This window comes from Mustela lutreola, chromosome 9 (assembly GCF_030435805.1).
Source record: "Mustela lutreola isolate mMusLut2 chromosome 9, mMusLut2.pri, whole genome shotgun sequence".
Lineage (NCBI taxonomy): Eukaryota > Metazoa > Chordata > Mammalia > Carnivora > Mustelidae > Mustela > Mustela lutreola.
The window spans coordinates 52,520,199-52,808,556 of NC_081298.1; the positions used below are offsets into that span (position 1 = coordinate 52,520,199).

Consider the following 288,358-nt stretch of genomic DNA (forward strand, 5'->3'; position numbering starts at 1 on the left):
CATCCTGGGTTCACCCTGCCAGGCCGAACTAAGCAGTCACAGCCACAACCGTGCAGTAGCGTGCGACGCCTAGGATGGCACTCTATGCACACAACCATCTCCCGGTGTAGGCATCGCTTGGCCTTTTACTCTGGCGCTCAGGAGGACTCGCGGACTAGGCCACTGCTTTCCCCACAGGAAAGGAGAAGTGATAGGGTCCCTGCACACCACCCCGTCCACTGAAGAGGGAGTTTTTAGGACTGTCCCCTCTCCTTCCCCTTAAACCCAGTGCCTCCTCCAAGCTTCCACATCTTGGAGGAAGACGGCATCTGATGGCCAGTTCTTTCTGCGAGTTGTTTCTCGAGTTCAGGGTAGGAGCCTGGTGGCAAGCCCATGTCTCCACCACGGACAGGTGGCCAAGGAGCTGCTGTCTCCTTGGGCCCAAAGGCTCAGGACAGGCGTGCTTTCTGACCAGACTCTTTCCTCAGAGTGGAGCCCTTTCCCCTGCCCTAATCTTCCCCTCGTGTCTCCTCAGCAGCCAGGCTTCCGTCCCTCTGCAGTGACAGACGTGTCCCTTTCCTTAAGGCTCTTTCCACAGGCGCCACTGCGCTTCTCTCTCAGGCAGAGGGGATGCCCAGGCAAAGAGGATTTCGCTCCATGCGGGTTTATTACACGGTGCTGTGGAGACTAGCTCCGGCAAGAAGCAGGCAGAATCCCACACACTGGACTCTGATTTCCCAAAGAATGCTGTGCTTTCCCAGAGGGGATTCCCCGGCAGAGGGGCTTTCGCTCTATGCGGGTTCCTCCCATCCTGCTGCGAATCCTAGGCTAAGACAAGCAACAAAAGCAGCCCACAGAACCGACTCTGATTTCCCAGTGACTGCTAAGCTTTCGCAGAGGTTTTCAGCTTGGCGCAAACCGCACTTCGCTGCTGCTTCCTCTGCAAGGCTTTGGTCGTTTGCTCTGTCGCGGCAGGGAAGAAAAGCCGTGGGAGCAGGTGCTTCTTGGCCCTTGCTTTCCCGCGCTCCATTTTCGAGCCAGGGGTTCACCTTGCTAAGCCAAACTCAGCAGACACAGTCATAACCCTGATGCAGCGTGCGTGGCTTAGCATGGCACTCTATGCCTAGTACCATCTACTGGCGTAGGTAAGGCTTTGCCTTTTGCTCCGCCCACAGGCAGACTCGGCGTCTAGGCCAGTGGATTCACCACAGGAGAGAGGAGGCGACAGGATCCCTGCACACGGCCCGTGCACTGGGATGGGTTTTATGGGGGACTGTCTCCCCTCCTTCCCCGGCACACCCCCTGCCACTCACAACACTGCCACATCTTGGTGGAAGGCGGCATCGGACTGCCCATTTCTCCATGGGGTTGTTTCTGCGAGTTCCGTGTATGGCACCTGGGGGCAAGCCTGTCTGCCCTTGAGACAGGTGGCCAAGGAGATGCTTTCCCCTTGGGACCAGAGGCACAGGACAGGCCTGCCTTCTGCCCAGACTCCTTCCTCATAGTGGAGCACGCGCCCATGCCCTAGTCGTCCCCTCATGTCTCCGTAGCAGCCAGGCTTCCATCTCTCCGCACAGGGAGCTGGTGACACTTGTCTTGCCCCTGGCCTGCTGTTCCTGTACGGTAGGTGATCCTGCTTCTGGAGCGTTTCCCAACACCAAGGCCAATGGCTCCTTCTCTTCCCCGGGGGCGGCGTGCTGCAGCCTCCCCACACTTGCTCCTGGGGAGCGCTGTGACAGACGTGTGTGACCACGCTTCTCTCTCAGGCAGAAGGGATGCTAGGGCAAAGAGTATTTCGCTCCATGCGGGTATCTTCCACCCTGCTGCGGAGACTAGCTCAGGCAAGCAGCAGCAGCATCCCCCAAACCAACTCTGATTTCCCAACGAATGCTGTGCTTTCCCAGGGGAGATGCCCTGCAAAGAGGCTTTCGCTGTATGCGGGTTTCTCCCACCTCGAGACTGAGCTCAGGCAAGCAGCAACAACCCACAGAACATTTCTCGGCGAATGCTGTGCTTTCTCAGAGGCTTTGCCTTGCAGAGAACAAGACTTCGCCGCTGCTTCCTCAGCAAGGCTTCAGTCGCATCAGGGAAGAAGAGCTGCGGGAGAGCTGATGCCTCTTGGGCCTTGCTTTCCCGGGCTCCATGTTCGCATCCTGGGTTCACCCTGCCAGGCCGAACTAAGCAGTCACAGCCACAACCGTGCAGTAGCGTGCGTCGCCTAGGATGGCAATCTATGCACACAACCATCTCCCGGTGTAGGCATCGCTTGGCCTTTTACTCTGGCGCTCAGGAGGACTCGCGGACTAGGCCACTGCTTTCCCCACAGGAAAGGAGAAGTGATAGGGTCCCTGCACACCACCCCGTCCACTGAAGAGGGAGTTTTTAGGACTGTCCCCTCTCCTTCCCCTTAAACCCAGTGCCTCCTCCAAGCTTCCACATCTTGGAGGAAGACGGCATCTGATGGCCAGTTCTTTCTGCGAGTTGTTTCTCGAGTTCAGGGTAGGCGCCTGGTGGCAAGCCCATGTCTCCACCACGGACAGGTGGCCAAGGAGCTGCTGTCTCCTTGGGCCCAAAGGCTCAGGACAGGCGTGCTTTCTGACCAGACTCCTTCCTCAGAGTGGAGCCCTTTCCCCTGCCCTAATCTTCCCCTCGTGTCTCCTCGGCAGCCAGGTTTCCGACTCTCTGCAGTGACAGACGTGTCCCTTTCCTTAAGTGTCTTTCCACAGGCGCCACCGCGCTTCTCTCTCAGGCAGAGGGGATGCCCAGGCAAAGAGGATTTCGCTCCATGCGGGTTTATTACACAGTGCTGTGGAGACTAGCTCCGGCAAGCAGCAGGCAGAATCCCACACACTGGACCCTAATTTCCCAAAGAATGCTGTGCTTTCTCAGAGCGGATTCCCCGGCAGAGGGGCTTTCACTCTAGGCTAAGGCAAGCAACAAAAGCAGCCCACAGAACCGACTCTGATTTCCCAGTGACTGCTAAGCTTTCGCAGAGGTTTTCAGCTTGGCGCAAACCGCACTTCGCTGCTGCTTCCTCTGCAAGGCTTTGGTCGTTTGCTCTTTCGCGGCAGGGAAGAAGAGCCGCGGGAGAGCTGGAGCCTCTTGGGCCTTGCTTTCCCGGGCTCCAAGATCGCGCCCGGGGTTCACCTTGCTAAGCCTAACTCAGCAGACACAGTCACAACCCTGCAGCAGCGTGCGTGGCCTAGCATGGCACTCTATACCTGGTACCATCTCCTGGCGTAGGTAAGGCTTTGCCTTTTGCTCCGCCCTCAGGCAGACTCGGGGTCTAGGCCAGTGCCTTCACCACAGGAGAGAGGAGGCGACAGGATCCCTGCACACGGCCCGTGCACTGGGATGGGGAATTATGGGGGACTGTCTCCCCGCCTTCCCCGGCACACCCCCTGCCACCCACAACACTGCCACATCTTGGCAGAAGGCGGCATCGGACTGCCCATTTCTCCATGGGGTTGTTTCTGCGAGATCCGAGTATGGCACCTGGGGGCAAGCCTGTCTGCCCGTGGGACAGGTGGCCAAGGAGATGCTGTCCCCTTGGGACCAGAGGCACAGGACAGGCCTGCCTTCTTCCCAGACTCCTTCCTCAGAGTGGAGCACGCGCCCATGCCCTAGTCGTCCCCTCATGTCTCCTTAGCAGCCAGGCTTCCATCTCTCCGCACAGGAAGCTGGTGACACTTGTCTTGCCCCTGGCCTGCTGTTCCTGTACGGTAGGTGATCCTGCTTCTGGAGCGTTTCCCAACACCAAGGCCAATGGCTCCTTCTCTTCCCCGGGGGCGGCGTGCTGCAGCCTCCCCACACTTGCTCCTGGGGAGTGCTGTGACAGACGTGTGTGACCACGCTTCTCTCTCAGGCAGAAGGGATGCTAGGGCAAAGAGTATTTCGCTCCATGCGGGTATCTTCCACCCTGCTGCGGAGACTAGCTCAGGCAAGCAGCAGCAGCATCCCCCAAACCAACTCTGATTTCCCAACGAATGCTGTGCTTTCCCAGGGGAGATGCCCTGCAAAGAGGCTTTCGCTGTATGCGGGTTTCTCCCACCTCGAGACTGAGCTCAGGCAAGCAGCAACAACCCACAGAACATTTCTCGGCGAATGCTGTGCTTTCTCAGAGGCTTTGCCTTGCAGAGAACAGGACTTCGCCGCTGCTTCCTCAGCAAGGCTTCAGTCGCATCAGGGAAGAAGAGCTGCGGGAGAGCTGATGCCTCTTGGGCCTTGCTTTCCCGGGCTCCATGTTCGCATCCTGGGTTCACCCTGCCAGTCCGAACTAAGCAGTCACAGCCACAACCGTGCAGTAGCGTGCGACGCCTAGGATGGCACTCTATGCACACAACCATCTCCCGGTGTAGGCATCGCTTGGCCTTTTACTCTGGCGCTCAGGAGGACTCGCGGACTAGGCCACTGCTTTCCCCACAGGAAAGGAGAAGTGATAGGGTCCCTGCACACCACCCCGTCCACTGAAGAGGGAGTTTTTAGGACTGTCCCCTCTCCTTCCCCTTAAACCCAGTGCCTCCTCCAAGCTTCCACATCTTGGAGGAAGACGGCATCTGATGGCCAGTTCTTTCTGCGAGTTGTTTCTCGAGTTCAGGGTAGGCGCCTGGTGGCAAGCCCATGTCTCCACCACGGACAGGTGGCCAAGGAGCTGCTGTCTCCTTGGGCCCAAAGGCTCAGGACAGGCGTGCTTTCTGACCAGACTCCTTCCTCAGAGTGGAGCCCTTTCCCCTGCCCTAATCTTCCCCTCGTGTCTCCTCAGCAGCCAGGCTTCCGTCCCTCTGCAGTGACAGACGTGTCCCTTTCCTTAAGGCTCTTTCCACAGGCGCCACTGCGCTTCTCTCTCAGGCAGAGGGGATGCCCAGGCAAAGAGGATTTCGCTCCATGCGGGTTTATTACACGGTGCTGTGGAGACTAGCTCCGGCAAGAAGCAGGCAGAATCCCACACACTGGACTCTGATTTCCCAAAGAATGCTGTGCTTTCCCAGAGGGGATTCCCCGGCAGAGGGGCTTTCGCTCTATGCGGGTTCCTCCCATCCTGCTGCGAATCCTAGGCTAAGACAAGCAACAAAAGCAGCCCACAGAACCGACTCTGATTTCCCAGTGACTGCTAAGCTTTCGCAGAGGTTTTCAGCTTGGCGCAAACCGCACTTCGCTGCTGCTTCCTCTGCAAGGCTTTGGTCGTTTGCTCTGTCGCGGCAGGGAAGAAAAGCCGTGGGAGCAGGTGCTTCTTGGCCCTTGCTTTCCCGCGCTCCATTTTCGAGCCAGGGGTTCACCTTGCTAAGCCAAACTCAGCAGACACAGTCATAACCCTGATGCAGCGTGCGTGGCTTAGCATGGCACTCTATGCCTAGTACCATCTCCTGGCGTAGGTAAGGCTTTGCCTTTTGCTCCGCCCACAGGCAGACTCGGCGTCTAGGCCAGTGGATTCACCACAGGAGAGAGGAGGCGACAGGATCCCTGCACACGGCCCGTGCACTGGGATGGGTTATTATGGGGGACTGTCTCCCCTCCTTCCCCGGCACACCCCCTGCCACTCACAACACTGCCACATCTTGGTGGAAGGCGGCATCGGACTGCCCATTTCTCCATGGGGTTGTTTCTGCGAGTTCCGTGTATGGCACCTGGGGGCAAGCCTGTCTGCCCTTGAGACAGGTGGCCAAGGAGATGCTTTCCCCTTGGGACCAGAGGCACAGGACAGGCCTGCCTTCTGCCCAGACTCCTTCCTCATAGTGGAGCACGCGCCCATGCCCTAGTCGTCCCCTCATGTCTCCGTAGCAGCCAGGCTTCCATCTCTCCGCACAGGGAGCTGGTGACACTTGTCTTGCCCCTGGCCTGCTGTTCCTGTACGGTAGGTGATCCTGCTTCTGGAGCGTTTCCCAACACCAAGGCCAATGGCTCCTTCTCTTCCCCGGGGGCGGCGTGCTGCAGCCTCCCCACACTTGCTCCTGGGGAGCGCTGTGACAGACGTGTGTGACCACGCTTCTCTCTCAGGCAGAAGGGATGCTAGGGCAAAGAGTATTTCGCTCCATGCGGGTATCTTCCATCCTGCTGCGGAGACTAGCTCAGGCAAGCAGCAGCAGCATCCCCCAAACCAACTCTGATTTCCCAACGAATGCTGTGCTTTCCCAGGGGAGATGCCCTGCAAAGAGGCTTTCGCTGTATGCGGGTTTCTCCCACCTCGAGACTGAGCTCAGGCAAGCAGCAACAACCCACAGAACATTTCTCGGCGAATGCTGTGCTTTCTCAGAGGCTTTGCCTTGCAGAGAACAGGACTTCGCCGCTGCTTCCTCAGCAAGGCTTCAGTCGCATCAGGGAAGAAGAGCTGCGGGAGAGCTGATGCCTCTTGGGCCTTGCTTTCCCGGGCTCCATGTTCGCATCCTGGGTTCACCCTGCCAGGCCGAACTAAGCAGTCACAGCCACAACCGTGCAGTAGCGTGCGACGCCTAGGATGGCACTCTATGCACACAACCATCTCCCGGTGTAGGCATCGCTTGGCCTTTTACTCTGGCGCTCAGGAGGACTCGCGGACTAGGCCACTGCTTTCCCCACAGGAAAGGAGAAGTGATAGGGTCCCTGCACACCACCCCGTCCACTGAAGAGGGAGTTTTTAGGACTGTCCCCTCTCCTTCCCCTTAAACCCAGTGCCTCCTCCAAGCTTCCACATCTTGGAGGAAGACGGCATCTGATGGCCAGTTCTTTCTGCGAGTTGTTTCTCGAGTTCAGGGTAGGCGCCTGGTGGCAAGCCCATGTCTCCACCACGGACAGGTGGCCAAGGAGCTGCTGTCTCCTTGGGCCCAAAGGCTCAGGACAGGCGTGCTTTCTGACCAGACTCCTTCCTCAGAGTGGAGCCCTTTCCCCTGCCCTAATCTTCCCCTCGTGTCTCCTCAGCAGCCAGGCTTCCGTCCCTCTGCAGTGACAGACGTGTCCCTTTCCTTAAGGCTCTTTCCACAGGCGCCACTGCGCTTCTCTCTCAGGCAGAGGGGATGCCCAGGCAAAGAGGATTTCGCTCCATGCGGGTTTATTACACGGTGCTGTGGAGACTAGCTCCGGCAAGAAGCAGGCAGAATCCCACACACTGGACTCTGATTTCCCAAAGAATGCTGTGCTTTCCCAGAGGGGATTCCCCGGCAGAGGGGCTTTCGCTCTATGCGGGTTCCTCCCATCCTGCTGCGAATCCTAGGCTAAGGCAAGCAACAAAAGCAGCCCACAGAACCGACTCTGATTTCCCAGTGACTGCTAAGCTTTCGCAGAGGTTTTCAGCTTGGCGCAAACCGCACTTCGCTGCTGCTTCCTCTGCAAGGCTTTGGTCGTTTGCTCTGTCGCGGCAGGGAAGAAAAGCCGTGGGAGCAGGTGCTTCTTGGCCCTTGCTTTCCCGCGCTCCATTTTCGAGCCAGGGGTTCACCTTGCTAAGCCAAACTCAGCAGACACAGTCATAACCCTGATGCAGCGTGCGTGGCTTAGCATGGCACTCTATGCCTAGTACCATCTCCTGGCGTAGGTAAGGCTTTGCCTTTTGCTCCGCCCACAGGCAGACTCGGCGTCTAGGCCAGTGGATTCACCACAGGAGAGAGGAGGCGACAGGATCCCTGCACACGGCCCGTGCACTGGGATGGGTTATTATGGGGGACTGTCTCCCCTCCTTCCCCGGCACACCCCCTGCCACTCACAACACTGCCACATCTTGGTGGAAGGCGGCATCGGACTGCCCATTTCTCCATGGGGTTGTTTCTGCGAGTTCCGTGTATGGCACCTGGGGGCAAGCCTGTCTGCCCTTGAGACAGGTGGCCAAGGAGATGCTTTCCCCTTGGGACCAGAGGCACAGGACAGACCTGCCTTCTGCCCAGACTCCTTCCTCATAGTGGAGCACGCGCCCATGCCCTAGTCGTCCCCTCATGTCTCCGTAGCAGCCAGGCTTCCATCTCTCCGCACAGGGAGCTGGTGACACTTGTCTTGCCCCTGGCCTGCTGTTCCTGTACGGTAGGTGATCCTGCTTCTGGAGCGTTTCCCAACACCAAGGCCAATGGCTCCTTCTCTTCCCCGGGGGCGGCGTGCTGCAGCCTCCCCACACTTGCTCCTGGGGAGCGCTGTGACAGACGTGTGTGACCACGCTTCTCTCTCAGGCAGAAGGGATGCTAGGGCAAAGAGTATTTCGCTCCATGCGGGTATCTTCCACCCTGCTGCGGAGACTAGCTCAGGCAAGCAGCAGCAGCATCCCCAAAACCAACTCTGATTTCCCAACGAATGCTGTGCTTTCCCAGGGGAGATGCCCTGCAAAGAGGCGTTCGCTGTATGCGGGTTTCTCCCACCTCGAGACTGAGCTCAGGCAAGCAGCAACAACCCACAGAACATTTCTCGGCGAATGCTGTGCTTTCTCAGAGGCTTTGCCTTGCAGAGAACAGGACTTCGCCGCTGCTTCCTCAGCAAGGCTTCAGTCGCATCAGGGAAGAAGAGCTGCGGGAGAGCTGATGCCTCTTGGGCCTTGCTTTCCCGGGCTCCATGTTCGCATCCTGGGTTCACCCTGCCAGGCCGAACTAAGCAGTCACAGCCACAACCGTGCAGTAGCGTGCGACGCCTAGGATGGCACTCTATGCACACAACCATCTCCCGGTGTAGGCATCGCTTGGCCTTTTACTCTGGCGCTCAGGAGGACTCGCGGACTAGGCCACTGCTTTCCCCACAGGAAAGGAGAAGTGATAGGGTCCCTGCACACCACCCCGTCCACTGAAGAGGGAGTTTTTAGGACTGTCCCCTCTCCTTCCCCTTAAACCCAGTGCCTCCTCCAAGCTTCCACATCTTGGAGGAAGACGGCATCTGATGGCCAGTTCTTTCTGCGAGTTGTTTCTCGAGTTCAGGGTAGGCGCCTGGTGGCAAGCCCATGTCTCCACCACGGACAGGTGGCCAAGGAGCTGCTGTCTCCTTGGGCCCAAAGGCTCAGGACAGGCGTGCTTTCTGACCAGACTCCTTCCTCAGAGTGGAGCCCTTTCCCCTGCCCTAATCTTCCCCTCGTGTCTCCTCAGCAGCCAGGCTTCCGTCCCTCTGCAGTGACAGACGTGTCCCTTTCCTTAAGGCTCTTTCCACAGGCGCCACTGCGCTTCTCTCTCAGGCAGAGGGGATGCCCAGGCAAAGAGGATTTCGCTCCATGCGGGTTTATTACACGGTGCTGTGGAGACTAGCTCCGGCAAGAAGCAGGCAGAATCCCACACACTGGACTCTGATTTCCCAAAGAATGCTGTGCTTTCCCAGAGGGGATTCCCCGGCAGAGGGGCTTTCGCTCTATGCGGGTTCCTCCCATCCTGCTGCGAATCCTAGGCTAAGACAAGCAACAAAAGCAGCCCACAGAACCGACTCTGATTTCCCAGTGACTGCTAAGCTTTCGCAGAGGTTTTCAGCTTGGCGCAAACCGCACTTCGCTGCTGCTTCCTCTGCAAGGCTTTGGTCGTTTGCTCTGTCGCGGCAGGGAAGAAAAGCCGTGGGAGCAGGTGCTTCTTGGCCCTTGCTTTCCCGCGCTCCATTTTCGAGCCAGGGGTTCACCTTGCTAAGCCAAACTCAGCAGACACAGTCATAACCCTGATGCAGCGTGCGTGGCTTAGCATGGCACTCTATGCCTAGTACCATCTCCTGGCGTAGGTAAGGCTTTGCCTTTTGCTCCGCCCACAGGCAGACTCGGCGTCTAGGCCAGTGGATTCACCACAGGAGAGAGGAGGCGACAGGATCCCTGCACACGGCCCGTGCACTGGGATGGGTTATTATGGGGGACTGTCTCCCCTCCTTCCCCGGCACACCCCCTGCCACTCACAACACTGCCACATCTTGGTGGAAGGCGGCATCGGACTGCCCATTTCTCCATGGGGTTGTTTCTGCGAGTTCCGTGTATGGCACCTGGGGGCAAGCCTGTCTGCCCTTGAGACAGGTGGCCAAGGAGATGCTTTCCCCTTGGGACCAGAGGCACAGGACAGGCCTGCCTTCTGCCCAGACTCCTTCCTCATAGTGGAGCACGCGCCCATGCCCTAGTCGTCCCCTCATGTCTCCGTAGCAGCCAGGCTTCCATCTCTCCGCACAGGGAGCTGGTGACACTTGTCTTGCCCCTGGCCTGCTGTTCCTGTACGGTAGGTGATCCTGCTTCTGGAGCGTTTCCCAACACCAAGGCCAATGGCTCCTTCTCTTCCCCGGGGGCGGCGTGCTGCAGCCTCCCCACACTTGCTCCTGGGGAGCGCTGTGACAGACGTGTGTGACCACGCTTCTCTCTCAGGCAGAAGGGATGCTAGGGCAAAGAGTATTTCGCTCCATGCGGGTATCTTCCACCCTGCTGCGGAGACTAGCTCAGGCAAGCAGCAGCAGCATCCCCAAAACCAACTCTGATTTCCCAACGAATGCTGTGCTTTCCCAGGGGAGATGCCCTGCAAAGAGGCGTTCGCTGTATGCGGGTTTCTCCCACCTCGAGACTGAGCTCAGGCAAGCAGCAACAACCCACAGAACATTTCTCGGCGAATGCTGTGCTTTCTCTGAGGCTTTGCCTTGCAGAGAACAGGACTTCGCCGCTGCTTCCTCAGCAAGGCTTCAGTCGCATCAGGGAAGAAGAGCTGCGGGAGAGCTGATGCCTCTTGGGCCTTGCTTTCCCGGGCTCCATGTTCGCATCCTGGGTTCACCCTGCCAGGCCGAACTAAGCAGTCACAGCCACAACCGTGCAGTAGCGTGCGTCGCCTAGGATGGCACTCTATGCACACAACCATCTCCCGGTGTAGGCATCGCTTGGCCTTTTACTCTGGCGCTCAGGAGGACTCGCGGACTAGGCCACTGCTTTCCCCACAGGAAAGGAGAAGTGATAGGGTCCCTGCACACCACCCCGTCCACTGAAGAGGGAGTTTTTAGGACTGTCCCCTCTCCTTCCCCTTAACCCCGTGCCTCCTCCAAGCTTCCACATGCTGGAGGAAGACGGCATCTGATGGCCAGTTCTTTCGGGGAGTTGTTTCTCGAATTCAGGGTAGGCGCCTGGTGGCAAGCCCATGTCTCCACCCCGGACAGGTGGCCAAGGAGCTGCTGTCTCCTTGGGCCCAAAGGCTCAGGACAGGCGTGCTTTCTGACCAGACTCCTTCCTCAGAGTGGAGCCCTTTCCCCTGCCCTAATCTTCCCCTCGTGTCTCCTCAGCAGCCAGGCTTCCGTCCCTCTGCAGTGACAGACGTGTCCCTTTCCTTAAGGCTCTTTCCACAGGCGCCACTGCGCTTCTCTCTCAGGCAGAGGGGATGCCCAGGCAAAGAGGATTTCGCTCCATGCGGGTTAATTACACGGTGCTGTGGAGACTAGCTCCGGCAAGAAGCAGGCAGAATCCCACACACTGGACTCTGATTTCCCAAAGAATGCTGTGCTTTCCCAGAGGGGATTCCCCGGCAGAGGGGCTTTCGCTCTATGCGGGTTCCTCCCATCCTGCTGCGAATCCTAGGCTAAGGCAAGCAACAAAAGCAGCCCACAGAACCGACTCTGATTTCCCAGTGACTGCTAAGCTTTCGCAGAGGTTTTCAGCTTGGCGCAAACCGCACTTCGCTGCTGCTTCCTCTGCAATGCTTTGGTCGTTTGCTCTGTCGCGGCAGGGAAGAAGAGCCGTGGGAGCTGGTGCTTCTTGGCCCTTGCTTTCCCGCGCTCCATGTTCGAGCCAGGGGTTCACCTTGCTAAGCCAAACTCAGCAGACACAGTCATAACCCTGATGCAGCGTGCGTGGCTTAGCATGGCACTCTATGCCTAGTACCATCTCCTGGCGTAGGTAAGGCTTTGCCTTTTGCTCCGCCCACAGGCAGACTCGGCGTCTAGGCCAGTGGATTCACCACAGGAGAGAGGAGGCGACAGGATCCCTGCACACGGCCCGTGCACTGGGATGGGTTATTATGGGGGACTGTCTCCCCTCCTTCCCCGGCACACCCCCTGCCACTCACAACACTGCCACATCTTGGTGGAAGGCGGCATCGGACTGTCCATTTCTCCATGGGGTTGTTTCTGCGAGTTCCGTGTATGGCACCTGGGGGCAAGCCTGTCTGCCCTTGAGACAGGTGGCCAAGGAGATGCTTTCCCCTTGGGACCAGAGGCACAGGACAGGCCTGCCTTCTGCCCAGACTCCTTCCTCATAGTGGAGCACGCGCCCATGCCCTAGTCGTCCCCTCATGTCTCCGTAGCAGCCAGGCTTCCATCTCTCCGCACAGGGAGCTGGTGACACTTGTCTTGCCCCTGGCCTGCTGTTCCTGTACGGTAGGTGATCCTGCTTCTGGAGCGTTTCCCAACACCAAGGCCAATGGCTCCTTCTCTTCCCCGGGGGCGGCGTGCTGCAGCCTCCCCACACTTGCTCCTGGGGAGCGCTGTGACAGACGTGTGTGACCACGCTTCTCTCTCAGGCAGAAGGGATGCTAGGGCAAAGAGTATTTCGCTCCATGCGGGTATCTTCCACCCTGCTGCGGAGACTAGCTCAGGCAAGCAGCAGCAGCATCCCCAAAACCAACTCTGATTTCCCAACGAATGCTGTGCTTTCCCAGGGGAGATGCCCTGCAAAGAGGCTTTCGCTGTATGCGGGTTTCTCCCACCTCGAGACTGAGCTCAGGCAAGCAGCAACAACCCACAGAACATTTCTCGGCGAATGCTGTGCTTTCTCAGAGGCTTTGCCTTTCAGAGAACAGGACTTCGCCGCTGCTTCCTCAGCAAGGCTTCAGTCGCATCAGGGAAGAAGAGCTGCGGGAGAGCTGATGCCTCTTGGGCCTTGCTTTCCCGGGCTCCATGTTCGCATCCTGGGTTCACCCTGCCAGGCCGAACTAAGCAGTCACAGCCACAACCGTGCAGTAGCGTGCGACGCCTAGGATGGAACTCTATGCACACAACCATCTCCCGGTGTAGGCATCGCTTGGCCTTTTACTCTGTCGCTCAGGAGGACTCGCGGACTAGGCCACTGCTTTCCCCACAGGAAAGGAGAAGTGATAGGGTCCCTGCACACCACCCCGTCCACTGAAGAGGGAGTTTTTAGGACTGTCCCCTCTCCTTCCCCTTAAACCCAGTGCCTCCTCCAAGCTTCCACATCTTGGAGGAAGACGGCATCTGATGGCCAGTTCTTTCTGCGAGTTGTTTCTCGAGTTCAGGGTAGGCGCCTGGTGGCAAGCCCATGTCTCCACCACGGACAGGTGGCCAAGGAGCTGCTGTCTCCTTGGGCCCAAAGGCTCAGGACAGGCGTGCTTTCTGACCAGACTCCTTCCTCAGAGTGGAGCCCTTTCCCCTGCCCTAATCTTCCCCTCGTGTCTCCTCAGCAGCCAGGCTTCCGTCCCTCTGCAGTGACAGACGTGTCCCTTTCCTTAAGGCTCTTTCCACAGGCGCCACTGCGCTTCTCTCTCAGGCAGAGGGGATGCCCAGGCAAAGAGGATTTCGCTCCATGCGGGTTTATTACACGGTGCTGTGGAGACTAGCTCCGGCAAGAAGCAGGCAGAATCCCACACACTGGACTCTGATTTCCCAAAGAATGCTGTGCTTTCCCAGAGGGGATTCCCCGGCAGAGGGGCTTTCGCTCTATGCGGGTTCCTCCCATCCTGCTGCGAATCCTAGGCTAAGGCAAGCAACAAAAGCAGCCCACAGAACCGACTCTGATTTCCCAGTGACTGCTAAGCTTTCGCAGAGGTTTTCAGCTTGGCGCAAACCGCACTTCGCTGCTGCTTCCTCTGCAAGGCTTTGGTCGTTTGCTCTGTCGCGGCAGGGAAGAAAAGCCGTGGGAGCAGGTGCTTCTTGGCCCTTGCTTTCCCGCGCTCCATGTTCGAGCCAGGGGTTCACCTTGCTAAGCCAAACTCAGCAGACACAGTCATAACCCTGATGCAGCGTGCGTGGCTTAGCATGGCACTCTATGCCTAGTACCATCTACTGGCGTAGGTAAGGCTTTGCCTTTTGCTCCGCCCACAGGCAGACTCGGCGTCTAGGCCAGTGGATTCACCACAGGAGAGAGGAGGCGACAGGATCCCTGCACACGGCCCGTGCACTGGGATGGGTTTTATGGGGGACTGTCTCCCCTCCTTCCCCGGCACACCCCCTGCCACTCACAACACTGCCACATCTTGGTGGAAGGCGGCATCGGACTGCCCATTTCTCCATGGGGTTGTTTCTGCGAGTTCCGTGTATGGCACCTGGGGGCAAGCCTGTCTGCCCTTGAGACAGGTGGCCAAGGAGATGCTTTCCCCTTGGGACCAGAGGCACAGGACAGGCCTGCCTTCTGCCCAGACTCCTTCCTCATAGTGGAGCACGCGCCCATGCCCTAGTCGTCCCCTCATGTCTCCGTAGCAGCCAGGCTTCCATCTCTCCGCACAGGGAGCTGGTGACACTTGTCTTGCCCCTGGCCTGCTGTTCCTGTACGGTAGGTGATCCTGCTTCTGGAGCGTTTCCCAACACCAAGGCCAATGGCTCCTTCTCTTCCCCGGGGGCGGCGTGCTGCAGCCTCCCCACACTTGCTCCTGGGGAGCGCTGTGACAGACGTGTGTGACCACGCTTCTCTCTCAGGCAGAAGGGATGCTAGGGCAAAGAGTATTTCGCTCCATGCGGGTATCTTCCACCCTGCTGCGGAGACTAGCTCAGGCAAGCAGCAGCAGCATCCCCCAAACCAACTCTGATTTCCCAACGAATGCTGTGCTTTCCCAGGGGAGATGCCCTGCAAAGAGGCTTTCGCTGTATGCGGGTTTCTCCCACCTCGAGACTGAGCTCAGGCAAGCAGCAACAACCCACAGAACATTTCTCGGCGAATGCTGTGCTTTCTCAGAGGCTTTGCCTTGCAGAGAACAGGACTTCGCCGCTGCTTCCTCAGCAAGGCTTCAGTCGCATCAGGGAAGAAGAGCTGCGGGAGAGCTGATGCCTCTTGGGCCTTGCTTTCCCGGGCTCCATGTTCGCATCCTGGGTTCACCCTGCCAGGCCGAACTAAGCAGTCACAGCCACAACCGTGCAGTAGCGTGCGTCGCCTAGGATGGCACTCTATGCACACAACCATCTCCCGGTGTAGGCATCGCTTGGCCTTTTACTCTGGCGCTCAGGAGGACTCACGGACTAGGCCACTGCTTTCCCCACAGGAAAGGAGAAGTGATAGGGTCCCTGCACACCACCCCGTCCACTGAAGAGGGAGTTTTTAGGACTGTCCCCTCTCCTTCCCCTTAAACCCAGTGCCTCCTCCAAGCTTCCACATCTTGGAGGAAGACGGCATCTGATGGCCAGTTCTTTCTGCGAGTTGTTTCTCGAGTTCAGGGTAGGCGCCTGGTGGCAAGCCCATGTCTCCACCACGGACAGGTGGCCAAGGAGCTGCTGTCTCCTTGGGCCCTAAGTCTCAGGACAGGCGTGCTTTCTGACCAGACTCCTTCCTCAGAGTGGAGCCCTTTCCCCTGCCCTAATCTTCCCCTCGTGTCTCCTCGGCAGCCAGGTTTCCGACTCTCTGCAGTGACAGACGTGTCCCTTTCCTTAAGGCTCTTTCCACAGGCGCCACCGCGCTTCTCTCTCAGGCAGAGGGGATGCCCAGGCAAAGAGGATTTCGCTCCATGCGGGTTTATTACACAGTGCTGTGGAGACTAGCTCCGGCAAGCAGCAGGCAGAATCCCACACACTGGACTCTAATTTCCCAAAGAATGCTGTGCTTTCTCAGAGGGGATTCCCCGGCAGAGGGGCTTTCACTCTAGGCTAAGGCAAGCAAAAAAGCAGCCCACAGAACCGACTCTGATTTCCCAGTGACTGCTAAGCTTTCGCAGAGGTTTTCAGCTTGGCGCAAACCGCACTTCGCTGCTGCTTCCTCTGCAAGGCTTTGGTCGTTTGCTCTTTCGCGGCAGGGAAGAAGAGCCGCGGGAGAGCTGGAGCCTCTTGGGCCTTGCTTTCCCGGGCTCCAAGATCGCGCCCGGGGTTCACCTTGCTAAGCCTAACTCAGCAGACACAGTCACAACCCTGCAGCAGCGTGCGTGGCCTAGCATGGCACTCTATGCCTGGTACCATCTCCTGGCGTAGGTAAGGCTTTGCCTTTTGCTCCGCCCTCAGGCAGACTCGGGGTCTAGGCCAGTGCCTTCACCACAGGAGAGAGGAGGCGACAGGATCCCTGCACACGGCCCGTGCACTGGGATGGGGAATTATGGGGGACTGTCTCCCCGCCTTCCCCGGCACACCCCCTGCCACCCACAACACTGCCACATCTTGGCAGAAGGCGGCATCGGACTGCCCATTTCTCCATGGGGTTGTTTCTGCGAGATCCGAGTATGGCACCTGGGGGCAAGCCTGTCTGCCCGTGGGACAGGTGGCCAAGGAGATGCTGTCCCCTTGGGACCAGAGGCACAGGACAGGCCTGCCTTCTTCCCAGACTCCTTCCTCAGAGTGGAGCACGCGCCCATGCCCTAGTCGTCCCCTCATGTCTCCTTAGCAGCCAGGCTTCCATCTCTCCGCACAGGAAGCTGGTGACACTTGTCTTGCCCCTGGCCTGCTGTTCCTGTACGGTAGGTGATCCTGCTTCTGGAGCGTTTCCCAACACCAAGGCCAATGGCTCCTTCTCTTCCCCGGGGGCGGCGTGCTGCAGCCTCCCCACACTTGCTCCTGGGGAGTGCTGTGACAGACGTGTGTGACCACGCTTCTCTCTCAGGCAGAAGGGATGCTAGGGCAAAGAGTATTTCGCTCCATGCGGGTATCTTCCACCCTGCTGCGGAGACTAGCTCAGGCAAGCAGCAGCAGCATCCCCCAAACCAACTCTGATTTCCCAACGAATGCTGTGCTTTCCCAGGGGAGATGCCCTGCAAAGAGGCTTTCGCTGTATGCGGGTTTCTCCCACCTCGAGACTGAGCTCAGGCAAGCAGCAACAACCCACAGAACATTTCTCGGCGAATGCTGTGCTTTCTCAGAGGCTTTGCCTTGCAGAGAACAGGACTTCGCCGCTGCTTCCTCAGCAAGGCTTCAGTCGCATCAGGGAAGAAGAGCTGCGGGAGAGCTGATGCCTCTTGGGCCTTGCTTTCCCGGGCTCCATGTTCGCATCCTGGGTTCACCCTGCCAGGCCGAACTAAGCAGTCACAGCCACAACCGTGCAGTAGCGTGCGACGCCTAGGATGGCACTCTATGCACACAACCATCTCCCGGTGTAGGCATCGCTTGGCCTTTTACTCTGGCGCTCAGGAGGACTCGCGGACTAGGCCACTGCTTTCCCCACAGGAAAGGAGAAGTGATAGGGTCCCTGCACACCACCCCGTCCACTGAAGAGGGAGTTTTTAGGACTGTCCCCTCTCCTTCCCCTTAAACCCAGTGCCTCCTCCAAGCTTCCACATCTTGGAGGAAGACGGCATCTGATGGCCAGTTCTTTCTGCGAGTTGTTTCTCGAGTTCAGGGTAGGCGCCTGGTGGCAAGCCCATGTCTCCACCACGGACAGGTGGCCAAGGAGCTGCTGTCTCCTTGGGCCCAAAGGCTCAGGACAGGCGTGCTTTCTGACCAGACTCCTTCCTCAGAGTGGAGCCCTTTCCCCTGCCCTAATCTTCCCCTCGTGTCTCCTCAGCAGCCAGGCTTCCGTCCCTCTGCAGTGACAGACGTGTCCCTTTCCTTAAGGCTCTTTCCACAGGCGCCACTGCGCTTCTCTCTCAGGCAGAGGGGATGCCCAGGCAAAGAGGATTTCGCTCCATGCGGGTTTATTACACGGTGCTGTGGAGACTAGCTCCGGCAAGAAGCAGGCAGAATCCCACACACTGGACTCTGATTTCCCAAAGAATGCTGTGCTTTCCCAGAGGGGATTCCCCGGCAGAGGGGCTTTCGCTCTATGCGGGTTCCTCCCATCCTGCTGCGAATCCTAGGCTAAGACAAGCAACAAAAGCAGCCCACAGAACCGACTCTGATTTCCCAGTGACTGCTAAGCTTTCGCAGAGGTTTTCAGCTTGGCGCAAACCGCACTTCGCTGCTGCTTCCTCTGCAAGGCTTTGGTCGTTTGCTCTGTCGCGCCAGGGAAGAAAAGCCGTGGGAGCAGGTGCTTCTTGGCCCTTGCTTTCCCGCGCTCCATTTTCGAGCCAGGGGTTCACCTTGCTAAGCCAAACTCAGCAGACACAGTCATAACCCTGATGCAGCGTGCGTGGCTTAGCATGGCACTCTATGCCTAGTACCATCTCCTGGCGTAGGTAAGGCTTTGCCTTTTGCTCCACCCACAGGCAGACTCGGCGTCTAGGCCAGTGGATTCACCACAGGAGAGAGGAGGCGACAGGATCCCTGCACACGGCCCGTGCACTGGGATGGGTTATTATGGGGGACTGTCTCCCCTCCTTCCCCGGCACACCCCCTGCCACTCACAACACTGCCACATCTTGGTGGAAGGCGGCATCGGACTGCCCATTTCTCCATGGGGTTGTTTCTGCGAGTTCCGTGTATGGCACCTGGGGGCAAGCCTGTCTGCCCTTGAGACAGGTGGCCAAGGAGATGCTTTCCCCTTGGGACCAGAGGCACAGGACAGGCCTGCCTTCTGCCCAGACTCCTTCCTCATAGTGGAGCACGCGCCCATGCCCTAGTCGTCCCCTCATGTCTCCGTAGCAGCCAGGCTTCCATCTCTCCGCACAGGGAGCTGGTGACACTTGTCTTGCCCCTGGCCTGCTGTTCCTGTACGGTAGGTGATCCTGCTTCTGGAGCGTTTCCCAACACCAAGGCCAATGACTCCTTCTCTTCCCCGGGGGCGGCGTGCTGCAGCCTCCCCACACTTGCTCCTGGGGAGCGCTGTGACAGACGTGTGTGACCACGCTTCTCTCTCAGGTAGAAGGGATGCTAGGGCAAAGAGTATTTCGCTCCATGCGGGTATCTTCCACCCTGCTGCGGAGACTAGCTCAGGCAAGCAGCAGCAGCATCCCCCAAACCAACTCTGATTTCCCAACGAATGCTGTGCTTTCCCAGGGGAGATGCCCTGCAAAGAGGCGTTCGCTGTATGCGGGTTTCTCCCACCTCGAGACTGAGCTCAGGCAAGCAGCAACAACCCACAGAACATTTCTCGGCGAATGCTGTGCTTTCTCAGAGGCTTTGCCTTGCAGAGAACAGGACTTCGCCGCTGCTTCCTCAGCAAGGCTTCAGTCGCATCAGGGAAGAAGAGCTGCGGGAGAGCTGATGCCTCTTGGGCCTTGCTTTCCCGGGCTCCATGTTCGCATCCTGGGTTCACCCTGCCAGGCCGAACTAAGCAGTCACAGCCACAACCGTGCAGTAGCGTGCGTCGCCTAGGATGGCACTCTATGCACACAACCATCTCCCGGTGTAGGCATCGCTTGGCCTTTTACTCTGGCGCTCAGGAGGACTCGCGGACTAGGCCACTGCTTTCCCCACAGGAAAGGAGAAGTGATAGGGTCCCTGCACACCACCCCGTCCACTGAAGAGGGAGTTTTTAGGACTGTCCCCTCTCCTTCCCCTTAAACCCAGTGCCTCCTCCAAGCTTCCACATCTTGGAGGAAGACGGCATCTGATGGCCAGTTCTTTCTGCGAGTTGTTTCTCGAGTTCAGGGTAGGCGCCTGGTGGCAAGCCCATGTCTCCACCACGGACAGGTGGCCAAGGAGCTGCTGTCTCCTTGGGCCCTAAGTCTCAGGACAGGCGTGCTTTCTGACCAGACTCCTTCCTCAGAGTGGAGCCCTTTCCCCTGCCCTAATCTTCCCCTCGTGTCTCCTCGGCAGCCAGGTTTCCGACTCTCTGCAGTGACAGACGTGTCCCTTTCCTTAAGGCTCTTTCCACAGGCGCCACCGCGCTTCTCTCTCAGGCAGAGGGGATGCCCAGGCAAAGAGGATTTCGCTCCATGCGGGTTTATTACACAGTGCTGTGGAGACTAGCTCCGGCAAGCAGCAGGCAGAATCCCACACACTGGACTCTAATTTCCCAAAGAATGCTGTGCTTTCTCAGAGGGGATTCCCCGGCAGAGGGGCTTTCACTCTAGGCTAAGGCAAGCAACAAAAGCAGCCCACAGAACCGACTCTGATTTCCCAGTGACTGCTTAGCTTTCGCAGAGGTTTTCAGCTTGGCGCAAATCGCACTTCGCTGCTGCTTCCTCTGCAAGGCTTTGGTCGTTTGCTCTTTCGCGGCAGGGAAGAAGAGCCGCGGGAGAGCTGGAGCCTCTTGGGCCTTGCTATCCCGGGCTCCAAGATCGCGCCCGGGGTTCACCTTGCTAAGCCTAACTCAGCAGACACAGTCACAACCCTGCAGCAGCGTGCGTGGCCTAGCATGGCACTCTATGCCTGGTACCATCTCCTGGCGTAGGTAAGGCTTTGCCTTTTGCTCCGCCCTCAGGCAGACTCGGGGTCTAGGCCAGTGCCTTCACCACAGGAGAGAGGAGGCGACAGGATCCCTGCACACGGCCCGTGCACTGGGATGGGGAATTATGGGGGACTGTCTCCCCGCCTTCCCCGGCACACCCCCTGCCACCCACAACACTGCCACATCTTGGCAGAAGGCGGCATCGGACTGCCCATTTCTCCATGGGGTTGTTTCTGCGAGATCCGAGTATGGCACCTGGGGGCAAGCCTGTCTGCCCGTGGGACAGGTGGCCAAGGAGATGCTGTCCCCTTGGGACCAGAGGCACAGGACAGGCCTGCCTTCTTCCCAGACTCCTTCCTCAGAGTGGAGCACGCGCCCATGCCCTAGTCGTCCCCTCATGTCTCCTTAGCAGCCAGGCTTCCATCTCTCCGCACAGGGAGTGGGTGACACTTGTCTTGCCACTGGCCTGCTGTTCCTGCACGGTAGGCGATCCTGCTTCAGGAGCGTTTCCTAACCCCAAGGCCAATGGCTCCTTCTCTTCCCCGGGGGCGGCGTGCTGCATCCTCCCCACACTTGCTCCTTGGGAGCGCTGTGCCAGACGTGTGCGACCACGCTTCTCTCTCAGGCAGAAGGGATGCTAGGGCAAAGAGTATTTCGCTCCATGCGGGTATCTTCCACCCTGCTGCGGAGACTAGCTCAGGCAAGCAGCAGCAGCATCCCCCAAACCAACTCTGATTTCCCAACGAATGCTGTGCTTTCCCAGGGGAGATGCCCTGCAAAGAGGCTTTCGCTGTATGTGGGATTCTCCCACCGCGAGACTGGGCTCAGGCAAGCAGCAGCAGCCGGCAGAACATTTCTCGGCGAATGCTGTGCTTTCGCAGAGGCTTTGGCTTGGAGCGAACAGCACTTCGCCGCTGCTTCCTCAGCAAGGCTTCAGTTGCATCAGGGAAGAAGAGCTGCGTGAGATCTGATGCCTCTTGGGCCTTGCTTTCCCGGGCCCCATGTTCGCAACCTGGGTTCACCCTGCCAGGCCAAACTAAGCATACACAGCCACAACCGTGGCCTAGGATGGCACTCTATGCACACTACCATCTCCCGGTGTAGGCATCGCTTGGCCTTTTACTCTGGTGCACAGGAGGACTCGCGGACTAGGCCAGTGGCTTCCTCACAGGAGAGGAGAGGCGACAGGATCCCTGAACACTGCCTTTTACTGGAATGGGCAGCTTTCGGGGATTGTCCCCACTCTTTTCCCGGTACACTCCCTGCCACAGACAACGCTGTCACATCTTGGAGGAAGATGGCATCTGACGGCGCATTTCTCGAGGGAGCTGTTTCTGCGAGTTCTGGGTATGGCGCCACTTAGCTAGCCCAAGTCTGCCCTACGGACAGTTGTCCAAGGAGATGCTGTCCCCTTGGGACCAGAGGTAAAGCATAGGCCTGCCTTCTGCCCAGACTCCGTCCTCAGAATGGAGCACTCGTCCCTGTCCTAGTCGTCCCTTCATGTCTCCTTAGCAGCCAGGCTTCCTCTCTCCGCACAGGGATCAGGTGACATTTGTCTTGCTTCCGGCCTGCTGTTCCTGCCAGGGCATGCTCTCCTGCTTCCCGACCTTTTCCCGACCACAAGGCCAACGGCTCCTTCTCTGGGGGCGGCGTGCTGCGCCTTCCCCAGACTTGTTCCTGGGGAGCGCAGCGACAGACGTGTTCAACCACGCTTCTCTCTTAAATCTCAAATACACAACATAACCCTACACCTAAAGGAGTTGCAGAAAGAACAACAAGGAACACCTAAACCCAGCAGAAGAAGAGGAATAATAAAGATCAGAGCAGAAATCAATGAAATAGAAACAAATAACAAGGAAACAAAAACCACAAAAAACCAACAACAACAAAAAACAATAGAACAATAGAACAAATCAACGAAACTAGGAGCTGGTTCTTTGAAAGAATTAATAAGATTGATAAACGCCTTTCCAGACTTATCAAAAAGAAAAGAATAAATAAAATCATGAAATAAATAAATAAATAAATAAAATCATGAATGAAAGAGGAGAGATAACAACCAACACCAAAGAAATACAAACCATTATAAGAACATACTATGAGCAACTCTAAGCCAACAAATTCAACAATCTGGAAGAAATGGATACATTCCTAGAGACATATAAACTACCACAACTGAACCAGGAAGAAATAGAAAACCTGAACAGACCCATAACCAGTACGGAGATTGAAACAGTCATCAAAAATCTCCAAACAAACAAAAGCCCCGGGCCAGATGGCTTCCCAGGGGAACTCTACCAAACATTTAAAGAAGAATTAATTCCTATTCTCATGATACTGGTCCAAAAAAAATAGAAATGGAAGGAAAACGCCCAAACTCTTTTTTACTGAGGACAGCATCACCTAGATCCCAAAACCAGACAAGGATCCCATCAAAAAATAGAACTACAGACCAAAATCCTTGATGAACACAGATACGAAAATTCTCACCAAAATACTAGCCAATAGGATTCAACAGTACATTAAAAGGATTATTCACCACGACCAAGTGGGATTTATTCCAGGGCTACAAGGTTGGTTCAACATCTTCAAATCAATCAGTGTGATACAAGACATCAATAAAGGAAAGAACAAGAACCATATGATACTCAATAGATGCTGAAAAAGCATTTGACAAAGTGCAGTATCCCTTCCTGATTAAAACTCTTCAAAGTGTAGGGATAGAGGGCACATATTATCAATATTATCAAAGCCATCTATGAAAAACCCACTGCAAATATCATTCTCAATGGAGAAAAACTGAATACTTTTCCGCTGAGGTCAGGAACACGGCAGGGATGTCTGTTATCACCACTGCTATTCTACATTGTACTAGAAGTCCTAGCCTCAGCAATCAGACAACAAAAAGAAATTAAAGGCATCCAAATTTTGCCAAATTGGCAAAAGAGAAGTCAAACTATCCCTGTTTTCAGATGATATGATACTGTAGGAGGAAAACTTAAAGGACTCCACTCCAAATCTGCTATAACTTGTATAGGAATTCTGTAAAGTGTCAGCATATAAAATCAATGCACAGAAATTGGTTGCATTTTTTTAAACCAACAAGACTGAAGAAATAGAAATTAAGGAGTGAGTCCCATTTACAATTGTACCCCAAACCCTAAGATACCTAGGAATAACACAAACCAAAGAGACTATCTATACTCAGAAAACTCTAAAGTACTCATGAAAGAAATTGAGGAAGACACAAAGAAATGGAAAAATGTTCCATGCTCCTGTATTGGAAGAACAAATATTGTGAAAATGTCTATGCTACCTAAAGCAATCTACACATTTAATGCTATCCCTATCAAAATCCCATCCATTTTTTTCAAAAAAATGGGACAAATAATCCTAAAATATATATGCAACCAGAAAATACCTCGAATAGCCAGAGGAATATTGAAAAAGAAAGCCAAAGTTGTTGGCATCACAATTCCAGACCTCAAGCTCTATTACAAAGTTGTCATCATCAAGATAGTAGGGAAATGTCCCCAAAACAGACATAGATCAATGAAACAGAATAGAGAGCCCAGAAATACACCCTCAAATCTATGGTCAACTAATCGTCACCAAAGCAGGAAGGAATGTCCAATGGAAAAAAGACAGCCTCTTCAACAAATGGTGTTGGGAAAATTGAACAGCCATATGCAGAAAAATGAAATTAGACAATTTCCTTACACCATACATAAAAATAGACTGGAAATGGATGAAGAAGCATAATGTAGCAGAAACTTTGGAGATTATCTCAATCCATTGGAGACACCCCATTTATTAGCTTGCTATTGACAAAGTTATTTACAAACTGTAGAGCAAGAGGTTGTAATGTAGAAAACTGATGGTAATGTACAAGATTCTTGTTGATAATAATGCAAGTTAGTGATTTTTCATTAGAGAACATAAATTCTATAACCCAAATTATGGGCCCAGAGCACTTCTGCTGCACAACTCTGCTTATATCCCAAATAACCATGTGAACGAGTTTTAATATCTGCTTCTCTTATTAATTTTTGAATAAAAATTCTTGACACAAGTATTTTATAATTGTGTGATAATCATGCATTTAATTTCTTGGAGAACAAAACACACTTTAGCATAACTAGGTTCGTTCACAGAACTAGCCTTGATAACACACTTCTATATGTTAGAAATGATGTAATAAATGTAGAATATTGAGCACTTGTTTGGTATTCTTTGCCATGTTTTGCACTATCTAAAAAGAGATCAGTGAACTTGGACAGGAGTTAGTAGACATGAAAGAAAATAAAATATTACAAAGAAGAATACTCTGTGGTCCACAACCTAAACGGGCTGGGATTCCCATCATTTGGATCCCTGTAGCTTTACAAAAGTCAATTGAATTTTTGTATCTCCGATTAAAGTTGATTCCCCAGTACTTTTTCAAACATCTCTTGTAAAGTATTGTTTCCCAGAAAAAAAGGGATTTTGCACATGTATCTGCCTTTGTCTCTGGTCATGATCTCAGTCAGGATGCTGGGATCGAGCTCCATATCGGGCTTGCTGCTCATTACGGAATATACTTCTCAGTCTCTCTTGGCCACTACATCCCCCTGCCCCACTCATGCTCTCTCTCTCTCTCAAATAAATAAATACAATCTTTAAATTTTTAATTAAAAATAAGATAAATAAAATAAAATAAAAAGTCTGGTCTTACTGCCCCATTTAGCTCCTTTTTTTTTTTTTTTGAGTTGTATTTAAAGCAGCATGAGAGAACATGAGGCTCTCAAACTTAAAAAAAAAGGAAAAAATTGAGTTTTGTTAGGATTTAAGATCTTGTCTGCTAGACAACAATGTTGGCTTTGTTAACATGTGAAAATTAACAAAAGAGAATAAGATAAAATTCTAATAATTTTTGTAGAAATTAAAAATTTTCTCCAACCCAATTACATACAGACCCATTAAGTAAATTCATTCCAATGTCCCAGACCAACCTTTTCTAATAGTAATGCATCTGTGTAAACAGGGTCAACCCAAGGAATAAATAAATATTATTATTTTTTTCCTGTCTCTTCCACAGTCACATCTGGGTATATTGGTAGCAAGCCAATTATCTATCTTATAAGACATGATATCATAAGGAAGGGTATTCTGTCCATTTGGAACAACTGAAAATCATTGTAATTTTATCTTGGTGCAGTAACTTGAGATGGCACAGTGTGGGTTATGAATATATTTTATTTTTTTTTACTGGGAAGAAGAGATTATAGAGATATCTGTTATCCAGAGAGACTGACAGGTGTTGATAGTTGCCAGGTCAATATCCATCTACTTTTTCCTTTAATATCAGAAAGCACTGAGGAATTGACAACAAGGAAACTTAAAACAACATCAAATATTTTATTGTCTCTTTTCTAGTTACATTGTAACCATATGACAAAGTATCAGTCGTACAAGATATCATTCTCTTTTACCTCTATCTTTCTGCCAGAAATGTGGGATTAATAGTGAGAACTCCAACAGCAATTTTTGCAACTGTGAATAAAAAGCCATGAAAACCTCTAAGATACTTCACTTGACATTCTTAAGACTCTGAACTAACACCAGAAAACACTCTCTGTAGTCTTCTTGTTAAATGAAAAAATATGGTTAAACCACTTTTGACAGTCTACTACCTACAGCAAAATGTAAATCTTAATTGAAATATGTCCTCTCAGCTGTGCTTAAGCAACTGAGTCCTGAGCTTTTCAGGTTTTCAGTCTGAAAGAGTACACCTCTGGTGCTCTGAAAGGGAAGAAAAAGGACACCCTGTTCTCCATATAAATTAAAGAAGAGAAATCTGTGCATTTAAGTGGGCCATATAAAATTTATCAAGCAATTATCTCCTAACTCCTTCCTATCCAAATTACCTGATATGCTCTCCCTACTCCTTTAATCCACGTTACTGCCTTTTCCAGGATTCTGTATCACATCACAACATGTCTTCTGTTATTTCCTTCTTGCAAGCTAGTTTTGTTTTCTCCATCTAAAAAAATCAACAATCATTGTGTATTTCAATTCCCATTTTCCTCAAATGCATTGATTCTTCTTATCTATTACTCTTTTCTCATACTCAGTGTCTTTGTCTTTATGGGGTTTGTACTTTGCTTTTCCCCATCCTTTACTGCCCTTATATAATCAAATCTAATAACTTCTTAGAGAAAGTTAAAAATTCCTGCATAGCCACACGTGAACACAAAGTCACTGATTTTTAGCAAACCTATAAGATAGTCAGACATCCATTCACTTTCTTTTTTTTAAGATTTTATTTATTTATTTATTTATTTGACAGAGAGAGATGACAAGCAGGCAGAGAGGCAGGCAGAGAGAGAGGAGGAAGCAGGCTCCCTGCTGAGCAGAGAGCCTGATTTGGGGCTCGGTCCCAGGACCCTGGAATCATGACCTGAGCCAAAGACAGTGGCTTAACCCACTGAGCCACCCAGGCGTCCCTCCATTCAATTTCTTAACTGAGTCTCAAATGCATCCTGAGTTCTAACCTAAACCTAAGTTCTACTTCTTACACGTTGTTCTATGACCAAATTCTTTCAGTTCAGTATTTTGTAACATTTAAATATTAATCAATTGATGCTTTGTTTGTGTATTTCTATGAAAATAATTTGAATACTGTAGATTTATTGTTATATTTATAGATTTATAATCAAGGTTTCATCAGTTGAAGTTTTTGGAAATTTCGGATATAATGATTAACCTAAAATGATACTGCCTCAAATCCCTCTGATATCAAGGCCCAACCCCTGATTATAGCCAAACCTGTGGTGTATAGTTCCATGGGAAATTGCAGTTACTTAACACTGATAGCATCTCATGTTCTCTCTCTCATTTTAAAATGTCTCCAACACAACCCAAATGTGTAGGAGAGTTAATGTCCTCTGAGGACAGCTCTCAGTGAAGTGGAAATAAGAACCATAGGTAAAATTGTCAGTTTTCAGGTCTTCATGAGGACAACTTAAAGAAGTTTCTCAGGACCTTTCAGTAAAAGCAAGCCTACATTTTTTATCCACAACAATCATATCAACAATGTACCTCTTTGACAAAGTTGCTTCTTCACTGTATCACTTTCCCATTCTTTTCTACCTTGGGTAATCTCCCAGATAAACTAACAGTACTCAAATCCTTTGTCCTACTCTTTGCTCTCAGGATAAATGGAGCCAAAAGACTTAGATTAATATCAAGTTCTGAATGGGATCTTAGAGCTATTTCTGTCCAGATTTTCATAAACATAGGGACCTTTGAATTATCAGGCTATAAATAAGTTCTAAATGGAGGGGGCAAAAGCAAAAAGTAGAAATTTTTATGTTTGATTTTTAGTCATGATTAGTTGACTTTATTGATTATTAAAAATACTAACATTATAAAAGTGTGGATCTTTGTAAAACAATGTCATAATGTGAGAAATAAGTTGCATAGTTCTTTTGAGAATATTAAACCAAGTGTTCAGGTGCCATCTAATTTCTTGTTTAATCCAAAACTTTGGTGTGCATTATCTTGAGGAATAGGATTTTGAAGTCCAGACAGACTAACAGAAAACTGATCCAAATGTGTGTGTTTATATTTCTGCTTTTGTTGTAGAAATCAAAGTGTGATTGCTGGTTTAAAATGGTAAAACTAATAATGTTCATGGACTCTATTATAAATTTTCTAATTGTATGGGAAGAATCCAATAAACATAGAATTAACTGATTTGCAAATCCTCAAAGAGCTACAGGATCAGGTAGTGGTATGTTCTGATTCAACAGCATTATCATGCAGCATTTTATATGTGTGGCTAATGGATATTTTCATGAATGTTTGCTAGCTAGTCAGCCAATACAGAGAAATAATTGGTAGGGTAATTACTCACAGTTGTGTTTAATAAGATGAGAGAAAATTATCAAATGACACTAATAATAATAATCCTATAGCAGGCTAAATAATTCAATGATAATTACAAGTATTAATCCAGCTTTCTTCCCTGATTATGACTCTTCTCTCCTTTATCCTAATGGGAGTAGCAGATTGTCTGCAATGAATTGTGAAAACCCAGCAGTGACTTTGGCAGTGAAGGCCTCCCATCAATTTTGATAGGTTAAAATGATTCTGGTTGGTCTTGAGCAAATGTGTTAATTTTTTTTTTTCTGTGTGTGTCATAAAAGAAAGAAGCAATAGTAAATTCTTGCTGTTATTCCATGGAGCCAATAAAATCATACTGCCAACAAGAGGCTGTTGACACCGTAAGTGTAGTTAACTGTCTTGAAATACTAGGCCTGGAAATAAAATTCCAATATTTTACATAACCTCTTTTTTTTTTAAAGAAAAAAACAAAACAAAACAAAACAAAACAACGATACTGCTGTTGTGTAACTGTTGTGTAACTATTTTTGAACATGTCTACTGTGAGTGTATATATATATATATTTTTTTCTGTGCAATAAATTCATTTAGAGATAAATTTGGATTGCAAATTATTTTGGGGGAGGCATGGTATTTGTGGCTAGTCTTACAAGTAAAAAGGACTAAAAGAAAGAAGAAAAACATTTTTTATTACAGCATATTTACATCTGTCCAAAGTACTTATTTACTATAATACTGAATAATGTATAATACTGTACACAAAGAAAGAAGTTAAATGAGTTATAATTCAGTCGAAGTATAGCTGGCCATTTTAAAACTTACCACTGAATCTTTCTGGCATGAAATGTGATATCTGGCAATCTGGTCCAGTTCATTACATCAGGTCATTTGTATGTTCTTATTACCATTTTGATAGCATAGCACATTTTATAACCCAGACATTTTACAATGGAACTATGATGCATGTATTTTCAAAAGTATAGACATACATGAAGCTATGAGGTCAAAAAAGATGAATGTCCGTAGTACCATATAGACTCAACAAATAAAAGTGTCCAGGGCTCTGAGTGAGATTTATGAATATTGTATAAGATTAGACCAACATGTGGTTTTGATATAAATAATCTGTTCTTAAATTAGAATTACAATCGTTGAGTACAGTGTTGAAAATGGCAGATAGATTTTAGCTATCTTTGCTCACTAGGGAAAATGGAAAAATGTTTAGTTTGGTCAGATTTTCACTTAACTTCTGAAAAATCTTACGTTTGAGAGAACCCTTCTGAAATAAGAATCCTTAAAGATATAAACCCTTTGGCACAAGTTTTCAAGAAACTTGTTGGATGTTGTAGACAATTATATGGCACATGTATTGTTCTAGATGTTACATGGCCAATATGTAAGCCATACCAAGGCTACATAAACATATAGAGATGTTCCTCAGCTTACAAGGGGGCTATGTACAGAGAAACACATAAACAATTGAAAATGCATTTAATACCCCTAAACTATCAAATATCATAGCTTACCTTAAGCTTATTTAAACATACTCAGAACACTTACATTTGCCTGCATTTGGGCAAAATCATCTTAAGCAAAGCCTATTTTATAACAAAGTATCAAATATCACATGCAATTTATTAAATATTACACTAAAAAAATAAGAATGTTTATATATAGAATGGTTGTAAGAATATCAGGTGTTCACTCCTGTAACCTTCTAGCTGACTGGGAGCTGTGGCTTACTGCCACTGCCCAGCATCACAAGATGACACCATACCACATGTCACTGGCCCTTTTTATAAAGACCCAAATTCAAAATTCAAAGTACAGTTTCTACTGAATCACTTTCACTTTCACATCATTGCCAAATATATCATAAGTTGAATCATTGTAAATCAGGAGCCATCTTATTTGAAAGGTAAATCACAGTCACCCATATACATCCAAAAGAAGGTCTTCATGTAGGGCCATCTATGGATCTCTAAACAACATAGCATGACTTATCAACAGCAAAAAATGGATGTGAAGGGGACAATTGCTTTTCGTCAGTACTCTGAGCAGTAACATACATGGCCTTACTCACCTAGCAGAACTCCAGAGCTAGCTGATGGCAAGGAATTTTACAAATGTTTGCTGAACAGATTAAGCACTATTCTTTTTAAATTAGTGTGCATATCTGTTTTCTAAAGATATGTTAATTTATTTTATTGACTTATTACAAAACCAAATAATTTCCTCTTATTTAAGTGGCAGGTAAATAGAATTCTTTTTAATTTAAATCAAATGGCTTTTTAGGGAAAATATACTAAAAATTCTGAAACTTGTATTGCTTATGAATCTTTTATTGGAATCCTTATCAAGTTGTACTTTTCAAGTTTTTCCTAAATAATCTTCAATGAATTGAAAATATTTTTTGGATTTTATTCAAGGCTATTAACATACAATTTCACTTTGTTAAATATAGTGCTAAACTTTCAACCAAAACGTTGTGTCTTTTTTTTTCCACTACCACAACCTCCATCTACTGACTGGATTCTCTCCCCAACTAGCACATATATACCATTGTCTATCTTTAGGATAAGTAAGGGTCATCTTTTGTCTTTATTCTATTCCTCGTATGCTTCTGAACTTGTTGAATTTTAATATAGTCACACCATAAGCATCACATATTTGATTTCCCTTTAAATAGTAAACAGTGCACAACCAGAGCATACCTTCAAAGCTATCAATATACTTACTCTGACATATTATTTTTGTATTTTTGTAAATTAAAATAATTAAATTATAGAACAAGAGTTTCAGGTGGTAGGTGTTGTAAGTTTTACCCAAACTGACTTTTGTCAAACTCGTTTTTGTCATCATATATGTCAAGTAGTTTTCTCGAGTTTATTTTTAGAATATCCTTGTATAATGAATATTTACACTGATATCTAGTATAAAAATCTTGCAATTTATTTTAGAAATATTAAGATATTGAAAATCAATCTATTTCTTTAATTCATTGAAGACATTTTTGGCTTGTTTCCAGTACTTTCTTACTGGTTAAAAAATGAATTTGAAGTAGTCTGAATTTCATTATTATATGGCACTTTCCCTTTGATGAATACAAAGACGATATTCTATATTAGCTATCTGAGAAGAATTTATTTTTTTAATTTTATTTATTTGTAAGAGAGAGAGTGAGAGAGAGCACAAGCAGGGGGAGCAGCAGGGTGAGGGAGAAGCAAACTCCCGGCTAAGCAGGGAATCTGTTGCAGAACTCAGTCCCAGGACCCTGAGCCACCCAGGTGTCCAAATCTGAGAAGAGTTCTGTATGTCATTCCTATTAATAAGCAGTTTAAAGTCTAGGTAATTAACTTAATATTTTAGTGGCTATTACATAGATAGCACTATGTTCCAGGCAGAGGGTAAGAAAGAAATATTAAATCAACCATATTCTATGCATTATAAATGAAAATAATTACTCAATCATAATAAATCCTTCTATTTATGGAATATCAACTTATAAGCTTTCCTCCATATGAACAATGCCAAATACCAGAATAAAGGGTCATCTAATACAAATAAAGGATAGAATTAAAGAATTCTGGTAAGCCACTTAATTTTGAAAAATGGTGTTCTATTGTTGCTGAGTTGTGGTTTTCAGTTACATAATATCTGATAAGTGTAGGAGTAACATGAGTGTTACGTGAGATGAGAAATGGTATATAATTAAGATATTTTTAAAAGTACAGATAAATACAAATTTGTAAACATAGCATTATGGAGGAATAAAAATAAAATACACACTCTAAAGTGAATAAATCTTGGAAAGCTAATAGAGAAGTAAAACAAGGACAGGGCAAAAAGTATGGTACATTTTTATGAAGTTCATACAAATTCTGTGAAACCATAGATGGACTTAAAGATACTATTATGTATCAAATATTGTAAAATTTAAGCAAGGAAATAGCAAACATAAAATAACCAAAGCATACAAACTTGGGTAGATACAATAGGTGTGATCATGTTCTACTTCATAAAGAGATGAGTTAATAGATAAATAGAAGTAATTAGACTTTTTAGAAGTTAATAAAACTTTGCCTGTTATTTCTTAGTAATATAAAATATATGGTTTTCTAACAAAAACGTTTATCTTAAAAATATTTAAAAATAAATTTCAGGCTACTCATAAGGTTATATTTACTTTTCCACTGAAGGAAAAGCTGGTTGTTGTAGTTGTAGTTGTTTGTTTGTTTTAGTCTCCTCCTAGTTTTTATTATTATAATGTGGAATGAGGAATGTTAGATTGAAAAGTGAATTATTTTATAGACAAAAATCATTACTTGATTCACCTCCTGGTACAGCAGATGGAACTCCTGAAAATATGCCCTTTTGCCTTAAGGAAGAGTAACAGTTATGCTTACTTCTGAAACATACTTGGTGGTGGCCCTAAATAGTGACACCATAGTAAACATTTTGAATATTTGCAATTAATTTTTATAGTCATAGGGCTCTAAAAGGCACTGCTGGTATCTTAGCAGGTATTTCAATAAAGCTAAAAGTTGCCTGATGGTTTAAAAATATTAACAAGGCACAAAACATGGAAGAAGTATTGTCCTCAGATATTATTTTTTTCCATATGCTCCTGATTCCAGACATGACAAGTTGTTTTTTAAAATTTTTTTATAAAAGATTTTATTTATTTATTTGACAGAGATCACAAGTAGGCAGAGTCAGGCAGAGAGAGAGAGGAGGAAGCAGGCTCCCTGCTGAGCTGAGAGCCCGTTGTGGGACTCGATCCAAGGATCCCGGGATCATGACCTGAGCCGAAGGCAGAGGATTTAACCCACTGAGCCACCCAGGCGCCCCCATACAAGTTATTTTTGATAGATATATATACAATGTATTTTCCAGTTATAAGAAAAATGGTTCTGCTATGTTTAAACTTTTTTTTAAATTACATAATTTTTTAATTAAAATTTTATTTTTTAATGTTTTACTTTTCTTTTCTTTTCTTTTTTAAAGATTTTATTTATTTATTTGACAGAGAGAGATCACAAGTAGGCAGAGAGGCAGGCAGAGAGAGAGAGAAAGAGGGAAGCAGGCTCCCTGCAGAGCAGAGAGCCTGATGCGGGGCTCAATCCCAGGACCCTGAGATCATGACCTGAGCCGAAGGCAGCAGCCCAACCCACTGAGCCACCCAGGTGCCCCAATGTTTTACTTTTCAATATACTACTTAGAATATAAAACCTATTCCATTTTGTAAGAAGTTTAACCATTTAAAAAATGGTAATTTTCTCATTGTGTCTTCCCCTCACATTGCTTTATTTTGAATAAAAAATTTCACAATAAACATAACTGATGCTTTCCTTCTGATGGTCCCTCTGTTGGTCATAGTGTATATGAGCCATGACAATTAGTTTTACAAAATTTATTGATGTTTGTTGATATGTTTGATCATAACTAATTTTCCCTCCCTTATCTAGATTCCCCAGCTTTCAGACAGGTGGACACTTCAATAAACCATACCCAAGGGATGTATCAAGTACTTCTTAGACATTCTCTCAGATCCTTGAGGTCTCATTTTGCCTAGGGATTTGCAATAGGTTCTGCCAGAGGCACCACTGTGACAACTGATGTCCATGGTCTATCTCCTGCTAAGCTCAAGAGGTACCGGGTTTCCCAGTTTATCTATACAATTAATGCATTCCAGCAAGTTCTTTTTTTAAATATTAACAAACTTATTTTAAAGTTTATATGGAGAGGCAAAGACTCACAATTGTCAACATAGTGTTGAAGGAGAACAAAGACTGAGGACTGACTTCTAAGTTTACCATAACGATGGGGCACCTGGGTGGCTCAGTGGGTTAGGCCTCTGCCTTCGGCTCAGGTCATGATCCCAAGGGCCTGGGATCGAGTCCCGCATTGGGCTCTCTGCTCAGCAGGGAGCCTGCTTCTCCTCATCTCTCTCTCTGTCTGTCTCTCTGCCTATTTGTGATCTCTATCTCTGTCAAATAAATAAATAAAAATTTTAAAAAAAGTTTACCATAACGATAATTGTAAGCAAGATATTGTAATACCACAGAAAGACTAGATTAAAGCAACAGAATATATATTATCAATTATATTTTATATTTAATATAAAAGCAAAAGCAATACAAGAGAGCAAAATACAATCTTTTAAACAAATGGTTCTGGAGTAATGGTGAAGCTAAATGTAAAAATATAAAATAAAATAAAATAATAAAATAAAATAAATCCAGGCAGATATCATACACTCTTCACAAAAATTAACTCAGATTGGATTATAAACCTAAACATGAAACATGTAGAAGGTAATACAGAAGAAAATTTAAATGACCTTGGTTTTGGCAATAACTTTAGCTACAAAAGCACAAGCACTGAATTTAAAAATGTCTACTCTGTGAAACACAATGCCAAGAGAATGAAAAGGCAAAGCACAGACAATGAGAAAAAATTTCCAAAATGCACATCTGGCAAAGGACTGTTAATCAAAAATACACAAAGACCCCTTAAAACTCAACAATGGGGGAAAAACCTGATTAAAAATGAGCCAAAGACCTTAGCACATACCTCACAAAAGACAATATTACAGATGGCAAATAAGCATATAAAAAGATGCTTCACATCATATGTCATCAGGAAAATGCAAATTAAAACAAAAAAGAGACACCAGTACATACCCAGAATCCAGAGCACTGACAACAGAACACGAAATGTTGGTGAGGATGTGGAGCAACAGGAATGTTCTTCCATGTCTATTGAGAATAAAGAATGCAAAACAACTTGGCAGTTTCTTACAAAACTAAACATATTCTTGCCAGATGATTCAGCAGTAGCAGTTCTTGGTATTCATCCAAAGAAGATGAAATCTATACCCACAAAGATGTCTATAGTACTTTTATTCATAACTGACAAAAGCTTGGAAGCAACCAAGATATCCTTCCATAGGTGAAAGGAAAAATAAAGTGTAGTACAGGCAAACAATGGAATATTATCTAATGTTAGAAAAATGAATTACCAAGCCATGAAAAGATATGGATATAAATATTTAATAAATATTTGATTTTAGGCTTCGACCAGTCTATCAATAGTATTAGTATATTTAAACAGTGAATGTTCAGCATTGATGAATTTACCTAATAAAATATTTTGGGTTCAATATTTTAAATACTTCAACCTCAATGATTATATTCCTAATAATTTTGAATTGGGGTAAATAAACCTTAATTTTTTGTAACTTGTTTCTTATTGCAAAAGAGCTCAATGAAATTTTAGAAAATAAAAATTTACAAAAAAAAAGTTTAGTTTACTATTGCCAAATAATTTAAAACTTTATCTTATATTCAAATACATATATTTTTCTAAATTGATTTATATGCTACTAAACCCAAAAACTTTTAGTTATACTAGATTTCATATCATGCAATCAATGCCACAAATCCATCTGACAATGATTAGTCTTAAATAGAGTTAAGATGGGTGTTATTACAATTCAAGATGGAAACAAAGATAGTATAACAATTGGTGTTACATAACTTTTCCGTTTTGATCAAGTTACTAATCTACAAAAGGCTTTTATCAGTGACAGACTTGGGAATTTAACAAAACTTTTAAACTAGCATGTGCGACTCATTCCTAGAAAACAACACAATCAGTAGCACTTTATTTAGATTAAATCATGACTATTTCTCCATTTGAATAAAAAAGGTAGCAACCCCAATAAGTTTATTGAACAGGAAAAGTTGAAAGGCTATAATGCTCCTAAGGAATTAAATGATCCAGTCATGAATTACAAAAAAAGGATATAAATTACCAAAGTGTTTGTATAATTGTAATGTACAACTGCCCATTATCGTTCAATAGTGTAGGCTTGTACAAGAACTCTATAAAAGAACTCCACTTCTGAACTGTGGAAAATATGTTCCCTTTCTCCCTATATACAACTATTAAGCCATTCATTTAGCTTTTAAAATATCCACTTAATATAGGCTTTATACACATTTGAACAGGCAGCAGGGCTCTATACTTATTGCTTACATTGGAAGGATAGACTTCTAGCGTAAGAGGTAAAGCCCATAAAGGAGCCCAATAATAACAACAAAATACAGTTTAGTGAGCCCTTACAATCTGCCAGCTACCTTTCTGAGAATACTTCAATTAATAAAACATATAAAATACCTGACCACAAAGAGCTTACATTCTTTTGAAATATAATAGTGAAATAAACCAATAATAGAGGGGCACCTCGGAGGCTCAGTCCTTTGAGTGACTGCCTTTGGCTTGGGTCATGATCTCAGGGTCCTGGGATGTAACTCCCCAGCAGGCTTTCTAGGCAGTGAGTGGAGTGTTTTCTTCTTCCTCTGCGCACCCTCCCAATTCTCTCTCTCTCTGTCTCAAATAAGAAAATAAACCAGTAATAGAATAATGATTGATGGTTGATGGTGATGAGTGTTACAAAGAAATACAAGAAAGGTAAAAGCCATTGCAGAATGCTGGGATGAAATTTAATTTTATTTTGTGTTGGGTGGTTATATCTCATTTAGGAGATGTTATTTGCACAAAGACCCAGGAAGTGAAGGAGAGTGTTATACAAATATTAAAGGAAAAGATTGCTCTAGGCAGAGCAAGTAAGTATATAGACTTTGTGTGAACAGCTTGTCTGTTACTTTTGAGGAAAAGCAAGGAGGCCAATGAGGAGTTCATAGTGGTGGAGAGAGGAAGAACGTATTGATGTATGACCTTCTAGTACATTGAAACGCCTTCAGTTTTTATTTAATATGAAAGGGGAAGATACCAAAAGACTTTCAACAGCAGAATAAAATCATCTGACTTGATTGTTAGGTTAAATTGCTGTACCAAAATAAATTTGCAGGTAGAAAGGAGTGCAGGTGTGTGGAAGTGGGGTTATCAATCAAGTCAATAATTCAGGAACATATGATGGTGTTTTTAGCATGCTGGGTGGTAATAGAAGTGGTGAGGTATGGTTTTCATTTTGTATATATTTTGATGATGAATATTCTGGTGAACAGGATGGGGTATGTGCAGGACAGACAATATCAACATTTATTTTACCTGCACAAACAGAAGGGTGGAGTCTTCATTCCCTGATATGGAGAGAACTCTGAGTTCAAATGTTCTTTCTCATTAAATGGCATAGTGATGATGAGGATTTAGTCAGACAGTGAAAGAGAGCAGTAAGCATAGTGTTAAGCGGTAAGACATTATAATACATTAGAACATCAGAAAACGTTGTGTTGGATCATCTGTTTATGTAAGTAAATAAATAAATAAAGCTTCCTGGGGTTCTGATAGAGGTAAAGAAGACTGCTATATGATCCAAAAGGGCACGTGCACCAAATGTTTATGGCAGTAATATCCACAATAGCCAAACTATGGAAAGAACCTAGATGTCCATCAATAAATGAATGGTATATATGTATATATATATACGATGGAATACTATGCAGCCATCAAAAGAAATGAAATCTTGCCATTTGCGTTGACATGGATGGAACTAGAGGGTATTATGCTTAGCAAAATAAGTCAACCAGAGAAAGACACTATCATATGATCTCCCTGATATGAGGAAATGGAGGTGCAATGTGGGGGGTTTGGGGGACAGGAAAAGAGTAAATGAAACAAGATGGGATTGGGAGGGAGACAAACCATAAGAGACTCTTCATCTCACAAAACAAACTGAGAGTTGCCGGGGTGGGGGGGAGGGTAGGGAGAGGGTGGTGGGGTTATGAACATTGGGGAGGGTATGTGCTGTGGTGAGTGCTGTGAAGTGTGTAAACCTGGCGATTCACAGACCTGTACCCCTGGGGCAAATAATATATTATATGTTAATTTAAAAGAAGAAGAAGAAGAAGAAGAAGACTACTATAAATCAAATGCTATGGTGTTCAGCAAAGAGTGTGTAATCAGGCATATTTTATTAATGTAACCAAGTAAAAAGATGGTCGAAAATTAGAATAACAGAAAACATAAATATCAGAGATTTTAAAAAGAGATATGGGACAGTGTAGAGAATATAGTCAATGATATTATAATAGTGTTATATGGTGACAGATGGTGGCTATATTTGTAGTGATCATAGAATAATGTATGGAGATATTGAAAACCTGAAACCAAATGACACTGAATATCAATTATACTCAAATAAAAAATAGTAAAAATTAAACATTTTATTTTAAAAAGAGAAAAAGAGGGACAAGAATTTGAAAAGTGAATTTCAAAAAGAGTAAAGATGAGGCTAAGACATACTCTGAACCTTGAGGAAAACACCATTTTGAAAATTCTTCCCATTTTCAGAAAATTCAAATGAATCAATACCATAAAAGAACCCATTTTAACTGAGAGATGTAATGAATGCTCAAGAAATAATTTTATGACAGGATAATTCTTCCCTATGAAACAGCATACAGAAACCAGGGGAAACACCTGGAAGCAAAATAAACTATACTGAAAATAAAAATTAGGAAAAAGATAAATGATGAAAGATAAGAAAATTAGACCTGCGACAGAGACCTAGTGAAGAGAATTTTTAGCTTGTGGTTTAATGTTAATATTTTGAGGATAATCTAGAGTTCATAACTGCCTTGAGGCAGGCTGGTTGTAGGCAGTTTAGGCAGACCCCTAAGATAGGCCTCCTTTGGGCAGGTGGTGTTGGAGGAGGCCATTGGGCTGGACAAAGACAAATCCAACCATTTGACTAACGTGTCTGTGAAGATGTTGAAGTCAGATGCAACAGAGAACGACCTGTCAAACCTAATCTCAGAAATGGAGATGGTGAAGATGATTGGACAGCACAAGGACACCATCAACCTGCTGGGTCCTGCACACAGGATGGTCCTTCGTACACTCTCATGGAATATGCCTCCAAAGACAACATACAGGAGTACCTGCATGCACAGAGGCCTCCTGACCTGGAGTACTGTTACAATATCAGCCACAATGCAGCAGAGCAACTCTCCTCCAAGGACCTGGTATCCTGTGCCTACCAGGTAGCCTGAGGCATGGAGTACCTTGCCTCCAAGAAGTGCATACACCAAGACCTGGCCACCAGGGAAGTGCTGGTGACAAAGGACAACATGATGAAGATCTCAGACTTCAGCCTTGCCAGAGATATCACCACATCAGTTACTATAAAAAGACAACCAACAGTGGACTGCCTGTGAAGTGGATGGTCCCTAAGGCCATGTTTGACCAGATCTACATCCACCAGAGTGACTTCTGGTCTTTTGGGGGTGATCCTGTGCAAAATTTTCACTCTGGGAGCCTCCCATATCCTGGAGTGCCTGTGGAGGTGGTTTTCAAGCTGCTGAAGGAGTCATTTGATGGATAAGCCAATAAGTGCACCAGAGAGTTATACACAATGATGAGGGGTGGCTGGCATGTGGTACCTTCGAGCTGCTGGTAGAAGACCTGGATCATACTGTGGCCTTGACCTCCAACCAGGAGTACCCGGACCTGTTCTTTGCCCTGGAACAATACTGTCTATGCTTTCCCAACACCCAAAGCTCCACCTGCTCCTCAGAGAAGAATTCCACCTTCTCTCATTTGCCATTGCCCAGGGAGGCCTATCTGCCCTGACACCCAGCCCAGCTTGCCAATGGTAGACTCAAATGACTAGTATCCCTATTACTCCTGTACAGATTCCATCATAAGCTGTAACCCTTACCCCCCATCCTCCCTGAAAGACTCAAGGCCTTCTCCTTTGCCCCTTTCCTACTGGCAGGAGCCAGCTGCCTACCTGAGGCCTTCACCCCTTGAAGTGCACCTCTCTTCCCCTTCCTTCTCCTCATCCTTACAACCTGCTCATGAAAGAAAGGAACAGAGAGGCAGGTACTTGCTCGTGGCTACTTCCTTCCCTCCCATATGTTGGACCAAGACCCCTCCCTGTCATCTGGTACTGCCTGGACGTCGAGGGAGTTGGAGATGAGGCATGCCAGTGAGAGCTGATGGAGCTTTCCTGTTTTGGTTTTGTCTGCTTAGCATAACATGTAAGACTGAGTTCTGGTGGCAGGGACCTAGTCCTTGGGGCTATAGCACTAGCGAGGGGACGTCAACTGCTCTGGGCCTTGGCTAAGAGCAACCCCTGCTCCAGAGATATGGTGCCAAGGGCTTATTAATTTTGATACTAATTTGCTTTGCTGACCAAATACCTGGTATCAAAAGATGGGAAGGCAAAGACTGGAAGCAGTGTTGTGACCATGGGGTCCAGCCCCAAACTATGAAGAAAACACAAAGTGTATAAATCTGAGTAAGTATATATTTACACACCTTTTTAAATAGGTTGTTATCAAAGATTTAATCAATGGGTAATATGCTCCTCGTGGCTGGGAAGCATCAGTTGTCATATATTAAAAACAAAGAAAAGAGGTGTCTGGGTGGCTTCCTCCATAAGTGTCCCTTCTTTTCAGGTCATGATCCCAGGGTCCTGGGATGGAGCCCCACATCAGGCTCTCTGCTCAGTGGGAAACCTGCTTCTCATTTTCCCTCTGCCCTGCTTATAGTTCCTCATCCTGTCTCTCTGTCTGTCAAATAAATAAAATATTTAAAGAAAATACAAGAAAGAAACAATATGTTTTTAAAATGTCTTTTTTTTTTTTTAATTTTCGAGGGGTGCCTGGATGACTCAGTTGTTTAAGCAGATGTTTGCCTTTGGCTGAGGTCATGATTCCAGTGTACAGGGATCCAGCCCTGCATGGGATTACTTGCACCCCAAAGAGCTTGCTTCTTCCTCTCCCTTTGCATGTGATTCCCCCTGCTTGTGTGCTTCTTCTTCTCTATCTCTCTCTCTTGCTGTCAATAAACAAAATAAAATCTTTTACTAAATAAATAATTAAATAAATTAATTAATTTCTAAATCTACTTTCACTTTAGGTCCCTTAACAAAAATTGCTACTGCTTTATTTAAAAAAAAAAAGATAATTTAGAAAGATGCTTCCAAAGTTAAAAAGCTGTTTTGTTTCTTTGTCAGGATTAAATATAGAAGTGCTTTAAAAAGTAAAAGAAAAAATATGCTATATTAACCCTAATCACACTATAACTTTGGTGGTTATATCAAGATAATGAAAAGTGATTTTAAAGCAAATTTCATTATCAGACATAAAGATCAAGTCAAAATTACAGAAGAGTAAAAGGATGAATTCATCATGGAGTATAATAATTCTTGACTTTTAATACTTAATAACAGATTTGGGGATATATAGGGAAAAACTAAGAACAAAAATCATAACTTCTACCTTAGAAGAGAAATGGAAAAAAATTTCAACACCCTTATTTTAAGATTATATAAGATTATATAGACAAGTGGTCATCAAATTGGTAAGTTATGTAAGACTTGAACAAAATTATCAACTAACTAGATATGCTTGATATTACAGAGCACTCCCAACAACCGCAGACTACCTATATCTTAAGCCATGATTTTCTTTGCAAAGGTCAACATTGATACTGTTCTAGTCATACCTCCATGTACCAGGAAAGAAGTAGCATATTTCTTGAAAGACACAGCTATCAAAGCTCCATTGAGAAACCGTAAAGATGGAGAAGGGATTTGCAAATTATATATCTGATAATGGACATCTACTCTGATTATTAAAAAATGAATAAAAATAAAAAACCTTACTAATAACCAAACAAAGTATCCAATTTTACATGTGAAGAAAATTATTGAAGAGACATGTCACCAAAAGTATATGGATGGCTTAAAAGCACATGACAAATTTCTCAACATTTAGACATTAAAGAAATACAAATTAAAATCATAATGAGACATACTTACATATCTATTAGAATGGCTAAAATTATAAAGGCTAATTGTACTTCGTCTGAGCTAGATTGAGAAGCAACAAAAAATCTAAACTGTTGTTGGCATATATCATGATACCACCACTTTGGAAAATAGTTTGAAAATTTTTTTAAATGCAAAATATGTTGCAGATACACAAATAGCCATTTTACTTCTAGGCATTTAACCAAGAGAAACAAACCTTATGTTCATACAAGGACTTGTATATGAATTTCATAGCAGCTTTATTTTTAAGAATTGTAAACAGTGGAAATGTTCATCAATGTCCATCAATAGAGCAAAGACGAATTATGATCAATAAATTAAAGAGATTACTATTCAACATCAAAATGAACTATTTAGAATTGGAGATTCTCAAAGTAATGATGCTGAGAAAAGAAAAGCCAGGCAATGAATAGTATATACTGTGTGATTCCATGACTATTAAAAATCTAGAAAATACAAATTTATATATAGTCACAGTCATCAAATATATTGGTGTGATGTTAGTACCTTCTTCTGTGCTCCCATAGCTTCCTACACTTGGATTTCCGAGCATTTGTTACACCATGTGAAAATATGAACTCTTTTTCTTTATTCTGTCTTACTGGAATAAGAATCCTTGAAATTTTATGGACATTTGAACTCTCCGTTATTAGCAGAAATTCTATCACACAGTAAGTTTCCAAACATAAAAGCCAGAGTTTTACAATGACTTCTAAGCTTTTACATGATCTAGCCACTCATTTAACCTCTGTGACCTCTTTCCCTGCTACTCTTCAGTCACTCACAGTGGCCTCCTTGCTATTCCTCAGATATGCCAGGCATGATCCAACCTTATGGCCTTCAAGATAGCCAATTCCTTTGTCTGGAGTGACCTTATTGCTGATAGTTCTGGGCAAATTCATCACCTTTCCATACCTTTGTTCAATTGTCAGCTTCATTGTAACTGCCCTGATCTTCCTATTAAAAATTTTAACTCCCCATCCCCTGCCTAGCAACCTTGATTTTTCTCACCCTAATCGAATTTTTCTTTTTCCCCATTGTACTCATCATTTTTGAATGCACTATGCAATTTTTATTAAGGTTTATAGCTTTTAATTGTCTCACCCATGAAAATAAAAGTTCTATAAAGCCAAGTATTTCATTTACCAGTGTAGTCTGAAGTAATATCTGCCATATAATAGGTTCAGTAGACAACTGGTAAATTTCAAAATAAATTAATGTTGAGAGTATACTGAATTTCATAAGTCATTTCAATATTTTTCCAAAAAATAAACTATGTAAAACATACTTTAAATTTGCTTTCAAAATATTTTATAGCATATAATGGACAATATACATAAGCCTTAAAGAAACAATCATATAAATAACCATTTCATACCTGCTTAAAAATTGCATAATACCACACTCCTAGATCCTCTCTGAACGCTCTAAAATAACCCTTCAAAGGAAATACATTTTTAAAAATAACAGATTTTTTGTCAAATAATTTAATAAAATAAAAGTTTCATTCATCTATGTAGATCATAATAAATGTTTTTAATAAGCATGAAATTTAACTCTGAAGTGTGCTAAAATGAAACCACCTGCGAAGGGTGAGAGAACAAAAATAAACATCATTTTTCAAAATAAGAGGAATTTATTACCTTTGAATCCAAGCATGTGGATTTGTTCAAACTGGCAATAAAGGAATATGGAGACACAAACCATAGAAAGTCATATTTTAGATTTCTAAAGACTTCAAAGTGAAGAGTATACATTTTTTAAATGCTACATAATGACAAAATGACAGGTTGTGACAAATAGCATTTTAAAAGCTCTACTCATAATGGAATGGAAGGTGTCATTTCCCTATAATTTTATATATATCATTAATTTACTATATCTGGATACAACATATTACCAAACAGATGTTCATCAAAGACTAAATCATTTTTAATGGAACATAATAATTTGAACCTACATGTATTAATCATTTTTTTCGATCTAACATTTATAGTCTCGCTAAACATTTTATCAGTTGTCAACTAAATTCAAAAAAAATAGGATAAAAAGTCGTGTTTGGAAAAGTAGATTTTTTTAAAATTTGCATTTAAATGAAAATATTTGCTGATATTTTTAAAACTTTAAATGTAATTTTATATATATCTGACCTATCAGATGATATAAAATTTTTGGAGAAAATATGACATATTTTTTGATCTTGGTTGAAGGTATTAATAAAGAGCAACTGTTTGTATTATTTGTATTGTGATATCTTAGTTAATAAACATGAATAACCGGTATAAAATATGCTTTTAAAAAATTTTATTTATTTACTTGACAGAGATCACAGGAAGGCAGAGAGGCAGCCAGAGAGAGAGGAATGGAAGCAGGCTCCCTGCTGAGAATAGAGCCCACTGTGGGACTCAATCCCAGGAACCTGGAATCATGACCTGAGCCGAAGGCAGAGATTTTAACCCACTGAACCACCCAGGCGCCCTAAAATATGTTTTTTTTATATAGAATTATAGTTCTTGCCAAAATATGGAACTAGCTGGAACTGAATGCCTCCTTCAAAGTCAGCTCCGGAGAAATTATGCAAGTGTAATATGGAACTATTTCAGATATTAACCAAAAATAAAGAAATGATTATAAATTCCTTAAAAGATTCAAAGTTGCACTTGACTGGTATGTTTCAAGCTCTATTCCTGGTTTGAAGACAGATTTTAACAGGCCTGTCACTGTAGAAATCAGCTGGATGTTTAGAGGCTATCAGAACTGTACAAAAACCTTGAAGGGGTAAAGACTTGAAAATTCTTTAGAGAGATTAGCTCCCTAAGGCATTATTCCTCCACACATTTTCCTCCAATCAATTAAGACTGATGGATGAGGGGCACCTGAGTGGCTCTCTCATCACGTGGGTGGTGGGTTAAGCCTCTGCCTTCATCTCAAGTCATGGTCTCTGGGTCCTGGGATCCAGCCCCACATCGGGCTCTGCTCAAAAGGAAGCCTGCTTCCCTCCCTGCTTGCGTGCCTCTCTGCTTACTTGTGATCTCTCTCTCTCTCTCTTTCTCTCTCTCTGTGTCCAATAAATAAATAAAATCTTTAAAAAAGGCTGATGGATGATAAATTATGAAAACTGCTCCCTCCAAATGATGCTTCTTCATAAGGATTTAAGAATTTAAAATTGTAAGAATTTAAAATTGAAACTTGATCGTAGGATTTATCTTATAGAATAACATCAAGTGAAGGCAGTTATTATTAGTTCTGAAGTATTTGTGATTCTGAATTCTTGGCCTCATTAGTAATTTTATTTTTAAATTCTCCCATGGAGTGGTGATTGGCCTTCAGTCTTTCATTGATGTACATCATTGGGTCAAATGAGATGTGTGTGCCCAGAACTATATATAATCTTCTTTGTATTTCACTGGAGATGGCATTTCTGAGTTTTGTTCAATTGAATTTGGACAGATGTTTTAATAGTCACTTCTAGAGTTGGCCCTGGAGAATATCTTCCTTGTTTTCTCTTCCCGATTCTCTGAAAAACCCTGACTAATTCACATTATCACAGTGATATCACAATTCAAGTTTTTCCAAACACTATAGCTGCAAAATAGAAGGAAGCTACTCAGAATGTAATGCTATTGTGAATGATTGAGAAAGAAATCATTATTATAATTAAGCTACCAGGTTTCAATGTATTTTATTGTTGCTTAGAATATCCTAGCATATCCAGACTTTACAGAGATTTTATGATCCTAAGAGGAGCTGAACTCATGGATCAAAATAACTATGCACATAAAAAGTACAATTACTTACCTAAAAAAGATGATGTGGTTAACTTTATATGGCAATCCAAGTGTTATTGGAACAGGAATTAAAAAAATAGCTTAGGGGCGCCTAGGTGGGGCAGTGGATTAAGCCACTGCTTTCAGCTCAGGTCATGATCTCAGGGTCCTGGGATCAAGTCCTGCATCAGGCTCTCTGCTCAGCAGGGAGTCTGCTTCCCTCTCTCTCTCTCTCTCTCTCTCTCTGCCTGCCCTCCGTCTACTTGTGAATTCTTTCTGTCAAATAAATAAAGAAAGAAAATCTTATAAAAAAAAAAAAGAATGACTGTACTTTAAAAAAAATAGCTTAAAAGGGGCGCCTGGGTGGCTCAGTGGGTTAAGCCGCTGCCTTCGGTTCAGGTCATGAGTTCAGGGTCCTGGGATCAAGCCCCACATCGGGCTTTCTGCTCAGGAGGTAGCCTGCTTCCCTTCCTCTCTCTCTGCCTGCCTCTCTGCCTACTTGTGATCTCTCACTGTCAAATAAATAAAAAAATATTTTTAAAAATAGCTTAAAAGTATATGATAAAATAATGATATACATATACAAAGAAAAGATACTATACTGTGAATATAAATTAAGTGAAAATTGTTGAAATAAAGAATACAATAAATGGAGACTAAGATGAATATAGCTGTAAAATGAATAAATGAGTTGGGAAAAACAAACAAACAAACAAATTAATGACTCCTGCCCAAATGCAGCAGAAGAGAAAAAAAAATAAAGAAAATATTTAAATAAGTACTGAGATGAATTTTGGAGAATTAAAGACAGATAAAAGATACCAGACTTAAAATGATGCCGAACATGAGAAATCAGAAACAAAAACCACACACACACAAAACCACTCATATACATTATGGTGAGTTTTAAGAATATCAAAAGCAGAGAAGAGCATAAATGATGCCCAAGAGAAGAACAGATCACCTAAAATGTACAAGAATAATGCTGACAGCAGAATTCTCAATAGTAATAGCATATAAAGGTGACAGCTGGGTGTTTGTATAGATGGAAAAGATATTTGAAACTAGATATTATACATCAAGCCAAATTATTGATTAAATTTGAGAGCACAGTAAAAATACAATGAAGCATGTTAGGTCTTAGGACATTTATCACACAGAGACACACATTTTAGAAAACTTCCTTGGAGGACAGCTCAATTTAGATAGAGAAAACAGAATTATGTACTCAAAGGCCCATTTTAAAGGAAGGATTGAATATAGTCTGCACTGCAAATATTCTTTAATCGTATGTTCTGAATTTCCTAAATTTAAGAAGTATTTGTTCAAATATTTATCTTTAAATAAACCCTAGGAGACTTTTTCTTGGATTCTGGAAAATCAGTCCATTTGGATACAAATCTTTTTGCCACTGATGGAAATTTTGATAGCCCTTAACTATGGAATGCCTAATGTATTGTTACAGCAATTGTAATTTGCCAATACATGGGTGATGTGTGTGTTTATTTTTATTTATGATGGTTTTACTCTTCTATGAGAATTTTAAGTACACATAATTTTAATAAATTATGATTGGTTGAAATTTATCTGAGGTTTTTTATAATAAAATGAATTTTGTTTGAACTAAAGAAGTGCGTCTCCATTTTTTTGTTTTAAGAGTAGACTGGTCTTTAAAAATTGTCCAAAGAAGTACATTATATTCATTATTAAATTTGATAATATACAATAAAGTATTTATGGGCATATGGAACCATATCAAATTCTACTATTAATTCATATTAATAATTACCATAATAGGAAAAAGGGATATTTTTCAAAATGAAAATTAGCGTATTTTTCAGAATATGATATAGTGTTATTCACTGAACAGAGGGAACAAATGTCAAAGTTTAACACAGTTTACAGAATGTTTTAACATAAATTGAAATTTAAATCTGACCATATTTCACAGTTTTAAGTAAAATGGTAGCACTTTATATCCTTGAAAAGTGGTAAGTGACCCAAAACATTGCTTAGAAAAACAAATTTAACACTACACTAGTCTGAGATGGTTAAGTGATGGTACAACTTGCCATTGTGTATCATCAAATGGTATATTGTTTTCTTTTGGTCTTGTCATTATATTTTATTTTAGCCATTCTGGTAAGTGTGTAGTGATATCTCAGTGTCATTTTAATTGCATTTCCTTGATGTCTAATTATGTCAAAATATATTATTTTGATGTTTAATGTTCTGAGCTTTCTCAGTTCAAGACCATGAAGCCACTTAGGAAAAAGACAGTTGCAGATGCACTCATAGACCAACTCTTATTTAGAAATAAGAAGAAACATTACTACCCATTCCAACAAAAAATAGACTTGTTATGCAGTAGGGATTTTATAAATTACCTGACACAACGTATATAGGAAGATGAAATGGGACAGGCGGCTTCTTGCAGCTATATACAACATCATTTTAATTTCAATTTTCAGTATAATTTTTCCAAGGTATACACAGAATATATATTTAATGTAAATTGTGAACGTTTTCAACTCTGTATATGGAAATTAATCAATTTTAAGTTTACAACAATCAAAATTAACGGAAGTTTATTTTAAATTAGTTAGCTTTCTCTGCATTGCAAGACAGAATAATCAAGAATTGTTAAGAAAAAAATAATCTCTGTAAAATTACCGGGGGTGCATTATAAAGTGTTCGGTAACTGATCAAACTCACAATTTGGATTGAATGGCAAGTGATTTTTAAAATCTGGAACTTATTGTCAATTTTTTTTTCTTCATTGTTTCTTAATAAATTACTGTGTTCATTTGCATGGAAGTGAAGAAAAAATGCATGACATTTCATCTCAACACTAACACTTTTAACTGGCAATTCTGAATGTACTTTACAGCAGTGTCACAAAGTAAAGATCAATGATGTTTCATGAAATATTTTTTATAATTCTCAAGGAGATAGGGAGTTTGTGCAAAAATGCAAATCACTTTGCAACTAAACACATTGTTTATTTCAGCTAATTTTAAGAAAATATGCTAAGACTCTCTCAAAAAATGAAGCAATGGTTTAGGTTTTCCTTCAAACTCCTTATCTAATCCTGAACCAACAGCACATAGTTCAAAGAGCAACTAATTTGAGCAGCTCCAATTTACACGTTTCCTAACAATGCTTAATTTAGTGGAATTTCTGTCTAATTCTGTTAATTTGATGTAGTGAAAGACAAACATTCAAAAAAATCATTCTTAATTTATATAGATTGCCAAACTCTGCATTTTCTGAATGACGCCCAGGAATGTATTTTAAAAACAAAGAAACAATGGCAGAACCACTATAAGGTCATCTCTAGGCCGAAAGTGACTCAGAGCCTATATGACTCTCTCCCTGGAAGTATACTGTAGGCACTGAAACTACTACCCAGGACCCTGGGATCATGACCTGAGCCAAAGGCAGAAGCTTTCACCCACTGAGCCCCCCAGGCGCCCCCAAAATAAATTTTAAAGTGAATTATGCACCTCTAAGTTCAGAGACAATAAACATCAACCAACACAATTAATAAGTTCTATTTCTTGAAATTTCGGGAACATTGATAGTCTCATCTCCTAGAAGAACAACAGCTAAAATTTTTGGTCATGGATTCTTGCTAAATATCACTTTCCCAAAGAAAATTAATGTTATGAATTTTCATTGATTGTTATTGATCATGAAGAATATAACAACCACGATAAAAAAAAAGTAGGAAAAACATGATATCTCATCTGTAAGGGCATGTGGAAAGTAGGAAATGCTAATAAAAATAACTACCATTATTTCCTAAGTTAACATAATATAACAGAATAAAAATATTTCATAACAATATTTTATAGGCTCATTCTGATAACTCTTTTCTACATTCAAATTTAAAGGTTGAGGCATGTGATATATATTACACAAAAAACATCCCAAGGAATTTGTTTAAAAAAAAAACTCTTAATAAAGGACAAATCCAAAGGAATTTTTTTCTAATTTAATTAACAAATTATGAATCGACTTACCTATTTCATCACAATTTATCAGGCACCAATAATATTTTTTAATCGTCATACCTGATGCAATAGTTACCATCTTTCAGACATACTGATCACCAACAAGCAAATAAACAAGAGCACCGTAGCTTAAGATCTACCTGCATAAATATAGGACTACTTCAGGCAATCTCTTCACCACAACATAGCAATGAATAGAAATCATACATGCTCTGTAATGGACATACAGATGAGATAGAAGGGGATGGGTGTTAATATATGCAGAATCTTCATTAATTACATTGTAAAACATAATATGGAAAAACAGAATACAATTTTAGAAATACCCAGGTCACCATCACCGTTTTATTTTTACATGTGTAGATAAGGAGTTTAATAAACAATCCATGACTATTCAACTTCTTATATTTTGAAAATTATAGCAAAAGTAACAAACCTAGGAAATAGAAAATTGTATCTATCTGCAAAATACAGCTTTGCCAGTATGGTAGAGGAAAAGCAAAACAAAATATGTAAGAAAAGTTTAACATTTCACAAGAGTTTTACTTTTATTTTTTTATTTATTATTTTTTATTTTTCATTTATTTATTACTTCTAATTTCTACTTTATTTTAATGAAAATGTCATGACCATAACAAAAGAGCAGAATTAAACCAACATGAGAAATTATTTTTTCATAAGTTATAATAAACTAGCTTGGTGATTAATTCAAAAATTATATTACAAACTTCAGTGTTCTTGCAGTAAGTATCACTGCATAAACAAATGAGTCAGGAGTCATAAACTAATGATGATTCTAAATGTTATTTAGAGAGACATCCTGTTCTTAATATATTTCAAATATTCTACACAAGGCAAAGTGGATCCATGTAATCTGTAGGCAAAATAAGATTTTAGAGAAGTATATATTTCCAACAGTATTTATAAAATATTACCTTTATGTAAGGCATCATCGTGGACTTTGTGGAGAACACACAAAGGAGTAAGAAGTGGCCCTTCAAGAAACATATACAATATCAAGGTTTAACATGAAGCAGCATGTCTTCTCTAAGTAAAAAAACAATGTACCAACTGACTTTACTGAAACTTTATATTTATTGCTCTCGTTTTAGGTCATAGTGTCCTTCTGCATGCAGGCTGCTATAACGGACATGATATACACTGAATAGCTTATAAGGAACAGGAATTTATTTCTCAGAATTCTAGAACTGAGAAGTTCAAGATTAAGGAATGGGCAGATCCAGGGAGAGCCCACTTCCTCATAGATGGCTATCTTCTCACTGTAAACATACATGATGAATGAATCAAGAGAACTCTCTGGGGTCTCCTTTAAAAGGACTGTAATCCCACTTATGACCTAGTCACCTCCCAAAGGCTCCTATGTTTTAATACTATCACTTCCAGAGTTAGATTTCATAATATGATTTTGGGAGACATAAACATTCACACCATAGTATATATAAACAAAAAAAGACACAAAAACAACAAACAACAAAAATTATTTTAACTACCTATTATTTTCAACTACATAAAATGTTAATTTTTTTCTATATTATATTAAATAACTCATTTGAGTGATTCACTTATATCCAATGCATCTGAGTGCAATTAAATTTGCTTACCCAACATATCCAGCAGCACATTACTTCAGACTATCCCATTCCCCACCTTACAGGTTTTACCACAATTAGAAGACAGGGGATAGAGGATAGATAGATAGATGTATATGTAAACACACTTGTACATACACATATGCATATTTTTTCCTGTTAATGATACTCATGCAAATAAAATTGAAGCTCAAGGAAACCTGTCTTGTGTGTTACTTAATATCCAGTTTTTAGTCAACATCCAAAAACAAATAATCCAATAAAAACATGGATAGAAGACATGAACAAGTGTTTCCCCAAAGAACACATCCAAATGTTCAGTAGATACATGAAAAGATGTCCATCATCATGTATCATCAGGAAATTACAAAGCAATACTAGAAAGACATACCACCTCACACCTGTCAGAATGGCTAAAATCAACACTACAAGAAACAAAAGGTGTTGGAGAGGATGTGAAAAAGTAACACTTGTGGGGGCTGCCTGGGTGGCTCAGTGGGTTAAGCCTCTGCCTTCAGCTCAGGTCATGATTTCAGGGTCCTGGGATCAAATCCCATATTGGGCTCTCTGCCAGGCATGGAGCCTGCTCCCTCCTCTCTCTCTCTACTTGTGATCTCTCTCTGTCAAATGAATAAAATCGTAAAAAAAAAGAAAAAGTAACAATTGTGAACTGTTGGTGGTGATGCAAACTGATACAGCCATATTTGAAAACAGTATGGAATTTCCATAAAATTTAAAAATAGAAGTCCTTTGTGATCCAACAATCCTGTTGGTGTGTATTTACCCAATGAATATAAGAAAACTTGTTCAAAGGGATCCTGGCACCCTATGTTTATAGCAGCATTATTTGTAAAGCTAAGATATGGAAAGAGCCCAAGTATCCATCAATTGATGAATAAATAAAGAATAAGTGGTATGTATATACAATGGAATATTATTCTGCCATAAAAAAGACTGAAATCTTGCCATTTGCAATAACATGGATGGAACTAGACAGTATAATGCTAAAAGTGAAATAAGTCAGTCAGAGAAAGACAAATACCTTTACTCATATATGGAACAAAAGAAACAAAACAAACAAGCACAGGGGAAAATAATAAGACATAGAAAGAGAAACAAAGCAAGAAACAGACATTTCATTACGGAGAGCAAACTGATGGTTACTTGAGGGGATCTGAAAGGAGTGATGGATTAAATAAGTGATGGGGGTTAATTAGAGCACTTGTCATGATGAGCACCGAGTGCTATATGTTATATTGTACACATGAAACTAATACAACCATATATGTTAACTAACTGGATTTCAAATGAAAACTTTTTTAAAATCCCAGTTTTTAGCTTACATTCTGGCTTACAAAAGGGATTTAGTCAGGAATTTGGAGATTAGTTAATGAACAAATAAGGGGTGAACAGGCAGTTGTTAGATAAAATTACTATCCTTTCTGGCATGATCTTATACCTTTTATCTAGAATTATTTTTAGCACTTTAGACTCTTCCTATTTTATTTTGAGTCATTAAACAAAAATTTCCTCAAAGGACCTTAGACTCCATCCAATTTGAGCAACAGTGTGAGAGAGGAAATGGTGTCCAGGAGGAAAAAAAAAAAAGATGAAACTACTTTTGTTTACTAGTGAATGCATAGTTCTTCCACAAAAGAAGCTCTAAATGGTCATAGCTCCAGCTTTATATGTGTTCAGTCATATGTTCAGAAGTAGGTAACACTATCAAAAAATATAAAGCATCTGAGATTATTTTCCCTTATTTGAAAGCTGGTGTATGAGTCTTCTGTGGTTTCTTGGGTGTTGATAGAAGATGCAGACTCATGGTTCAGAAATAATATAGTTTATTATTCACAGCAATAGAGGTAGCCAGAATATTAACAGTATTTGTGTGTGTGTGTGTGTGTGTGTGTGTGTGTGTGTAGGGGTGGGAGTTATATTTCAGTTCTGAGCCTCAGTTCCCACAAGAAGAATCAAAACAGAGGCAGATAATATTTGCAAACACAACAGGTTAAGTTAAAAAAAAAAAGATACTATTTCTGTCTTCCAAGTCTATTCAATACAACCATCTTCAAAGGATGGTCTATAACAAATAATAAATGCAGAAATGTAAGCAGCCAATTGAAAAGTGTCTCCCAAGAAACACACTTTGAGAGTCTTCATTTGACAAAAATACTATAGGATATTACATGGATCAGGTGCATTGAATACTGGAAGGTTAAAATTACAAGGGACCAAATATTTGTAAGCAGTTCTGGCATCCAGTAGAGTTCAAATAGGTTTTATAAGATTGAGGAAAGAAGCCATCAAAACCTGGGCCCAGGGGCGCCTGGGTAGCTCAGTGGGTTAAGCCTCTGCCTTCGGCTCAGGCCATGATCTCAGGGTCCTGGGATCGAGCTCTGCATCAGGCTCTCTGTTCAGCAGGGAGCCTGTTTCCCCCTCTCTCTCTGCCTCTCTGCCTACTTCTGGACGCTGTCTGTCAAATAAATAAATAAAATCTTAAAACAAAACAAAACAAAACAAAAAACCTGGGCCCACTTTTCCCAAAAGTATGATTCTGATTCTAGTCTCTATGATGTTATCCCTTGAAGACAATGTCTCTAATTGAGTTGAATTAGTTTACTAAAGAGCATACCCCCATTTGTTGTAGGAGATGAACAATATGCAAGGGGCAAAATGCCACAAGGAAGACACCTGGTTCACAGTGGAATATAGAATCAGTTCCTTTGGGATGATTTTTTCCACATTTGAATTCCAACTTAAGGGACAATAAGAGTGCCTTCTAATAGATTTTAAATAGAAAATGACAATGGAAACCTATACAAGATTATAAAATGGGAAATTTCATTTAGATAAGCAATAATTTCAAAGTCATCTTCTTAATATTACAGACTCCTCACATAATCATAATTTTATTTTGGTATTATTTGGTAATTTCAAATATAGTAAATATAAAGAATTTACCTCTGTAATTATAGCGAGTCTGGTCGTAGTTTAATGGCAACAAAACTTCAAGTTAGAAGTATGGTTTACCAATTATTAATACATTTGGAAATGGTGTGTCATCTTCACTCCACTTGTCTCACTAAAACAGTGAGCCAAAAAAAGTAGGTCCAAGCTGTTTACTATGGTCAAAATGGGTTGCTTTTGCACTTGGTAATGAAGCAGTCATATTCTGGAAGAAGAAACTGAGGCTATTAATATTTTCAACTTATTTTCAGAAAAGGAAAGAAAGGATAATCTAAGCTAAAGCCAAAATCTTACACAAGGTGGCAGGAGAATGATCTTTTCCCAGATAAAGGGTTTTTCAACTTAGCCATGTTAGGAGGAAGAAGAGATGAGACATTGTGGACTTGACTAACGTTTGTACACTGTTCAAAAAGTTTTCAAAATAATGTGTATTATTTTTATTCTTTTAGTTGAGACAGAAAAAACAAACAAACAAACAAAAAACCACTAATGAGCTTACTCTTAAAAGGAGTTAAACAAGAAACTAGTAAAGATTGAGTGTTAGGTATTGTCCCCCTCCTTTTTTTTAAAATTATGTTGCTAGTTACCATACAATACATCATTAGTTTTTGAAGTAGTGTTCCATGATTCATTGTTTGTGTAAAACACCCAGTGCCCCATGCAATATGTGCCCTCCTTAATACCCATCACCAGGCTCACCCATCCCCACATCCTTCTCAACTTTAAAACCCTCAGTTTGTTTCTTGGAGTCCATAGTTTTTCATGTTTCATTTCCCCCTCCAATCCACCCACTTCATTTTTCCTTTCCTTCTCCTAATGTTCCATGCTATTCCTTAGGTTCCACAAATAAGTGAATAAGTGAATAAGTGATGATTGACTTTCTCTGCATGACTTATTTCACTTAACATAATCTCCTCCAGTCCCATCCATGTTGATGCAAAAGTTGGGTATTCATCCTTTTTGATGGCTGAGTGATATTCCATTGTATCCATAGATCACATCTTCTTTATCCGTTTGTCTGTTGAAGGGGGTCTTGGCTCTTTCAACAGAATGGCTATTGTGGACATTGCTGCTATGAACACTGGGGTGCATATGGCCCTTCTTTCCAGTAAAATAGAGCTAGCCTATGACCCAGCGATTGCACTACTGAGTATTGACCTCAAAGATACAGATGTAGTGAAAAGAATTAGGTATTGTTAAGGCACAAATGCAGGGGATAGAAGTTATGGTACAGAAGAGGGAAGGGCAACCACATGGCAGAGTAGAATAAAGTAGCTCAGGAAGAAATTAGTCATATCCAGATATTGTAAGGCATGTGGGGTTGGCAGGGAGAGCATGAGAAATCATGAGAGAAGAGAGAGAAAATGGACCAGGCAGGAGAGGTTTATAACATTTTAACATCTAAGGTAAGCATATGCAAAGCAGAATAGGGAAAGAAATAAAAGATTTTATAAGACTCAATACATAAGGAATGATGTGGAGGACACTGGGAGATGGAGAGAAGTGTGCTGGGGGAAATCGGAGGGAGAGACAAACCATGAGAGACTGTGGACTCTGAGAAACAAACTGAGGGTTTTGAAGAGGAGGGTGGCAGGTGGTTGGGTGAGCCCAGTGGTGGGTATTAAGGAGGGAATTTATTACATGAAGCACTGGGTGTGGTGCATAAACAATGAATTTTGGATCACTGAAAATAAATTAAAAGAAAAAAGAAGACTGACTACAGACATGGACCTCAGTGTAACACAGATATGGAACTCACTGGAATAGCAGCCACTTCCCACCGACACACACAGACTATGATAATAATAAATAATAATGCAATTAAGAAAATTACCTGCCAAATAATTTTTCCTCTTTTTTATTTTTATGATTATTATTTTTATTTTATTTTTAAAGTTTTTATTTAAATTCCAGTTAGTTAAAATAAGGTGAATATTAGTTTCAGGTGTACAATATAGTGATCAACACTGCCATACAATGGCTTAAATAAAAAAATGAAAAAAAAATTTTTAAGATTTTATTTTTAAAAACCTCTACACCCAAGGTAGATTTCAAACGTACAACCCCAAGATCAAGAGTTACATATTTTACTGACTGATCCAGCCAGGCACCCCAACAAATAAAAATTTTATAAAATTGTTGAGTTTGTGGGAGTCTCATTTGCTCAGTCAGTTAAGTGTCTGCCTTTGGCTCAGATCATGATCTCAAGAGTCCTGGGATCGAGCCCCATATTGCTCATGCTCTCTCTCTCTCTCTCTCTGGCTTTGCTCTTAAATAAATAAAATATTTTTAAAAAAAATTGTTGAGTTTGTTTAACTAGTTTTAAACTAGTAGACAGAGATGGAGATAAAGTAGGATGTCATGGCAGGGAAAAATACAACTTACACGTTTTAAAAATAAAATGCGCAATGCAAGTTACATCACTTCTTTTATCACCACACTGGGACTTTCCCTACTGAGTTGTTGTAATGTAAGGACCTATTTTATATTTTTATATTTTAGCAAGAGGCTTTCATTGAGGTTAATCCTTAAACTGTCCTTGCTCCCCTTCCCCCAGGGGATTCACTTAAAAACAAGTCCTGGAAATCAGCTCCAGGTAACAAAGCCCATATACAAGGGTGGGTCAGGCCAGGTGAAGACATCAATCAGCGGGAGGGGGGGCGGTGTTTGCATATTGTCTCCCTAGATACTAAGGAGTATGCCCCACTCCTCCACCCTTTGGGAACCGTTTTGGCACCAATCCTAATCAAGGTGTAATAGGCTGGGTCAAATGTCTATACTAGGGTAAATTGAACCTCATTTGGTCAACTAGCCTCACTGTGGAGTTTCCTGTGTGTGTTAAAATCTCATTGGTCACCTATGCATGGCCAGGCCTGACTGCATGGCCTTTGCCCTTAAAAGCTAGACTGTGAAACAGCGAAGGGTTGCCTTCTCTCATAAGAGGTGTGGCCCCGAACGTTCGGTTAGATTCTTGATGCTTGGCATGAAATAAAGCTTTGCTTGACCTTCGCTTTACATCAGTCTTGCTCCTTTAATCATAGACCCATTATTGGGGCATAACAGTATTAATCTTATAGTTATAAGTCCACAATGCATCCATCATCCATTCTACCCCTTCACATTCCCCTTTGGACAGACCCATGATCTAGAACAAGCCTTATTTTATAGTGCCTTGTAGGAGATTTTTGCTGCTGCCTAAATTGCCTACTTTCCTCTCACCATTACCACGGAAATTGGGTCCACTGAAACAAAGGGGTAGTGTAAGAAATTAACAACTTCCAGAAATCTCTTTAAATAATAAAGTATAAGATAGTGATACCTTTTTTCTGCCACATAACCAATTCTTGCAAGAATAAGGTCATATAAGAGAATTTACAACACATGCTAGCATTTTCCTACTGGACCCAGATCATTTGTATGTTTCTCTGTCTCTGAGAAATGTAGCTATTTACATGACTGAAACCTACAAATTGTTTGATATGACTACTAATATCACCTACATTATTTGAAAGCCTGTTTAAGGCTTCTGAAATACATAAGTTTTGTAAACACTTATTAAGCATCTTGTATATATCAAACACTTTAAAAATCTCTGCTTTAAAAACAAAACAAAAAACTCTACCTCAATGGAACTTTGAGTCTGAAAAAGATACAGGCAATATACAAGGCAACAGATAGAATAATTACATATTTGATTATATACTCCGAGGATGTCACATTAAATTGATATGAAAATGATGAGAAGGATCTGGATTTCTTGTCAAAATTTTTTGCCTTAAAAAGAAATTGATATTTAGGGAAAGTTGATACTGAAAGAGGTCCTGTGTCAACCAAAAATGTTAAACCATGATCTGACTAAACTTTCCAGTTGTGATCATTGCTTTGTTTAGCTGTCTTATATTAAGACTGAATTTAGTAATTCAGTCTCAGATTTCAGTAAGTCTTTTTTTTAATGATTTTATTTATTTATTAGAGAGAGAGAGGGAGGGGCAGAGGGAGAGGAAGAACCAGACTCCTTGCTGAGCAGGCAGTTGATGCAGGACTGGATCCTAGTACCCTGGCATCATGGCCTAAGCTGAAGGAAGACACTTAACCAACTGAGCCACCCAGGCACTCTAGACTGTAAACTTCTTAAAGGTAAAAACGTTTATTCTTCTAGTAGTTCCACAGACATTTCTAACATCCATAAGAAAGCATGCACTGATGTAAAATGCCAGCAAATCAAATTATTTAAAAAAGAAAGAAAGAAAGAAAAGATATATCTGGATAAAGAGAAAAACAGAAAATCTAATAATACATTGAATTATTAGAGCAAAGAGTGGAGGAAGAGAAAATAAATATGAAATAGAGATTTCCACTAAAATAAAAAAATTGAATAAGGCAAGAGATTTAGAAAATTATTATGACAGACTTGAGAAAAAAATAAAATAGGGATTTTTAGAAAATAGCAATGAATGAAAAGGTACATTGTTCCTACCTCTATAATATTAGCTGTTTGTTGTTGTTGTTGTTGCTAATTTACCTATTTAAGCTAATAAACAAAGAAAGGTTTCATTTAGGGATAAGTTTTCTATATATATATATTTTTTTCCATTTAGGGATAAGGTATATATATATATATATATATATATATATATATATATATATATAAATATATATATATATTAATTTTCATTGTTAGAAAATGTGTCACAGAAAGTGTTTAAACTTTAAGATACAGATGCAACATGTAACAAACTACATTGTTTGAACGTCTAATTTGTAAATGCTATTAGAGGAAACTTGGTGGAAATGTCCTTATGTGGTTGTGTTTCTGGAAATAAGTATATTTATTAATAAGGAATATTTTAAAATTATGAAATGACCAGGAGTGGACAATTTTCCTAATCCTATCAGCCCTTTGCAGCTCTTTTATTAGCCCCCTTCAGGAATATCAGCTTTATTTATCTAATTAAATTTTATATTAATGTGCTTTTGACTTTTGGCCTTTCTCTTCCTTCTGTTCTTTTTTTTCCCCTAAATTACATGTTTCTGTTAACAGCTACTATCAATTCTTTGATATGAATTCTCAGCATCAATTTACGAACTCCAGAGATGAAGCAGCATCAATATTTAGAAGCGAAGAATACAAAGCCTTGGGCATCTGGATGGCTCAGTCAGTTAGGCATCTGCCTTCGACTCAGGTGGTGATCCCAGGGTCGTGGGATGGAACCCCAGGTTGAACTTTCTGCTCAGCTGGGAGCCTACTTCTCCCTCTCCCTCTGCCTGCAGCTCCCTTTGCTTGCGTTCTCCTTCTCTTTGTCAACTAAATAAAATAAAGTAAAATAAAATAATGTAAATAATACATTTATTTATTTATTAAAATGCATTTATTACACAATACATAATGTATTGCATAATTATAATAATGATTAAATAATTTATTAAATATTTATATTAAATATATCGATTTAATTAAATAAATATTTTTTAGAATTTAAAATATTTCAAATTTAGATTGTTAAATATTAAATCATTAATTTAATAAATAAATATCTAAACATAATTAAATAAAATAATTTATTCATTAAAATGAATAAAATAATGTTATCATTATCTGAGCATGTATTTTTATTTTTTTATTTTTTTTACCAGAAAAGAAACACCTGCTTTATTAACACAACAGCAACAGAAAGGGTTTCCAAGTTCTTCGAAGGAAAATAACATGAACAGGCAGCACCTGCTAAGTGTTACAAGACTCAGTGCCCACGCTGATTGTTCGAGAGCTCCCCCCACCCCGCAGATGTCTCCTCCCTCAGGGCTGCTGCCAAGAACAGGCTTCTCACTGCGGTAGCGTCACAGTTAATTCCTCAAACAGGAGACTGAGAGGGTATCATTCCTGTTTCAGAAGATCTTGGTGTTAAAGAAGCGGCGGCAGCAGCAGCTCTTAGTGTAGAGAACATAGCCATTTGGAAAACATGCTTGTTTCTTGAATTCAAGAAAAACCATGAGCCAATCTATCAATTCTTCTCCGCTCTGGTCTGCCAGAGTGGGGTCTGAAGATTCCTTTTCTGTCGCTATCACATGTCTGGGTAAGAGGAGGAAAGGTGGAGGGGGGGCCGTGGACGAGGGCTCTCCTCCCTCTGCGCTGGTGGTGGTCGCTATCTTTTGTGGCAGCTGCAGTAGCAGGGGGGTGGTGGGGAGGCCACCCAGCAGTCACCTCTTCTTGAAGCCATACTTTTTGCGTTCATAGAAGAGATCGGTCTTAGAGCTCCCCAAGTTGACAATCTTTGGGCAACCATCTCTATCCTTCTCCTGGATGGTGCACTCCTTACAATAATAGGCATCCGAGACTCCAGGGCCTCCACAGATCACACAGCGCCCCTGGTAAGAGCCATAATTACACTCATCACATATGCGCACCAGAGTTCAGGGACGCACGTAGGAGTCACAGATCACACACTTGCCATCACATTTTTCACACAGTCTTCCGATGGCAACACCAGCCTGCTTGCGGCAGAAAATCAAATCCGGATGATGTTTAGCCATAGTTCCAGCGCAAGCCGGCCACCGGAAACTTCTGTATTTTTAAATAGTCTAAAAAAACCATCTAATACAGTCTAAATACATTGAGTTCAGATATTTATACAAGTTAACCCAGACACTCAACCCACAAACAGTCAAAACATTTGTTTTTATCTACTACTCAAAATACGATTGTAATGTATTTATTTATAACTTTGACATAGGAAGGAAAGTTGGAGGAAAAGGAGACATTTGCTTTTAATATTTGAAAATTATTTTGTTGATATAAAAAAAATAAAAACCTTAACACATGAGCATTTCTTCTGAAATAACACTGTGATGTTTCTGAGTCGCATTCTATTAAAAGTGCTGATAAAATGGCCTCAGTTACTCATTTAAATTATCAGCTGAATGGGTAACAAATGAAGTAGAGAGCTTTTTAATTATTTATGAATGTATTGCTTGTGGATGGAGTGCCACATAGAGTTACCTCTCTTTTTGGCTTTGTTTTGTGAGCAGCAGTGGAATCTATGAATGAGATTAAACATAAGGACATTCACAGAAATTCTTAATGAACTTCTGGGGAAGGGCAATAAGTGCAAGGAAAAACTGCAGCAAGATTAATTACAAATTTCAAGTGGTCATCGCTTAATTATAGAAGCTTTTAAGTTCAAGTAATATATCTTTTTTATGAGCCTATCATATTGTATTAATTACCACAAACTGCACTCTTGAACACTTATCTTTTCACATATTACTTATTCTTAGTACTTAAAATTACCTTTATGATTGATCAGTAAATGGATTTTACTGACAATGCATTTATTTACATAAATAAATAATGCTGTTTATATATATAAAAACAATTGAATATGTGTATGTGTTCAATGAAATTTTTTTTTCAAATTAACATCTTAATTCTACCACATTGGTTACAAATAGACTTTATAGATTCATCAAATATTTTATTCTCAAATTTATATCTCCTTTGTGAAGTAAATGAAACTGTATATATTAAATATAATCCTATCACATGTAACAGTTACTAGTGCATCCCAGGACATACATAGGTCAGGTCCTAATCAAGGCATCACGGATAACTGGATTTAACTTTCTATCCTAGGAGTCTTCTGTATATTTCTGTGGCTTTTATACTACAATCAGGAGGAAGAATTCTTTTGCTAAAAGCTTCCAAATCACTATGTGAGTAGATTATTTGTAGACTAGTGATATAATATTATAGTTTAATATGTAAAGCATGATAAAATAAAATGCTATTGCCATATTTAATTTGTTCAGTAAAGCATTCATTTACTTATCAAGCATTCATTTGCTTTTTTTAAGATTTTATTTATTTATTTGACAGACAGAGATCACAAGTAGACAGAGAGGCAGGCAGAGAGAAAGGAAGGGAAGCAGGGTCCCTGCTGAGCAGAGAGCCTGATGTGGGGCTCTATCCCAGGACTCTGGGATCATGACCTGAGCGGAAGGCAGAGGCTTTAACGCACTGAGGCACCCAAGAGCCCCAAGCATTCATTTTCTTTATACAGAAGAGTTAGAACAATATTATATAGTAGGAAATACAGTAAATAATCTAGAAACCTTGATCATTTTGTTTTGGCAATTTTAGAACATAAAATTAGCTAAAGCTCAAGTGCAAGTTATATTTGTATCATAGGAGGAAAAGTTAATTAAAAGTTTGTTTATTACCATAGTTTAACACTTCAACAAAATGATAACGAGTCAAAAATTAATGAATATATGAAGTATACAATAAAAACAATAATCTTGAGTGTATGTGACTCACTGTAGGTATTGATAGGCTAGAAATCAAAGGGAAAGTATCTATAGGGTTTGTTCAGTTCCATGTTCATCAGATTAATAGGCTTTCTCATATTTCTTCCTTCACCACATTAATTTGTCTAATGAAGTTTTCAAGAGTTAAAGACAGTGATAGGTTCATGGCTGGAGAGAAAGTACAGAATCTAAGATAGTTCAACAGTGCTTATTATTTAAGAGAAAGACAGCATGGCAGGTGAGGGGTGGAAGGAAAGGGATAAGAAGAGAGAATCTTAAGCAACCTCCTTGCCCAGCACAGAGCCTATAGGGGCTTCATCTCATCGCCCTGAGATAACAACCTGAGCTGAAATCAAGAGTCAGTTGCTTATCTAATTGAGTCACCCAAGTGCACCATTTTTTCCCCTGTATCTTTATTTTCATCTCTTTCTGTAACTGAGTTTCCCTTCAAAATCAGGACTTGCATACACAACCTAAATAATTATTTTGGGATTTGATCACGTGGAAGAGGAGAGAATGAGAAGAGCTAAGTGGTCCAGGAGAAACATATATGAGTTCAGACTGAGTGGATTATGATTGTGGACAACTGAGCATCAATCCTAATGCACAGAATACATCTCAGAATTATTTTCCTGAAACAAGAAAGAATCTGTTTAACCCACTGGCTTCTGCATCCTATCCACAGTGGTTAAAATTCATCCCAGAAGTCATTAATGTCCCTGACTTTTCTATTACTGGGCATGAGAGAGGAGCTGAGTGGGCTTGGTCAGTGTCCCACCTAATGAAAGGCAGAGCAGATTCAGGCAAAAAAAAAATTATTAGTTCTTTCCAAATTAGATTTAATGGGATTCTATTTTTTATTCATGAATTCATTTTACATTTTATATTTTATCGATTTTTCTAAGCTTTGGCCAATATTCACTGCATTTTTGAATAGCGTTTATCTATTAGTGTAAATCATTTTTCTGCTACATTTGTTTAGTCATGGTTATCCATTTCTTCTTTCAAGTTTTTTAGATATGATATCAATTTCCAAATAAATTATTTAAAATGTTTATTTTTCATACTAAACTTCTATGAAAAACATTGATATATGTATTATGGCATATTGTTCCCCTTTCAACTTATTTTTTAAAATGTGAATGTGCCTTGGCAAATATATATTGTTTCTTTTTAAGTTTATGTAGATTCTTCATAATTATCCCAAGTTTTTGGCTTATGGTTTATATTTTTTTAATAATTTTCATACTGCCAATTAATAAATTTTTTTCGATTACATTGTCTAAGTTGCTATTGCCATTATAAGTAAAAAGCATCTGGAAATCTATATTCCTGTCCAGTTTCCTCAAATCACTCATTATTTTCAGGATCTAGGTGGATTTTCTTACAGGTTCCAGGTGGACAAGCTTTTGAACTGGCGCTAAGTATTATTTCTGTTTCTGGCTTCCTGCATTTACCAGCTTAGGGATCATTTTTAAGAATTATGATGAAATGAGGCATCATATTCTTATTCTCAACTTCATTAATAATGATATTAGTGTAACATGTCTTACAAGATAATAATAGATACATGTAAAATAATTTCATTGACCAAAAAAGTGGTGGAAAATGTAAATAAAACACAGTGGCAACCAACGACTCATTTCAAATTGAGCTATTTTTTTCCCCCTTTATCTCCCTGTCTCTTTAATTTCCTGTAGCACATTCCTACAAAGTATTTTAAGGTGTTTTATATGCACATACATAGAGATCATCATGGAGTCTAAATCTAATAATTCCTTGTCAGTTTTAAATATTTTAAGTATGGTTCATTCCTATGTCAGTTGGCTATTAACTTTTTCTCCACACTCCACTTAATTGCAAGGAAATATTTAATTTTAATATAAATTAATTAATTACTTTAATAAATATTTTTACCTTATGGATTAATCTTTGATGCTTATTTCTTAATTTTTTTAACTTTTAAAATTTTATTTATTGAGAGAAAGAGTGAGAGAGAGAGAGAACAAGCGCAAGCAGGGGAAGCTGCAGAGGGAGAGGGAAAACAAGAAGCAGGTTCCCCACCAAGCAGGGAGTCAAGATCAGTCTCAGGGCCTTGGGATCATGATCTGAGGTGAAGGCAGAGGCTTAGCTGACTGAGCCACTGAGTCTAATTGTTATCTTTGATATTTAAGGAAATACTTTATCATCTCTAATTGATCCCCTATGTCACAAATACAGTTTTCTCTATGGTGCTATTAATTTTATTGTCTTCAAATTAGACTCTTTTTCTGGAAGCACTTTTAATCAGTCTCTTAGGTCTATAATTTAGTTTTTATACATTTCATTTAGCATTTTATTTTATCTTCATCATCTCTGATTATTCTTGACCAGTACTCATTGGTCAAATCTTTCTTATTAATCTATTCCAAAAATTTGTTTGTTTCTATAATATTTTGTTATTACTGCTGTCGTTCTTAAGTTTTGCCTTTATATTCTTTTTGTTTTGTTTTGTTGTTTTATGCTTTGGTGTTTTTGTTGTATTGTTTTGTTTTTCTTTGAATTAATACAATTAAATCTTTAGATTTCCTTCATACCTTTAATTATTGTCACTTATTTTCACAAATGATATTACCATAGTAGAGTAATTCTAAATATTTCTGAATTAGCTGTATTATTTCTTTTTAGGTATAAAGTTAACTTCCAGTTACATGGACTTAATATTTTGGTCATTCTATTCTAGTTTTATTGCCTTATTATTGGAAAATATAGCCTGATACTTAACTCCAGGGAATGATGTGAGAGAGCTAGGTTCTTGTCTCTTGGAGTCAAAGAAGGAATCTCGTGGGCAATGGAGAGTGAGTAAGTGACAGAAGTTTATCAAGTGAATATATAGAAAAAGCTCTCACAACTAAGAGGGGTCCCCACACAGTTAACAATGAGTGCCTTCAGGGTTTATTTTTTATAAAAAGGTAACCAGGCAACTTTAATCCTTTTAACATCTCTATCAATAACTGCTGCAATGGCTTACCTCCTTTTTAGGGTCTGATTATTCTTTTTTGGTTACAGGTGTTTATCATGGAGACACCCACCCCACATGACCCACCCCATACACCTAGGGCAGGGTGGTCCTCCATCCCACATGCCTGATCAGGGTGCTCTTCCCTGGGGTAGGGTGGTCCAATTTATCTCTTTACTCTGGTTTTCCCACACCACATTTTGGGGATTTCTGAGAGCCTGTTCACAAAGTTCCCTATGGATCTCTTCCTCCCTAGCCCCACCTGTCCGTTACTCATTTTGAGAGTTGATATTACCAAGTACTGTAATTCTAAAAATTTCTGAATTAGCTGTATTATTTCTTTTTAGGTATGAAGTTAACTTCCAATTATATGAATTTAATATTTTGGTCATTGTTTTCTAATTTATTGCCTTATTCTTGGAAACTATAGCCTGATATTTAACTCTAGGAATTTATTGGCATATACTTCTGGCCTAAATAATGGCCTGTTTGTGTAAATGTTCAACTTATGCTTATATACTTACTGAAGACTATTGTTTTGGGGTCAGGATGGCTACATTTATTAATAGATCAAGACTATTAGATTCTCTAAATTTTAATGTCTCTTAGTTTAATCTAATTAAATTATCAGTTAATGAAAGAAGTTAAATTTTTTATGTACTACTGCATCTAAACTTATCAAAGTCTTTTGCTATAATTAGACAAGTATGTCATCCTGTTTTTACACCAAGTCTTACATTAAAAAAAATCATACTACCTAAAATATTATTCATTATTACTATTATTATTATTGTTATTTTTAAAGATTGTATTCATTGGCGTACCTGAGTGGCTCAGTCAGTTAAGTGTCTACCTATAGTTCAGGTCATAATACCCGGGTCCTAGGATAGAGACCCACAGGGGGATCCCTGCTCAGTGGGGTGCTTCTCCCTCTCCCTCTGTTATTCCCCCTGCTGTGTGCATGTTTTTCTTTTCTCACTCTCTCTCAAATAAATAAGTAAAATTTAAAGATTATCTCTCTCAAATAAATAAGTCAATTTTTTTTTCTCAATGGGAGGAAGAAGCAGACTCTCCACTGAAGAGGGAGCCTGATGCAGGGCTCATTACCAGGACCCTGGGATCATCACCTTAGCTGAAGGCAGAAACTTGAATCGAAAAAGTCACTTAGGCACTCCAGTTGTTTATTTATTTATTTATTTTTATTATGCATATGTTTTATCTCTCTTTTCTTCAAGTCTTTTTTTTGATCTTTTTACTTTTTTCATAAAACTGAATTATTTCAAGATGGCTTAGTCATCCTCTTTTCCCCAACCCCATAGGTCATAGAGTACATTTTAACTGTTAAAATAATATTAGTATTTAAGTGCTGCCTACAAAAATTAATGCAAATTATCTGTAGTCTGTATTAGTGAAAATATTTTTTTTTATTATGCCTTCCTATTCCAATGACATTTTATAAGGATCTAAATGTTTACATTTGTGATTATTTTTTTCAAGATAATAACGCTATTACTTCATTCTTTTTTATATCTGATGTTATTTAAAAAATTTCTGTCAGTCTGATTCTTGTTTCTTTATTAATGAATTATTTTTTTTCTCTCTAACACTTATGATTTTTTTTTCCTTTGGTATGTATGCCCTAGTTTGGGATTCATAGAGTCAACTATAGTTATGAATATTTTCTTTTCTTTTCTTGTATGTAAGTTTTAATCCAGTGTCTTGACTATTTTATGCTTGAGAAATAGATGTACATTAATATTCAAATATTTCTTTCCTTTTCTTTCTTTCATTTAAAAAAAGTCATTTATTTTATTTTATTTAAAAAATATTTATTTATTTATTTATTTGGAGTAGAGAGAGAGGGTCATGAAGAGTGGCTGATTATATACTTTCAATTTGGGAGGAGGTTAGGGATAGCACAAGCCTCCAAGGTATTTTATAATCATGGTTTCCAGGACCTTGAGGGGGCTAGCTATTTTTAGGGAAAGGTCATTTATTACTATTTAGTAAAAACTCAGGGAAGAGACTCTTCTGATGTGTATCAGTGGGTATATGCTTGGGAGATGATTGCCAATGTATATCTTGAGGGCAGGGGTGGGGAGTAGAGATAAAGAGGTTTCCAAAGTAATTTTTACATGTGAAAGTAGATTTTCAGTATCCTGGGGGGGGGGTGGACTTAGAATGCTTTTTGCCCTGAGTGGATGTGTCCACATGGAAGCAGCTGAGTCCCAAGAGGAACTTCAAGGACTTGTCAACAGGCTATGAGTAGTAAGGAAATCTAATTTTTTCTCTAGCTTTTGTTCCACACACATCACCTACATCTTACACCTCTTTTATATTGATAATTTTAATGCTTTGCTGGTATCCAGATGACTATATCCTTAAGTGACTTCTTATCTCTATTGAATCCATTACGTATTCTATCCATTGTATTCTTAATTCAACTAGATTACATATATTTAATCTATTAGTACCACTAGGTTCTTAGTCTTGTTTTTATTTCAAAATCTTTCCTTATTTCCTTACACTATTTATTGGGTATATTTTAAATCCCTGATATACTCACTTATTATATATAAGGTGTCAACCTTATTCTTATTTTGAGGTAGCTATATCTTTTTGGGTTTTAGGACATCATACCAACAATGCCAAATAATTTTCAGACAACAGCAGGATCTCCAAGAATTCAACTAAATTCTGACACTATCTACCTGAACATAGCGTAAGATTTCATCAGTTAAGGGATCAGTCCTCCAAGACTATCTCCAACCCCATCTCAGATGCCAGTCTCACTGTAGGCCCCAGGTTATTACCTGTGCTTGTGACTGAGCAACTACAGGTTGGACGTCCCAGTGACCTACTTCTTACATTCTTTTAATTTGCTACAGGGACTCACAAAGCTCAGAAAAATACTTACTTTATGTTTGCCAGCTTATTAAAAGATATAATAGAAGATTTAAATCAATAGATAGATAAAGAAGTGCACAGGGCAAGGTATGGAGAATGGGCACAGAGCTTCTATTACCTTCTGTAAGACTGCCACTCTTCCTGCCTTTTCATACATTTAACAAACTAAAAGCTTTCTGAACCCAGTCCTTTCAGGTTTTCTGTGGAGGCTTCATGACATAGTCATGACTGACTAAATCATTGTCATTTGCTGATCTAATCTCCAGCTCCTCTTCCCTCCCCAGATAATCCTGAATTGGGAGGAAGGGGAGGCATGTTGGGCAAAAAGTTATGAAGGCTTTCACCAAGTGGTTGGTCCTTCAGGCAAACAGCCCTTGCCTTGAGTGAGGTCTGAAGGTCACTTCATGAACATAACAAAACACACCTCTCTCACCCTTATCACAGGAAATTCCAAGAGTTTTAGGAGCTGAGAGTCAGTAGCCATGGTTGAAATCCAAATATTCAGATGACCAAAATATATTTCTTGTAAACCACTATATTACACTACATGCTTAAGTATTTAATTATGTGATCTTTTAAACTAATATTTTTCTAAGAGTCTAAACTGTTCTGTCAGTAATCTGGATTGGGGAGTGATGTATTGCCAAATTTCTGTCGTTTCAGTCCAGGAAGTCAAAGAGAAACAACAGGAGAGCCCGTTAGGGCAGGAAGTTCAAAGTAACAATGTTGACTACTACTCCCTTCTCTTGATTTTTTTTTTAAAACAAGCAAAGCATCTCTTCAGAGTTGCAGTTTAAAGCCAAGAACATGCGGAATTGGGAGAAAAAAATAGTTAAATTTGGAGACTTGCAGAGGTAGAATCAGAGTAGTGAAAGCCATTACAGTAACAGAACTAACTGAGGTCAGTCTTTGGTGAATCACAGAAACAGGTGGAGTTGTCAAACAAAGGAATCTTTGTTTACAACATACAAGGATATCACAGGAAATAAGTTCCAAAGCCTTGACTGTTTGAACAGGAGAGAGATTATTATTTAGTATTTAAGATGAATACTCAGAAGGGAGAGTTTTATTATTCCGTGGATGCATGCACATCCACATATGTATTTGTGAAATATGTATAGCATGTTCACCTGAATGAAGCTTGTATTCCACCGAGGGCAGAAACTTCAACGTTAGAATAAAGCATAGATAACTGTTGGACAAGGGAAAGGGACTCTGCAGGCTTCAAGAGCAGATATAAACTAGATGGGGTCTTGGGCTCATTTTCTGGGACAAGGAATGCAAGGCCTTGATTACTTTTGATATTTCACTAGGAGTTTTACCACTGATTTATTGTCTCAATAGCTTAGGCTATTTCCTGGTCTGGTAGTGACTGTTAGTTTTCCCATTGCCTTTTTCCCTCAAAATTCTTAACTAGTGAGGTTTTTGCATTTCTTTGTAAGAACCTCCCAGGGAGTTTTGGAAGAAGTGTGCTTGGGCAAGTACAGGTAAGGACAAAATAGCTGGGGACAAAAAATGACTTTTCTTATGTCAGGAAAACTATATCTCATCTTTAATTTTCTGGGAACATCTAACTCTTTCTGCTGATGTTACCAGCAGGCATCTGAGATATTACTGATTGTTCTCTTGAACCTAAGGAAAAGGAAATGTAGAAAGCAAAAGACAAAACCTTAAAATCTATCCTGCAACTCATCAATTCACTGCAGCCACGTCTCTGTCTTTCCCTTTCTCTTTTTCTCTCTTTCTCTCTCACTTTCTCTCTCACATATGCACAGCACGTGGAAATCAACTTAAAACAATTTTTAATTTTCCCTATTCCATTTTAATATACTTGAGGCATGATCATTTTCTTAGTAAATACAAGGAAAAAAATCTAGGATTCCATCATTCTGTGTGATTAAAGTATTGAGGAATTTATTTCCAATAGCACTTATAAAAACATATTTTATTTAAGTAATATTATATAATCATGTGCCTGCATTTCTTATTCTCCAACTAGTATTATTTGGCAATTAATATTTTGTCAATCAATATTCCCCTATATCTGAATGTGTGGGCAGTGAGAGATGAGTTAGAGGCCAGGATGGTGAACACTCCCAACAAATGCAGACTACCTATATCTTAAGCCATGATTTTCTTTGCAAAGGTCAACATTGATAATGTTCTAGTCATACCTCCGTGTACCAGGAAAGAAGTAGCATATTTCTTGAAAGACACAGCTATCAAAGCTCCATTGAGAAACCGTAAATATGGAGAAGGGATTTGTAAATTATATATCTGATAATGGACATCTACTCTGATTATTAAAAAATGAATAAAAATAAAAAACTTTACTAATAACCAAACAGAGTATCCAATTTTACATGTGAAGGAAATAATGGAAGAGACATGTCACCAAAAGGATAAGGATGGCTTATAAGCACATGACAAATTTCTCAACATTTAGACATTAAAGAAATACAAATTAAAATCATAATGAGACATGCTTACATATCTATTATAATGGCTAAAATTATAAAGGCTAATTGTCCGTGGTCTGAGGTAGATTGAGAAGCAACAAAAAATCTAAATTGTTGTTGGCATATATCATGATACAACCACTTTGGAAAATAGTTTGAAAATTTTTTTAAATGCAAAATATGTTGCAGTTACACAAATAGCCATTTTACTTCTAGGCATTTAACCAAGAGAAACAAACCCTATGTTCATACAAGGACTTGTATATGAATTTCATAGCAGCTTTATTTTTAAGAATTGAAAACATTGGAAATGTTCATCAATGTCATCCATAGAGCAAAGACAAATTATGATCTATTCATTAAAGAGATTACTATTCAACATCAAAATGAACTATTTACAATTGGCGATTCTCAAAGTAATGATGCTGAGAAAAGAAAAGCCAGGCAATGAATAGTATATACTGTGTGATTCCATGACTATAAAAAATCTAGAAAATACAAATTTATATATAGTCACAGTCATCAAATATATTGGTGTGATGTTAGTGCCTTCTTCTGTGCTCCCATAGCGTCCTACACTTGGATCTCCGAGCATTTGTTACACCATGTGAAAATATGAACTCTTTTTCTTTATTCTGTGTTACTAGCACAAGAATCCTTGAAATTTTATGGACATTTGAACTCTCCGTTATTAGCAGAAATTCTATCACACAGTAAGTTTCCAAACATAAAAGCCAGAGTTTTACAATGACTGCTAAGCTTTTACATGATCTAGCCACTCATTTAACCTCTGTGACCTCTTTCCCTGCTACTCTTCAGTCACTCACAGTGGCCTCCTTGCTATTCCTCAGATATGCCAGGCATGATCCAACCTTATGGCCTTCAAGATAGCCAATTCCTTTGTCTGGAGTGACCTTATTGCTGATAGTTCTGGGCAAATTCATCACCTTTCCATACCTTTGTTCAATTCTCAGCTTCATTGTAACTGCCCTGATCTTCCTATTAAAAATTTTAACTCCCCATCCCCTGCCTAGCAACCTTGATTTTTCTCACCCTGATCGAATTTTTCTTTTTCCCCATTGTACTCATCATTTTTGAATGCACTATGCAATTTTTATTAAGGTTTATAGCTTTTAATTGTCTCACCCATGAAAATAAAAGTTCTACAAAGCCAAGTATTTCATTTACCAGTGTAGTCTGAAGAAATATCTGCCATATAATAGGTTCAATAGACAATTGGTAAATTTCAGAATAAATTAATGTTGAGAGAATACTGAATTTCATAAGTCATTTCAATAATTTTTTCCAAAAAATAAACTACGTAAAACATACTTTAAATTTACTTTCAAAATATTTTATAGCATATAATGGACAACATACATAAGCCTTAAAGAAACAATCATATAAATAACCATTTCATACCTACTTTATTTATTTACTTATTTATTGCTAACAAGATAGCTCGATTTGATATGCGGTTTCTGACAACCAACCTCAGAAATATTTCCATCTTCATGAGAAGTCAGAAAGAACCACAAACCAACCCTCAAAATAGATTCAAAGAGAAAATTCTCTTTAAAACATTTCCCTTCCTGGGGCACTGCAGTGGCTCAGTGAGTTAAAGCCTCTGCTTTTGGCTCATGTCATGATCCTAGGGTCCTGGCATTGAGGCCCATGTCTGGCTCTCTGCTCAGTGGGGAGCCTGCTTCCACCTCTCTCTCTCTCTCTCTCTTCCTGCTCTCTGCCTACTTGTGATCTCTGTCTGTCAAATAAATAAAGAATTAAAATCTTTAAAAATAATTTCCCTTCCTATCAGAAGCAGACCAAACCACTAACAAATTCCCCAGAAAGCTTCATCTAAAAGGTTGTACTTTCTTTAGACACCTAGCAGGACCTTCTTCTCTGGGCCTGGTATTTTTTCAAGGGCCTATTCCAGAGAATAAGACACTAAACTACTGTGCGCCATGGGCCTCAGAACCACGAAAGAGATGATGAGGGGCACAAAGCATGCCTCTGGTCACCAAGAGGGTATGGAAACGTCTGCTGGTTTTCTGCATTTTTCAAAGCTGAGTTTTTAGCTGGAGGCCGCTCCTTTATGATAAATTGCTGATACCGTATTAGTAAAAGCTATTATATGATCTTTTACAAACCATTTTCTATCTTTGCATTCTCATGTGCCAAGACAGACACGGATTATTTAAAACCCTGAAGAGAGTGCTCTTGCATTTAAATTGCCTGTAACCTTCGTGTAATAGACTTATGATTGATGATAGATGTAGTTAAAATATAACTATTTAAAATATTTACTCTCAGTAAACTATTTCAACCTATGCTCATTTAAGTAACTTGGTGCATAATCCCTTTTCTATTAAACCATAGTGCAAGGACCAATGCCGCGTTTCTGAGAGAACCTCAAGATATTTTTCTAGAATGGCCCTATGCCTATATATCAGGCGTCCTGTTTTCACTCCCTTTGTGGAGCACCTACCCTGGAGGTCATGTAATGACCAATGACCAAAAGAACAAACAAAAAACCCAAACATCAAGGTCGAAGTGCCATCCCTGCCTGGAGAAGAGGAGACTGCTCAGACAGATCCCGGGCAGGCATCTCAGCCCAGGCCTGTGCTGGGGAAGCTGGTTCCTGGCTTTGGGCACAATCTGGAAGCCAGCAAACTGACCCAAGAGTGCAGCTGGCGTTTAGGACTGATGATCTTTTCCCAGCCAGGCCGGGCGAGGACACCCACTCAGGGAGCCAGGCTAGGGGCTGCCCAGCGCAGGCGCTGGCAATGCTGGCAGCCCGCCAGAGCTTCGCCCCGCATCCCAGCCAGGGCCAGGGCCTCAGGAGGCAGGCGGGCAGGGGCGGTGCAGAGAAGGGGCTTTGCTAATTTCCAAAGCGGGAAGTGAGCTCGCGGAGGACTCAGGAGGGAGGGGGTCCGGGGCGGGTCAGCGGCCGCCTGAAGCAGGGGCTTTGCTAGTTGACAAGGCAGGAAGTGAGCTCACAGAGGATGTGGTGGAGAGTCTGGGAGGAGGTGGAGGGGCTGGCTGAGGAGGGGCACGCAGCGCCAGGGTGCTGTGCTGCGGCCCAGTCGGGACGGCAGGACCCACCGGACTCGCCACTCCTGTGCTCATGCGTGAGGCCATGCTGTCCTGCTCCTGCTGCCTGCTGCCCCTCCCCGCCCCAAGGCTTCTCTGGACTACCCTCGGAGCACAGGTAAAGTGACACCGCGCTGTGCCCTCACCTGGAGCAGAAAGCAGGGGACTCGACCTAGGGGCGGGTAGGGGGGTTGTCGAGGCCCAGCCTCCCAGGAACCCCAGGGCACCGTGACCACCCCAGACGCTGGGCCGAACCCGAGTCTGCATGGGGTCGGGCTGGGGTCAGTGCCTTGTGAGGTGCCCCTCACCAATGGGCGCACTAGCCCCCATCATACGACACCCCTACGCGCACCTGCTGAGGACCCCATTCCCTCCCCAGGCGTGGCCCCGCTGCTTTTGTTCTGATCTTGGGATCCCAGGTGGAAAATAGTCCCTCAGACCTCCCTGGCAGCAAGGAGGGCAGGGAGGGATTCTTGGTTTTCTGCCCTGGCTCTCCCCATTCACAAGCCTTCTGGCTTCCCTTTCCTCTCCTCATTGTCAGTTTTTTTTTTTTTTATTTTTTTTATTTTTTATTTTTTAAGAGATTTTATTTATTTATTTGACAGAAGGAGATCACAAGTAGGCAGAGAGGCAGGCAGAGAGAGAGAGAGAGAGAAGGAAGCAGGCTTCCTGCGGAGCAGAGAGCCCGATGCGGGGCTCGATCCCAGGACCCTGAGATCATGACCCGAGCCGAAGGCAGCAGCCCAAACCGCTGAGCCACCCAGGCGCCCCTCCTCATTGTCAGTTTTATTAAATGGTTTTCTTCTGCATGTTGACCCGAAGATCTATATCATGAATGAATATACAGGAAACTGAGTCGGAGCCCACCTTTGAGAGCCCACCTGTAGAGGCCTTTCATTAGAATGGTCTCTGGTTCTAGCCTCAGTTCAGAATACTGCATGTACCTGAGCACGGAGTCCAGATGTTTCTTTCATGTCTGACTTGAATTTGAAATCCTCCTCAGACTTCAGCTTCCAGGATTTCTCCAGTCCTTGCTCTCCCAGGGTCTTGGTGGGGATCCGCCATGAGTGTTGAACCCAGGAATGAATGAATGATATATACCCCAGATCGCTGGGGCTTTGTCTTGTTTTGCTGAGGTTGGAAAGGCTTGGGAGAGACCCCCTGTATGCAGATACAGAGCTGCATGCAATTGCTTAGATAAACGTGTTCCCCACTTAATTGCTTGGGCATTGAACATTTCGCCCTTAACCTGTGGCTTGAGCAGTTAGGAGGAGACAATCTGGAGGTGAATCAGAAGATGGCTGAATCCACATGGTGGTGGTCTGGGTTTGGGAGATTTTCCTGGAGATTCAAACGAAAGATCTAAATTCTTCCGGTGGGGAGTGGTAAACATTTTATGGATGGGAGATGCAAAATAAATGGTCTGGTTAACCTTTCCCTCCCCCTCAAAACCCATTATTTGAAAAAACAAAAAGGGAAGTGAAGGGAGAAATCCTCCCACTCCCATCCCCACTCACCTCCATAGCCACCTCCTCTTTCAAGAACCTAACAGACAAGGTGCTAAGAAGTGTTAGGTACCAGCAGTGGTCTCAGACCACATTCAAGGATCATGGTGAAAGGCATTCAAAGAGATTGTGGGGGCACAGGGATCCAATTAAGGGGGACAAGTTTAAGGTTTGCCTGGCCCCCTAAAAATTAATGGCACTAGAGAAGATGACCTTTGGGAACTATAGCTTAATGGATACAATGTGTAAAAAGCTTCAGTGAGTCATGGTGGGAACAGGCCATGAGGGCAGCAAACACAGTCTTAGATGATGTTATTCATAGCACTACAGGCTCTAGATTTCCTGTGGTGGCAAGACCAGCCCGGCCAAAGTGGATACTCACAACCTGGAACAGAGGGTCTTGGAGATTCCAGCACGTGAGGTATGATGAGAGGGTAAAATGATAGGAGGTGTCCTTTGGAAGGACTGTCTCCTTGACTTTAAAAGGGAGAACACAAATCTGTAGGTGAAATCTTTTTGGCTACAAAGAGGGCCGAGCCCTCCTAAGGTCAAGGTCTCCTCGTCACTTACAAAGATGTCAAAGAACATATTCAGACATTTCAAAGATGTCCTCATGTCCATCGGTTCCCACTCTGGAATTCTATCAATAAGGTGAGAGTTCCTCTAGTTGAAAAAAAGATCTAAAAAGACGTCCCTTTCTCATGTAATTTCTGTAACCTCCAGGACACACCCACCTCCCCCTTCCAGCTCTGTAATGAAGCCACAGCTGGTGCCAATTTGTGGAACTCCTTAAAGGCTATTCTCCCTTATATATCCCGGGACCAAGTTCCCATGCTCCCTCACCTGATTTCCTGTACTCACCTCCCACCTGGTGTGTTCACACCTGCAAGTGCCTTTTACCAACCCCTTTGCCAAAAGGCAGCCAGAGTGACCTTTCAAAGACCTATCAGTTCCTGGCATTTGTCTCCATAGAAATCTGCACTGATCTTCTAACAAATTCTCAGTCCTCCAAAGGCACCCATAATCCTCCCATCAGTCTCTTCATACCCCTCCAACCGACTGATGCCTGTTCTGCCCCATCTCTCTGCCCTTCAACCACACTGCCTCCCTCTTCCTGTGGAGACCCCTCATGGTTCCTGCCTCTAAGCACAGGTGATTCCCATTGATGGGAAGACCCTCTTCCTCTCCCCCATCTCCCCACTCCAGTTACTCCCACTTATTCGTGAGCTCACAAGCCCCATGGTACGCAATCTCCATGCAGCCTGCTCTCTCTTTTCTAGCACTGGCCTCCATTTCTAGCTGTGGTTGTGTCATGGATGTCCCTCCCCAGCCAGCCTCCAAGCTCTCCTTCCCTTTAGCTCCAACACCTGACACAGTGCCTGGCACGTAGTAAGCCCTGGCTACCTTCTAAGAGCCTCATTGAGGGACTGAAAGCATTTTAAAAACGTCACCACGTAAGCTCCAAACTGTAGGCAGTAAAAGCTTTGCCTGGATTGACAATTTAGAGACGTATTCGTCAAGTTGGATGTGTTCACTGACATTACCTTGTAAAATTAAAAAAAAAAAAAAAGGACCTCTGTATTGCTTCGATAAAAATGAGCTTTCTCCAAACTGACAGGAAGTTCTCGATTTAGCAATGCAAATCATTCTGATTTTTATCACTAATGTGATCTAATTCTGTCTAGTAAAGAAACTTGAGAGTTCTATATCTCTGTAAACATTTAAGAAAAACAATGGACTCAACTCTAATTACTTTTTAACTAACTTGACTTGCCAAAGGAAGGAGAAAGTAAATATCAGAAATCTTACCACTAAGCACAAGTTGCAAGTTATACCTGCCAAAATGTGGTTCAAAATATAAATAACCAGTCTTCTTAGAAGCCTTTTACCTTCTTATATCTGTTATGTTGTGTAAATGAGTAGTTACTAGAACACAGCTGGCTCAGTGATCACAATTCAGCTTACCCTTAGAAATATAAATAGATTACATGTTTAGCCCGGTAACTGGACACTGATATAGAATTATTCACTGTCTGATTCCTAGATCAGAAACCACAAAAAATTTTTCTTTTTTATGGAAGTACGGCTGTTACAATAGTCTCACCTGTGCCAATACTGATTGACTTAACTACTCTATACGTTACAGCTCTAGATGTAACATTTTAATAAAACAACAATATCTTTGATGGTATCAGGGAAATGGAAGTGCCTTGTGCACTTTTCTTAATGTGTATAATTACCTAAACATCATAGTAAATAAATCAAGGCCATTGTCAAGCTTCCGTCAAGGAGAGTCCTTAACTAGAGGGATTTCCCATTGCTCTCAGGATGATAACCTCTGAGTTACAGGTTCCATTAGTTGGCCACACACATTTGGAGCCTTGTGGAATTTCTGACAGCTGAGCAGCATATCTCTGTTTCAAGTATTGTGATCCCTGTTCTTACTGCAAGAGTGACCGTTGTCACTTTTCCTGTGACCCCTGTCTTTAGGAAAGTGTCTGACTCAGAAAGTCGAGTCAGTACACCCCAAAGGTATTTTTCAGGAGAACCACCTCAAAGATGATCACCTGAGATACTGTCAAGAAAAAAAAAAAAAACTGAAATTCTAAGCAACATCCATAATAAGTCTATTCATGTTGATAAGGAAAGATTTTCCCCTAAATACCAGATAGGCTCCATGAAAGTGAGATCTTTACCTATTTTGTTCACCGTGTCACCAGTCCCTAGAAGAGCGCCTTAGACATCACTCAAGATTAGGTTGCTTTGATTGAATCAAATGAATGAATGAACTGTAGCCTTTGATAGTGAGGTAGTTTATGGTCCTTAGGCAAGAGATGGGATTTTTGTTGGGGTTTCAAGAATGGGAGTTGCCGAAGAGAAAATTGAGAAGCTAAATGTGAAAATATGCAATTTACTGACTGGAGTAGTTCTGAATACATTTCAAACATAATTAAACTATGGCTGTGGGTATATATGCGTTTTCATAATTTTCCCTTGAAAATGTGAGGCATACAGCTGTCATCTCCAGTGAATTCTCCTTGTCCGTATACAGACAGAATCACCAAAAAAAAAAAAAAAAAAAAAAAAAAAAAAAAAAAAAAAAAAGGCATTCTGATAGTCCTCAGCCCATCCACTCCAGGATTGTGACTCTTTCTTCCCCATGTTCTTTCTGACATCATGGACTTTCAGGTTGACCTCTCCCATCTTGGGTCCCACTTTCATTAGCTGTAGAAGTCAAGCGATGTTTGTGATGTGAGGGTGGCAATACTCTCTGACCTTTGGTTACAATATGTCTTTGAAAGCCAGTGTTTATTCTGCTTTTACAGCATTTCTCCATTTGAACTGGCCACCTTTTAAGTGGTCATTAGCCACATGTGGCTACTAGCCATGGGACTTGGACAGCAGAGGTATGGAAAATCAGCACATTCTTCAACTCAAAGGATATTGTGAGTTATGCTACATCTTTTTTTTAGTGTCTTTTTTAGATATTTAAATTCAATTAGCCATTAGATAGTACATCATTGGTTTCAGAGAATTTAGTAACTCATTAGTTGTGGATAATCCTTGGTGCTCATCACATCACGTGTCCTCCTTAATGCCTATCACCCAGTTACTCCATGTCTCCCACTTCCCTCCCCCCCCAGAAACTCTCAGTTTGTTTCCTATACTTAAAGGTGCCTCATGGTTTGTCTCCCTTTCTGATGACTCCCATTCAGATTTCCCTCCCTTCCCTCTGATCCAATGTACTACATCTTAATCTCAACAGTCAAGAAGTGGTAGTAATTCAGTCATGGAGTCATGCATATTCTAAATCTGATGAGGTGGATTCCTATACAGCCTTTGTCTCTGCTAGAGCGCTTACATTTGTTATATTATTGCTGCTGTGTTCATGTTTCTCGTTCACTGAATGTCTGTTAAAACATTAGTAAAATGTGTGACTGCAGAAAATACAATGGTCATGGATGATGAAGATTTTCTCCTTGACCAGACTGGAGTCAAGTTCCTCTGAGTCCTCTTTCTGTCCAGCCTTGACCTCAGGCTCCACCCACTTAGCCCAGTTTTAGCAAGAAATCTGCTTAGTCAATTTTTCAGCAATCTCCTATCTTACTCTTGATATCTGATCAAATTCCTTATCTCTCACCTCTGGTATCTTACCACACTTTTTTTTTTTTTAAAGATCTATTTATTTTGACAGAGAGAGAGCCTGAGCAGGGGTAATAGCAGAGGGAGAGAGAGAACCAGACTCCCCACTGAGCAGCAAGCCCAATGCCAGGCTTGATCCTGGGATCAGATCATGACCTAAGCCAAAGCCAGAGATTGAACCAACTAAGCCACCCAGGTGCTTCAGTATCTATAACCCTTAATATCTGATCAAATCCCTTATTCCCAGGGCACCTGGTTGGTGCAGCTGGTTGAACGTTTGACTCTTGGTTTCTGCTCTGGTCATGATCTCACGGTCCTGAGATTAAGCCTCACCTCAGGCTCTATGCTCAGTGAAGAGTCTGATTAAAAATTCTCTTTCCCTCTCCCTCTACCCCTACCCCTGCTCCCTCTCTCTAAAATGTATTAATAAGTCTTTTAAAAAATTCCTTATCCCCTGATCTCAATAGTTTATGACCCTAGCCTTCCTTCAACAATATTACTGTCTAGATGGTTTAGCCAGAATCCCTTCATCCTTACCCTTGATGTTCCATCTTAATTTTACATTCAGTGACCCCCACCATGCTCTTGAGCTGTAAATCTCCATTTGTCTGAGCTGAGCCAGATTTCTCTCCCATACTATAAAATAAAATCCCATCGTAGTAGCATCCCTTGAATAAAATCTTCCTTACTGTCTTTAATGGGTGTCACAATTTTTTTTTTCTTTAACAGTCAGGAGGGTGCTAATGGAGTACCACGACAAAAGGCCTAACTTCCTATAATGGACATTTCCTTGGTTTACCTGACAAATACTCTTTCTCTCTTCTAAGGAAAATTTCCAGTTCTCAGTATAACTGCCAACTGGCCCAGGGGTGGACAAGTGAGTCAGATGAGACCAAAATGAAAATTCTGTAGAGACACTGGACCTTGAGGATTCAAGCCAAGGACAAAAAAGTGTTGGTACTCCATTATTCTGATGGTCAATTAACTCTTGCTTTTTTGATTCTTGTGTCTATCACTGCCCCTGCCTTTTTGAAGATAATGACCATTCATCTGAGTACATGGTTCACAGAATCCCTTTGCAGTGGCCCATGTGGGCCAAGGTAGTAGAGCATAATAGATCTCTGTAAGTTTTTAAAAAATGTCTTTGTCCCTGTTGCCCATGGCCATTAAAGACAAAATGTCGGGGGTAGGGGGATACTGGAAAAGGTGAAGTTCTAGTTACTCACTGATTTTTTGATTGGTAGAGAGAAAGCAACACCTACATACAGGGCCAGTGGGTGAGTGGAGGAAACATCTTTGGCTCTAGGAGGAATGGGGGAAGGAGAAATATTAATATTCTTTGTCTTTGGAACTGCCCCTGAAGACTTCCCCACACAGGAAAATGACCTAGCGTGACTCTCCTAAACTTCGGCAAGCCCCTTAAATTTAACTGACATCTAGATCTGATACTCCCTGCTGGATAACTCTGATCATTATTTAATTGTTATTTATTTTATTTTAAAATTATTTTTAAAGAAAATTTTAATCTAAATACAATTACTTAACATATAATACTAGTTTCAGACATACAGGTTAGTGATTCATCAGTCTTTTATAACACCCAGTGCTCACTGTATCACATGCCTTCCTTAATGTCCATCACCCAGTTACCCCATCCACCCATCCCCCTCCCTTCCAAGAAGCCTCAGTTTGTTTACTGTGATTAAGAGTCTCTTCTGAGGGGTACCTGGCTGGCTCAGTGGTTTAAAGCCTCTGCCTTCAACTCAGGTTATGATCTCAGGGTCCTGGGATCGAGCCCCACATCAGGCTCTCTGCTCCTTGGGGAGTCTGCATCCTCCTCTCTCTCTCTTCCTGCCTCTCTGCCTACTTGTGATCTCTGTTTGTCAAATAAGTAAATAAAAATCTTTTTTTTTTAAGTCTCTTCTGGTTGTCTCCCTCTTTGACTTCATCTTGTTTTATTTTTTTCCTTTACTCCCCTATGATTCTGTTTTGTTTCTTAACCTCCACATATGAGTGAGATCATATGATAATTGTCTTTCTCTGACTGACTTATTTCGCTTGGCATAATACCCTCTACTTTCATTCCTGCCGTTGCAAATAATTTCCATTTGTTTTAACTCGACAGAGAAGGCCACTAGAAACAGCAGGTGATGGCCCCAGCTCCTGTCCGTCCATGCAGAACATCTGTCAACACCTGTGGACATCTTTTCCTACCCCCATTCTTATGAATGTTGGTCAGTTGTTACATGGCATGGACAAATGCTGTTGGCTGGTGGCATGGACACATTGGACAAGCTTGGCCTTCGGTAAAACAAAGACTGGATTCAATTACTCAAACTGAAACAGGAATGCTTGGATGAACAAGCCTGCCAGGAAGTCCCACTGGAGGTACTCAACCTGTGCCCCTTCCCTCTTTGGACCAAGAACCTGAACTTGAGAGATGAATGGCTTATCCAAGATTATGGCAAGGTTACACAGAGCTGAAACTAGACACAGGTGTACATGCCTATTGATCAAGGCTGGCTGTGAATTCGAACTGCCTCAAATCTTGACTCTTATTGCCACTTCTGATTCTCGGACCCTGTTTTTCATAGTTTAGGATGTAGGAATAATAAAAATATCAGCTAATGGGGTATCCTGACATTTTGATGTTTTAGTTCTTGTCAGATATTTACCATAATGCTTAGCACATGGATATGTGTGTGCACACACATGCACATGTTTGACACTCAAAAAATTGTTCCCTGATATTAACTTTATCAGTGCACTTTGCATCCACCACCAATTGGCTGTTTTGTCACAAACTGATTAAAGCAGAACTGTCAAGTGAGGAACTTCAAAGCCAAAGCATTAAGTGCTTTGAAAAACCAGCACCCGGGAGGATTTGTCTCAGCATCTGTGATTAGAAGGCAGCAAAAAGAGACCTTGGGGACACAGTTCACCCCTTCATGAAGCAGCCATTCAGAACTTTCTCCGAAGGGCTAATGCCTAATCTTCCAAAGACCAGCAAGAACAAGCTTATGGTCTGTTATAATCAGATTTTTAAAAGATTTTTATTTATTTATTTGAGAGAGAGAGAGAGAGAGAGAGAGTGAGAGAGAGAGAGCATGAGAGGGGAGAAGGTCAGAGGGAGAAGCGGACTCCCCATGAAGCTGGGAGCCTGATGCAGTCCTTGATCCTGGGACTCCAGAATCAAAATCAGATTGATTGACTCAATACAGTCAGGGAGGACATTCCTCAGGAGTCACAGAATGCTGGTTGCCATGAGGGAGGAGTCTTTTACAAAGTCTGGGCTCTCAAAGAAGGAGTCTGAAGCACGTGTATGGAAAGCAGAGGTCAGTTCTGGATTAGAAGCTCTTTCTGAGGGGAAATGATTAGAAGCAGGGATTAACCAGGACTTGGGCTCTCCCTTATTCAGTTCAAGTTGCTGCAACAAATGATGACAGACTGGGTGGCTGAAACAGCAAAACATGTACTATTCCTTGCAGTTCTAGAGACTGAGAAGTCCAAAAGCAAGGTCCTGGGAGATCTGATATCTATCAAGAGATTGCTTCATTATCTATAGATGCCCATATTTCTGTTGTAGCCTTGCATGGATGACAGCTGGCAGTACAATCTCTCAGGTCTTTTCTCAGAAGTGCTTTTATCTCATGCACAAGTGTTCCAATTTCATGACATCATCACCTCTCAAAGCCCATACCTCCTGATGGCACTCATTGACGGTCAGGGCTTCAACATCTGAATTGGGACAAGACACACACATTCAGTCCATTAGCAAGTGTTGTCATGAGGACAGCATAGCTTATCAACTGGGTATCCCCAGGAATCCATGGGACTAGCAAAGCAGAATCTGGGGGTGTCACTGGTAGGAAAGCAGGAGTTCCCCAAGAGACAGTCCTCATAGATTTTACAGAGACAGCATGACCCTTGAGAAACAATCGTTTCCGTGACCCATACACCAGCCTTTATCTATGCCTGTCCTCCCTGCTGGATTCACAGCAAGCCTACTTCTTTCTTTTCCAGTAAAAATGGATTTCCACTCTCTGAATCCTGATGAATTTTTGCTCTTTTGCAGTTAGTAGGTTGTCCCTCAGGATTCTGCATGTCTGTATTTGCAATCATGGAAACTGCCAAAGGTCTAGGGACCTGCGTGGCAGAACCCGGCCTCTACCACTATTGCCCAAGGTAGGGACTCTGGTCCCTTGAGCGTCCTGTGCTGCTGCCAAAGGTCTGTGTGCATTGGCTCATTGTTTTTTTTTAAATGTAATTGCTTATACGTGTGTTTGATCATGCTCAAGTGGCCTTTCTGTGGAAATAGTGGCCAAGCTACACCTAGAAGTCACTGAAGAAAGTTCTAAGACTCCCAGTTGGTATGAGGCTAGAGAGAGAGAGAGAGAAAGAGAGAATAGAAATCTGCCTCTCTGCATTTTGCAAGTCCCTGGGCAAAATCTGTTGGCTGTGCACTCCTCACATGGAGATTCCATGCAGGGAGGCCCTCCTGAGCCTCATCTCCCTGAGTTCCTCCTCCAGGAGCAATCCCTAGTTTGAGACCAGGGTTAGGGAAGGAAGAGTAGCAAAGCAGGGTCCAGAAGGAAGGACTGCCACAGACCATGGAGCACCAGAGGGCCAGGCTGGTACCTTCTCCCTGTTGGGGTACAAATGGGCTCAGCTCAGCAGGTACAGGGGTGCCCTTGGCCCCTCTGGTGGGCTTTGCAGTGCCCCAAACTCAGGAAGAAAAAGGGCTGGCTCAGGTGACTTATTTTTGACCGGGTAGGAGCTGACAGCAATGGAAATAAACAAGTAGGGAATGATGTTGGAAAGTTGGAGGGTTTGTCCTTTATATCTCAGCTTTCTCTCCTATCTTCCCTTTCTCTGTAGTGTGTTGTCAAAGAAGATTTTGGCATGATATTCCTGTTCACTGATTTACTCCTGAGCTGTGTCTTTTCTGCTGTTCAGCTCATCTGGTGAATTCTTTTACTGTAAAAAGTATCTTGCCCTTGCAAGGGCAAGGGCAAGACCTGAGAAATCCCAGAGATTTCAGCTTGCCACCGGCTATTTGGAATACTGGAAAGGATTCAGAGTAGGGGAAATCGTCTTGGATATCTGAGACCACCCCCACATTCAGCGGTCCCCTGGACACAAACCCAGACCTTGATACTGGTCATGAACCATGCTCTCAACTCAGACCCCTGTGATCCTCGCCACAGTGCTTTCAGATCAGTGCAGCCATGCCCATAGGCACAAACTCTTAAGCCTAGATTCTGTCCTGAGAGGTCTGTCCCCGACGGCCTGGCTCCAAAGCCTCAGAGATTGGGGACAGTGAGGAACACCATAGGACTCACCCTGCCACCCTGAAAGGAACCATGCCATTTGGAACTCCAGAAAGGATTCAGAGGAACTGAAATCTGCATTCCTACCTCTGGACACCCCCATATTCAGCAGGCCCCTGGATGCAAACCTGGAGCTTGACACTCACCCTGAACAAATCCCTCGACTGTCCCCTCCCCCAGAAAGATGGACAGAGTGCTGGCAGATCGGGCCTGCCATGTGGCGGGCCCTAACCATAACCTTTGGTTTGGTTCTCAGGATTCTGACCCCAAAGGCCTTGCAGTAGGTGCCCTACAATTTGGGGACACCTGGGCAATCCCAGAGGACTCAGCCTGCCACCCAGAAGGAAACTGTGCCATTTGGAACTCCGGAAAGGATTCAGAGGAGCAGAAATCTGCATGCCCAGCTTAGGACACACCCACACAGAGCTGACTCCTGGACACAAAGCCAGAGCCAGACACTCACCCTCACCTACACTGTCAACTCAGCCACCCAGACAGCTCTCCATGGGGTCTTCAGGTCAGTTCTGCCATGTCCCTGGTCCCTAACACTAACCCTTGGATGGGTTCTGTAATGATCTCCTCATTTCAGGTTATGTGGTGGTTCTGCAGGACATTGTCCTGGTGTGGGATCAAACACACTGAAGCATCCCATGGGAAGTGGCAAACGTGGTAAAGAAATGACAGCTGGGGAATCTGAGTGTGGAGACAGCACGTATTTGTGCTGCTATAACAAGCTGACTGCACTTTGAAATCACCGCAGAGGAAATGACTCTTCCAAACATCCATGATAGCACGACGACACGGAAGCAGGGAGAACATCAGACTTTGGGATGAAGGCCAAGCCCTCCCAGATCCAGGTTACCCAACATGGAGAGGACACATGTCAGAAAGAGACTCGTGGGAGGATTAAATCATGGGCCCCTGTATCTCTCAGGTGCAGTAGAAGCAGAGGATTTGAAATTTCAGTTTTCCACAACGTTCCAAAACAAGCTGGTTAGAATTGTGCAAAAGCAGGAAGGGAAGCCCCAGTAAAGTGGACTGGGGATGCCAGAAGGGGAGGCTGGAAGGGGGCGCCTGGTGCTCAGTGCCCATTACAGACCCCACATTGCAATCCCCCACAGGAGAGACTCACCAATTCCAGGCCCCACAGGGGAAGCCGGAGGTTCATCTCCTGACTTTTTGTAGGAGCTTTGCAGCTCAGCTGGTGAGAATTCTCCATCACCCTGCCTTTCTCCAGGGGACTTTCCTTCAAGCACCCTTCCCAACTTCTTCCTCCTCCATGAAATAATGTTCCTCTCCTGTTTCTCGCACTTGCCTGTGATGGGACCGTAGCTTGCTCAGCCCAGACTGCCATTCTCTGCTCTTCCCAAATAAACCCATGCTGCTGGTCAAATAACTGGCAGATGGAGTTTAAGGCAAATCGAACTAATAAATTCAAGAACTTGCAAGGAACAAAATCAATATGCACAAATTAGTGGCACTCCTACGTGCTCGGAAGGAACCATCAGAAAGAGACTAAGGAGAACTATCTTATTTACACCTGCATCCAAGACAGCAAGATACCCGGGAGGCCCCTGAACCAAGAAGGTGACAGACCTGTCCTCTGACAGCCCTGCAACAATGACGACAGACAGGGAGGGGGACACACGGAGATGGGGAGGCACTGTGCTCAGGGAAGAACCCACACTGGGAAAATACCTACTCTCCCCAAAACCGTCTACAGAGTCCTCACTCTGGCTCCTGAATTTCGGGACTCCAAGCCTGGAGTGGGTGTGGACACGGGAAGGACCCCGCAGGGCTGAGGTGGGGGGAGCACAAGCACCGAAGCAGGCGGACGCTCCCTGAATGCAGACCATCTGAGGAGCCCCAGGAACCGAATCCGCGAGCACACAAACACAAACGAGGACCAAGGAGCACCCGAGCCCAGAAAGGGGGGACCCCACAGCCCCGCGCACAGCACAGCAGTAGGCCACGTCTCCTCACACAAAACGACGGAAGCCCCAGTGTCTACATAGGGCGCCCTTCCTCTGTGGGGTCCTGAGACCACGAACCCCTTGACAGTCCACTCAGGCGGCTTCTCCTCACCCCCTCCAGCATCTGGTCCTTAGGAGGTTGGACTGCTGCCAGTGTGGGCGCATCCTCCACAACGGGTCCGGTCAGTGTGGCTGCAGAGCCACACCCTCCTCAGCTTGTCCTGTCAGGGTGGGAGGCGCCCCACATTCTCCAGAAGTCTCCACAGTGGGTCCTGAAGAGGCGGGGCTCCAGTCCCAGCTGTGGCTGCACAGCCTGGGCTCAGGGCGGGAGCTGCGGTCTGGCGCCCTCTGCAGGCGGGGGAAGGCAGTGCAGGACTGTGGGAGCTCACCCTTCAGTGGAAGGTCCTGCTCCCTCCCAGGGTCCAGCTGAAGCCATTTCATTCCGGAAATTCAAGCTGCATGGAGCCCAATACCCCCCAACTTCCCCCCAAATACTTAAGGAACAATGAATTGGAATCAATGTGGAATTACAACAGTCCTTGACCCAAACAGTGGCACTGAACATGGCCCTGATGCAGACCCACACTCTGACCTCAACTTGGTCTCAAGCCTGGACCCTACCCTAATCCAAGACCCTAACCCTAGCCCCCAACCCAAACAATGTTCACAAGAATCAAAAGGTAGAAACTGCAAATATCCCTCAATGGCAAGTGCATAAGCAAAGTGTGGTGAAGGGTTTGAATTTGGGTTCAGGTTCAGGTTTTAGTCAGAATTCTAGATCAGGCTTTGGGTTTAGTGTTAGGGTGAGGATTTAGAGTGAAGGACAAGGGAACAGAGTATTAGTTTAGGGCTTTAAGTTTATGATTTAGGCTTTAAGACTCGGCTTAGGGGATAAAGTTCAAGGTCAAATTTGGGGTTTATCTTCATGCTGAGATTTGGGTTCAGGGTTCATGACTTGGAGGTCTGGTTTAGGGTTTGGGTTCGTGGTTTAGGGCTTGGATCCAGGGCTCAGGTACAGGCTTTGGGTTCCATTTCAGGTTTGGGATTCAGGGTTCTAGTTTGGGCTTTAAGGTCAGCTTAGGTTTCAGCTTTGTTAGGGGTTAAGATTAGGTTTAGGGATGACACATTTTCTTCGGTTGTCATTATGGACAAAAAAATTCTATCTGAAGTTTCTAAGTCAGAAATGTATTTCATGTGGGGGCGCCTGGGTGGCTCCCCGCATTAAGCCTCTGCCTTGGGCTCAGGTCATGATCTCAGGGTCCTGGGATCCAGCCCTTCATCAGGCTCTCTGCTTGGCGGGGAGCCTGCTTCCCCATCTTTCTCTCTGCCTGCCTCTCTGCCTACTTGTGATCTCTGTCTGTCAAATAAATAGAATTAGTAAAAGCTATTATGTGATCTTTTACAAACCATTTCCTATCTTTGCATTCTCATGTGCCAAGACAGACACGGATTATTTAAAACTCTGAAGAGAGTGCTCAGCATTTAAATTGCCTGTAAGCTTCGTGTAATAGATTTATGATTGATGATAGATTTAGTTAAAATATAACTATTTAAAATATTTACTCTCAGTAAACGATTTCAACCTATGCTCATTTAAGTAACTTGGTGCATAATCCCTTTTCTATTAAACCATAGTGCAAGGACCAATGCCGCGTTTCCCAGAGAACCCCAAGATATTTTTCTAGAATGGCCTTATGCCTATATATCAGGCGTCCTGTTTTCACTCCCTACCCTGGAGGTCATGTAATAACCAATGACCAAAAAAACAAACAAAAAACCCAAACATCAAGGTCTAAGTGCCATCCCTGCCTGGAGAAGAGGAGACTGCTCAGACAGATCCCTGGCAGGCATCTCAGCCCAGGACTGTTCTGGGGAAGCTGGTTCCTGGCTTTGGGTGCAATCTGGAAGCCAGCAAACTGACCCAAGTGTGCAGCCGGCTTTTAGGACTGATGACCTTTTTGCAGCCAGGCTGCCCGTGGACACATGCTCAGGGAGCCAGGCTAGGAGGCTGCCCAGAGCCGGCGCTGGCAATGCTCGCAGCCCGCCTGGGCTTCGCCCCGCACCCCAGCACGGCCTGGGCCTCAGGAGGGAGGGGGGCGGGGGCGGCGCAGAGAAGGGGCTTTGGTAATTTCCAAAGCGGGAAGTGAGCTCGCGGAGGACTCAGGAGGGAGGGGGGCGAAAGCGGGGGCGGGGCGGGAGCAGCCCGGTGAAGGGGCTTTGCTAATTCCCGAGGCGGGAAGTGAGCTCATGGAGGACGCAGTGGAGAGTCTGGGAGGAGGTGGAGGGGCTGGCGGAGGAGGGGCGCGCAGCGCCAGGGTGCTGCGCTGCGGCCCCTGTGGGGACTGCAGGACACACCGGACTCGCCGCCCATGCGCTCCCGCGCTCCAGCCTAGCCCCCGAGGCTGCGCTGTCCTGTTCCCGCCGCCTGCTGCACCTCCCCGCCCCATGGCTTCTCCGGAGGACCCTCTGCTCACAGGTAAAGTGACACCGCGCCGCTCCCTCACCTGGAGCAGAAAACCCGAGCCACAAGCACTAGCGGGGCGGGGGATGTCGGGGCCCAGCCTCCTGCGCACCCCAGGGCACCGGGAACACCCCAGACGCCGCGCTGCAACCTGTCCGCCAGGGGTTGGGCCGGGGACAGTGCTGCAATAGGTAACCCCGACACCCCGCCAGTGGGCAGGCTAGCCCCCATCGTTTGGCACGTGCGTGTCAGAGCCTCCAGCCATTCCCAGGGCACCCAGAACCCAGAGAGCGAGGCCTTGGGTGCTTTCTAGTGACAGATTCAAGGCAATTCTTTGACTTTGGGACTTCAGCGTTAACATAGTTTTCATTTGTGATTATTATTTTTGTATGGAGGCCATAGCTTATGTTTTGACCTATGGTTGTTTTCACTCCCGGGTCTGAAGAAGCCCCTAAATCCTAACCCTGTTGAGGACTCCGAAAGCTCTCAGAGCAGCAGTGCTGGGGGACAGTGTGGACACATGGTTTGGTTTCTTCTCTGGCCTGATTCTGTGGCAGCCCCGCTCTGTCCTCCTCACACTTCAGAGCAATATCTGAACAAGTGGAGAAGGGACCAGGGGTTCAGGAAGGTGGCCACCGAAGAGTGACTTCTCTGGAGGGTGGCTGAGCTAGCAAGTGAGCATGTTATTCCAGCTCTGCCTGCAGTTGGGATGGAGCTGAACAGGGGCCAGGGAAGGGGAGGAGGAGCAGAGAGTGGGGACAAAGGGACCAAAGAGGAGATTCAGATAAAGGGAACTAATGGGGAGGAAAGAGAGAAACTCTAGAAGACAAGCATGTAGAAAGGAAAAGGGATGAAGTGGGCATTGGGAAAGGGCACCACCAGGGAAGGAGAGAGGGGAAGGGAAGAGGGAGGAAGAGAGGAAAGGGGGAAGGGGGAAGGAAGGAGTCAGCATGCCAGGGCTCCCCCTGCATCTGAAGAAGAGGTGGCTGGTCCAGCTTGTCAAACAGGGTGCTCACCCTTTGGTCCCAGTTTCTGCTCCCAGTGCTACAGGGCTTTGCAAGGAAGGCAGGCTGTCCCCTGGGACCTACTGGAGCCCACAGGAGGGTGAGAGAGGTAAGATGCCACCGGGTCCTGTCCTGAGCTGCTCCCAGCCACCAGCCTCACCACATGGTGCAAGAGGGACCCCAGAATAAAGGAAGGACACAGGCCTGCATGTCTGCCGGTGGCCCTGGGCACTTAGCTCATCGCAGTGAACCACACCGCCTCCTCAACCCAGGCTTTCAAAGCCTCCTTCTTTGTTCTTGGCTTTCATGTCTGTAGGAACATGAGCCAGATCTAACTCATCTCCGACAGACAATTCTGACTCACCCCGTGTCAGATTTTTATGAGTGGCTGTGATAGAGTAAGATAGCAATGCTCCAACAAACGGACTGTTTCCTCACACTTGACCTCAACAGTCTTCTACATTTTCTTAGCGAAAACATCTTGTCTCCTTCCATTAAGCTCATAACGTGGTCTAATAGTATACATGTGCCTTCGTTAGATGCAAAGCGATACAGAGCTCCTTTTTTTTTTTTTAAATTTTACAATGTAAAGTCAGTGAACACATCCAACTTGACGAATACGTCTCTAAAATGTCAATCCATGCAAAGCTTTTTCTGCCTACAGTTTGGAGCCTACGTGGTGACGTTTTTAAAATGCTTTCAGTCCCTCAGTGAGGCTCTTAGAAGCTAGCCAGGGCTTACTACGTGCCAGGCACTGTGTCAGGTGTTGGAGCTAAAGGGAAGGAGAGCTTGGAGGCTGGCTGGGGAGGGACATGCATGACACAACCACAGGTAGAAACAGAGGCCAGTGCTAGAAAAGAGAGAGCAGGCTGCATGGAGTGTGTGTACCATGGGGCTTGTGAGCTCACGAATAAGTGGGAGTAACTGGAGTGGGGAGATGGGGGAGAAGAAGAGGGTCTTCCCATCAATGGGAATCACCTGTGCTTGGAGGCAGGCACCATGAGGGGTCTCCACAGGAAGAGGGAGGCAGTGTGGTTGAAGGGCAGAGAGATGGGGCAGAACAGGCATCAGTCAGTTGGAGGGGTATGAAGAGACTGATGGGAGGATTATGGGTGCCTTTGGAGGACTGAGAATTTGTTAGAAGATCAGTGCAGATTTCTATGGAGACAAATGCCAGGAACTGATAGGTCTTTGAAAGGTCACTCTGGCTGCCTTTTGGCAAAGGGGTTGGTAAAAGGCACTTGCAGGTGTGAACACACCAGGTGGGAGGTGAGTGCAGGAAATCAGGTGAGGGAGCATGGGAACTTGGTCCCGGGGTATATAAGGGAGAATAGCCTTTAAGGAGTTCCACAAATCACAGCCACTAATAGCCTTTAAGGAGTTCCACCAGCTGTGGCTTCATAACAGAGCTGGAAGGGGGAGGTGGGTGTGTCCTGGAGGTTACAGAAATTACATGAGAAAGGAACGTCTTTTTAGATCTTTTTTTCAACTAGAGGAACTCTCACCTTATTGATTGATTTCCAGAGTGGGAGCCTATGGACATGAGGACATCTTTGAAATATCTGAATATGTTCTTCGACATCTTTGCAAGTGATGAGGAGACCTTGACCTTAGGAGGGCTCGGCCCTCTTTGTAGCCAAAAAGATTTCACCTACAGATTTGTGTTCTCCCTTTTAAAGTCAAGGGGACAGTCCTTCCAAAGGACACCTCCTATCATTTTACCTTCTCATCATAACTCACGTGCTGGAATCTCCAAGACCCTCTGTTCCAGGTTGTGAGTATCCACTTTGGCCGGGCTGGTCTTGCCACCACAGGAAATCTAGAGCCTGTAGTGCTATTAATAACATCATCTAAGACTGTGTTTGCTGCCCTCATGGCCTGTTCCCACCATGACTCACTGAAGCTTTTTACACATTGTATCCATTAAGCTATAGTTCCCAAAGGTCATCTTCTCTAGTGCCATTAATTTTTAGGGGGCCAGGCAAACCTTAAACTTGTCCCCCTTAATTGGATCCCTGTGCCCCCACAATCTCTTTGAATGCCTTTCACCATGATCCTTGAATGAGGTCTGAGACCACTGCTGGTACCTAACACTTCTTAGCACCTTGTCTGTTAGGTTCTTGAAAGAGGAGGTGGCTATGGAGATGAGTGGGGATGGGAGTGGGAGGATTTCTCCCTTCACTTCCCTTTTTGTTTTTTCAAATAATGGGTTTTGAGGGGGAGGGAAAGGTTAACCAGACCATTTATTTTGCATCTCCCATCCATAAAATGTTTACCACTCCCCACCGGAAGAATTTAGATCTTTCGTTTGAATCTCCAGGAAAATCTCCCAAACCCAGACCACCACCATGTGGATTCAGCCATCTTCTGATTCACCTCCAGATTGTCTCCTCCTAACTGCTCAAGCCACAGGTTAAGGGCGAAATGTTCAATGCCCAAGCAATTAAGTGGGGAACACGTTTATCTAAGCAATTGCATGCAGCTCTGTATCTGCATACAGGGGGTCTCTCCCAAGCCTTTCCAACCTCAGCAAAACAAGACAAAGCCCCAGCGATCTGGGGTATATATCATTCATTCATTCCTGGGTTCAACACTCATGGCGGATCCCCACCAAGACCCTGGGAGAGCAAGGACTGGAGAAATCCTGGAAGCTGAAGTCTGAGGAGGATTTCAAATTCAAGTCAGACATGAAAGAAACATCTGGACTCCGTGCTCAGGTACATGCAGTATTCTGAACTGAGGCTAGAACCAGAGACCATTCTAATGAAAGGCCTCTACAGGTGGGCTCTCACAGGTGGGCTTCGACTCAGTTTCCTGTATATTCATTTATGAAATAGCTCTTCGGGTCAACATGCAGAAGGAAACCATTTAATAAAACTGACAATGAGGAGAGGAAAGGGAAGCCAGAAGGCTTGTGAATGGGGAGAGAGGAAGAGCCAGGGCAGAAAACCAAGAATCCCTCCCTGCCCTCCTTGCTGCCAGGGAGGTCTGAGGGACTTGTTTCCACCTGGGATCCCAAGTCCAGAACAAAAGCAGCCGGGCCACGGCGGGGGAGGGAAGGGGGTCCTCAGCACGCACGAGTGGGGGTGCCCAAAGATGTGGGCTAGTGCGCCCGCTCCCGCTCGTGCGGGGCACCTAACAAGGTGCTGTCCCCAGCCTGACCCCATGAGGACCCGGGTTCGGCCCAGCGTTCTGGCTGGTCCCGGTGCCCTGGGGTTCCTGGGAGGCTGGGCCTCGACAACCCCCCTCCCCACCCCCAGGTCGCGTCCCTCGCTTTCTGCTCCTGGTGAGGGCGAGGCGCGGTGTAACTTTACCTGTGCCCAGAGTGTGGTCCGGAGAAGCCTTGGGGCGGGAAGGGGCAGCAGGAGCGGGACTGCAGGGCCTCACGCAGGAGCGCAGGGACGGCGAGTCCGGTGGGTCCTGCAGTCCCGACGGGGCCGCAGCACAGCGCCCTGGCGCTGCCCGCCCCTCCTCCGCCCGCCCCTCCACCTCCTCCCAGACTCTCCTCTGCGTCCTCCACGAGCTCACTTCCCGCCTCGGGAATTAGCAAAGCCCCTTCTCCAGGCCGCTCCCGCCCCGCCCCTGCCTTTGCCCCTCTCCCTCCTGAGTCCTCAGCGAGGTCACTTCCCGATTTGGAAATTAGCAAAGCCCCTTCTCTGCGCCGCTCCAGCCCCCCACCCTCCTGAGGCCCTGGCCCTGGCTGGGGTGCAGGGCATAGCCCAGGCAGGCTGGGAGAGTTGCCAGCGCCAGCTCTGGGCAGCCTCCTAGCCTGGCTCCCTGAGCGGGTGTCCCCACGCCGCCTGGCTGCAAAAAGATCATCAGTCCTAAATGCCAGCTGCACTCTTTGGTCAGTTTGTTGGCTTCCAGATTGCGCCCAAAGCCAGGAACCAGCTTCCCCAGCACAGGCCTGGGCTGAAATGCCTGCCAGGGATCTGTCTGAGCAGTCTCCTAGTCTCCAGGCAGGGATGGCACTTCGACCTGGATGTTTGGGGTTTTTGTTTGTTTTTTTGGTCATTGGTCATTACATGACCTCCAGGGTAGGTGCTCCACAAAGGGAGTGAAAACAGGAAGCCTGATATATAGGCATAGGGCCATTCTAGAAAAATAGCTTGGGGTTCTCTAGGAAACGCGGCATTGGTCCTTGCACTATGGTTTAATAGAAAAGGGATTATGCACCAAGTTACTTAAATGAGCATAGGTTGAAATCGTTTACTGAGAGTAAATATTTTAAATAGTTATATTTTAACTAAATCTATCATCAATCATAAATCTATTACACGAAGGTTAAGGCAATTTAAATGCAAGAGCACTCTCTTCAGGGTTTTAAATAATCCGTGTCTGTCTTGGCACATGAGAATGCAAAGATAGGAAATGGTTTGTAAAAGATCATATAATAGCTTTTACTAATTCTATTTATTTGACAGACAGAGATCACAAGTAGGCAGAGAGGCAGGCAGAGAGAAAGATGGGGAAGCAGGCTCCCCGCCAAGCAGAGAGCCTGATGAAGGGCTGGATCCCAGGACCCTGAGATCATGACCTGAGCCCAAGGCAGAGGCCTAACACGCGGAGCCATCCAGGCGCCCCCAGATGAAATACATTTCTGACTTAGAAACTTCAGATAGAATTTTTTTGTCCATGATGTCAACCGAAGATAATATGTCATCCCTAAACCTAACCTTAACCCCTAACAACGCTGAAACCTAAGCTGACCTTAAAGTCCAAACTAGAACCTTGAATCCCAAACCTGAAATGGAACCCAAAGCCTGTACCTGAGCCCTGGATCCAAGCCCTGAACCACGAACCCAAACCCTAAACCAGACCTCCAAGTCATGAACCCTGAACCCAAATCTCAGCATGAAGCCAAACCCCAAATTTGACCTTGAACTTTATCCCATAAGCCCTGAGTCTTAAAGCCTAAATCATAAACTTAAATCCCTAAACTATAACTCTGTTCCCTTGTCCTTCACTCTAAATCCTCACCCTAACACTAAACCCAAAGCCTGATCTAGAATTCTAACTAAAACCTGAACCTGAACCCAAATTCAAACTCTTCACCACACTTTGCTTATGCACTTGCCATTGATGGATTTTGTGTTTCTATCTTTTGATTCTTGTGAACATTGTTTGGGTTGGGGGCTAGGGTTAGGGTCTTGGATTAGGGTAGGGTCCAGGCTTGAGACCAAGTTGAGGTCAGAGTGTGGGTCTGCATCAGGGCCATGTTCAGTGCTACTGTTTGGGTCAAGGACTGTTGTAATTCCACATTGATTCCAATTCATTGTTCCTTAAGTATTTGGGGGGAAGTTGGGGGGTATTGGGCTCCATGCAGCTTGAATTTCCGGAATGAAATGGCTTCAGCTGGACCCTGGGAGGGAGCAGGACCTTCCACTGAAGGGTGAGCTCCCACAGTCCTGCACTGCCTTCCATGGCCTGCAGAGGGCGCCAGACCGCATCTCCCGCCCTGAGCCCAGGCTGCTCAGCCACAGCTGGGACCTGAGCCCCACCTCTTCAGGACCCACTGTGGAGACTTCTGGAGAATGTGGGTCGCATCCCACCATGACAGGACAAGCTGAGGAGGGTGTGGCTCTTCAGCCACACTGATCAGACCCGTTGTGGAGGACGCGTCCACACTGGCAGCAGTCCAACCTCCTAAGGACCAGACCCTGGAGGAGGCCTGAGTGGACTGTCAAGGGGTTCGTGGTCTCAGGACCCCACAGAGGAAGGGCGCCCTGTGTAGACACTGGGGCTTCCGTCGTTTTGTGTGAGGAGACGTGGCCTCCTGCTGTGCTGTGCGCGGGGCTGTGGGGTCCCCCCTTTCTGGGCTCGGGTGCTCCTCTGTCCTCGTCTGTGTTTGTGTGCTCGCGGATTCGGTTCCTGGGGCTCCTCAGATGGTCTGCATTCAGGGAGCGTCCGCCTGCTTCGGTGCTTGTTCTCCCCCCACCTCAGCACTGTGGGGTCCTTCCCGTGTCCACACCCACTCCAGGCTTGTGCCGAGTCCGGAAATTCAGGAGCCAGAGTGAGGACTCTGTAGACGGTTTGGGGGAGAGTAGGTATTTTCCCAGTGTGGGTTCTTCCCTGAGCACAGTGCCTCTCCATTTCCTTGTGTCCCCCTCCCTGTCTGTCGTCATTGTTGCAGGGCTGTCAGAGGACAGGTCTGTCACCTTCTTGGTTCAGGGGCCTCCTGGGTATCTTGCTGCATTGGATGCAGGTGTAAATGAGATTGTTCTCCGTAGTCTCTTTCTGATGGTTCCTTCTGAGCATGTAGGAGTGCCACTAATTTGTGCATATTGATTTTGTTCCTTTCAAGTTCTTGAATTTATTAGTTCGATTTGCCTTAAACTCCATCTGCCAGTTATTTGACCAGCAGCATGGGTTTATTTGGGAAGAGCAGAGAATGGCAGTCTGGGCTGAGCAAGCTACGGTCCCATCACAGGCAAGTGCGAGAAACAGGAGAGGAACATTATTTCATGGAGGAGGAAGAAGTTGGGAAGGGTGCTTGAAGGAAAGTCCCCTGGAGAAAGGCAGGGTGATGGAGAATTCTCACCAGCTGAGCTGCAAAGCTCCTACAAAAAGTCAGGAGATGAACCTCCGGCTTCCCCTGTGGGGCCTGGAATTGGTGAGTCTCTCCTGTGGGGGATTGCAATGTGGGGTCTGTAATGGGCACTGAGCACCAGGTGCCCCTTCCAGCCTCCCCTTCTTGCATCCCCAGTCCACTTTACTGGGGCTTCCCTTCCTGCTTTTGCACAGTTCTAACCAGCTTGTTTTGGAACGTTGGGGAAAACTGAAATTCCAAATCCTCTGCTTCTACTGCACCTGAGAGATACAGGGGCCCATGATTTAATCCTCCCACGAATCTCTTGCTAACGTGTGTCCTCTCCATGTTGGGGGACCTGGATCTGGGAGGGCTTGGCCTCCATCCCATAGTCTGATGTTCTCCCTGCTTCCGTGTCACCGTGCTAACATGGATGTTTGGAAGAGTCATTTCCTCTGCGGTGATTTCAAAGTGCAGTCAGCTTGTTATAGCAGCAGAAGTACGTGCTGTCTCCACACTCAGATTCCCCAGCCGTCATTTCTTTTCCATGTTTGCCACTTCACACGGGATGCTTCAGTGTGTTTGATCCCACACCAGGACAATGTCCTGCAGAACCAACACATAACCTGAAATGAGGAGATCATTACAGAACCCATCCAAGGGTTAGTGTTAGGGACCAGGGAAATTGCAGGACTGACTTGAAGACCCCATGGAGAGCTGTCTGGATGGCTGAGTTGACAGTGTAGGTGAGGGTGAGTGTCTGGCTCTGGCTTTGTGTCCAGGAGTCAGCTCTGTGTGGGTGTGTCCTCAGCTGGGCATGCAGATTTCTGCTCCTCTGAATCCTTTCCGGAGTTCCAAATGGCACAGTTTCCTTCTGGGTGGCAGGCTGAGTCCTCTGGGATTGCCCAGGTGTCCCCAAATTGTAGGGCACCTACTGCAAGGCCTTTGGGGTCAGAATCCTGAGAACCAAACCAAAGGTTATGGTTAGGGCCCACCACATGGCAAGCCCGATCTGCCAGCACTCTGTCCATCTTTCTGGGGGAGGGGACAGTCGAGGGATTTGTTCAGGGTGAGTGTCAAGCTCCAGGTTTGCAACCAGGGGCCTGCTGAATATGGGGGTGTACAGAGGTAGGAATGCACATTTTAGTTCCTCTGAATCCTTTCTGGAGTTCCAAATGGCATGGTTCGTTTCAGGGTGGCAGGGTGAGTCCTATGGTGTTCCTCACTGTCCCCAATCTCTGAGGCTTTGGAGCCAGGCCGTCGGGGACAGACCTCTCAGGACAGAATCTAGGCTTAAGAGTTTGTGCTTATGGACATGGCTGCACTGATCTGAAAGCACTGTGGCGAGGATCACAGGGGTCTGAGTTGAGAGCATGGTTCAGGATCAGTATCAAGGTCTGGGTTTGTGTCCAGGGGACCGCTGAGTGTGGGGGTGGTCTCAGATGTCCAAGAAGATTTCCCCTACTCTGAATCCTTTCCAGCATTCCAAATAGCCGGTGGCAAGCTGAAATCTCTGGGATTTCTCAGGTCTTGCCCTTGCCCTTGTAAGGGCAAGATACTTTTTACAGTAAAAGAATTCACCAGATGAGCAGAACAGCAGAAAAGACACAGCTCAGGAGTAAATCAGTGAACAGGAATATCATGCCAAAATCTTCTTTGAGAACACACTACAGAGCAAGGGAAGATAGGAGAGAAAGCTGAGATATAAAGGACAAACCCTCCAACTTTCCAACATCATTCCCTACTTGTTTATTTCCATTGCTGTCAGCTCCTTCCCAGTCAAAAATAAGTCACCTGAGCCAGCCTTTTTTCCTCCTGAGTTTGGGGCACTGAAAAGCCCCCTAGAGGGGCCAAGGGCACCCCTGTACCTGCTGAGCTGAGCCCATTTGTACCCCAACAGGGAGAAGGTACCAGCCTGGCCCTCTGGTGATCCATGGTCTGTGGCAGTCCTTCCTTCTGGACCCTGCTTTGCTGCTCTTCCTTCCCTAACCCTGGTCTCAAACTAGGGATTGCTCCTGGAAGAGGAACTCAGGGAGATGAGGCTCAGTAGGGCCTCCCTGCCTGGAATCTCCGTGTGACGAGTGCACAGCCAACAGATTTTGCCCAGGGACTTGCAAAATGCAGAGAGGCAGATTCCTTTTCTCTCTTTCTCTCTCTCTCTCTCTGGCCTCATACCAACCGGGAGTTCTTAGAACTTTCTTCAGTGACTTCTAGGTGTAGCTTGGCCACTATTTCCACAGAAAGGCCACTTGAGCATGATCAAACACACGTATAAGCAATTACATTTAAAAAAATAAACAATAAGCCAATGCACACAGACCTTTGACAGCAGCACAGGACACTCAAGGGACCAGAGTCCCTACCTTGGGCAATAGTGGTAGAGGCCGGGTTCTGCCATGCAGGTCCCTAGACCTTTGGCAGGTTCCACGATTGCAAATCCAGACATGCAGAATCCTGAGGGACAACCTACTAACTGCAAAAGAGCAAAAATTCATCAGGATTCAGAGTGGAAATCCATTTGTACTGGAAAAGAAAGAAGTAGGCTTTCTGTGAATCCAGCAGGGAAGACAGGCATAGATAAAGGCTGGTGTATGGGTCACGGAAACGATTGTTTCTCAAGGGTCATGCTGTCTCTGTAAAATGCTATGAGGACTGTCTCTTGGGGAACTCCTGCTTTCCTACCAGTGACGCCCCCAGATTCTGCTTTGCTAGTCCCATGGATTCCTGGGGATACCCAGTTGATAAGCTACGCTGTCCTCATGACAACACTTGCTAATGGACTGAATGTGTGTGTCTTGTCCCAATTCAGATGTTGAAGCCCTGACCCTCAAGGAGTGCCATCAGGAGGTATGGGCTTTGAGAGGTGATGAGGTCATGAGATTGGAACACTTGTGCATGAGATAAAAGCACTTCTGAGAAAAGACCTGAGAGATTGTTCTGCCAGCTGTCATCCATGCAAGGCTACAACAGAAATATGGGCATCTATAGATAATGAAGCAGTCTCTTGCTAGATATCAGATCTCCCAGGATCTTGCTTTTGGACTTCTCAGTCTCTAGAACTGCAAGGAATAGTACATGTTTTGCTGTTTCAGCCACCCAGTCTGTCATCATTTGTTGCAGCAACTTTAACTGAATAAGGCAGAGCCCAAGTCCTGGTTAATCCCTGCTTCTACTCATTTCCCCTCAGAAAGAGCTTCTAATCCAGAACTGACCTCTGCTTTCCATACACGTGCTTCAGACTCCTTCTGTGAGAGCCCAGGCTTTGTAAAAGACTCCTCCCTCATGGCAACCAGCATTCTGTGACTCCTGAGAAATGTCCTCCCTGACTGTATTGAGTCAATCAATCTGATTTTGATTCTGGAGTCCCAGGATCAAGGACTGCATCAGGCTCCCAGCTTCATGGGGAGTCCGCTTCTCCCTCTGACCTTCTCCCCTCTCATGCTCTCTCTCTCTCACTCTCACTCTCTCTCTCTCTCTCAAATAAATAAATAAAATTCTTTTAAAAATCTGATTTTAACAGACCATAAGCTTGTTCTTGCTGGTCTTTGGAAGATTAGGCATTAGCCCTTCGGAGAAAGTTCTGAATGGCTGCTTCATGAAGGGGTGAACTGTGTCCCCAAGGTCTCTTTTTGCTGCCTGCTAATCACAGATGCTGAGACAAATCCTCCCAGGTGCTGGTTTTTCAAAGCACTTAATGCTTTGGCTTTGAAGTTCCTCACTTGACAGTTCTGCTTTAATCAGTTTGTGACAAAACAGCCAATTGGTGGTGGATGCAAAGTGCACTGATAAAGTTAATATCAGGGAACAATTTTTTGAGTGTCAAGCATGTGCATGTGTGTGCACACACATATCCATGTGCTAAGCATTATGGTAAATATCTGACAAGAACTAAAACATCAAAATGTCAGGATACCCCATTAGCTGATATTTTTATTATTCCTACATCCTAAACTATGAAAAACAGGGTCCGAGAATCAGAAGTGGCAAAAAGAATCAAGATTTGAGGCAGTTCGAATTCACAGCCAGCCTTGATCAATAGGCATGTACACCTGTGTCTAGTTTCAGCTCTGTGTAACCTTGCCATAACCTTGGATAAGCCATTCATCTCTCAAGTTCAGGTTCTTGGTCCAAAGAGGGAAGGGGCACAGGTTGAGTACCTCTAGTGGGACTTCCTGGCAGGCTTGTTCATCCAAGCATTCCTGTTTCAGTTTGAGTAATTGAATCCAGTCTTTGTTTCACCGAAGGCCAAGCTTGTCCAGTGTGTCCATGCCACCAGCCAACAGCATTTGTCCATGCCATGTAACAACTGAGAAACATTCATAGGAATGGGAGGAGGAAAAGATGTCCACAGGTGTTGACAGATGTTCTGCATGGAGGGACAGGAGCTGGCGCCATCACCTGCTGTTTCTAGTGGCCTTCTCTGTCGAGTTAAAACAAATGGCAATTATTTGCAATGGCAGGGATGAAAGTAGAAGGTATTATGCCAAGCGAAATAAGTCAGTCAGAGAAAGACAATTATCATATGATCTCACTCATATGTGGAGTTTAAGAAACAAAACAGAATCATAGGGGAGTAAAGGAAAAAAATAAAACAAGATGAAGTCAAAGAGGGAGACAAACCAGAAGAGTCTTTAAAAAAAAAAAAAGATTTTTATTTACTTATTTGACAAACAGAGATCACAAGTAGGCAGAGAGGGAGGAAGAGAGAGAGAGGTGGATGAAGACTTCCCAGGGAGCAGAGAGCCTAGACCCTGAGACCCTAACCTGATTTGAAGGCAGAGGCTTTAAGCCACTGAGCCAGCCAGGTACCCCTCAGAAGAGACTCTTAATCACAGTAAACAAACTGAGGGTTCTTGGAGGGGAGGGGGATGGGTGGATGGGGTAACTGGGTGATGGACATTAAGGAAGGCATGTGATACAGTGAGCACTGGGTGTTATAAAAGACTGATGAATCACTAACCTGTATGTCTGAAACTAGTATTATATGTTAATTAAGTGTATTTAGATTAAAATTTTCTTTAAAAATAATTTCAAAATAAAGTAAATAACAATCAAATAATGATCAGAGTTATCCAGCAGGGAGTATCAGATAAAGATGTCTGTTAAATTTAAGGGGCTTGCCGAAGTTTAGGAGAGTCACGCTAGGTCATTTTCCTGTGTGGGGAAGTCTTCAGGGGCAGTTCCAAAGACAAAGAATATTAATATTTCTCCTTCCCCCATTCCTCCTAGAGCCAAAGATGTTTCCTCCACTCACCCACTGGCCCTGTATGTAGGTGTTGCTTTCTCTCTACCAATCAAAAAATCAGTGAGTAACTAGAACTTCACCTTTTCCAGTATCCCCCTACCACTGACCTTTTGTCTTTAATGGCAATGGGCAACAGGGACAAAGACATTTTTTAAAAACTTACAGAGATCCATTATGCTCTACTAACTTGGCCCGCATGGGCCACTGCAAAGGGATTCTGTGAACCGTGTACTCAGATGAATGGTCATTATCTTCAAAAAGGCAGGGGCAGTGATAGACACAGGAATCAAAAAAGCAAGAGTTGGGGCACCTGTGTGGCTCAGTGGGTTAAAGCCTCTGGCTTTGGCTCAGGTCATGATCCCAGGGTCCTAGGATCGAGCCCCACATCAGGCCCTCTGCTCTGCGGGGAGCCTGCTTCCTCTGTCTCTCTGCCTGCCTCTCTGCCTACTTGTGATCTCTGTCAAATAAATAAATAAAATCTTAAAAAAAAAAAAGCAAGAGTTAATGGACCATCAGAATAATGGAGTACCAACACTTTTTTGTCCTTGGCTTGAATCCTCAAGGTCCAGTGTCTCAAGAAAATTTTCATTTTGGTCTCATCTGACTCACTTGTCCACCCCTGGGTTAGTTGGCAGTTATACTGAGAACTGGAAATTTTCCTTAGAAGAGAGAAAGAGTATTTGTCAGGTAAACCAAGGAAATGTCCATTATAGGAAGTTAGGCCTTTTGTCGTGGTACTCCATTAGTACCCTCCTGACTGTTAAAGAAAAAAAAAATTGTGACTCCCATTAAAGACAGTAAGGAAGATTTTATTCAAGGGATGCTACTACGATGGGATTTTATTTTATAGTATGGGAGAGAAATCTGGCTCAGCTCAGACAAATGGAGATTTACAGCTCAAGAGCATGGTGGGGGTCACTGAATGTAAAATTAAGATGGAACATCAAGGGTAAGGATGAAGGGATTCTGGCTAAACCATCTGGACAGTAATATTGTTGAAGGAAGGCTAGGGTCATAAACTATTGAGATCAGGGGATAAGGAATTTTTTAAAAGACTTATTAATACATTTTAGAGAGAGGGAGCAGGGGTAGGGATAGAGGGAGAGGGAAAGAGAATTTTAATCAGACTCTTCACTGAGCATAGAGCCTGAGGTGAGGCTTAATCTCAGGACCATGATATCATGACCAGAGCAGAAACGAAGAGTCAAACGTTCAACCAGCTGCACCAACCAGGTGCCCTGGGAATAAGGGATTTGATCAGATATTAAGCGTTATATATACTGAAGCACCTGGGTGGCTTAGTTGGTTAAATCTCTGGCTTTGGCTTAGGTCATGATCTGATCCCAGGATCAAGCTTGGTTTTGGGCTTGCTGCTCAGTGGGGAGTCTGGTTCTCTCTCTCTCTCTGCTATTCCCCCTGCTCAGGCTCTCTCTCTGTCAAAATAAATAAATATTAAAAAAAAAAAAGAGTGGTAAGATACCAGGGGTGAGAGGTAATGAATTGGATCAGATATCAAGAGTAGGATAGGAGATTGCTGAAAAATTGACTAAGCAGATTTCTTGCTAAAACTGGGCTAAATGGGCGGAGCCTGAGGTCAAGCCGGGACAGAAAGAGGACTCAGAGGAACTTGACTCCAGTCTGGTCAAGGAGAAAATCTTCATCATCCATGACCATTGTATTTTCTGCAGTCACACATTTTACAAATTCTTTTAAGAGACATTCAGTGAACGAGAAACATGAACACAGTAGCGATAATATAACAAATGTAAGCGCTCTAGCAGAGTTAAAGACTGTATAGGAATCCACCTCATCAGATTTAGAATATGCATGACTCCATGACTGAATTACTACCACTGCTTGACTGTTGAGATTAAGATGTAGTACAGAGGATCAGAGGGAAGGGAGGGAAATCTGAATGGGAGTCATCAGAAAGGGAGACAAACCATGAGGCACCTTTAACTATAGGAAACAAACTGGGGGGGGAGGGGAGTGGGAGACATGGAGTAACTGGGTGATAGGCATTAAGGAGGACACGTGATGTGGTGAGCACCAAGGGTTATCCACAACTGATGAGTTACTAAATTCTCTGAAACCAATGATGTTCTATCTAATGGCTAATTGAATTTAAATATCTAAAAAAGACACTTAAAAAAAGATGTAGCATAACTCACAATATCCTTTGAGTGGAAGAATGTGTGGATTTTCCACACCTCTGCTGTCCAAGTCCCATGGCTAGTAGCCACATGTGGCTAATGACCACTTAAAAGGTGGCCAGTTCAAATGGAGAAATGCTGTAAAAGCAGAATAAACACTGGCTTTCAAAGACATATTGTAACCAACGGTCAGAGAGTATTGCCACCCTCACATCACAAACATCACATGACTTCTACAGCTAATGAGAGTGGGACCCATGATGGGAGATGTCAACCTGAAAGTCCATGATGTCAGAAAGAACATGGGGAAGAAAGAGTCACAATCCTGGAGTGGATGGGCTGAGGACTGTCAGAATGCCTTTTTCTCCAGAATTCACTGTAGATAGCATCTGTATGCCTCACATTTTCAAGGGAAAATTATGAAAACACATATACACCCACAGCCATAGTTTAATTATGTTTGAAATGTATTCAGAACTACTCCAGTCAGTAAATTGCATATTTTCACATTTAGCTACTCAATTTTCTCTTCGGCAACTCCCATTCTTGAAATCCCAACACAAATCCCATCTCTTGCCTAAGGACCATAAACTACCTCACTATCAAAGGCTACAGTTCATTCATTCATTTGATTCATTCAAAGCAACCTAATCTTGAGTGATGTCTAAGGCGCTCTTCTAGGGACTGGTGACACGGTGAACAAAATAGGTAAAGATCTCACTTTCATGGAGCCTATCTGGTATTTAGGGGAAAATCTTTCCTTATCAACATGAATAGACTTATTATGGATGTTGCTTAGAATTTCAGGTTTTTTTTTTTTTTCTTGACAGTATCTCAGGTGATCATCTTTGACGTGGTTCTGAAAAATACCTTTGGGGTGTACTGACTCGACTTTCTGAGTCAGACACTTTCCTAAAGACAGGGGTCACATGAAAAGTGACAACGGTCACTCTTGCAGTAAGAACAGGGATCACAATACTTGAAACAGAGATATGCTGCTCAGCTGTCAGAAAGTCCACAAGGCTCCAAATGTGTGTGGCCAACTAATGGAACCTGTAACTCAGAGGTTATCATCCTGAGAGCAATGGGAAATCCCTCTAGTTAAGGACTCTCCTTGACGGAAGCTTGACAATGGCCTTGATTTAATTACTATGATGGTTAGGTAATTATACACATTAAGAAAAGTGCACAAGGCACTTACATTTCCATGATACCATCAAAGATATTGTTGTTTTATTAAAATGTTACATCCAGAGCTGTAACGTATAGAGTAGTTAAGTGAATCAGTATGTGGTACAGGTGAGACTATTGTAACAGCCATACTTCCATAAAAAAGAAAATTTTTTGTGGTTTCTAATCTAGGAATCAGCCAGTGAATAATTCTATATCAGTGTCCAGTTACCGGGCTAAACATGTAATCTATTTATATTTCTGAGGGTAAGCTGAATTGTGATCACTGAGCCAGCTGTGTTCTAGTAACTACTCATTTACCCAACATAACAGATATAAGAAGGTAAAAGGATTCTAAGGAGACTGGTTACTTATATTTTGAACCACATTTTGGCAGGTATAACTTGCAACTTGTGCCTAGTGGTAATATTTCTGATATTTACTTTCTCCTTCCTTTGGCAAGTCAAGTTAGTTAAAAGGTAATTAGAGTTAAGTCCATTGTTTTTCTTAAATGTTTACAGAGATATAGAACTCTCAAGTTTCATTACTAGACAGGATTAGATCACATTAGTGATAAAGACCAGAATGATTTACATTGCTAAAACGAGAACTTGCTGTCAGTTTGGAGAAATATCATTTTTATCTAAGGGATACAGACGTCCTTTTTTTATTTAAATTTTACAAGGTAAAGTCAGGTGAACACATCCAACTTGACGAATACGTCTCTAAAATATCAATCCAGGCAAAGCTTTTTCTGCCTACAGTTTGGAGCCTACGTGGTGACGTTTTTAAAATGCTTTCAGTCCCTCAGTGAGGCTATTAGAAGCTAGCCAGGGCTTACTACGTGCCAGGCACTGTGTCAGGTGTTGGAGCTAAAGGGAAGGAGAGCTTGGAGGCTGGCTGGGGAGGGACATGCATGACACAACCACAGGTAGAAACAGAGGCCAGTGCTAGAAAAGAGAGAGCAGGCTGCATGGAGAGTGTGTACCATGGGGCTTGTGAGCTCACGAATAAGTGGGAGTAACTGGAGTGGGGAGATGGGGGAGAGGAAGAGGGTCTTCCCATCAATGGGAATCACCTGTGCTTGGAGGCAGGCGCCATGAGGGGTCTCCACAGGAAGAGGGAGGCAGTGTGGTTGAAGGGCAGAGAGATGGGGCAGAACAGGCATCAGTCAGTTGGAGGGGTATGAAGAGACTGATGGGAGGATTATGGGTGCCTTTGGAGGACTGAAAATATGTTAGAAGATCAGTGCAGATTTCTATGTAGACAAAGGCCAGGAACTGATAGGTCTTTGAAAGGTCACTCTGGCTGCCTTTTGGCAAAGGGGTTGGTAAAAGGCACTTGCAGGTGTGAACACACCAGGTGGGAGGTGAGTGCAGGAAATCAGGTGATGGAGCATGGGAACATGGTCTGGGGGTATATAAGGGAGAATAGCCTTTAAGGAGTTCCACAAATTGGCACCAGCTGTGGCTTCATTACAGAGCTGGAAGGGGGAGGTGGGTGTGTCCTGGAGGTTACAGAAATTACATGAGAAAGGGAAGTCTTTTTAGATCTTTTTTTTCAACTAGAGGAACTCTCACCTTATTGATAGAATTCCAGAGTGGGAACCGATGGACATGAGGACATCTTTGAAATGTCTGAATATGTTCTTCGACTTCTTTGCAAGTGACGAGGAGACCTTGACCTTAGGAGGCCTCGGCCCTCTTTGTAGCCAAAAAGATTTCACCTCAGATTTGGGTTCTCCCTTTTAAAGTCAAGGAGACAGTCCTTCCAAAGGACACCTCCTATCATTTTATCCTCTCATCATACCTCACGTGCTGGGATCTCCAAGACCCTCTGTTCCAGGTTGTGAGTGAGTATCCACTAGTGCCGGGCTGGTCTTGCCACCACAGGAAATTTAGAGCCTGTAGTGCTATGAATAACATCATCTAAGACTGTATTTGCTGTCCTCATGGCCTCTTCCCACCATGACTCACTGAAGCTTTTTACACATTGTATCCATTAAGCTATAGTTCCCAAAGGTCATCTTCTCTAGTGCCATTAATTTTTAGGGGACCAGGCAAACCTTAAACTTGTCACCCTTAATTGGATCTCTGTGCCCCCACAATCTCTTTGAATGCCTTTCACCATGATCCTTGAATGAGATCTGAGACCACTGCTGGTACCTAACACTTCTTGGCACCTTGTCTGTTAGGTTCTTGGAAGAGGAGGTGGCTATGGAGGTGAGTGGGGATGGGAGTGGGAGGATTTCTCCCTTCACTTCCCTTTTTGTTTTTTCAAATAATGGGTTTTGAGGGGGAGGGAAAGGTTAACCTGACCATTTATTTTCCATCTCCCATCCATAAAATGTTTACCACACCCCACTGGAAGAATTTAGATCTTTCGTTTGAATCTCCAGGAAAATCTCCCAAACCCAGACCACCACCATGTGGATTCAGCCATCTTCTGATTCACCTCCAGATTGTCTCCTCCTAACTGCTCAAGCCACAGGTTAAGGGCGAAATGTTCAATGCCCAAGCAATTAAGTGGGGAACACGTTTATCTAAGCAATTACATGCAGCTCTGTATCTGCATACAGGGGGTCTTTCCCAAGCCTTTCCAACCTCAGCAAAACAAGACACAGCCCCAGCGATCTGGGGTATATATCATTCATTCATTCCTGGGTTCAACACTCATGACGGATCCCCACCAAGACCCTGGGAGAGCAAGGACTGGAGAAATCCTGGAAGCTGAAGTCTGAGGAGGATTTCAAATTCAAGTCAGACATGAAAGAAACATGTGGACTCGGTCCTCAGGTACATGCAGTATTCTGAACTGAGGCTAGAACCAGAGACCATTCTAATGAAAGGCCTCTACAGGTGGGCTCTCACAGGTGGGCTCCGACTCAGTTTCCTGTATATTCATTCATGAAATAGCTCTTCGGGTCAACATGCAGAAGAAAACCATTTAATAAAACTGACAATGAGGAGAGGAAAGGGAAGCCAGAAGGCTAGTGAATGGGGAGAGCCAGGGCAGAAAACCAAGAATCCCTCGCTGCCCTCCTTGCTGCCAGGGAGGTCTGAGGGACTAGTTTCCACCTGGGATCCCAAGTCCAGAACAAAAGCAGCGGGGCCACGGCGGGGGAGGGAAGGGGGTCCTCAGCACGGGCGGGAGGGGGTGCCGAACGATGGGGGCTAGTGCGCCCACTGGTGGGGGGCACCTCGCAAGGCAAGTCCCCAGCCCAACCCCGTGCGGTCTGGGGTTTGGCCCAGCGTCCGGGGTGGTCGTGGTGCCCTCGGGTTCCTGGGAGGCTGGGCCTGGACAACCCCCCTCCCCGCACCTAGGTCGCGTCCCCCGCTTTCTGCTCCAGGTGAGGGCGCAGCGCGGTGTCACTTTCCCTGTGCAAAGAGGGTGGTCCCGAGAAGCCTTGGGGCGGGGAGGGGCAGCAGGCAGCTGGAGCTGGACAGCGCGGCCTCACGCAGGAGCACATGGGCGGCGAGTCCCCTGGGTCCTGCAGTCCCGACTGGGCCGCAGCACAGCACCCTGGCGCTGCGGGCCCCTCCTACGCCAGCCCCTCCACGTCCTCCCAGACTCTCCGCCACATCCTCCATGAGCTCACTTTTCGCCTTGTCAATTAGCAAAGCCCCTGCTTTGGGCCGCCCCCGACCGGCCCCGGACCCCCTCCCTCCTGAGTCCTCCGAGAGCTCACTTCCCGCTTTGGAAATTAGCAAAGCCCCTTCTCTGCGCCACCCCTGCCCGCCTCCCTCCTGAGGCACTGGCCCTGGCTGGGATGCGGGGCAAAGCTCAGGCAGGCTGCGAGCATTGCCAGCACCTGCGCTGGGCAGCCTCCTAGCCTGGCTCCCTGAGCGGGTGTCCTCGCCTGGCCTGGCTGGGAAAAGATCATCAGTCCTATAAGCCAGCTGCACTCTTCAGTCACTTTGCTGGCTTCCAGATTGCGCTTAAAGCCAGGAACCAGCTTCCCCAGCACAGGCCTGGGCTGAGATGCCTGCCAGGGATCTGTCTGAGCAGTCTCCTCTTCTCCAGGCAGGGATGGCACTTCGACCTGGATGTTTGGGGTTTTTGTTTGTTTTTTTTTTTGTTCATTGGTTATTACATGACCTCCAGGGTAGGTGCTCCACAAAGGGAGTGAAAACAGGACGCCTGATATATAGGCATAAGTCCATTCTAGAAAAATAGCTTGGGGTTCTCTAGGAAACGCGGCATTGATCCTTGCACTATGGTTTAATAGAAAACGGATTATGCACCAAGTTACTTAAATGAGCATAGGTTGAAATCGTTTACTGAGAGTAAATATTTTAAATAGTTATATTTTAACTACATCTATCATCAATCATAAGTCTATTACACGAAGGTTACAGGCAATTTAAATGCAAGAGCACTCTCTTCAGGGTTTTAAATAATCCGTGTCTGTCTTGGCACATGAGAATGCAAAGATAGGAAATGGTTTGTAAAAGATCATATAATAGCTTTTACTATATGGTATCAGCAAATTATCATAAAGGAGGGGCCTCCAGCTAAAAACTCATCTTTGAAAAATGCAGAAAAGCAGCAAACGTTTCCATACCCTCTTGGTGACCAGAGGCATGTTGTGCCCCTTATCATCTCTTTTGTGGTTCCGAGGCCCATGGCGCTCAGTAGTTTAGTGTCTTATTCTCTGGGATAGGCCATTGAAGAAATACCAGGGCCAGAGAACAAGGTCCTGTGGGGGTCTGAAGAAAGTACAACCTTTTAGATGAAGCTTTCTGGGGAATTTGTTAGTGGTTTGGTCTGCCTCTGATAGGAAGGGAAATTTTTTTAAAAGATTTTATTTCTTTATTTATTTGACAGACAGAGATCACAAGTAGGCAGAGAGCAGGAAGAGAGAGAGAGGTGGAAGCAGGCTCCCCACTGAGCAGAGAGCCAGACATGGGGCTCAATGCTAGGACCCTAAGATCACGACCTGAGCCAAACACAGAGGCTTTAACTCACTGAGCCACCCCAGTGCCCCAGGAAGGGAAATTTTTTAAAGGGAATTTTCTCGTTGAATCTATTTTGAGGTTTGGTTTATGGTTCTTTCTGACTTCTCATGAAGATGGAATTATTTCTGAGGTTGGTTGTCAGGAACCGCATATCAAATCGAGCTATCTTGTTAGCAACAAATAAATAAATAAATAAAAGCTCAAGTGTTGGTATAAAGCTATTATGCTTTTCAAAACTCCGAACTATAATTCATGTATCGTGGTCGTTCTTTATCATATCACACAGGAGAGAGGTGGCAGAAACGCACTTTCAGGTTAAATTTTACAAGGAAGATTGACTTATAAACCTACTTTGTTGTTCCCCTTCATTCAATTTCCCTGTACCTCCTTTTCTATGAATTGTAACGGTAACCCATCATTATTTTTATTGTTGGCACGTGCTTTGTGAACCAGAAAGTGTACGCTATAAATGGGAGCGCTTTTCTTTTTTTGCAGTTTACGAAAAACTGATATTTTTTAATTTATTTTTTATTTATTTTCAGCATAACAGTATTCATTCTTTTTGCACCACACCCAGTGCTCCATGCTATCAGTGCCTTCTATAATACCCACCACCTGGTACCCCAACCTCCCAACCCCCCGCCCCTTCAAAACCCTCAGATTGTTTTTCAGAGTCCATAGTCTCTCATGGTTCAGCTCCCCTTCCAATTTCCCCCACCTCCCTTCTCGTCTCTAACTCCCCATGTCCATGAAAAACTAATTTAAAAACATTCATCCACCAGAGTACCCAAAGGGCTCCCATATAAACTCTCTGTCGTTACATTATGTCCCGATGTGGAGCTCGATCCCAGGATCCTGACATCAAGACCTGAACTGAAGGCAGAGGCTTTAACCCACTGAGCCACCAGCTCCAATGTATTCTCTTCAGTACCAAAATTTGTAACCAATTGACAGATGAAAAAGGAGGCAGTCAAGTGAAAAACAATAGGTCTTAGACCTGCAAGAAATTCGAATTAGATGAATTCAGCTACTCAGGCACTGTTTCACATTTTCATATCTCAAAATATATCCCATTAGTTGCTAAGACACACAGGGCCTATTTTTTCTCTCAAATTCATGAATATGTAGGAGCAATAAGTGAGAAGTGAATGTATACTCTTCACTTCGAAGTCTTTTAGAAATCTAAAATATGGGCGCCTGGGTGGCTCAGTGGGTTAAGCCGCTGCCTTCGGCTCGGGTCATGATCTCAGGGTCCTGGGATGGAGTCCCGTATCGGGCTCTCTGCTCAGCAGGGAGCCTGCTTCCTCCTCTCTCTGCCTGCCTCTCTGCTTACTTGTGATTTCTCTCTGTCAAATAAATAAATGAAATCTTTAAAAAAAAAAAAAAGAAATCTAAAATATGACTTTCTATGGTTTCTGTCTCCATATTCCTTTATTGCCAGTTAGAACAAATCCACATGCTTCGATTCAAAGGTAATAAATTCCTCTTATTTGGATAAATGATGTTTATTTTTGTTCTCTCACCCTTCGCAGGTGATTTCATTTTAGCTCACTTCAGAGTTATAATTTCATGCTTATTAAAAACATTTATTATGATCTACATGGATGAATGAAACTTTTGTTTTATTTAATTATTTGCCAAAAAATCTGTTATTTTTAAAAATGTATTTCCTTTGAAGGGTTATTTTAGAGCGTTCAGAGAGGATCTAGGAGTGTGGTATTATGCAGTTTTTAAGTAGGTATGAAATGGTTATTTATATGATTGTTTCTTTAAGGCTTATGTATATTGTCCATTATATGCTATAAAATATTTTGAAAGTAAATTTAAGGTATGTTTTACGTAGTTTATTTTTTGGAAAAATTTATTGAAATGACTTATGAAATTCAGTATACTCTCAACATTAATTTATTCTGAAATTTACCAATTGTCTATTGAACCTATTATATGGCAGATATTACTTCAGACTACACTGGTAAATGAAATACTTGGCTTTGTAGAACTTTTATTTTCATGGGTGAGACAATTAAAAGCTATAAACCTTAATAAAAATTGCATAGTGCATTCAAAAATGATGAGTACAATGGGGAAAAAGAAAAATTCGATCAGGGTGAGAAAAATCAAGGTTGCTAGGCAGGGGATGGGGAGTTAAAATTTTTAATAGGAAGATCAGGGTAGTTACAATGAAGCTGACAATTGAACGAAGGTATGGAAAGGTGATGAATTTGCCCAGAACTATCAGCAATAAGGTCACTCCAGACAAAGGAATTGGCTATCTTGAAGGCCATAAGGTTGGATCATGCCTGGCATATCTGAGGAATAGCAAGGAGGCCACTGTGAGTGACTGAAGAGTAGCAGGGAAAGAGGTCACAGAGGTTAAATGAGTGGCTAGATCATGTAAAAGCTTAGAAGTCATTGTAAAACTCTGGCTTTTATATTTGGAATCTTACTGTGTGATAGAATTTCTGCTAATAACGGAGAGTTCAAATGTCCATAAAATTTCAAGGATTCTTATTCTAGTAAGACAGAATAAAGAAAAAGAGTTCATATTTTCACATGGTGTAACAAATGCTTGGATCTCCCAATCTATGGGAGCACAGAAGAAGGCACTAAAATCTCACCAACATATTTGGTGACTGTGACTATATATAAATTTGTATTTTCTAGATTTTTTTATAGTCATGGAATCACACAGTATATACTATTCATTGCCTGGCTTTTCTTTTCTCAGCATCATTACTTTGAGAATCTCCAATTCTAAATAGTTCATTTTGATGTTGAATAGTAATCTCTTTAAGGAATAGATCATAATTTGTCTTTGTTCTATGGATGGACATTGATGAACATTTCCACTGTTTTCAATTCTTAAAAATAAAGCTGCTATGAAATTCATATACAAGTCCTTGTATGAACATAGGGTTTGTTTCTCTTGGTTAAATGCCTAGAAGTAAAATGGCTATTTGTGTAACTGCAACATATTTTGCATTTAAAAAAATTTTCAAACTATTTTCCAAAGTGGTGGTATCATGATATATGCCAACAACAGTTTAGATTTTTTGTTGCTTCCCAATCTAGCTCAGACCAAGTACAATTAGCCTTTACAATTTTAGCCATTCTAATAGATAAGTAAGCATGTCTCATTATGATTTTAATTTGTATTTCTTTAATGTCGAGGTTCAGTGGGCTGAGGTCCGGAGCTGATGACCAAGAAAGAATTCCTGAGACATATTTGCTGCAAAAGGGTGGTTTATTGAGGCATGGGGACAGCATCTGTGGGCAGGAAGAGCTGCAGGTTTAGTAATCTGTGGTTGGGGGAAGGTAAGGGTACCAGAGGTTTCAATGGAGTTTTCATATGCTAAAGAGGAGTTGTCTTTTACCAAGCCATTAACATCAAGATAGTTGGCAGATGCCTGTCTTGCAGGATTCTGAGTTCTGCAAGTTAACTCTTTGTTTCTCCTTTATGGAGGTCAGGGGTGCCTGAGGAATGTTACACATATTACAGAGGGGAGCAGGTGGAGAGGGGGTGCAAGGTGCCAGCTTTTGCTTTGTCCTCAGTCAGCCTCCTGCTCCCTCATCAAGTTCCAAACCTGAGAGGGGGCTCCTGGGAGTGAGGGAGTGCGAGAGAGTGGGAGGACTGGAGGGCGGTGGGCCTAGGGGAAGTCGCCCAGCCTGCTCCTGCTCTTTGTTTTGGAGACTCACGTGGTCCTGCCTAATTGGCCGCCAAAGAGCCTGAGTTCCCAGGGAGGCAGAGGCGTCCTTCGCAGCTGTGGTTCCCGGGTTCTTCCAGCTGCCAGCCCCACCTTCCCACAGGAGGCTGGAGGCCCTGGGGGGACCACAACTCCCACAAGGCCCCGCACTCCAACAGAGCCTGGCTGATAAAGGGGAGGGGTCTGCGTGGAGAGGCGGGACCATGATGCAGGGGCCTTGGGGCTCAGCGTCTCCCTGTGGCTTTCTGGAGCTCAGGAGCTTTCTCATCGCTGGATTGGCATCTGGCAGCTGGACTCATTGGAGTCCTGGGGCGTCGCCTTGGACCGGCTCTCAAGGCGGGTAGAGTGTAAGGAAGTGTTAGCTTAGGAGGCACAGTGCTAGGGACTCGGTAGCGCTGAAGCTGCTGGTTGTCCTGGGCTTCCTGAGGAGGCTGTCTGAAAAAGTCACAGGTGCTGGTAGGGGAATCCTGGGGGAAAACTGGGGCCCAAACCAGCACTTGAGCCTCTGAGCCAGAAGCCAACAATAACTGGGAAAAAGTCCAACGGCGCTAAGGTGCTTTACTTTTGGCTGAGAAGATAAGCAGGAAGGATAACAAACCAATGGGATGTCTGTAGACTTCTACTGGAACTTTTAGGTCTGTCTTCTGTAATTCCTTACCTGTCACTCAGAGGTTTTTTCTTTTTCTTCCTTGGGTTGCCTTCTTAGAGAAATCCTTAGCTTGATATTCCATCTCTCTGGTTTGGTTTTAAGCAGTGCTCATTCTGCTATTCAACCCATCTCTTTGAAAGGTTACTTTTTACTTCTGTTGCTATTTGTATTTCCAAGATATCGGTTAATTATTTTTATAACTGCCTGCTCTCATTTCATGATAAGATATTCTGGCTTATCCATATGATTAATTTAATTACATTGATGTTAATGTCTAACAATTCCCCCCCCCCTTAGGTGCATATTCTCTCTTGAAAGAAAGGATAAAACATATTAAAGCTGTTCTTTTTTTCCGTGGCTTGATTTTTCTGAAACATTTGTGATTGTTGGTTTATGTCTCACTCATTTTTATGTACCTCGAGAGTCACTGCTTTGTACTCTCTTTGCAGGAGGGAGGGGCATGAAGAGGATGAACTGCAGGGTATTTTTTTTTCCTTTTTAATGAAAATGGGTAGAATCAGGGTTTGTAACCTACTGGTCACCTGGGTACCCCACCCCATTCCTCCAGAGCCTCGTAATCATTGGGATTTTGCTTGTTTCTTTTACCCAAGCTCCTATACTCTCCAAGCTGGAAGCAAACATCCCATTTTCTACTTCCTGGAAGGCTATACTTTGGTGAAGCTTTGGTTCTAGTCTCTCAGCCAGTTCCCCTTTCATTTTCTTTCTTTTTCATTTTCTTTCTTTTTCATATTCTTCCTTCCTTTCTTTCTTTCTTTCTCTCTTTCTTTCTTTCATTTTTATTCTGGGCTCCTCCCTCCAGGTTTGCACTGCCTTTCCTTATGTACAAATGGGGATAGTAGGAAAGAGTGACTGAGAAGCCCTTCCAGTTTTTTTAAAAGATTTTATTTATTTATTTGACAGAGAGAGCACAAGTAGGCAGAGCTTCAGGCAAAGGGAGAGTTACAAGCAGGCTCTCTGCTGAGCAGAGAGACTGAAGATGGACTCGATCCCAGGATCCTGGGATCATGACCTGAGCCGAAGGCAGCCACTCATAATTGACTGACAACCCACGTGGAAGGCCCTTCCCCGAGAAAACAAACCAAGAAAGAAAAAAAAAAAAGGACTACAAGAGAACAACCACTACTTCATAGGAAAACTTGTATTGTTCTCTTGTTCCCACTATTCCGGTTCTTTTTTTTTTTTTTTTTTTACACATAGGTAATTTTTTTAACCTATTTACCATCACAGCGAGTTGTACAGTACATCAAATTCCAAATACCTTTCTAACCTAACTTTTTGATACATACACCTATGTTTTTCTTTTGCATTTTTATTTTTTGAATTCCTTTTTTTTAAATTTTAGTTTAGTCTAGTTTATTCCTTTTTAGTTTTATCCTCTAATATTCATATAGAGTTAAACTTCAAAGTAATCCCCTTTCCCCAATCAATACTACCCCTATAGGTAAACCAATTTTTAATCCCCTTTATCTTAGGAAAGTTGAGTCCTTTAATAAAGATATCAAGATACATCCAGGAAGAATCAAAACAACCTTCCTCGCACACACTGAGAATTTATAAGAATTCTCCCATCTTCTTCCACCAGTGTTTCTGTGTTTTTTGTGTTTGTTCTGATAGCATATAAATTTTACACTTGTGGTTCTTTTTGACGAGGTTCTTTCTTTATTTGCATATATATATTTTTTTCTCTTGTCATATACTTGTATCAGTCTTTTTATCTCTTTTTGTTTGTCTACTTCATTAATCTTACCTTGGGGACCATCTGGGCTGAACCTTATTTTTCATCTTCCCTTTCTTTCCTGTCTCTCTCTCTCTCTCTTTTCTTCTTTTCTTTTTTTACTTTTTTTCTTTTCTCTTGTCTCTCGTTTGGGTGGGAATCCTGATTTCTCAAAGTGAATGTGTATATTTGAAGAGAGGACCTCAAGACCTCTGGAAGTCTGCATGCCTCATTCACTGGGCAGGGGACTTCCTGCTTCAGGTATTTGCACAATAGACTCCAGTTAAAGTCCACCTTCAGGACGAGTCAAAGCCATGATTGTTAAGAACACAGAATAGGGTCCTACGTAGCATACACGATGTGACCAATAGGCATTAATGGTCACTCAAGGGTTCTGGTACATTGTTATCCTCCCGTAGATTATAGAGGTAAAAAACATCTGAAAGAAGGATGAATACCCAACTTTTGTAGCAACATGGACGGGACTGGAAGAGATTATGCTGAGTGAAATAAGTGAAGCAGAGAGAGTCAATGGTCATAGGGTTTCCCTTATTTGTGGAGCATAACAAATAGCATGGAGGACAAGGGGAGATGGAGAGGAGAAGGGAGTTGAGGGAAATTGGAAGGGGAGGAGAAACATGAGACTATGGACTCTGAAAAACAATGAGGATTTAGAAGGCGTGGGGGGGAGGTAGGGGGAATGAGGTGGTGGGTACTGGGGAGGGCACATATTGCATGGAGCACTGGGTGTGGTGCAAAAACACTGGATACTGTTACACTGAAAAGAAATAAAAAATTTTAAAAAATTTTTAAAAAATCTGAAAGGTTCCCAGGAAGCAGTGGGTTTTGTTTTGTTTTGTTTTGTTTTGTTTTTTATAAAGAAGAGGAGGATGGGTCACTAGACTTTAAGAGGTCATGAATAAAGCAGGAGAGATAGGAACTGAATCATAAACCTTTGTCATTAGCTTGGCAGGAGTTGAGGTATAAGGTCCTAGGTCTGCATGGAGGTGGGTAGGTCACAGGGAGATAGTGAGGTTAGTACTCCAAAGGGGATCTGGCATTTGGGCTTGGGTATCAAGAAATCACCAATGTAATTAAGTGGGATAACCATGTTTGTAGTGTGTGTGTGTATGTGTGTGTCTGTGTGTTAATTCTTCATAGCTGGGGATACTGAGTTAGATGGTTATTGATGCCCTATCCAATTCCAACATTGCTAGTATTTATGACTTCTCTGGCTCAAATATTAGCAATGGCTATGGAGAGAAGGGTTAGACCCAAAAGCACGGAGCACAGTGTATAGAAAGTTTCTCCCAAGCTTGAAAGAAGGCTTTATCAGTATATTTTTGTCTACTCAGGCTGCTATACCAAACACAGGCTGGAGGGCTTAAATGGCAGAAATGTATTTTCTCACAGATCTGGAGGCCAGAAGTTCCAGATCAAGGTGCCAGCAAGGTTGGTCTCCAGTGAGCCTTTTCTTGTTGGTCTATAGATCACTATCTTTTCAACTGTGCCCTCAGATGACCTCTTCTCTGTGGGCCCCCAGAGGGGAGGTAGGGGGAGTGCTTTCATGTGCTTCCCCCTTATGAGGACACCAGTCCTAGCAGATTAGGACTCCTGTGACCTCACCAAGCCTTCAGTACCTCCTTCTAGGTAGGCCCTATCTCCAGATGCAGTCACACTGGAGATTAGGAATTCTTCATATGACTTTTGTGGGGACACAATTCAGTCCATAACAATTAGTACAGGAGAAAAACCATGGAGAGAATTCTAGAGGAGTCACACGTTGATGTTATAAGGTAAGTGGGTATAAAAGAGCACCTCTGAAGTCCAATAGGTCATTAGAGCTAGAGGCCGACAGGAAAGTCCCGTACGTGCCACAGTTTTGAGTTTGATGCAAGCGCAACTCTGAAGGGAAGATATTTGGGAGGCCTTGGCCAACCACTACTTCCAGCCAGGGGTGATTCTGGAGGGAGTATCTCTCGGAGTGCTGCCTAGAATCAAGACTTTGGGGTTGGAAAAGTGCCACTTCCAAAGCTGGAGAAGGATGGTGCTGTAAGTTACCTGAAGAGTACTGTTCTGGGAGATAGGAGATCTGGAGTGTCCTCTTTGTTCTGCTGTTGACCAGATGTGAAAATGCAGATTAGCTCCCTAACCATCTCAGTTCTACCACCATGTGCTGCTGTCATGTGTCCCAAACCCCAGAGTTAGTTTTATCCATAAGCAGAAGCCGGTCTTTTAGTTCCCAATCTCTTAATCGGGCTGATCGTCACAATATATAGCAGACACGTGACAGCCACAGGGGAGAAGTAAGGGTTGTCTTCCCCTCAGGGAGAGTGGAAAAGCTCTAGGAGAGGGCATACCAGTAGACCAAAGGCAGCCAGTGCTGGGGAGTGGAGCCACGAGGAAGAGTGTGCTGATGACAGCCTTGTGGAGGGAGGGCAGAAAGAGCCACCACCATGACACTTGAGTTACAGATCGAGCTTGGGGATAGAGAAGGGATCAGGGCACGGTAGAGCAGCAGCTGGCAAAGTGATTCTGTTGAGCTTAAGCTCATAGTGCCTTAGCGAATTAGAATGGGAAATACCTTGCTATTGTCTGTGACTCTGTGATTGTGTGAGTATGAGTGACAGAGCGGGGACAAAGAGAGAGGGAGAGAGAATACATTAAATTTTAAAGAAGGACAATAAGGGATGCCTGGGTAGCTTACTCAGTTAAGCATCTACCTTTGGTTCAGGTCATGATCCCAGGGTCCTGGGATTGGATCCCATACCAGGCTCTACTGGGGGGCCTGCCTTCCCTCTGCCTGCTTCTCCCCTTGCTTGTGATCTCTCTCTTCCTCTGTAACAAATAATAGTAAAAAATAAACGAGGGCGATACGTTATGTTTACTTTTGTTTCTGATGCCAGACATGGGTTCAGAGGATTGAAGAGGGAGATCCAAGGAGCTAGCCTCTCAAGAGGAGTGAATACCTAGTCACTGGTAAGACCCCTGGTCCTGCAATACAATATGGCTCCTGTGATCTGGGTCCTGTTAAATGCCCCTCGCCATCCTTAAACCGATAGTTTGATTCTTCATTGCGTTCAGTGTGGGGAACTGGGAGAAGCTATGACACTTGGCCCTTTGTGGAGGAATTTTAGTAGCATAAATAGCAATAGCTATCAGTTCTGGAGCACTTCCATGACTCTGCTGTGGCACTGTGCTGTGACCTGGGTTTAGAGCAGTGAGATAAACATAGAAATAGAAGTGGGCTTTGTTCCCAAGAATCTGAAACCCACTATTCTCCTTGTCCCCTTCCCATTCTGTCTTCTTCAGCCCTTGTGCAATCCCACCAAGCAGGAAGCTTGCTTCTCCCCGTCCCTCTGCTGCTCCCCCTGCTTGTGCTCTCATTCTTTCTCTCTGACAAGTAAATAAATCAAATGTTTTAAAAAATTATAAAAAAGGCAAAACAAATAACCATTTTTGGAGAGTGATTTTCTGAATGCAGTTATGGGCAGTGCAGGGTACTGAAGAAGACGCTCTGCTGACCAGAGGAGTGGGGAAATTACAGAACAAATTCCACAGGTCATTGAATATATCACTTTCATCACCCCACCCATAGCACTCATTAATCTCTAGCCCAGCCAATATGTTGGTTATAAAAATGAGCTTTCTCCAAACTGACAGGAAGTTCTCGTTTTAGCAATGTGAATCATTCTGATCTTTATCACTAATGTGATCTAATCCTGTCTAGTAAAGAAACTTCATAGTTCTATATCTCTGTAAACATTTAAGAAAAACAATGGACTCAACTCTAATTACTTTTTAACTAACTTGACTTGCCAAAGGAAGGAGAAAGTAAATATCAGAAATCTTACCACTAAGCACAAGTTGCAAGTTATACCTGCCAAAATGTGGTTCAAAATATAAGTAACCAGTCTCCTTAGAAGCCTTTTACCTTCTTATATCTGTTATGTTGGGTAAATGAGTAGTTACTGGAACACAGCTGGCTCAGTGATCACAAATCAGCTTACCCTCAGAAATATAAATAGATTACATGTTTAGCCTGGTAACTGGACACTGATATAGAATTATTCACTGGCTGATTCCTAGATCAGAAACCACAAAAAATTTTTCTTTTTTATGGAAGTATGGCTGTTACAATAGTCTCACCTGTACCACATACTGATTGACTTAACTACTCTATATGTTACAGCTCTGGATGTAACATTTTAATAAAACAACAATATCTTGATGGTATCATGGAAATGGAAGTGTCTTGTGCACTTTTCTTAATGTGTATAATTACCTAAACATCATAGTAAGTAAATCAAGGCCATTGTCAAGCTTCCGTCAAGGAGAGTCCTTAACTAGAGGGATATCCCATTGCTCTCAGGATGATAACCTCTGAGTTACAGGTTCCATTAGTTGGCCACACACATTTGGAGCCTTGTGGACTTTCTGACAGCTGAGCAGCATATCTCTGTTTAAGTATTGTGATCCCTGTTCTTACTGCAAGAGTGACAGTTGTCACTTTTCCTGTGACCCCTGTCTTTAGGAAAGTGTCTGACTCAGAAAGTCGAGTCAGTACCCCCCAAAGGTATTTTTCAGGAGAACCACGTCAAAGATGATCACCTGAGATACTGTCAAGAAAAAAAAAAAAACTGAAATTCTAAGCAACATCCATAATAAGTCTTTTCATGTTGATAAAGATTTTCCCCTAAATACCAGATAGGCTCCATGAAAGTGAGATCTTTACCTATTTTGTTCACCGTGTCACCAGTCCCTAGAAGAGCGCCTAAGACATCACTCAAGATTAGGTTGCTTTGAATGAATCAAATGAATGAATGAACTGTAGCCTTTGATAGTGAGGTAGTTTATGGTCCTTAGGCAAGAGATGGGATTTGTGTTGGGATTTCAAGAATGGGAGGTGCCGAAGAGAAAATTGAGAAGTGAAATGTGAAAATAAGCAATTTACTGACTGGAGTCGTTCTGAATACATTTCAAACATAATTAAACTATGGCTGTGGGTGTATATGCGTTTTCATAATTTTCCCTTGAAAATGTGAGGCATATAGATACTATCTACAGTGAATTCTGGAGAAAAAGGCATTCTGACAGTCCTCAGCCCATCCACTCCAGGATTGTGATTCTTTCTTCCCCATGTTCTTTCTGACATCATGGACTTTCAGATTGACATCTCCCATCTTGGGTCCCACTCTCATTAGCTGTAGAAGTCATGCGATGTTTGTGATGTGAGGTTGGCAATATCTTTGATCTTTGGTTACAATATGTCTTTGAAATCCAGTGTTTATTCTGCTTTTACAGCATTTCTCCATTTGATCTGGCCACCTTTTAAGTGGTCATAAGCCACATGTGGCTACTAGCCATGGGACTTGGACAGCAGAGGTGTGGAAAATCCGCACATTCTTCCACTCAAAGGATATTGTGAGTTATGCTACATCTTTTTTTTAAGTGTCTTTTTTAGATATTTAAATTCATTTAGCCATTAGATAGTACATCATTGGTTTCAGAGAATTTAGTAACTCATCAGTTGTGGATAGCCCTTGGGGCTCATCACATCACGTGTCCTCCTTAATGCCTATCACCCAGTTACTCCATGTCTCCCACTCCCCTCCCCCCCAGCAACTCTCAGTTTGTTTCCTATAGTTAAAGGTGCCTCATGGTTTGTCTCCCTTTCTGATGACTCCCATTCAGATTTCCCTCCCTTCCCTCTGATCCTCTGTACTACATCTTAATCTCAACAGTCAAGCAGTGGTAGTAATTCAGTCATGGAGTCATGCATATTCTAAATCTGATGAGGTGGATTCCTATACTGCCTTTGTCTCTGCTAGAGCGCTTACATTTGTTATATTATTGCTGCTGTGTTCATGTTTCTCGTTCACTGAATGTCTGATATAAGAATTAGTAAAATGTGTGACTGCAGAAAATACAATGGTCATGGATGATGAAGATTTTCTCCTTGACCAGACTGGAGTCAAGTTCCTCTGAGTCCTCTTTCTGTCCCGGCTTGACCTCAGGCTCCGCCCATTTAGCCCAGTTTTAGCAAGAAATCTGCTTAGTCAATTTTTCAGCAATCTCCTATCCTACTCTTGATATTTGATCAAATTCCTTATCTCTCACACCTGGTATCTTTCCACTCTTTTTTTTTAAGATTTATTTATTTTGACAGAGAGAGAGCCTGAGCAGGGGGAATAGCAGAGGGAGAGAGAGAACCAGACTCCCCACTGAGCAGCAAGCCCAATGCCAGGCTTGATCCTGGGTCAGATCATGACCTAAGCCCAAGCCAGACATTTAACCAACTAAGCCACCCAGGTGCTTCAGTATCTATAACCCTTAATATCTGATCAAATCCCTTATTCCCAGGACACATGGTTGGTGCAGCTGGTTGAACTTTTGACTCTTGGTTTCTGCTCTGGTCATGATATCATGGTCCTGAGATTAAGCCTCACCTCAGGCTCTATGCTCAGTGAAGAGTCTGATTAAAATTCTCTTTCCCTCTCCCTCTATCCCTACCCCTGCTCCCTCTCTCTAAAATGTATTAATAAGTCTTTTAAAAAATTCCTTATCCCCTGATCTCAATAGTTTATGACCCTAGCCTTCCTTCAACAATATTACTGTCCAGATGGTCTAGCCAGAATCCCTTCATCCTTACCCTTGATGTTCCATCTTAATTTTACATTCAGTGACCCCCACCATGCTCTTTAGCTGTAAATCTCCATTTGTCTGAGCTGAGCCAGATTTCTCTCCCATACTATAAAATAAAATCCCATCCTAGTAGCATCCCTTGAATAAAATCTTCCTTACTGTCTTTAATGGGTGATACATTTTTTTTTTCTTTAACAGTCAGGAGGGTGCTAATGGAGTACCACGACAAAAGGCCTATCTTCCTATAATGGACATTTCCTTGGTTTACCTGACAAATACTCTTTCTCTCTTCTAAGGAAAATTTCAGTTCTCAGTATAACTGCCAACTAACCCAGGGGTGGACAAGTGAGTCAGATGAGACCAAAATGAAAATTCTGTAGAGACATTGGACCTTGAGGATTCAAGCCAAGGACAAAAAAGTGTTGGTATTCCATTATTCTGATGGTCCATTAACTCTTGCTTTTTTGATTCCTGTGTCTATCACTGCCCCTGCCTTTTTGAAGATAATGACCATTCATCTGAGTACACGGTTCACAGAATCCCTTTGCAGTGGCCCATGCGGGCCAAGGTAGTAGAGCATAATAGATCTCTGTAAGTTTTTAAAAAATGTCTTTGTCCCTGTTGCCCATGGCCATTAAAGACAAAAGGTCGGGGGTAGGGGGATACTGGAAAAGGTGAAGTTCTAGTTACTCACTGATTTTTTGATTGGTAGAGAGAAAGCAACACCTACATACAGGGCCAGTGGGTGAGTGGAGGAAACATCTTTGGCTCTAGGAGGAATGGGGGAAGGAGAAATATTAATATTCTTTGTCTTTGGAACTGCCCCTGAAGACTTCCCCACACAGGAAAATGACCTAGCGTGACTCTCCTAAACTTCGGCAAGCCCCTTAAATTTAACTGACATCTAGATCTGATACTCCCTGCTGGATAACTCTGATCATTATTTGATTGTTATTTATTTTATTTTGAAATTATTTTTAAAGAAAATTTTAATCTAAATACAATTAATTAACATATAATACTAGTTTCAGACATACAGGTTAGTGATTCATCCGTCTTTTATAACACCCAGTGCTCACTGTATCACATGCCTTCCTTAATGTCCATCACCCAGTTACCCCATCCACCCATCCCCCTCCCCTCCAAGAACCCTCAGTTTATTTACTGTGATTAAGAGTCTCTTCTGAGTGGTACCTGGCTGGCTCAGTGGGTTAAAGCCTCTGCCTTCAACTCAGGTTATGATCTCAGGGTCCTGGGATCGAGCCCCACATCAGGCTCTCTGCTCCCTGGGGAGTCTGCATCGTCCTCTCTCTCTCTTCCTGCCTCTCTGCCTACTTGTGATCTCCTTTTGTCAAATAAGTAAATAAAAACCTTTTTTTTTTTTTTTAAGTCTCTTCTGGTTTGTCTCCCTCTTTGACTTCATCTTGTTTTATTTTTTTCCTTTACTCCCCTATGATTCTGTTTTGTTTCTTAACCTCCACATATGAGTGAGATCATATGATAATTGTCTTTCTCTGACTGGCTTATTTCGCTTGGCATAATACCCTCTACTTTCATTCCTGCCGTTGCAAATAATTGCCATTTGTTTTAACTCGACAGAGAAGGCCACTAGAAACAGCAGGTGATGGCGCCAGCTCCTGTCCCTCCATGCAGAACATCTGTCAACACCTGTGGACAACTTTTCCTCCCCCCATTCCTATGAATGTTGCTCAGTTGTTACATGGAATGGACAAATGCTGTTGGCTGGTGGCATGGACACACTGGACAAGCTTGGCCTTCGGTAAAACAAAGACTGGATTCAATTACTCAAACTGAAACAGGAATGCTTGGATGAACAAGCCTGCCAGGAAGTCCCACTGGAGGTACTCAACCTGTGCCCCTTCCCTCTTTGGACCAAGAACCTGAACTTGAGAGATGAATGGCTTATCCAAGGTTATGGCAAGGTTACACAGAGCTGAAACTAGACACAGGTGTACATGCCTATTGATCAAGGCTGGCTGTGAAATTGAACTGCCTCAAATCTTGATTCTTTTTGCCACTTCTGATTCTCGGACCCTGTTTTTATAGTTTAGGATGTAGGAATAATAAAAATATCAGCTAATGGGGTATCCTGACATTTTGATGTTTTAGTTCTTGTCAGACATTTGCCATAATGCTTAGCACATGGATATGTGTGTGCACACACATGCACATGCTTGACACTCAAAAAATTGTTCCCTGATATTAACTTTATCAGTGCACTTTGCATCCACCACCAATTGGCTGTTTTGTCACAAACTGATTAAAGCAGAACTGTCAAGTGAGGAACTTCAAAGCCAAAGCATTAAGTGCTTTGAAAAACCAGCACCTGGGAGGATTTGTCTCAGCATCTGTGATTAGCAGGCAGCAAAAAGAGACCTTGGGGACACAGTTCACCCCTTCATGAAGCAGCCATTCAGAACTTTCTCCGAAGGGCTAATGCCTAATCTTCCAAAGACCAGCAAGAACAAGCTTATGGTCTGTTAAAATCAGATTTTTAAAAGAATTTTATTTATTTATTTGAGAGAGAGAGAGAGAGTGAGAGTGAGAGAGAGAGAGCATGAGAGGGGAGAAGGTCAGAGGGAGAAGCGGACTCCCCATGAAGCTGGGAGCCTGATGCAGTCCTTGATCCTGGGACTCCAGAATCAAAATCAGATTGATTGACTCAATACAGTCAGGGAGGACATTTCTCAGGAGTCACAGAATGCTGGTTGCCATGAGGGAGGAGTCTTTTACAAAGCCTGGGCTCTCACAGAAGGAGTATGAAGCACGTGTATGGAAAGCAGAGGTCAGTTCTGGATTAGAAGCTCTTTCTGAGGGGAAATGAGTAGAAGCAGGGATTAACCAGGACTTGGGCTCTGCCTTATTCAGTTAAAGTTGCTGCAACAAATGATGACAGACTGGGTGGCTGAAACAGCAAAACATGTACTATTCCTTGCAGTTCTAGAGACTGAGAAGTCCAAAAGCAAGATCCTGGGAGATCTGATATCTAGCAAGAGACTGCTTCATTATCTATAGATGCCCATATTTCTGTTGTAGCCTTGCATGGATGACAGCTGGCAGAACAATCTCTCAGGTCTTTTCTCAGAAGTGCTTTTCTCTCATGCACAAGTGTTCCAATCTCATGACCTCATCACCTCTCAAAGCCCATACCTCCTGATGGCACTCCTTGAGGGTCAGGGCTTCAACATCTGAATTGGGACAAGACACACACATTCAGTCCATTAGCAAGTGTTGTCATGAGGACAGCGTAGCTTATCAACTGGGTATCCCCAGGAATCCATGGGACTAGCAAAGCAGAATCTGGGGGCGTCACTGGTAGGAAAGCAGGAGTTCCCCAAGAGACAGTCCTCATAGCATTTTACAGAGACAGCATGACCCTTGAGAAACAATCGTTTCCGTGACCCATACACCAGCCTTTATCTATGCCTGTCCTCCCTGCTGGATTCACAGCAAGCCTACTTCTTTCTTTTCCAGTAAAAATGGATTTCCACTCTCTGAATCCTGATGAATTTTTGCTCTTTTGCAGTTAGTAGGTTGTCCCTCAGGATTCTGCATGTCTGGATTTGCAATCGTGGAAACTGCCAAAGTTCTAGGGACCTGCGTGGCAGAACCCGGCCTCTACCACTATTGTCCAAGGTAGGGACTCTGGTCCCTTGAGCGTCATGTGCTGCTGTCAAAGGTCTGTGTGCATTGGCTTATTGTTTATTTTTTTAAATGTAATTGCTTATACGTGTGTTTGATCATGCTCAAGTGGCCTTTCTGTGGAAATAGTGGCCAAGCTACACCTAGAAGTCACTGAAGAAAGTTCTAAGAACTCCCGTTTGGTATGAGGGTAGAGAGAGAGAGAGAGAGAGAGAGAGAGAAAGAGAGAAAAGAAATCTGCCTCCCTGCATTTTGCAAGTCCCAGGGCAAAATCTGTTGGCTGTGCACTCGTCACACGGAGATTCCAGGCAGGGAGGCCCTCCTGAGCCTCATCTCCCTGAGTTCCTCCTCCAGGAGCAATCCCTAGTTTGAGACCAGGGTTAGGGAAGGAAGAGCAGCAAAGCAGGGTCCAGAAGGAAGGACTGCCACAGACCATGGATCACCAGAGGGCCAGGCTGGTACCTTCTCCCTGTTGGGGTAGTACAAATGGGCTCAGCTCAGCAGGTACAGGGGTGCCCTTGGCCCCTCTGGGGGTCTTTTCAGTGCCCCAAACTCAGGAGGAAAAAAGGCTGGCTCAGGTGACTTATTTTTGACTGGGAAGGAGCTGACAGCAATGGAAATAAACAAGTAGGGAATGATGTTGGAAAGTTGGAGGGTTTGTCCTTTATATCTCAGCTTTCTCTCCTATCTTCCCTTGCTCTGTAGTGTGTTCTCAAAGAAGATTTTGGCATGATATTCCTGTTCACTGATTTACTCCTGAGCTGTGTCTTTTCTGCTGTTCAGCTCATCTGGTGAATTTTTTTACTGTAAAAAGTATCTTGTCCTTGCAAGGGCAAGGGCAAGACCTGAGGAATCCCAGAGATTTCAGCTTGCCACCGGCTATTTGGAATGCTGGAAAGGATTCAGAGTAGGGGAAATCGTCTTGGACATCTGAGACCACCCCCACATTCAGCGGTCCCCTGGACACAAACCCAGACCTTGATACTGATCCTGAACCATGCTCTCAAATAAGACCCCTGTGATCCTCGCCACAGTGCTTTCAGATCAGTGCAGCCATGCCCATAGGCACAAACTCTTAAGCCTAGATTCTGTCCTGAGAGGTCTGTCCCCGACAGCCTGGCTCCAAAGCCTCAGAGATTGGGGACAGTGAGGAACACCATAGGACTCACCCTGCCACCCTGAAAGGAACCATGCCATTTGGAACTCCAGAAAGGATTCAGAGGAACTGAAATCTGCATTCCTACCTCTGGACACCCCCATATTCACCAGGCCCCTGGATGCAAACATGGAGCTTGACACTCACCCTGAACTAATCCCTCGACTGCCCCCTCCCCCAGAAAGATGGACAGAGTGCTGGCAAATCGGGCCTGCCATGTGGTGGGCCCTAACCATAACCTTTGGTTTGGTTCTCAGGATTCTGACCCCAAAGGCCTTGCAGTAGGTGCCCTACAATTTGGGGACACCTGGGCAATCCCAGAGGACTCAGCCTGCCGCCCAGAAGGAAACTGTGCCATTTGGAACTCCAGAAAGGATTCAGAGGAGCAGAAACCTGCATGCCCAGCTGAGGACACACCCACACAGAGCTGACTCCTGGACACAAAGCCAGAGCCAGACACTCACCCTCACCTACACTGTCAACTCAGCCACCCAGACAGCTCTCCATGGGGTCTTCAAGTCAGTCCTGCCATGTCCCTGGTCCCTAACACTAACCCTTGGATGGGTTCTGTAATGATCTCCTCATTTCAGGTTATGTGGTGGTTCTGCAGGACATTGTCCTGGTGTGGGATCAAACACACTGAAGCATCCCGTGTGAAGTGGCAAACGTGGTAAAGAAATGTCAGCTGGGGAATCTGAGTGTGGAGACAACACGTATTTGTGCTGCTATAACAAGCTGACTGCACTTTGAAATCACCGCAGAGGAAATGACTCTTCCAAACATCCATGTTAGCACGACGACACGGAAGCAGGGAGAACATCAGACTTTGGGATGAAGGCCAAGCCCTCCCAGATCCAGGTCACCCAACATGGAGAGGACACATGTTAGCAAGAGACTCGTGGGAGGATTAAATCATGGGACCCTGTATCTCTCAGGTGCAGTAGAAGCAGTGATTTGAATTTCAGTTTTCCACAACGTTCCACCACAAGCTGGTTAGAACTGTGCAAAAGCAGGAAGGGAAGCCCCAGTAAAGTGGACTGGGGATGCCAGAAGGGGAGGCTGGAAGAGGGCTCCTGGTGCTCAGTGCCCATTAGAGACCCCACATTGCAATCCCCCACAGGAGAGACTCACCAATTCCAGGCCCCACAGGGGAAGCCGGAGGTTCATCTCCTGACTTTTTGTAGGAGCTTTGCAGCTCAGCTTGTGAGAATTCTCCATCATCCTGCCTTTCTCCAGGGGACTTTCCTTCAAGCACCCTTCCCAACTTCTTCCTCCTCCATGAAATAATTTTCCTCTCCTTTGTTTCTCGCACTTGCCTGTGATGGGACCGTAGCTTGCTCAGCCCAGACTGCCATTCTCTGCTCTTCCCAAATAAACCCATGCTGCTGGTCAAATAACTGGCAGATGGAGTTTAAGGCAAATCGAACTAATAAATTCAAGAACTTGCAAGGAACAAAATCAATATGCACAAATTAGTGGGACTCCTACGTGCTCGGAAGGAACCATCTGAAAGAGACTATGGAGGACGATCTCATTTACACCTGCATGCAAGACAGCAAGATACCCGGGAGGCCCCTGAACCAAGAAGGTGACAGACCTGTCCTCTGATAGCCCTGCAACAATGACGACAGACAAGGAGGGGGACACACGGAGATGGGGAGGCACTCTGCTCAGGGAAGAACCCACACTGGGAAAATACCTACTCTCCCCAAAACCGTCCACAGAGTCCTCACTCTGGCTCCTGAATCTCGGGACTCGGCACAAGCCTGGAGTGGGTGTGGACACGGGATGGACCCCGCAGGGCTGAGGTGGGGGAGCACAAGCACCGAAGCAGGCGGACGCTCCCTGACTGCAGACCATCTGAGGAGCCCCAGGAACCGAATCCGCGAGCACACAAACACAGACGAGGACAGAGGAGCACCCGAGCCCAGAAAGGGGGGACCCCACAGCCCTGCGCACAGCACAGCAGGAGGCCACGTCTCCTCACACAAAACGACCGAAGACCCAGTGTCTACACAGGGCGCCCTTCCTCTGTGGGGTTCTGAGACCACGAACCCCTTGACAGTCCACTCAGGCGGCTCCTCCTCACCACCTCCAGCTTCTGGTCCATAGGAGGTTGGACTGCTGCCAGTGTGGGCGCGTCCTCCACAACGGGTCCGGTCAGTGTGGCTGCAGAGCCACACCCTCCTCAGCTTGTCCTTTCAGGGTGGGAGGTGCCCCACATTCTCCAGTTGTCTCCACAGTGGGTCCTGAAGGGGCAGGGCTCTGGTCCCAGCTGTGGCTGTGCAGCCTGGGCTCAGGGCCGGAGCTGCGGTCTGGCCCCATCTGCAGGCCGTGGAAGACAGTGCAGGACTGTGGGAGCTCACCCTTCAGTGGAAGGTCCTGCTCCCTCCTGGGGTCCAGCTGATGCCATTTCATTCCAGAAATTCAAGCTGCATGGAGCCCAATACCCCCCAACTTCCCCCCAAATAGCCAAGGAACAATGAATTGGAAACAATGTGGAATTACAATAGTCCTTGAATCAAACAGTGGCACTGAACATGGCCCTGATGCAGACCCACACTCTGAACTCTACTTGGTCTCAAGGCTGGACCCTACCCTAATCCAAGACCCTAATCCTAGCCCCCAACCCAAACAATGTTCACAAGAATCAAAAGATAGAAACTGCAAATATCCATCAATGGCAAGTGCATAAGCAAAATGTGGTGAAGGGAATGAATTTGGGTTCAGGTTCAGGTTTTAGTCAGAATTCTACATCAGGCTTTGGGTTTAGGGTTAGGGTGAGGATTTAGAGTGAAGGACAAGGGAACAGAGTTATTGTTTAGGGCTTTAAGTTTATGATTTAGGCTTTAAGACTCAGGGCTTATGGGATAAAGTTCAAGGTCAAATTTGGGGTTTGGCTTCATGCTGAGATTTGGGTTCAGGGTTCATGACTTGGAGGTCTGATTTAGGGTTTGGGTTCGTGGTTCAGGGCTTGGATCCAGGGCTCAGGTACAGGCTTTGGGTTCCATTTCAGGTTTGGGATTCAGGGTTCTAGTTTGGGCTTTAAGGTCAGCTTAGGTTTCAGCATTGTTAGGGGTTAAGGTTAGGTTTAGGGATGACACATTTTCTTCGGTTGTCATCATGGACAAAAAAATTCTATCTGAAGTTTCTAAGTCAGAAATGTATTTCATCTGGGGGCCCCTGGGTGGCTCCGCGTGTTAAGCCTCTGCCTTGGGCTCAGGTCATGATCTCAGGGTCCTGGGATGCAGCCCTTCATCAGGCTCTCTGCTTGGCGGGGAGCCTGCTTCCCCATCTTTCTCTCTGCCTGTCTCTCTGCCTACTTGTGATCTCTGTCTGTCAAATAAATAGAATTAGTAAAAGCTATTATATGATCTTTTACAAACCATTTCCTATCTTTGCATTCTCATGTGCCAAGACAGACACGGATTATTTAAAACCCTGAAGAGAGTGCTCTTGCATTTAAATTGCCTGTAACCTTCGTGTAATAGATTTATGATTGATGATAGATTTAGTTAAAATATAACTATTTAAAATATTTACTCTCAGTAAACGATTTCAACCTATGCTCATTTAAGTAACTTGGTGCATAATCCCTTTTCTATTAAACCATAGTGCAAGGACGAATGCCGCGTTTCCTAGAGAACCCCAAGCTATTTTTCTAGAATGGCCGTATGCCTATATATCAGGCGTCCTGTTTTCACTCCCTTTGTGGAGCACCTACCTTGGAGGTCATGTAATAACCAATGAACAAAAAAACAAACAAAAACCCCAAACATCCAGGTCGAAGTGCCATCCCTGCCTGGAGAAGAGGAGAGTGCTCAGACAGATCCCTGGCAGGCATCTCAGCCCAGGCCTCTGCTGGGAAGCTGGTTCCTGGCTTTGGGCGCAATCTGAAAGCCAGCAAATGGACCCGAGAATGCAGCCGGCATTTAGGACTGATGATCTTTCTTTTTATTTTTTATTTATTTATTTATTTTTTAAACATTTTATTTATTTGACAGACAGAGATCACAATAGGCAGAGAGGCAGGCAGAGAGAGAGGAGGAAGCAGGCTCCCCGCTGAACAGAGAGCCCGATGTGGGGCTCGATCCCAGGACCCCGAGATCATGACCTGAGCCGAAGGCAGAGGCTTTAACCCACTGAGCCACCCAGGCGCCCCAGGCCGCGAGGACACCGGCTCAGGGAGCCAGGCTAGGAGGCTGTCCAGCGCCGGCGCTGGCACTGCTAGCAGCCCTCCTGGGCTTCGCCCCGCACCCCAACCCGGGCCAGGGCCTCAGGAGGGAGGGGTGCGGGGGCGGCGCAGAGAAGGGGCTTTGCTAATTCCTGAGGCGGGAAGTGAGCTCTCGGAGGACGCAGAGGAGTCTGGGAGGAGGTGGAGAGGCTGGTGGAGGAGGGGCGGGCAGCGCCAGGGTGCTGTGCTGAGGCTCAGTCGGGACTTCAGAGCCCACCATACTCGCCGACAGTGCGCTCCCGAGCTCGAGCCTAGCCCAGAGGCCACGCAGTCCCGTTCCCGCCCCCTGCTGCCCCTCCCCGCCCCTTGGCTTTTCAGGCGGACCCTCTGCTCACAGGTAAAGAGACAGGGCGCAGCGCCCTCACCTGGATCAGAAAACGGGGGCCACGAGCAGGGCGGGGGGGGGGGTGTCGTGGCCCAGCCTCCGGGAACCCCAGGACACTCGGAACACCCCAGAGGCCACGCTGCACCATGTCCGCCAGGGGTCAGGCGGAGACAGCGCCTAAGGAGGTAACCCCCCCCCACCCCCCGCCAGCGGGAGGGCTAGCACCCATCATTCCGCATGCACGTGTCAGAGCCTCCTGCCATTCCCAGGGCATGCAAAACCCAGAGAGTGAGGCCTTGGGTGCTTTCTAGTGACAGATTCAAGGCAATTCTTCGACTTTGGGACTTCAGAGTTAACATAGTTTTCATTTGTGATTATTATTTTTGTGTGGGGGCCATAGCTTTTCTTTTGACCTATGGTTGTTTTCACTCCCGGTTCTGAAGAAGCCCCTAAATCCTAACCCTGTTGAGGACTCCGAAAGCTCTCAGAGCAGCAGTGCTGGGGGACAGTGTGGACACATGGTTTGGTTTCTCCTCTGGCCTGATTCTGTGGCAGCCCCGCTCTGTCCTCCTCAGACTTCAGAGCAATATCTGAACAAGTGGAGAAGGGACCAGGGGTTCAGGAAGGTGGCCACCGAAGAGTGACTTCTCTGGAGGGTGGCTGAGCTAGCAAGTGAGCATGTTAGTCCAGCTCTGCCTGCAGTTGGGATGGAGCTGAACAGGGGCCAGGGAAGGGGAGGTGGAGCAGAGAGCGGGGACAAAAGGACCAAAGAGGAGATTCAGATGAAGGGAAGTAATGGGGAGAAAAGAGAAGAAACTCTAGAAGACCGGCATGTAGAAAGGAAAAGGGATGAAGTGGGCATTGGGAAAGGGCACCACCAGAGAAGGAGAGAGGGGAAGGGAAGAGGGAGGAAGAGAGGAAAGGGGAAGGGGGAAGGGAGGAGTCAGCATGCCAGGGCTCCCCCTGCATCTGAAGAAGAGGTGGCTGGTCCAGCTTGTCAAACAGGGTGCTCACTCTTTGGTCCCAGTTTCTGCTCCCAGTGCTACTGAGCTTTGCAAGGAAGGCAGGCTGTCCCCTGGGACCTACTGGAGCCCACAGGAGGGTGAGAGAGGTAAGATGCCACCAGGTCCTGTCCTGAGCTGCTCCCAGCCACCAGCCTCACCACATGGTGCAAGAGGGACCCCAAAACAAAGGAAGTACACAGGCCTGTATGTCTGCCAGTGGCCCTGGGCACTTAGCTCATCGCAGTGAACCACACTGCCTCCTCAACCCAGGCTTTCAAAGTCTCCTTCTTAGTTCCTGGCTTTCATGTCTGTAGGAAGATGAGCCAGATCTCACTCATCTCCGACAGACAATTCTGACTCACCCCGTGTCAGATTTTTATTAGTGGCTGTGATAGAGTAAGATAGCAATGCTCCAACAAAGGGACTGTTTCCTCCCACTTGACCTCAACAGTCTTATACATTTTCTTAAGGAAAACATCTTGTCTCCTTCCATTAAGCTCATAACGTGGTCTAATAGTATACATGTGCCTTCGTTAGATGCAAAGTGATACAGAGGTCCTTTTTTTTTTTTTTTAATTTTACAAGGTAAAGTCAGTGAACACATCCAACTTGACGAATATGTCTCTAAAATGTCAATCCAGGCAAAGCTTTTTCTGCCTACAGTTTGGAGCCTACATGGTGACGTTTTTAAAATGCTTTCAGTCCCTCAGTGAGGCTATTGAAGGTAGCCAGGGCTTACTACGTGCTAGGCACTGTGTCAGGTGTTGGAGCTAAAGGGAAGGAGAGCTTGGAGGCTGGCTGGGGAGGGACATCCATGACACAACCACAGCTAGAAATGGAGGCCAGTGCTAGAAAAGAGAGAGCAGGCTGCATGGAGAGTGTGTACCATGGGGCTTGTGAGCTCTCGAATAAGTGGGAGTAACTGGAGTGGGGAGATGGGGGAGAAGAAGAGGGTCTTCCCATCAATGGGAATCACCTGTGCTTAGAGGCAGGCACCATGAGGGGTCTCCACAGGAAGAGGGAGGCAGTGTGGTTGAAGGGCAGAGAGATGGGGCAGAACAGGCATCAGTCAGTTGGAGGGGTATGAAGAGACTGATGGGAGGATTATGGGTGCCTTTGGAGGACTGAGAATTTGTTAGAAGATCAGTGCAGATTTCTATGGAGACAAATGCCAGGAACTGATAGGTCTTTGAAAGGTCACTCTGGCTGCCTTTTGGCAAAGGGGTTGGTAAAAGGCACTTGCAGGTGTGAACACACCAGGTGGGAGGTGAGTGCAGGAAATCAGGTGAGGGAGCATGGGAACTTGGTCCTGGGTAGATAAGGGAGAATAGCCTTTAAGGAGTTCCACAAATTGGCACCAGCTGTGGCTTCATTACAGAGCTAGAAGGGGGAGGTGGGTGTGTCCTGGAGGTTACAGAAATTACATGAGAAAGGGACGTCTTTTTAGATCTTTTTTTCAACTAGAGGAGCTCTCACCTTATTGATAGAATTCCAGAGTGGGAACCGATGGACATGAGGACATCTTTGAAATGTCTGAATATGTTCTTCGACATCTTTGCAAGTGATGAGGAGACCTTGACCTTAGGAGGCCTCGGCACTCTTTGTAGCCAAAAAGATTTCACCTACAGATTTGGGTTCTCCCTTTTAAAGTCAAGGAGACAGTCCTTCCAAAGGACACCTCCTATCATTTTATCCTCTCATCATACCTCACGTGCTGGGATCTCCAAGACCCTCTGTTCCAGGTTGTGAGTATCCACTTTGGCCCGGCTGGTCTTGCCACCACAGGAAATCTAGAGCCTGTAGTGCTATTAATAACATCATCTAAGACTGTATTTGCTGCCCTCATGGCCTGTTCCCACCATGACTCACTGAAGCTTTTTACACATTGTATCCATTAATCTATAGTTCTCAAAGGTCATCTTCTCTAGTGCCATTAATTTTTAAGGGACCAGGCAAACCTTAAACTTGTCCCCCTTAATTGGATCCCTGTGCCCCCACAATCTCTGAATGCCTTTCACCATGATCCTTGAATGAGATCTGAGACCACTGCTGGTACCTAGCACTTCTTGGCACCTTGTCTGTTAGGTTCTTGGAAGAGGAGGTGGCTATGGAGGTGTGTGGGGATGGGAGTGGGAGGATTTCTCCCTTCACTTCCCTTTTTCTTTTTTCAAATAATGGGTTTTGAGGGGGAGGGAAAGGTTAACCAGACCATTTATTTTCCATCTCCCATCCATAAAATATTTACCACTCCCCACTGGAAGAATTTAGATCTTTCGTTTGAATCTCCAGAAAATCTCCCAAACCCAGACCACCACCATGTGGATTCAGCCATCTTCTGATTCACCTCCAGATTGTCTCTTCCTCGCATGGCGCTGTCCCCAGCCCGACCCCATGTGGACCCGGGTTCGGCCCAGCGTTCTGGGTGGACCCGGGCCCTGGGGTTCCTGGGAGCCTGGAAAACCCCCCTCCCCGCCCCCAGGTCGCGTCCCCCGCTTTCTGCTCCTGGTGAGGGCGCAGCGTGGTGTAACTTTACCTGTGCGCAGAGGGTGGTCCGGAGAAGCCTTGGGGCAGGAAGGGGCAGCGGGCAGCAGGAGCGGGACTGCAGGGCCTCACGCAGGAGCGAACTGACGTCGAGTCCGATGGGTCCTGCAGTCCCTATTGGGCCGCAGCATAGCACCGCGGGGCTGCGCGCCTTTCCTCTGCTAGCCTCTCCACCTCCTCCCAGACTCTCTGCCACATCCTCCGTGAGCTCACTACCCGCTTTGGCAATTAGCAAAGCCCCTTCTCTGCGCCGACCCCGCCCCCCTCCCTCCTGAGGCCGGGCCGGGCTGAGTCTAGGGACCGTAGCCCTGGGGGTCTGCAAGCATGGCCAGCGCTGGCGCTGGGCAGACTCCTAGCCTGGCTCCTTGAGCGGGTGTCCGCCCAAGGCCTGGCTGCGAAAAGGTCATCAGTCCTGTTAATCCTGGCTGCACTCTCCGGTCAGTTTGCTGGCTTCCTGATTGTGCCCAAAGCCAGCAACCAGCTTCCCCAGCACAGGCCTGGGCTGAGATGCCTGCCCAGGATCTGTTGAGCAGTCTACTCATCTCCAGGCAGGGATGGCACTTCGACCTGGATGTTTTTTTTTTTTTAATTGTTTTTTGGTCATTGGTTATTACATGACCTCCAGGGAGGTGTTCCACAAAGGGAGTGAAAACAGGACGCCTGATATATAGGCATAAGTCCATTCTAGAAAAATAGCTGGGGTTCTCTAGGAAATGCGGCATTGGTCCTTGCACTATGGTTTAATAGAAAAGGGATTATGCACCAAGTTACTTAAATGAGCATAGGTTGAAATATTGTACATCTCCTACAACAAATGGGGGTATGCTCTTTAGTAAACTAATTCAACTCAATTAGAGACAGTGTCTTCAAGGGATAACATCATAGAGACTAGAATCAGAATCATACTTTTGGGAAAATTGGGCCCAGGTTTTTTGTTTTGTTTTGTTTTGTTTTAAGATTTTATTTATTTATTTGACAGACAGAGACCACAAGTAGGCAGAGAGGCAGAGAGAGAGGGGGAAGCAGGCTCCCTGCTGAACAGAGAGCCTGATGCAGAGCTCGATCCCAGGACCCTGAGATCATGGCCTGAGCAGAAGGCAGAGGCTTAACCCACTGAGCTACCCAGGCGCCCCTGGGCCCAGGTTTTGATGGCTTCTTTCCTCAATCTTATAAAACTTATTTGAACTCTACTGGATGCCAGAACTGCTTAAAAATATTTGGTCCCTTGTAATTTTAACCTTCCCGTATTCAATGCACCTGATCCATATAATATCCTATAGTATTTTTGTCAAATGAAGACTCTCAAAGTGTGTTCCTTGGGAGAAACTTTTCAATTGGTTGCTTACATTTTTGCATTTATTATTTGTTCTAGACCATCCTTTGAAGATGGTTGTATTGAATAGACTTCGAAGACAGAAATAGTATCTTTTTTTTTAACTTAACTTGTTGTGTTTGCAAATATTATCTGCCTCTGTTTTGATTCTTCTTGTGGGAACTGAGGCTCAGAACTGATATATAACTCCCACCCCTACACACACACACACACACACACACACACACACACAAACACACACACACACACACAAATACTGTTAATATTCTGGCTACCTCTATTGCTGTGAATAATAAACTATATTATTTCTGAACCATGAGTCTGCGTCTTCTATCAACACCCAAGAAACCACAGAAGACTCATACACCAGCTTTCAAATAAGGGAAAATAATCTCAGATGCTTTATATTTTTTGATAGTGTTACCTACTTCTGAACATATGACTGAACACATATAAAGCTGGAGCCATGACCATTTAGAGCTTCTTCTGTGGAAGAACTATGCATTCACTAGTAAGCAAAAGTAGTTTCATTTTTTTTTTCCTCCTGGACAACATTTCCTCTCTCACACTGTTGCTCAAATTGGATGGAGTCTAAGGTCCTTTGAGGAAATTTTTGTTTAATGACTCAAAATAAAATAGGAAGAGTCTAAAGTGCTAAAAATAATTCTAGATAAAAGGTATAAGATCATGCTAGAAAGGATAGTAATTTTATCTAACAACTGCCTGTTCACCCCTTATTTGTTCATTAACTAATCTCCAAATTCCTGACTAAATCCCTTTTGTAAGCCAGAATGTGAGCTAAAAACTGGGATTTCAAAAAAGTTTTCATTTGAAATCCAGTTAGTTAACATATATGGTTGTATTAGTTTCATGTGTACAATATAACATATAGCACTCGGTGCTCATCATGACAAGTGCTCTAATTAACCCCCATCACTTATTTAATCCATCACTCCTTTCAAATCCCCTCAAGTAACCATCAGTTTGCTCTCCATAATGAAATGTCTGTTTCTTGTTTGTTTCTCTCTCTATGTCTTATTATTTTCCCCTTTGCTTGTTTGTTTTGTTTCTTTTATTCCATATATGAGTAAAGGTATTTGTCTTTCTCTGACTGACTTATTTCACTTTTAGCATTATACTGTCTAGTTCCATCCATGTTATTGCAAATGGCAAGATTTCAGTCTTTTTTATGGCAGAATAATATTCCATTGTATATACATACCACTTATTCTTTATTTATTCATCAATTGATGGATACTTGGGCTCTTTCTATATCTTAGCTTTAGAAATAATGCTGCTATAAACATAGGGGTGCTAGCATCCCTTTGAATAAGTTTTCCTATATTCATTGGGTAAATACACACCAACAGGATTGTTGGATCACAAAGGACTTCTATTTTTAAATTTTATGGAAATTCCATACTGTTTTCAAATATGGCTGTATCAGTTTGCATCACCACCAACAGTTCACAATTGTTACTTTTTCCTTTTTTTTACGATTTTATTCATTTGACAGAGAGAGATCACAAGTATAGAGAGAGAGGAGTGATCAGGCTCCATGCCTGGCAGAGAGCCCGATGTGGGACTTGATCCCAGGACCCTGAGATCATGACCTGAGCTGAAGGCAGAGGCTTAACCCACTGGGCCACCCAGGCAGCCCCCACAAGTGTTACTTTTTCACATCCTCTCCAACACCTTTTGTTTCTTGTAGTGTTGATTTTAGCCATTCTGACAGGTGTGAGGTTGTATGTCTTTCTAGTATTGCTTTGCAATTTCCTGATGATACTTGATGATGGACATCTTTTCATGTATCTACTGAACATTTGAATGTGTTCTTTGGGGAAACACTTGTTCATGTCTTCTATCCATGTTTTTATTGGATTATTTGTTTTTGGATGTTGACTAAAAACTGGATATTAAGTAACACACAAGACAGGTTTCCTTGAGCTTAAATTTTATTTGCATGAGTATCATTAACAGGAAAAAATATGCATATGTGTATGTACAAGTGTGTTTATGTATACATCTATCTATCCTCTATCCCCTGTCTTCTAATTGTGGTAAATCCTGTAAGGTGGGGAATGGGATAGTCTGAATAAATATGCTGCTGGATATGTTGGGTAAGCAAATTTAATTGCACTCAGATGCATTGGATATAAGTGAATCACTCAAATGAGTTATTTAATATTATATAGAAACAAATTAAAATTTTATGTAGTTGAAAATAATAGGTAGTTAAAATAATTTTTGTTGTATGTTGTTTTTGTGTCTTTTTTTGTTTATATATACTATGGTGTGAATGTTTATGTCTCCCAAAATCTTATTATGAAATCTAACTCTGGAAGTGATAGTATTAAAACATAGGAGCCTTTGGGAGGTGACTAGGTCATAAGTGGGATTACAGTCCTTTTAAAGGAGACCCCAGAGAGTTCTCTTGATTCATTCATCATGTATGTTTACAGTGAGAAGATAGCCATCTATGAGGAAGTGGGCTCTCCCTGGATCTGCCCATTCCTTAATCTTGAACTTCTCAGTTCTAGAATTCTGAGAAATAAATTCCTGTTCCTTATAAGCTATTTAGTGTATATCATGTCCGTTATAGCAGCCTGCATGCAGAAGGACACTATGACCTAAAACGAGAGCAATAAATATAAAGTTTCAGTAAAGTCAGTTGGTACATTGTTTTTTTACTTAGAGAAGACATGCTGCTTCATGTTAAACATTGATATTGTATATGTTTCTTGAAGGGCCACTTCTTACTCCTTTGTGTGTTCTCCACAAAGTCCACGATGATGCCTTACATAAAGGTAATATTTTATAAATACTGTTGGAAATATATACTTCTCTAAAATCTTATTTTGCCTACAGATTACATGGATCCACTTTGCCTTGTGTAGAATATTTGAAATATATTAAGAACAGGATGTCTCTCTAAATAACATTTAGAATCATCATTAGTTTATGACTCCTGACTCATTTGTTTATGCAGTGATACTTACTGCAAGAACACTGAAGTTTGTAATATAATTTTTGAATTAATCACCAAGCTAGTTTATTATAACTTATGAAAAAATAATTTCTCATGTTGGTTTAATTCTGCTCTTTTGTTATGGTCATGACATTTTCATTAAAATAAAGTAGAAATTAGAAGTAAATAATAAATGAAAAATAAAAAATAATAAATAAAAAAATAAAAGTAAAACTCTTGTGAAATGTTAAACTTTTCTTACATATTTTGTTTTGCTTTTCCTCTACCATACTGGCAAAGCTGTATTTTGCAGATAGATACAATTTTCTATTTCCTAGGTTTGTTACTTTTGCTATAATTTTCAAAATATAAGAAGTTGAATAGTCATGGATTGTTTATTAAACTCCTTATCTACACATGTAAAAATAAAACAGTGATGGTGACCTGGGTATTTCTAAAATTGTATTCTGTTTTTCCATATTATGTTTTACAATGTAATTAATAAAGATTCTGCATATATTAACACCCATCCCCTTCTATCTCATCTGTATGTCCATTACAGAGCATGTATGATTTCTATTCATTGCTATGTTGTGGTGAAGAGATTGTCTGAAGTAGTCCTATATTTATGCAGGTAGATCTTAAGCTATGGTGCTCTTGTTTATTTTCTCGTTTGTGATCTGTATGTCTGAAAGATGGTAACTATTGCATCAGGTATGACGATTAAAAAATATTATTGGTGCCTGATACACTGTGATGAAATAGGTAAGTCGATTCATAATTTGTTAATTAAATTAGAAAAAAATTCCGTTGGATTTGTCCTTTATTAAGAGTTTGTTCTTTTAACAAATTCCTTGGGATGTTTTTTGTGTAATATATATCACATGCCTCAACCTTTAAATTTGAATGTAGAAAAGAGTTATCAGAATGAGCCTAGAAAATATTGTGATGAAATATTTGTGTTCTGTTATATTATGTTAACTTAGGAAATAATGGTAGTTATTTTTATTAGCATTTCCTACTTTCCACATGCCCTTACAGATGAGATATCATGGTTTTCCTATTCTTTTTATCGTGGTAGTTATATTTTTCATGATCAATAACAATCAATGAAAATTCGTAACATTAATTTTCTTTGGGAAAGTGATATTTTAGCAAGAATCCATGACCAAAAATTTTAGCTGTTGTTCTTCCAGGAGATGAGACTATCAATGTTCCCGAAATTTCAAGAAATAGAACTTATTAATTGTGTTGGTTGATGTTTATTGTCTCTGAACTTAGAGGTGCATAATTCAATTTAAAATTTATTTTGGGGGCGCCTGGGTGGCTCAGTGGGTTAAAGCCTCTGCCTTTGGCTCAGGTCATGATCCCAGGGTCCTGGGATCGAGCCCCGCATTGGGCTCTCTGCCTAGCAGGGAGCCTGCTTCCTCTTCCCTCTCTCTCTGCCTGCCTCTCTGCCTACTTGTGATCTCTAAAAGTCAAATAAAATCAATAAAATCTTTAAAAAAATGGAGTGGACCTTAGGGGGGTGCTTATCTGAAATTGAGGGACATTATAAAAAAAATAAAAAATACAATTTATTTTGAATTGAAAACAAGATCTTACTGAAGTTTAGGCATCCCACTTTACATCAGGCCTCCAGTACATTCTAATTTATTTATAGAAAATATCATAAACATGAATGTCACTTTTCCTATTGCATTTATACTGAAACAGCAATGACTCAAAGATGGCAGATCTGAAAAGCACTACCTTTCTATAATTTCTGTCTCCTAGGAGGAATGGATATACCATTTTAGCACAATTATCCAACAGTATTCAAAACCACCATGAATTTTAAAACACCCTAAAAATCAAGTATGAAAATGTATAAGCAACCAAATCTCTATCTGTAAATGAAATACTCCCACACAGAAGGGTTTTAAAACTTTCTAACTTAAGGAATTTGACAGCACAGACTCAGGGTAGTAGTTTCAGTGCCTACAGTATACTTTCAGGGAGAGAGTAATGTAGGCTCTGAGTCACTTTCTGCCTAGAGATGACCTAATAGTGGTTCTGCCATTGTTTGTTTGTTTTTAAAAATACGTTCCTGTGCGTCATTCAGAAAATGCAGAGTTTGGCAATCTATATAAATTAAGGATGATCTTTTTGAATGTTTCTCTTTCACTACATCAAATTAACATAATTGGACAGAAATTCCACTAAATTAAGCATTGTTAGGAAACGTGTAAATTGGAGCTGCTCAAATTAGTTGCTCTTTGAACTATGTGCTGTTGGTTCAGGATTAGATAAGGAGTTTGAAGGAAAACCTAAATCATTGCTTCCTTTTTTGAGAGAGTCTTAGCATATTTTCTTAAAATTAGCTGAAATAAACAATGTGTTTAGTCGCAAAGTGATTTGCATTTTTGCACAAACTCTCTATCTCCTTGAGAATTATAACAAATATTTCATGAACCATCATTGATCTTTACTTTGTGACACTGCTGTAAAGTACATTCAGAGTTGCCAGTTAAAAGTGTTAGTGTTGAGATGAAATGTCATGCATTTTTCTTCACTTCCATGCAAATGAACACAGTAATTTATTAAGACACAATGAAGAAAAAAAATTGACAATGAGTTCCAGATTTTAAAAATCACTTGCCATTCAATCCAAATTGTGAGTTTGATCGGTTACTGAACACTTATAATGCACCCCCGGTAATTTTACAGAGATTATTTTTTTCTTACCAATTCTTGATTATTCTGTCTTGCAATGCAGAGAAAGCTAACTAATTTAAAATAAACTTCCGTTAATTTTGATTGTTGTAAACTTAAAATTGATTAATTTCCATATACAGAGTTGAAAACGTTCACAATTTACATTAAATATATATTCTGTGTATACCTTGGAAAAATTATACTGAAAATTGAAATTAAAATGATGTTGTATATAGCTGCAAGAAGCCGCCTGTCCCATTTCATCTTCCTATATACGTTGTGTCAGGTAATTTATAAAATCCCTACTGCATAACAAGTCTATTTTTTGTTGGAATGGGTAGTAATGTTTCTTCTTATTTCTAAATAAGATTTGGTCTATGAGTGCATCTGCAACTGTATTTTTCCTAAGAGGCTTCATGGTCTTGAACTGAGAAAGCTCAGAACATTAAACATCAAAATAATATATTTTGACATAATTAGACATCAAGGAAATGCAATTAAAATGACACTGAGATATCACTACACACTTACCAGAATGGCTAAAATAAAATATAATGACAAGACCATAAGAAAACTATATACCATTTGATGATACACAATGGCAAGTTGTACCATCACTTAACCATCTCAGACTAGTGTAGTGTTAAATTTGTTTTTCTAAGCAATGTTTTGGGTCACTTACCACTTTTCAAGGATATAAAGTGCTACCATTTTACTTAAAACTGTGAAATTTGGTCAGATTTAAATTTCAATTTATGTTAAAACATTCTGTAAACTGTGTTAAACTTTGACATTTGTTCCCTCTGTTCAGTGAATAACACTATATCATATTCTGAAAAATACGCTAATTTTCATTTTGAAAAATATCCCTTTTTCCTCTTATGGTAATTATTAATATGAATTAATAGTAGAATCTGATATGGTTCCATATGCCCATAAATACTTTATTGTATATTATCAAATTTAATAATGAATATAATGTACTTCTTTGGACAATTTTTAAAGACCAGTCTACTCTTAAAACAAAAAAATGGAGACGCACTTCTTTAGTTCACACAAATTTCATTTTGTTATATACAACCTCAGATAAATTTCAACCAATCATAATTTATTAAAATTATGTGTACTTAAAATTCTCATAGAAGAGTAAAACCATCATAAATAAAAATAAACACACACAACACACACACATCACCCATGTATTGGCAAATTACAATTGCTGTAACAATACATTAGGCATTCCACAGTTAAGGGCTATCAAAATTTCCATCAGTGGCAAAAAGATTTGTATCCAAATGGACTGATTTTCCAGAATCCAAGAAAAAGTCTCCTAGGGTTTATTTAAAGATAAATATTTGAACAAATACTTCTTAAATTTAGGAAATTCAGAACATATGATTAAAGAATATTTGCAGTGCAGACTATATTCAATCCTTCGTTTAAAATGTGCCTTTGAGTACATAATTCTGTTTTCTCTATCTAAATTGAGCTGTCCTCCAAGGAAGTTTTCTAAAATGTGTGTCTCTGTGTGATAAATGTCCTAAGACCTAACATGCTTCATTGTATTTTTACTGTGCTCTCAAATTTAATCAATAATTTGGCTTGATGTATAATATCTAGTTTCAAATATCTTTTCCATCTATACAAACACCCAGCTGTCACCTTTATATGCTATTACTACTGAGAATTCTGCTGTCAGTATTATTCTTGTACATTTTAGGTGATCTGTTCTTCTCTTGGGCATCATTTATGCTCTTCTCTGTTTTTGATATTCTTAAAACTCACCATAATGTATATGAGTGGTTTTGTGTGTGTGTGGTTTTTGTTTCTGATTTCTCATGTTTGGCATCATTTTAAGTCTGGTATCTTTTATCTTTCTTTAATTCTCCAAAATTTATCTCAGTACTTATTTAAATATTTTCTTTATTTTTTTTTCTCTTCTGCTGCATTTGGGCAGAAGTCATTAATTTGTTTGTTTGTTTTTCCCAACTCATTTATTCATTTTACAGCTATATTCATCTTAGTCTCCATTTATTGTATTCTTTAGTTCAACAATTTTCACTTAATTTATATTCACAGTATAGTATCTTTTCTTTGTATATGTATATCATTATTTTATCATATACTTTTAAGCTATTTTTAGAAATATTTTATTTATTTATTTGACAGTGAGAGATCACAAGTAGGCAGAGAGGCGGGCAGAGAGAGAGGAAGGGAATCAGGCTACCTGCTGCAGAAAGCCCGATGTGGGGCTTGATCCCAGGACCCTGAGATCATGTCCTGAACCGAAGGCATCAGCTTAACCCACTGAGCCACCCAGGCGCCCCTTTTAAGCTATTTTTTTTAAGTACAGTCATTCTTTTTTTTTTTTTAAGATTTTCTTTATTTATTTGACAGAGAGAATTCACAAGTAGACGGAGGGCAGGCAGAGAGAGAGAGAGAGAGAGAAGCAGACTCCCTGCTGAGCAGAGAGCCTGATGCAGGACTTGATCCCAGGACCCTGAGATCATGACCTGAGCTGAAAGCAGTGGCTTAATCCACTGCCCCACCTAGGCGCCCCTAAGCTATTTTTTTAATTCCTGTTCCAATAACACTTGGATTGCCATATAAAGTTAATCACATCATCGTTTTTATGTAAGTAATTGTACTTTTTATGTGCATAGTTATTTTGGTCCATGAGTTCAGCTCCTCTTCAAATCATCAAATCTCTGTAAAGTCTGGGTATGCTAGGATTTTCTAAGCAACAATAAAATACATTGAAACCTGGTAGCTTAATTATAATAATGTTTTCATTCTCAATCATTCGAAATAGCATTACATTCTGAGTAGCTTCCTTCTATTTTGCAGCTATAGTGTTTGGAAAATCTTGAATTGTGATATCACTGTGATAATGTGAATTAGTCAGGGTTTTTCAGAGAATCGGGAAGAGAAAACAAGGAAGATATTCTCCAGGGCCAACTCTAGAAATGACTATTAAAACATTTGTCCAAATTCAATTGAACAAAACTCAGAAATGCCATCTCCAGTGAAATACAAAGAATGTTATATATAGTTCTGGGCACACACATCTCATTTGACCCAATGATGTACATCAATGAAAGACTGAAGGCCAATCACCACTCCATGGGAGAATTTAAAAATAAAATTACTAATGAGGCCAAGAATTCAGAATCACAAATACTTCAGAACTAATAATAACTGCCTTCACTTGATGTTATTCTCTAAGATAAATCCTATGATCAAGTTTCAATTTTAAATTCTTACAATTTTAAATTCTTAAATCCTTATGAAGAAGCATCATTTGGAGGGAGCAGTTTTCATAATTTATCATCCATCAGCCATTTTTAAAAATTTTATTTATTTATTGGACACAGAGAGAGAGAAAGAGAGAGAGAGAGAGATCACAAGTAAGCAGAGAGGCAGGCAAGCAGGGAGGGAAGCAGGCTTCTTTTTGAGCAGAGCCCGATGTGGGGCTGGATCCCAGGACCCAGAGACCATGACTTGAGATGAAGGCAGAGGCTTAACCCACCACCCACGTGATGAGAGAGCCACTCAGGTGCCCCTCATCCATCAGTCTTAATTGATTGGAGGAAAATGTGTGGAGGAATAATGCCTTAGGGTGCTAATCTCTCTAAAAAATTTTTAAGTCTTTACCCCTTCAAGGTTTTTGTACAGTTCTGATAGCCTCTAAACATCCAGCTGATTTCTACAGTGACAGGCCTGTTAAAATCTGTCTTCAAACCAGGAATAGAGCTTGAAACATACCAGTCAAGAGCAACTTTGAGTCTTTTAAGGAATTTATCATCATTTCTTTGTTTTTGGTTAATATCTGAAATAGTTCCATATTACACTTGCATAATTTCTCCGGAGCTGACTTTGAAGGAGGCATTCAGTTCCAGCTAGTTCCATATTTTGGCAAGAACTATAATTCTATATAAAAAAAATCATATTTTAGGGCGCCTGGGTGGCTCAGTGGGTTAAAATCTCTGCCTTCGGCTCAGGTCATGATTCCAGGTTCCTGGGATTGAGTCCCACTGTGGGCTCTCTTCTCAGCAGGGAGCCTGCTTCCATTCCTCTCTCTCTGGCTGCCTCTCTGCCTTCCTGTGATCTCTGTCAAGTAAATAAATAAAATTTTTTAAAAACATATTTTATACCAGTTATTCATGTTTATTAACTAAGATATAACAATACAAATAATACAAACAGTTGCTCTTTATTAATACCTTCAACCAAGATCAAAAAATATGTCATATTTTCTCCAAAAATTTTATATCATCTGATAGGTCAGATATATATAAAATTACATTTAAAGTTTTAAAAATATCAGCAAATATTTTCATTTAAATGCAAATTTGAAAAAAAATTTACTTTTCCAAACACGACTTTTTATCCTATTTTTTTTGAATTTAGTCGACAACTGATAAAATGTTTAGCGAGACTATAAATGTTAGATCGATAAAAATGATTAATACATGTATGTTCAAATTATTATGTTCCATTAAAAATGATTTACTCTTTGATGAACATCTGTTTGGTAATATGTTGTATCCAGATATAGTAAATTAATGATATATATAAAATTATAGGGAAATGACACCTTCCGTTCCATTATGAGTAGCGCTTTTAAAATGCTATTTGTCACAACCTGTCATCTTGTCATTATGTAGCATTTAAAAAATGTATACTCTTCACTTCGAAGTCTTTTAGAAATCTAAAATATGACTTTCTATGGTTTGTGTTTCCATATTCCTATATTGCCAGTTTGAACAAATCCACATGCTTGGATTCAAAGGTAATAAATTCCTCTTATTTGGAAAAATGATGTTTATTTTTGTTCTCTCACCCTTCGCAGGTGGTTTCATTTTAGCACACTTCAGAGTTATAATTTCATGCTTATTAAAAACATTTATTATGATCTACATAGATGAATGAAACTTTTATTTTATTAAATTATTTGACAAAAATCTGTTATTTTTAAAAATGTATTTCCTTTGAAGGGTTATTTTAGAGCGTTCAGAGAGGATCTAGGAGTGTGGTATTATGCAATTTTTAAGCAGGTATGAAATGGTTATTTATATGATTGTTTCTTTAAGGCTTATGTATATTGTCCATTATATGCTATAAAATATTTTGAAAGTAAATTTAAAGTATGTTTTACATAGTTTATTTTTTGGAAAAAATATTGAAATGACTTATGAAATTCAGTATACTCTCAACATTAATTTATTTTGAAATTTACCAGTTGTCTACTGATCCTATTATATGGCAGATATTTCTTCAGACTACACTGGTAAATGAAATACTTGGCTTTGTAGAACTTTTATTTTCATGGGTGAGACAATTAAAAGCTATAAACCTTAATAAAAATTGCATAGTGCATTCAAAAATGATGAGTACAATGGGGAAAAAGAAAAATTCGATCAGGGTGAGAAAAATCAAGGTTGCTAGGCAGGGGATGGTGAGCTAAAATTTTTAATAGGAAGATCAGGGTAGTTACAATGAAGCTGACAATTGAACAAAGGTATGGAAAGGTGATGAATTTGCCCAGAACTATCAGCAATAAGGTCACTTATTAGATAGACAATGGAATTGGTTATCTTGAAGGCCATAAGGTTGGATCATGCCTGGCATATCTGAGGAATAGCAAGGAGGCCACTGTGAGTGACTGAAGAGTAGCAGGGAAAGAGGTCACAGAGGTTAAATGAGTGGCTAGATCATGTAAAAGCTTAGAAGTCATTGTAAAACTCTGGCTTTTATATTTGGAAACTTACTGTGTGATAGAATTTCTGCTAATAACGGAGAGTTCAAATGTCCATAAAATTTCAAGGATTCTTGTGCTAGTAACACAGAATAAAGAAAAAGAGTTCATATTTTCACATGGTGTAACAAATGCTCCGAGATCCAAGTGTAGGAAGCTATGGGAGCACAGAAGAAGGCACTAACATCACACCAATATATTTGATGACTGTGACTATATATAAATTTGTATTTTCTAGATTTTTTATAGTCATGGAATCACACAGTATATACTATTCATTGCCTGGCTTTTCTTTTCTCAGCATCATTACTTTGAGAATCTCCAATTGTAAATAGTTCATTTTGATGTTGAATAGTAATCTCTTTAATGAATAGATCATAATTTGTCTTTGCTCTATGGATGGACATTGATGAACATTTCCACTGTTTTCAATTCTTAAAAATAAAGCTGCTATGAAATTCATATACAAGTCCTTGTATGAACATAGGGTTTGTTTCTCTTGGTTAAATGCCTAGAAGTAAAATGGCTATTTGTGTAACTGCAACATATTTTGCATTTAAAAAAATTTTCAAACTATTTTCCAAAGAGGTGGTATCATGATATATGCCAACAACAGTTTAGATTTTTTGTTGCTTCCCAAATCTAGCTCAGACGAAGTACAATTAGCCTTTATAATTTTAGCCATTCTAATAGATATGTAAGTATGTCTCATTATGATTTTAATTTGTATTTCTTTAATGTCTAAATGTTGAGATATTTGTCATGTGCTTATAAGCCATCCATATCTTTTTGGTGACATGTCTCTTCAATAATTCTCTTCACATGTAAAATTGGATACTCTGTTTGTTAGTAGTAAGGTTTTTTATTTTTATTCATTTTTAAATAATCAGAGTAGATGTCCATTATCAGATATATAATTTTCAAATCCCTTCTCCATCTTTACGGTTTCTCAATGGAGCTTTGATAGCTGTGTCTTTCAAGAAATATGCTACTTCTTTCCTGGTACATGGAGGTATGACTAGAACATTATCAATGTTGACCTTTGCAAACAAAATCATGGCTTAAGATATAGGTAGTCTGCGGTTGTTGGGAGTGCTCTGTAATATCAAGCATTTCTAGTTAGTTGATAATTTTGTTCAAGTCTTACATATCTTACCACTTTGATAACCATTTGTCTATATAATCTTATATAATCTTAAAATAAGGGTGTTGAAATTTTTTTCCATTTCTCTTCTAAGGTAGAAGTTATGATTTTTGTTCTTAGTTTTTCCCTATATATCCCCAAATCTGTTATTAAGTATTAAAAGTCAAGAATTATTATACTCCATGATGAATTCATCCTTTTACTCTTCTGTAATTTTGACTTGATCTTTATGTCTGATAATGAAATTTGCTTTAAAATCACTTTTCATTATCTTGATATAACCACCATTGTTATAGTGTGATTGTGTTAATATAGCATATTTTTTCTTTTACTTTTTAAAGCACTTATATATTTAATCCTGACAAAGAAACAAAACAGCTTTTTAACTATGGAAGTATCTTTCTAAATTATCTTTTTTTTTTTTTAAATAAAGCAGTAGAAATTTTTGTTAAGGGACCTAAAGTGAAAGTAGATTTAGAAATTAATTAATTTATTTAATTATTTATTTAGTAAAAGATTTTATTTTGTTTATTGACAGCAAGAGAGAGAGATAGAGAAGAAGAAGCACACAAGCAGGGGGAATCACGTGCAAAGGGAGAGGAAGAAGCAAGCTCCTTGGGGTGCAAGTAATCCCATGCAGGGCTGGATCCCTGTACACTGGAATCATGACCTCAGCCAAAGGCAAACATCTGCTTAAACAACTGAGTCATCCAGGCACCCCTAGAAAATTAAAAAAAAAAGACATTTTAAAAACTTTTTGTTCCTTTCTTGTATTTTCTTTAAATATTTTATTTATTTGACAGAGAGACAGGAAGAGGAACTATAAGCAGGGCAGAGGGAAAAGGAGAAGCAGGTTTCCCACTGAGCAGAGAGCCTGATGTGGGGCTCCATCCCAGGACCCTGGGATCATGACCTGAAAAGAAGGGACACTTATGGAGGAAGCCACCCAGACACCTCTTTTCTTTGTTTTTAATATATGGCAACTGATGCTTCCCAGCCACGAGGAGCATATTACCCATTGATTAAATCTTTGATAACAACCTATTTAAAAAGGTGTGTAAATATATACTTACTCAGATTTATACACTTTGTGTTTTCTTCATAGTTTGGGGCTGGACCCCATGGTCACAACACTGCTTCCAGTCTTTGCCTTCCCATCTTTTGATACCAGGTATTTGGTCAGCAAAGCAAATTAGTATCAAAATTAATAAGCCCTTGGCACCATATCTCTGGAGCAGGGGTTGCTCTTAGCCAAGGCCCAGAGCAGTTGACCTCCCCTCGCTAGTGCTATAGCCCCAAGGACTAGGTCCCTGCCACCAGAACTCAGTCTTACATGTTATGCTAAGCAGACAAAACCAAAACAGGAAAGCTCCGTCAGCTCTCACTGGCATGCCTCATCTCCAACTCCCTCGACGTCCAGGCAGTACCAGATGACAGGGAGGGGTCTTGGTCCAACATATGGGAGGGAAGGAAGTAGCCATGAGCAAGTACCTGCCTCTCTGTTCCTTTCTTTCATGAGCAGGTTGTAAGGATGAGGAGAAGGAAAGGGAAGAGAGGTGCACTTCAAGGGGTGACGGCCTCAGGTAGGCAGCTGGCTCCTGCCAGTAGGAAAGGGAAAAAGGAGAAGGCAGTGAGTCTTTCAGGGAGGGTGGGGGGTTAGGGTTACAGCTTATGACGGAATCTGTACAGGAGTAATAGGGATACTAGTCATTAGAGTCTACCATTGGCAAGCTGGGCTGGGTGTCAGGGCAGATAGGCCTCCCTGGGCAACGGCACATGAGAGAAGGTGGAATTCTTCTCTGAGGAGCAGGTGGAGCTTTGGGTGTTGGGAAAGCATAGACAGTATTGTTCCAGGGCCAAGAACAGGTCCGGGTACTCCTGGTTGGAGTTCAAGGCCACAGTATGATCCAGGTCTTCTACCAGCAGCTCGAAGGTACCACATGCCAGCCACCCCTCATCATTGTGTATAACTCTCTGGTGCACTTATTGGCTTATCCATCAAATGACTCCTTCAGCAGCTTGAAAACCACCTCCACAGGCACTCCAGGATATGGGAGGCTCTCAGAGTGAAAATTTTGCACAGGATCACCCCAAAAGACCGGAAGTCACTCTGGTGGATATAGATCTGGTCAAACATGGCCTTAGGGACCATCCACTTCACAGGCAGTCCACTGTTGGTTGTCTTTTTATAGTAACTGATGTGGTGATATCTCTGGCAAGGCTGAAGTCTGAGATCTTCATCATGTTGTCCTTTGTCACCAGCACTTCCCTGGTGGCCAGGTCTTGGTGTATGCACTTCTTGGAGGCAAGGTACTCCATGCCTCAGGCTACCTGGTAGGCACAGGATACCAGGACCTTAGAGGAGAGTTGCTCTGCTGCATTGTGGCTGATATTGTAACAGTACTTCAGGTCAGGAGGCCTCTGGGCCTGCAGGTACTCCTGTATGTTGTCTTTGGAGGCATATTCCATGAGAGTGTACGAAGGACCATCCTGTGGGCAGGACCCAGCAGGTTGATGGTGTCCTTGTGCTGTCCAATCATCTTCACCATCTCCATTTCTGAGATTATGTTTGACAGGTCTTTCTCTGTTGCATCTGACTTCAACATCTTCACAGACACGTTAGTCAAATGGTTGGATTTGTCTTTGTCCAGCCCAATGGCCTCCTCCAACACCACCTGCCCAAAGGAGGCCTATCTTAGGGGTCTGCCTAAACTGCCTACAACCAGCCTGCCTCAAGGCAGTTATGAACTCTAGATTATCCTCAAAATATTAACATTAAACCACAAGCTAAAAATTCTCTTCACTAGGTCTCTGTCGCAGGTCTAATTTTCTTATCTTTCATCATTTATCTTTTTCCTAATTTTTATTTTCAGTATAGTTTATTTTGCTTCCAGGTGTTTCCCCTGGTTTCTGTATGCTGTTTCATAGGGAAGAATTATCCTGTCATAAAATTATTTCTTGAGCATTCATTACATCTCTCATTTAAAATGGGTTCTTTTATGGTATTGATTCATTTGAGTTTTCTGAAAATGGGAAGAATTTTCAAAATGGTGTTTTCCTCAAGGTTCAGAGTATGTCTTAGCCTCATCTTTACACTTTTTGAAATTCACTTTTCAAATTCTTGTCCCTCTTTTTATCTTTTTAAATTAAAATGTTTAATTTTTACTATTTTTTTATTTGAGTATAGTTGATATTCAGTGTTACATTGGTTTCAGGTTTTCAATATCTCCATACATTATTCTATGATCACTACAAATATAGCCACCATCTGTCACCATATAACACTATTATAATATCATTAACTATATTCTCTACACTGTCCCATATCTCTTTTTAAAATCTTTGATTTTTATGTTTTCTGTTATTCCAATTTTCGACCATCATTTTACTTGGTTACATTAATAAAATATGCCTGATTACACACTCTTTGCTGAACACCATAGCATTTGATTTATAGTAGTCTTCTTCTTCTTCTTCTTTTAAATTAACATATAATGTCTTATTTGCCCCAGGGGTACAGGTCTGTGAATCGCCAGGTTTACACACTTCACAGCACTCACCACAGCACATACCCTCCCCAATGTTCATATCCCCACCACCCTCTCCCTACCCTCCCCCCCTCCGGCAACTCTCAGTTTGTTTTGTGAGATGAAGAGTCTCTTATGGTTTGTCTCCCTCCCGATCCCATCTTGTTTCATTTACTCTTTTCCTGTCCCCCAAACCCCCCACATTGCACCTCCATTTCCTCATATCAGGGAGATCATATGATAGTGTCTTTCTCTGGTTGACTTATTTTGCTAAGCATAATACCCTCTAGTTCCATCCATGTCAACGCAAATGGCAAGATTTCATTTCTTTTGATGGCTGCATAGTATTCCATCGTGTGTATGTGTATATATATATATATATATATATATATACACATACCATTCATTTGTTGATGGACATCTAGGTTCTTTCCATAGTTTGGCTATTGTGGATATTACTGCTATAAACATTTTGTGCACGTGCCCCTTTGGATCATACAGCAGTCTTCTTTACCTCTATCAGAACCCCAGGAAGCTTTATTTATTTATTTACTCACATAAACAGATGATCCAACCCAACGTTTTCTGATGTTCTAATGTATTATAATGTCTTACCGCTTAACACTATGCTTACTGCTCTCTTTCACTGTCTGACTAAATCCTCATCATCACTATGCCATTTAATGAGAAAGAACATTTGAACTCAGAGTTCTCTCCATATCAGGGAATGAAGACTCCACCCTTCTGTTTGTGCAGGTAAAATAAATGTTGATATTGTCTGTCCTGCATATACCCCATCCTGTTCACCAGAATATTCACCATCAAAATATATACAAAATTAAAACCATACCTCACCACTTCTATTACCACACAGCATGCTAAAAACACCATCATATGTTCCTGAATTATTGACTTGATTGATAACCACACTTCCACACATACTGCACTCCTTTCTCCCTGCAAATTTATTTTGGTACAGCAATTTAACCTAAAAATCAAGTCAGATGATTTTATTCTGCTGTTGAAAGTCTTTTGGTATCTTCCCCTTTCATATTAAATAAAAACTGAAGGCGTTTCAATGTACTAGAATGTCATACATCAATACCTTCTTCCTCTCTACACCACTATGAACTCCTCATTGGCCTCCTTGCTTTTCCTCAAAAGTAACAGACAAGCAGTTCACACAAAGTCTATATACTTACTTGCTCTGCCTAGAGCAATCTTTTCCTTTAATATTTGTATAACACTCTCCTTCACTTCCTGGGTCTTTGTGCAAATAACATCTCCTAAGTGAGATATAACCACCCAACACAAAATAAAATTAATGTTCATCCCAGCATTCTGCAATGGCTTTTACCATTCTTGTATTTCTTTGTAACACTTATCACCATCAACCATCAATCATTATTCTATTACTGGTTTATTTTCTTATTTGAGACAGAGAGAGAGAGAATTGGGAGGGTGCGCAGAGGAAGAAGAAAACACCCCACTCACTGCCTAGAAAGCCTGCTGGGGAGTTACATCCCAGGACCCTGAGATCATGACCCAAGCCAAAGGCAGTCACTCAATGGACTGAGCCTCAGAGGTGCCCCTCTATTATTGGTTTATTTCACTATTATATTTCAAAAGAATGTAAGCTCTTTGTGGTCAGGTATTTTATATGTTTTATTAATTGAAGTATTCTCAGAAAGGTAGCTGGCAGATTGTAAGGGCTCACTAAACTGTATTTTGTTGTTATTATTGGGCTCCTTTATGGGCTTTACCTCTTACGCTAGAAGTCTATCCTTCAGATGTAAGCAATAAGAATAGAGCCCTGCTGCCTGTTCAAATGTGTAAAAAGCCTGTATTAAGTGGATATTTTAAAAGCTAAATGAATGGCTTAATAGTTGTATATAGTGGGAAAGGGAACATATTTTCCACAGTTCAGAAGTGGAGTTCTTTTATAGAGTTCTTGTACAAGCCTACACTATTGAACGATAATGGGCAGTTGTACATTACAATTATACAAACAATTTGGTAATATATATCCTTTTTTTGTAATTCATGACTGGATCATTTAATTCCTTAGGAGCATTATAGCATTTCAACTTTTCCTGTTCAATAAACTTATTGGGGTTGCTACCTTTTTTATTCAAATGGAGAAATAGTCATGATTTAATCTAAATAAAGTGTTACTGATTGTGTTGTTTTCTAGGAAGGAGTCGCACATGCTAGTTTAAAATTTTTGTTAAATTCCCAAGTCTGTCACTGATAAAAGCCTTTTGTAGATTAGTAACTTGATCAAAACGGAAAAGTTATGTAACACCAATTGTTATACTATCTTTGTTTCCATCTTGCATTGTAATAACACCCATCTTAACTCTATTTAAGACAAATCATTGCCAGATGGATTTCTGGCATTGATTGCATGATACGAAATCTAGTATAACTAAAAGATTTTGGTTTTAGTAGCATATAAATCAATTTAGAAAAATATATGTATTTGAATATAAGATAAAGTTTTAAATTATTTGGCAATAGTAAACTAAACTTTTTTTTGGTAAATTTTTATTTTCTAAAATTTCATTGAGCTCTTTTGCAATAAGAAACAAGTTACAAAAAATTAAGGTTTATTTACCCCAATTCAAAATTATTAAGAATATAATCATTGAGGTTGAAGTATTTAAAATTTTGAACCCAAAATATTTTATTAGGTAAATTCATGAATGCTGAACATTCACTGTTAAAATATACTAATACTATTAATAGACTGGTAGAAGCCTAAAATCAAATTTTTATTAAATATTTATATCCATATCATTCCATGGCTTGGTAATTCATTTCTCTAGCATTAAATAATATTCCATTGTTTGCCTGTACTACACTTTATTTTTCCTTTCACCCTTGGAAGGATATCTTGGTTGCTTCCAAGCTTTTGTCAGTTATGAATAAAACTACTATAGACATGTTTGTGGGTATAGATTTCATCTTCTTTGGATGAATACCAAGAACTGCTACTGCTGAATCATCTGGCAAGAATATGTTTAGTTTTGTAAGAAACTGCCAAGTTGTTTTGCATTCTTTATTCTCAATAGACATGGAAGAACATTCCTGTTGCTCCACATCCTCACCAACATTTCGTGTTCTGTTGTCAGTGCTCTGGATTCTGGGTATGTACTGGTGTTCTCTTTTTTGTTTTAATTTGCATTTTCCGGATGACATATGATGTGAAGCATCTTTTTATATGCTTATTTGCCATCTGTAATATTGTCTTTTGTGAGGTATCTGCTAAAGTCTTTGGCTCATTTTTAATCAGGTTTTTCCCCCATTGTTGAGTTTTAAGGGGTCTTTGTGTATTTTTTATTAACAGTCCTTTGCCAGATGTGTATTTTGCAAATTTTTTCTCATAGTCTGTGCTTTGCCTTTTCATTCTCTTGGCATTGTGTTTCACAGAGTAGACATTTTTAAATTCAGTGCTTGTGCTTTTGTAGCTAAAGTTATTGCCAAAACCAAGGTCATTTAAATTTTCTTCTATATTACCTTCTACATGTTTCATGTTTAGGTTTATAATCCAATCTGAGTTAATTTTTGTGAAGAGTGTATGATATCTGCCTGGATTTATTTTATTTTATTATTTTATTTTATATTTTTACATTTAGCTTCACCATTACTCCAGAACCATTTGTTTAAAAGATTGTATTTTGCTCTCTTGTATTGCTTTTGCTTTTATATTAAATATAAAATATAATTGATAATATATATTCCGTTGCTTTAATCTAGTCTTTCTGTGGTATTACAATATCTTGCTTACAATTATCGTTATGGTAAACTTTTTTAAAAGATTTTATTTATTTATTTGACAGAGATAGAGATCACAAATAGGCAGAGAGACAGACAGAGAGAGAGATGAGGAGAAGCAGGCTCCCTGCTGAGCAGAGCGCCCAATGAGGGACTCGATCCCAGGTCCCTGGGATCATGACCTGAGCCGAAGGCAGAGGCTTAACCCACTGAGCCACCCAGGTGCCCCATCATTATGGTAAATTTTGAAGTCAGTCCTCAGTCTTAGATCTCCTTCAACACTATGTTGACAATTGTGAGTCTTTTCCTCTCCATATAAACTTTAAAATAAGTTTGTTAATATTTAAAAAAAGAACTTGCTGGAATGCATTAATTGTATAGATAAACTGGGAAACCAGTGACCTCTTGAGCTTAGCAGGAGATAGACAATGGACATCAGTTGTCACAGTGGTGCCTCTGGCAGAACCTATTGCAAATCCCTAGGCAAAATGAGACCTCAAGGATCTGAGAGAATGTCTAAGAAGTACTTGATACATCCCTTGGGTATGGTTTATTGAAGTGTCCACCTGTCTGAAAGCTGGGGAATCTAGATAAGGGAAGGAAAATTAGTTATGATCAAACATATCAACAAACATCAATAAATTTTTTAAAACTAATTGTCATGGCTCATATACACTATGAACAACAGAGGGACCATCAGAAGGAAAGCATCAGTTATGTTTATTGTGAAATTTTTTATTCAAAATAAAGCAATGTGAGGGGAAGACACAATGAGAAAATTACCATTTTTTAAATGGTTAAACTTCTTACAAAATGGAATAGGTTTTATATTCTAAGTAGTATATTGAAAAGTAAAACATTGGGGCACCTGGGTGGCTCAGTGGGTTGGGCTGCTGCCTTCGGCTCAGGTCATGATCTCAGGGTCCTGGGATGGAGCCCCGCATCGGGCTCTTTGCTCCGCAGGGAGCCTGCTTCCCTCTTTCTCTCTCTCTCTGCCTGCCTCTCTGCCTACTTGTGATCTCTGTCTGTCAAATAAATAAATAAAATCTTTAAAAAAGAAAAGAAAAGAAAAGTAAAACATTAAAAATAAAATTTTAATTAAAAAATTATGTAATTTTAAAAAAAGGTTAAACATAGCAGAACCATTTTTCTTATAACTGGAAAATACATTGTATGTATATCTATCAAAAATAACTTGTCATGTGGGCGCCTGGGTGGCTCAGTGGGTTAAATCCTCAGCCTTCGGCTCAGGTCATGATCCCAGGATCCTTGGATCGAGTCCCACATCGGGCTCTCAGCTCAGCAGGGAGCCTGCTTCCTCCTCTCTCTCTCTGCCTGACTCTGCCTACTTGTGATCTCTGACAAATAAATAAATAATATCTTTTATAAAAAAAAATTTAAAAAAATAACTTGTCATGTCTGGAATCAGGAGCATATGGAAAAAAATAATATCTGAGGACAATACTTCTGCCATGTTTTGTGCCTTGTTAATATTTTTAAACAGTCAGGCAACTTTTAGCTTTATTGAAATACCTGCTAAGATACAAGCAGTGCCTATTGGAGTCATACTCTAAAAATTAATTGCAAATATTCAAAATGTTTACTATGGTGTCACTATTTAGGGCCACCACCAAGTATGTTTCAGAAGTAAGCATAACTGTTACTCTTCCTTAAGGCAAAAGGGCATATTTTCAGGAGTTCCATCTGCTGTACCAGGAGGTGAATCAAGTAATGATTTTTGTCTATAAAATAATTCACTTTTCAATCTAACATTCCTCATTCCACATTATAATAATAAAAACTAGGAGGAGACTAAAACAAACAAACAACTACAACTACAACAACCAGCTTTTCCTTCAGTGGAAAAGTAAATATAACCTTATGAGTAGCCTGAAATTTATTTTTAAATATTTTTAAGATAAACGTTTTTGTTAGAAAACCATATATTTTATATTACTAAGAAATAACAGGCAAAGTTTTATTAACTTCTAAAAAGTCTAATTACTTCTATTTATCTATTAACTCATCTCTTTATGAAGTAGAACATGATCACACCTATTGTATCTACCCAAGTTTGTATGCTTTGGTTATTTTATGTTTGCTATTTCCTTGCTTAATTTTTACAATATTTGATACATAATAGTATCTTTAAGTCCATCTATGGTTTCACAGAATTTGTTTGAACTTCATAAAAATGTACCATACTTTTTGCACTGTCCTTGTTTTACTTCTATATTAGCTTTCCAAGATTTATTCACTTTAGAGTGTGTATTTTATTTTTATTCCTCCATAATGCTATGTTTACAAATTTGTATTTATCTGTACTTTTAAAAATATCTTAATTATATACCATTTCTCATCTCACGTAACACTCATGTTACTTCTACACTTATTAGATATTATGTAACTGAAAACCACAACTCAGCAACAATAGAACACCATTTTTCAAAATTAAGTGGCTTACCAGAATTCTTTAATTCTATCCTTTATTTGTATTAGATGACCCTTTATTCTGGTATTTGGCATTGTTCATATGGAGGAAAGCTTATAAGTTGATATTCCATAAATAGAAGGATTTATTATGATTGAGTAATTATTTTCATTTATAATGCATAGAATATGGTTGATTTAATATTTATTTCTTACCCTCTGCCTGGAACATAGTGCTATCTATGTAATAGCCACTAAAATATTAAGTTAATTACCTAGACTTTAAACTGCTTATTAATAGAAATGACATATGGAACTCTTCTCACATTGGGACACCTGGGTGGCTCAGGGTCCTGGGACTGAGTTCTGCAACAGATTCCCTGCTTAGCCGGGAATTTGCTTCTCCCTCACCCTGCTGCTCCCCCTGCTTGTGCTCTCTCTCACTCTCTCTCTTACAAATAAATAAAATTAAAAAAATAAATTCTTCTCAGATAGCTAATATAGAATATCGTCTTTGTATTCATCAAAGGGAAAGTGCCATATAATAATGAAATTCAGACTACTTCAAATTCATTTTTTAACCAGTAAGAAAGTACTGGAAACAAGCCAAAAATGTCTTCAATGAATTAAAGAAATTGATTTTCAATATCTTAATGTTTCTAAAATAAATTGCAAGATTTTTATACTAGATATCAGTGTAAATATTCATTATACAAGGATATTCTAAAAATAAACTCGAGAAAACTACTTGACATATATGATGACAAAAAGGAGTTTGACAAAAGTCAGTTTGGGTAAAACTTACAACACCTACAACCTGAAACTCTTGTTCTATAATTTAATTATTTTAATTTACAAAAATACAAAAATAATATGTCAGAGTAAGTATATTGATAGCTTTGAAGGTATGCTCTGGTTGTGCACTGTTTACTATTTAAAGGGGAATCAAATATGTGATGCTTATGGTGTGACTATATTAAAATTCAACAAGTTCAGAAGCATACGAGGAATAGAATAAAGACAAAAGATGACCCTTACTTATCCTAAAGATAGACAATGGTATATATGTGCTAGTTGGGGAGAGAATCCAGTCAGTAGATGGACGATGTGGTAGTGGAAAAAAAAAAAGACACAACGTTTTGGTTGAAAGTTTAGCACTATATTTAACAAAGTGAAATTGTGTGTTAATAGCCTTGAATAAAATCCAAAAAATATTTTCAATTCATTGAAGATTATTTAGGAAAAACTTGAAAAGTACAACTTGATAAGGATTCCAATAAAAGATTCATAAGCAATACAAGTTTCAGAATTTTTAGTATATTTTCCCTAAAAAGCCATTTGATTTAAATTAAAAAGAATTCTATTTACCTGCCACTTAAATAAGAGGAAATTATTTCTTTTTGTAATAAGTCAATAAAATAAATTAACATATCTTTAGAAAACAGATATGCACACTAATTTAAAAAGAATAGTGCTTAATCTGTTCAGCAAACATTTGCAAAATTCCTTGCCATCAGCTAGCTCTGGAGTTCTGCTAGGTGAGTAAGGCCATGTATGTTACTGCTCAGAGTACTGACGCAAAGCAATTGTCCCCTTCACATCCATTTTTTGCTGTTGATATGTCATGCTATGTTGTTTAGAGATCCATAGATGGCCCTACATGAAGGCCTTTTTTTGTGTGTATATGGGTGACTGTGATTTACTTTTCAAATAAGATGGCTCCTGATTTACAATGATTCAACTTATGATATATCTGGCAATGATGTGAAAGTGAAAGTGATTCAGTAGAAACTGTACTTTGAATTTTGAATTTGGGTCTTTATAAAAAGGGCCAGTGACATGTGGTATGGTGCCATCTTGTGATGCTGGACAGGGGCAGTGAGCCATAGCTCCCAGTCAGCTAGAAGGTTACAGGAGTGAACACCTGATATTCTTACAACCATTCTATATATAAACATTCTTATTTTTTTTAGTGTAATATTTAATAAATTGCATGTGATATTTGATACTTTGTTATAAAATAGGCTTTGCTTAAGATGATTTTGCCCAAATGCAGGCAAATGTAAGTGTTCTGAGTATGTTTAAATAAGCTTAAGGTAAGCTATGATATTTGATAGTTTAGGGGTATTAAATGCATTTTCAATTGTTTATGTGTTTCTCTGTACATAGCCCCCTTGTAAGCTGAGGAACATCTCTATATCTATATGTAGCCTTGGTATGGCTTACATATTGGCCATGTAACATCTAGAACAGTACATGTGCCATATAATTGTCTACAACATCCAACAAGTTTCTTGAAAACTTGTGCCAAAGGGTTTATATCTTTAAGGATTCTTATTTCAGAAGGGTTCTCTCAAACGTAAGATTTTTCAGAAGTTAAGTGAAAATCTGACCAAACTAAACATTTTTCCACTTTCCCTAGTGAGCAAAGATAGCTAAAATCTATCTGCCATTTTCAACACTGTACTCAACGATTGTAATTCTAATTTAAGAACAGATTATTTATATCAAAACCACATGTTGGTCTAATCTTATACAATATTCATAAATCTCACTCAGAGCCCTGGACACTTTTATTTGTTGAGTCTATATGGTACTACGGACATTCATCTTTTTTGACCTCATAGCTTCATGTATGTCTATACTTTTGAAAATACATGCATCATAGTTCCATTGTAAAATGTCTGGGTTATAAAATGTGCTATGCTATCAAAATGGTAATAAGAACATACAAATGACCTGATGTAATGAACTGGACCAGATTGCCAGATATCACATTTCATACCAGAAAGATTCAGTGGTAAGTTTTAAAATGGCCAGCTATACTTCGACTGAATTATAACTCATTTAACTTCTTTCTTTGTGTACAGTATTATACATTATTCAGTATTATAGTAAATAAGTACTTTGGACAGATGTAAATATGCTGTAATAAAAAATGTTTTTCTTCTTTCTTTTAGTCCTTTTTACTTGTAATAGTAGCCACAAATACCATGCCTCCCCCAAAATAATTTGCAATCCAAATTTATCTCTAAATGAATTTATTGCACAGAAAAAAAATATATATATATACACTCACAGTAGACATGTTCAAAAATAGTTACACAACAGCAGGGCCGTATATGTAAGCAGTATCGTTGTTTTGTTTTGTTTTTTTCTTTAAAAAAAAAAGAGGTTATGTAAAATATTGGAATTTTATTTCCAGGCCTAGTATTTCAAGACAGTTAACTACACTTACGATGTCAACAGGTTCTTGTTGGCAGTATGATTTTATTGGATCCATGGAATAACAGCAAGAATTTACTATTGCTTCTTTCTTTTATGACACACACAGAAAAAAAAAATTAACACATTTGCTCAAGACCAACCAGAATCATTTTAACCTATCAAAATTGATGGGAGGCCTTCACTGCCAAAGTCACTGCTGGATTTTCACAATTCATTGCAGACAATCTGCTACTCCCATTAGGATAAAGGAGAGAAGAGTCATAATCAGGGAAGAAAGCTGGATTAATACTTGTAATTATCATTGAATTATTTAGCCTGCTATAGGATTATTATTATTAGTGTCATTTGATAATTTTCTCTCATCTAATTAAACACAACTGTGAGTAATTACCCTACCTAATATTTCTCTGTATTGGCTGACTAGCTAGCAAACATTCATGAAAATATCCATTAGCCACACATATAAAATGCTGCATGATAATGCTGTAGAATCAGAACATACCACTACCTGATCCTGTACCTCTTTGAGGATTTGCAAATCAATTAATTCTATGTTTATTGGATTCTTCCCATACAATTAGAAAATTTATAATAGAGTCCATGAACATTATTAGTTTTACCATTTTAAACCAGCAATCACACTTTGATTTCTACAACAAAAGCAGAAATATAAACACACACATTTGGATCAGTTTTCTGTTAGTCTGTCTGGACTTCAAAATCCTATTTCTCAAGATAATGCACACCAAAGTTCTGGATTAAACAAGAAATTATATGGCACCTGAACACTTGGTTTAATATTCTCAAAAGGACTATGCAACTTATTTCTTACATTATGACATTGTTTTACAAAGATCCACGCTTTTATAATGTTAGTATTTTTAATAATCAATAAAGTCAATTAATCATGATTAAAAATCAAACATAAAAATTTCTTCTTTTTGCTTTTGCCCCCTCCATTTAGAACTTATTTATAGCCTGATAATTCAAAGGTCCCTATGTTTATGAAAATCTGGACAGAAATAGCTCTAAGATCCCATTCAGAACTTGATATTAATCTAAGTCTTTTGGCTCCATTTATCCTGAGAGCAAAGAGTAGGACAAAGGATTTGAGTACTGTTAGTTTATCTGGGAGATTACCCAAGGTAGAAAAGAATGGGAAAGTGATACAGTGAAGAAGCAACTTTGTCAAAGAGGTACATTGTTGATATAATTGTTGTGGATAGAAAATGAAGGCTTGCTTTTACTGAAAGGTCCTGAGAAACTTCTTTAAGTTGTCCTCATGAAGACCTGAAAACTGACAATTTTACCTATGGTTCTTATTTCCACTTCACTGAGAGCTGTCCTCAGAGGACATTAACTCTCCTACACTTTTGGGTTGTGTTGGAGACATTCTAAAATGAGAGAGAGAACATGAGATGCTATCAGTGTTAAGTAACTGCAATTTCCCATGGAACTATCCACCACAGGTTTGGCTATAATCAGGTGTTGGGCCTTGATATCAGAGGGATTTAAGGCAGTATCATTTTAGGTTAATCATTATATCCGAAATTTCCAAAAACTTCAACTGATGAAACTTGATTATAAATCTATAAATATAACAATAAATCTACAGTATTCAAATTATTTTCATAGAAATACACAAACAAAGCATCAATTGATTAATATTTAAATGTTACAAAATACTGAACTGAAAGAATTTGGTCATAGAACAACGTGTAAGAAGTAGAACGTAGGTTTAGGTTAGAACTCAGGATGCATTTGAGACTCAGTTAAGAAATTGAATGGAGGGACGCCTGGGTGGCTCAATGGGTTAAGCCACTGTCTTTGGCTCAGGTCATGATCCCAGGGTCCTGGGACCGAGCCCCAAATCAGGCTCTCTGCTCAGCAGGGAGCCTCCTTCCTCCTCTATCTCTGCCTGCCTCTCTGCCTGCTTGTCATCTCTCTCTGTCAAATAAATAAATAAATAAATAAAATCTTAAAAAAAAGAAAGTGAATGGATGTCTGACTATCTTATAGGTTTGCTAAAAATCAGTGACTTTGTGTTCACGTGTGGCTATGCAGGAATTTTTAACTTTCTCTAAGAAGTTATTAGATTTGATTATATAAGGGCAGTAAAGGATGGGGAAAAGCAAAGTACAAACCCCATAAAGACAAAGACACTGAGTATGAGAAAAGAGTAATAGATAAGAAGAATCAATGTATTTGAGGAAAATGGGAATTGAAATACACAATGATTGTTGATTTTTTTAGATGGAGAAAACAAAACTAGCTTGCAAGAAGGAAATAACAGAAGACATGTTGTGATGTGATACAGAATCCTGGAAAAGGCAGTAACGTGGATTAAAGGAGTAGGATGAGCATATCAGGTAATTTGGATAGGAAGGAGTTAGGAGATAATTGCTTGATAAATTTTATATGGCCCACTTAAATGCACAGATTTCTCTTCTTTAATTTATATGGAGAACAGGGTGTCCTTTCTCTTCCCTTTCAGAGCACTAGAGGTGTAATCTTTCAGACTGAAAACCTGAAAAGCTCAGGACTCAGTTGCTTAAGCACAGCTGAGAGGACATATTTCAATTAAGATTTACATTTTGCTGTAGGTAGTAGACTGTCAAAAGTGGTTTAACCATATTTTTTCATTTAACAAGAAGACTACAGAGAGTGTTTTCTGGTGTTGGTTCAGAGTCTTAAGAAAGTCAAGTGAAGTATCTTAGAGGTTTTCATGGCTTTTTATTAACAGTTGCAAAAATTGCTGTTGGAGTTCTCACTATTAAGCCCACATTTCTGGCAGAAAGATAGAGGTAAAAGAGAATGATATCTTGTACGACTGATACTTTGTCATATGGTTACAATGTAACTAGAAAAGAGACAATAAAATATTTGATGTTGTTTTAAGTTTCCTTGTTGTCAATTCCTCAGTGCTTTCTGATATTAAAGGAAAAAGTAGATGGATATTGACCTGGCAACTATCAACACCTGTCAGTCTCTCTGGATAACCGATATCTCTATAATCTCTTCTTCCCAGTAAAAAAAATAAAATATATTCATAACCCACACTGTGCCATCTCAAGTTACTGCACCAAGATAAAATTACAATGATTTTCAGTTGTTCCAAATGGACAGAATACCCTTCCTTATGATATCATGTCTTATAAGATACATAATTGGCTTGCTACCAATAAACCCAGATGTGACTGTGGAAGAGACAGGAAAAAAATAATAATATTTATTTATTCCTTGGGTTGACTCTGTTTACACAGATGCATTACTATTAGAAAAGGTTGGTTTGGGACATTGGAATGAATTTACTTAATGGGTCTGTATGTAATTGGGTTGGAGGAAATTTTTAATTTCTATAAAAATTATTAGAATTCTATCTTATTCTCTTTTGTTAATTTTCACATGTTAACAAAGCCAACATTTTTGTCTAGCAGACAAGATCTTAAATCCTAACAAAACTCAAGTTTTTCCTTTTTTTTTTTTTTAAGTTTGAGAGCCTCATATTCTCTCATGCTGCTTTAAATACAACTCAAAAAAAAAAAAGGAGCTAAATGGGGCAGTAAGACCAGACTTTTTATTTTCTTTTATTTATCTTATTTTTAATTAAAAAATTAAAGATTGTATTTATTTATTTGAGAGAGAGAGAGAGCATGAGTGGGGCAGGGGGATGTAGCGGCAGAGAGAGACTGAGAAGTATATTCCCAAATGCACAGGAAGACCGATATGTGGCTCTATCCCAGGATCCTGACTGAGATCATGACCAGAGACAAAGGCAGATACATGTGCAAAATCCCTTTTTTTCTGGGAAACAATACTTTACAAGAGATGTTTGAAAATGTACTGGGGGATCAACTTTAATCGGAGATACAAAAATTTAATTGACTTTTGTAAAGCTACAGGGATCCAAATGATGGGAATACCAGCCCATTTAGGTTGTGGACTACAGAGTATTCTTCTCTGTATGATTTTATTTTCTTCCATGTCTACTAACTCCAGTCCAAGTTCACTGATCTCTTTTTAGATAGTGCAAAACATGGCAAAGAATACCAAACAAGTGCCCAATATTCTACATTTATTACATCATTTCTAACATATAGAAGTGTGTTATCAAGGCTGGTTCTGTGAATGAACCTAGTTATGCTAAAGTGTGTTTTGTTCTCCAAGAAATTAAATGCATGATTATCACACAATTATAAAATACTTGTGTCAAGAATTTTTATTCAAAAATTAATAAGAGAAGCAGATATTAAAACTAGTTCACATGGTTATTTGGGATATAAGCAGAGTTGTGCAGCAGAAGTGCTCTGGGCCCATAATTTGGGTTATAGAATTTATGTTCTCTAATGAAAAATCACTAACTTGCATTATTGTTAACAAGAATCTTGTGCATTACCATCAGTTTTCTACATTACAACCTCTTGCTCTACAGTTTGTAAATAACTTTGTCAATAGCAAGCTAATAAACGGAGTGACTCCAATGGATTGAGATAATCTCCAGAGTTTCTGCTACATAATGCCCAGGACTCCATTGAAAGGACACCTAAGAATTTATTTTGCCCAAAAATTTGATCATTTTTTTCACTGTCCTTACCTATCTTCCAAACCTAGTCCTTTTGCTTCACCTTTCAGTCTACGGACAACCCTGTATCTGACTGACTTGTTAATTCTGGGAATGTTTTGCAGATTAATTTGCTTGCCAGAGGTGGTTCCTCTAATTGATATCTAAGAACCCTAATTAGTTAAGAAAACTTTTTTTTTTAACATTTTCATTGCTACTTATTATTATTATTATTATTATTATTATTATTGCTAATATCTCTATTATAAATAATTCACAAGGGTATCTTTCTGACAAAAGACAAAGAGCTGGCTACTAGTAGAAAAAGTACATTTGACTCTGTCAGTGAAAGTGGTAAAGGGATTTGAGAAAATAAGGCAAAGCACTGGAATTATGTGTTAAAACTTTAAATATTATAGACACATTTACTTAATCTCTAATACTGTTGTTGCTTACAATTAAATAAGATGTTTTCCATGAACCACGCATTACAGCAAATATATTGTTTATACAGATTAAATTTTCATCAAAAGATACACCTGGGTGGCTCAGTTGGTTAAGCAGCTGCCTTTGGCTCAGGTCATGATCCCAGCATCCTGGGATCGAGTCCCGCCTCGGGCTCCTTGCTCGGCCGGGAGCCTGCTTCTCCCTCTGCCTCTGCCTGCCATTCTGTCTGCCTGTGCTTGCTCTCTCGCCCACTCTCTCTGATAAAGAAATAAAATCTTAAAATAAATAAATATATTTTCATCAAAAAATTGTAAGTGTATTTTATTGTAGGATCCTGATAAGCATTTTGCAGATGAGAAAAGTATGTCTCTTCAAATCCCTCATACAATATCTGGCCTAGATAGAAGGATATACTATCACAATTGAGGATGATCATTGAGATTACTTAAAATGATAAACTTTACTGTATAGGGTTTTTTAAAAGTTTGCCACAGATTCAGATTCTTTTAAAATATATATCTATTTTGTGTAAAGAGAATGCACTGAGAAGTAAAAAGAAAGTGATATATCAGTGCTACCAACTAATGGCTATAATATCATCACCTTATTTATGAACAATGAAACAGTGTGCAATATTTAAATAAATTTAAATAAATTCCTGTTTATTTATTATTAAAGAAATTCCTCTAACAAACAGTATGTTTTGAAGGTTGCTAGCAGGAAACTGTTGTACTACATGGAAGTAATCAGAAAATGTGATCTAAAAGTCTGCTTTCAAGGGCGCCTGGGTGGCTCAGTGGGTTAAAATTCTGCTTTCAAGAAGCTATGACAGTAAGTACTGAGCATTAGCTATTATATGCTATGGATGAATAACTGAAATCTACATTTGAAACTAATGGTACACTATATGTTAACTAATTGAATTTTAAAAAGTTAATTAAAAAACCCACTATTTTATAAAACAATATTCCCAACAGGCTCTTTTGCTTTAAAATACTCACTTTGTAATGAGAGTCATTACTTTTGTCTAGCCAATTCTTACACCACTGTTTATCCCTTCCCAGTATCAATAAAGGCTCACTTGGGTTACCTAGAAGCCATGAGAAAGCTTGTAATAGATCTGGCTGGTTTTCACCAGCAATTTGACCACCATGTGCACAGGGAAGTCTATTGATAAAGGCTTTATTGCAATAAGTTGCAAATACATGGATGATTTTGAAATCTCTTTCTTGAGGTCTTGTTTCATGATAATAAATTTAGGGTGGCTTATTGGAATGGATGTTATTAACATATCTTCATAGTTGTAAGTACATGGAATTGTAAAATAGATGAATGAATGTGGCATTACTGACAACTGTCCTCATTTTGAAATCAAATTACAGTGTACTAAGATGAGGAAGCAAAGCAGATTTGGGATTATGAGTAAAATAATTTAAAAAATTCTTAGGGGTATGATCAGACTATTGGGTAATTCAGTAGGAAAATGTCAACTGATTGAGATTCTGTGTTCCCTGATTTCAGAGAGAAGTAAAGATAAATAAATTAAGTTAGGATAAACACGAGGAGACTAGGAAGCCAAACATAAGTGATAATTTTGTGCCAGGGTGCGTATACATCTGTTTATCTTCTTGCTTTACCACTAAGGTTGCTCCTAAAGGAGAGTTTAAATATGTGTTTGAGCTAATCTCTGTGGATTACACAAGAAACCACATCCTACAGCTCTCCCTGAAACACCCCTTATGATTTCAATGTAATTTGGTTTTTGCATTTTTAGAAATAACAAAATACTTTGCAAACTCATCTACTTTATTACCACCACAAGTGAGTCAGCTGACTCCACATTTTAACACAGTGACAGTCACAGAGGAATGGAGGAATGAGTAGAGTTATCAATATATGTGCTTTTAAGAAGTATGACAGGGTAGCAGCTATTTCCAGGAACCAAAACATGGGTCAGCAGCTGTGCAGGAAAAGTGATGGAATAAATGACTCATTTCAGAGGAGTTCTATAACATATTAGTTCTATAATGTATCTTCAGCTCCCAATTACCCGCTTTGATCTAAAGATAAGGATTTACAGTTAAGGTCCCATTTATGATTTGACTGGTAGGGTCTGAATCATTTTTACTATTGTTTTGACTATTACTTGAAACCTATAGTAGTACTTGGGTTATGTGTTGTGTATTCTGTGAACATGTGCTATTTTTAGATTAGATAACTTCTGTCTCGAACCCATGTTAATTTGTTTGTTTTGTTTATTTGATAGTGGTTTCAGTAAATGGATATATCTGAAAAATTGCAAAGCCACTATTAAAATAAGTTATTATGATATATAGCATGGAATTGCACATTCCTCCTTTGAATCCGACAGAGCTTCACCATATCCTTAACAACTTGGGAAAAACATGCTATTATTTTTCTTTATAAAATTTCTCCTGTTAGGCTGTGATGGTTGTCATCAGCAGTAACTCCTCTGAAGGCTTTTTCAAAAGAGTTGAAAAAATTGGAAAGGTGTGAATGAAGCTGTTTGCTGAATATAAAGAAAAGAGCATTGAAGTACAATTCACACTCTTACTTCTCCTTCTATGCTTTCAGATGTTTGACATTTGAAAATTTTGCTTCTAGAAGAGATGCCCTATATAATTCATACTTTAAAGAGCAAGTTGCTTTTATAATTTTTTTATTATTCTAACATTCAAGTATTTCCATTTAAATTAAATTCAATACCATTTAAAAAAAAATCAAAAGTGCAGCCAGTATTCAATTCCTGGACTAAATAATTTTAGAAAGCTTTGTGTTATTGAAGCTACAGGGTTTTTCTGTAGTTTTAACTCTTTCTTTCTGTGATTTTTCCCATTAGTCACGTACGTGACTGCAATATAACAGACATTGAGGATAAAGAAGGACTGAATAGAACAATCCTTGGCCTCATGAAGTTGAGAATCTAGCAAGGGAGTCAAACAATTCAATCATTCAGAGACAATTTATTGAGTGCCTGGCCTAAGATGAGCACAACAAAACCCCAGCACAGAGGAATCATTTTAGTGGGAGAGATAGATAATAGGTAAGCCAACTTAAAAAAAAAAATCGTACTGGTTTTTCTTTAATAGTGATGCATATTTGAACTAAATAAGCACATTTTAAAAAGAGCAGTGATTGAGAAGAGGCTTTTTAACTGAGTGGTCCGAAAGGACCTCCCTGAAAAAGTCTGTTTTGAACATATTTCTGAATAATATCAGCTAGGAAGCTGCGTAAAAATCTCAGGGATGGGTGATTTTTCCAGTCAAAAAACTGTAAAGGCTCCAAAGTCACAATAGAGCTATAAGTTTCTCTAACTAAGTAACTTCTGAACAAAGAATGAGAAGAAATAACGAACCCAGTTTTGAAAGAAATGGGACAGAATTTCTATGGAATTCATATTTAATTAAAGCTCTAAAGGACAAAAATACAATAGAGCAAAATTCTGGTCACGCTGATATACCTAATGAAAGTTCATAAACAAGGTGTGGGTAGCAAAGAGTGTGTGGGAATGTTGGTAAGAACAGTGGGGAAGGGTCATCCCTGAACATGTTCTTAAATGAAGCAATTCTTGTGTTGTTTTAAAGGGTAAATTGGAGTTTGCCTAAGTGATTAGAGAAGGATGCCTCAGCTTATGGAAGTTCAAAGTCATAAAGATGTGATAAACTACTGCCAACATTTTCATGTATATTTGTTGTTGCTTCTAGGAATGGTGATCTAAAAACTCCTACTTAAGACAACTAAAACTCCAGACAAAATAGCTTTTAAAATTAAAAATATCAGAATGATTATAAAAATTAAGTGTGGGATTACTGGGCCAAAATACGAAATACAATGAGAGCCTAGAGATATATGCCCTGAAGCCATTTTAGCTATGAGAGCATTTGAAACTGCTAAAACACACTGAGCTGTGTTGTTAATAGACTCTTGATACTAGAGAAACAAAATTCAAAATCCAGCAGCAATCAAATTTGAGGACTTTGGTACAACCCAAATTGAAGTTGAGATCCCCAAAGCACAAGGAGAAGCAGAAATAAGACTATAGCCTACCTTGCCTTCTGTGTAAACTGAGAAAGTCAATCACTGAATTTGGAGTATGATTGTCTTGTAGAGTCTCAGATATAAGAGAAAATCCTGCCAAGGAGGACCATACCATTATTATAGCTCTTAATTATCCCTACTCAATAAGAGTTTCAAATATAATGTCTTGAACATAGCAAAATGGAACAAAGCACACAAAGAAAAACCATTAACAAGATTTGATAGACAAAATGGGATTAAGTATGATGCTAAAATGATCAATAAAGATTGTAAAATGGCTTGATTACTCTGCTCAAAGAAATGAGAGGGGAAGCAAATTGAACAAAAAACTGAAACTAAAAATGATATTGAGAAAGGTTTTATAAATGAACCAAATGGATACTCTAGAACTTTAAAGATATGACAGCTAATTTAAGATACCACAGGGGTGCCTGGGTGGCTCACTTAATTAAACCTCCAATTCTTTTTCCTTTTTTTTAACACCTTAATTTTATTTTATTTCTTTCATTTTGGCTCAGGTCATGATGTCAGGGTTGTGAAATAGAGCCCAGAGTTGGGCTCTGTGCTGAGCCTGGAGCCTGCTTAAGATTCTTTTCCCTTCTTTTTCTATCCCTCCCTGCGCTCTCACTTGCTCGCTCTATCTTGCTTGCAAATAGATAGATAGATAGATAGATAATAGACAAAGCAAAATAAAAGCAGATTATGAAAATAAATATAAAGATTTTGAAATGAAAACAAGTTCAAAATAAAATAGAGAAGACCTACACAGCTAACAGTTCATTCAGAAAATCTACTATAAAGAAGTCAGTATGACACAATGTTAAGATATCAAAAGATTTGAGCATGTACTTTACAGAAAGGGTAATCCAAATGGCCACTCATATATAAAAACTGTTTATCTTTATTATGAATCTGGAATTAAATTAAATTAAATTAAATTAAAAATAAATTAAAACCTAAAATGACATACTATTATTACACACTTACCATATTGGGCAACAGTAAAATTGCCTTGCAAGAATGTGAAAGAATGAAAGTGCCCATAATAAAAACATTTGAGGTAAGTTGGACAATATTTAGAAAACTTAAAAAACTTAAATAAGGATTTGGTCCATTCCTAGAAATACAACATGGAACTAAATGAATATTTTCACCAGGATATGCAAACAGATGATTATAGCTATTTCATTCATAACGGCAGATCAGTAGTGGTCTATTTGCACAATGTTACATTAAATAAGAGAGAATATTAACAACCTGGGAGAAGGGGCTAGGTTGTTATCATAAACAGATCTTCTATGGTGCTGATTATGTTCTATTTCTCAAAATCTTTAAGTTAAAAAAGTTTTCAAATTTATATCTAGATAGATAGATGGTAGATAGGCAGATATCCCAGAAGCTGCAATGCTAGGCTAAGACCAGGCTTTAAAGGGCTTTTCTATACTCTACTAAATACTTGAAACCATTCATTATACCATAGCTCAGTGTTCAAATCTCCATTTGTTTCCTCAGTTTCCTAATATTTATCTTAAGGTGATCTGATCCAGACTTTTGACCACCTTTGTCTAAATATTTCTATTTTAACAAAGTCCTTTTTAACACTGAGAGACTAAAACTTAGAAAAATACTCTGATTGTTATCTCACTAGAGTGGAAAATATATCGTTACCCATTAACTAATGATATCCATGTCTACATTAGATCCATGACATTTTTAATTCTTGGGAGCTTTTGGTTAAATGATTTTTTTAAGCTTCCTTTAAATGAAGCTTTAAGCCATCACCACATGAATAAAACTAAAGAACTCAATGAAAACAGGCCAAGTATTTACAGAGTAATAGAATGTGCAGTGGAAAGAGTACAATTCTGAAATCATAAAGCCTAAATTAGTGTGATGCATCTTTACTAGCCATGTAATCATAAACCAGTTATCTAAATGTGTTAGCCTCAGTTTTTTCACCCATGAAATGGTGATGATAATACTTATTATGCAGAGTTGTTGTGTGGATGTGATGAAGCTTGGAGCATGAGAGTCTCATATTCCATGCTAAAATGAGAGCTATTTTTATACTTATAAAAATTCTAATAATAGTAATTAAATTGTTCAAAATGGTAATATTCATTTATATTGAGGCATTGTATTGACTATTCACAGACACATTTACCAAAATAAATTTCATTTTACTTTACCCCCTCTGAGGATATATATTCCATAATTCAATATGAATCTCATTATGAATAATAATTATCATAATAAATATGCTGATTGATTTTTCTTCTATTTATTTTTAGGGAAGTATCGTTTAGTTAACTTAAGCAAGTATGTCTTATTCAAAATTTGCATGCTGCTTTCTTATGAAACTAGATTATAGAGTTGTATGAAATAAATTCATGCAGTTAAGACATTTATGTTTGGAAAACTGGGTGGTCAGTTTAGTATTTCAAAAGAAGATTTTAAATTTAAACCTTAAAACTGAGCTCTTTCAGCCTTATTTATAGACCATCCTTCATGCTTCATAAGTACTCCTTCATTGTAAACTAAGTAATAGTTTTTGTCACAGTGTATATAACGAAAATGGATTTTATATTCTATTATTTCAGAGTTAGTTGCAGTTTCTACTTCCTTACTTCCTTTTTTGAAAAATAGATTAATTCTACAAAAAGTTTTTTCCAGCTTTATTGAAAAATATCAACATATTATAATTTGTGAATTTAAGAAATGATTTCTTATAACATTGCAAACTTTTAACATTGTGTAAATTTTGTACAATTTGATAAATTGGTATACATCTTTATTGCAATATAATCTACATAAAAATGTTAATACATCTACTATCTCGTATAGTTGCCACTGTTTTTTATGCATGTATCGTAAGGAATTTTAAGATCTACTCTCTTAGCAACTTTTATGTATATAGTATAGTAGAGATAAACTTCAGAGGTCTTGTGGGTTTTGTTCCAACTGCCTCAATAAAGTGATTATCTCAATAAACTAAATCAAATTATTATTTTTTTTTGGTTTCCCAGTGCATATAAAAAATTATGTTTCCCAGTGCATATAAAAAATAAACACTATACTGCACTGTTCAAAAGCATTATGTTTTTAAAGAAAAACAATGTATATACCTTAAGTATACTAGTTCTGAGTTTTCAGTGGGTCATAATTACTGATCACAGATCACCATAACAAATACAATAATAATGAAAAAACTTGAAATATTGCAAGAATTACCAACATGTGACAGAGAGACACAAAATGAACAAATGTTGTTAGAAAAATGGTGGCAGCAGACCTCTTTTATACAAGATTGCTATAAACTTTCAACTTGTAAGAATGTGATATATGCAAAGTTTAATAAAGGGAAGCACAATAAAAAAAGGTATGTATATTTTATTAACTATGATCATCATGCTGTACATTAGATCCCCAGAACTTTTTCATATTATAATTGCAAGTTTGCACCCTTTGACCACCTTACTCCACCCCAGGTTCACCCCTTGTCAACTCAACTCTAAGTTTCCATTAGTTTGCCTTTTCCTCAGATTCTGTATGAAAGGGATATCATAATACATAAATTTAAAAAATATATAAAATCTTTGAAATATTTCACTTAGTATAACACCTTCAAGATCCATCCATGCTGCTGTAAATGGCAGTATTTCTTAATTTTTCATGGTTAAGTAGTATTCCATAGTATATATTTACCATACTTATCTTATTCATTCATCCATTAATGGATACTGAAGTTATTTCCATCTCTTGCTTAGAGTTAATAATTTTATAATAAACATAAGAGTTCAGATATGTCTTTGAACAGTGAACTTCATTTCCTTTAGATATATACCTAGAAGTGGGATTACTGAATCATATGGTAATTTTACTTTTAATAATATGAATAATCTCCATACTGTTTTCCATACAAATTTATATCCCTATCACAGTGCATAAGTTCCCCATCTTCCCCAATATTTACCAAAATTTGTTAGTTTCAATTTTTGGGTAGTATATATTCTAATAGGTAGTAATATCTTGCTGTGTTTTTCAGAGGTAAACAACAACAACAACATAATGACTTTGCCCTGAGTTTTTTTTTTTTTTTTATAATTTTTTATTTTTTATAAACATATATTTTTTATATACATATATTTTTATCCCCAGGTCTGTGAATCACCAGGTTTACACACTTCACAGCACTCACCAAATCACATACCCTCCCCAATGTCCATAATCCCACCCCCTTCTCCCCAACCCCCTCCCCCCGGCAACCCTCAGTTTGTTTTGTGAGATTAAGAGTCACTTATGGTTTGTCTCCCTCCCAATCCCATCTTGTTTCATTTATTCTTCTACCCACTTAAGCCTCCATGTTGCATCACCACTTCCTCATATCAGGGAGATCATATGATAGTTGTCTTTCTCTGCTTGACTTATTTCGCTAAGCATGATACGCTCTAGTTCCATCCATGTTGTTGCAAATGGCAAGATTTCATTTCTTTTGATGGCTGCATAGTATTCCATTGTGTATATATACCACATCTTCTTGATCCATTCATCTGTTGATGGACATCTAGGTTCTTTCCATAGTTTGGCTATTGTGGACATTGCTGCTATAAACATTCGGGTGCATGTGTCCCTTTGGATCACTACATTTGTATCTTTAGGGTAAATACCCAATAGTGCAATTGCTGGGTCATAGGGCAGTTCTATTTTCAACATTTTGAGGAACCTCCATGCTGTTTTCCAGAGTGGCTGCACCAGCTTGCATTCCCACCAACAGTGTAGGAGGGTTCCCCTTTCTCCGCATCCTCGCCAGCATCTGTCATTTCCTGACTTGTTGATTTTAGCCATTCTGACTGGTGTGAGGTGATATCTCATTGTGGTTTTGATTTGTATTTCCCTGATGCCGAGTGATATGGAGCACTTTTTCATGTGTCTGTTCGCCATCTGGATGTCTTCTTTGCAGAAATGTCTGTTCATGTCTTCTGCCCATTTCTTGATTGGATTATTTGTTCTTTGGGTGTTGAGTTTGCTAAGTTCTTTATAGATTCTGGACACTAGTCCTTTATCTGATATGTCGTTTGCAAATATCTTCTCCCATTCTGTCAGTTGTCTTTTGATTTTGTTAACTGTTTCCTTTGCTGTGCAAAAGCTTTTGATCTTGATGAAATCCCAGTAGTTCATTTTTTCCCTTGCTTCCCTTGCCTTTTGCGTTGTTCCTAGGAAGATGTTGCTGCGGCAGAGGTCGAAGAGGTTGCTGCCCGTGTTCTCCTCAAGGATTTTGATGGATTCCTTTCGTACATTGAGGTCCTTCATCCATTTTGAGTCTATTTTTGTGTGTGGTGTAAGGAAATGGTCCAATTTCATTTTTCTGCATGTGGCTGTCCAATTTTCCCAGCACCATTTATTGAAAAGGCTGTCTTTTTTCCAATGGACATTCTTTCCTGCTTTGTCGAAGATTAGTTGACCATAGAGTTGAGGGTCTATTTCTGGGCTCTCTATTCTGTTCCATTGATCTATGTGTCTGTTTTTGTGCCAGTACCATGCTGTCTTGATGATGACAGCTTTGTAATAGAGCTTGAAGTCCGGAATTGTGATGCCACCAACGTTGGCTTTCTTTTTCAATATCCCTTTGGCTATTCGAGGTCTTTTCTGGTTCCATATAAATTTTAGAATTATTTGTTCCATTTCTTTGAAAAAGATGGATGGTACTTTGATAGGAATTGCATTAAATGTGTAGATTGCTTTAGGTAGCATAGACATTTTCACAATATTTATTCTTCCAATCCAGGAGCATGGAACATTTTTCCATTTCTTTGTGTCTTCCTCAATTTCTTTCATGAGTACTTTATAGTTTTCTGAGTATAGATTCTGTGTCTCTTTGGTTAGGTTTATTCCTAGGTATCTTATGGTTTTGGATGCAATTGTAAATGGGATTGACTCCTTAATATCTCTTTCTTCTGTCTTGCTGTTGGTGTAGAGAAATGCAACTGATTTCTGTGCATTGATTTTATATCCTGACACTTTACTGAATTCCTGTATAAGTTCTAGCAGTTTTGGAGTGGAGTCTTTTGGGTTTTCCACATATAGTATCATATCATCTGCGAAGAGTGATAATTTGACTTCTTCTTTGCCGATTTGGATGCCTTTAATTTCCTTTTGTTGTCTGATTGCTGAGGCTAGGACCTCTAGTACGATGTTGAATAGCAGTGGTGATAATGGACATCCCTGCCGTGTTCCTGACCTTAGCGGAAAAGCTTTCAGTTTTTCTCCATTGAGAATGATATTTGCGGTGGGTTTTTCATAGATGGCTTTGATGATATTGAGGTATGTGCCCTCTATCCCTACACTTTGAAGAGTTTTGATCAGGAAGGGATGTTGTACTTTGTCAAATGCTTTTTCAGCATCTATTGAGAGTATCATATGGTTCTTGTTCTTACTTTTATTGATGTGTTGTATCACATTGACTGATTTGCGGATGTTGAACCAACCTTGCAGCCCTGGAATAAATCCCACTTGGTCGTGGTGAATAATCTTTTTAATGTACTGTTGAATCCGATTGGCTAGTATTTTGTTGAGTATTTTCGCATCTGTGTTCATCAAGGATATCGGTCTATAGCTCTCTTTTTTGGTGGGATCCTTGTCTGGTTTTGGGATCAAGGTGATGCTGGCCTCATAAAATGAGTTTGGAAGTTTTCCTTCCATTTCTATTTTTTGGAACAGTTTCAGGAGAATAGGAATTAGTTCTTCTTTAAATGTTTGGTAGAATTCCCCCGGGAAGCCGTCTGGCCCTGGGCTTTTGTTTGTTTGGAGATTTTTAATGACTGTTTCAATCTCCTTACTGGTTATGGGTCTGTTCAGGCTTTCTATTTCTTCATGGTTCAGTTGTGGTAGTTTATATGTTTCTAGGAATGCATCCATTTCTTCCAGATTGTCAAATTTGTTGGAGTAGAGTTGCTCATAGTATGTTCTTATAATAGTTTGTATTTCCTTGGTGTTAGTTGTGATCTCTCCTCTTTCATTCATGATTTTATTTATTTGGGTCCTTTCTCTTTTCTTTTTGATAAGTCGGGCCAGGGGTTTATCAATTTTATTAATTCTTTCAAAGAACCAGCTCCTAGTTTCGTTGATTTGTTCTATTGTTTTTTTGGTTTCTATTTCATTGATTTCTGCTCTGATCTTTATGATTTCTCTTCTCCTGCTGGGCTTAGGGTTTCTTTCTTGTTCTTTCTCCAGCTCCTTTAGGTGTAGGGTTAGGTTGTGTACCTGAGACCTTTCTTGTTTCTTGAGAAAGGCTTGTACCGCTATATATTTTCCTCTCAGCACTGCCTTTGTTGTGTCCCACAGATTTTGAACCGTTGTATTTTCATTATCATTTGTTTCCATGATTTTTTTCAATTCTTCTTTAATTTCCCGGTTGACCCATTCATTCTTTAGAAGGATACTGTTTAGTCTCCATGTATTTGGGTTCTTTCCAAACTTCCTTTTGTGGTTGAGTTCTAGCTTTAGAGCATTGTGGTCTGAAAATATGCAGGGAATGATCCCAATCTTTTGATACCGGTTGAGTCCTGATTTAGGACCGAGGATGTGATCTATTCTGGAGAATGTTCCATGTGCACTAGAGAAGAATGTGTATTCTGTTGCTTTGGGATGAAATATTCTGAATATATCTGTGATGTCCATCTGGTCCAGTGTGTCATTTAAGGCCTTTATTTCCTTGCTGATCTTTTGCTTGGATGACCTGTCCATTTCAGTGAGGGGAATGTTAAAGTCCCCTACTATTATTGTATTGTTGTTTATGTGTTTCTTTGATTTTGTTATTAATTGGTTTATATAGTTGGCTGCTCCCACGTTGGGGGCATAGATATTTAAAATTGTTAAATCTTCTTGTTGGACAGACCCTTTGAGTATGATATAGTGTCCTTCCTCATCTCTTATTACAGTCTTTGGCTTAAAATCTAATTGATCTGATATAAGGATTGCCACTCCTGCTTTCTTCTGATGTCCATTAGCATGGTAAATTCTTTTCCACCCCCTCACTTTAAATCTGGAGGTGTCTTCGGGCTTAAAATGTGTTTCTTGGAGGCAACATATAGATGGGTTTTGTTTTTTTATCCATTCTGATACCCTGTGTCTTTTGACAGGGGCATTTAGCCCATTCACATTCAGGGTAACTATTGAGAGATATGAATTTAGTGCCATTGTATTGCCTGTAAGGTGACTGTTACTGTATATGGTCTCTGTTCCTTTCTGATCTACCACTTGTAGGCTCTCTCTTTGCTTAGAGGACCCCTTTCAATATTTCCTGTAGAGCTGGTTTGGTATTTGCAAATTCTTTCAGTTGTTGTTTGTCCTGGAAGCTTTTAATCTCTCCTTCTATTTTCAATGATAGCCTAGCTGGATATAGTATTCTTGGCTGCATGTTTTTCTCGTTTAGTGCTCTGAAAATATCATGCCAGCTCTTTCTGGCCTGCCAGGTCTCTGTGGATAAGTCAGCTGCCAATCTAATATTTTTACCATTGTATGTTACAGACTTCTTTTCCCGGGCTGCTTTCAGGATTTTCTCTTTGTCATTGAGACTTGTAAATTTTACTATTATGTGACGGGGTGTGGGCCTATTCTTATTTATTTTGAGGGGCATTCTCTGAACCTCCTGAATTTTGATGCTTGTTCCCTTTGCCATATTGGGGAAATTCTCCCCAATAATTCTCTCCAGTATACCTTCTGCTCCCCTCTCACTTTCTTCTTCTTCTGGAATCCCAATTATTCTAATGTTGTTTCGTCTTATGGTGTCACTTATTTCTCGAATTCTCCCCTCATGGTCCAGTAGCTGTTTGTCCCTCTTTTGCTCAGCTTCTTTATTCTCTGTCATTTGGTCTTCTATATCACTAATTCTTTCTTCTGCCTCATTTATCCTAGCAGTGAGAGCCTCCATTTTTGATTGCACCTCATTAATAGCTTTTTTGATTTCAACTTGGTTAGATTTTAGTTCTTTTATTTCTCCAGAAAGGGCTTTTATATCTCTCGAGAGGGTTTCTCTAATATCTTCCATGCCTTTTTCGAGCCCGGCTAGAACCTTGAGAATTGTCATTCTGAACTCTAGATCTGACATATTACCGATGTCTGTATTGATTAGGTCCCTAGCCTTCGGTACTGCCTCTTGTTCTTTTTTTTGTGGTGAATTTTTACGTCTTGTCATTTTGTCCAGATAAGAGTAAATGAAGGGGCAAGTAAAATACTAAAAGGGTGGCAACAACCCCAGGAAAATATGTTTTAGCCAAATTAGAAGAGATCCAAAATCGTGAGTGGGGAGAAAGGGGATAAAAAGAGGTTCAAAAAGGAAGAAAGAAAAAAGAAAAAAAAAAAAAGAAAAGAATTTTTTTTAAAAAAGAAAACACCTAAGAAAAATGTAAAAAAATATATATATATATTAGATAAACTAGTAAAAAATCGTTAAAAAAGAAAAAGGTAACAGTTAAAAAAAAAAAAATTTTACCCGAAGGCGAGAAAAAAATAAATGAAAAAGAAAAAATTAAATTAACTGCAAGACTAAAAAAAATCACAGGAAAAAAGCCATGAGTTCCGTGCTTGGCTTTCTCCTCCTCTGGAATTCTGCTGCTCTCCTTGGTATTGAAACCGCACTCCTTGGTAGGTGAACTTGGTCTCGGCTGGATTTCTTGTTGATCTTCTGGGGGAGGGGCCTGTTGTAGTGATTCTCAAGTGTCTTTGCCCCAGGCGGAATTACACCGCCCTTACCCGGGGCCGGGGTGAGTAATCCGCTCGGGTTTGCTTTCAGGAGCTTTTGTTCCCTGAGCGCTTTCCGTAGAGTTCCAGAGGACGGGAATACAAATGGCGGCCTCCTGGTCTCCGGCCCGGAGGAGCCGAGAGCCCAGAGCCCCACTCCTCAGTGCGCCCTCAGAGAATAGCGCCCAGTTACTCCCGTCTGCCTGACCTCCGGCCGCGCTCCGAGCTCACCGAGCCTGCGACCGGTTCAAGGTAACACGGAGCTGCGAGCTTACTGTCGGCTCTGTCTCTGTAGCCGGCTTTCCCGTTCCAATACCCGCAAGCTGTGCGACACTCAGACACCCCCGATCCTTCTGTGACCCTGCGGGACCTGAGGCCACGCTGACCCCGCATGGGCTTCGCCCCGGTTTAGCCTCTGGAGCGATGTCCCTCAGCGGAACAGACTTTTAAAAGTCCTGATTTTGTGCGTGGTTGCTCCGCCGCTTGCCGGGAGCCGGCCCCTCCCCCCGGGGTCTATCTTCCCGTCGCTTTGGATTCACTTCTCCGCCAGTCCTACCTTTCAGAAAGTGGTTGTTTTTCTGTTTCCAGAATTGCTGTTCTTCTTCTCTTCGATCTGCCGATGGATTTTCAGGTGTTTGCAATCTTTAGATAAGCTATCTAGCTGATCTCCGGCTAGCTGAAGCAGTCTCAGCTTGCTACTTCTCCGCCATCTTGACTCCTCCCCCCTAGCTAAACATTTTATCAGTTGTCGACAAAATTAAAAAAAATAGGATAAATAGTCGTGTTTGGAAAAGTAGATTTTTTTCAAATTTGCATTTAAATGAAAATATTTGCTGATATTTTTAAAACTTTAAATGTAATTTTATATATATCTGACCTATCAGATGATATAAAATTTTTGGAGAAAATATGACATATTTTTTTATCTTGGTTGAAGGTATTAATAAAGAGCAACTGTTTGTATTATTTATATTGTGATATCTTAGTTAATAAACATGAATAACTGGTATAAAATATGTTCTTAAAAAAATTTATTTATTTACTTGACAGAGATCATAGGAAGGTAGAGAGGCAGCCAGAGAGAGAGGAATGGAAGAAGGCTCCCTGCTGAGAAGAGAGCCCACTGTGGGACTCAATCCCAGGAACCTGGAATCATGACCTGAGCCGAAGGCAGAGATTTTAACCCACTGAGCCACCCAGGCGCCCTAAAATATGTTTTTTTTTTAATATAGAATTATAGTTCTTGCCAACATATGGAACTAGCTGGAACTGAATGCCTCCTTCAAAGTCAGCTCTGGAGAAATTATGCAAGTATAATATGGAACTATTTCAGATATTAACCAAAAACAAAGAAATGATGATAAATTCCTTAAAAGACTCAAAGTTGCTCTTGACTGGTATGTTTCAAGCTCTATTCCTGGTTTGAAGACAGGTTTTAACAGGCCTGTCACTGTAGAAATCAGCTGGATGTTTAGAGGCTATCAGAACTGTACAAAAACCTTGAAGGGGTAAAGACTTGAAAATCCTTTAGAGAGATTAGCTCCCTAAGGCATTATTCCTCCACACATTTTCCTCCAATCAATTAAGACTGATGGATGAGGGGCACCTGAGTGGCTCTCTCATCACGTGGGTGATGGGTTAAGCCTCTGCCTTCATCTCAAGTCATGGTCTCTGGGTCCTGGGATCCAGCCCCACATCGGGCTCTGCTCAAAAGGAAGCCTGCTTCCCTCCCTGCTTGCCTGCCTCTCTGCTTACTTGTGATCTCTCTCTCTCTCTTTCTCTCTCTCTGTGTCCAATAAATAAATAAAATCTTTTAAAAAAAGGCTGATGATTGATAAATTATGAAAACTGCTCCCTCCAAATGATGCTTCTTCATAAGGATTTAAGAATTTAAAATTGTAAGAATTTAAAATTGAAACTTGATCGTAGGATTTATCTTATAGAATAACATCAAATGAAGGCAGTTATTATTAGTTCTGAAGTATTTGTGATTCTGAATTCTTGGCCTCATTAGTAAATTTATTTTTAAATTCTCCCATGGAGCGGTGATTGGCCTTCAGTCTTTCATTGATGTACATCATTGGGTCAAATGAGATGTGTGTGCCCAGAACTATATATAATCTTCTTTGTATTTCACTGGAGATGGCATTTCTGAGTTTTGTTCAATTGAATTTGGACAGATGTTTTAATAGTCACTTCTAGAGTTGGCCCTGGAGAATATCTTCCTTGTTTTCTCTTCCCGATTCTCTGAAAAACCCTGACTAATTCACATTATAACAGTGATATCACAATTCAAGTTTTTCCAAACACTATAGCTGCAAAATAGAAGGAAACTACTCAGAATGTAATACTATTGTGAATGATTGAGAAAGAAAACATTATTATAGTTAAGCTACCGGGTTTCAATGTATTTTATTGTTGCTTAGAAAATCCTAGCATACCCAGACTTTACAAAAATTTGATGATCCTAAGAGGAGCTGAACTCATGGATCAAAATAACTATGCACATAAAAAGTACAATTACTTACCTAAAAAAGATGATGTGGTTAACTTTATATGGCAATCCAAGTGTTATTGGAACAGGAATTTAAAAAATAGCTTAGGGGCACCTAGGTGGCGCAGTGGATTAAGCCACTGCCTTCAGCTCAGGTCATGATCTCAGGGTCCTGGGATCAAGTCCTGCATCAGGCTCTCTGCTCAGGAGGGAGTCTGCTTCCCACTCTCTCTCTCTCTCTCTCTCTCTCTCTCTCTGCCTGCCCTCCATCTACTTGTGATCTCTCTCTGTAAAATAAATGAAGAAAGAAAATCTTAAAAAAAAAAAAAGAATGACTGTACTTTAAAAAAAATAGATTAAAAGGGGCGCCTGGGTGGCTCAGTGGGTTAAGCCGCAGCCTTCTGTTCAGGTCATGATCTCAGGGTCCTGGGATCAAGCCCCACATTGGGTTTTCTGCTCGGCAGGTAGCCTGCTTCCCTTCCTCTCTCTCTGCCCGCCTCTCTGCCTTCTTGTGATCTCACACTGTCAAATAAATAAATAAAATATTTTTAAAAATAGCTTAAAAGTATATGATAAAATAATGATATATATATACAAAGAAAAGATACTATACAGTGAATATAAATTAAGTGAAAATTGTTGAAATAAAGAATACAATAAATGGAGACTAAGATGAATATAGCTGTAAAATGAATAAATGAGTTTGGAAAAACAAACAAACAAACAAATTAATGGCTTCTGCCCAAATGCAGCAGAAGAGAAAAAAAATAAAGAAAATATTTAAATAAATACTGAGATAAATTTTGGAGAATTAAAGAAACATAAAAGATACCAGACTTAAAATGATGCCAAACATGAGAAATCAAAAACAAAAACCACACACAGACAAAACCACTCATATACATTATGGTGAATTTTAAGAATATCAAAAACAGAGAAGAGCATAAATGATACCCAAGAGAAGAACAGATCACCTAAAATGTACAAGAATAATACTGACAGCAGAATTCTCAATAGTAATAGCATATAAAGGAGACAGCTGGGTGTTTGTATAGATGGAAAAGATATTTGAAACTAGATATTATATATCAAGCCAAATTATTGATTAAATTTGAGAGCATAGTAAAAATACAATGAAGCATGTTAGGTCTTAGAACATTTATCACACAGAGACACACATTTTAGAAAACTTCCTTGGAGGACAGCTCAATTTAGATAGAGAAAACAGAATTATGTACTCAAAGGCACATTTTGAAGGAAGGATTGAATATAGTCTGCACTGCAAATATTCTTTAATCGTATGTTCTGAATTTCCTAAATTTAAGAAGTATTTGTTTAAATATTTATCTTTAAATAAACCCTAGGAGACTTTTTCTTGGATTCTGGAAAATAAGTCCATTTGGATACAAATCTTTTGCCACTGATGGAAATTTTGATAGTCCTTAACTGTGGAATGCTTAATGTATTGTTACAGCCATTGTGATTTGCCTATACATGGGTGATGTGTGTGTGTTGTGTGTGTTTATTTTTATTTATGATGGTTTTACTCTTCTATGAGAATTTTAAGTAGACATAATTTTAATAAATTATGATTTGTTGAAATTTATCTGAGGTTATATATAACAAAATGAAATTTGTGTGAACTAAAGAAGCGTGTCTCCATTTTTTTGTTTTAAGAGTAGACTGGTCTTTAAAAATTGTCCAAAGAAGTACATTATATTCATTATTAAATTTGATAATATACAATAAAGTATTTATGGGCATATGGAACCATATCAAATTCTACTATTAATTCATATTAATAATTACCATAAGAGGAAAAAGGGATATTTTTCAAAATGAAAATTAGCGTATTTTTCAGAATATGATATAGTGTTATTCACTGAACAGAGGCAACAAATATCAAAGTTTAACACAGTTTACAGAATGTTTTAACATAAATTGAAATTTAAATCTGACCAAATTTCACAGTTTTAAGTAAAATGGTAGCACTTTATATCCTTGAACAGTGGTAAGTGACCCAAAACATTGCTTAGAAAAACAAATTTAACACTACACTAGTCTGAGATGGTTAAGTGATGGCACAACATGCCATTGTGTATCATCAAATGGTATATTTTTTTCTTTTGGTCTTGTCATTATATTTTATTTTAGCCATTCTGGTAAGTGTGTAGTGATATCTCAGTGTCATTTTAATTGCATTTCCTTGATGTCTAATTATGTCCAAATATATTATTTTGATGTTTAATGTTCTGAGCTTTCTCAGTTCAAGACCATGAAGCCACTTAGGAAAAATACAGTTGCAGATGCACTCATAGACCAACTCTTATTTAGAAATAAGAAGAAACATTACTACCCATTCCAACAAAAAATAGACGTGTTATGCAGTAGGGATTTTATAAGTTACCTGACACAACTTATATAGTAAGATGAAATGGGACAGGCAGCTTCTTGCAGCTATATACAACATCATTTTAATTTCAATTTTCAGTATAATTTTTCCAAGGTATACACAGAATATATATTTAATGTAAATTGTGAACATTTTCAACTCTGTATATGGAAATTAATCAATTTTAAGTTTATAACAATCAAAATTAACGGAAGTTTATTTTAAATTAGTTATCTTTCTCTGCATTGCAAGACAGAATAATCAAGAATTGGTAAGAAAAAAATAATCTCTGTAAAATTACCGAGGGGTGCATTATAAAGTGTTCGGTAACCGATCAAACTCACAATTTGGATTGAATGGCAAGTGATTTTTAAAATCTGGAACTCATTGTCAATTTTTTTTTTCTTCATTCTGTCTTAATAAATTACTGTGTTCATTTGCATGGAAGTGAAGAAAAATGCATGACATTTCATCTCAACACTAACACTTTTAACTGGCAACTCTGAATGTATTTTACAGCAGTGTCACAAAGTAAAGATCAATGATGTTTCATGAAATATTTGTTATAATTTCAAGGAGATAGGGAGTTTCTGCAAAAATGCAAATCACTTTGTGACTAAACACATTGTTTATTTCAGCTAATTTTAAGAAAATATGCTAAGACTCTCTCAAAAAAGGAAGCAATGATTTAGGTTTTCCTTCAAACTCCTTATCTAATCCTGAAAAAACAGCACGTAGTTCAAAGAGCAACTAATTTGAGAAGCTCCAATTTACACGTTTCCTAACGATGCTTAATTTAGTGGAATTTCTGTCCAATTATGTTAATTTGATGTAGTGAAAGACAAACATTCAAAAAGATCATCCTTAATTTATATAGATTGCCAAACTCTGCATTTTCTGAATGACGCCCAGGAACGTATTTTCAAAAACAAACAAACAATGGCAGAACCACTATTAGGTCATCTCTAGGCAGAAAGTGACTCAGAGCCTACATTACTCTCTCCCTGAAAGTATACTATAGGAACTGAAACTACTACCCTGAGTCTGTGCTGTCAAATTCCTTAAGTTAGAAAGTTTTAAAACCCGTCTGTGTGGGAGTATTTCATTTACAGATAGAGATTTGGTTGCTTATACATTTTCATACTTGATTTTTAGGGTGTTTTAAAATTCATGGTGGTTTTGAATACTGTTGGATAATTGTGCTAAAATGGTATATCCATCCCTCCTAGGAGACAGAAATTATAGAAAGGTAGTGCTTTTCAGATCTGACATCTTTGAGTCATTGCAGTTTCAGTATAAATGCAATAGGAAAAGTGACATTCATGTTTATGATATTTTCTATAAATAAATTAGAATGTACTGGAGGCCTGGTATAAAGTGGGATGCCTAAACTTCAGTAAGATCTTGTTTTCAATTCAAAATAAATTGTATTTTTTATTTTTTTAATAATGTCCCTCAATTTCAGATAAGCACCCCCCTAAGGTCCACTCCATTTTTTTAAAGATTTTATTGATTTTATTTGACTTTTAGAGATCACAAGTAGGCAGAGAGGCAGGCAGAGAGAGAGGGAAGAGGAAGCAGGCTCCCTGCTAGGCAGAGAGCCCAATGCGGGGCTCGATCCCAGGACCCTGGGATCATGACCTGAGCCAAAGGCAGAGGCTTTAACCCACTGAGCCACCCAGGCGCCCCCAAAATAAATTTTAAATTGAATTATGCACCTCTAAGTTCAGAGACAATAAACATCAACCAACACAATTAATAAGTTCTATTTCTTGAAATTTCGGGAACATTGATAGTCTCATCTCCTGGAAGAACAACAGCTAAAATTTTTGGTCATGGATTCTTGCTAAAATATCACTTTCCCAAAGAAAATTAATGTTACGAATTTTCATTGATTGTTATTGATCATGAAGAATATAACAACCACGATAAAAAGAATAGGAAAACCATGATATCTCATCTGTAAGGGCATGTGGAAAGTAGGAAATGCTAATAAAAATAACTACCATTATTTCCTAAGTTAACATAATATAAAAGAACACAAATATTTCATCACAATATTTTCTAGGCTCATTCTGATAACTCTTTTCTACATTCAAATTTAAAGGTTGAGGCATGTGATATATATTACACAAAAACATCCCAAGGAATTTGTTAAAAGAACAAACTCTTAATAAAGGACAAATCCAAAGGAATTTTTTTCTAATTTAATTAACAAATTATGAATCGACTTACCTATTTCATCACAGTGTATCAGGCACCAATAATATTTTTTAATCGTCATACCTGATGCAATAGTTACCATCTTTCAGACATACTGATCACAAACGAGAAAATAAACAAGAGCACCATAGCTTAAGATCTACCTACATAAATATAGGACTACTTCAGACAATCTCTTCACCACAACATAGCAATGAATAGAAATCATACATGCTCTGTAATGGACATACAGATGAGATAGAAGGGGATGGGTGTTAATATATGCAGAATCTTTATTAATTACATTGTAAAACATAATATGGAAAAACAGAATACAATTTTAGAAATACCCAGGTCACCATCATTGTTTTATTTTTATATGTGTAGATAAGGAGTTTAATAAACAATCCATGACTATTCAACTTCTTATATTTTGAAAATTTTAGCAAAAGTAACAAACCTAGCAACTAGAAATTCGTATCTATCTGCAAAATACAGCTTTGCCATTATGGTAGAGGAAAAGCAAAACAAAATAAGTAAGTAAAGTGTAATATTTCACAGGAGTTTTACTTTTATTTTTTTATTTATTATTTATTATTTTTCATTTATTATTTACTTCTAATTTCTACTTTATTTTAATGAAAATGTCATGACCATAACATAAGAGCAGAATTAAACCAACATGAGAAATTATTTTTTCATAAGTTATAATAAACTAGCTTGGTGATTAATTCAAAAATCATATTACAAACTTCAGTGTTCTTGCAGTAAGTATCACATCATAAACAAATGAGTCAGAAGTCATAAACTAATGATGATTCTAAATGTTATTTAGAGAGACATTCTGTTCTTAATATATTTCAAATATTCTACACAAGGCAAAGTAGATCCAAGTAATCTGTAGGCAAAATAAGATTTTAGAGAAGTATATATTTCCAACAGTATTTATAAAATATTACCTTTATGTAAGGCATCATCCTGGACTTTGTGGAAAACACAAAGGAGTAAGAAGTGGCCCTTCAAGAAACATATACAATATCAAGGTTTAACATGAAGCAGCATGTCTTCTCTAAGTAAAAAAACATTGTACCAACTGACTTTACTGAAACTTTATATTTATTGCTCTCGTTTAAGGTCATAGTGTCCTTCTGCATGCAGGCTGCTATAACGGACATGATATAGACTGAATAGCTTATAAAGAACAGGAATTTATTTCTCACAGTTCTAGAACTGAGAAGTTCAAGATTAAGGAATGGGCAGATCCAGGGAGAGCCCACTTCCTCATAGATGGCTATCTTCTCACTGTAAACGTACATGATGAATGAATCAAGAGAACTCTCTGGGGTCTCCTTTAAAAGGACTGTAATCCCACTTATGACCTAATCACCTCCCAAAGGCCCCTATGTTTTAATACTATCACTTCCAGAGTTAGGTTTCATATGATTTTGGGAGACATAAACATTCACACCATAGTATATATAAACAAAAAAAGACACAAAAACAACATACAACAAAAATTATTTTAACTACCTATTATTTTCAACTACATAAAATTTTAATTTGTTTCTATATAATATTTAATAACTCATTTGAGTGATTCACTTATATCCAATGCATCTGAGTGCAATTAAATTTGCTTACCCAACATATCCAGCAGCATATTTATTCAGACTATCCCATTCCCCACCTTACAGGATTTACCACAATTAGAAGACAGGGGATAGAGGATAGATAGATGTATACGTAAACACACTTGTACATACACATATGCATATTTTTTCCTGTTAATGATACTCATGCAAATAAAATTTAAGCTCAAGGAAACCTGTCTTGTGTGTTACTTAATATCCAGTTTTTAGTCAACATCCAAAAACCAATAATCCAATAAAAACATGGATAGAAGACATGAACAAGTGTTTCCCCAAAGAACACATTCAAATGTTCAGTAGATACATGAAAAGATGTCCATCATCATGTATCATCAGGAAATTGCAAAGCAATACTAGAAAGACATACAACCTCACACCTGTCAGAATGGCTAAAATCAACACTACAAGAAACAAAAGGTGTTGGAGAGGATGTGAAAAAGTAACACTTGTGGGGGCTGCCTGGGTGGCCCAGTGGGTTAAGCCTCTGCCTTCAGCTCAGGTCATGATCTCAGGGTCCTGGGATCAAGTCCCACATCGGGCTCTCTGCCAGGCATGGAGCCTGATCACTCCTCTCTCTCTATACTTGTGATCTCTCTCTGTCAAATGAATAAAATCGTAAAAAAAAGGAAAAAGTAACAATTGTGAACTGTTGGTGGTGATGCAAACTGATACAGCCATATTTGAAAACAGTATGGAATTTCCATAAAATTTAAAAATAGAAGTCCTTTGTGATCCAACAATCCTGTTGGTGTGTATTTACCCAATGAATATAGGAAAACTTATTCAAAGGATGCTAGCACCCCTATGTTTATAGCAGCATTATTTCTAAAGCTAAGATATAGAAAGAGCCCAAGTATCCATCAATTGATGAATAAATAAAGAATAAGTGGTATGTATATACAATGGAATATTATTCTGCCATAAAAAAGACTGAAATCTTGCCATTTGCAATAACATGGATGGAACTAGACAGTATAATGCTAAAAGTGAAATAAGTCAGTCAGAGAAAGACAAATACCTTTACTCATATATGGAATAAAAGAAACAAAACAAACAAGCAAAGGGGAATATAATAAGACATAGAGAGAGAAACAAACAAGAAACAGTCATTTCATTATGGAGAGCAAACTGATGGTTACTTGAGGGGATTTGAAAGGAGTGATGGATTAAATAAGTGATGGGGGTTAATTAGAGCACTTGTCATGATGAGCACCGAGTGCTATATGTTATATTGTACACATGAAACTAATACAACCATATATGTTAACTAACTGGATTTCAAATGAAAACTTTTTTGAAATCCCAGTTTTTAGCTCACATTCTGGCTTACAAAAGGGATTTAGTCAGGAATTTGGAGATTAGTTAATGAACAAATAAGGGGTGAACAGGCAGTTGTTAGATAAAATTACTATCCTTTCTGGCATGATCTTATACCTTTTATCTAGAATTATTTTTAGCACTTTAGACTCTTCCTATTTTATTTTGAGTCATTAAACAAAAATTTCCTCAAAGGACCTTAGACTCCATCCAATTTGAGCAACAGTGTGAGAGAGGAAATGTTGTCCAGGAGGAAAAAAAAAAAAAAGAAACTACTTTTGTTTACTAGTGAATGCATAGTTCTTCCACAGAAGAAGCTCTAAATGGTCATGGCTCCAGCTTTATATGTGTTCAGTCATATGTTCAGAAGTAGGTAACACTATCAAAAAATATAAAGCATCTGAGATTATTTTCCCTTATTTGAAAGCTGGTGTATGAGTCTTCTGTGGTTTCTTGGGTGTTGATAGAAGACGCAGACTCATGGTTCAGAAATAATATAGTTTATTATTCACAGCAATAGAGGTAGCCAGAATATTAACAGTATTTGTGTGTGTGTGTGTGTGTGTGTGTGTGTGTGTGTGTAGGGGTGGGAGTTATATATCAGTTCTGAGCCTCAGTTCCCACAAGAAGAATCAAAACAGAGGCAGATAATATTTGCAAACACAACAAGTTAAGTTAAAAAAAAGATACTATTTCTGTCTTCGAAGTCTATTCAATACAACCATCTTCAAAGGATGGTCTAGAACAAATAATAAATGCAAAAATGTAAGCAACCAATTGAAAAGTTTCTCCCAAGGAACACACTTTGAGAGTCTTCATTTGACAAAAATACTATAGGATATTATATGGATCAGGTGCATTGAATACGGGAAGGTTAAAATTACAAGGGACCAAATATTTTTAAGCAGTTCTGGCATCCAGTAGAGTTCAAATAAGTTTTATAAGATTGAGGAAAGAAGCCATCAAAACCTGGGCCCAGGGGCGCCTGGGTAGCTCAGTGGGTTAAGCCTCTGCCTTCGGCTCAGGCCATGATCTCAGGGTCCTGGGATCGAGCTCTGCATCAGGCTCTCTGTTCAGCAGGGAGCCTGCTTCCCCCTCTCTCTCTGCCTCTCTGCCTACTTGTGGTCTCTGTCTGTCAAATAAATAAATAAAATCTTAAAACAAAACAAAACAAAACAAAAAACCTGGGCCCAATTTTCCCAAAAGTATGATTCTGATTCTAGTCTCTATGATGTTATCCCTTGAAGACACTGTCTCTAATTGAGTTGAATTAGTTTACTAAAGAGCATACCCCCATTTGTTGTAGGAGATGAACAATATTTCAACCTATGCTCATTTAAGTAACTTGGTGCATAATCCCTTTTCTATTAAACCATAGTGCAAGGACCAATGCCGCGTTTCCGAGAGAACCCCAAGCTATTTTTCTAGAATGGACTTATGCCTATATATCAGGCGTCCTGTTTTCACTCCCTTTGTGGAACACCTACCCTGGAGGTCATGTAATAACCAATGACCAAAAAACAATTAAAAAAAAAAAAAAACATCCAGGTCGAAGTGCCATCCCTGCCTGGAGATGAGTAGACTGCTCAACAGATCCTGGGTAGGCATCTCAGCCCAGGCCTGTGCTGGGGAAGCTGGTTGCTGGCTTTGGACACAATCAGGAAGCCAGCAAACTGACCGGAGAGTGCAGCCAGGATTAACAGGACTGATGACCTTTTCGCAGCCAGGCCTTGGGCGGACACCCGCTCAAGGAGCCAGGCTAGGAGTCTGCCCAGCGCCAGCGCTGGCCATGCTTGCAGACCCCCAGGGCTATGGTCCCTAGACTCAGCCCGGCCCGGCCTCAGGAGGGAGGGGGGCGGGGGCGGCGCAGAGAAGGGGCTTTGCTAATTGCCAAAGCGGGTAGTGGGCTCAGGGAGAACTCAGGAGGGATGGGGGCGGGGGCAGGTCGAGGGAGGCCAGAAGAAGGGACTTTGCTAATTGCCAAAGCGGGAAGTGAGCTCACGGAGGATGTGGCAGAGAGTCTGGGAGGAGGTGGAGAGGCTGGCGGAGGAAAGGCGCGCAGCCCCGCGGTGCTATGCTGCGGCCCAATAGGGACTGCAGGACCCATCGGACTCGACGTCAGTTCGCTCCTGCGTGAGGCCCTGCAGTCCCGCTCCTGCTGCCTGCTGCCCCTTCCTGCCCCAAGGCTTCTCCGGACCACCCTCTGCGCACAGGTAAAGTTACACCACGCTGCGCCCTCACCAGGAGCAGAAAGCGGGGGACGCGACCTGGGGGCGGGGAGGGGGGTTTTCGAGGCCCAGGCTCCCAGGAACCCCAGGGCCCGGGTCCACCCAGAACGCTGGGCCGAACCCGGGTCCACATGGGGTCGGGCTGGGGACAGCGCCTTGCGAGGAAGAGACAATCTGGAGGTGAAACAGAAGATGGCTGAATCCACATGGTGGTGGTCTGGGTTTGGGAGATTTTCTGGAGATTCAAACGAAAGATCTAAATTCTTCCAGTGGGGAGTGGTAAATATTTTATGGATGGGAGATGGAAAATAAATGGTCTGGTTAACCTTTCCCTCCCCCTCAAAACCCATTATTTGAAAAATCAAAAAGGGAAGTGAAGGGAGAAATCCTCCCACTCCCATCCCCACACACCTCTATAGCCACCTCCTCTTCCAAGAACCTAACAGACAAGGTGCCAAGAAGTGCTAGGTACCAGCAGTGGTCTCAGATCTCATTCAAGGATCATGGTGAAAGGCATTCAGAGATTGTGGGGGCACAGGGATCCAATTAAGGGGGACAAGTTTAAGGTTTGCCTGGTCTCATAAAAATTAATGGCACTAGAGAAGATGACCTTTGGGAACTATAGATTAATGGATACAATGTGTAAAAAGCTTCAGTGAGTCATGGTGGGAAGAGGCCATGAGGGCAGCAAATACAGTCTTAGATGATGTTATTAATAGCACTACAGGCTCTAGATTTCCTGTGGTGGCAAGACCAGCCGGGCCAAAGTGGATACTCAGAACCTGGAACAGAGGGTCTTGGAGATCCCAGCACGTGAGGTATGATGAGAGGGTAAAATGATAGGAGGTCTCCTTTGGAAGGACTGTCTCCTTGACTTTAAAACGGAGAACCCAAATCTGTAGGTGAAATCTTTTTGGCTACAAAGAGTGCCGAGGCCTCCTAAGGTCAAGGTCTCTTCGTCACTTGCAAAGATGTCGAAGAACATATTCAGACATTTCAAAGATGTCCTCATGTCCATCGGTTCCCACTCTGGAATTCTATCAAAAAGGTGAGAGTTCCTCTAGTTGAAAAAAAGATCTAAAAAGACGTCCCTTTCTCATGTAATTTCTGTAACCTCCAGGACACACCCACCTCCCCCTTCTAGCTCTGTAATGAAGCCACAGCTGGTGCCAATTTGTGGAACTCCTTAAAGGCTATTCTCCCTTATCTACCCCGGACCAAGTTCCCATGCTCCCTCACCTGATTTCCTGTACTCACCTCCCACCTGGTGTGTTCACACCTGCAAGTGCCTTTTACCAACCCCTTTGCCAAAAGGCAGCCAGAGTGACCTTTCAAAGACCTATCAGTTCCTGGCATTTGTCTCCATAGAAATCTGCACTGATCTTCTAACAAATTCTCAGTCCTCCAAAGGCACCCATAATCCTCCCATCAGTCTCTTCATACCCCTCCAACTGACTGATGCCTGTTCTGCCCCATCTCTCTGCCCTTCAACCACACTGCCTCCCTCTTCCTGTGGAGACCCCTCATGGTGCCTGCCTCCAAGCACAGGTGATTCCCATTGATGGGAAGACCCTCTTCTTCTCCCCCATCTCCCCACTCCAGTTACTCCCACTTATTCGTGAGCTCACAAGCCCCATGGTACACACTCTCCATGCAGCCTGCTCTCTCTTTTCTAGCACTGGCCTCCATTTCTAGCTGTGGTTGTGTCATGGATGTCCCTCCCCAGCCAGCCTCCAAGCTCTCCTTCCCTTTAGCTGCAACACCTGACACAGTGCCTGGCACGTTGTAAGCCCTAGCTAGCTTCTAAGAGCCTCACTGAGGGACTGAAAGCATTTTAAAAACATCACCACGTAGGCTCCAAACTGTAGGCAGAAAAAGCTTTGCCTGGATTGACATTTTAGAGACATATTCGTCAAGTTGGATGTGTTCACTGACTTTACCTTGTAAAATTAAAAAAAAAAAAAAAGGACCTCTGTATCACTTTGCATCTAACGAAGGCACATGTATACTATTAGACCACGTTATGAGCTTAATGGAAGGAGACAAGATGTTTTCCTTAAGAAAATGTATAAGACTGTTGAGGTCAAGTGGGAGGAAACAGTCCCTTTGTTGGAGCATTGCTATCTTACTCTATCACAGCCACTAATAAAAATCTGACACGGGGTGAGTCAGAATTGTCTGTCGGAGATGAGTGAGATCTGGCTCATCTTCCTACAGACATGAAAGCCAGGAACTAAGAAGGAGACTTTGAAAGCCTGGGTTGAGGAGGCAGTGTGGTTCACTGCGATGAGCTAAGTGCCCAGGGCCACTGGCAGACATACAGGCCTGTGTACTTCCTTTGTTTTGGGGTCCCTCTTGCACCATGTGGTGAGGCTGGTGGCTGGGAGCAGCTCAGGACAGGACCTGGTGGCATCTTACCTCTCTCACCCTCCTGTGGGCTCCAGTAGGTCCCAGGGGACAGCCTGCCTTCCTTGCAAAGCTCAGTAGCACTGGGAGCAGAAACTGGGACCAAAGAGTGAGCACCCTGTTTGACAAGCTGGACCAGCCACCTCTTCTTCAGATGCAGGGGGAGCCCTGGCATGCTGACTCCTCCCTTCCCCCTTCCCCTTTCCTCTCTTCCTCCCTCTTCCCTTCCCCTCTCTCCTTCTCTGGTGGTGCCCTTTCCCAATGCCCACTTCATCCCTTTTCCTTTCTACATGCCTGTCTTCTAGAGTTTCTTCTCTTTTCTCCCCATTACTTCCCTTCATCTGAATCTCCTCTTTGGTCCTTTTGTCCCCGCTCTCTGCTCCACCTCCCCTTCCCTGGCCCCTGTTCAGCTCCATCCCAACTGCAGGCAGAGCTGGACTAACATGCTCACTTGCTAGCTCAGCCACCCTCCAGAGAAGTCACTCTTCGGTGGCCACCTTCCTGAACCCCTGGTCCCTTCTCCACTTGTTCAGATATTGCTCTGAAGTCTGAGGAGGACAGAGCGGGGCTGCCACAGAATCAGGCCAGAGGAGAAACCAAACCATGTGTCCACACTGTCCCCCAGCACTGCTGCTCTGAGAGCTTTCGGAGTCCTCAACAGGGTTAGGATTTAGGGGCTTCTTCAGAACCGGGAGTGAAAACAACCATAGGTCAAAAGAAAAGCTATGCCCCCCACACAAAAATAATAATCACAAATGAAAACTATGTTAACTCTGAAGTCCCAAAGTCGAAGAATTGCCTTGAATCTGTCACTAGAAAGCACCCAAGGCCTCACTCTCTGGGTTTTGCATGCCCTGGGAATGGCAGGAGGCTCTGACACGTGTGTGCGGAATGATGGGTGCTAGCCCTCCCGCTGGCGGGGGGTGGGGGGGGTGGGTTACCTCCTTAGGCGCTGTCCCCGCCTGACCCCTGGCGGACATGGTGCAGCGCGGCCTCTGGGGTGTTCCGGGTGCCCTGGGGTTCCCAGGAGGCTGGGCCACGACACCCCCCCCCCCGCCCTGCTCGTGGCCCCCGTTTTCTGATCCAGTTGAGGGCGCTGCGCCCTGTCTCTTTACCTGTGAGCAGAGGGTCCGCCTGAAAAGCCAAGGGGCGGGGAGGGGCAGCAGTGGGCGGGAACGGGACTGCGTGGCCTCGGGGCTAGGCTCGAGCTCGGGAGCGCACTGTCGGCGAGTATGGTGGGCTCTGAAGTCCCGACTGAGCCGCAGCACAGCACCCTGGCGCTGCCCGCCCCTCCTCCACCAACCTCTCCACCTCCTCCCAGACTCTCCTCTGCGTCCTCCGAGAGCTCACTTCCCGCCTCAGGAATTAGCAAAGCCCCTTCTCTGCGCCGCCCCCGCACCCCTCCCTCCTGAGGCCCTGGCCCGGGTTGGGGTGCGGGGCGAAGCACAGGAGGGCTGCTAGCAGTGCCAGCGCTGGCGCTGGGCAGCCTCCTAGCCTGGCTCCCTGAGCCGGTGTCCGCGCGGCCTGGGGCACCTGGGTGGCTCAGTGGGTTAAAGCCTCTGCCTTCGGCTCAGGTCTTGATCTCAGGGTCCTGGGATCGAGCCCCACATCGGGCTCTCTGCTCAGCGGGGAGCCTGCTTCCTCCTCTCTCTCTGCCTGCCTCTCTGCCTATTGTGATCTCTGTCTGTCAAATAAATAAAATGTCTAAAAAATAAATAAATAAATAAATAAATAATAAAAAGAAAGATCATCAGTCCTAAATGCCGGCTGCATTCTCGGGTCCATTTGCTGGCTTTCAGATTGCGCCCAAAGCCAGGAACCAGCTTCCCCAGCACAGGCCTGGGCTGAGATGCCTGCCAGGGATCTGTCTGAGCACTCTCCTCTTCTCCAGGCAGGGATGGCACTTCGACCTGGATGTTTGGGTTTTTTGTTTGTTTTTTTGTTCATTGGTTATTACATGACCTCCAAGGTAGGTGCTCCACAAAGGGAGTGAAAACAGGACGCCTGATATATAGGCATACGGCCATTCTAGAAAAATAGCTTGGGGTTCTCTAGGAAAGGCGGCATTGGTCCTTGTACTATGGTTTAATAGAAAAGGGATTATGCACCAAGTTACTTAAATGAGCATAGGTTGAAATCGTTTACTGAGAGTAAATATTTTAAATAGTTATATTTTAACTAAATCTATCATCAATCATAAATCTATTACACGAAGGTTACAGGCAATTTAAATGCAAGAGCACTCTCTTCAGGGTTTTAAATAATCCGTGTCTGTCTTGGCACATGAGAATGCAAAGATAGGAAATGGTTTGTAAAAGATCATATAATAGCTTTTACTAATTCTATTTATTTGACAGACAGAGATCACAAGTAGGCAGAGAGACAGGCAGAGAGAAAGATGGGGAAGCAGGCTCCCCGCCAAGCAGAGAGCCTGATGAAGGGCTGGATCCCAGGACCCTGAGATCATGACCTGAGCCCAAGGCAGAGGCTTAACACGCGGAGCCACCCAGGGGCCCCCAGATGAAATACATTTCTGACTTAGAAACTTCAGATAGAATTTTTGTCCATGATGACAACCGAAGAAAATGTGTCATCCCTAAACCTAACCTTAACCCCTAACAACGCTGAAACCTAAGCTGACCTTAAAGCCCAAACTAGAACCCTGAATCCCAAACCTGAAATGGAACCCAAAGCCTGTACCTGAGCCCTGTATCCAAGCCCTGAACCACGAAACCAAACCCTAAATCAGACCTCAAAGTCATGAACCCTGAACCCAAATCTCAGCATGAAGCCAAACCCCAAATTTGACCTTGAACTTTATCCCATAAGCCCTGAGTCTTAAAGCCTAAATCATAAACTTAAAGCCCTAAACAATAACTCTGTTCCCTTGTCCTTCACTCTAAATCCTCACCCTAACCCTAAACCCAAAGCCTGATGTAGAATTCTGACTAAAACCTGAACCTGAACCCAAATTCATTCCCTTCACCACATTTTGCTTATGCACTTGCCATTGATGGATATTTGCAGTTTCTATCTTTTGATTCTTGTGAACATTGTTTGGGTTGGGGGCTAGGATTAGGGTCTTGGATTAGGGTAGGGTCCAGGCTTGAGACCAAGTTGAGGTCAGAGTGTGGGTCTGCATCAGGGCCATGTTCAGTGACACTGTTTGGGTCAAGGACTGTTGTAATTCCACATTGTTTCCAATTCATTGTTCCTTAAGTATTTGGGGGGAAGTTGGGGGGTATTGGGCTCCATGCAGCTTGAATTTCTGGAATGAAATGGCATCAGCTGGACCCCAGGAGGGAGCAGGACCTTCCACTGAAGGGTGAGCTCCCACAGTCCTGCACTGTCTTCCACGGCCTGCAGATGGGGCCAGACCGCAGCTCCGGCCCTGAGCCCAGGCTGCACAGCCACAGCTGGGACCAGAGCCCTGCCCCTTCAGGACCCACTGTGGAGACAACTGGAGAATGTGGGGCACCTCCCACCCTGAAAGGACAAGCTGAGGAGGGTGTGGCTCTGCAGCCACACTGACCGGACCCGTTGTGGAGGACGCGCCCACACTGGCAGCAGTCCAACCTCCTATGGACCAGAAGCTGGAGGTGGTGAGGAGGAGCCGCCTGAGTGGACTGTCAAGGGGTTCGTGGTCTCAGAACCCCACAGAGGAAGGGCGCCCTGTGTAGACACTGGGTCTTCGGTCGTTTTGTGTGAGGAGACGTGGCCTCCTGCTGTGCTGTGCGCAGGGCTGTGGGGTCCCCCCTTTCTGGGCTCGGGTGCTCCTCTGTCCTCGTCTGTGTTTGTGTGCTCGCGGATTCGGTTCCTGGGGCTCCTCAGATGGTCTGCAGTCAGGGAGCGTCCGCCTGCTTCGGTGCTTGTGCTCCCCCACCTCAGCCCTGCGGGGTCCATCCCGTGTCCACACCCACTCCAGGCTTGTGCCGAGTCCCGAGATTCAGGAGCCAGAGTGAGGACTCTGTAGACGGTTTTGGGGAGAGTAGGTATTTTCCCAGTGTGGGTTCTTCCCTGAGCACAGTGCCTCCCCATCTCCGTGTGTCCCCCTCCTTGTCTGTCGTCATTGTTGCAGGGCTATCAGAGGACAGGTCTGTCACCTTCTTGGTTCAGGGGCCTCCCGGGTATCTTGCTGTCTTGCATGCAGGTGTAAATGAGATCGTCCTCCATAGTCTCTTTCAGATGGTTCCTTCCGAGCACGTAGGAGTCCCACTAATTTGTGCATATTGATTTTGTTCCTTGCAAGTTCTTGAATTTATTAGTTCGATTTGCCTTAAACTCCATCTGCCAGTTATTTGACCAGCAGCATGGGTTTATTTGGGAAGAGCAGAGAATGGCAGTCTGGGCTGAGCAAGCTACGGTCCCATCACAGGCAAGTGCGAGAAACAAAGGAGAGGAAAATTATTTCATGGAGGAGGAAGAAGTTGGGAAGGGTGCTTGAAGGAAAGTCCCCTGGAGAAAGGCAGGATGATGGAGAATTCTCACAAGCTGAGCTGCAAAGCTCCTACAAAAAGTCAGGAGATGAACCTCCGGCTTCCCCTGTGGGGCCTGGAATTGGTGAGTCTCTCCTGTGGGGGATTGCAATGTGGGGTCTCTAATGGGCACTGAGCACCAGGAGCCCTCTTCCAGCCTCCCCTTCTGGCATCCCCAGTCCACTTTACTGGGGCTTCCCTTCCTGCTTTTGCACAGTTCTAACCAGCTTGTGGTGGAACGTTGTGGAAAACTGAAATTCAAATCACTGCTTCTACTGCACCTGAGAGATACAGGGTCCCATGATTTAATCCTCCCACGAGTCTCTTGCTAACATGTGTCCTCTCCATGTTGGGTGACCTGGATCTGGGAGGGCTTGGCCTTCATCCCAAAGTCTGATGTTCTCCCTGCTTCCGTGTCGTCGTGCTAACATGGATGTTTGGAAGAGTCATTTCCTCTGCGGTGATTTCAAAGTGCAGTCAGCTTGTTATAGCAGCACAAATACGTGTTGTCTCCACACTCAGATTCCCCAGCTGACATTTCTTTACCACGTTTGCCACTTCACACGGGATGCTTCAGTGTGTTTGATCCCACACCAGGACAATGTCCTGCAGAACCACCACATAACCTGAAATGAGGAGATCATTACAGAACCCATCCAAGGGTTAGTGTTAGGGACCAGGGACATGGCAGGACTGACTTGAAGACCCCATGGAGAGCTGTCTGGGTGGCTGAGTTGACAGTGTAGGTGAGGGTGAGTGTCTGGCTCTGGCTTTGTGTCCAGGAGTCAGCTCTGTGTGGGTGTGTCCTCAGCTGGGCATGCAGGTTTCTGCTCCTCTGAATCCTTTCCGGAGTTCCAAATGGCACAGTTTCCTTCTGGGCAGCAGGCTGAGTCCTCTGGGATTGCGCAGGTGTCCCCAAATTGTAGGGCACCTACTGCAAGGCCTTTGGGGTCAGAATCCTGAGAACCAAACCAAAGGTTATGGTTAGGGCCCACCACATGGCAGGCCCAATTTGCCAGCACTCTGTCCATCTTTCTGGGGGAGGGGGCAGTCGAGGGATTAGTTCAGGGTGAGTGTCAAGCTCCAGGTTTGCATCCAGGGGCCTGGTGAATATGGGGGTGTCCAGAGGTAGGAATGCAGATTTCAGTTCCTCTGAATCCTTTCTGGAGTTCCAAATGGCATGGTTCCTTTCAGGGTGGCAGGGTGAGTCCTATGGTGTTCCTCACTGTCCCCAATCTCTGAGGCTTTGGAGCCAGGCCGTTGGGGACAGACCTCTCAGGACAGAATCTAGGCTTAAGAGTTTGTGCCTATGGGCATGGCTGCACTGATCTGAAAGCACTGTGGCGAGGATCACAGGGGTCTGATTTGAGAGCATGGTTCAGGATCAGTATCAAGGTCTGGGTTTGTGTCCAGGGGACCGCTGAATGTGGGGGTGGTCTCAGATATCCAAGACGATTTCCCCTACTCTGAATCCTTTCCAGTATTCCAAATAGCCGGTGGCAAGCTGAAATCTCTGGGATTCCTCAGGTCTTGCCCTTGCCCTTGCAAGGACAAGATACTTTTTACAGTAAAAAAATTCACCAGATGAGCTGAACAGCAGAAAAGACACAGCTCAGGAGTAAATCAGTGAACAGGAATATCATGCCAAAATCTTCTTTGAGAACACACTACAGAGCAAGGGAAGATAGGAGAGAAAGCTGAGATATAAAGGACAAACCCTCCAACTTTCCAACATCATTCCCTACTTGTTTATTTCCATTGCTGTCAGCTCCTTCCCAGTCAAAAATAAGTCACCTGAGCCAGCCTTTTTTCTTCCTGAGTTTGGGGCACTGAAAAGCCCCCCAGAGGGGCCAAGGGCACCCCTGTACCTGCTGAGCTGAGCCCATTTGTACTACCCCAACAGGGAGAAGGTACCAGCCTGGCCCTCTGGTGATCCATGGTCTGTGGCAGTCCTTCCTTCTGGACCCTGCTTTGCTGCTCTTCCTTCCCTAACCCTGGTCTCAAACTAGGGATTGCTCCTGGAGGAGGAACTCAGGGAGATGAGGCTCAGGAGGGCCTCCCTGCCTGGAATCTCCGTGTGAGGAGTGCACAGCCAACAGATTTTGCCCTGGGACTTGCAAAATGCAGGGAGGCAGATTTCTTTTCTCTCTTTCTCTCTCTCTCTCTCTCTCTCTCTACCCTCATACCAACCGGGAGTTCTTAGAACTTTCTTCAGTGACTTCTAGGTGTAGCTTGGCCACTATTTCCACAGAAAGGCCACTTGAGCATGATCAAACACACGTATAAGCAATTACATTTAAAAAAATAAACAAGAAGCCAATGCACACAGACCTTTGACAGCAGCACAGGACGCTCAAGGGACCAGAGTCCCTACCTTGGACAATAGTGGTAGAGGCCGGGTTCTGCCACACAGGTCCCTAGAACTTTGGCAGTTTCCACGATTGCAAATCCAGACATGCAGAATCCTGAGGGACAACCTACTAACTGCAAAAGAGCAAAAATTCATCAGGATTCAGAGAGTGGAAATCCATTTGTACTGGAAAAGAAAGAAGTAGGCTTGCTGTGAATCCAGCAGGGAGGACAGGCATAGATAAAGGCTGGTGTATGGGTCACGGAAACGATTGTTTCTCAAGGGTCATGCTGTCTCTGTAAAATGCTATGAGGACTGTCTCTTGGGGAACTCCTGCTTTCCTACCAGTGACGCCCCCAGATTCTGCTTTGCTAGTCCCATGGATTCCTGGGGATACCCAGTTGATAAGCTACGCTGTCCTCATGACAACACTTGCTAATGGACTGAATGTGTGTGTCTTGTCCCAATTCAGATGTTGAAGCCCTGACCCTCAAGGAGTGCCATCAGGAGGTATGGGCTTTGAGAGGTGATGAGGTCATGAGATTGGAACACTTGTGCATGAGATAAAAGCACTTCTGAGAAAAGACCTGAGAGATTGTTCTGCCAGCTGTCATCCATGCAAGGCTACAACAGAAATATGGGCATCTATAGATAATGAAGCAGTCTCTTGCTAGATATCAGATCTCCCAGGATCTTGCTTTTGGACTTCTCAGTCTCTAGAACTGCAAGGAATAGTACATGTTTTGCTGTTTCAGCCACCCAGTCTGTCATCATTTGTTGCAGCAACTTTAACTGAATAAGGCAGAGCCCAAGTCCTGGTTAATCCCTGCTTCTACTCATTTCCCCTCAGAAAGAGCTTCTAATCCAGAACTGACCTCTGCTTTCCATACACGTGCTTCATACTCCTTCTGTGAGAGCCCAGGCTTTGTAAAAGACTCCTCCCTCATGGCAACCAGCATTCTGTGACTCCTGAGAAATGTCCTCCCTGACTGTATTGAGTCAATCAATCTGATTTTGATTCTGGAGTCCCAGGATCAAGGACTGCATCAGGCTCCCAGCTTCATGGGGAGTCCGCTTCTCCCTCTGACCTTCTCCCCTCTCATGCTCTCTCTCTCTCACTCTCACTCTCTCTCTCTCTCTCAAATAAATAAATAAAATTCTTTTAAAAATCTGATTTTAACAGACCATAAGCTTGTTCTTGCTGGTCTTTGGAAGATTAGGCATTAGCCCTTCGGAGAAAGTTCTGAATGGCTGCTTCATGAAGGGGTGAACTGTGTCCCCAAGGTCTCTTTTTGCTGCCTGCTAATCACAGATGCTGAGACAAATCCTCCCAGGTGCTGGTTTTTCAAAGCACTTAATGCTTTGGCTTTGAAGTTCCTCACTTGACAGTTCTGCTTTAATCAGTTTGTGACAAAACAGCCAATTGGTGGTGGATGCAAAGTGCACTGATAAAGTTAATATCAGGGAACAATTTTTTGAGTGTCAAGCATGTGCATGTGTGTGCACACACATATCCATGTGCTAAGCATTATGGCAAATGTCTGACAAGAACTAAAACATCAAAATGTCAGGATACCCCATTAGCTGATATTTTTATTATTCCTACATCCTAAACTATAAAAACAGGGTCCGAGAATCAGAAGTGGCAAAAAGAATCAAGATTTGAGGCAGTTCAATTTCACAGCCAGCCTTGATCAATAGGCATGTACACCTGTGTCTAGTTTCAGCTCTGTGTAACCTTGCCATAACCTTGGATAAGCCATTCATCTCTCAAGTTCAGGTTCTTGGTCCAAAGAGGGAAGGGGCACAGGTTGAGTACCTCCAGTGGGACTTCCTGGCAGGCTTGTTCATCCAAGCATTCCTGTTTCAGTTTGAGTAATTGAATCCAGTCTTTGTTTTACCGAAGGCCAAGCTTGTCCAGTGTGTCCATGCCACCAGCCAACAGCATTTGTCCATTCCATGTAACAACTGAGCAACATTCATAGGAATGGGTGGAGGAAAAGTTGTCCACAGGTGTTGACAGATGTTCTGCATGGAGGGACAGGAGCTGGCGCCATCACCTGCTGTTTCTAGTGGCCTTCTCTGTCGAGTTAAAACAAATGGCAATTATTTGCAACGGCAGGAATGAAAGTAGAGGGTATTATGCCAAGCGAAATAAGCCAGTCAGAGAAAGACAATTATCATATGATCTCACTCATATGTGGAGGTTAAGAAACAAAACAGAATCATAGGGGAGTAAAGGAAAAAAATAAAACAAGATGAAGTCAAAGAGGGAGACAAACCAGAAGAGACTTAAAAAAAAAAAAAAAAAGGTTTTTATTTACTTATTTGACAAAAGGAGATCACAAGTAGTCAGAGAGGCAGGAAGAGAGAGAGAGGACGATGCAGACTCCCCAGGGAGCAGAGAGCCTGATGTGGGGCTCGATCCCAGGACCCTGAGATCATAACCTGAGTTGAAGGCAGAGGCTTTAACCCACTGAGCCAGCCAGGTACCACTCAGAAGAGACTCTTAATCACAGTAAATAAACTGAGGGTTCTTGGAGGGGAGGGGGATGGGTGGATGGGGAAACTGGGTGATGGACATTAAGGAAGGCATGTGATACAGTGAGCACTGGGTGTTATAAAAGACGGATCAATCACTAACCTGTATGTCTGAAACTAGTATTATATGTTAATTAATTGTATTTAGATTAAAATTTTCTTTAAAAATAATTTCAAAATAAAGTAAATAACAATCAAATAATGATCAGAGTTATCCAGCAGGGAGTATCAGATCTAGATGTCAGTTAAATTTAAGGGGCTTGCCAAAGTTTAGGAGAGTCACACTAGGTCATTTTCCTGTGTGGGGAAGTCTTCAGGGGCAATTCCAAAGACAAAGAGTATTAATATTTCTCCTTCCCCCATTCCTCCTAGAGCCAAAGATGTTTCCTCCACTCACCCACTGGCCCTGTATGTAGGTGTTGCTTTCTCTCTACCAATCAAAAAATCAGTGAGTAACTAGAACTTCACCTTTTCCAGTATCCCCCTACCCCCGACCTTTTGTCTTTAATGGCCATGGGCAACAGGGACAAAGACATTTTTTAAAAACTTACAGAGATCTATTATGCTCTACTACCTTGGCCCGCATGGGCCACTGCAAAGGGATTCTGTGAACCGTGTACTCAGATGAATGGTCATTATCTTCAAAAAGGCAGGGGCAGTGATAGACACAGGAATCAAAAAAGCAAGAGTTAATGGACCATCAGAATAATGGAATACCAACACTTTTTTGTCCTTGGCTTGAATCCTCAAGGTCCAGTGTCTCAAGAAAATTTTCATTTTGGTCTCATCTGACTCACTTGTCCACCCCTGGGTTAGTTGGCAGTTATACTGAGAACTGAAATTTTCCTTAGAAGAGAGAAAGAGTATTTGTCAGGTAAACCAAGGAAATGTCCATTATAGGAAGTTAGGCCTTTTGTCGTGGTACTCCATTAGCGCCCTCCTGACTGTTAAAGAAAAAAAAAATGTATCACCCATTAAAGACAGTAAGGAAGATTTTATTCAAGGGATGCTACTAGGATGGGATTTTATTTTATAGTATGGGAGAGAAATCTGGCTCAGCTCAGACAAATGGAGATTTACAGCTAAAGAGCATGGTGGGGGTCACTGAAGGTAAAATTAAGATGGAACATCAAGGGTAAGGATGAAGGGATTCTGGCTAGACCATCTGGACAGTAATATTGTTGAAGGAAGGCTAGGGTCATAAACTATTGAGATCAGGGGATAAGGAATTTTTTAAAAGACTTATTAATACATTTTAGAGAGAGGGAGCAGGGGTAGGGATAGAGGGAGAGGGAAAGAGAATTTTAATCAGACTCTTCACTGAGCATAGAGCCTGAGGTGAGGCTTAATCTAAGGACCATGATATCATGACCAGAGCAGAAACCAAGAGTCAAAAGTTCAACCAGCTGCACCAACCATGTGCCCTGGGAATAAGGGATTTGATCAGATATTAAGGGTTTTAGATACTGAAGCACCTGGGTGGCTTAGTTGGTTAAATGTCTGGCTTGGGCTTAGGTCATGATCTGACCCAGGATCAAGCCTGGCATTGGGCTTGCTGCTCAGTGGGGAGTCTGGTTCTCTCTCTCCCTCTGCTATTCCCCCTGCTCAGGCTCTCTCTCTGTCAAAATAAATAAATCTTAAAAAAAAAGAGTGGAAAGATACCAGGTGTGAGAGATAAGGAATTTGATCAAATATCAAGAGTAGGATAGGAGATTGCTGAAAAATTGACTAAGCAGATTTCTTGCTAAAACTGGGCTAAATGGGCGGAGCCTGAGGTCAAGCCGGGACAGAAAGAGGACTCAGAGGAACTTGACTCCAGTCTGGTCAAGGAGAAAATCTTCATCATCCATGACCATTGTATTTTCTGCAGTCACACATTTTACTAATTCTTATATCAGACATTCAGTGAACGAGAAACATGAACACAGCAGCAATAATATAACAAATGTAAGCGCTCTAGCAGAGACAAAGGCAGTATAGGAATCCACCTCATCAGATTTAGAATATGCATGACTCCATGACTGAATTACTACCACTGCTTGACTGTTGAGATTAAGATGTAGTACAGAGGATCAGAGGGAAGGGAGGGAAATCTGAATGGGAGTCATCAGAAAGGGAGACAAACCATGAGGCACCTTTAACTATAGGAAACAAACTGAGAGTTGCTGGGGGGGAGGGGAGTGGGAGACATGGAGTAACTGGGTGATAGGCATTAAGGAGGACACGTGATGTGATGAGCCCCAAGGGCTATCCACAACTGATGAGTTACTAAATTCTCTGAAACCAATGATGTACTATCTAATGGCTAAATGAATTTAAATATCTAAAAAAGACACTTAAAAAAAAGATGTAGCATAACTCACAATATCCTTTGAGTGGAAGAATGTGCGGATTTTCCACACCTCTGCTGTCCAAGTCCCATGGCTAGTAGCCACATGTGGCTTATGACCACTTAAAAGGTGGCCAGATCAAATGGAGAAATGCTGTAAAAGCAGAATAAACACTGGATTTCAAAGACATATTGTAACCAAAGATCAAAGATATTGCCAACCTCACATCACAAACATCGCATGACTTCTACAGCTAATGAGAGTGGGACCCAAGATGGGAGATGTCAATCTGAAAGTCCATGATGTCAGAAAGAACATGGGGAAGAAAGAATCACAATCCTGGAGTGGATGGGCTGAGGACTGTCAGAATGCCTTTTTCTCCAGAATTCACTGTAGATAGTATCTATATGCCTCACATTTTCAAGGGAAAATTATGAAAACGCATATACACCCACAGCCATAGTTTAATTATGTTTGAAATGTATTCAGAACGACTCCAGTCAGTAAATTGCTTATTTTCACATTTCACTTCTCAATTTTCTCTTCGGCACCTCCCATTCTTGAAATCCCAACACAAATCCCATCTCTTGCCTAAGGACCATAAACTACCTCACTATCAAAGGCTACAGTTCATTCATTCATTTGATTCATTCAAAGCAACCTAATCTTGAGTGATGTCTTAGGCGCTCTTCTAGGGACTGGTGACACGGTGAACAAAATAGGTAAAGATCTCACTTTCATGGAGCCTATCTGGTATTTAGGGGAAAATCTTTATCAACATGAAAAGACTTATTATGGATGTTGCTTAGAATTTCAGTTTTTTTTTTTTTCTTGACAGTATCTCAGGTGATCATCTTTGACGTGGTTCTCCTGAAAAATACCTTTGGGGGGTACTGACTCGACTTTCTGAGTCAGACACTTTCCTAAAGACAGGGGTCACAGGAAAAGTGACAACTGTCACTCTTGCAGTAAGAACAGGGATCACAATACTTAAACAGAGATATGCTGCTCAGCTGTCAGAAAGTCCACAAGGCTCCAAATGTGTGTGGCCAACTAATGGAACCTGTAACTCAGAGGTTATCATCCTGAGAGCAATGGGATATCCCTCTAGTTAAGGACTCTCCTTGACGGAAGCTTGACAATGGCCTTGATTTACTTACTATGATGTTTAGGTAATTATACACATTAAGAAAAGTGCACAAGACACTTCCATTTCCATGATACCATCAAGATATTGTTGTTTTATTAAAATGTTACATCCAGAGCTGTAACATATAGAGTAGTTAAGTCAATCAGTATGTGGTACAGGTGAGACTATTGTAACAGCCATACTTCCATAAAAAAGAAAAATTTTTTGTGGTTTCTGATCTAGGAATCAGCCAGTGAATAATTCTATATCAGTGTCCAGTTACCAGGCTAAACATGTAATCTATTTATATTTCTGAGGGTAAGCTGATTTGTGATCACTGAGCCAGCTGTGTTCCAGTAACTACTCATTTACCCAACATAACAGATATAAGAAGGTAAAAGGCTTCTAAGGAGACTGGTTACTTATATTTTGAACCACATTTTGGCAGGTATAACTTGCAACTTGTGCTTAGTGGTAAGATTTCTGATATTTACTTTCTCCTTCCTTTGGCAAGTCAAGTTAGTTAAAAAGTAATTAGAGTTGAGTCCATTGTTTTTCTTAAATGTTTACAGAGATATAGAACTATGAAGTTTCTTTACTAGACAGGATTAGATCACATTAGTGATAAAGATCAGAATGATTCACATTGCTAAAACGAGAACTTCCTGTCAGTTTGGAGAAAGCTCATTTTTATAACCAACATATTGGCTGGGCTAGAGATTAATGAGTGCTATGGGTGGGGTGATGAAAGTGATATATTCAATGACCTGTGGAATTTGTTCTGTAATTTCCCCACTCCTCTGGTCAGCAGAGCGTCTTCTTCAGTACCCTGCACTGCCCATAACTGCATTCAGAAAATCACTCTCCAAAAATGGTTATTTGTTTTGCCTTTTTTATAATTTTTTAAAACATTTGATTTATTTACTTGTCAGAGAGAAAGAATGAGAGCACAAGCAGGGGGAGCAGCAGAGGGACGGGGAGAAGCAAGCTTCCTGCTTGGTGGGATTGCACAAGGGCTGAAGAAGACAGAATGGGAAGGGGACAAGGAGAATAGTGGGTTTCAGATTCTTGGGAACAAAGCCCACTTCTATTTCTATGTTTATCTCACTGCTCTAAACCCAGGTCACAGCACAGTGCCACAGCAGAGTCATGGAAGTGCTCCAGAACTGATAGCTATTGCTATTTATGCTACTAAAATTCCTCCACAAAGGGCCAAGTGTCATAGCTTCTCCCAGTTCCCCACACTGAACGCAATGAAGAATCAAACTATCGGTTTAAGGATGGCGAGGGGCATTTAACAGGACCCAGATCACAGGAGCCATATTGTATTGCAGGACCAGGGGTCTTACCAGTGACTAGGTATTCACTCCTCTTGAGAGGCTAGCTCCTTGGATCTCCCTCTTCAATCCTCTGAACCCATGTCTGGCATCAGAAACAAAAGTAAACATAACGTATCGCCCTCGTTTATTTTTTACTATTATTTGTTACAGAGGAAGAGAGAGATCACAAGCAAGGGGAGAAGCAGGCAGAGGGAAGGCAGGCCCCCCAGTAGAGCCTGGTATGGGATCCAATCCCAGGACCCTGGGATCATGACCTGAACCAAAGGTAGATGCTTAACTGAGTAAGCTACCCAGGCATCCCTTATTGTCCTTCTTTAAAATTTAATGTATTCTCTCTCCCTCTCTCTTTGTCCCCGCTCTGTCACTCATACTCACACAATCACAGAGTCACAGACAATAGCAAGGTATTTCCCATTCTAATTCGCTAAGGCACTATGAGCTTAAGCTCAACAGAATCACTTTGCCAGCTGCTGCTCTACCGTGCCCTGATCCCTTCTCTATCCCCAAGCTCGATCTGTAACTCAAGTGTCATGGTGGTGGCTCTTTCTGCCCTCCCTCCACAAGGCTGTCATCAGCACACTCTTCCTCGTGGCTCCACTCCCCAGCACTGGCTGCCTTTGGTCTACTGGTATGCCCTCTCCTAGAGCTTTTCCACTCTCCCTGAGGGGAAGACAACCCTTACTTCTCCCCTGTGGCTGTCACGTGTCTGCTATATATTGTGACGATCAGCCCGATTAAGAGATTGGGAACTAAAAGACCGGCTTCTGCTTATGGATAAAACTAACTCTGGGGTTTGGGACACATGACAGCAGCACATGGTGGTAGAACTGAGATGGTTAGGGAGCTAATCTGCATTTTCACATCTGGTCAACAGCAGAACAAAGAGGACACTCCAGATCTCCTATCTCCCAGAACAGTACTCTTCAGGTAACTTACAGCACCATCCTTCTCCAGCTTTGGAAGTGGCACTTTTCCAACCCCAAAGTCTTGATTCTAGGCAGCACTCCGAGAGATACTCCCTCCAGAATCACCCCTGGCTGGAAGTAGTGGTTGGCCAAGGCCTCCCAAATATCTTCCCTTCAGAGTTGCGCTTGCATCAAACTCAAAACTGTGGCACGTACGGGACTTTCCTGTCGGCCTCTAGCTCTAATGACCTATTGGACTTCAGAGGTGCTCTTTTATACCCACTTACCTTATAACATCAACGTGTGACTCCTCTAGAATTCTCTCCATGGTTTTTCTCCTGTACTAATTGTTATGGACTGAATTGTGTCCCCACAAAAGTCATATGAAGAATTCCTAATCTCCAGTGTGACTGCATCTGGAGATAGGGCCTACCTAGAAGGAGGTACTGAAGGCTTGGTGAGGTCACAGGAGTCCTAATCTGCTAGGACTGGTGTCCTCATAAGGGGGAAGCACATGAAAGCACTCCCCCTACCTCCCCTCTGGGGGCCCACAGAGAAGAGGTCATCTGAGGGCACAGTTGAAAAGATAGTGATCTATAGACCAACAAGAAAAGGCTCACTGGAGACCAACCTTGCTGGCACCTTGATCTGGAACTTCTGGCCTCCAGATCTGTGAGAAAATACATTTCTGCCATTTAAGCCCTCCAGCCTGTGTTTGGTATAGCAGCCTGAGTAGACAAAAATATACTGATAAAGCCTTCTTTCAAGCTTGGGAGAAACTTTCTATACACTGTGCTCCGTGCTTTTGGGTCTAACCCTTCTCTCCATAGCCATTGCTAATATTTGAGCCAGAGAAGTCATAAATACTAGCAATGTTGGAATTGGATAGGGCATCAATAACCATCTAACTCAGTATCCCCAGCTATGAAGAATTAACACACAGACACACACATACACACACACACTACAAACATGGTTATCCCACTTAATTACATTGGTGATTTCTTGATACCCAAGCCCAAATGCCAGATCCCCTTTGGAGTACTAACCTCACTATCTCCCTGTGACCTACCCACCTCCATGCAGACCTAGGACCTTATACCTCAACTCCTGCCAAGCTAATGACAAAGGTTTATGATTCAGTTCCTATCTCTCCTGCTTTATTCATGACCTCTTAAAGTCTAGTGACCCATCCTCCTCTTCTTTATAAAAAACAAAACAAAACAAAACAAAACAAAACCCACTGCTTCCTGGGAACCTTTCAGATTTTTTAAAAATTTTTTAAAATTTTTTATTTCTTTTCAGTGTAACAGTATCCAGTGTTTTTGCACCACACCCAGTGCTCCATGCAATACGTGCCCTCCCCAGTACCCACCACCTCATTCCCCCTACCTCCCCCCCACGCCTTCTAAATCCTCATTGTTTTTCAGAGTCCATAGTCTCATGTTTCTCCTCCCCTTCCAATTTCCCTCAACTCCCTTCTCCTCTCCATCTCCCCTTGTCCTCCATGCTATTTGTTATGCTCCACAAATAAGGGAAACCCTATGACCATTGACTCTCTCTGCTTCACTTATTTCACTCAGCATAATCTCTTCCAGTCCCGTCCATGTTGCTACAAAAGTTGGGTATTCATCCTTCTTTCAGATGTTTTTTACCTCTATAATCTACGGGAGGATAACAATGTACCAGAACCCTTGAGTGACCATTAATGCCTATTGGTCACATCGTGTATGCTACGTAGGACCCTATTCTGTGTTCTTAACAATCATGGCTTTGACTCGTCCTGAAGGTGGACTTTAACTGGAGTCTATTGTGCAAATACCTGAAGCAGGAAGTCCCCTGCCCAGTGAATGAGGCATGCAGACTTCCAGAGGTCTTGAGGTCCTCTCTTCAAATATACACATTCACTTTGAGAAATCAGGATTCCCACCCAAACGAGAGACAAGAGAAAAGAAAAAAAGTAAAAAAAGAAAAGAAGAAAAGAGAGAGAGAGAGAGACAGGAAAGAAAGGGAAGATGAAAAATAAGGTTCAGCCCAGATGGTCCCCAAGGTAAGATTAATGAAGTAGACAAACAAAAAGAGATAAAAAGACTGATACAAGTATATGACAAGAGAAAAAAATATATATATGCAAATAAAGAAAGAACCTCGTCAAAAAGAACCACAAGTGTAAAATTTATATGCTATCAGAACAAACACAAAAAACACAGAAACACTGGTGGAAGAAGATGGGAGAATTCTTATAAATTCTCAGTGTGTGCGAGGAAGGTTGTTTTGATTCTTCCTGGATGTATCTTGATATCTTTATTAAAGGACTCAACTTTCCTAAGATAAAGGGGATTAAAAATTGGTTTACCTATAGGGGTAGTATTGATTGGGGAAAGGGGATTACTTTGAAGTTTAACTCTATATGAATATTAGAGGATAAAACTAAAAAGGAATAAACTAGACTAAACTAAAATTTAAAAAAAAGGAATTCAAAAAATAAAAATGCAAAAGAAAAACATAGGTGTATGTATCAAAAAGTTAGGTTAGAAAGGTATTTGGAATTTGATGTACTGTACAACTCGCTGTGATGGTAAATAGGTTAAAAAAATTACCTATGTGTAAAAAAAAAAAAAAAAATGAACCGGAATAGTGGGAACAAGAGAACAATACAAGTTTTCCTATGAAGTAGTGGTTGTTCTCTTGTAGTCCTTTTTTTTTTTTCTTTCTTGGTTTGTTTTCTCGGGGAAGGGCCTTCCACGTGGGTTGTCAGTCAATTATGAGTGGCTGCCTTCGGCTCAGGTCATGATCCCAGGATCCTGGGATCGAGTCCATCTTCAGTCTCTCTGCTCAGCAGAGAGCCTGCTTGTAACTCTCCCTTTGCCTGAAGCTCTGCCTACTTGTGCTCTCTCTGTCAAATAAATAAATAAAATCTTTTAAAAAAACTGGAAGGGCTTCTCAGTCACTCTTTCCTACTATCCCCATTTGTACATAAGGAAAGGCAGTGCAAACCTGGAGGGAGGAGCCCAGAATAAAAATGAAAGAAAGAAAGAGAGAAAGAAAGAAAGAAAGGAAGGAAGAATATGAAAAAGAAAGAAAATGAAAAAGAAAGAAAATGAAAGGGGAACTGGCTGAGAGACTAGAACCAAAGCTTCACCAAAGTATAGCCTTCCAGGAAGTAGAAAATGGGATGTTTGCTTCCAGCTTGGAGAGTATAGGAGCTTGGGTAAAAGAAACAAGCAAAATCCCAATGATTACGAGGCTCTGGAGGAATGGGGTGGGGTACCCAGGTGACCAGTAGGTTACAAACCCTGATTCTACCCATTTTCATTAAAAAGGAAAAAAAAATACCCTGCAGTTCATCCTCTTCATGCCCCTCCCTCCTGCAAAGAGAGTACAAAGCAGTGACTCTCGAGGTACATAAAAATGAGTGAGACATAAACCAACAATCACAAATGTTTCAGAAAAATCAAGCCACGGAAAAAAAGAACAGCTTTAATATGTTTTATCCTTTCTTTCAAGAGAGAATATGCACCTAAGGGGGGGGGGAATTGTTAGACATTAACATCAATGTAATTAAATTAATCATATGGATAAGCCAGAATATCTTATCATGAAATGAGAGCAGGCAGTTATAAAAATAATTAACCGATATCTTGGAAATACAAATAGCAACAGAAGTAAAAAGTAACCTTTCAAAGAGATGGGTTGAATAGCAGAATGAGCACTGCTTAAAACCAAACCAGAGAGATGGAATATCAAGCTAAGGATTTCTCTAAGAAGGCAACCCAAGGAAGAAAAAGAAAAAACCTCTGAGTGACAGGTAAGGAATTACAGAAGACAGACCTAAAAGTTCCAGTAGAAGTCTACAGACATCCCATTGGTTTGTTATCCTTCCTGCTTATCTTCTCAGCCAAAAGTAAAGCACCTTAGCGCCGTTGGACTTTTTCCCAGTTATTGTTGGCTTCTGGCTCAGAGGCTCAAGTGCTGGTTTGGGCCCCAGTTTTCCCCCAGGATTCCCCTACCAGCACCTGTGACTTTTTCAGACAGCCTCCTCAGGAAGCCCAGGACAACCAGCAGCTTCAGCGCTACCGAGTCCCTAGCACTGTGCCTCCTAAGCTAACACTTCCTTACACTCTACCCGCCTTGAGAGCCGGTCCAAGGCGACGCCCCAGGACTCCAATGAGTCCAGCTGCCAGATGCCAATCCAGCGATGAGAAAGCTCCTGAGCTCCAGAAAGCCACAGGGAGACGCTGAGCCCCAAGGCCCCTGCATCATGGTCCCGCCTCTCCACGCAGACCCCTCCCCTTTATCAGCCAGGCTCTGTTGGAGTGCGGGGCCTTGTGGGAGTTGTGGTCCCCCCAGGGCCTCCAGCCTCCTGTGGGAAGGTGGGGCTGGCAGCTGGAAGAACCCGGGAACCACAGCTGCGAAGGACGCCTCTGCCTCCCTGGGAACTCAGGCTCTTTGGCGGCCAATTAGGCAGGACCACGTGAGTCTCCAAAACAAAGAGCAGGAGCAGGCTGGGCGACTTCCCCTAGGCCCACCGCCCTCCAGTCCTCCCACTCTCTCGCACTCCCTCACTCCCAGGAGCCCCCTCTCAGGTTTGGAACTTGATGAGGGAGCAGGAGGCTGACTGAGGACAAAGCAAAAGCTGGCACCTTGCACCCCCTCTCCACCTGCTCCCCTCTGTAATATGTGTAACATTCCTCAGGCACCCCTGACCTCCATAAAGGAGAAACAAAGAGTTAACTTGCAGAACTCAGAATCCTGCAAGACAGGCATCTGCCAACTATCTTGATGTTAATGGCTTGGTAAAAGACAACTCCTCTTTAGCATATGAAAACTCCATTGAAACCTCTGGTACCCTTACCTTCCCCCAACCACAGATTACTAAACCTGCAGCTCTTCCTGCCCACAGATGCTGTCCCCATGCCTCAATAAACCACCCTTTTGCAGCAAATATGTCTCAGGAATTCTTTCTTGGTCATCAGCTCCGGACCTCAGCCCACTGAACCTCGACATTAAAGAAATACAAATTAAAATCATAATGAGACATGCTTACTTATCTATTAGAATGGCTAAAATTGTAAAGGCTAATTGTACTTGGTCTGAGCTAGATTGGGAAGCAACAAAAAATCTAAACTGTTGTTGGCATATATCATGATACCACCACTTTGGAAAATAGTTTGAAAATTTTTTTAAATGCAAAATATGTTGCAGTTACACAAATAGCCATTTTACTTCTAGGCATTTAACCAAGAGAAACAAACCCTATGTTCATACAAGGACTTGTATATGAATTTCATAGCAGCTTTATTTTTAAGAATTGAAAACAGTGGAAATGTTCATCAATGTCCATCCATAGAACAAAGACAAATTATGATCTATTCCTTAAAGAGATTACTATTCAACATCAAAATGAACTATTTAGAATTGGAGATTCTCAAAGTAATGATGCTGAGAAAAGAAAAGCCAGGCAATGAATAGTATATACTGTGTGATTCCATGACTATAAAAAAATCTAGAAAATACAAATTTATATATAGTCACAGTCACCAAATATGTTGGTGAGATTTTAGTGCCTTCTTCTGTGCTCCCATAGATTGGGAGATCCAAGCATTTGTTACACCATGTGAAAATATGAACTCTTTTTCTTTATTCTGTCTTACTAGAATAAGAATCCTTGAAATTTTATGGACATTTGAACTCTCCGTTATTAGCAGAAATTCTATCACACAGTAAGATTCCAAATATAAAAGCCAGAGTTTTACAATGACTTCTAAGCTTTTACATGATCTAGCCACTCATTTAACCTCTGTGACCTCTTTCCCTGCTACTCTTCAGTCACTCACAGTGGCCTCCTTGCTATTCCTCAGATATGCCAGGCATGATCCAACCTTATGGCCTTCAAGATAGCCAATTCCTTTGTCTGGAGTGACCTTATTGCTGATAGTTCTGGGCAAATTCATCACCTTTCCATACCTTCGTTCAATTGTCAGCTTCATTGTAACTACCCTGATCTTCCTATTAAAAATTTTAACTCCCCATCCCCTGCCTAGCAACCTTGATTTTTCTCACCCTGATCGAATTTTTCTTTTTCCCCATTGTACTCATCATTTTTGAATGCACTATGCAATTTTTATTAAGGTTTATAGCTTTTAATTGTCTCACCCATGAAAATAAAAGTTCTACAAAGCCAAGTATTTCATTTACCAGTGTAGTCTGAAGTAATATCTGCCATATAATAGGTTCAATAGACAATTGGTAAATTTCAGAATAAATTAATGTTGAGAGTATACTGAATTTCATAAGTCATTTCAATAAATTTTTCCAAAAAATAAACTACGTAAAACATACCTTAAATTTACTTTCAAAATATTTTATAGCATATAATGGACAATATACATAAGCCTTAAAGAAACAATCATATAAATAACCATTTCATACCTACTTAAAAACTGCATAATACCACACTCCTAGATCCTCTCTGAACGCTCTAAAATAACCCTTCAAAGGAAATACATTTTTAAAAATAACAGATTTTTTGGCAAATAATTAAATAAAACAAAAGTTTCATTCATCCATGTAGATCATAATAAATGTTTTTAATAAGCATGAAATTATAACTCTGAAGTGAGCTAAAATGAAATCACCTGCGAAGGGTGAGAGAACAAAAATAAACATCATTTATCCAAATAAGAGGAATTTATTACCTTTGAATCGAAGCATGTGGATTTGTTCTAACTGGCAATAAAGGAATATGGAGACAGAAACCATAGAAAGTCATATTTTAGATTTCTTTTTTTTTTTTTTAAAGATTTCATTTATTTATTTGACAGAGAGAAATCACAAGTAAGCAGAGAGGCAGGCAGAGAGAGGAGGAAGCAGGCTCCCTGCTGAGCAGAGAGCCCGATACGGGACTCCATCCCAGGACCCTGAGATCATGACCGGAGCCGAAGGCAGCGGCTTAACCCACTGAGCCACCCAGGCGCCCATATTTTAGATTTCTAAAAGACTTCGAAGTGAAGAGTATACATTCACTTCTCACTTATTGCTCCTACATATTCATGAATTTGAGAGAAAAAATAGGCCCTGTGTGTCTTAGCAACTAATGGGATATATTTTGATATTTACATGCTTACACATATCATGTGTTATAGTCTTCTCTTTTACATGCTGTAAAAAGGTTAACCCCTTTACTGCAGAGATCTGAAAATGTGAAACAGTGCCTGAGTAGCTGAATTCATCTAATTCGAATTTCTTGCAGGTCTAAGACCTATTGTTTTTCACTTGACTGCCTCCTTTTTCATCTGTCAATTGGTTACAAATTTTGGTACTGGAGAGAATACATTGGAGCTGGTGGCTCAGTGGGTTAAAGCCTCTGCCTTCAGTTCAGGTCTTGATGTCAGGATCCTGGGATCGAGCTCCACATCGGGACATAATGTAACGACAGATAGTTTATATGGGAGCCCTTTGGGTACTCTGGTGGATGAATGTTTTTAAATTAGTTTTTCATGGACATGGGGAGTTAGAGACGAGAAGGGAGGTGGGGGAAATTGGAAGGGGAGCTGAACCATGAGAGACTATGGACTCTGAAAAACAATCTGAGGGTTTTGAAGGGGCGGGGGGTTGGGAGGTTGGGGTACCAGGTGGTGGGTATTATAGAAGGCACTGATAGCATGGAGCACTGGGTGTGGTGCAAAAAGAATGAATACTGTTATGCTGAAAATAAATAAAAAATAAATTAAAAAATATCAGTTTTTCGTAAACTGCAAAAAAAGAAAAGCGCTCCCATTTATAGCGTACACTTTCTGGTTCACAAAGCACGTGCCAACAATAAAAATAATGATGGGTTACCGTTACAATTCATAGAAAAGGAGGTACAGGGAAATTGAATGAAGGGGAACAACAAAGTAGGTTTATAAGTCAATCTTCCTTGTAAAATTTAACCTGAAAGTGCGTTTCTGCCACCTCTCTCCTGTGTGATATGATAAAGAACGACCACGATACATGAATTATAGTTCGGAGTTTTGAAAAGCATAATAGCTTTATACCAACACTTGAGCTTTTATTTATTTATTTATTTGTTGCTAACAAGATAGCTCGATTTGATATGCGGTTCCTGACAACCAACCTCAGAAATAATTCCATCTTCATGAGAAGTCAGAAAGAACCACAAACCAAACCTCAAAATAGATTCAACGAGAAAATTCCCTTTAAAAAATTTCCCTTCCTGGGGCACTGGAGTGGCTCAGTGAGTTAAAGCCTCTGTGTTTGGCTCAGGTCGTGATCTTAGGGTCCTAGCATTGAGCCCCATGTCTGGCTCTCTGCTCAGTGGGGAGCCTGCTTCCACCTCTCTCTCTCTTCCTGCTCTCTGCCTACTTGTGATCTCTGTCTGTCAAATAAATAAAGAAATAAAATCTTTAAAAAAAATTTCCCTTCCTATCAGAGGCAGACCAAACCACTAACAAATTCCCCAGAAAGCTTCATCTAAAAGGTTGTACTTTCTTCAGACCCCCACAGGACCTTGTTCTCTGGCCCTGGTATTTCTTCAATGGCCTATCCCAGAGAATAAGACACTAAACTACTGAGCGCCATGGGCCTCGGAACCACAAAAGAGATGATAAGGGGCACAAAGCATACCTCTGGTCACCAAGAGGGTATGGAAACGTTTGCTGCTTTTCTGCATTTTTCAAAGATGAGTTTTTAGCTGGAGGCCCCTCCTTTATGATAATTTGCTGATACCATATAGTAAAAGCTATTATATGATCTTTTACAAACCATTTCCTATCTTTGCATTCTCATGTGCCAAGACAGACACGGATTATTTAAAACCCTGAAGAGAGTGCTCTTGCATTTAAATTGCCTGTAACCTTCGTGTAATAGACTTATGATTGATGATAGATGTAGTTAAAATATAACTATTTAAAATATTTACTCTCAGTAAACGATTTCAACCTATGCTCATTTAAGTAACTTGGTGCATAATCCCTTTTCTATTAAACCATAGTGCAAGGACCAATGCCGCGTTTCCTAGAGAACCCCAAGCTATTTTTCTAGAATGGACTTATGCCTATATATCAGGCGTCCTGTTTTCACTCCCTTTATGGAGCACCTACCCTGGAGGTCATGTAATAACCAATGAACAAAAAAAACCAAACAAAAACCCCAAACATCCAGGTCGAAGTGCCATCCCTGCCTGGAGAAGAGGAGACTGCTCAGACAGATCCCTGGCAGGCATCTCAGCCCAGGCCTGTGCTGGGGAAGCTGGTTCCTGGCTTTAAGCGCAATCTGGAAGCCAGCAAAGTGACCGAAGAGTGCAGCAGGCTTATAGGACTGATGATCTTTTCCCAGCCAGGCCAGGCGAGGACACCCGCTCAGGGAGCCAGGCTAGGAGGCTGCCCAGCGCAGGTGCTGGCAATGCTCGCAGCCTGCCCGAGCTTTGCCCCGCATCCCAGCCAGGGCCAGTGCCTCAGGAGGGAGGCGGGCAGGGGCGGTGCAGAGAAGGGGCTTTGCTAATTTCCAAAGCAGGAAGTGAGCTCTCGGAGGACTCAGGAGGGAGGGGGTCCGGGGCCGGTCGGGGGCGGCCCAAAGCAGGGGCTTTGCTAATTGACAAGGCGAAAAGTGAGCTCATGGAGGATGTGGCGGAGAGTCTGGGAGGACGTGGAGGGGCTGGCGGAGGAGGGGCCCGCAGCGCCAGAGTGCTGTGCTGCGGCCCAGTCGGGACTGCAGGACCCAGGGGACTCGCCGCCCATGTGCTCCTGCGTGAGGCCGCGCTGTCCAGCTCCTGCTGCCTGCTGCCCCTCCCCGCCCCAAGGCTTCTCGGGACCACCCTCTTTGCACAGGGAAAGTGACACCGCGCTGCGCCCTCACCTGGAGCAGAAAGCGGGGGACGCGACCTAGGTGCGGGGAGGGGGGTTGTCCAGGCCCAGCCTCCCAGGAACCCGAGGGCACCAGGACCACCCCGGACGCTGGGCCAAACCCCAGACCGCACGGGGTTGGGCTGGGGACTTGCCTTGCGAGGTGCCCCCCACCAGTGGGCGCACTAGCCCCCATCGTTCGGCACCCCCTCCCGCGCGTGCTGAGGACCCCCTTCCCTCCCCTGCTGTGGCCCGGCTGCTTTTGTTCTGGACTTAGGATCCCAGGTGGAAACTAGTCCCTCAGACCTCACTGGCAGCAAGGAGGGCAGGGAGGGATTCTTGGTTTTCTGCCCTGGCTCTCCCCATTCACTAGCCTTCTGGCTTCCCTTTCCTCTCCTCATTGTCAGTTTTATTAAAAGGTTTTCTTCTGCATGTTGACCCGAAGAGCTATTTCATGAATGAATATACAGGAAACTGAGTCGGAGCCCACCTGTGAGAGCCCACCTGTAGAGGCCTTTCATTAGAATGGTCTCTGGTTCTAGCCTCAGTTCAGAATACTGCATGTACCTGAGGACCGAGTCCACATGTTTCTTTCATGTCTGACTTGAATTTGAAATCCTCCTCAGACTTCAGCTTCCAGGATTTCTCCAGTCCTTGCTCTCCCAGGGTCTTGGTGGGGATCCATCATGAGTGTTGAACCCAGGAATGAATGAATGATATATACCCCAGATCGCTGGGGCTGTGTCTTGTTTTGCTGAGGTTGGAAAGGCTTGGGAAAGACCCCCTGTATGCAGATACAGAGCTGCATGTAATTGCTTAGATAAACGTGTTCCCCACTTAATTGCTTGGGCATTGAACATTTCGCCCTTAACCTGTGGCTTGAGCAGTTAGGAGGAGACAATCTGGAGGTGAATCAGAAGATGGCTGAATCCACATGGTGGTGGTCTGGGTTTGGGAGATTTTCCTGGAGATTCAAACGAAAGATCTAAATTCTTCCAGTGGGGAGTGGTAAACATTTTATGGATGGGAGATGGAAAATAAATGGTCAGGTTAAACTTTCCCTCCCCCTCAAAACCCATTATTTGAAAAACCAAAAAGGGAAGTGAAGGGAGAAATCCTCCCACTCCCATCCCCACTCACCTCCATAGCCACCTCCTCTTCCAAGAACCTAACAGACAAGGTGCCAAGAAGTGTTAGGTACCAGCAGTGGTCTCAGATCTCATTCAAGGATCATGGTGAAAGGCATTCAAAGAGATTGTGGGGGCACAGGGATCCAATTAAGGGTGACAAGTTTAAGGTTTGCCTGGTCCCCTAAAAATTAATGGCACTAGAGAAGATGACCTTTGGGAACTATAGCTTAATGGATACAATGTGTAAAAAGCTTCAGTGAGTCATGGTGGGAAGAGGCCATGAGGACAGCAAATACAGTCTTAGATGATGTTATTCATAGCACTACAGGCTCTAAATTTCCTGTGGTGGCAAGACCAGCCCGGCACTAGTGGATACTCACTCACAACCTGGAACAGAGGGTCTTGGAGATCCCAGCACGTGAGGTATGATGAGAGGATCAAATGATAGGAGGTGTCCTTTGGAAGGACTGTCTCCTTGACTTTAAAAGGGAGAACCCAAATCTGTAGGTGAAATCTTTTTGGCTACAAAGAGGGCCGAGGCCTCCTAAGGTCAAGGTCTCCTCGTCACTTGCAAAGAAGTCGAAGAACATATTCAGACATTTCAAAGATGTCCTCATGTCCATCGGTTCCCACTCTGGAATTCTATCAATAAGGTGAGAGTTCCTCTAGTTGAAAAAAAGATCTAAAAAGACGTCCCTTTCTCATGTAATTTCTGTAACCTCCAGGACACACCCACCTCCCCCTTCCAGCTCTGTAATGAAGCCACAGCTGGTGCCAATTTGTGGAACTCCTTAAAGGCTATTCTCCCTTATATACCCCCAGACCATGTTCCCATGCTCCATCACCTGATTTCCTGTACTCACCTCCCACCTGGTGTGTTCACACCTGCAAGTGTCTTTTACCAACCCCTTTGCCAAAAGGCAGCCAGAGTGACCTTTCAAAGACCTATCAGTTCCTGGCCTTTGTCTACATAGAAATCTGCACTGATCTTCTAACATATTTTCAGTCCTCCAAAGGCACCCATAATACTCCCATCAGTCTCTTCATACCCCTCCAACTGACTGATGCCTGTTCTGCCCCATCTCTCTGCCCTTCAACCACACTGCCTCCCTCTTCCTGTGGAGACCCCTCATGGCGCCTGCCTCCAAGCACAGGTGATTCCCATTGATGGGAAGACCCTCTTCCTCTCCCCCATCTCCCCACTCCAGTTACTCCCACTTATTCGTGAGCTCACAAGCCCCATGGTACACACTCTCCATGCAGCCTGCTCTCTCTTTTCTAGCACTGGCCTCTGTTTCTACCTGTGGTTGTGTCATGCATGTCCCTCCCCAGCCAGCCTCCAAGCTCTCCTTCCCTTTAGCTCCAACACCTGACACAGTGCCTGGCACGTAGTAAGCCCTGGCTAGCTTCTAATAGCCTCACTGAGGGACTGAAAGCATTTTAAGAACGTCACCACGTGGGCTCCAAACTGTAGGCAGAAAAAGCTTTGCCTGGATTGATATTTTAGAGACGTATTCGTCAAGTTGGATGTGTTCATCTGACTTTACCTTGTAAAATTTAAATTAAAAAAGGACGTCTGTATCCCTTAGATAAAAATGATATTTCTCGAAACTGACAGCAAGTTCTCGTTTTAGCAATGTAAATCATTCTGGTCTTTATCACTAATGTGATCTAATCCTGTCTAGTAATGAAACTTGAGAGTTCTATATCTCTGTAAACATTTAAGAAAAACAATGGACTGAACTCTAATTACCTTTTAACTAACTTGACTTGCCAAAGGAAGGAGAAAGTAAATATCAGAAATATTACCACTAGGCACAAGTTGCAAGTTATACCTGCCAAAATGTGGTTCAAAATATAAGTAACCAGTCTTCTTAGAATCCTTTTACCTTCTTATATCTGTTATGTTGGGTAAATGAGTAGTTACTAGAACACAGCTGGCTCAGTGATCACAATTCAGCTTACCCTCAGAAATATAAATAGATTACATGTTTAGCCCGGTAACTGGACACTGATATAGAATTATTCACTGGCTGATTCCTAGATTAGAAACCACAAAAAATTTTCTTTTTTATGGAAGTATGGCTGTTACAATAGTCTCACCTGTACCACATACTGATTGACTTAACTACTCTATACGTTACAGCTCTGGATGTAACATTTTAATAAAACAACAATATCTTTGATGGTATCACGGAAATGTAAGTGCCTTGTGCACTTTTCTTAATGTGTATAATTACCTAACCATCATAGTAATTAAATCAAGGCCATTGTCAAGCTTCCGTCAAGGAGAGTCCTTAACTAGAGGGATTTCCCATTGCTCTCAGGATGATAACCTCTGAGTTACAGGTTCCATTAGTTGGCCACACACATTTGGAGCCTTGTGGACTTTCTGACAGCTGAGCAGCATATCTCTGTTTCAAGTATTGTGATCCCTGTTCTTACTGCAAGAGTGACCATTGTCACTTTTCCTGTGACCCCTGTCTTTAGGAAAGTGTCTGACTCAGAAAGTCGAGTCAGTACACCCCAAAGGTATTTTTCAGAACCACGTCAAAGATGATCACCTGAGATACTGTCAAGAAAAAAAAAAAAAAACCTGAAATTCTAAGCAACATCCATAATAAGTCTATTCATGTTGATAAGGAAAGATTTTCCCCTAAATACCAGATAGGCTCCATGAAAGTGAGATCTTTACCTATTTTGTTCACCGTGTCACCAGTCCCTAGAAGAGCGCCTTAGACATCACTCAAGATTAGGTTGCTTTGAATGAATCAAATGAATGAATGAACTGTAGCCTTTGATAGTGAGGTAGTTTATGGTCCTTAGGCAAGAGATGGGATTTGTGTTGGGATTTCAAGAATGGGAGTTGCCGAAGAGAAAATTGAGTAGCTAAATGTGAAAATATGCAATTTACTGACTGGAGTAGTTCTGAATACATTTCAAACATAATTAAACTATGGCTGTGGGTGTATATGTGTTTTCATAATTTTCCCTTGAAAATGTGAGGCATACAGATGCTATCTACAGTGAATTCTGGAGAAAAAGGCATTCTGACAGTCCTCAGCCCATCCACTCCAGGATTGTGACTCTTTCTTCCCCATGTTCTTTCTGACATCATGGACTTTCAGGTTGACATCTCCCATCATGGGTCCCACTCTCATTAGCTGTAGAAGTCATGTGATGTTTGTGATGTGAGGGTGGCAATACTCTCTGACCGTTGGTTACAATATGTCTTTGAAAGCCAGTGTTTATTCTGCTTTTACAGCATGTCTCCATTTGAACTGGCCACCTTTTAAGTGGTCATTAGCCACATGTGGCTACTAGCCATGGGACTTGGACAGCAGAGGTGTGGAAAATCCACACATTCTTCCACTCAAAGGATATTGTGAGTTATGCTACATCTTTTTTTAAGTGTCTTTTTTAGATATTTAAATTCAATTAGCCATTAGATAGAACATCATTGGTTTCAGAGAATTTAGTACTCATCAGTTGTGGATAACCCTTGGTGCTCACCACATCACGTGTCCTCCTTAATGCCTATCACCCAGTTACTCCATGTCTCCCACTCCCCTCCCCCCCCAGTTTGTTTCCTATAGTTAAAGGTGCCTCATGGTTTGTCTCCCTTTCTGATGACTCCCATTCAGATTTCCCTCCCTTCCCTCTGATCCTCTGTACTACATCTTAATCTCAACAGTCAAGCAGTGGTAGTAATTCAGTCATGGAGTCATGCATATTCTAAATCTGATGAGGTGGATTCCTATACAGTCTTTAACTCTGCTAGAGCGCTTACATTTGTTATATTATCGCTGCTGTGTTCATGTTTCTCGTTCACTGAATGTCTGATATAAGAATTAGTAAAATGTGTGACTGCAGAAAATACAATGGTCATGGATGATGAAGATTTTCTCCTTGACCAGACTGGAGTCAAGTTCCTCTGAGTCCTCTTTCTGTCCCGGCTTGACCTCAGGCTCCGCCCATTTAGCCCAGTTTTAGCAAGAAATCTGCTTAGTCAATTTTTCAGCAATCTCCTATCCTACTCTTGATATCTGATCCAATTCATTACCTCTCACCCCTGGTATCTTACCACTCTTTTTTTTTTTAAATATTTATTTATTTTGACAGAGAGAGAGCCTGAGCAGGGGGAATAGCAGAGAGAGAGAGAGAACCAGACTCCCCACTGAGCAGCAAGCCCAAAACCAAGCTTGATCCTGGGATCAGATCATGACCTAAGCCAAAGCCAGAGATTTAACCAACTAAGCCACCCAGGTGCTTCAGTATATATAACGCTTAATATCTGATCAAATCTCTTATTCCCAGGGCACCTGGTTGGTGCAGCTGGTTGAACGTTTGACTCTTGGTTTCTGCTCTGGTCATGATATCATGGTCCTGAGATTAAGCCTCACCTCAGGCTCTATGCTCAGTGAAGTGTCTGATTAAAATTCTCTTTCCCTCTCCCTCTATCCCTACCCCTGCTCCCTCTCTCTAAAATGTATTAATAAGTCTTTTAAAAAATTCCTTATTCCCTGATCTCAATAGTTTATGACCCTAGCCTTCCTTCAACAATATTACTGTCCAGATGGTTTAGCCAGAATCCCTTCATCCTTACCCTTGATGTTCCATCTTAATTTTACATTCAGTGACCCCCACCATGCTCTTTAGCTGTAAATCTCCATTTGTCTGAGCTGAGCCAGTTTTCTCTCCCATACTATAAAATAAAATCCCATCGTAGTAGCATCCCTTGAATAAAATCTTCCTTACTGTCTTTAATGGGAGTCACAATTTTTTTTTTTTCTTTAACAGTCAGGAGGGTACTAATGGAGTACCACGACAAAAGGCCTAACTTCCTATAATGGACATTTCCTTGGTTTACCTGACAAATACTCTTTCTCTCTTCTAAGGAAAATTTCCAGTTCTCAGTATAACTGCCAACTAACCCAGGGGTGGACAAGTGAGTCAGATGAGACCAAAATGAAAATTTTCTTGAGACACTGGACCTTGAGGATTCAAGTCAAGGACAAAAAAGTGTTGGTACTCCATTATTCTGATGGTCCATTAACTCTTGCTTTTTTTTTTTTAAGATTTTTTTTATTTATTTGACAGAGATCACAAGTAGGCAGAGAGGCAGGCAGAGAGACAGAGGAAGCAGGCTCCCCGCAGAGCAGAGGGCCTGATGTGGGGCTCGATCCCAGGACCCTGGGATCATGACCTGAGCCAAAGCCAGAGGCTTTAACCCACTGAGCCACACAGGTGCCCCAACTCTTGCTTTTTTGATTCCTGTGTCTATCACTGCCCCTGCCTTTTTGAAGATAATGACCATTCATCTGAGTACACGGTTCACAGAATCCCTTTGCAGTGGCCCATGCGGGCCAAGTTAGTAGAGCATAATGGATCTCTGTAAGTTTTTAAAAAATGTCTTTGTCCCTGTTGCCCATTGCCATTAAAGACAAAAGGTCAGTGGTAGGGGGATACTGGAAAAGGTGAAGTTCTAGTTACTCACTGATTTTTTGATTGGTAGAGAGAAAGCAACACCTACATACAGGGCCAGTGGGTGAGTGGAGGAAACATCTTTGGCTCTAGGAGGAATGGGGGAAGGAGAAATATTAATATTCTTTGTCTTTGGAACTGCCCCTGAAGACTTCCCCACACAGGAAAAAGACCTAGCGTGACTCTCCTAAACTTCGGCAAGCCCCTTAAATTTAACAGACATCTTTATCTGATACTCCCTGCTGGATAACTCTGATCATTATTTGATTGTTATTTACTTTATTTTGAAATTATTTTTAAAGAAAATTTTAATCTAAATACACTTAATTAACATATAATACTAGTTTCAGACATACAGGTTAGTGATTCATCAGTCTTTTATAACACCCAGTGCTCACTGTATCACATGCCTTCCTTAATGTCCATCACCCAGTTACCCCATCCACCCATCCCCCTCCCCTCCAAGAACCCTCAGTTTGTTTACTGTGATTAAGAGTCTCTTCTGAGGGGTACCTGGCTGGCTCAGTGGCTTAAAGCCTCTGCCTTCAAATCAGGTTAGGGTCTCAGGGTCTAGGCTCTCTGCTCCCTGGGAAGTCTTCATCCACCTCTCTCTCTCTTCCTCCCTCTCTGCCTACTTGTGATCTCTGTTTGTCAAATAAGTAAATAAAAATCTTTTTTTTTTTAAAGACTCTTCTGGTTTGTCTCCCTCTTTGACTTCATCTTGTTTTATTTTTTTCCTTTACTCCCCTATGATTCTGTTTTGTTTCTTCAATTCCACATATGAGTGAGATCATATGATAATTGTCTTTCTCTGACTGACTTATTTCGCTTGGCATAATACCTTCTACTTTCATCCCTGCCATTGCAAATAATTGCCATTTGTTTTAACTCGACAGAGAAGGCCACTAGAAACAGCAGGTGATGGCGCCAGCTCCTATCCCTCCATGCAGAACATCTGTCAACACCTGTGGACATCTTTTCCTCCTCCCATTCCTATGAATGTTTCTCGGTTGTTACATGGCATGGACAAATGCTGTTGGCTGGTGGCATGGACACACTGGACAAGCTTGGCCTTCGGTGAAACAAAGACTGGATTCAATTACTCAAACTGAAACAGGAATGCTTGGATGAACAAGCCTGCCAGGAAGTCCCACTAGAGGTACTCAACCTGTGCCCCTTCCCTCTTTGGACCAAGAACCTGAACTTGAGAGATGAATGGCTTATCCAAGGTTATGGCAAGGTTACACAGAGCTGATACTAGACACAGGTGTACATGCCTATTGATCAAGGCTGGCTGTGAATTCGAACTGCCTCAAATTTTGATTCTTTTTGCCACTTCTGATTCTCGGACCCTGTTTTTCATAGTTTAGGATGTAGGAATAATAAAAATATCAGCTAATGGGGTATCCTGACATTTTGATGTTTTAGTTCTTGTCAGACATTTACCATAATGCTTATCACATGGATATGTGTGTGCACACACATGCACATGCTTGACACTCAAAAAATTGTTCCCTGATATTAACTTTATCAGTGCACTTTGCATCCACCACCAATTGGCTGTTTTGTCACAAACTGATTAAAGCAGAACTGTCAAGTGAGGAACTTCAAAGCCAAAGCAATAAGTGCTTTGAAAAACCAGCACCTGGGAGGATTTGTCTCAGCATCTGTGATTAGCAGGCAGCAAAAAGAGACCTTGGGGACACAGTTCACCCCTTCATGAAGCAGCCATTCAGAACTTTCTCCGAAGGGCTAATGCCTAATCTTCCAAAGACCAGCAAGAACAAGCTTATGGTCTGTTAAAATCAGATTTTTAAAAGAATTTTATTTATTTATTTGAGAGAGAGAGAGAGAGTGAGAGTGAGAGAGAGAGAGCATGAGAGGGGAGAAGGTCAGAGGGAGAAGCGGACTCCCCATGAAGCTGGGAGCCTGATGCAGTCCTTGATCCCGGGACTCCAGAATCAAAATCAGATTGATTGACTCAATACAGTCAGGGAGGACATTTCTCAGGAGTCACAGAATGCTGGTTGCCATGAGGGAGGAGTCTTTTACAAAGTCTGGGCTCTCACAGAAGGAGTCTGAAGCACGTGTATGGAAAGCAGAGGTCAGTTCTGGATTAGAAGCTCTTTCTGAGGGGAAATGAGTAGAAGCAGGGATTAACCAGGACTTGGGCTCTACCTTATTCAGTTCAAGTTGCTGCAACAAATGATGACAGACTGGGTGGCTGAAACAGCAAAACATGTACTATTCCTTGCAGTTCTAGAGACTGAGAAGTCCAAAAGCAAGATCCTGGGAGATCTGATATCTAGCAAGAGACTGCTTCATTATCTATAGATGCCCATATTTCTGTTGTAGCCTTGCATGGATGACAGCTGGCAGAACAATCTCTCAGGTCTTTTCTCAGAAGTGCTTTTATCTCATGCACAAGTGTTCCAATCTCATGACCTCATCACCTGTCAAAGCCCATACCTCCTGATGGCACTCCTTGAGGGTCAGGGCTTCAACATCTGAATTGGGACAAGACACACACATTCAGTCCATTAGCAAGTGTTGTCATGAGGACAGCGTAGCTTATCAACTGGGTATCCCCAGGAATCCATGGGACTAGCAAAGCAGAATCTGGGGGCGTCACTGGTAGGAAAGCAGGAGTTCCCCAAGAGACAGTCCTCATAGCATTTTACAGAGACAGCATGACCCTTGAGAAACAATCGTTTCCGTGACCCATACACCAGCCTTTATCTATGCCTGTCCTCCCTGCTGGATTCACAGCAAGCCTACTTCTTTCTTTTCCAGTACAAATGGATTTCCACTCTCTGAATCCTGATGAATTTTTGCTCTTTTGCAGTTAGTAGGTTGTCCCTCAGGATTCTGCATGTCTGGATTTGCAATCGTGGAACCTGCCAAAGGTCTAAGGACCTGCATGGCAGAACCCGGCCTCTACCACTATTGCCCAAGATAGGGACTCTGGTCCCTGGAGCGTCCTGTGCTGCTGTCAAAGGTCTGTGTGCATTGGCTTATTGTTTATTTTTTTAAATGTAATTGCTTATACGTGTGTTTGATCATGCTCAAGTGGCCTTTCTGTGGAAATAGTGGCCAAGCTACACCTAGAAGTCACTGAAGAAAGTTCTAAGAACTCCCGGTTGGAATGAGGCCAGAGAAAGTGAGAGAGAAAGAGAGAAAAGGAATCTGCCTCTCTGCATTTTGCAAGTCCCTGGGCAAAATCTGTTGGCTGTGCACTCGTCACACGGAGATTCCAGGCAGAGAGGCCCTACTGAGCCTCATCTCCCTGAGTTCCTCCTCCAGGAGCAATCCCTAGTTTGAGACCAGGGTTAGGGAAGGAAGAGCAGCAAAGCAGGGTCCAGAAGGAAGGACTGCCACAGACCATGGATCACCAGAGGGCCAGGCTGGTACCTTCTCCCTGTTGGGGTACAAATGGGCTCAGCTCAGCAGGTACAGGGGTGCCCTTGGCCCCTCTGGGGGGCTTTTCAGTGCCCCAAACTCAGGAGGAAAAGAGGCTGGCTCAGGTGACTTATTTTTGACTGGGAAGGAGCTGACAGCAATGGAAATAAACAAGTAGGGAATGATGTTGGAAAGTTGGAGGGTTTGTCCTTTATATCTCAGCTTTCTCTCCTATCTTCCCTTGCTCTGTAGTGTGTTCTCAAAGAAGATTTTGGCATGATATTCCTGTTCACTGATTTACTCCTGAGCTGTGTCTTTTCTGCTGTTCTGCTCATCTGGTAAATTCTTTTACTGTAAAAAGTATCTTGCCCTTACAAGGGCAAGGGCAAGACCTGAGAAATCCCAGAGATTTCAGCTTGCCACTGGCTATTTGGAATTCTGAAAAGGATTCAGAGTAGGGGAAATCGTCTTGGACATCTGAGACCACCCCCACACTCAGCGGTCCCCTGGACACAAACCCAGACCTTGATACTGATCCTGAACCATGCTCTCAACTCAGACCCCTGTGATCCTCGCCACAGTTGCTTTCAGATCAGTGCAGCCATGTCCATAAGCACAAACTCTTAAGCCTAGATTCTGTCCTGAGAGGTCTGTCCCCGACGGCCTGGCTCCAAAGCCTTAGAGATTGGGGACAGTGAGGAACACCATAGGACTCACCCTGCCACCCTGAAACGAACCATGCCATTTGGAACTCCAGAAAGGATTCAGAGGAACTAAAATCTGCATTCCTACCTCTGGACACCCCCATATTCAGCAGGCCCCTGGTTGCAAACCTGGAGCTTGACACTCACCCTGAACAAATCCCTCGACTGCCCCCTCCCCCAGAAAGATGGACAGAGTGCTGGCAGATCGGGCTTGCCATGTGGTGGGCCCTAACCATAACCTTTGGTTTGGTTCTCAGGATTCGGACCCCAAAGGCCTTGCAGTAGGTGCCCTACAATTTGGGGATACCTGGGCAATCCCAGAGGACTCAGCCTGCCACCCAGAAGGAAACTGTGCCATTTGGAACTCCGGAAAGGATTCAGAGGAGCAGAAATCTGCATGCCCAGCTGAGGACACACCCACACAGAGCTGACTCCTGGACACAAAGCCAGAGCCAGACACTCACCCTCACCTACACTGTCAACTCAGCCATCCAGACAGCTCTCCATGGGGTCTTCAAGTCAGTCCTGCCATGTCCCTGGTCCCTAACACTAACCCTTGGATGGGTTCTGTAATGATCTCCTCATTTCAGGTTACGTGTTAGTTCTGCAGGACATTGTCCTGGTGTGGGATCAAACACACTGAAGCATCCCGTGTGAAGTGGCAAACATGGAAAAGAAATGACGGCTGGGGAATCTGAGTGTGGAGACAGCACGTACTTCTGCTGCTATAACAAGCTGACTGCACTTTGAAATCACCGCAGAGGAAATGACTCTTCCAAACATCCATGTTAGCACGACGACACGGAAGCAGGGAGAACATCAGACTATGGGATGGAGGCCAAGCCCTCCCAGATCCAGGTCACCCAACATGGAGAGGACACATGTTAGCAAGAGACTCGTGGGAGGATTAAATCATGGGCCCCTGTATCTCTCAGGTGCAGTATAAGCAGTGGATTTGAATTTCAGTTTTCCACAACGTTCCACCACAAGCTGGTTAGAACTGTGCAAAAGCAGGAAGGGAAGCCCCAGTAAAGTGGACTGGGGATGCCAGAAGGGGAGGCTGGAAGGGGGCGCCTGGTGCTCAGTGCCCATTAGAGACCCCACATTGCAATCCCCCACAGGAGAGACTCACCAATTCCAGGCCCCACAGGGGAAGCCGGAGGTTCATCTCCTGACTTTTTGTAGGAGCTTTGCAGCTCAGCTTGTGAGAATTCTCCATCACCCTGCCTTTCTCCAGGGGACTTTCCTTCAAGCACCCTTCCCAACTTCTTCCTCCTCCATGAAATAATGTTCCTCTCCTTTGTTTCTCGCACTTGCCTGTGATGGGACCGTAGCTTGCTCAGCCCAGACTGCCATTCTCTGCTCTTCCCAAATAAACCCATTTTGCTGGTCAAATAACTGGCAGATGGAGTTTAAGGCAAATCGAACTAATAAATTCAAGAACTTGCAAGGAACAAAATCATTATGCACAAATTAGTGGCACTCCTACGTGCTCAGAAGGAACGATCAGAAAGAGACTACGGAGAACAATCTCATTTACACCTGCATCCAATGCAGCAAGATACCCAGGAGGCCCCTGAACCAAGAAGGTGAAAGACCTGTCCTCTGACAGCCCTGCAACAATGACGACAGACAGGGAGGGGGACACAAGGAAATGGAGAGGCACTGTGCTCAGGGAAGAACCCACACTGGGAAAATACCTACTCTCCCCAAAACCGTCTACAGAGTCCTCACTCTGGCTCCTGAATTTCCGGACTCGGCACAAGCCTGGAGTGTGTGTGGACACGGGAAGGACCCCACAGGGCTGAGGTGGGGGGAGAACAAGCACCAAAGCAGGCGGACGCTCCCTGACTGCAGACCATCTGAGGAGCCCCAGGAACCGAATCCGCGAGCACACAAACACAGACGAGGACAGAGGAGCACCCGAGCCCAGAAAGGGGGGACCCCACAGCCCTGCGCACAGCACAGCAGGAGGCCACGTCTCCTCACACAAAACGACGGAAGCCCCAGTGTCTACACAGGGCGCCCTTCCTCTGTGGGGTCCTGAGACCACGAACCCCTTGACAGTCCACTCAGGCCTCCTCCAGGGTCTGGTCCTTAGGAGGTTGGACTGCTGCCAGTGTGGACGCGTCCTCCACAACGGGTCTGATCAGTGTGGCTGAAGAGCCACACCCTCCTCAGCTTGTCCTGTCATGGTGGGATGCGACCCACATTCTCCAGAAGTCTCCACAGTGGGTCCTGAAGAGGTGGGGCTCAGGTCCCAGCTGTGGCTGAGCAGCCTGGGCTCAGGGCGGGAGATGCGGTCTGGCGCCCTCTGCAGGCCGTGGAAGGCAGTGCAGGACTGTGGGAGCTCACCCTTCAGTGGAAGGTCCTGCTCCCTCCCAGGGTCCAGCTGAAGCCATTTCATTCCGGAAATTCAAGCTGCATGGAGCCCAATACCCCCCAACTTCCCCCCAAATACTTAAGGAACAATGAATTGGAAACAATGTGGAATTACAACAGTCCTTGACCCAAACAGTGGCACTGAACATGGCCCTGATGCAGACCCACACTCTGACCTCAACTTGGTCTCAAGCCTGGACCCTACCCTAATCCAAGACCCTAACCCTAGCCCCCAACCCAAACAATGTTCACAAGAATCAAAAGATAGAAACTGCAAAATCCATCAATGGCAAGTGCATAAGCAAAGTGTGGTGAAGGGTTTGAATTTGGGTTCAGGTTCAGGTTTTAGTTAGAATTCTAGATCAGGCTTTGGGTTTAGTGTTAGGGTGAGGATTTAGAGTGAAGGACAAGGGAACAGAGTTATAGTTTAGGGATTTAAGTTTATGATTTAGGCTTTAAGACTCAGGGCTTATGGGATAAAGTTCAAGGTCAAATTTGGGGTTTGGCTTCATGCTGAGATTTGGGTTCAGGGTTCATGACTTGGAGGTCTGGTTTAGGGTTTGGGTTCGTGGTTCAGGGCTTGGATCCAGGGCTCAGGTACAGGCTTTGGGTTCCATTTCAGGTTTGGGATTCAGGGTTCTTGTTTGGACTTTAAGGTCAGCTTAGGTTTCAGCGTTGTTAGGGGTTAAGGTTAGGTTTAGGGATGACATATTATCTTCGGTTTTCATCATGGACAAAAAAATTCTATCTGAAGTTTCTAAGTCAGAAATGTATTTCATCTGGGGGCGCCTGGATGGCTCCGCGTGTTAGGCCTCTGCCTTGGGCTCAGGTCATGATCTCAGGGTCCTGGGATCCAGCCCTTCATCAGGCTCTCTGCTTGGCGGGGAGCCTGCTTCCCCATCTTTCTCTCTGCCTTCCTCTCTGCCTACTTGTGATCTCTGTCTGTCAAATAAATAGAATTAGTAAAAGCTATTATATGATCTTTTACAAACCATTTCCTATCTTTGCATTCTCATGTGCCAAGACAGACACGGATTATTTAAAACCCTGAAGAGAGTTCTCTTGCATTTAAATTGCCTTAACCTTCGTGTAATAGATTTATGATTGATGATAGATTTAGTTAAAATATAACTATTTAAAATATTTACTCTCAATAAACGATTTCAACCTATGCTCATTTAAGTAACTTGGTGCATAATCCCTTTTCTATTAAACCATAGTGCAAGGACCAATACCGCGTTTCCTAGAGAACCCCAAGCTATTTTTCTAGAATGGCCGTATGCCTATATATCAGGCGTCCTGTTTTCACTCCCTTTGTGGAGCACCTACCCTGGAGGTCATGTAATAACCAATGACCAAAAAAACAAACAAAAACCCCAAACATCCAGGTCGAAGTGCCATCCCTGCCTGGAGACTAGGAGACTGCTCAGACAGATCCCTGGCAGGCATTTCAGCCCAGGCCTGTGCTGGGGAAGCTGGTTCCTGGCTTTGGGCGCAATCTGGAAGCCAGCAAACTGACCAAAGAGTGCAGCTGGCATTTAGGACTGATGATCTTTTTGCAGCCAGGCGGCGTGGGGACACCCGCTCAGGGAGCCAGGCTAGGAGGCTGCCCAGAGCTGGCGCTGGCAACTCTCCCAGCCTGCCTGGGCTATGCCCCGCACCCCAGCCAGGGCCAGGGCCTCAGGAGGGTGGGGGGCGGGAGCGGCGCAGAGAAGGGGCTTTGCTAATTTCCAAAGCGGGAAGTGACCTTGCTGAGGACTCAGGAGGGAGGGGGGCAAAGGCAGGGACGGGGCGGGAGTGGCCCGGAGAAGGGGCTTTGCTAATTCCCGAGGCGGGAAGTGAGCTCGTGGAGGACACAGAGGAGAGTCTGGGAGGAGGTGGAGGGGCGGGCGGAGGAGGGGCGGGCAGCGCCAGGGCGCTGTGCTGCGGCCCAGTCGGGACTGCAGGACCAACCAGACTCGCCGCCCATGCGCTAAAGCGCTCCAGCCTAGCCCCCGAGGCCGCGCTGTGCCGTTCCTGCCGCCTGCTGCCCCTCCCCGCCCCATGGCTTCTCTGGAGGATCCTCTGCTCACAGGTAAAGAGAAAGGGCACCGTGCCCACACCGGGAGCAGAAAACCGGGGCCAAGAGCAGGACCGAGGCGGGGGTGGGGGGGTCCTGGCCCAGCCTCCCGCGAACCCCTGGGCACCGGAAACACCCCAGAAGCCGTGCTGCACCCCGACCGCCTGGGGTCGGGCAGGGGACAGCGCCGCACGACTTAACCACCCCCCTCCCCCCGTGCTGTCAGCAGGCAGGCTAGCCCCCATCTTTGGCAAGCGCCTGTCAGTGCCTCCTGCCATTCCCAGGGCACTCAGAACCCAGAGAGTGAGGCCTTGGGTCCTTTCTAGTGACAGATTCAAGGCAATTCTTCGACTTTGGGACTTCAGAGTTAACATAGTTTTCATTTGTGATTATTATTTTTGTGTGGGGGGCATAGCTTTTCTTTTGACCTATGGTTGTTTTCACTCCCGGTTCTGAAGAAGCCCCTAAATCCTAACCCTGTTGAGGACTCCGAAAGCTCTCACAGCAGCAGTGCTGGTGGACAGTGTGGACACATGGTTTGGTTTCTCCTCTGGCCTGATTCTGTGGCAGCCCCGCTCTGTCCTCCTCAGACTTCAGAGCAATATCTGAACAAGTGGAGAAGGGACCAGGGGGTCAGGAAGGTGGCCACCGAAGAGTGACTTCTCTGGAGGGTGGCTGAGCTAGCAAGTGAGCATGTTAGTCCAGCTCTGCCTGCAGTCAGGATGGAGCTGAACAGGGGTCAGGGAAGGGGAGGAGGAGCAGAGAGCCGGACAAAGGGACCAAAGAGGAGATTCAGATGAAGGGAAGTAATGGGGAGGAAAGAGAAGAAACTCTAGAAGACAGGCATGTAGAAAGGAAAAGGGATGAAGTGGGCATTGGGAAAGTGCACCACCAGGGAAGGAGAGAGGGGAAGGGAAGAGGGAGGAAGAGAGGAAAGGGGATAGGGAAAAGGGAGGAGTCAGCATGCCAGGGCTCCCCCTGCATCTGAAGAAGAGGTGGCTGGTCCAGCTTGTCAAACAGGGTGCTCACTCTTTGGTCCCAGTTTCTGCTCCCAGTGCTACTGGGCTTTGCAAGGAAGGCAGGCTGTCCCCTGGGACCTACTGGAGCCCACTGGAGCCCACAGGAGGGTGGGAGAGGTAAGATGCCACCGGGTCCTATCCTGAGCTGCTCCCAGCCACCAGCCTCACCACATGGTACAAGAGGGACACCAGAACAAAGGAAGGACACAGGCCCGCATGTCTGCCGGTGGCCGTGGGCCCTTAGCTCATCGCAATGAACCACACTGCCTCCTCAACCCAGGCTTTCAAAGCCTCCTTCTTCGTTCCTGGCTTTCATGTCTATAGGAACATGAGCCAGATCTAACTCATCTCCGACAGACAATTCTGACTCACCCCGTGTCAGATTTTTATTAGTGGCTGTGATAGAGTAAGATAGCAATGCTCCAACAAACGGACTGTTTCCTCCCACTTGACCTCAACAGTCTTATACATTTTCTTAGCGAAAACATCTTGTCTTCTTCCATTAAACTCATAATGTGGTCTAATAGTATACATGTGCCTTTGTTAGATGCGAAGCGATACAGAGGTCCTTTTTTTTTTTTTTTTAAATTTTACAAGGTAAAGTCAGATGAACACATCCAACTTGACAAATACGTCTCTAAAATGTCAATCCAGGCAAAGCTTTTTCTGCCTACAGTTTGGAGCCTACGTGGTGACGTTTTTAAAATGCTTTCAGTCCCTCAGTGAGGCTCTTAGAAGCTAGCCAGGGCTTACTACGTGCCAGGCACTGTGTCATGTTTTGGAGCTAAAGGGAAGGAGAGCTTGGAGGCTGGCTGGGGAGGGACATCCATGACACAACCACAGCTAGAAACCGAGGCCAGTGCTAGAAAAGAGAGAGCAGGCTGCATGGACAGTGTGTACCATGGGGCTTGAGCTCACGAATAAGTGGGAGTAACTGGAGTGGGGAAATGGGGGAGAAGAAGAGGGTCTTCCCAGCAATGGGAATCACATGTGCTTGGAGGCAGGCGCCATGAGGGGTCTCCACAGGAAGAGGGAGGCAGTGTGGTTGAAGGGCAGAGAGATGGGGCAGAACAGGCATCAGTCAGTTGGAGGGGTATGAAGAAGCTGATGGGAGGATTGTGGGTGCCTTTGGAGGACTGAGAATTTGTTAGAAGATCAGTGCAGATTTCTATGTAGACAAAGGCCAGGAACTGATAGGTCTTTGAAAGGTCACTCTGGCTGCCTTTTGGCAAAGGGGTTGGTAAAAGACACTTGCAGGTGTGAACACACCAGGTGGGAGGTGAGTACAGGAAATCAGGTGTGGGAGCATGGGAACTTGGTCCAGGGGTATATAGGGGAGAATAGCCTTTAAGGAGTTCCACAAATTGGCACCAGCTGTGGCTTCATTACAGAGCTGGAAGGGGGAGGTGGGTGTGTCCTGGAGGTTACTGAAATTATATGAGAAATGGATGTCTTTTTAGATCTTTTTTCAACTAGAGTAACTCTCACCTTAATTGATAGAATTCCAGAGTGGGAACCGATGGACATGAGGACATCTATGAAATGTCTGAATATGTTCTTCCACATCTTTGCAAGTGACTAGGAGACCTTGACCATAGGAGGCCTCGGCCCTCTTTGTAGCCAAAAAGATTTCACACACAGGTTTGGGTTCTCCCTTTGAAAGTCAAGGAGACAGTCCTTCCAAAGGACACCTCCTATCATTTTACCCTCTCATCATACCTCACATGCTGGGATCTCCAAGACCCTCTGTTCCAGGTTGTGAGTATCCACTTTGGCCGGGCTGGTCTTCCCAAGAACACCACCACAGGAAATCTAGAGCCTGTAGTGCTATTAATAACATCATCTAAGACTGTATTTGCTGCCCTCATGGCCTGTTCCCACCATGACTCACTGAAGCTTTTTACACATTGTATCCATTAAGCTATAGTTCCCAAAGCTCATCTTCTCTAGTGCCATTAATTTTTAGGGGACCAGGCAAACCTTAAACTTGTCCCCCTCAATTGGATCCGTGTGCCCCCACAATCTCTTTGAATGCCTTTCACCATGATCCTTGAATGAGATCTGAGACCACTGCTGGTACCTAACACTTCTTGGCACCTTGTCTGTTAGGTTCTTGGAAGAGGAGGTGGCTATGGAGGTGAGTGGGGATGGGAGTGGGAGGATTTCTCCCTTCACTTCCCTTATTGTTTTTTCGAATAATGGGTGTTGAGGGGGAGGGAAAGGTTAACCAAACCATTTATTTTCCATCTCCCATCCATAAAATGTTTACCACTCCCCACTGGAAGAATTTAGATCTTTCGTTTGAATCTCCAGGAAAATCTCCCAAACCCAGACCACCACCATGTGGATTCAGCCATCTTCTGATTCACCTCCAGATTGTCTCCTCCTAACTGGTCAAGCCACAGGTTAAGGGCGAAATGTTCAATGCCCAAGCAATTAAGTGGGGAACACGATTATCTAAGCAATTGCATGCAGCTCTGTATCTGCATACACGGGGTCTCTCCCAAGCCTTTCCAACCTCAGCAAAACAAGACAAAGCCCCAGCGATGGGGTATATATCATTCATTCATTCCTGGGTTCAACACTCATGGCGGATCCCCACCAAGACCCTGGGAGAGCAAGGACTGGAGAAATCCTGGAAGCTGAAGTCTGAGGAGGATTTCAAATTCAAGTCAGACATGAAAGAAACATGTGGACTCGGTCCTCAGGTACATGCAGTATTCTGAACTGAGGCTAGAACCAGAGACCATTCTAATGAAAGGCCTCTACACGTGGGCTCTCACAGGTGGGCTCCGACTCAGTTTCCTGTATAATCATTCATGAAATAGCTCTTCGGGTCAACATGCAGAAGAAAACCATTTAATAAAACTGACAATGAGGAGAGTTAAGGGAAGCCAGAAGGCTTGTGAATGGGGAGAGAGGAAGAGCCAGGGCAGAAAAACAAGAATCCCTCCCTGCCCGCCTTACTGCCAGGGAGGTCTGAGGGACTAGTTTCCACCTGGGATCCCAAGTCCAGTACAAAAGCAGCAGGGCCACGGCGGGGGAGGGAAGGATGTCCTCAGGCAGCGCTCCTGGGGTTGTGGAACGATGGGGGCTAGCGCTCCCGCTGGCGGGGGGGCACCTCACAAGGCGCTGTCCCCAGCACGACCCCATGCGGACCCCGGTTGGGCGCAGCGTCCTGGGGTGGTCCCGGTGCCCTGGGGTTCGCGGGAGGCTGGGCCTCAACAACCCCCCTCCCTGCCCCCAGGTCGCGTCCCCGCTTTCTGCTCCAGGTGAGGGCGCGGCGCGGTGTCACTTTACCTGTGCAAAGAGGGTGGTCCGGAGAAGCCTTGGGGCGGGGAGAGGCAGCAGGCAGCAGGAGCGGGACAGCGCGGCCCCACGCAGGAGCACACAGGCCGCGAGTGCGGTGGGTCCTGCAGTCCTGACTGGGTAGTAGCACAGCACCCTGGCGCTGCGCGCCCCTCCTCCGCCAGCCCCTCCACCTCCTCCCAGACTCTCCACCACATCCTCCGTGAGCTCACTTCCTGCCTCCTCAATTAGCAAATCCCCTGCTTAGGGCCCACCGGACCCGCCCCCGACCCCCTCCCTCCTGAGTCCTCCGCTAGCTCACTTCCTGCTTTGGAAATTAGCAAAGCCCCTTCTCTGTGCCGCCCCCGCCCCCCTCACTCCTGAGGCCCGGGCCCTGGCTGGGGTGCTGGGCAAACCTTGGGCGGGCTGAAAGCCTTGCCAGCGCCCCCGCTGGGCAGCCTCCTAGCCTGGCTCCCTGAGCAGGTGTCCGCGCGTGGCCTGGCTGGGAAAAGATCATCAGTCCTATACCCCAGCTGCACCCTTGGGTCAGTTTACTGGCTTCCAGATTGCGCCCAAAGCCAGGAACCAGCTTCCCCAGCACAGGCCTGGGCTGAAATGCCTGCCAGGGATCTGTCTGAGCAGTCTCCTAGTCTCCAGGCAGGGATGGCACTTCTACCTGGTTTTTTGTTTGTTTTTTTGGTCATTGGTTATTACATGACCTCCAGGGTAGGTGCTCCACAAAGGGAGTGAAAACAGGATGCCTGATATATAGGCATACGGCCATTCTAGAAAAATAGCTTGGGGTTCTCTAGGAAACGCGGCATTGGTCCTTGCACTATGGTTTAATAGAAAACGGATTATGCACCAAGTTACTTAAATGAGCATAGGTTGAAATCGTTTACTGAGAGTAAATATTTTAAATAGTTATATTTTAACTAAATCTATCATCAATCATAAACCTATTACACGAAGGTTAAGGCAATTTAAATGCAAGAGCACTCTCTTCAGGGTTTTAAATAATCCGTGTCTGTCTTGGCACATGAGAATGCAAAGATAGGAAATGGTTTGTAAAAGATCATATAATAGCTTTTACTATATGGTATCAGCAAATTATCATAAAGGAGGGGCCTCCAGCTAAAAACTCAGCTTTGAAAAATGCAGAAAAGCAGCAAACGTTTCCATACCCTCTTGGTTACCAGAGGCATGCTTTGTGCCCCTCATCATCTCTTTGTGGTTCTGAGGCCCATGGTGCTCAGTAGTTTAGTGTCTTATTCTCTGGGATAGGCCATTGAAGAAATAAGAGGCCAAGAGATCAAGGTCCTGCTGGGTGTCTGAAGAAAGTACAACCTTTTAGATGAAGCTCTGTCGAATTTGTTATTGGTTTGGTCTGCTTCTGATAGGAAGGGAAATTTTTTTTTAAGATTTTATTTTTTTATTTATTTGACAGACAGAGATCACAAGTAGGCAGAGAGCAGGAAGAGAGAGAGAGAGAGAGGTGGAAGCAGGCTCCCCACTGAACAAAGAGCCAGACATGGGGCTCAATCCCAGGACCCTAGGATCATGACCTGAGCCAAAGGCAGAGGCTTTAACTCACTGAGCCACTCCAGTGCCCCAGGAAGGGATATTTTTTAAAGAGTATTTTCTCTTTGAATCTATTTTGAGGTTTGGTTTGTGGTTCTTTCTGACTTCTCATGAAGATTGAATTATTTCTGAGGTTGGTTGTCAGGAACCGCATATCAAATCGAGCTATCTTGTTAGCAATAAATAAATAAATAAATAAAAGCTCAAGTGTTGGTATAAAGCTATTATGCTTTTCAAAACTCCGAACTATAATTGATATATCGTGGTCATTCTTTATCCTATCACACAGGAGATAGGTGGCAGAAACGCACTTTCAGGTTAATTTTTTTACAAGGAAGATTGACTTATAAACCTACTTTGTTATTCCCTTTCATTCAATTTCCCTGTACCTCCTTTTCTATGAATTGTAACAGTAACCCATCATTATTTTTATTGTTGGCACGTGCTTTGTGAACCATAAAGTGTACGCTATAAATGGGAGCGCTTTTCTTTTTTTGCAGTTTACGAAAAACTGATTTTTTTAAATTTATTTTTTATTTATTTTCAGCATAACAGTATTAATTCTTTTTGCACCACACCCAGTGCTCCATGCTATCAGTGCCTTCTATAATACCCACCACCTGGTACCCCAACCTCCCAAACCCCCGCCCCTTCAAAACCCTCAGATTGTTTTTCAGAGTCCATAGTCTCTCATGGTTCAGCTCCCCTTCCAATTAACCCCACCTCCGTTCTCATCTCTAACTCCCCATGTCCATGAAAAACTAATTTAAAAACATTCATCCACCAGAATACCCAAAGGGCTCCCATATAAACTATCTGTCGTTACATTATGTCCCGATGTGGAGCTCGATCCCAGGATCCTGACATCAAGACCTGAACTGAAGGCAGAGGCTTTAACCCACTGAGCCACCAGCCCCAATGTATTCTCTTCAGTACCAGAATTTGTAACCAATTGACAGATGAAAAAGAAGGCAGTCAAGTGAAAAACAATAGGTCTTAGACCTGCAAGAAATTCGAATTAGATGAATTCAGCTACTCAGGCACTGTTTCACATTTTCAGATCTCTGCAGTAAAGGGGTTAACCTTTTTACAGCATGTAAAAGAGAAGACTATAACACATGATATGTGTAAGCATGTAAATATCAAAATATATCCCATTAGTTGCTAAGACACACAGGGCCTATTTTTTCTCTCAAATTCATGAATATGTAGGAGCAATAAGTGAGAAGTGAATGTATACTCTTCACTTCGAAGTCTTTTAGAAATCTAAAATATGACTTTCTATGGTTTGTGTTTCCATATTAATTTATTGCCAGTTAGAACAAATCCACATGCTTTGATTCAAAGGTAATAAATTCCTCTTATTTGGATAAATGATGTTTATTTTTGTTCTTTCACCCTTCGCAGGTGGTTTCATTTTAGCACACTTCAGAGTTATAATTTCATGCTTATTAAAAACATTTATTAGGATCTACATAGATGAATGAAACTTTTGTTTTATTAAATTATTTGCCAAAAAATCTGTTATTTTAAAAAATGTATTTCCTTTGAAGGGTTATTTTAGAGCGTTCAGAGAGGATGTAGGAGTGTGGTATTATGCAGATTTTAAGTAGGTATGAAATGATTATTTATATGATTGTTTCTTTAAGGCTTATGTATATTGTCCATTATATGCTATAAAATATTTTGAAAGTAAATTTAAGTTATGTTTTACGTAGTTTATTTTTTGGAAAAAATTATTGAAAGGACTTATGAAATTCAGTATACTCTTAACATTAATTTATTCTGAAATTTACCAATTGTCTATTGAACCTATTATATGGCAGATATTACTTCAGAGTACACTGGTAAATGAAATACTTGGCTTTGTAGAACTTTTATTTTCATGGGTGAGACAATTAAAAGCTATAAACCTTATTAAAAATTGCATAGTGCATTCAAAAATGATGAGTACAATGGGGAAAATGAAAAATTCGATCAGGGTGAGAAAAATCAAGGTTGCTAGGCAGGGAATGGGGAGTTAAAATTTTTAATAGGAAGATCACGGTAGTTACAATGAAGCTGACAATTGAACAAAGGTGTGGAAAGGTGATGAATTTGCCCAGAACTATCAGCAATAAGGTCACTCCAGACAAAGGAATTGGCTATCTTGAAGGCCATAAGGTTGGATCATGCCTGGCATATCTGAGGAATAGCAGTGTGAGTGTGAGTGTGAGTGACTGAAGAGTAGCAGGGAAAGAGGTCACAGAGGTTAAATGAGTGGCTAGATCATGTAAAAGCTTAGAAGTCATTGTAAAACTCTGGGTTTTATATTTGGAAACTTACTGTGTGATAGAATTTCTGCTAATAACGGAGAGTTCAAATGTCCATAAAATTTCAAGGATTCTTATTCTAGTAAGACAGAATAATGAAAAAGAGTTCATATTTTCACATGGTGTAACAAATGCTCTGAGATCCAAGTGTAGGAAGCTATGGGAGCACAGAAGAAGGCACTAAAATCACACCAATATATTTGGTGACTATGACTATATATAAATTTGTATTTTCTAGATTTTTTATAGTCATGGAATCACACAGTATATACTATTCATTGCCTGGCTTTTCTTTTCTCAGCATCATTACTTTGAGAATCTCCAATTGTAAATAGTTCATTTTGATGTTGAATAGTAATCTCTTTAAGGAATAGATCATAATTTGTCTTTGTTCTATGGATGGACATTGATGAACATTTCCACTGTTTTCAATTCTTAAAAATAAAGCTGCTATGAAATTCATATACAAGTCCTTGTATGAACATAGGGTTTGTTTCTCTTGGTTAAATGCCTAGTGGTAAAATGGCTATTTGTGAAACTGCAACATATTTTGCATTTAAAAAAATTTTCAAACTATTTTCCAAAGTGGTTGTATCATGATATATGCCAACAAAAATTTAGATTTTTTGTTGCTTCCCAATCTAGCTCAGACCAAGTACAATTAGCCTTTATAATTTTATCCATTCTAATAGATATGTAAGCGTGTCTCATTATGATTTTAATTTGTATTTCTTTAATGTCTAAATGTTGAGAAATTTGTCATGTGCTTATAAGCCATCCTTGTCCTTTTGGTGACATGTCTCTTCCATTATTTCCTTCACATGTAAAATTGGATACTCTGGTTATTAGTAAGGTTTTTTATTTTTATTCATTTTTTAATAATCAGAGTAGATGTCCATTATCAGATATATAATTTGCAAATCCCTTCTCCATCTTTACGGTTTCTCAATGGAGCTTTGATAGCTGTGTCTTTCAAGAAATATGCTACTTCTTTCCTGGTACACGGAGGTATGACTAGAACATTATCAATGTTGACCTTTGCAAAGAAAATCATGGCTTAAGATATAGGTAGTCTGCGGTTGTTGGGAGTGTTCACCATCCTTGACTCTAACTCATCTCTCACTGCCCACACATTCAGATATAGGGGAATATTGATTGATAAAATATTAATTGCCAAATAATACTAGTTGGAGAATAAGAAAAATGCAGGCACCTGATTATATAATATTACTTAAATAAAATATGTTTTTATAAGTGCTATTGGAAGTAAATTCCTCAATACTTTAATCACACAGAATGATGGAATCCGAGATTTTTTTCTTGTATTTACTAAGAAAATGATCATGCCTCAAGTATAGTAAAATGGAATAGGGAAAATTAAAAATTGTTTTAAGTTGATTTGCGTGTGTTGTGCGTATGTGAGAGAGAAAGTGAGAGAGAAAGAGAAAGAGAGAAAAAGAGAAAGGGAAAGACAGAGAGGTGGCTGCAGTGAATTGATGAGTTGCAGGATAGATTTTAAAGTTTTGTCTTTTGCTTTATACATTTCCTTTTCCTTAGGTTCAAGAGAACAATCAGTAATATCTCAGATGCCTGCTGGTAACATCAGCAGAAAGAGTTAGAGGTTCCCAGAAAATTAAAGATGAGATATAGTTTTCCTGACATAAGAAAAGTCATTTTTTGTCCCCAGCTATTTTCAATGATCTATACCCCACCTGTGTACTTTCCCAAGCACACTTCTTCCAAAACTCCCTGGGAGGTTCTTACAAAGAAATGCAAAAACCTCACTAGTTAAGGATTTTGAGGTCACAAGGCAATGGGAAAACTAACAGTCACCACCAGACCAGGAAATAGCCTAAGCTATTGAGACAATAAATCAGTGGTAAAACTCCTAGTGCTATTTCAAAATTAATCAAGACCTTGCATTCCTTGTCCCAGAAAATGAGCCCAAGACCCCATCTAGTTTATATCTGCTCTTGAAGCCTGCAGAGTCCCTTTCCCTTGTCCAACAGTTACCTCTGCTTTATTCTAACGTTGACGTTTCTGCCCTCGGTGGAATACAAGCTTCATTCAGGGGAACATGCAATACATATTGCACAAATACATATGTGGATATGCATGCATCCACAACCTTATGACCAACCATACACGGGATAATAAAACTCTCCCTTCTGAGTATTCATCTTAAATACTAAATAAAAATCACTCTCCTGTTCAAACAGTCAAGGCTTTGGAACTTATTCCCTGTGATCTCCTTGTATGTTGTAAACAAAGATTCCTTTGTTTGACAACTCCACTTGTTTCTGTAATTCACCAAAGACTGACCTCAGTTAGTTCCGTTACTATAATGGCTTTCACTACTCTGATTCTACCTCTGCAAGTCTCCAAATTTAACTATTTTTTTCTCCCAATTCCGCATGTTCTTGGCTTTAAACTGCAACTCTGAAGAGATGCTTTGCTTCTTTTTAAAAAAAAAAATCAAGAGAAGGGAGTAGTAGTCAACATTGTTACTTTGAACTTCCTGCCCTAAGGGGCTCTCCTGTTGTTTCTCTTTGACTTCCTGGACTGAAACGACAGAAATTTGGCAATACATCACTCCCCAATCCAGATTACTGACAGAACAGTTTAGACTCTTAGAAAAATATTAGTTTAAAAGATCACATAATTAAATACTTAAGCATGTAGTGTAATATAGTGGTTTACAAGAAATATATTTTGGTCATCTGAATATTTGGTTTTCAACCATGGCTACTGACTCACAGCTCCTAAAACTCTTGGAATTTCCTGTGATAAGGGTGAGAGAGGTGTGTTTTGTTATGTTCATGAAGTGACCTTCAGACCTCACTCAAGGCAAGGGCTGTTTGCCTGAAGGACCAACCACTTGGTGAAAGCCTTCATAACTTTTTGCCCAACATGCCTCCCCTTCCTCCCAATTCAGGATTATCTGGGGAGGGAAGAGGAGCTGGAGATTAGATCAGCAAATGACAATGATTTAGTCAGTCATGACTATGTCATGAAGCCTCCACAGAAAACCTGAAAGGACTGGGTTCAGAAAGCTTTTAGTTTGTTAAATGTATGAAAAGGCAGGAAGAGTGGCAGTCTTACAGAAGGTAATAGAAGCTCTGTGCCCATTCTCCATACCTTGCCCTGTGCACTTCTTTATTTATCTATTGATTTAAATCTTCTATTATATCTTTTAATAAGCTGGCAAACATAAAGTAAGTATTTTTCTGAGTTTTGTGAGTCCCTGTAGCAAATTAAAAGAACGTGAGAAGTAGGCCACTGGGACGTCCAACCTGTAGTTGCTCAGTCACAAGCACAGGTAATAACCTGGGGCCTACAGTGAGACTGGCATCTGAGATGGGGTTGGAGATAGTCTTGGAGGACTGATCCCTTAACTGATGAAATCTTACGCTATGTTCAGGTAGATAGTGTCAGAATTTAGTTGAATTCGTGGAGATCCTGCTGTCGTCTGAAAATTATTTGGCATTGTTGGTATGATGTCCTAAAACCCAAAAAGATATAGCTACCTCAAAATAAGAATAAGGTTGACAGCTTATATATAATAAGTGAGTATATCAGGGATTTAAAATATACCCAATAAATAGTGTAAGGAAATAAGGAAAGATTTTGAAATAAAAACAAGAATAAGAACTTAGAGGTACTAATAGATTAAATATATGTAATCTAGTTGAATTAAGAATACAATGGATAGAATACATAATGGATTCAATAGAGATAAGAAGTCACTTAAGGATATTGTCATCTGGATACCAGCAAAGCATTAAAATTATCAATATGAAAGAGGTGTAAGATATAGGTGATGTGTGTGGAACAAAAGCTAGAGAAAAAATTAGATTTCCTTACTACTCATAGCCTGTTGACAAGTCCTTGAAGTTCCTCTGGGGACTCAGCTGCTTCCATGTGGACACATCCACTCAGGGCAAAAAGCATTTTTAGCCCACCCCCCCAGGATACTGAAAATCTACTTTCACATGTAAAAATTACTTTGGAAACTTCTTTATCTCTACTCCCACCCCTGCCCTCAAGATATACATTGGCAATCATCTCCCAAGCATATACCCACTGATACACATCAGAAGAGTCTCTTCCCTGAGTTTTTACTAAATAGTAATAAATGACTTTTCCCTAACAATAGCTAGCCCCCTCAAGGTCCTGGAAACCTTGTTTATAAAGTACCTTGGAGGCTTGTGCTATCCCTAACCTCCTCCCAAATTGAAAGTATATAATCAGCCACTCTTCATGACCCTCTCTCTCTACTCCAAATAAATAAATAAATAAATATTTTTTAAACAAAATAAAATAAATGACTTTTTTTAAATGAAAGAAGAAAAAGGAAAGAAATATTTGAATATTAATGTACATCTATTTCTCAAGCATAAAATAGTCAAGACACTGGATTAAAACTTACATACAAGAAAAGAAAGAAAATATTTATAACTATAGTTGACTCTATGAATCCCAAACTAGGGCATACATACCAAAGACAAAAAAAAATCATAAGTGTTAGAGAGAAAAAAAATAATTCATTAATAAAGAAACAAGAATCAGACTGACAGAAATTTTTTAAATAACATCAGATATAAAAAAGAATGAAGTAATAGCTTTATTATCTTGAAAAAAATAATCACAAATGTAAACATTTAGATCCTTATAAAATATCATTGGAATAGGAAGGCATAATAAAAAAAAATATTTTCAGGAATACAGACCACAGATAATTTGCCTTAATTTGTGTAGGCAGCACTTAAATACTAATATTATTTTAACAGTTAAAATATACTCTATGACCTATGGGGTGGGGGAAAAGAGGATGACCAAGTCATCTTGAAATAATTCAGTTTTATGAAAAAAGTAAAAAGATCGAAAAAAAGACTTGAAGAAAAGAGAGATAAAACATATGCATAATAAAAATAAATAAATAAATAAACAACTGGAGTGCCTGGGTAACTTAGTCGGTTCAAGTGTCTGCCTTCAGCTAAGGTGATAATCCCAGGGTCCTGCTATTGAGCCCTACATCAGGCTCCCTGCTCAGTGGAGAGTCTGCTTCTCCCTCCCATTGAGAAAAAAAAATTGACTTATTTATTTGAGAGAGATAATCTTGAAATTTTACTTATTTATTTGAGAGAGAGTGAGAAAAGAAAAACATGCACACAGCAGGGGGAATAAGAGAGGGAGAGGGAAAAGCACCCCACTGAGCAGGGAAACCCCTGCGGGGCTCTATCCCAGGACCCAAGTATTATGACCTGAGCTATAGGTAGACACTTACCTGACTGAGCCACTCAGGTACCCAATGAATACAATTATTAAAAATAATAATAATAATAATAATATTTCAGATAGTATGATTTTTTTTTAATGTAAGACTTGGTATAAAAACAGGATGACATACTTGTCTAATTATAGCAAAAGACTTTGATAAGTTTAGATGCAGTAGTACATAAAAATTTAACTTCTTTCATTAACTGATAATTTAATTAGATTAAATTAAGAGACATCAAAATTTAGAGAATCTAATAGTCCTGATCTATTAATAAATGTAGCCATCCTGACCCCAAAACAATAGTCTTCAGGAAGTATATAAGCATAAGTTGAACATTTACACAAACAGGCCATTATTTAGGCCAGAAGTATATGCCAATCAATTCCTAGAGTTAAATATCAGGCTATATTTTCCAAGACTAAGGCAATAAAATTAGAAAACAATGACCAAAATATTAAATTCATATAATTGGAAGTTAACTTCATACCTAAAAAGAAATAATACAGCTAATTCAGAAATTTTTAGAATTACAGTACTTTGGTAATATCAACTCTCAAAATGAGTAATGGACACGTGGGGCTAGGGAGGAAGAGATCCATAGGGAACTTTGTGAACAGGCTCTTCAGAAATCCCCAAAATGTGGTGTGGGAAAACCAGAGTAAAGAGATAAATTGGACCACCCAACCCCAGGGAAGAGCACCCTGATCTAGGCATGTGGGATGGAGGACCACCCTGCCCTGGTGTATGGAGTGGGTCATGTGGGGTGGGTGTCTCTATGATAAACACCTGTAACCAAAAAAGAAAAATCAGACCCTAAAAAGGAGGTAAGCCATTGCAGCAGTTATTGATAGAGATGTTAAAAGGATTAAAGTTGCCTGGTTACCTTTTTATAAAAAAATAAACCCTGAAGGCACTCATTGTTAATTGTGTGGGGACCCCTCTTAGTTGTGAGAGCTTTTTCTATATATTCACTTGATAAACTTCTGTCACTTACTCACTCTCCATTGCCCACGAGATTCCTTCTTTGACTTCAAGAGACAAGAACCTAGCTGTCCCACATCATTCCCTAGAGTTAAGTATCAGGCTATATTTTCCAATGATAAGGCAATAAAACTAGAATAGAATGACCAAAATATTAAGTCCATGTAACTGCAAGTTAACTTTATACCTAAAAAGAAATAATACAGCTAATTCAGAAATATTTAGAATTACTCTACTATGGTAATATCATTTGTGAAAATAAGTGACAATAATTAAAGGTATGAAGGAAATCTAAAGGTTTAATTGTATTAATTCAAAAGAAAAACAAAACAATACAACAAAAACACCAAAGCATAAAACAACAAAACAAAACAAAAAGAATATAAAGGCAAAACCTAAGAACGACAGCAGTAATAACAAAATCTTATAGAAACAAACAAATTTTTGGAATAGATTAATAAGAAAGATTTGACCAATGAGTACTGGTCAGGAATACTGAGAGATGATGAGGATAAAATAAAATGCTAAATGAAATGTATAAAAACTAAATTATAGACCTAAGAGACTGATTAAAAGTGCTTATAGAAAAAGAGTCTAATTTGAAGACAATAAAATTAATAGCACCATAGAGAAAACTGTATTTGCGACATAGGGGATCAATTAGAGATGAAAAAGTATTTCCTTAAATAGCAAAGATAACAATTAGACTCAGTGGCTCAGTCAGCTAAGCCTCTGCCTTCACCTCAGATCATGATCCCAAGGCCCTGAGACTGAGCTTGACTCCCTGCTTGGTGGGGAACCTGCTTCTTCTTTTCCCTCTCCCTCTGCAGCTTCCCCTGCTTGCGCTTGTTCTCTCTCTCTCTCTCTCTCTCAATAAATAAAATTTTAAAAGTTAAAAAAAATTAAGAAATAAGCATCAAAGATTAATCCATAAGGTAAAACATTTATTAAAGTGATTAATTAATTTATATTAAAATTATATATTTCTTGCAATTAAGTGCAATGTGGAGAAAAAATTAATAGACAACTGACATAGGAATGAACAATACTTAAAATATTTAAAACTGACAAGGAATTATTAGATTTAGACTCCATGATGATCTCTATGTATGTGCATATAAAACACCTTAAAATACTTTGTAGGAATGTGCTACAGGAAATTAAAGAGACAGGGAGATAAAGTGGGGAAACATAGCTCAACTTGAAATGACTAGTTGGTTGCCACTGTTTTACTTACATTTTCCACTACTTTTTTGGTCAATGAAATTATTTTACATGTATCTATTATTATCTTGTAGGACATGTTACCCTAATATCATTATTAATGACGTTGAGAATAAGAATATGATGCCTCATTTCATCATAATTGTTAAAAATGATCCCTAAGCTGGTAAATGCAGGAAGTCAGAAACAGAAATAATAATTAGAGCCAGTTCAAAAGCTTGTCCACCTGGAACCTGTAAGAAAATCCACCTAGATCCTGAAAATAATGAGTGATTTGAGGAAACTGGACAGGGATATAGATTTCCAGATGCTTTTTACTTATAATGGCAATAGCAACTTAGACAAGGTAAAGGAAAAAATATCTATTAATTGGCAGTAGGAAAATTATTAAAAAAATATAAACCATAAGCCAATGAACTTGGGAAAATTATGAAGAATCTACATAAACATAAAAAGAAACAGTATATATTTGCCAAGGCACATTCACATTTAAAAAAATAAGTTGAAAGGGGAACAATATGCCATAATACATATATCAATGTTTTTCATAGAAGTTTAGTATAAAAAATAAACATTTTACATAATTTATTTGGAAATTGATATCACATATCTGAAAAACTTGGAAGAAGAAATGGATAACCATGACTAAACAAATGTAGCAGAAAAATGATTTATAATAATAGATAAAAGCTATTCAAAAATGCAGTGAATATTGGCCAAAGCTTAGAAAAATCGATAAAATATAAAATGTAAAATGAATTCATGAATAAAAAATAGAATCCCATTAAATCTAATTTGGAAAGAACTAATAATTTTTTTTTTGCCTGAATCTGCTCTGCCTTTCATTAGGTGGGACACTGACCAAGCCCACTCAGCTCCTCTCTCATGCCAAGTAATAGAAAAGTCAGGGACATTAATTACTTCTGGGATGAATTTTAACCACTGTGGATAGGATGCAGAAGCTAGTGGGTTAAACAGATTCTTTCTTGTTTCAGGAAAATAATTCTGAGATGTATTCTGTGCATTAGGATTGATGCTCAGTTGTCCACATCATAATCCACTCACTCTGAACTCATATATGTTTCTCCTGGACCACTTAGCTCTTCTCATTCTCTCCTCTTCCACGTGATCAAATCCCAAAATAATTATTTAGGTTGTGTATGCAAGTCCTGATTTTGAAGGGAAACTCAGTTACAGAAAAAGATGAAAATAAAGATACAGGAAAAAAAATGGTGCACTTGGGTGACTCAATTAGATAAGCATCTGACTCTTGATTTCAGCTCAGGTTGTTATCTCAGGGCGATGAGATGAAGCCCCTATAGGCTCTGTGCTGGGCAAGGAGGTTGCTTAAGATTCTCTCTTCTTATCCCTTTCCTTCCACCCCTCAGCTCCCATGCTGTCTTTCTCTTAAATAATAAGCACTGCTGAACTATCTTAGATTCTGTACCTTCTCTCCAGCCATGAACCTATCACTGTCTTAAACTCTTGAAAACTTCATTAGACAAATTAATGTGGTGATGGAAGCAATATGAGAAAGTCTATTAATCTGATGAGCATGGAACTGAACAAACCCTATAGATACTTTCCCTTTGATTTCTAGCCTATCAATACCTACAGTGAGTCACATACACTCAAGATTATTGTTTTTATTGTATACTTAATATATTCATTAATTTTTGACTCATTATCATTTTGTTGAAGTGTTAAACTATGGTAATAAACAAACTTTTAATTAACTTTTCCTCCTATGATACAAATATAGCTTGCACTTCAGCTTTAGCTAATTTTATGTTCTAAAATTGCCAAAACAAAATGATCAAGGTTTCTAGATTATTTACTGTATTTTCTACTATATAATATTGTTCTATCTCTTCTGTATAAAGAAAATGAATGCTTGGGGCTCTTGGGTGGCTCAGTGCATTAAAGCCTCTGCCTTTTGCTCAGGTCATGATCCCAGAGTCCTGGGATAGAGCCCCACATCAGGCTCTCTGCTCAGCAGGGACCCTGCTTCCCTTCCTTTCTCTCTGCCTGCCTCTCTGTCTGTCAAATAAATAAATAAAATCTTTAAAAAAAGCAAATGAATGCTTGATAACTAAATGAATGCTTTACTGAACAAATTAAATATGGCAATAGCATTTTATTTTATCATGCTTTACATATTAAACTATAATATTATATCACTAGTCTACAAATAATCTACTCACATAGTGATTTGGAAGCTTTTAGCAAAAGAATTCTTCCTCCTGATTGTAGTATAAAAGCCACAGAAATATACAGAAGACTCCTAGGATAGAAAGTTAAATCCAGTTATCCGTGATGCCTTGAGTAGGACCTGACCTATGTATGTCCTGGGATGCTCTAGTAACTGTTACATGTGATAGGATTATATTTAATAAATACAGTTTCATTTACTTCACAAAGGAGACATAAATTTGAGAATAAAATATTTGATGAATCTATAAAGTCTATATCTATTTGTAACCAATGTGGTAGAATTAAGATGTTAATTTGAAAAAAAAATTTCATTGAACACATACACAGATTCAATTGTTTTTATATATATAAACAGCATTATTTATTTATGTAAATAAATGCATTGTCAGTAAAATCCATTTACTGATCAATCATAAGGGTAATTTTAAGTACTAAGAATAAGAAATATGTGAAAAGATAAGTGTTCAAGAGTGCAGTTTGTGGTAATTAATACAATATGATAGGCTCATAAAAAAGATATATTACTTGAACTTAAAAGCTTCTATAATTAAGCGATGACCACTTGAAATTTGTAATTAGTCTTGCTGCAGTTTTTCCTTGCACTTATTGCCCTTCCCCAGAAGTTCATTAAGAATTTCTGTGAATGTCCTTATGTTTAATCTCATTCATAGATTCCACTGCTGCTCACAAAACAAAGCCAAAAAGAGAGGTAACTCTATGTGGCACTCCATCCACAAGCAATACATTCATAAATAATTAAAAAGCTCTCTATTTCATTTCTTACCCATTCAGCTGATAATTTAAATGAGTAACTGAGGCCATTTTATCAGCACTTTTAATAGAATGCGACTCAGAAACTTCACAGTGTTATTTAAGAAGAAATGCTCATGTGTTAAGGTTTTTATTTCTTTTAAATCAACAAAATAATTTTCAAATATTAAAAGCAAATGTCTCCTTTTCCTCCAAGTTTCCTTGCTATGTCAAAGTTATAAATAAATACATTACAATCGTATTTTGAGTAGTAGATAAAAACAAATGTTTTGAAACTGTCTGTGGGTTGAGTGTCTGGGTTAACTTGTATAAATATCTGAACTCAATGAATTTAGACTGTATTAGATGGTATTTTTAGACTATTTAAAAATACATGCTCAGATAATGACAGCATTATTTTATTCATTTTAATAAATAAATAATTTTATGTAATTATGTTTAGATATTTATTAAATTAATGGTTTAATATTTAACAATCTAAATTTGAAATATTTTAAATTCTAAAAAATATTTATTTAATTAAATTTCTATATTTAATATAAATATTTAATAAATTATTTAATCATTATTATAATTATGCAATACATTATGCATTGTGTAATAAATGCATTTTAATAAATAAATAATTGGATTATTTACATTATTTTATTTTATTTTATTTAGTTGACAAAGAGAGGGAGAACGCAAGCAAAGGGAGCTGCAGGCAGAGGGAGAGGGAGAAGTTAGGCTCCCAGCAGAGCAGAAAGTTCAACCTGGGGTTCCATCCCACGACCCTGGGATCACCACCTGAGTCGAAGGCAGATGCTTAACTGACTGAGCCATCCAGATGCCCAAGGCTTTGTATTCTTCGCTTCTAAATATTGATGCTGCTTCATCTCTGGAGTTAGTAAATTGATGCTGAGAATTCATATCAAAGAATTGATAGTAGCTGTTAAACAGAAACATGTAATTTAGGGGAAAAAAAAGAACAGAAGGAAGAGAAAGGCCAAAAGTCAAAAGCACATTAATATAAAATTTAATTAGAAAAATAAAGCTGATATTCCTGAAGGGGGCTAATAAAAGAGCTGCAAAGTGCTGATAGGATTAGGAAAATTGTCCACTCCTGGTCATTTCATAATTTTAAACTATTCCTTATTAATAAATATACTTAGTTCCAGAAACACAACCACATAAGGACATTTCCACCAAGTTTCCTCTAACAGCATTTACAAATTAGACATTCAAACAATGTAGTTCGTTACATGTTGCATCTGTGTCTTAAAGTTTAAACAGTTTCTGTGACACATTTTCTAACAATAAATATATATATATATATATATATATATATATATATATATATATACACATACCTTATCCCTAGATGGAAAAAAAAAATATATATATAGAAACCTTATCCCTAAATGAAACCTTTCTTTGTTTATTAGCTTAAATAGGTAAATTAGCAACAACAACAACAACAAACAGCTAATATTATAGAGGTAGGAACAATTTACCTTTTCATTCATTGCTATTTTCTAAAAATTCCTATTTTATTTTTTTCTCAAGTCTGTCATAATAATTTTCTAAATCTCCTGCCTTATTCAATTTTTTTCTTTTAGTGGAAATCTCGATTTCATATTTATTTTCTCTTCCTCCACTCTTTGCTCTAATAATTCAATGTATTATTAGATTTTCTGTTTTTCTCTTTATCCAGATGTATCTTTTCTTTCTTTCTTTCTTTTTTAAATAATTTGATTTGCTGGCATTTTACATCAGTACATGCTTTCTTATGGATGTTAGAAATGTCTGTGGAACTACTAGAAGAATAAACATTTTTACCTTTAAGAAGTTTACAGTCTAGAGTGCCTGGGTGGCTCAGTTGGTTAAGTGTCTTCCTTCAGCTTAGGCCAATCAAGGATCCAGTCCTGCAGCAGCTGCCTGCTCAGCAAGGAGTCTGGTTCTTCCTCTCCCTCTGCCCCTCCCTCTCTCTCTCTAATAAATAAATAAAATCATTAAAAAAAAAAGACTTACTGAAATCTGAGACTGAATGACTAAATTCAGTCTTAATATAAGACAGCTAAACAAAGCAATGATCACAACTGGAAAATTTAGTCAGATCATGGTTTAACATTTTTGGTTGACACAGGACCTCTTTCAGTAACAACTTTCCCTAAATATCAATTTCTTTTTAAGGCAAAAAATTTTGACAAGAAATCCAGATCCTTCTCATCATTTTCATATCAATTTAATGTGACATGCTCGGAGTATATAATCAAATATGTAATTATTCTATCTGTTGCCATGTATATTGCCTGTATCTTTTTCAGACTCAAAGTTCCATTGAGGTAGAGTTTTTTTGTTTTGTTTTTAAAGCAGAGATTTTTAAAGTGTTTGATATATATAAGATGCTTCATAAGTGTTTACAAAACCTATGTATTTCAGAAGCCTTAAACAGGCTTTCAAATAATGTAGGTGATATTAGTAGTCATATCAAACAATTTGTAGGTTTCAGTCATGTAAATAACTACATTTCTCAGAGACAGAGAAACATACAAATGATCTGGGTCCAGTAGGATAATGCTAGCATGTGTTGTAAATTCTCTTATATGACCTTATTCTTGCAAGAATTGGTTATGTGGCAGAAAAAAAGGTATCACTATCTTATACTTTATTATTTAAAGAGATTTATGGAAGTTGTTAATTTCTTACACTACCTCTTTGTTTCAGTGGACCCAATTTCCGTGGTAATGGTGAGAGGAAAGTAGTCAATTTAGGCAGCAGCAAAAATCTCCTACAAGGCACTATAAAATAAGGCTTGTTCTAGATCATGGGTCTGTCCAAAGGGGAATGTTAAGGGGTAGAATGGATGATGGATGCATTGTGGACTTATAACTATAAGATTAATACTGTTATGTCCCAATAATGGGTCTATGATTAAAGGAGGGAGACTGATGTAAAGCAAAGGTCAAGCAAAGCTTTATTTCATGCCAAGCATCAAGAATCTAACCGAACGTTCGGGGCCACACCTCTTATGAGAGAAGGCAACCCTTCGCTGTTTCACAGTCTAGCTTTTAAGGGCAAAGGCCATGCAGTCAGGCCTGGCCACGCACAGGTGACCAATGAGATTTTAACACACACAGGAAACTCCACAGTGAGGCTAGGTGACCAATTGAGGTTCAATTTACCCTAGTATAGACATTTGACCCAGCCTATTACACCTTGATTAGGATTGGTGCCAAAACGGTTCCCAAAGGGTGGAGGAGTGGGGCATACTCCTTAGTATCTAGGGAGACAATATGCAAACACCGCCCCCCCCTCCCGCTGATTGATGTATCCACCTGGACTGACCCACCCTTGTATATGGGCTTTGTTACCTGGAGCTGATTTCCAGGACTTGTTTTTAAGTGAATCCCCTGGGGGAAGGGGAGCAAGGACAGTTTAAGGGTTAACCTCAATGAAAGCCTCTTGCTAAAATATAAAAATATAAAATAGGTCCTTACATTACAACAACTCAGTAGGGAAAGTCCCAGTGTGGTGATAAAAGAAGTGATGTAACTTGCATTGCGCATTTTATTTTAAAACGTGTAAGTTGTATTTTTCCCTGCCATGACATCATACTTTATCTTCATCTCTGTCTACTAGTTTAAAACTAGTTAAACAAACTCAACAATTTTTTAAAAAATATTTTATTTATTTATTTAAGAGCAAAAGCCAGAGAGAGAGAGAGAGAGAGAGAGCATGAGCAATATGGGGCTCGATCCCAGGAATCTTGAGATCACGATCTGAGCCAAAGGCAGACACTTAACTGACTGAGCAAATGAGACTCCCACAAACTCAACAATTTTTTTAAAAGATTTTATTTATTTATTTGACAGAGAGAAATCACAAGTAGATGGAGAGGCAGGCAGAGAGAGAGAGAGGAGGAAGCAGGTTCCCTGCCAAGCGGAGAGCCCGATCGGGACTCGATCCCAGGACCCTGATATCATGACCTGAGCTGAAGGCAGCGGCTTAACCCACTGAGCCAACCAGGCGCCCCAAACTCAACAATTTTATAAAATTTTTATTTGTTGGAATGCCTGGCTGGATCAGTCAGTAAAATATGTAACTCTTGATCTTGGGGTTGTACTTTTGAAATCCACCTTGGGTGTAGAGGTCTTTAAAAATAAAATCTTTAAAAAATTTTTTTTTCATTTTTTATTTAAGCCATTGTATGGCAGTGTTGATCACTATATTGTACACCTGAAACTAATATTCACCTTATTTTAACTAACTGGAATTTAAATAAAAACTTTAAAAATAAAATAAAAATAATAATCATAAAAATAAAAAAGAGGAAATATTATTTGGCAGGTAATTTTCTTAATTGCATTATTATTTATTATTATCATAGTCTGTGTGTGCCAGTGGGAAGTGGCTGGTATTCCAGTGAGTTCCATATCTGTGTTACACTGAGGTCCATGTCTGTAGTCAGTCTTTTTTTTTCTTTTAATTTATTTTCAGTGATCCAAAATTCATTGTTTATGCACCACACCCAGTGCTTCGTGTAATAAATTCCCTCCTTAATACCCACCACTGGGCTCACCCGACCACCTGCCACCCTCCTCTTCAAAACCCTCAGTTTGTTTCTCAGAGTCCACAGTCTCTCATGGTTTGTCTCTCCCTCCGATTTCCCCCAGCACACTTCTCTCCATCTCCCAGTGTCCTCCACGTTATTCCTTATGTATTGAGTCTTATAAAAACTTTTATTTCTTTCCCTATTCTGCTTTGCATATGCTTACCTTAGATGTTAAAATGTTATAAACCTCTCCTGCCTGGTCCATTTTCTCTCTCTTCTCTCATGATTTCTCATGCTCTCCCTGCCAACCTCACATGCCTTACAATATCTAGATATGACTAATTTCTTCCTGAGCTACTTTATTCTACTCTGCCATATGGTTGCCCTTCCCTCTTCTGTACCATAACTTCTATCCCCTGCATTTCTGCTTTAACAATACCTAATTCTTTTCACTACATCTGTATCTTTGAGGTCAATACTCAGTAGTGCAATCGCTGGGTCATAGGCTAGCTCTATTTTACTGGAAAGAAGGGCCATATGCACCCCAGTGTTCATAGCAGTAATGTCCACAATAGCCATTCTGTTGAAAGAGCCAAGATCCCCTTCAACAGACAAACGGATAAAGAAGATGTGATCTGTGGATACAATGGAATATCACTCAGGCATCAGAAAGGATGAATACCCAACTTTTGCATCAACATGGATGGGACTGGAGGAGATGTTATGTTAAGTGAAATAAGTCAAGCAGAGAAAGTCAATCATCATATGGTTTCACTTATTTGTGGAACCTAAGGAATAGCATGGAGGACATTAGGAGAAGGAAAGGAAAAATGAAGTGGGGGGATTGGAGGGGGAAATGAAACATGAAAAACTATGGACTCCAAGAACAAACTGAGGGTTTTAAAGATGAGAAGGATGTGGGGATGGGTGAGCCTGGTGATGGGTATTAAGGAGGGGACATATTGCATGGGGCACTGGGTCTTTTACACAAACAATGAATCATGGAACACTACTTCAAAAACTAATGATGCATTATATGGTAACTAACATAACATAATTTAAAAAAAAAGGAGGGGGACAATACCTAACACTCAATCTTTGCTAGTTTCTTGTTTACCTCCTTTTAAGAGTAAGCTCATTAGTGGTTTTTTGTTTGTTTGTTTGTTTTTGTCTCAACTAAAAGAAGAAAAATAATACACATTATTTTGAAAACTTTTTGAACAGTGTACAAACGTTAGTCAAGTCCACAATGTCTCATCTCTTCTGCCTCCTAACATGGCTAAGTTGAAAAACCCTTTATCTGGGAAAAGATCAGTCTCCTGCCACCTTGTGTAAGATTTTGGCTTTAGCTTAGATTATCCTTTCTTTCCTTTTCTGAAAATAAGTTGAAAATATTAATAGCCTCAGTTTCTTCTTCCAGAATATGACTGCTTCTTTACCAAGTGCAAAAGCAACCCATTTTGACCATAGTAAACAGCTTGGACCTACTTTTTTTGGCTCACTGTTTTAGTGAGAAAAGGGGAGTGAAGATGACACAGCATTTCCAAATGTATTAATAATTGGTAATCCATACTTCTAAATTGAAGTTTTGTTGCCATTAAACTACGACCAGACTCGCTATAATTACAGAGGTAAATTCTTTACATTTACTATATTTGAAATTACCATATCATAACAAAATAAAATTATGATTATGTGAAGAGTCTGTAATATTAGGAAGAGGACTTTGAAATTATTGCTTAACTAAATGAAATTTCCCATTTTATAATCTTGTATAAGCTTCCGTTGTCATTTCCTATTTAAAATCTATTAGAAGGCACTCTAATTTTCCCTTAAGTGGGAAGTCAAATGTGGAACAAATTCATCCCAAAGGAACTGATTCTATATTCCACTGAAGACCAGGTGGCTTCCATGTGGCATTTTGCCTCTTGCATATTGTTCATTTCCTACAACAAATGGGGTTATGCTCTTTAGTAAACTAATTCAACTCAATTAGAGACATTGTCTTCAAGGGATAACAACATAGAGACTAGAATCAGAATCATACTTTTGGGAAAATTGGGCCCAGGTTTTTTGTTTTGTTTTGTTTTAAGATTTTATTTATTTATTTGACAGACAGAGACCACAAGTAGGCAGAGAGGCAGAGAGAGAGAGGGGTAAGCAGGCTCCCTGCTGAACAGAGAGCCTGATGCAGAGCTTGATCCCAGGACCCTGAGATCATGGCCTGAGCTGAAGGTAGAGGCTTAACCCACTGAGCTACCCAGGCGCCCCTGGGTCCAGGTTTTGATGGCTTCTTTCCTCAATCTTATAAAACCTATTTGAACTCTACTGGATGCCGGAACTGCTTACAAATATTTGGTCCCTTGTAATTTTAACCTTCCAGTATTCAATGCACCTGATCCATGTAATATCCTATAGTATTTTTGTCAAATGAAGACTCTCAAAGTGTGTTTCTTGGGAGACACTTTTCAATTGGTTGCTTACATTTCTGCATTTATTATTTGTTCTAGACCATCCTTTGAAGATGGTTGTATTGAATAGACTTGGAAGACAGAAAGAGTATCTTTTTTTTTAAATTTAACTTGTTGTGTTTGCAAATATTATCTGCCTCTGTTATGATTCTTCTTGTGGGAACTGAGGCTCAGAACTGATATATAACTCCCACCCCTACACACACGCACACACACACACACACAAACACACAAACACACACACACACAAATACTGTTAATATTCTGGCTACCTCTATTGCTGTGAATAATAAACTATATTATTTCTGAACCATGAGTCTGCGTCTTCTATCAACACCCAGGAAACCATGGCAGACTCATACACCAGCTTTCAAATAAGGGAAAATAATCTCAGATGCTTTATATTTTTTGATAGTGTTACCTACTTCTGAACATATGACTGAACACATATAAAGCTGGAGCCATGACCATTTAGAGCTTCTTCTGTGGAAGAACTATGCATTCACAAGTAAACAAAAGTAGTTTCATCTTTTTTTTTAATTTTTTTTCCTCCTGGACAACATTTCCTCTCTCACACTGTTGCTCAAATTGGATGGAGTCTAAGGTCCTTTGAGGAAATTTTTGTTTAATGACTCAAAATAAAATAGGAAGAGTCTAAAGTGCTAAAAATAATTCTAGATAAAAGGTATAAGATCATGCCAGAAAGGATAGTAATTTTATCTAACAACTGCCTGTTCACCCCTTATTTGTTCATTAACTTTCATGTCTGTAGGAACATGAGCCTGATCTAACTCATCTCCGACAGATGATTCTGACTCACCCTGTGTCAGATTTTTATGAGTGGCTGTGATAGAGTAAGATAGCAATGCTCCAACAAACGGACTGTTTCCTCCCACTTGACCTCAACAGTCTTATACATTTTCTTAGAGAAAACATCTTGTCTCCTTCCATTAAGCTCATAACGTGGCCTAATAGTATACATGTGCCTTCGTTAGATGCGAAGCGATACGGAGGTCCTTTTTTTTTTTTTTTTTAATTTTACAAGGTAAAGCCAGTGAACACATCCAACTTGACGAATACGTCTCTAATATGTCAGTCCAGGCAAAGCTTTTTCTGCCTACAGTTTGGAGCCTACGTGGTGACGTTCTTAAAATGCTTTCAGTCCCTCAGTGAGGCTCTTAGAAGCTAGCCAGGGCTTACTACGTGCCAGGCACTGTGTCAGGTGTTGGAGCTAAAGGGAAGGAGAGCTTGGAGGCTGGCTGGGGAGGGACATCCATGACACAACCACAGCTAGAAACAGAGGCCAGTGCTAGAAAAGAGAGAGCAGGCTGCATGGAGAGTGTGTACCATGGGGCTTGTGAGCTCACGAATAAGTGGGAGTAACGGGAGTGGGGAGATGGGGGAGAGGAAGAGGGTCTTCCCATCAATGGGAATCACCTGTGCTTGGAGGCAGGCGCCATGAGGGGTCTCCAAAGGAAGAGGGAGGCAGTCTGGTTGAAGGGCAGAGAGATAGGGCAGAACAGGCATCAGTCAGTTGGAGGGGTATGAAGAGACTGATGGGAGGATTATGGGTGCCTTTGGAAGACTGAGAATTTGTTAGAAGATCAGTGCAGATTTCTATGGAGACAAATGCCAGGAACTGATAGGTCTTTGAAAGGTCACTCTGGCTGCCTTTTGGCAAAGGGGTTGGTAAAAGGCACTTGCAGGTGTGAACACACCAGGTGGGAGGTGAGTGCAGGAAATCAGGTGAGGGAGCATGGGAAATTGGTCCGGGGTATATAAGGGAGAATAGCCTTTAAGGAGTTCCACAAATTGGCACCAGCTGTGGCTTCATTACAGAGCTCAAAGGGGGAGGTGGGTGTGTCCTGGAGGTTACAGAAATTACATGAGAAAGGGACGTCTTTTTAGATCTTTTTTTCAACAAGAGGAACTCTCACCTTATTGATAGAATTCCAGAGTGGGAACCGATAGACATGAGGACATCTTTGAAATGTCTGAATATGTTCTTCGACATCTTTGCAAGTGACGACGAGACCTTGACCTTAGGAGGGCTCGGCCCTCTTTGTAGCCATAAAGATTTCACCTACAGATTTGGGTTCTCCCTTTTAAAGTCAAGGAGACAGTCCTTCCAAAGGACACATCCTATCATTTTACCTTCTCATCATACCTCACGTGTTGGGATCTCCAAGACCCTCTGTTCCAGGTTGTGAGTATCCACTTTGGCCGGGCTGGTCTTGCCACCACAGGAAATCTAGAGCCTGTAGTGCTATTAATAACATCATCTAAGACTGTATTTGCTGCCCTCATGGCCTCTTCCCACCATGACTCACTGAAGCTTTTTACACATTGTATCCATTAATCTATAGTTCCCAAAGCTCATCTTCTCTAGTGCCATTAATTTTTAGGGGACCAGGCAAACCTTAAACTTGTCCCCCTTAATTGGATCCCTGTGCCCCCACAATCTCTTTGAATGCCTTTCACCATGATCCTTGAATGAGATCTGAGACCACTGCTGGTACCTAACACTTCTTGGCACCTTGTCTGTTAGGTTCTTGGAAGAGGAGGTGGCTATGGAGGTGAGTGGGGATGGGAGTGGGAGGATTTCTCCCTTCACTTCCCTTTTTGTTTTTCCAAATAATGGGTTTTGAGGGGGAGGGAAAGGTTAACCAGACCATTTATTTTCCATCTCCCATCCATAAAATGTTTACCACTCCCCACTGGAAGAATTTAGATCTTTCATTTGAATCTCCAGGAAAACCTCCCAAACCCAGACCACCACCATGTGGATTCAGCCATCTTCTGATTCACCTCCAGATTGTCTCCTCCTAACTGCTCAAGCCACAGGTTAAGGGCGAAGTGTTCAATGCCCAAGCAATTAAGTGGGGAACACGTTTATCTAAGCAATTGCATGCAGCTCTGTATCTGCATACAGGGGGTCTCTCCCAAGCCTTTCCAACCTCTGCAGAACAAGACAAAGCCCCAGCGATCTGGGGTATATATCATTCATTCATTCCTGGGTTCAACACTCATGGCGGATCCCCACCAAGACCCTGGGAGAGCAAGGACTGGAGAAATCCTGGAAGCTGAAGTCTGAGGAGGATTTCAAATTCAAGTCAGAGATGAAAGAAACATCTGGATTCGGTCCTCAGGTACATGCAGTATTCTGAACTGAGGCTAGAACCAGAGACCATTCTAATGAAAGGCCTCTACAGGTGGGCTCTCACAGGTGGGCTCCGACTCAGTTTCGTGTATATTCATTCATGAAATAGCTCTTCGGGTCAACATGCAGAAGAAAACCATTTAATAAAACTGACAATGAGGAGAGGAAAGGGAAGCCAGAAGGCTTGTGAATGGGGAGAGAGGAAGAGCCAGGGCAGAAAACCAAGAATCCCTCCCTGCCCTCCTTGCTGCCAGGGAGGTCTGAGGGACTAGTTTCCACCTGGGATCCCAAGTCCAGAAAAGAAGTAGCGGTGCCAAGGCGGGGGAGGGAATGGGGTCCTCAGCACAGGCGTGTGGGTGTGCCCAACGATGGGGGCTAGTGCGCCTGCTGGTGGGGGGCACCTCGCAAGTCGCTGTCCCCAGCCCGACCCCATGCCGACCTGGGTTAGGCCCAGCGTTCTGGGTGGTCCCGGTGCCCTGGGGTTCCTGGGAGGCTGGGCCTCGACAACCCCCCTCCCCGCCTCCAGGTCGCGTCCCCCGCTTTCTGCTCTTGGTGAGGGCGCGGCGCGGTGTAACTTTACCTGTGTGCAGAGTGTGGTCCAGAGAAGCCTTGGGGCGGGAAGGGGCAGCAGGCAGCAGGTGCGGGACTGCAGGGCCTCACGCAGGAGCACACGGACAGCGAGTCTGGTGGGTCCTGCAGTCCTGACTGGGGTGCAGCACAGCACCCTGGCGCTGTGCGCCTTTCCTCCACCAGCCGCTCCACCTCCTCCCAGACTCTCTGCCACATCCTCCGTGAGCTCACTTCCCGCTATGGCAATTAGCAAAGTCCCTTCTCACGGCCGCCCTTGACCCGCCCCCGCCCCCATCCCTCCTGAGTCCTCCCCGAGCTCACTACCCCCTTTGGCAATTAGCAAAGCCCCTTCTCTGCGCCGCCCCCGCCCCCCTCCCTCCTGATGCCTGGCCGGGCTGAGTCTAGGGACCATAGCCCTGGGGGTCTGCAAGCATGACCAGCGCCGGCGCTGGGCAAATTCCTAGCCTGGCTCCTTGAGCGGGTGTCTGCCCAAGGCCTGGCTGTGAAAAGGTCATCAGTCCTGTTAATCCTGGCTGTACTCTCTGGTCAGTTTGCTGGCTTTCTGATTGTGCCCAAAGCCAGCAACCAGCTTCCCCAGCACAGGCCTGGGCTGAGATGCCTGCCCAGGATCTGTTGAGCAGTCTACTCATCTCCAGGCAGGGATGGCACTTCGACCTGGATGTTTGGGTTTTTTGATTGTTTTTTGGTCATTGGTTATTACATGACCTCCAGGGTAGGTGCTCCACAAAGGGAGTGAAAACAGGACACCTGATATATAGGCATACGGCCATTCTAGAAAAATAGCTTGGGGTTCTCTCGGAAACGCGGCATTGGTCCTTGCACTATGGTTTAATAGAAAAGGGATTATGCACCAAGTTACTTAAATGAGCATAGGTTGAAATATTGTTCATCTCCTACAACAAATGGGGGTATGCTCTTTAGTAAACTAATTCAACTCAATTAGAGACATTGTCTTCAAGGGATAACATCATAGAGACTAGAATCAGAATCATACTTTTGGGAAAATTGGGCCCAGGTTTTTTGTTTTTTTGTTTTGTTTTGTTTTAAGATTTTATTTATTTATTTGACAGACAGAGGCCACAAGTAGGCAGAGAGGCAGAGAGAGAGGGGGAAGCAGGCTCCCTGCTGAACAGAGAGCCTGATGCAGAGCTCGATCCCAGGACCCTGAGATCATGGCCTGAGCAGAAGGCAGAGGCTTAACCCACTGAGCTACCCAGGCACCCCTGGGCCCAGGTTTTGATGGCTTCTTTCCTCAATCTTATAAAACATATTTGAACTCTACTGGATGCCAGAACTGCTTACAAATATTTGGTCCCTTGTAATTTTAACTTTCCAGTATTCAATGCACCTGATCCATGTAATATCCTATAGTATGTTTGTCAAATGAAGACTCACAAAGTGTGTTTCTTGGGAGACACTTTTCAATTGGTTGCTTACATTTCTGCATTTATTATTTGCTCTAGACCATCCTTTGAAGATGGTTGTATTGAATAGACTTGGAAGACAGAAATAGTATCTTTTTTTTTAACTTAACTTGTTGTGTTTGCAAATATTATCTGCCTCTGTTTTGATTCTTCTTGTGGGAACTGAGGCTCAGAACTGATATATAACTCCCACCCTTACACACACACACACACACACACACACACAAACACATAAACACACACACACACAAATACTGTTAATATTCTGACTACCTCTATTGCTGTGAATAATAAACTATATTATTTCTGAACCATGAGTCTGCATCTTCTATCAACACCCAAGAAACCACGGCAGACTCATACACCAGCTTTCAAATAAGGGAAAATAATCTCAGATGCTTTATATTTTTTGATAGTGTTACCTACTTCTGAACATATGACTGAACACATATAAAGCTGGAGCCATGACCATTTAGAGCTTCTTCTGTGGAAGAACTATGCATTCACTAGTAAACAAAAGTAGTTTCATTTTTTTTTTTTCCTCCTGGACAACATTTCCTCTCTCACACTGTTGCTCAAATTGGATGGAGTCTAAGGTCCTTTGAGGAAATTTTTGTTTAATGACTCAAAATAAAATAGGAAGAGTCTAAAGTGCTAAAAATAATTCTAGATAAAAGGTATAAGATCATGCCAGAAAGGATAGTAATTTTATCTAACAACTGCCTGTTCACCCCTTATTTGTTCATTAACTAATCTCCAAATTCCTGACTAAATCCCTTTTGTAAGCCAGAATGTGAGCTAAAAACTGGGATTTCAAAAAAGATTTCATTTGAAATCCAGTTAGTTAACATATATGGTTGTATTAGTTTCATGTGCACAATATAACATATAGCACTCGGTGCTCATCATGACAAGTGCTCTAATTAACCCCCATCACTTATTTAATCCATCACTCCTTTCAGATCCCCTCAAGTAACCATCAGTTTGCTCTCCGTAATGAAATGTCTGTTTCTTGCTTTGTTTCTCTTTCTATGTCTTATTATTTTCCCCTTTGCTTGTTTGTTTTGTTACTTTTATTCCATATGTGAGTAAAGGTATTTGTCTTTCTCTGACTGACTTATTTCACTTTTAGCATTATACTGTCTAGTTCCATCCATGTTATTGCAAATGGCAAGATTTCAGTCTTTTTTATGGCAGAATAATATTCCATTGTACATACATACCACTTTTTCTTTATTTATTCATTAATTGATGGATACTTGGGCTCTTTCCATATCTTTGCTTTACAAATAATGCTGCTATAAACATAGGGGTGCTAGCATCCCTTTGAATAAGTTTTCTTATATTCATTGGGTAAATACACACCAACAGGATTGTTGGATCACAAAGGACTTCTATTTTTAAATTTTATGGAAATTCCATACTGTTTTCAAATATGGCTGTATCAGTTTGCATCACCACCAACAGTTCACAATTGTTACTTTTTCCTTTTTTTTAAAGATTTTATTCATTTGACAGAGAGAGATCACAAGTAGAGAGATAGAGGAGGGAGCAGGCTCCATGCCTGGCAGAGAGCCCGATGTGGGACTTGATCCCAGGACCCTGAGATCATGACCTGAGCTGAAGGCAGAGGCTTATCCCACTGAGCCACCCAGGCAGCCCCCACAAGTGTTACTTTTTCACATCCTCTCCAACACCTTTTGTTTCTTGTAGTGTTGATTTTACCCATTCTGACAGGTGTGAGGTGGCATGTCTTTCTAGTATTGCGTTGCAATTTCCTGATGATACATGATGATGGACATCTTTTCATGTATCTACTGAACATTTGAATGTGTTCTTTGGGGAAACACTTGTTCATGTCTTCTATCCATGTTTTTATTGGATTATTGGTTTTTGGATGTTCACTAAAAACTGGATAATAAGTAACACACAAGACAGGTTTCCTTGAGCTTAAATTTTATTTGCATGAGTATCATTAACAGGAAAAAATATGCATATGTGTATGTACAAGTGTGTTTTCGTATACATCTATCTATCTATCCTCTATCCCCTGTCTTCTAATTGTGCTAAATCCTGTAAGGTGGGGAATGGGATAGTCTGAAGAAATATGCTGCTGGATATGTTGGGTAAGCAAATTTAATTGCACTCAGATGCATTGGATATAAGTGAATCACTCAAATGAGTTATTTAATATTATATAGAAACAAATTAAAATTTTATGTAGTTGAAAATAATAGGTAGTTAAAATAATTTTTGTTGTTTGTTGTTTTTGTGGTTTTTTTTTTTGTTTATGTATACTATGGTGTAAATGTTTATGTCTCCCAAAATCATATTATGAAATCTAACTCTGGAAGTGATAGTATTAAAACATAGGGGCCTTTGGGAGGTGATTAGGTCATAAGTGGGATTACAGTCTTCTTAAAGGAGACCCCAGAGAGTTCTCTTGATTCATTCATCATGTACGTTTACAGTGAGAAGATAGCCATCTATGAGGAAGTGGGCTCTCCCTGGATCTGCCCATTCCTTAATCTTGAACTTCTCAGTTCTAGAACTGTGAGAAATAAATTCCTGTTCTTTATAAGCTATTCAGTCTATATCATGTCTGTTATAGCAGCCTGCATGCAGAAGGACACTATGACCTAAAATGAGAGCAATAAATATAAAGTTTCAGTAAAGTCAGTTGGTACAATGTTTTTTTACTTCGAGAAGACATGCTGCTTCATGTTAAACCTTGATATTGTATATGTTTCTTGAAGGGCCACTTCTTACTCCTTTGTGTGTTCTCCACAAATTCCAGGATGATGCCTTACATAAAGGTAATATTTTATAAATACTGTTGGAAATATATACTTCTCTAAAATCTTATTTTGCCTACAGATTACTTGGATGCACTTTGCCTTGTGTAGAATATTTGAAATATATTAAGAACAGAATGTCTCTCTAAATAACATTTAGAATCATCATTAGTTTATGACTCCTGACTCATTTGTTTATGCAGTGATACTTACTGCAAGAACACTGAAGTTTGTAATATAATTTTAGAATTAATCACCAAGCTAGTTTATTATAACTTATGAAAAGATAATTTCTCATGTTGGTTTAATTCTACTCTTATGTTATTGTCATGACATTTTCATTAAAACAAAGTGGAAAATAGAAGTAAATAATAAATGAAAAATAAAAAGTAATAAATAAAAAAATAAAAGTAAAACTCTTGTGAAATATTAAACTTTTCTTAATTATTTTGTTTTGCTTTTCCTCTACCATGCTGGCAAAGCTGTATTTTGCAGATAGATATGAATTTCTAGTTGCTAGGTTTGTTACTTTTGCTAAAATTTTCAAAATATAAGAAGTTGAATAGTCATGGATTGTTTATTAAACTCCTTATCTACACATATGAAAATAAAACAATGATGGTGACCTGGGTATTTCCAAAATTGTATTCTTTTTTTCCATATTTTGTTTTACAATGTAATTAATAAAGATTCTGCATATATTAACACCCATCTCCTTCTATCTCATCTGTATGTCCATTACAGAGCATGTATGATTTCTATTCATTGCTATGTTGTGGTGAAGAGATTGTCTGAAGTAGTCCTATATTTATGCAGTTAGATAAAGCTACGGTGCTCTTGTTTATTTGCTTGTTCCTGATCAGTATGTCTGAAAGATGGTAACTATTGCATCAGGTATGACGATTAAAAAATATTATTGGTGCCTGATACACTGTGATGAAATAGGTAAGTTGATTCATAATTTGTTAATTAAATTAGAAAAAAATTCCTTTGGATTTGTCCTTTATTAAGAGTATTTTTTTTTAACAAATTCCTAGGGATGTTTTTTGTGTAATATATATCACATGCCTCAACCATTAAATTTGAATGTACAAAAGAGTTATCAGAATGAGCGTAGAAAATATTGTTATGAAATATTTGTGTTGTTATATTATGTTAACTTAGGAAATAATGGTAGTTATTTTTATTAGCATTTCCTACTTTCCACATGCATTTACAGATGAGATATCATGGTTTTCCTATTCTTTTTATCGTGGTTGTTATATTCTTCATGATCAATAACAATCAATGAAAATTAGTAACATTAATTTTCTTTGGGAAAGTGATATTTTAGCAAGAATCCATGACCAAAAATTTTAGCTGTTGTTCTTCCAGGAGATGAGACTATCAATGTTCCCGAAATTTCAAGAAATAGAACTTATTAATTGTGTTGGTTGATGTTTATTGTCTCTGAACTTAAAGGTGCATAATTCAATTTAAAATTTATTTTGGGGGCGCCTGGGTGGCTTAGTGGGTTAAAGCCTCTGCCTTTGGCTCAGGTCATGATCCCAGGGTCCTGGGATCGAGCCCCGCATTGGGCTCTCTGCCTAGCAGGGAGCCTGCTTCCTCTTCCCTCTCTCTCTGCCTGCCTCTCTGCCTACTTGTGATCTCTATAAGTCAAATAAAATAAATAAAATCTTTTAAAAAATGGAGTGGACCTTAGGGGTGTGCTTATCTGAAATTGAGGGACATTATAAAAAAAATAAAAAATAAAATTTATTTTGAATTGAAAACAAGATCTTACTGAAGTTACGGCATCCCACTTTATACCAGGCCTCCAGTACATTCTAATTTATTTATAGAAAATATCATAAACATGAATGTCACTTTTCCTATTGCATTTATACTGAAACTGCAATGACTCAAAGATGTCAGATCTGAAAAGCACTACCTTTCTATAATTTCTGTTTCCTAGGAGGAATGGATATACCAATTTAGGACAATTATCCAACAGTATTCAAAACCACCATGAATTTTAAAACATAGTTATTACACCCTAAAAATCAAGTATGAAAATGTATAAGCAACCAAATCTCTATCTGTAAATGAAATACACCCACACAGACGGGTTTTAAAACTTTCTAACTTAAGGAATTTGATAGCACAGACTCAGGGTAGTAGTTTCAGTGCCTACAGTATACTTTCAGGGAGAGAGTAATGTAGGCTCTGAGTCACTTTCTGCCTAGAGATGACCTAATAGTGGTTCTGCCATTGTTTGTTTGTTTTTGAAAATACGTTCCTGGGCGTCATTCAGAAAATGCAGAGTTTGGCAATCTATATAAATTAAGGATGATCTTTTTGAATGTTTCTCTTTCACTACATCAAATTAACATAATTGGACAGAAATTCCACTAAATTAAGCATTGTTAGGAAACGTGTAAATTGGAGCTGCTCAAATTAGTTGCTCTTTGAACTATGTGCTGTTGGTTCAGGATTAGATAAGGAGTTTGAAGGAAAACCTAAATCATTGCTTCCTTTTTTGAGAGAGTCTTAGCATATTTTCTTAAAATTAGCTGAAATAAACAATGTGTTTAGTCGCAAAGTGATTTGCAATTTTGCACAAACTCCCTATCTCCTTGAGAATTATAACAAATATTTCATGAAACATCATTGATCTTTACTTTGTGACACTGCTGTAAAGTACATTCAGAGTTGCCAGTTAAAAGTGTTAGTGTTGAGATGAAATGTCATGCATTTTTCTTCACTTCCATGCAAATGAACACAGTAATTTATTAAGACAGAATGAAGAAAAAAAAAATTGACAATGAGTTCCAGAATTTAAAAATCACTTGCCATTCAATCCAAATTGTGAGTTTGATCGGTTACCGAACACTTTATAATGCACCCCCGGTAATTTTACAGAGATTATTTTTTTCTTACCAATTCTTGATTATTCTGTCTTGCAATGCAGAGAAAGATAACTAATTTAAAATAAACTTCCGTTAATTTTGATTGTCATAAACTTAAAATTGATTAATTTCCATATACAGAGTTGAAAATGTTCACAATTTACATTAAATATATATTCTGTGAATACCTTGGACAAATTATACTAAAAATTGAAATTAAAATGATGTTGTATATAGCTGCAAGAAGCCGCCTGTCCCATTTCATCTTCCTATATAAGTTGTGTCAGGTAATTTATAAAATCCCTACTGCATAACAAGTCTATTTTTTGTTGGAATGGGTAGTAATGTTTCCTCTTATTTCTAAATAAGAGTTGGTCTATGAGTGCATCTGCAACTGTATTTTTCCTAAGTGGCTTTATGGTCTTGAACTGAGAAAGCTCAGAACATTAAACATCAAAATAATATATTTTGACATAATTAGACATCAAGGAAGTGCAATTAAAATGACACTGAGATATCACTACACACTTACCAGAATGGCTAAAATAAAATATAATGACAAGACCAAAAGAAAACAATATACCATTTGATGATACACAATGGCAAGTTGTACCATCACTTAACCATCTCAGACTAGTGTAGTGTTAAATGTGTTTTTCTAAGCAATGTTTTGGGTCACTTACCACTTTTCAAGGATATAAAGTGCTACCATTTTACGTAAAACTGTGAAATTTGGTCAGATTTAAATTTCAATTTATGTTAAATCATTCTGTAAAGTGTGTTAAACTTTGACATTTGTTGCCTCTGTTCAGTGAATAACACTATATCATATTCTGAAAAATACGCTAATTTTCATTTTGAAAAATATCCCTTTTTCCTCTTTTGGTAATTATTAATATGAATTAATAGTAGAATTTGATATGGTTCCATATGCCCATAAATACTTTATTGTATACTATCAAATTTAATAATGAATATAATGTACTTCTTTGGACAATTTTTAAAGACCAGTCTACTCTTAAAACAAAAAAATGGAGACGCGCTTCTTTAGTTCACACAAATTTCATTTTGTTATATATAACCTCAGATAAATTTCAACAAATCATAATTTATTAAAATTATGTCTACTTAAAAATCTCATAGAAGAGTAAAACCATCATAAATAAAAAACACACACAACACACACACATCACCCATGTATAGGCAAATCACAATGGCTATAACAATACATTAGGCATTCCACAGTTAAGGGCTATCAAAATTTCCATCAGTGGCAAAAAGATTTGTGTCCAAATGGACTGATTTTCCAGAATCCAAGAAAAAGTCTCCTAGGGTTTATTTAAAGATACATATTTAAACAAATACTTCTTAAAATTAGGAAATTCAGAACATACGATTAAAGAATATTTGCAGTGCAAACTATATTCAATCCTTCCTTCAAATGTGCCTTTGAGTACATAATTCTGTTTTCTCTATCTAAATTGAGCTGTCCTCCAAGGAAGTTTTTTAAAATGTGTGTCTTTGTGTGATAAATATTCTAAGACCTAACATGCTTCATTGTATTTTTACTGTGCTCTCAAATTTAATCAGTAATTTGTCTTGATGTATAATATCTAGTTTCAAATATCTTTTCCATCTATACAAACACCCAGCTGTCTCCTTTATATGCAATTACTATTGAGAATTCTGCTGTCAGTATTATTCTTGTACATTTTAGGTGATCTGTTCTTCTCTTGGGCATCATTTATGCTCTTTTCTGTTTTTGATATTCTTAAAAATCATCATAATGTATATGAGTGGTTTTGTGTGTGTGTGGTTTTTGTTTCTGATTTCTCATGTTTGGCATCATTTTAAGTCTGGTATCTTTTATCTTTCTTTAATTCTCCAAAATTTGTCTCAGTACTTATTTAAATATTTTCTTTATTTTTTTTTCTCTTCTGCTGCATTTGGGCAGAAGTCATTAATTTGTTTGTTTGTTTGTTTTTCCCAACTCATTTATTCATTTTACAGCTATATTCATCTTAATCTCCATTTATTGTATTCTTTATTTCAACAATTTTCACTTAATTTATATTCACAGTATAGTATCTTTTCTTTGTATATGTATATCATTATTTTATCGTATACTTTTAAGCTATTTTTAAAAATATTTTATTTATTTATTTGACAGTGATAGATCACAAGTAGGCAGAGAGGTGGGCAGAGAGAGAGGAAGGGAAGCAGGCTACCTGCTGAGCAGAAAGCCCGATGTGGGGCTTGATCCCAGGACCTTGAGATCATGACCTGAACCGAAGACAGCGGCTTAACCCACTGAGCCACCCAGGCGCCCCTTTTAAGCTATTTTTTAAAAAATACAGTCATTCATTTTTTTTTAAGATTTTCTTTCTTTCTTTATTTGACAGAGAGAGATCACAAGTAGACGGAGGGCAGGTAGAGAGAGAGAGAGAGAGAGAGAGAGGGAAGCAGACTCCCTGCTGAGCAGAGAGCCTGATGCAGGACTTGATCCCAGGACCCTGAGATCATGACCTGAGCTGAAAGCAATGGCTTAATCCACTTCGCCACCTAGGCGCCCCTAAGCTATTTTTTTAAATTCCTGTTCCAATAACACTTGGATTGCCATATAAAGTTAACCACATCATCTTTTTTAGGTAAGTAATTGTACTTTTTATGTGCATAGTTATTTTGGTCCATGAGTTCAGCTCCTCTTAGGATCATCAAATCTCTGTAAAGTCTGGGTATGCTAGGATTTTCTAAGCAACAATAAAATACATTGAAACCCGGTAGCTTAATTATAATAATGTTTTCTTTCTCAATCATTCACAATAGTATTACATTCTGAGTAGTTTCCTTCTATTTTGCAGCTATAGTGTTTGGAAAAACTTGAATTGTGATATCACTGTTATAATGTGAATTAGTCAGGGTTTTTCAGAGAATCGGGAAGAGAAAACAAGGAAGATATTCTCCAGGGCCAACTCTAGAAGTGACTATTAAAACATCTGTCCGAATTCAATTGAACAAAACTCAGAAATGCCATCTCCAGTGAAATACAAAGAAGATTATATATAGTTCTGGGCACACACATCTGATTTGACCCAATGATGTACATCAATGAAAGACTAAAGGCCAATCACCACTCCATGAGAGAATTTAAAAATAAATTTACTAATGAGGCCAAGAATTCAGAATCACAAATACTTCAGAACTAATAATAACTGCCTTCACTTGATGTTATTCTATAAGATAAATCCTACGATCAAGTTTCAATTTTAAATTCTTACAATTTTAAATTCTTAAATCCTTATGAAGAAGCATCATTTGGAGGGAGCAGTTTTCATAATTTATCATACATCAGCCTTTTTTTAAGATTTTATTTATTTATTGGACACAGAGATAGAGAAAGAGAGAGAGATCACAAGTAAGCAGAGAGGCAGGCAAGCAGGGAGGGAAGCAGGCTTCCTTTTGAGCAGAGCCCGATGTGGGGCTGGATCCCAGGACCCAGAGACCATAACTTGAGATGAAGGCAGAGGCTTAACCCACCACCCACGTGATGAGAGAACCACTCAGGTGCCCCTCATCCATCAGTCTTAATTGATTGGAGGAAAATGTGTGGAGGAATAATGCCTTAGGGAGCTAATCTCTCTAAAGGATTTTCAAGTCTTTGCCCCTTCAAGGTTTTTGTACAGTTCTGATAGCCTCTAAACATCCAGCTGATTTCTACAGTGACAGGCCTGTTAAAACCTGTCTTCAAACCAGGAATAGAGCTTGAAACATACCAGTCAAGAGCAACTTTGAGTCTTTTAAGGAATTTATCATCATTTCTTTGTTTTTGGTTAATATCTGAAATAGTTCCATATTACACTTACATAATTTCTCCAGAGCTGACTTTGAAGGAGGCATTCAGTTCCAGCTAGTTCCATATTTTGGCAAGAACTATAATTCTATATTTAAAAAAAACATATTTTAGGGCGCCTGGGTGGCTCAGTGGGTTAAAATCTCTGCCTTCAGCTCAGGTCATGATTCCAGGTTCCTGGGATTGAGTCCCACAGTGGGCTCTCTTCTCAGCAGGGAGCCTGCTTCCATTCCTCTCTCTCTGGCTGCCTCTCTGCCTTCCTGTGATCTCTGTCAAGTAAATAAATAAAATTTTTTAAAAAACATATTTTACACCAGTTATTCATGTTTATTAACTAAGATATCACAATACAAATAATACAAACAGTTGCTCTTTATTAATACCTTCAACCAAGATCAAAAAATATGTCATATTTTCTCCAAAAATTTTATATCATCTGATAGGTCATATATATATAAAAGTACATTTAAAGTTTTAAAAATATCAGCAAATATTTTCATTTAAATGGAAATTAAAAAAAAATCTACTTTTCCAAACACGACTCTTTATCCTATTTTTTATGAATTTTATCGACAACTGATAAAATGTTTAGCGAGACTATAAATGTTAGATCGAAAAAAATGATTAATACATGTAGGTTCAAATTATTATGTTCCATTAAAAATGATTTAGTCTTTGATGAACATCTGTTTGGTAATATGTTGTATCCAGATATAGTAAATTAATGATATATATAAAATTATAGGGAAATGACACCTTCCGTTCCATTATGAGTAGAGCTTTTAAAATGCTATTTGTCACAACCTGTCATCTTGTCATTATGTAGCATTATGTAGCATTTAAAAAATGTATACTCTTCACTTCGAAGTCTTTTAGAAATCTAAAATATGACTTTCTATGGTTTGTGTCTCCATATTCCTTTATTGCCAGTTTGAACAAATCCACATGCTTTGATTCAAAGGTAATAAATTCCTCTTATTTGGAAAAATGATGTTTATTTTTGTTCTCTCACCCTTCGCAGGTGGTTTCATTTTAGCACACTTCAGAGTTATAATTTCATGCTTCTTAAAAACATTTATTATGATCTACATCGATGAATGAAACTTTTATTTTATTAAATTATTTGACAAATAATCTGTTATTTTTAAAAATGTATTTCCTTTGAAGGATTATTTTAGAGCATTCAGAGAGGATCTAGGAGTGTGGTATTATGCAATTTTTAAGCAGGTATGAAAGGGTTATTTATATGATTGTTTCTTTAAGGCTTATGTATATTGTCCATTATATGCTATAAAATATTTTGAAAGTAAATTTAAAGTATGTTTTACATAGTTTATTTTTTGGAAAAAATATTGAAATGACTTATGAAATTCAGTATACTCTAAACATTAATTTATTCTGAAATTTACCAGTTGTCTACTGAACCTATTATATGGCAGATATTACTTCAGACTACACTGGTAAATGAAATACTTGGCTTTGTAGAACTTTTATTTTCATGGGTGAGACAATTAAAAGCTATAAACCTTAATAAAAATTGCATAGTCCATTCAAAAATGATGAGTACAATGGGGAAAAAGAAAAATTCGATCTGGGTGAGAAAAATCAAGGTTGCTAGGCAGGGGATGGGGAGTTAAAATTTTTAATAGGAAGATCAGGGTAGTTACAATGAAGCTGACAATTGAACAAAGGTATGGAAAGATGATGAATTTGCCCAGAACTATCAGTAATAAGGTCACTCCAGACAAAGGAATTGGCTATCTTGAAGGCCATAAGGTTGGATCATGCCTGGCATATCTGAGGAATAGCAAGGAGGCCACTGTGAGTGACTGAAGAGTAGCAGGGAAAGAGGTCACAGAGGTTAAAAGAGTGGCTAGATCATGTAAAAGCTTAGAAGTCATTGTAAAACTCTGGGTTTTATATTTGGAAACTTACTGTGTGATAGAATTTCTGCTAATAACGGAGAGTTCAAATTCCATAAAATTTCAAGGATTCTTATTCTAGTAAGACAGAATAAAGAAAAAGAGTTCATATTTTCACATGGTGTAACAAATGCTCGGAGATCCAAGTGTAGGAAGCTATGGGAGCACAGAAGAAGGCACTAAAATCTCACCAATATATTTGGTGACTGTGACTATATATAAATTTGTATTTTCTAGATTTTTTTTATAGTCATGGAATCACACAGTATATACTATTCATTGCCTGGCTTTTCTTTTCTCAGCATCATTACTTTGAGAATCTCCAATTGTAAATAGTTCATTTTGATGTTGAATAGTAATCTCTCTAATGAATAGATCATAATTTGTCTTTGCTCTATGGATGGACATTGATGAACATTTCCACTGTTTTCAATTCTTAAAAATAAAGCTGATATGAAATTCATATACAAGTCCTGGTATGAACATAGGGTATGTCTCTATTGGTTAAATGCCTAGAAGTAAAATGGCTATTTGTGTAACTGCAACATATTTTGCATTTAAAAAAATTTCAAACTATTTTCCAAAGTGGTGGTATCATGATATATGCCAACAACTGTTTAGATTTTTTGTTGCTTCCTAATCTAGCTCAGACGAAGTACAATTATCCTTTATAATTTTAGCCATTCTAATAGATATGTAAGTATGTCTCATTATGATTTTAATTTGTATTTCTTTAATGTCTAAATGTTGAGAAATTTGTCATGTGCTTGCTTATAAGCCATCCATATCCTTTTGGTGACATGTCTCTTCAATAATTTTCTTCACATGTAAAATTGGATACTTTGTTTGTTTATTAGTAAGGTTTTTTAATTTTTATTCATTTTTTAATAATCAGAGTAGATGTCCATTATCAGATATATAATTTGCAAATCCCTTCTCCATCTTTACGGTTTCTCAATGGAGCTTTGATAGCTGTGTCTTTCAAGAAATATGCTACTTCTTTCGTGGTACACGGAGGTATGACTAGAACATTATCAATGTTGACCTTTGCAAAGAAAATCATGGCTTAAGATATAGGTAGTCTGCGGTTGTTGGGAGTGTTCTGTAATATCAAGCATATCTAGTTAGTTGATAATTTTGTTCAAGTCTTACATATCTTACCAATTTGATCACCATTTGTCTATATAATCTTAAAATACGGGTGTTGAAGTTTTTTTCCATTTCTCTTCTAAGGTAGAAGTTATGATTTTTGTTCTTAGTTTTTCCCTATATATCCCCAAATCTGTTATTAAGTATTAAAAGTCAAGAATTATTATACTCCCTGATGAATTGATCCTTTTACGCTTCTGTAATTTTGACTTGATCTTTATGTCTGATAATGAAATTTGCTTTAAAATCACTTTTCATTATCTTGATATAACCACGAAAGTTATAGTGTGATTAGTGTTAATAAAGCATATTTTTTCTTTTACTTTTTAAAGCACTTCTGTATTTAATCCTGACAAAGAAACAAAACAGCTTTTTAACTCTGGAAGCATCTTTCTAAATTATGATTTTTTTTTAAATAAAGCAGTAGCAATTTTTGTTAAGGGACCTAAAGTGAAAGTAGGTTTAGAAATATATATATATATTTATTTATTTAGTAAAGATTTTATTTTGTTTATTGACAGCAGGAGAGAGAGAGAGAGAGAAGAAGAAGAAGCACACAAGCAGGGGAAATCACGTGCAAAGGGAGTGGAAGAAGCAAGCTCCTTGGGGTGCAAGTAGTCCCATGCAGGGCTGGATCCCTGTACACTGGAATCATGACCTCAGCCAAAGCCAAACATCTGCTTAAACAACTGAGTCATCCAGGCACCCCAAGAAAATTAAAAAAAAATGCCTTTTAAAAACGTTTTGTTTCTTTCTTGTATTTTTTTAAATATTTTATTTATTTGACAGACAGAGAGACAGGAAGAGGAACTATAAGCAGGACAGAGGGAAAAGGAGAAGCAGGTTTCCCACTGAGCAGAGAGCCTGATGTGGGGCTCCATCCCAGGACCCTGGGATCATGACCTGAAAAGAAGGGACACTTATGGAGGAAGCCACCCAGACACCTCTTTTCTTTGTTTTTAATATATGGCAACTGATGCTTCCCAGCCACGAGGAGCATATTACCCATTGATTAAATCTTTGAAAACAACCTATTTAAAAAGCTGTGTAAATATATACTTACTCAGATTTATACACGTTGTGTTTTCTTCATAGTTTGGGGCTGGACCTCATGGTCACAACACTGCTTCCAGTCTTTGCCTTCCCATCTTTTGATACCAGGTATTTGGTCAGCAAAGCAAATCAGTATCAAAATTAATAAGCCCTTGGCACCATATCTCTGGAGCAGGGGTTGCTCTTAGCCAAGGCCCAGAGCAGTTGACCTCCCCTCGCTAGTGCTATAGCCCCAAGGACTAGGTCCCTGCCACCAGAACTCAGTCTTACATGTTATGCTAAGCAGACAAAACCAAAACAGGAAAGCTCAGACAGCTTTAACAGGCATGCCTCATCTCCAACTCCCTCGACGTCCAGGCAGTACCAGATGACAGGGAGGGGTCTTGGTCCAACATTTGGGAGGGAAGGAAGTAGCCACGAGCAAGTACCTGCCTCTCTGTTCCTTTCTTTCATGAGCAGGTTGTAAGGAGGAGGAATAGGAAGGGGAAGAGGGGTGAACTTCAAGGGGTGAAGGCCTCAGGTAGGCAGCTGGCTCCTGCCAGTAGGAAAGGGACAAAGGAGAAGGCATTGAGTCTTTCAGGGAGGGTGGGGGGTAAGGGTTACAGCTTATGAAGGAATCTGGACAGGAGTAATAGGGATACTAGTCATTTGAGTCCACCATTGGCAAGCTGGGCTGGGTGTCAGGGCAGATAGGCCTCCCTGGGAAACGGCACATGAGAGAAGGTTGAATTCTTCTCTGAGGAGCAGGTGGAGCTTTGGGTGTTGGGAAAGCATAGACAGTATTGCTCCAGGGCCAAGGACAGGTCCGGGTACTCCTGGTTGGAGGTCAAGGCCACAGTATGATCCAGGTCTTCTACCAGCAGCTTGAAGGTACCACATGCCAGCCACCCCTCATTATTGTGTATAACTCTCTGGTGCACATATTGGCTTATCCATCAAATGACTCCTTCAGCAGCTTCAAAACCACCTCCACAGGCACTCCAGGATATGGGAGGTTCCCAGAGTGAAAATTTTGCACAGGATCACCCCAAAAGACCAGAAGTCACTCTGTTGGATGTAGATCTGGTCAAACATGGCCTTAGGGACCATCCACTTCACAGGCAGTCCACTGTTGGTTGTCTTTTTTATAGTAACTGATGTGGTGTTATCTCTGGCAAGGCTGAAGTCTGAGATCTTCATCATGTTGTCCTTTTTCACCAGCACTTCCCTGGTGGCCAGGTCTTGGTGTATGCACTTCTTGGAGGCAAGGTACTCCATGCCTCAGGCTACCTGGTAGGCACAGGATACCAAGTCCTTGGAGGAGAGTTGCTCTGCTGCATTGTGGCTGATATTGTAACAGTACTCCAGGTCAGGAGGCCTCTGGGCCTGCAGGTACTCCTGTATGTTGTCTTTGGAGGCATATTCCATGGGAGTGTACGAAGGACCGACCTGTGTGCAGGACACAGCAGGTTGATGGTGTCCTTGTGCTGTCCAATCATCTTCATCATCTCCATTTCTGAGATTAGGTTTGACAGGTCTTTCTCTGTTGCAACTGACTTCAACATCTTCACAGACACTTTAGTCAAATGGTTGGATTTGCCTTTGTCCAGCCCAATGGCCTCCTCCAACACCACCTGCCCAAAGTAGGCCTGTCTTAGGGGTCTGCCTAAACTGCCTACAACCAGCCTGCCTCAAGGCAGTTATGAACTCTAGATTATCCTCAAAAACATTAAACCACAAGCTAAAAATTCTCTTCACTAGGTCTCTGTTGCAGATCTAATTTTCTTATCTTTCATCATTTATCTTTTTCCTAATTCTTATTTTCAGTGTAGTTTATTTTGCTTCCAGGTGTTTCCCCTGGTTTCTGTATGCTGTTTCATAGGGAAGAATTTTCCTGTCATAAAATTATTTCTTGAGCATTCATTACATCTCTCAGTTAAAATGGGTTCTTTTATGGTATTGATTCATTAGAGTTTTCTCAAAATGGGAAGAATTTTCAAAATGGTGTTTTCCTCAAGGTTCAGAGTATGTCTTAGCCTCATCTTTACACTTTTTGAAATTCACTTTTCAAATTCTTGTCCCTCTTTTTATCTTTTTAAATTAAAATCTTTAATTTTTACTATTTTTTTATTTGAGTATAGTTGATATTCAGTGTTACATTGGTTTCAGGTTTTCCATATCTCCATACATTATTCGATGATCACTACAAATATAGCCACGATCTGTCACCATATAACACTATTATAATATCATTGACTATATTCTCTACACTGTCCCATATCTCTTTTTAAAATCTCTGATTTTTATGTTTTCTGATATTCCAATTTTTGACCATCATTTTACTTGGTTACATTAATAAAATATGCCTGATTACACACTCTTTGCTGAACACCATAGCATTTGATTTATAGTAGTCTTCTTCTTCTTCTTCTTCTTTTAAATTAACATATAGTGTTTTATTTGCCCCAGGGGTACAGGTCTGTGAATCGCCAGGTTTACACACTTCACAGCACTCACCACAGCACATACCCTCCCCAATGTTCATAACCACACCACCCTCTCCCTACCCTCCCCACCCCCCGGCAACTCTCAGTTTGTTTTGTCTCTTATGGTTTGTCTCCCTCCCGATCCCATCTTGTTCATTTACTCTTTTCCTGTCCCCCAAACCCCCCACATTGCACCTCCATTTCCTCACATCAGGGAGATCATATGATAGTGTCTTTCTCTGGTTGACTTATTTTGCTAAGCATAATACCCTCTAGTTCCATCCATGTCAACGCAAATGGCAAGATTTCATTTCTTTTGATCGCTGCATAGTATTCCATCATATATATATATATATATCATTCATTTGTTGATGGACATCTAGGTTCTTTTCATAGTTTGGCTATTGTGGATATTACTGCTATAAACATTTGGTTCACGTGCCCCTTTGGATCATATAGCAGTCTTCTTTACCTCTATCAGAACCCCAGGAAGCTTTATTTATTTATTTACTCACATAAACAGATGATCCAACACAACGTTTTTTGATGTTCAAATGTATTATAATGTCTTACCGCTTAACACTATGCTTACTGCTCTCTTTCACTGTCTGACTAAATCCTCATCATCACTATGCCCTTTAATGAAAAAGAACATTTGAACTCAGAGTTCTCTCCATATCAGGGAATGAAGACTCTACCCTTCTGTTTGTGCAGGTAAAATAAATGTTGATATTGTCTGTCCTTCACATACCCCATCCTGTTCACCAGAATATTCACCATCAAAATATATACAAAATGAAAACCATACCTCACCACTTCTATTACCACCCAGCATGCTAAAAACACCATCATGTGTTCCTGAATTATTGACTTGATTGATAACCCCACTTCCACACATACTGCACTCCTTTCTCCATGCAAATTTATTTTGGTACAGCAATTTAACCTAAAAATCAAGTCAGATGATTTTATTCTGCTGTTGAAAGTCTTTTGGTATCTTCCCCTTTCATATTAAATAAAAACTGAAGGTGTTTCAATGTACTAGAAGGTCATACATCAATACGTTCTTCCTCTCTCCACCACTATGAACTCCTCATTGGCCTCCTTGCTTTTCCTCAAAAGTAACAGACAAGCTGTTCACACAAAGTCTATATACTTACTTGCTCTGCCTAGAGCAATCTTTTCCTTTAATATTTGTATAACACTCTCCTTCATTTCCTGGGTCTTTGTGCAAATAACATCTCCTGTAGCTGTTTGTCCCTCTTTTGCTCAGCTTCTTTATTCTCTGTCATTTGGTCTTCTATATCACTAATTCTTTCTTCTGCCTCATTTATCCTAGCAGTTAGAGCCTCCATTTTTGATTGCACCTCATTAATAGCTTTTTTAATTTCACCTTGGTTAGATTTTAGTTCTTTTATTTCTCCAGAAAGGGCTTTTATATCTCTCGAGAGGGTTTCTCTAATATCTTCCATGCCTTTTTCGAGCCTGGCTAGAACCTTGAGAATTGTCATTCTGAACTCTAGATCTGACATATTACCGATGTCTGTATTGATTAGGTCCCTAGCCTTCGGTACTGCCTCTTGTTCTTTTTTTTGTGTTGAATTTTTATGTCTTGTCATTGTCTAGATAAGAGTAAATGAAGGGGCAAGTAAAATACTAAAAGGGTGGCAACAACCCCAGGAAAATATGCTTTAACCAAATTAGAAGAGATCCAAAATCGTGAGTGGGGAGAAAGGGGATAAAAAGAGGTTCAAAAAGGAAGAAAGAAAAAAAAAAAACAAAAAGAAAAGAAAAAAAAAAGAAAAGAAAAGAAAAGAATTTTTTAAAAAAAGAAAACACCTGAGAAAAATGTGAAAAAGAAAAATATATATATTAGATAAACTAGTAAAAAATCGTTAAAAAAGAAAAAGGTAACAGTTAAAAAAAAAAATTTTACCCGAAGGCGAGAAAAAAAAAAAATGAAAAAGAAAAAATCAAATTAACTGCAAGACTAAAAAAAATCCCAGGAAAAAAGCCATGAGTTCCGTGTTTGGCTTTCTCCTCCTCTGGAATTCTGCTGCTCTCCTTGGTATTGAAACCGCACTCCTTGGTAGGTGAACTTGATCTTGGCTGGATTTCTTGTTGATCTTCTGGGGGAGGGGCCTGGTGTAGTGATTCTCAAGTGTCTTTGCCCCAGGCGGAATTACACCGCCCTTACCCGGGGCCGGGGTGAGTAATCCGCTCGGGTTTGCTTTCAGGAGCTTTTGTTACCTGAGCGCTTTCCGTAGAGTTCCGGAGGACGGGAATACAAATGGCGGCCTCCTGGTCTCCGGCCCGGAGGAGCCGAGAGCCCAGGGCCCCACTCCTCAGTGCGCCCTCAGAGAACAGCGCCCAGTTACTCCCGTCTGCCTGACCTCCGGCCGCGCTCCGAGCTCACCGAGCCTGCGACCGGTTCAAGGTAACACCGAGCTGCGAGCTTACTGTCGGCTCTGTCTCTGTAGCCGGCTTTCCTGTTCCAATACCCGCAAGCTCTGCGACACTCAGACACCCCCGATCCTTCTGTGACCCTGCGGGACCTGAGGCCACGCTGACCCCGCGTGGGTTTCGCCCCGGTTTAGCCTCTGGAGCGATGTCCCTCAGCGGAACAGACTTTTAAAAGTCCTGATTTTGTGCACGGTTGCTCCGCTGCTTGCCGGGAGCCGGCCCCTCCCCCCGGGGTTTATCTTCCCGTCGCTTTGGATTCACTTCTCCGCCGGTCCTACCTTTCAGAAAGTGGTTGTTTTTCTGTTTCCAGAATTGCTGTTCTTCTTCTCTTCGATCTGCCGATGGATTTTCAGGTGTTTGCAATCTTTAGATAAGCTATCTAGCTGATCTCCGGCTAGCTGAAGCAGTCTCAGCTTGCTACTTCTCCGCCATCTTGACCTACACTTGTCCATTTTCGCAAATAACATCTCCTAAATGAGATATAACCACCCAACACAAAATAAAATTAACTTTCATCCCAGCATTCTGCAATGGCTTTTACCTTTCTTGTATTTCTTTGAAACACTTATCACCATCAACCATCAATCATTATTCTATTACTGGTTTATTTTCTTATTTGAGACAGAGAGAGAGAGAGAATTGGGAGGGTGCGCAGAGGAAGAAGAAAATACCCCACTGCCTAGAAAGCCTGCTGGGGAGTTACATCCCAGGACCCTGAGATCATGACCCAAGCCAAAGGCAGTCACTCAATGGACTGAGCCAACGAGGTGCCCCTCTATTATTGGTTTATTTCACTATTATATTTCAAAAGAATGTAAGCTCTTTGTGGTCAGGTATTTTATATGTTTTATTAATTGAAGTATTCTCAGAAAGGTAGCTGGCAGATTGTAAGGGCTCACTAAACTGTATTTTGTTGTTATTATTGGGCTCCATAATGGGCTTTACCTCTTACGCTAGAAGTCTATCCTTCAGATGTAAGCAATAAGAATAGAGCCCTGCTGCCTGTTCAAATGCGTAAAAAGCCTGTATTAAGTGGATATTTTAAAAGCTAAATGAATGGCTTAATAGTTGTATATCGGGGGAAAGGGAACATATTTTCCACAGTTCAGAAGTGGAGTTCTTTTATAGAGTTCTTGTACAAGCCTACACTATTGAACGATAATGGGCAGTTGTACATTACAATTATACAAACACTTTGGTAATTTATATCCTTTTTTTGTAATTCATGACTGGATCATTTAATTCCTTAGGAGCATTATAGCATTTCAACTTTTCATGTTCAATAAACTTATTGGGGTTGCTACCTTTTTTATTCAAATGGAGAAATAGTCATGATTTAATCTAAATAAAGTGCTACTTACTGTGTTGTTTTCTAGGAATGAGTCGCACATGCTAGTTTAAAATTTTTGTTAAATTCCCAAGTCTGTCACTGATAAAAGCCTTTTGTAGATTAGTAACTTGATCAAAACGGAAAAGTTATGTAACACCAATTGTTATACTATCTTTGTTTCCATCTTGCATTGTAATAACACCCATCTTAACTCTATTTAAGAAAAATCATTGCCAGATGGATTTCTGGCATTGATTGCATGATATGAAATCTAGTATAACTAAAAGTTTTTGGTTTTAGTAGCATATAAATCAATTTAGAAAAATATATGTATTTGAATATAAGATAAAGTTTTAAATTATTTGGCAATAGTAAACTAAACTTTTTTTTTGTAAATTTTTATTTTCTAAAATTTCATTGAGCTCTTTTGCAATAAGAAACAAGTTACAAAAAATTAAGGTTTATTTACCCCAATTCAAAATTATTAGGAATATAATCATAGAGGTTGAAGTATTTAAAATATTGAACCCAAAATATTTTATTAGGTAAATTCATCAATGCTGAACATTCACTGTTAAAATATACTAATACTACTGATAGACTGGTAGAAGCCTAAAATCAAACATTTATTAAATATTTATATCCATATCTTTTCATGGCTTGGTAATTCATTTCTCTAGCATTAAATAATATTCCATTGTTTACCTATACTACACTTTATTTTTCCTTTCACCTATGGAAGGATATCTTGGTTGCTTCCAAGCTTTTGTCAGTTATGAATAAAACTACTATAGACATCTTTGTGGGTATAGATTTCATCTTCTTTGGATGAATACCAAGAACTGCTACTGCTGAATCATCTGGCAAGAATATGTTTAGTTTTGTAAGAAACTGCCCAGTTGTTTTCCATTCTTTATTCTCAATAGACATGGAAGAACATTCCTGTTGCTCCACATCCTCACCAACATTTCGTGTTCTGTTGTCAGTGCTCTGGATTCTGGGTATGTACTGGTGTATCTTTTTTGTTTTAA

General features: G+C 41.5%; 1 long non-coding RNA gene and 1 pseudogene across 1 annotated transcript; both read right to left on the reverse strand.

Moving 5' to 3' along the window:
- Window positions 1-34,658: 34,658 nt before the first annotated feature.
- On the reverse strand, window positions 34,659-196,670 carry LOC131808276 (uncharacterized). Its single transcript, XR_009344763.1, has 5 exons — window positions 196,501-196,670; window positions 75,524-75,551; window positions 50,604-50,663; window positions 36,326-36,469; window positions 34,659-34,836 (listed from the first exon to the last, which is right to left on the reverse strand). It is a non-coding gene; the product is annotated as an uncharacterized LOC131808276 (long non-coding RNA).
- On the reverse strand, window positions 59,883-60,802 carry LOC131808275 (PHD finger-like domain-containing protein 5A; annotated as a pseudogene).
- Window positions 196,671-288,358: the final 91,688 nt, after the last annotated feature.